The sequence below is a fragment of the Myotis nattereri genome (assembly GCF_964212035.1).
Source record: "Myotis nattereri genome assembly, chromosome: 7".
Classification (NCBI taxonomy): Eukaryota; Metazoa; Chordata; class Mammalia; order Chiroptera; family Vespertilionidae; genus Myotis; species Myotis nattereri.
In genome coordinates, this window is record NC_138082.1 from 84,777,531 (window position 1) to 85,025,901 (window position 248,371).

The following is a 248,371-nucleotide window of genomic DNA, read 5'->3' on the forward strand; positions in this document are numbered from 1 at the left end:
GCCTGTTGGGGGGGTTGGACAAGTGGGGGACAAGAGCCCTGAGAAGTGGCTGGTGCAGGTGCAGCCACCACCCGGAGAGAACAGCTTCAGGATGGGGCTTGGGGAGGGGTCTGCTGGGCTGGTTTAGCGCCCTCTAGATCAGGATCTTGACTCCACCTGCCAGGTAAACGTCATCCTCTCAGGGCCCTTAGCTGGAGGCTTTATGAAGAAGAGTTTTTAAACATCACTGACCTCCCGTCTCTGCTGAGAAGCCTGGATGAGCTCCTGACTGGTCACATTTCTGCTTCAGCCCATCTTCAGGGAAGGGAAGCAGGAAGCCCTGAGTCTTATCAGTTATTCTGTGAACTGCCTCAGATGCTGGCGGTGAGGCAGGACAGCAAGAAGCATAGGGAACTCCCTTGACAAGTGAAATAAGGCAAACTGAGACAAAATAAACAAGGCCAAACAACTTGAGCAATTTACAGCCAGCTAATGAATCACAAGGTCTTATCTTCCCTAATCAAGTACACTTAGGAGGAAAAGGTTTACACATTCCAGACCATCCTGGGGCAGACCAGCCCCCCTTCGATGACTTTCTTTACACACATTTTGATGAATCAACATATCGAAGGACACACCTGGAGAGCTAATGAGTATTCTGTTAAGACTCTCCCCAAGACCTCCCCTAGGATCCCTGCCAGCTAAAGAAAGATGAAAAGCCTCAAGACCAAGGACCCAGCTTGCACTCTTGCTAGAGAATGCCCACACCTTGTATTTCTGCTCTCTTTTTATTATTATTATTATTATTATTATTATTATTATTATTTTAATCCTTATCTGAGGAGTGAGGTTGCTTTCCCCATTGATTTTTAGAGAGAGTGGAAGGGGTGAAGGAGAGAGGTATGAGAGAGACACATCGATTGGTTGCCTCTTACATGCATCCTGACCCTGGGCAGGGTATCGAACCTGCAACCCAGGTACGTGCCCTTGATTGGGAATCAAACCTGAGGCCTGCTGGTGCCCAGGCGGAAGCTCTAATCCCTGAGCCACGCCTGCCAGGGAGAGCTCTGCTCTCTCTCTCCTAACCTCTAAGGGTCCCCACGAGACTTGCAGCCAGCAGAGCAGCGGAGCAGTGGGCGGCAGCAGCTCGTCCCTGGCTCACGCCCTGATCCTGTCGCCAAGGCCCCGGGTTCTCTGACTTTCCTGTGAGCTGAAAGCAGCCCCACCTGGGCTCACTTCTCTCCAAAACGTTTGTAGGGAACAAAGCAGCCCCGTGAGGCTCTCCCCTGTTGCTTCCCCTACCTTAAGCTTTCCCTTGTTTCACTGTCCCCAGTTTCACTGCCTCAAAATCACCTGGACTCATATTGTGCAATTTTTGCTGCATGAAGTCAAGAGCCCACACATTTCAGGCCGGCCTGGGGCAGATCGGCTCTGGGCCCAGTTCCCGCCCGGTACAGCGGGGCCACAATCCCTGTCTGCCTGAGGACTGTGCCCTCAGACGTTCCACTGCTGGCCCTGTGCCTAGGCACTTGCAGCGTAGGGTGCAAACTGGTACAAGACCTTGGGTGTGTGGCCCCTCCACTCCTCCTGTGTGGCCGCCCCCTGGCGGCGGGAGCCATTATTACTGTCTAATCCAGTGGTTCTCAACCTTCCTAATGCCGCGACCCTTTAATACAGTTCCTCATGTTGTGGTGACCCCCAACCATAAAATTATTTTTGTTGCTACTTCATAACTGTAATTCTGCTACTGTAAACAATATGTAATTACATATGTGTTTTCCGATGGTCTTAGGCGACCTCTGTGAAAGGGTTGTTTGACCCCCAAAGGGATCGCGACCCACAGGTTGAGAACCACTAGTCTAATCCCTTCTTACCCAGGTTCTCCTTGGGGGAGGGGGGGCGGGGGGGCTCGGGGGCTGTTTCTGCATGGGGAGGCGGGAAAGGGCTGTTTCTCAGAGAAGAGAGGACACCTGATACACATTTCTTCAACCAGAGGATAGAGAAAGCAAGGGCAGTCTGGACCTCAGAAAGCCACACACAAAGGCACAGGGGCATAAGGAGAGGGGATTTTGAACCCCACCGTCTGGAAAAATATCGGAAAGTCAGCGGGGGCAGGGGGAGGTGTTTCTGGCCCATTACTCGGTCAGCACAGGCCCATTATTTGGGGAAGGAGGCCGCCACCCAATGGCATTTACCGCCCGGAAGGATGGTAGAGTTGAAATCCCACATCTTTCTACCCAATCATAGCAGGTTTGAAGGTGCAGAGGGGAGCAGGAGGGAGGGTGCAAGACGTGTGTCAGCCCTTCGGGGACATCAGCCCTGTTGCCTGCTTTCTATGTAATCCTCATAGCGACGCCTCCAGAAATAGGGACTTAGCTCCACTTCCCAGACGGGAATCCGTAGTTCAGGGAGGCAAAGCCACCTGCAGTTGGTGGCACTGAAACCAAGTTCTACCCGGAGCCTTTACCGTCCTTCCCGCTGGGTTCCACGCACGTCTGGATAATCAGAAGCGAGTCTGCAACGGCCGTCACAGTCCATCCTCACAAGGCCCTGGGGGAGAGAGCATTGCCCTGATGCTGAGAACCCGGACGCCACGAGCGCCACTGGACACGAGGTGAGCCTGGCCCGGAGAAGAGTCACTCGTCCCCCTGTAATGACGCAGGACCACCTCGCCGGCAGCTCCTCCCCAACCCGAGACCCTCCAGGCCCATAGGGCAGTGCCTTCATCAACCTCTTGCTGCTGCATCCCCATCTCACAACCCAGAACTCTGAGCCTGGCCCCAGGCCTCCCCGGGGCGGGAAACAAGAGCACCAGTGGGGGTCTGGCGGTGTCAGCTAACAGGCGATGGTGCAGGTACCTTTATGCTCTCTGCTGCTGAAGGGCCGGACACCCTGGGGGACTGGCCACTCTGATCTATGGCAGATGGGAGGCCTCCAAGGCTCTTTAAACCTCCAAGCCTGGTTGCGTTACATACCAGGGCAGGAGGGCAGGCGAAGTGTGGGAAGAGTGTGCCTTGCTTTAAACACACCCAGGTTATGAGAAAATTAGTTGCTTCTCTGCACCTAACTCTACATGCCTCTGACTACATGGGGCCTCCTCCCTGGGCCTGCAGCCTCCTCTGAACAATGGGAAGGTGGGAGGGATCGTGTGTAAGTTACCTTCAAGCTCAAACATTACATAAACTCTAGGCTGGTGAAATAGCTTGTATTAGACAGCTCAGCTGCTGTAACCAATACCAGACATCTGACTCTGGAAGCTACAAATCTCCTTCGCTATCTTTTCTCCATTGTCTTCACATGGCCTTTCCTTTGTCTGTGTCCTAATCTCTTCCTATAAGGATAGTCCTATTAGATCAGTTCTGGCCCTTTAAATACAGTTCCTCATGTTGTGACCCAACTGTAAAATTATTTTTGTTTGCTACTTCTTAACTGTAATGTTGCTACTGTTATGAATCGTAATGTAAATATCTGATATGCAGGATGGTCTTAGGCGACCCCTGTTAAAGGGTTGTTCGACCACCAAAGGGGTCGCGACCCACAGGTTGAGAACCGCTGCCCTAAGGGGTGGCTGCAGGTGTCACTGGCTTCTGCCTGCCTCTCTTTAGGCCCCCGGAAGTGTTTCGGGCTCTCTGAACAACCCCAGGGAAACCCCAGCCCTGGCCCAGCCCCCTAGGCTGTCATCTGGCCCCTGTGCCTAAGTGGGGGTGGGGGCTCTGGCCCAGAGGGACTCTGTGTGCACGTCAGCAGCCTGACCCTGTTCTCTGACATCCAGGGAGACCCAGTGGTAAGACCTCTATGCCCCGGATACCTCTCTGCACCTTCTAGACGTGGGGACAGGCTGGAGCTGCTGAGCACAGCCTGCCTCCCTTTCTTTCTCCCGCCCAGACCCCACTCCCTTCCCCACCTCCAAGTGACATCCACAGTCTGGGGTCCCTCCCTCTGTTCTTCCAAGAAAAGGTGAGCTTTCACACGTATTGTGAATTTTCAATTTCTTATAGGGGCTGGAGACACAAGCTTAGACAGGGGGTGGGCTGTGAGGGGGAGCCTCCAGCATTGGCCGCAGGACACCCAGGGTGCTGTTCAAATGCAAAGGAACAAAGTTCTGCCCAAGGGCAGGTCCCTGTGGGGGGGGCAGGCCAGACTTTCAGGGGGGTCCACAATGTGCTCTCAAAGGGGCCCAGGCAATGCCTCTGCTCTGGCCTCTCCCCCTGGGATTCAAGCCCTGGCGACATGTCTGATTCCAGATAGTGTGGGCTTCCACAATAGTTGGGCCTCAGAATAGACACAGGGATGGCAGTGGAAGAAACACACCAGGCCCCCTCGCTGCTCCCCTGCCCACTTTTGCCTTGGGGTTGGGAGAAGCCACAGAAGCAGGGCCCCTCTGTCCCTCTCCTGGCTTTCGCTCTGTCCACTGGGCTAGAGCTATCTGCTGGGCTCCCCTATGTCGTCCCCGGCCAACAGGACGCTGGTGGCAATGGTCAGAGCACCGAGCCGGCCCCAGCCAGCCCCCTGCCCACCCTGGGCCCTGCTCGGAGGACAAGGCTGAACTGATTCTGTCAGGAGGAGTTAGACTGATCTCCTGGGCTGGCGCCATTCGACAGGACGAGACAAATGCATTCGGACAGCCTGGATCCGGAGCGCTATCTGTCATGCGTGCTGGCCACCTCTCCGCAGGCAGTGCGCTCCCCGGAAAGATCCTGCAGGCTCCATCTCTCCTGTCCTGAGACGGCAGGTGTCAGAGCCCGTGGATCCAGGGAGGAAGCCGGAGGAAGCTGGAGGAAGCAGGTGTTGGCGAGCTGGGCCCCTGGGGAAAGGTGTCAGGACCGGCTACATCCACCCTTGGGTCAGACGGCCGGGGGTGGGGGGGGGGGGGCAGCAACCAGCACCTCCTCCCTGCCCAGCTGGCGACTCACCAGGCCCTGATCCCAGATGCTCACAGCAGCACAAGCCCCTGGTGTTCACCACCTGAAGGCCGCCAGTGGGTGGGTGAGGAAGAGCTGCTGGCAGGTGAATGCGTCAGGGACTCTCTGCGAGGGACTCCAGCTTGATTCCAGAGGAGACACTTACCCTCACCACCCCTCCTGCACCCCACATATGACTGCAGACCAGGTGGCATGGCGGCCGGGAGAAGGCATGCCCATTGGAATAAGCAGGAAGGAACCCATAGGCCTCCAGGCCCCTCCCCAGGGTCAGTTTGCAGTGGGTAGTTACGAGAAGCTGAGCCCCTCCCCAGCCCTTGGCCTCAGCACCCTATGGGCGGGTGGTCGCTCCCTTGTCCCAGACTTCCCACGGCCTCCCCCTGGTGAGTGCAAGAACCCCAAACCCCACTGAGGTGATGGACTCCCACTAACAGGAATTTCCACGTCACCCGGCAAAGCAGATTTCTTGTTCATAACCCAGCTGGTTGGAGGCTGGAGTCCTGAATGTGATGGATTTGAGTAACACAGGCAGGTGTTATGGACTGAAGGTGCCCTCCCAAATGTCATGCGTTGGAACCCTACCCCCCACTGTGATGATATTAGAAGGCGGGGCCTTTGGGAGGCGGCTGGGATTACATGAGGTCATGAGAGCGGCCCCTGGGAAGAGCCACAGGGGAGCTGGCTGCCTCCCTGCTCTCACCGTGTGAAGATACAGCGAGGAGTCAGCCGTCTGCAACCCGGAAGAGGCTCACTAGGTGCCGGACCTGCCAGCATCTTGATCTGGGATGTCCCAGCTTCTAGGACGGAGGAGAACACATCCCATTGTTCATGAGCCACGGGTCTGTGTTCTTCTCTTACTGCCCCTGAGCTGCCTCGGGCGGCCAGTTGGAGGAGGGAAATCAGGCTCCCATTGGAGTCATTCCTGGCCCAGCCTGGCTTTCACTCGCTGTGCGACTTTGGGCAGGTGCTGGAGCCTCTCTCAGACTCATCTGCCTCCTGTTTCCCTGTTTGGCCCAAAAGATGACTTGGGAGTGGCTGTAGCCACCCTTCTGAACCCCGGCTGCCCGGTGCTTGTTTAACGGTCACCTGCTCTGTGCCTGGGATCCCCTAGGTTCTCGGAATACAGGGAACAAGGCAGACAACTCCTGCCCTCAGAGAACGCACATTCGAGGGGGTGTGCCCCAAACACTCCCCTTTCTCTCACCAGACCCTTCGAATGTCAAGGTCCTCTGCACTTCCCGCCGAGGGCTCCCTCTCCGTGTGACAGCTGCCCAGCCCACACCTGCTGCATAGGGGCCTGCCTGGCCAGCTTGTGAAAGAGCCAGAGCACAGGAGAGGGACAGGTGGGTGCAGACGGCAGGCCCCAGCAGGCGGGTGACAGGACATGCCAGTGTCCGAAGCCTGCCACTGTCCCGCCACGCCAGGGCACCTGTCTGTCAGCCCGTAGGCAGCAGAGAGCCTTGGGGCCTTTCTCGGGGCCTTTTAAGAAGTGCTGCCTCCAGCCCTAGCTGGTTTAACTTAGTCCTAGAGCATCCGCCCACAGACTGAAGGGTCTCGGGTTTGATTCCTGTCAAGGGCACGTACCTGGTTGCAGGCTCCATCCTCAGCCCTGGTGAGGGTAAGCGCAGGAGGCAACCAATCGATGTTTCTCTCACATCGATGTGTCTCTCTCTCTCTGTCTCTCTCCCTAAAAAAAAAAAAAATATCAATGGGGAAAAATCTATCCTTGGGTGAGGATTAACAACAACAACAAAAAGTGCTTCCTACAGATGTAGACCCTCCAAGCTTGGCCCTGAAGGTGGCTCTGAGGTAGGAGGGTGCTGCCCCCACCCCAGGCCTTACCTCCATCCTTTCCTCTGGTGATCGCTGTGATGTCAACAGCCACCGGCCATGAGGCCTTTGGTGCGGTTTCCCTGGGGAAAGTGGCCACAGGGTAGATTCAGGGCCTTTTCCCCATATTCCACCCATCATCCCCCACCCCATCCCCCCTCCCCAACATGGGACAGCAACACCAGGAGCTTCCAGCAAGACCTGAGAAAGAACTGGGGATCGAAAGGGGGGTTAAGAAGCCCGTATGGTGTGACTACAAGAACGTGGCTTTCTTTCTGCCAACTTCTCAGCCACTGGCAGGGCCCCCCGAGCCTAGCCCCACCACTGGACACTGCCAGACGCCGCCAAGTCCAGACTCCGGAGGGAAAGCCAGCCTCTCTCTCTCCCGCCTGCCTGAGCCCACCCTCCGGTCAGGGCTCACTGGGGGGGAGAGTAACTCTCTTCCAGAAGCCCCAGCCTCTATCAACAGGTCAACGGCCTCACGCGGGGCCAGGGGAGGGAGTAGAGGCTCCAAGGCACACACACGGCAACCCTCACCGGATCGGGAGGAAGCACACCACAGCTGGAGAAGCCGCGGCAGGGACTTGAGCAAGTTACTCAGGTGGTTTGAAAGTCTGCCCACACGCCCACAGGTGAAGGAAGCCTGGCCTACAGCTTCTCCACCTGCGCTCCCCCCGCCCCCCCGCCCAGCTCTGCTCCCCGAGGCCTCCAGCTCCCCAGAAGGAAGCTTTCGTAGCTGCTTTCGCTTGAAGCCAAATGTGTGTGCAATGTTTCCTGATAAAATGCAAGGGCTGTCACAGGCACTCCAGCCCCCTCACTTAGCTCTGAGGTGTAATTAATACATAAATTAAGCTCCCGCAGACTCACAAATGCCCAGAAAAAAAGAAAAGAAAAATATAATTAGTTTGCCCATATGACTCCATCTGTCAGCTCTGAGCTCAGCGCCATGCAGCAAATCCTGAGGGCTTTGGCCCCATTGGCAGTGCCAGGTGCTGGTCCTGCCCTGCTCTGCGGAAGGGCTCTTCCTGGTTGCTGCAGGGAGCTGGGGCCTCTGGACTTGGGCATCCTGGTGAGCAGAGGTCTCGAGCACATGCCCTGCAGGCCGGGGCATCAGAGGCCTGCCCATGAGGCCCTGGGGAGGGGGAAGGCAGTGACAGGGACTTGCATGTCTTCCAGCTCTGTCCTCCCCTTGAAGAGGGGGGAGTGGGGCACAGAGAACTGGAAGGGGTCTAAGACTTGCCCTCCTCCTCCAACCTGTCACCTCTGTCACATACTGTCTACAAGAAGGAAAGGCTAGGAAAGGAGACAGGGACTGGAGGGAAAGGTGCCAGAGAAAGGAGACAAAAGCGGGCAGGGGGTGGTGCTAAGGAGGCCAATCGTCATGCAGGAGTAGAATTAATACCACGCATCCATGTGTGTAACGCCAAGAGCCTCCCAGTGTGTGTCACTAGGCTTCGAGCATCTGGGGAAAGGACAGACAGGGTTTCTCTTTTCAAAAATTATTTATATTACACGATTAATACATGTTTGTTTATAAAACATTTAAATAAGAGAAGAGCCTGGAGTAAAAAGCTGCCCCAAATATCCCTTCCCTTCCTCAGCTCCCAGAGGATCCTGTCACTGACAGTTTGTGCATCCTTTCCCAACGCACTGATATTTGGAGCGATAGTTGTTAAAGGGGACTTGCTGGGCATGTGGTTTGGCAGCCTGTGCCCACTCAGCCACGCGCACTACCCGTGGGCGCCCCCGTGGGCGCCTTTCCCCGTGCACACGGCGCAGGCTCGCTGCTTTGGGTGAATACGCAGCCCTCCAGCGTACACGTGCTGCTTATAGTTACCACAGAATGTATATCATCTCCTATTGATGGACTTGCGGCTTATTTCTAAACTTTTACTCACATGATTAAATCTACAGAGGTATTTATGTTTGGTATTATTTTCCTTACATATTTTTTTAAAGACTTTATTTTTTAGAGGAGTTTTAGATTCACAGCAAAATGAGAGTGAGGTGACGCAATTTCTCACTTGCCCCTGCCCTCACACATGCAGAGCCTCCCCGTCACCAATGCCCCCACAGAGCACACTTGTCCCCACTGGTGAAACTGCCCTTCACATGGGTACCACCCAGAGCTCATAGCTGGCATGAGAGTTCACTCTTGGTGTGGTGCATTCTGAGTCTGGACAGATGGATAATGACTGTATCCACCATTGTGGTGCTTCACTGCCCTAAAATCCTCGGTGCTTTCCCTGTATTTTTCTTATTTTTAAAAATAGAAATCAAACAAGATTTAGGACGATCACAACGAGGGTTACACAGCTAGGAAGTGGCACACACTGCCTCGGGCTCAGCTCTTCGGCCTCCCCTTCCAGTGCTCTTTTCACTGAACCAAGAAGGAAGGTGGGGCAGGTGACAGGACAGGTGGGGAGAAGAGGAGAGGGGGGGAAGGGAGGAATGGCCACGAAAAGAGGCAAAGAAAATGAATGGCCGGTGTGGCCCAGTGGTTGAGCATTGACCTGTGAACCAGGAGGTCAGGGTTTGATTCCTGGTCAGGGTACATGCCCTGGTTGTGGGCTCCATGCCCAGTGTGGGACCTGCAGGCAGCAGCTGATCAATGATTCTCTCTCCTCATTGATGTTTCTATCTCTCTCCCTTCCTCTGTGAAATCAATATAAATACATTTTTAAAAAGAAAAGAAAAGAGGCAAAGAAAATCAAAGGGGATGGGGATGGGGTACTGAGGGCAGAAAATAATTCACACAAAAAAAGTGTTTTAAATTCTTAAAAGCCACATTTGTTAACTCTGTGTTTGCCATAAGCATCTATAGACGCAAGCGGCGGGCCTTCCCCACACCTACGCACGTCTATAGCCGCAAACCTCACATATCAACTCTGGTCGCCCAATTTTAAAATCAGACTTGTCCGTGACATCTCTGGGTTTGTAAAGAAGATTATGGTAACTTAAATTCATAAATATTCCAGCGCGTATGGAAGAAATTCCAACATCAATATATAGGGCTGCCACTCAGACGCGCGAGAGATAAACACTGCGACACTTGAGATTTTTTTGTTCATTGTAGCACTTGCGATTTGTTTGTGTTCTCATGAATTTCACCCCTAAAGTGGTAAACATGGTGTGCATTCTTCATTATTTTTTTACAGATTTCATCTTTGGAGCATCAACAAAATGTAGTGTTTTTGAGGCTTTTGTGTCGATGGTTTATTTTTATTTTGCACTCGCTTTCGTTGATTTTTCCGTAGAATTGAAAATTATCATTATTTTATTATTGAATTTATCGTTGTAATATTTATATCGTCCAAATAAAATTCAATCCCCATAAATGGCATCAGATGAAGAAATAATCGAACCAAGCACCTCGCAAGAAGAAGATGACCTCCTCTACTGGTTTCCGTTTGGGACGCGTGGCAGTTCACTGGTTAAAGCGGTCCCTTGCAACATTGTGCACAATCATGAATAACTAGACCCATCTACACGTCCAGCCATCAAGGGGAGGTTAGGGAGCAGGGCCTAGAGCATGAGTGACCGTCATAAAAACAACAGAGCCACGGGGAAGGTCTAGGGCAGCTGTGGGCAAACTACGGCCCGCGGGCTCCGGCCCGTTTGAAATGAATAAAACTATTGAAATAAAAGACCGTACCCTTTTATGTAATGATGTTTACTTTGAATTTATATTAGTTCACACAAACACTCCATCCATGCTTTTGTTCCGGCCCTCCGGTCCAGTTTAAGAACCCATTGTGGCCCTCGAGTCAAAAAGTTTGCCCACCCCTGGCCTATGGTGTGGTCTGTGGGGGTGGGGGAGCAGAATACAAAATGGTACATCGCTTGATTTAACCTCTTTAAATGTGTGTGTGTGTGTGTGTGTGTGTGTGTGTGTGTGTGTGAACCAGACGGGAAAGATGCGCAGTGAAAGTGGCTGTGTGAGAGTGACCACCGTGGGGATAATTTCTGCTCCACCCGTTTCCTTTCTGAGTCAATCGGGATCCTCGCCTGCCTCTGCCTTGTGAGTCTTGTCCAGGACCTGGGACCGCACAGCCTGGCCCAGGAACACCTCCCTGTCCTGTTTCAGAGCCCGGAGCAGGGGCTGGGCGAGGAGCAGGGGAGCCCCCTCCCCACTCCCGGGTCAGGTTTGTTGGGGAGGGAGAAGGGCACGGGGTGCAAGAGGCCAAGGCGGACTCGCAAGGCCTTTGTGACCTGGCCTGGGAAGCCACATCCACCCCCGCTCTGCCAGCCCCACACGTCTGGTTTGGTGGGAGGAGACATACAGGTGGGTGAACACTGGAGGCGAGGGCACTGGGGCCTCTCAGGGGCTGCCCCCCGCAGCCCTCACCTGCTTGGGGGCCTCGGGGAGGTGTCTGTGCCACACGGGCAGTGCCTTGCCTGTAAAACAAGGGCCATGAGCCCGGCTGGCGTGGCTCAGTGACTGAGTGATGATCTGTGAACCAGGAGGTTTCCTGAGAGACATGTGGCTGCAGAGTTTCCCGACATGGCTCATCCCCACCTGGTACTCTCCTCTGCCGCCCCCACTTCTGCATCCCAGGGTGGGCACCGGCAATGCTCCTCCCTGCAGCACCCTGGCCAGGCCAAACTGGCAGGCTGCTCCTCGCCAGTCCTCCCGCCTACCTCCCACCAGGAAGGCACCCAGTCTCAGAGAGGCCTTCTCCGCAGCCTCTCCTTGGTTCAGAGAGGCCGGCCAACCACTCACCCTTCCTCCAGCTTCCTCGCTGCTTACATAGCTCGGGGAGCCTTCCTGACCAGTGTGTCCCCTTGCCAATGGGCCCTGGGCAGGGTTTGGCTTGCCTCTTGTTTTGCCATCTCTGGGGAGACAGGAGAATCCACCAGCCTGCAGCCCCTGGTGTCGCCGCAGACACCAGCGCGTAAGGAATCAGGAGAGGGCGCTCGTGCAGGTGGCCTTGTGTGGCTTCATGCTGCTGTCCCCTGGGCCTTCGTGGCCTTCCCTCTCTCCTTTGTGGTTGTCCCTCCCAGTCCACACTCTGTCTCCACACCCTGACTGTCTGTCTCCAGAGAGACTTTCTGCAATGGAACAATGGAATCTGGCCCTGCCACTCTGCTGAAATGGTTACGGGCCAGCTTCACGGCCCTCCACGTGTGGGCAGAGCACAGGGTTAGCTGCTGCCCATGACCCGGAGGCTCTCCTGCCTGCCCAGCAAGGAGCTGGCTGGGCCTGGAAGTGCCCCTCTCTGGCTTCCTGTGTGCGGGACGCTGGGCTGCGCTCAGATGGCGACCGATTGGGGTACCGGCTGGGACTCAGTTCTTCTCATCGATGTAGATAAGATCTTAATGTCAACGTAAATGAAAGTAAAGCCAAGTGGGGTTTATTGAAGATACACTCTAAACAAGGAGTAGGCCAGGAGAGAGAGAGAGAGAGAGAGAGAGAGAGAGAGAGAGAGAGAGAGAGAGAGAAGAGAGAATATCCCGGAACGCCTGGGTTTAAAGGGGGGACTTTCTGGGTGGAGACTTTCAGGGATGCTTGGCAAAGGATTATATAACTATATTTCTTCTGGGCATGCCCTTACCCATAGGACTTGTATGCATGCATATAAGCATAACCAGTGGACATAAGACATTGGGGAATAGGGGAGGCTAGGGGACTGTCTAGGGCGGGGGGATAAAATGGACACATATATAATACCCTTTGTAATACTTTAAGCAATAAACTAAAAAAAAAAAGAAAGAAAGAAAAACACATTGCATTGGGGGTTGGGGGAGGTTAAAACCGAAATGCAAATTTTATTATAATGAGTCCAGGGCCCTAGTAAGGCCGCATTGAAGTCATGTCGTTTTCCTCTGAGCTTGCGCCAAGAACCAGCTGGCCCCAAACCTGCCAGCTGGTGGTCTGCTGGCTGCTGGACCGCCCGTGGAGAGGCGGTCTGCAGGCAGGGTTGGTCCGACCCCTGTCAGGACCCCAGGGCAGGCCCCACCCCAGCTGCTTATGTCTAACTTCCTACCTAACAAGATCACCCTGCAAAGGGGAGGGGCAGTCAGGGCCCCTCTCCCAGAGCACTGCCTGCTGTGGTGTAGCTGACCTGGTTCCAGCATGCACCGCCCAGAGCTGAGAGAGGCCTGTCCTCAATGCTCCTCTACCTGTGAGTCTGAGCCTACGCCCTGCCCTGGGCTCCCCCCAGTGCCATCTCGCAGAGCCGGTGTCCCATTGCTCCCGGACACGTGCACACTGACTAACCTCCAGCCACAGGAGCTGCTTGGGTCGCGCTGTTCTTTCTGAGTGGGGTGCCCTCCATTCCTTTCCCAGGCCATCCCTAGACGTCCGGTACCTAGATCCGCCTCCTCTGCCTCCCCCACCCCTAAGGATGTAAGCACGGGCCACAGAGAACATCTGGCCCACCACAAGGATCTCCAGGTTCGTTGAAGACACTAATGGGTAAAGGATACAATGGGATGATGCAGCTAGAGAGTGTGCACAAGGCCCACGGGGGTGCAAGAAAGGCCCTGGCCTAGCGGGTGGAGAGGGAGGCTCCCGCAAGGAGCTGGATCTGCTCTCTGGGAGCTATAGCTATTCTCCCCCCCCACCTCCCATCCCCCCACCCCCCGCCTAGGGGCTTCCTGCTGACATGACCACAGAACCCCTGAGTGGGGGACAGTGTTTTCCTCAGTACAATGGCCCAAGCCATGTGCTGGGCCTTCCCCTTACACCCACAGTGGTGAGCAAGGCTGGAGCATGCATGTACGTTTCTGCTATAGACTACCAGAGAGAGGGAGTAACAAAATAAAAGCAATAATAATAATACAACTAACATTTATTAAGTACTTACATGCTTTATCAATGTTAACTTGCTTAATTTTCACAAATAACACTGTGAGATGGACACTGCTCTTATTATAGGTGAGAAAGCTGAGGTTCAGAAAGGTTATGGAACTTGCCCAAGGTGACGTGACTGGTGTGGCAGAACCAGGATATGAACCCAGTCAGTTTGGTCCTGAACCCTCATTTTTAAATTTTTTTATGAAAACTAAAATATTTGCAAAAATAGAATAATATAATAAACCCCCTGTGCCCTTCACCAAGCTATCTACGCACAGCCAAGCCTGCTTCATATACACTGCCACCCACTGTGCTCCTCCTCTATTATTTGAAGTAAATCCCAGACATTATATTATTTCATTCATGAATATTTCAGGAGAATTTACTAAAAGATAAGAACTTTGAAAAAACACCATAGCCACAATACCTTTATTTTGCCTTAAAAAAATTAACAATAATTGTTCGGTATCATCAAATATTTAGTCACTGTTCAAATTTCCAGTCGTCTCGCAAAAGCCATATTACTGCAGTTTGTTTGCAGCAAAATAGAAATAAGATCCATGCACTGCTGCTGGATCTATAATTTTTAAGCTTCTTTTAGTTTATGGGCCCCCCCAGTTCCCCCTCTCTCTCCCTCTCTTTCTCTGCTCTGTGATTTAATTACTGAAAAAACTGGTTTGATTTTCCTCTTAAATTTTCCACCGTCTGAATTTTGTTGATTGCAACCCCATGGTGTAAATGAATCATTTCTCTGCTCTCTGTATTTCTATAAATTAGTGGTTGGATCTTGTTCAGGTCGGGGTTACATGTTTGGCAAGATCATTTCACAGTATTCTTCCCTGGGAAGGCACACTATATCTAATTGCCTCTCTTTTGGTGATGAGAGCAGAGCAGTGGGTGGTGCTCAGTGCTTTGACACCTTCTTAACTAGAGGTTACAATGTGGATATTCCAATTCTATTGTTCCATCTTCACTGACTTTTATAAAGAGACTAGAGGCCCAGTGCATAAAATTCATGCACTCGGGGGGGGGGGTCCCTCAGCTCGGCCTGCACCCTCTCACAGTCCAGGAGCCCTCAGGGAATGTCCGACTGGCAGCTTAGGCCAACTCCCCGCGGGGAGACCGGGCCTAAACCGGCAGCCATACATCCTTAGTGCTGCCGCAGAGGTGAGAGAGGCTCCCACCACCGCTGCTGCGCTCGCCAGCGTGAACCCAGCTTCTGGCTGAGTGGTGCTCCCCCTGTGGGAGTGCACTGACCATCAGGGAGCAGCTCCTGCGTTGAGCGTCTGCCCCCTGGTGGTCAATGTGCATCATAGTGACTGGTCATGCTGTTTGGTCAATTTGCATATTTGCTTTTTATTACATAAGGATTAGAGACCTGGTGCACGAAATTCGTGCATGGGTGGGGTCCCTAGGCCTGGCAGGTGATCAGGGATGATCAGAGCCAGGCCGATTAGGGCCCAAAAGCCCAGGCGGAGTCGGGAGAGGAGGTGAAGGAACAGACGCCAGACGTTGACACTGCCCTCGGCACCCTGCCACCCCACAATTCTCCGCCTCCTCCCCTCCTTCTTCCTTCTGTGCGTGCCACCACCAGGGGCCTGCTGGCCAGGGGAAGGATGGGGGGGAAGGGCTGGGGGAGGTTTCGATCCCCAGTTTGGAACGTGCAGGAGGCAGCCAATCAATGATTCTCTATCATCATTGATGTTTCAATCTCTATTCCCCTCTCCGAAATCAATCAAATATATATTTTTAAACTTCAAGGTTTTTAGAAGAAGAAAGGTAGGGCAAGGGATCTATTGACAGGGTGGCATTTGAGATCTTGCTCACATTTCAGATAGGATAACATAAGGTGGTCCTCAGGGGGTGACAGGTGAGGAGTGGCAGTGGGTGGAGCAGGGCACTGCGGGCTGTGGAACAGACTGTAATGACTGGGAAGGGCTGTGACAGTGACACTGAGCGTGTGATGGGGCCATCGCTGGCATCATTCATTCATCGCTGGCATCAATCAAGAGGTTTTGATTCCAGATGGGAGGAGAAACACGGAGATCAGCGGGTCTTTCTTAGCCTAGACCCATGGTCAGCAAACTGCGGCTCTTTGGCCCCTTGAGTGTGGCTCTTCCTAAGCCTTAGGAGTACCCTAATTAAGTTAATAACAATGTTCCGACCTATATAGTTTAAGTTTAAAAATTTGGCTCTCAAAAGAAATTTCAATCGTTGTACTGTTGATATTTGGCTCTGTTGACTAATGAGTTTGCCAACCACTGGCCTAGAAGGTGAGGCGGGCGGCAGGCGTGGGCTGCCCTGCTTCCCTACAAATGTAAACACACAGTGTAACTGCACATGGATGTCAGTCAGTGGCCAGATCAATGTCCAGCCAGCCCTGGTGGCTGTGTCCTGCCACTCTCTGGCTGTGCTGCAGCACTATTGGTTGGGGAGGCTAAAGCCACGCCCCCAAGCGCCTGTAGTATAGGAAGGGGCAGACAGGAAGCCAGAAGCTGAAAGCCGGAGCTGAGCCTGCCTGGCAGCGCTGCATGCGCCATGGAGCTGGACAGGGAGCAGCTTTCAGTGCGACCAGCTTTGGAGTCGGAGGGCCTGAGATTCCTGCGCATCACCGGTGAGTCCCCACAAGCCCCCGGTGCACCAGCCAGGTGGGGCGGGGCCTGGCGAAGCCTTTCCCTCCTGGAGCCATTCTTCCCAGGATGGCAGCGTCCACTTTTTTTCCCAATTTATTTATTTTTATTGGAAAGCAAGCTCTGGGCTTGCAGTTCCTGGGATCCCTGGCCCATAGTGTGCACTTCCAGGCCTCACTGCACCCCTCCCTCCTCCTCCTCTTGGGTTGAGCATCTGGCCCCTGGTGGTCAGTGTGTGTCACAGCGACTGGTCAACCAATGATTCTGGTCATTCTGCCATAACGGTCACTGGGCTTTTATTATATAGGATACTTCTGTCATCTACTATAGTATTTGGGTTCTCAGTGGTACCATTTATATGGGAGAGGCGGATGTTTTATTCTTTCTTTTTATTTATCAGTTTTCTAAATATTGTATTTGTTTCCTAGCATCCTCCAGTGATCTATTAGGTTTGGGTTTCTTGGGAGTGTGTCTGTTTGTCTTTGCCCTGTCATTTTGAACTGGTGGATTTAGGTCTTCCCGGTGGTTTTCAATTCCTTGTAGTTATTCAGGATTAATCATTCAGATCAGTCCCATCTTTGGGCAGAGAAACTCCAGCGTCCTTGTTTTGCGATATGACAAGATGCTCCAGGCCTCCAGCCTTCTCTTGTAACCAGTACACACAAAGAGTGGTGACGGCCTCCACTCTAGACACCTAAACATTCAGGACATCATGGTTATTCACTTCATGGCAGAGCATAAGGGGGAGTCATCAGACCACTCAGCATTTCTCATGGCAGCCACCACCTTCCTCTCCTCCCAGCCCCCCCCCCCCGCCCCGCCCCAGCAGCCCCTGCAACATCCCACAGTATGTCTGCATGTATTAAACCTAGAATGGGAATTTCCTATGTCCTCTGGGTTATTGGGCCCCACAAGCCAAGTGGCTGCGGAGCTGCCCATCTCACCATCTCTTCGGGCTATCATTAGCCTTCATTCTGCTCCCCACACAAGTGCCATCTACACCCATGCTCCAGGCTGCTGACACACCTCCTGGCAGTCCACCCAGGGGCATCCTCCACCCCCATACTTGATATTACTTTATGGCCTGTGCCCCCACGGAGGTGCCCTTGTCTGCTTGCCTCTAGGTGCTCCTCCTTATCGCCCCTTCATGGTCAGGTCCAGCTCTCGGCACTCAATGGTGTCACCTGACCTTGGTCTTTGTCACCATTGTAAGTCTGGTCTCCAGCGCCCACCACCCACAGGTCTCAGGCCCTGACTACACCTGACTGTCATCTTTCCTTCTCATGTCCTGCTCCTCACAGAGGACCCACGCCTACCCAGCTTCCTGCTGGGACAGGGATGCACCTATCAGAGGCTGAGCTAAGGCCCTGGGAGGAAACTGACAAGGCCATTCCTCTTCTAGAGCTGCCAGAGGAATTAACAAAATTCTAAAGTGACACATAAGTCATGGACAGTCTCACTATTTAAAACTATTTTTAATTGAATGAAAACACAATACACCAAATCTCGTGAGATGCAGCTAAAGTAACACTTCAAAGGAAATGTATGGCATTAAGTAGTTATATTAGAAAACAAGAAAGGTCTCAAATCAATATTCTAAGCTCCCACTTTAAGAAACTAGAAAAATTAGAACAAATTAAACCCAAAGCAAGCTGAAGGAAGGAAATAATAAAGATCAGAAAACAACCAAATTCTTTCAATAAAAACAGATTGAAAACAATAAAGAGAATCAATGAAATTAAAAGCTTGTTCTTTGAGAAGACCAATGAAATTGATAACTTTCTAGCTAAACTGACCAAGAAAATAAGAGAAAAGACACAAATTTCTAATATCAGGAATAAAAACATGAACATATATGAAAATCCTCCATGAACTATTAGCAAAGTGAATCCAGCACAGTATGAAAAGGATAGTATATCATCACAATTTGGGATTTATCCCAAGAAGGGATTGGCTATAGGGTTAAGCCTCAGATTTACCTGTGGCAGAGCCACAAACAAGTCCCAGTTTAGAGGGCAGAGCTCTCCTAGTATAATTAAACTTGAACTTATAGCACTCCTTAAATCCTTGCTAGGTAGCTAATGGGCTGTGGGAGATGCAGCAAGTGCTGCCAAAACAAGTGAAACTCACAAGAACATTGTAACTATGTTGACCACTACCTTGTTTTTCTCTGACTATAAAATCAAGCCTCAGCTTGCTGCTGGATCCCTCTCTTTCTGTGTTCTCATCCAGGCACAGAAGTTCTACAAAGCCCCAGCTATATTCTCTTTGTCTGTCTTTTCTTTAGTCCTTTACCGCCTCTCCTCAGGCTCACCAAACCCTTGGCTGTGCTGGCATGGCACAATCCCAGGAATGCAAGGTTTGTTCAATATTAAAAAAAAAAAAAAACACAAAGTAATTCGCAAAATCAAAAAACTAAAAAAGAAAACAGACACAGGACAAATGTGTAACGAATTTCAGCATCCATCCATAATCAAAAGAAAACTCTCAGCAAACTAGTAAGAAAGGAACACCCTTTACCTGATCGAGGCATCTACAAAAAACATGCACCTAGCATCATGGTCATGGTGAAAGACTGAATGCTTTCTCCTGAGGTCAAGGCAAGGAAAGGACGTCCACTCTCACACTCCTATTAATGTTGTTTTGGAGGTCCTCGCTAGTACATTACAGTGAGCGAACGAAAGAGAAGACATAGAGATGGGGGAAGTTAAAATAAAACTATCTTATTGTCAGATGATCTGATTGCTTAGAAAATCCTACAGACAATTGAACGGAGACCTAATAGTATAAAATTTCTAAAAGAAAACATAAAATATTCCTGACCGTGGGTTAGGCAAAGATACCTACATAGAACTTCTGCTCAGTGAAAGACATCACTCAGAGAATGAAAAGACAAATCACAGAATGTGAAAAAATGTTTGCAAAACACATTCCTGAGAAATTATATCAGAATATAAAAAGAACTCTTAAAACTCAATAGTAAAATACAACAAACAATCTAATTAAAATGGGCAAAAGATTTAAACACTCCATCAAAGAAAACATTCGAATGGCAAATAAGCACATAAAAGATGCTTATTGGTCTTTAGGGAAATGCAAGCTAAGACCACAGTGAAATATAACTACACCCCTAATAGAAAGACTTAAGAAAAAACATACAAGAGCTGAAGAAACCCGTGTTGAGAAACCGGAACTCTCACACATTGCTCATGTATATATACCTACGTACATACATGCAAACAAACAAAACAGTTCTCTCATGTACATACTATATACAAATTAAAACATGTGTACATATACATACATAGATACATACAATCTCATACATTGTGCACACATACATACAATATAGTTCAGTCACTTTGAAAGAGAGCTTGGCCGTGTCTTACAAAGTTAAATTTATCACATGACCCAGCCATCCCACTTAGCCAAGAGAAAGACAATATAATGTGCACACAACAGCCTGTACACAATTGTTTATAGTATCTTTACTCACAATCACCCCAAACTGGAAATATCCCAACGTGTCCATCAGCTGGTGAATGAATAAGCAAACTGCTATATCCGTACAATGAAAGATACTCAGCAAAAAGGAATGAGCTACTGATACATATGCAAGGACGCAATGAACCACAAAATGCACTGTGCTAAGTAACGGAGGCCAGGATCAAAGGCTACATATTGCATGATTCTATGACATCTGGAAAATACCACAGACCTTTTATGACATTCTGGAAAAGGCAAGATTATAGGAACAAATCAGTGGCTGTCAGGGGCTAGAGGCTAGGGAAGAAAATGCCTTGAAAGGGACAGCAAGAGGTCATTGTAGGGGGATTGGGCCCGTTCTATGCCTTGCTTACAGAAATGATTACATGACTATATTTATTTCTCAAAATTCATACACCGAAAGAATGTGAATTTTCCTGTACACTGGTAAATGTTTTAAAATGAATAAAAGAAATATGGGCCCTGGCCGGTTGTGGCTCAGTTGGTTGGAACCTCGTCCCATACACCAGAAAGGTGGTGGATTAGATTCCCAGTCAGGGCACAGACCCAGGTTAAGGGTTCAATCCCTGGTTGGGGCACGTACAGAAAGCAACCAATTTATGTTTCTCTCCTCTCACATCGATGTTTCTCTCTCTCTCTCTCTCTCTCTCTCTCTCTCTCTCTCAGAAAAGACAAGAAATATGGGAGTTGAGTGCAAAGGGGCAGGAGTTGGGTCAGAGCTGTGATGGGATTTAGGACTGAGTTAGAGTGGCAGTTACAGTTAATGGAGCAGCTATGGCAGGAGCTCTGGGGAGAGGCTGGGGGTGGACAGGGAATGGGAGGAAGGGCCCATAAGGGCGCCACCCAGAAAAGCAATAGAAACAGAAAAGCAATAGAAACAGAAAAGATTGCCACAGACTTACAACACCTCATCCCTGGGTTCCCCGACTTGGTGTGACTCAGAATCACTTACAGACACATTAGAAAGACAGATTCCCGCTGCTGCTGCTGCTGCTCAGGTACTCCCCGGGGGCAGAGAGGGTACCTCTTATGAGGACAACTGGGGGCGGTCCCACTGGCCATGGCCCCTGAGAAGCCAAACGACGGATCAGGTGGAGAACAATTTCCATGTAACGTGAAAGGAGGGCAGGACGGTCCTATGGCGAGCTTTTCAATGAAGGGGATGTGTGCTCAGCAAAGCCTTTGGTGAGCACAGATTGGGACTTGGGGTAACACCAGTGAGAGAGACAGCAGGAGCCCGCGGAGGACAGGAGCCCGCAGAGGACAGGAGCCCGTGGAGGACGAGGACGAGGCAGACTGGCCGCGCTCCAGCGCCGCAGGAGGCCTCCACATCCTGACACTCCGCTGGTTTCCTCCAGCCCCTCATTTCCTCATTGCACAGAAGCCACTAATGCATGTGCACAGCACATTGCCTTTTGTAAATTTATTTTTTGCTACATGACCACAGATTTGTTTTCGTGGACATCAAACGGACATGGGGTGAGGAAAGCTGATTGGGTATAAACCCACCCTCTCTCCATCGCTGGCTTGCTCGTCCCACTTCCATCTTTATCTTCTAGTAATTTCTTTGCTCTCAATGCTTATCAAACAAACCCTTGCATATCCTGTTTGGAGAGCTTCAATGGTGTTAGTTTTTGTAAAACCAAGGACCCTCCATAGCTGTTTCATGAGGAAGCTGTCCTTCGGGGGACACTCCCCCTGCAGGTCAGGCAGCTGGTTATTTCAATGCAGTGCTGAGGCCGGGTTCTGGTTCCGTGGCTCTGGTGTGAGGCCAGGAATCTGAACAAGTGCATGGAGGGAGCCTGACGCTACAGATGTCCAAGAGCCTTGGGACACGCTGTTCTGATCCAGAGCCAGAGGAGTGGACAAGCAGTCGCCCCTGATCGACTGCAGCTGGGAGCTCCATCTGGAGCTGCCCTGACTGTGTTTAGAGGGAGGACAAGCAAGCCTGTGAGCCCCAGGGGGTGCACGATGCAGTGCTGTGGATGGGAAGGCCCAACAGAAGGAAAGCGCAGTTTCCGCTTTGGTGCATTTAACAACCCAAAGTGGGCGGAGTGCAGATGGAGTCTGGGCTGTAGGTGCCTGGGGGAAGGTGTGGGTGGAGTCTGAGCTGTGGGTGCCTGGGGGAGGGTGCGGATGGAGGCTGGGCTGTGGGTGTCTGGGGAGGGTGTGGGTGGAGGCTGGGCTGTGGGTGCCTGGGGGAGGGTGTGGATGGAGGCTGGGCTGTGGGTGCCTGGGGAGGGTGTGGATGGAGGCTGGGCTGTAGGTGCCTGGGGGAGGGTGTGGATGGAGTCTGGGCTGTGGGTGCCTGGGGGAGGGTGCGGATGGAGACTGGGCCATGAGTACCTGGGGGAGGGTGTGGATGGAGTCTGGGCTGTGGGTGCCTGGGGGAGGGTGTGGATGGAGGCTGGGCTGTGGGTGCCTGGGTGAGGGTGTGGATGGAGTCTGGGCTGTGGGTGCCTGGGGGAGGGTGTGGATGGAGGCTGGGCTGTGGGTGCCTGGGGGAGGGTGTGGATGGAGGCTGGGCTGTGGGTGCCTGGGGGAGGGTGCAGATGGAGGCTGGGCTGTGGGTGCCTGGGGGAGGGTGTGGATGGAGTCTGGGCTGTGGGTGCCTGGGGGAGGGTGCGGATGGAGACTGGGCCATGAGTACCTGGGGGAGGGTGTGGATGGAGTCTGGGCTGTGGGTGCCTGGGGGAGGGTGTGGATGGAGGCTGGGCTGTGGGTGCCTGGGGGAGGGTGTGGATGGAGTCTGGGCTGTGGGTGCCTGGGGGAGGGTGTGGATGGAGGCTGGGCTGTGGGTGCCTGGGGGAGGGTGTGGATGGAGGCTGGGCTGTGGGTGCCTGGGGGAGGGTGCAGATGGAGGCTGGGCTGTGGGTGCCTGGGGGAGGGTGTGGATGGAGTCTGGGCTGTGGGTGCCTGGGGGAGGGTGCGGATGGAGGCTGGGCTGTGGGTGCCTGGGGGAGGGTGTGGGTGGAGGCTGGGCTGTGGGTGCCTGGGGAGGGTGTGGGTGGAGGCTGGGCTGTGGGTGCCTGGGTGAGGGTGTGGATGGAGTCTGGGCTGTGGGTACCTGGGGAGGGTGTGGATGGAGGCTGGGCTGTGGGTGCCTGGGTGAGGGTGTGGATGGAGGCTGGGCTGTGGGTGCCTGGGGAGGGTGTGGATGGAGTCTGGGCTGTGGGTGCCTGGGGAGGGTGTGGATGGAGTCTGGGCTGTGGGTGCCTGGGGAGGGTGTGGGTGGAGGCTGGGCTGTGGGTGCCTGGGGAGGGTGTGGATGGAGTCTGGGCTGTGGGTGCCTGGGGGAGGGTGTGGATGGAGTCTGGGCTGTGGGTGCCTGGGGGAGGGTGTGGATGGAGGCTGGGCTGTGGGTGCCTGGGGGAGGGTGTGGATGGAGTCTGGGCTGTGGGTGCCTGGGTGAGGGTGTGGGTGGAGGCTGGGCTGTGGGTGCCTGGGGGAGGGTGTGGATGGGGTCTGGGCTGTGGGTACCTGGGGGAGGGTGTGGATGGAGTCTGGGCTGTGGGCACCTGGGTGAGGGTGTGGATGAAGGCTGGGCTGTGGGTGCCTGGGGGAGGGTGTGGATGGAGGCTGGGCTGTGGGCGCCCGGGTAAGGGGTGCGGATGGAGTCCAAGGCCAGGTCTGAAGCAGCCGAGCGGCACATCAGAGCGGAATTTCCATACAACACTGAGCTTTCTGTAAAGGTTTTGGAGGGGATTCTGGGAAGGGGGCATTCCCATCCGTCCTCCGCACACCCCACCACCAGCAAACCTGTTCTTCCCAAGAGCTGTGCCTAGGTAACCATCACCCCGACTTCCTGCCCACCAGGGAGGGCCCAAGGCAGAGGTCTGGTGGGGTGGGGGGTGGGGAGGTGCTGAGGGTCCAACATGAGGATGAGAATTGCAGGGACCAAGAGAGAGAAGAATTGGCTGCAGACAAAACCACTGTGCTCCTCACACAGACCACCCCCTCCACCCGCCCGCCCACAGCCTACAGCCCAGCCCAGCCCTGGCCACTGCAGCTGGGCTGTGAGCACTGCCTCCCCGGGGGAGACCCCGGGCTCAGGTCAGCATTCAGGGACTTGTGAGCCTGTCTCTCCTTCCTTCTCCTCCACCCCAGGGAACACTGGAATGCTTTCCCTCCTCCTGTTCAAGACACAAAGGCTCTTCCACTGTCACAGGTAGCTTCCTGGTCTTTTCAAGGTGGCGTTCTCACCTCGCCTAAGCCGATGTCCTTACCAGCCCGGCCCTGCCCATTCCTCAGGGCGCAGGAGCGGGCGGTAGCACAGGGAGCAACTCCGCTCCTTCTGGGCAGGGACCCATTTGTCAATTACTTCTTTATCCCATTTACTCAGCGACCGAATCCTGTGTTGGCCGTAGTGTATGGCCACGAGCAGACCAGGATGAGGGGAAACGGCTTCCTGCCGCTGCCAGCCAGGCGTCCTGCCTCTGACACTCCCAGGCTCGCCCCTCTCCGCCCCTGCCCCTGCCACTCCTCCACCTTAGCTCCCCCTTCCCACAGTCGGATCTCCAGTCCCGCCCACTCCTGGGCCCCTCCAGTCCCGCGAACCCCAGCCCCAGCCGCCCTGGTCCCCTCCTAAGTGTCCTCGCCTCCCCGCTCCTGCCGCCACAGAAGCTGCTCCACCCGCGGTCGTGCCAGCTGCCTGTGCCTGCCACTCCTCACAGCAAGGCACTGCCAAGCACTGTCCAGCTATTGCGTCCTTTAGTCCCTGTGACAATCACATTTCACAGATCCAGATGCAGAGACCAGAGAGGTTAAGTGACTTGCCCCAGGACACACAGGCAGCAAGTAAAAGCTAGAAACTGAACCCAGCTCTGATTCTAAACCCCATATTCTCAATCCCTGCCCTAGCCAACCCCCAGAGGCCACCAGGAGCATCCCCAGATCAAGCCCATGGATCCCCTTGGCCTCAGTCTCCTTGATAATCCACACATCACTTGACCCTTCTGGCTTCCCATACCTCCCTGACTCTCCTGTGTCTCACTTCCCCTTGACCTCCCATCTGGGCCACCAGTGCCCACTCCTCTACCTCCATCCCCAGGTCGGATCTCCAGCCTTCCCCTCTCACTCTGCTTTACCCAGGTGGCTTTCTGCATTTCAGCTCTTACCTCTCCCCCAATGCCTGTCCAATCAATCCAGGTATGAGTTTGCCCATCCTCTCCATACTCCCACCACCAGAAGCTGGGTCGGAGGTAAGTGTGCCCCTATCTCCCTGCCCACTCAGGCTGGAGATGCCAGGGTCAGCTTTGCCTCCTTCCACCTTGCTGTCCTCTGCACTGATGGAAATGGCTGCCTGCTCCCTCTCCCTGAGACTTCTCCATGCCGCAGCTTATACCACACCTCCCTTAGGGCACTGAGAGCTCATGATCGCCACCCTCTTCAGGAACCTGCCGCCTCCTGATGCGAAGCCATCCTGGAGTCCCTCGCCTGAGCAGAGCCCCCTGGGCTTAGCTGGTCAATCAAGTTGGCACCCCCAGGGCTGGCACTGGGCTCAGCCCAGAAGCCACCTCCACCTGGAAGCCACACCTCTCCTGTGGGAGCACCTCAGGGCTCTGGCAGCACCTGGACTAACCTGAATGCACCGCGTTGCTCTGTGCTGGGGGTGGGGACACGTGAGGAGAGCACACGGCCCCTGCCCTCCTGAAGTTCCCCAATTTTCTCCGGGGAAACAGACATGGGGGAAATGCAGAGGGAGTGTCTGAAGTTGGCCTGCATGCAGGAGGTTGACGCCTATAAGGGAATGATGGAAGCAAGGCTGGGCAGAAGGCAAAGACAAGCAGAGATGCAGTCACAACGGAGTCCTCAGCCAATGCTATGCCACTCTGTGGAGCGCTGAGCTGGATGGGCCTTCCAAGTTGTCTTCCATCCCCTAGAGCAGGGGCAGCGAATGTCCTGCCCGCCGGCCATATAAGGCCCAAGAAGTCACTTGGTCTGGCCCTGCCAAGGCAATGGCAGATGGGACTGGAAATTCAATAAATCTAAGAGCTTTTTTCACAGCAACATAAGTTTATATTAAGTGAATTACATTAAGTGAATGATGTTATAAATATCCAAATAGCCCTTGGCAGAAAAACGGTTCCCACCCTGCCTTAGAATGTGGGCTGCTCCCAGCTCCCAGCAAGGTCATGAACTTGGACAAGGCATCCACCTTCTGCTAACGGCATTCCCAGAGGGGGCTTGCAGCCTTGCAGCCAATAGTCCAGGCAGCGGGGGCCCCTTTCTGAGGGAGCTGGTGCGGACACCGCAGCACCCACCCAGGGTCGTACAGGGCTGCCTGATGAGGAGCCAGCCCGCTCCTAGTTGAAGGGAGGGGAATGGGAGATGTTTCCAATTGGTCTAGGTCAGTGGTCAGCAAACTCATTAGTCAACAGAGCCAAATATCAACAGTACAACAATTGAAATTTCTTTTGAGAGCCAAATTTTTTTAACTTAAACTATATAGGTAGGTACATTGTTATTAACTTAATTAGGGTACTCCTAATCTGGCCTTTGCTAAAAACGTGGTATTTTATGCAAGAGCCACACTCAAGGGGCCAAAGAGCCGCATGTGGCTCGTGAGCTGCGGTTTGCCGACCACTGGTCCAGGTCTTGAAATACACATACAGGTGTTTGTTAAGTAGATAATCCAAACACGTTCAGTTCCATCATCTCCTCCTCATATAAATATTATGTTAACGGCTAATGTTTTCTCTGCATTTCCTATGTGCCAGGCCCTGTGCTAAATGCTTCACTTGCACACCTTACAAAACCTTTACAATACTCTTGGAATTAAGTCCAGCAGGTCCTGGAATAGCATTGTTGAGTTCAATGTCATTTTGTTATAATGTTGATGAAATGCCATAGGAAATTCTCTTGTTTATATGTTAGCTTATGGTAAAATTGGTTCATTAGAGGTCATCATTTTGCTGCAGCTCCAAGAACCTATCAGTGACATCAAGTGAGGGCTTATTGAACTGCTATTGCCCTCATCTATATATATATATATATATATATATATATATATATATATATATATATATATATAATTATTGATTTTTTACAGAGAGGAAGGGAGAGAGATAGAAAGTTAGAAACATTGATGAGAGAGAAACATCGATCAGCTGCCTCCTGCACATCTCCTACTGGGGATGTGCCCGCAACCCAGGTACATGCCCTTGACCGGAATCGAACCTGGGACCCTTCAGTCCTCAGGCCGATGCTCTATCCACCGAGCCAAACCGGTTTCGGCTGCCCTCATCTTACATAAAAGGAATGCAAGGCTCAAAGAGGTATCACCCAAGGTCACAGAGCAAGTCTGAGGCACGCTCCTTCTGCCTCAAATGCCTGTCCCTTTCATCCTTAAAGCTCAAACCTCACTTGCTCTATCCAGATCTCTTCATTCCTCTTAGAAAGAATGGTCCATGCACCTGGTCTTGAGATAGCAAACTGCCCTGCTTTCTAGCCCTTCACTGCCAGAGGGTTAATGTCCCTCCTTATTTATTTACTAGAGTCCTGGTGCATGAAATTTGTGCATGGGGGAAGGTGAGGTCCTTCAGCCTGGCCTGCACCCTCTCCAATCTCAGACATTCCTCTCACAATCCAGGACCATTGGCTCCTAACCACTCACCTGCCTGCCTGATCACCCCTAACCCCTCTGCCTGCCTGCTTTATTGCCTCTAACTGCCTCTGCCTGCCTGTCTGATCACCCCTAATTGTCTCTGCCTGCCTGCCTGATCGCTCCTAACTGCCCTCCCCTGCCGGCCTAATAGCCCCTAATTGCCTCTGCCTCAGCCCCCGCTACCATGGCTTTGTCTGGAAGGAGGACCAGACAACCAGAAGATGTCTGGTCTATCCGGTCTAATTAGCATATTACCCTTTTATTAGTATAGATAAAAGGGTAATAGCATCTGGGCCTCTAGTATACATATAAGATTTTTGGTTAATCTCTTCCTGCCCTCCCCCCCACCCTCTTCCCTTTGAGATTCATCAGTCTGTTCCATGTTTCCATGGCTGTGGTTTCCACTTCTGCGTTGAGTGTCTGCTCCCTGGTGGTCAGTGCGCATCATAGCTAGCAGCCAGTCAGCCAGTCGCTGGTCAGTCAGTTGCTTAGGCTTTTATATACAGTGGGGCCTTGACTTACGAGTGTCCCGACTAACAAGTTTTTCGAGATACGAGCCATCTCTCGGCCAATTTTTTGCTTTGAGTTGCGAGCTAAAATTTGGGTTACGAGCCAGCTTCAGATACCCCACCGCTAGTTGGTGCAGCGAACGTCACAGTGAACGCCACAACATCAGCCCAGCATCACGTGTCTCACTTGTTCACTTTTGATTTGACATACGAGTAATTTGAGTTACGAGCTCCTTCATGGAACGAATTAAACTTGTAAGTCAAGGCCCCACTGTATATAGATATGTATTTTAAGGAAGATAGTGAAATTCATCTAATAGCTATATTACATATAAACAATTATCACAAATTTTATATTTTAAGAGTCTACATAAAAACTCACAGTGTGCATAGACTAGAAGCAATGTATATCAGACAAACACATCCTAAAGATATCTATGTTGTCAAGCTTTTACAATTTTTTTCCCCAAAATCTTTGTAAGGTTTGGGACAAAAGAAATTTTGGTTAAAAACAAACACTCTACCCTTGTGATTTTGACCTATTATTCCTTCTTACAAAAAACAAACAAAAAAGCAAACAAACAAACTACCATAATTTCCTACAAATTTCATAATGTTTTAAATTAATGGCTTTGGGATGGTTTATAGTTACTGAGAAATGTTTCACCTGCTGCCATAAAAATGGAATTAAAAACACATCTGGCTGAATAAATCCAAAGGAGAACAGCAGATTTTGTTGGGTTTATAGTCAATGACATGGACTTACATGACCATACTTTCTTGACCCTTCCCCTCGGGTGCAATTTGTAAGTAATCTGCCTTTTAATAACCCACATTGGACATCCTGGTTGCAATCCAAGTGAGTGAACATCACAACAAAATTACCTAATACACACATGTTGCTTCAGGCTGCAATATATCCATGGTTACTACCAGATCAACCATCTCCAGGAAGCAGAGCTACTACAAAGCTATAATAATCAAAACAGCATGATACTCACAAAAACAGACGCATGGATCAATAAAATAGAGAGCCCAGAAATAAAGTCAGGCCTTTATGGTCAATTAATATTTGACAAAAGAAGCAACAACATACAATGGGGTAAAGACAGCCTATTCAACAAATGGTGTTGAGAAAATTGAACAAATACATACAAAAAAAAATGAAGCTAGACCACCTTCTTACACCATACACAAGAATAAACTCAAAATGGGTTAAAAACTTAAATGTTAAACTCAAAACCCTAAAAATCCTAGGAAAAACATAGGCAGTAAAATCTCAGACATTGCTTGTAGCAGTATTTTTTTTCTAATATATCTCCTCAGGCAAGGGAAACAAAAGAGAAAATAAACAAGTGGGACTACACCAAACTAAAAAGTTTTTGCACAGGAAACCATCAACAAAATGAAAATACAACCCACTGAATGGGAGAACATACTTGCCAATGATACACCTGATAAAGGGTTAATATACAGCATTTATAAAGAACTTATAAAACTCAACACCAAAAAGCAAAGAACCAAATTAAAAATGGGCAAAGGACCTGAATATAGACTTCTCCAAAGAGAACATACAGAGGCCAATAGACATATGAAAAGATGCTCAATGTCACTAAACATCAGAGAAATGCAAATTAAAAGCACAACAAATCAACAAACAACATGTGTTGACAAGGATGTGGAGAAAACGGAATCCCCATGCACTGTGGTGGGAATGCAGATTGGTGCAGCCACTGTGGAAGGCAGTATGGAGTTACCTCAAAAAAATTAACAATGGGCCCAGCCAACATGGCTCAGTGGTTGAGCGTCGATCTATGAACCACGGTTCAATCCCCATCAGGGCAATTGCCCGGATTGTGGGCTCGATCCCCAGTGTGGGGCATGCTTGAGGCAGCCGATCAATGATTCTCTCTCCTCTCCCTTCCTCTTTGAAATCAATATATACATATATATTTAAAATTAATAAGGGAACTGCACTGACCCAGAAATTCCACTTCTGGGAGTTTATCCAAAGAAATCCAAAATACAAGCTAAAAGAACATATGCATCCCTATGTTCATTGCAGCATTATATAGCCAAAATGTGGAAGCGGCCCAAGTGTCCATCAGTAGATGAGTGGATAAATCAGATATGGTATATTTACACAATGAAATACTATTCTGCCATAAAAAAGAAGGAAATCTTATCTTTTGCAGCAGCACGGATGGACCTGGAGAGCATTGTGCCAAGTGAAAGAAGCCAGTCAGAAAAAGACAAGTATGTGATTTCACTCATATATGGAATCTAATAAATAAAATGAACTAACAAGCAAAATAGAGACAGACTCATAGAGAGCATGATGCCAGGGTGGGGAGGTGGAGTGGCTGGTGGGGAGGGTAGAGAGGTTGAGGGGGAAAAAAGAGAAAAGAACCTCATGGACACAGACAACAGTGTGCTGATTGCCAGGGGGGAGGTGGAGGAGGGTAAAGGGAGATAAATGGTGATGGACAGCGACTTGACTTGGGTGGTGAACACACAATACAGTGTACAGATGATGTGTTGTAAAATTGTGCAGCTGAAACCTGTATAATTTTGTTAACCAGTGTCACCTGAATAAATCCAATTAAAAAAAAAAATGAAAATAAAGCCTTTCAACATGCAGAAATTCAGCACTCTTGATAGGTTATGAGCCTTCATTTCCCTTCATTTGGGGCTTTTCAATTGGTCTTGTGTTTCTTCATCTTTCTTTTTTTTCCAAACATATTTTATTGATATCAGAGAGGATGGGAGAGGGAGAGATAGAAACATCAATGATGAGAGAGAAGCATTGATTGGCTGCCTCCTGCATGACCCCTACTGGACATCAAGCCATCAACCCAGGCATGTGCCCTTTGATGGGAATTAAACCTGGGACCTTTCAGTCCACAGGCCAACACTCGACCCATTGAGCCAAACCAGCGAGGGCGCATCTTTCTTTTCTACATCTTTCTTTGTGGAGAGGGCCTCCAGTTTCAGGGCAGCTCCGCGGGCCACAGCTAAGCAGGACATCCAGGACTCCATCCGGACGGCTGCCCTTGCTGAAGACCACCCTGCACATCAGTCGTTTTTTGATGAATCTGTCCTCATAGCAGCATCAGTCTTGATGTGGCTTCCTCTCTAATTCCCTAAATATAGGACTTCCATTCAGCCTGATTTCAGGCAGTTCTGAATGGTGAATGCTCTGTAGCTTAGTTGTGATTTTGATGTGGTGGCAGGAGGAGGTGGGTTCTGCATTTACCTTCGCCACCCTCTTCACCAGAAGTCTGATGTCCCTCCATAGATAGATAGATAGATAGATAGATAGATAGATAGATAGATAGAGATACAGATACAGATATAGATATAGATACAGATATAGATGATATGGGTATAGATATAGATGATATGGATATAGATATAGATGATATGGATATGGATATAGATATAGATATAGATTTCAGAGAGGAAGGGAGAGGGAGAGAGAGAATCACTGATACAGCTGCCTCCTGCATGCCGCACACTGGGGACCAAGCCTGCAACCCGGGCATGTGCCCTCATTGGGAACTGAACGCATATCTCCTGGTTCATAGGTCAACACTCAACCACTGAGCCACACCAGCCGGGCTAATGTCCCTCTCTAGCTGCAGCCTCCAGCTGAGCCCACAACTTCAGGGCCATGTGCCCTTGTTGGTTTAAGTGGGATTTCACTTGTCTTGCTCTGTTATGTTTTTTTTTAATCCTCATCTGAGGATATTTTTTCATTGATTTTTAGAGAAAGTGGAAGAGAGAGGGAAAGACAGAGAAAAATATTGATGTGAGAGAAACACATCAATTGGTTGCCTCCTGCACGAGCCCCGACCAGGGCCTGGCCTGGGGAAGAGCCTGCAATTGATCTGAATCAAACCCAGGACCCTTCAGTCCACAGGCCAACACTATCCACTGAGCCAAACCAGCTAGGGCTCACTTGTCCTACTCTGGACTCCAGCTCACTAGCACTGCACGGTGGCACTCATTACCGTGGGGCAGCTGAGCTGCGCTTGGCACGCCTGAGCCTGTGGTCACAAGGCATTGCTGTTCTCACCTGTGCCCTCGAGAGCCGCCGCTCCTCGCCTGTGCTGGTCGTGTGGGCGGCCCCACGGAGACAAAGTAGACTGGATGGGCTTGGGCCCTCTCTCAGTTTTGAACAACACATTCCTTGCATCTGTCAGGAAGCAGCAGGAAGAGGCCATAATCTATGTTTAGTCCTCGCTGGTTGTCATGGGTCAGGGTCCCCCGAAGCAGGGCCGAGATGAGGACTCAGGTGAGTGATGAAGGAGACACAAGAAGCGATGGGGGTGCAGGACAGAGAAAGGGGAGAAACCAAGATGGTGCTGAGGGCACATGACAGGGTGCTATGACCATTAGTGTGGACACCAAAGGCCACCACCTCAGCCAGCAGGAACTCTGACCCGCCTCCTTCTGGGTGTGCCTCCCTCTTGGACCCAAGGCCTTGGAGGGTGCCTCCCATCATCTGAATGTAGGGTGCCCATGGCCGTCCAGCCGCCTGGCTCAGGGGAGCAGTCAGGGCCTGCCTGTCCCAGCCAGTCAGTCCTTGTCTCAGGGCTTCCCTAGGAGGTGCCTCCATCCCATGCTGGGTCCTCTGTGCACCTGTGCAGCAGGTGGCTCAGGTGCAGGCCATTCCGCACCACGCGCTCAGAAAGCAAATATGGTGATGGGACTGCGGGGATCAGGACAGTGCCCTACACAACTGCAAGCATTTCTGCCTCCCCTTCATGGAGGCGGTGACGAGCCTTTGGTTCCGTGTTTCTCAGCCAGCGAAGGTCAGGAGCTGCCGGGGCCACGGGGAGACAATGACCTCCAAGGCTCTTGTTTTCTTGTTTCTTTTTTAAAAATATATTTTTATTGATTTTAGAGAAAGAATAGGAGAGGATGCGAGATAGAAACATCAATGAGAGAGAAACAGTGATCACCTGCCTCCTGCAAACCCCGTACCAGGCATGTGTCCTGACTGGGAATCGAACTGTGACCTCCTGCTTCATTGGCCAATGATCAACCACTGAACCACACCTGCTGGACAGCTGTTGTTTCCCAAGTCTGGGTTCCTGGCATTGACAGAACGGAATTCTCCAGAAGGAAAGGACATCAATACTTGCAAAGGTTGGACTCCAGGGAGGAAAGGATTCCATCTTCCCAGGGCCTAGAAGTGGCAATTTAGGGTTTCTGGGGTGGGGTCTCTGAGCTGCCAGGAGTTGGGCCTTTGTCTGAACATCTTCCCAAGCAGATAAAAACTTCATACAGGAGGTGCCTGCGAGGCTGCCCTTAAGCCCTGAAGCTCCCAGCCTCAGTAAGAGCCCAGCCGGTGTGGAAACAGGGGTCCACCGGGTGAGAGACCCCTGAGAGCAGAAGACCAGAAGGCTTCCCCGATCACCCCCCTGGGTGAAGAGCACCCAACACATGACAGACACGGACTTCTCACCTGCCCTGACAGACGGATCTTGCAGCCACTATAATTTGCTTCACAGAAAATAAAATAATGAGATATTCTTTCACTCCCAGCAAGACCTAACCCCTTTCCTCAGTGACCCCGAAGTGTGGAGTATGTTTCCCTAACATTGGTTCTTTGCATAACTGTCCTTCCTCCCTGGGAGGCCCTGCTCTCCTTAGGGGAGAGATGACGATTTCCCACCGTTTCTGCATCCCAGAACCTAGCGAGGGCCCGGCACACTGGGAGTCTGCAAGGAGCGCCATCTATTGTAACCAACCTTCCTCCACATCAGCACAGGGACATCAGAGTTGTTAGTTACTTGCATCTCTACATCGTCCCCCCCCCCCCTCCCGCTCCTCCCTCATAGCTCTCCAAGCACAAAGAGGAGTGTCTACCCCAGAGCAGGGGCTCATAAACGTCTTATGAAAGAAGAAATGGATGGATGGATGGATGGGTGGGTGGACGGATGAATGGACGGATGGATGGGTGGATGGATGGGTGGATGGACGGATGGATGGACAGATGGATGGACGGATGGATGGACGGATGGATGGACAGATGGATGGACGGATGGATGGACGGATGAATGGACGGATGGATGGGTGGATGGATGGGTGGATGGACGGATGGATGGACGGATGGATGGACGGATGGATGGGTGGATGGATGGGTGGATGGACGGATGGATGGACGGATGAATGGACGGATGGATGGGTGGATGGATGGGTGGATGGACGGATGGATGGACGGATGAATGGACGGATGGATGGGTGGATGGATGGGTGGATGGACGGATGGATGGACAGATGGATGGACGGATGGATGGACGGATGAATGGACGGATGGATGGGTGGATGGATGGGTGGATGGACGGATGGATGGACGGATGGATGGACGGATGGATGGGTCAGTGAGAAGCGAAGGAATGCTGCTCCAGAATGATCTTTGGGCCGTGGCCACTTCCTGTTGACGGAGCAATGAGCGTGCCACAGGGCCCATCCGCTTCACATGCAAGAGAGTGTGGCCCGAGGAAAGTTCCCGCTCTCTCTCCTTCGCCCTGACAGCCGTCACCCTGCGGGCTATCAGAGGCTCTCCACCAGTCTGCTGTCAGGAGGGGAAAGCCCTGACAAAACACTTCGCATTCAGAAAATCAACATTTATGACAGCCAGAGAACTACGGCCCTGCCTCCCCAGCCAGGCACCGGCAATGCCATCTTGCCGGGTCTGACTAGCACTGGCCAACTTGTTCGACCTTTTCTACCTCCCCCGTATTCCAAACACCCGGTACATGCAGCAGATGCTCTCATGCCCACCCGCTGCTCGTGGGAGTGCACACTGGCACAGCCGCTACTCAAGAGCAGTCTGGCAATTTGGGTAACAGTTTATTTATTTGTTTGTTTGTTTTCGTTAGTCCTCACATAAGAATATTTGTTCCATTGCTTTTCAGAGAGAGAGGAAGGGGGGCAAGAGAGAGAGAGAGAGAGAGAGAGAGAGAGAGAGAGAGAGAGAGAGACAACAATGTGAGAGAAACACATTGACTGGTTGCCTCCCAAACTCGCCCCTACTAGGGGTGGGGAGCAAAGCTCAACCCAGGTGCATGCCCTTGATGGGAATTGAACCTGAGACCCTTCGGTGTTAAGGCCGATGCTCTAACCACTTAGTCACACCAGCTAGGGTATGCAATTTGTGTAACATTTTATTTTTTTAGAAGAAATTTCTTTTTTTAAACATATTTTTATTGATTTTAGAGAGGGAGAGAGAGATAGAAACATCAATGATGAGAGAGAATCATTGATCAGCTGCCTCCTGCCTTCTATTGATGCTCTATCCACAGGCTGATGCTCTATCCACTGAGCCAAACTGTCTAGGGCTTAGGTAACATCTTAAATGGGCACTTCATCCAAGCACTCCACTTCTAAGAATTTAGCCTGCAAAAAGTCACATGTATGTGTACACAAACCCACAAACACTGTAAAAGCAAAGCATAGAAACCATCAAACTCTCATCAACAAGGAAATGACTTCACATGGCATGTTCTGCAGCCGTCACAGGACTGAGTGCTGCATGCTCTGATGGGCAGTGACCTCCAGATACCTTGCTGAGCAGGAGCAAGGCGCAGACCTGTCCGTCCTCGCTACCCATTGCGCTGATCATGCCTGGCAGAGAGGCAAGGGAGGGGACGCCCTTGTGTTGCCACTTACTGAATGCAGCTCACGGAGGAAGAGGGAAGGGAGGACCGCACTGCTGTTCCGGTCCCCCTGTCGCCTCGGGGTCCGCAGTGCTCGATACCTAGCTGATGGGTAGAGTGAGCCCCTGGCCACTTCGCAGCCACGTCCTTCTCTCCTGGTGACGTTCTTTTTGGTCCTGGTCTCTTTGTGATGCCTCCCATCACAAAGGTCAGATGCCCACTGAGATGCTCTCTGGAGATGCTGGGTGGCACTGGGCCCCCGTCACCTCTCCAGCATTCCTGGGATGAAAGAGGCCGGCCCTGGGCCCAGGCTGGGCCTCCGGGGACTCAGTCTCAAACTGCCTTCTCCTGGGCTGTGGGTGCTTTGAGCTCTGGGCCTTGTCCTACACGGGGTGGGGGGGAAGGCCAGGCAAGTACAGAACACACAGCAGATGGAGCTGTTGTGCCTCTGCACGCTTCAGGGACAGGCCACTGGGGAGACCTGGGGAGGGAAGCCCCTGCTTCCTCCTTGACAGCTTAAAGGCCCTGCCTCGCTCTCCTTGGCCTGGGCCACTGGACAGCACCGGTGCCCTAAGTTTAGATGATGGGAGGTTCCTGCCAGTGACTTAAGACTAGAGGGAGGGACTCTCAGAAGCAGGGCAGGTCAGAACCCCAGCCGACTGCGGTGGCAGGAGCAGAGGGCCAGGGTGGCGCTGGTGTTCACACAGATGGCCACGGTGCCCTGTCACGTGCCCTCAGCGGTCTGTTTAGTGGCCTGTGGTTCCTGCCCATTTCCCCTTGGACTCCCTAGATCAGTGATGGCGAACCTTTTGAGCTCGGCGTGTCAGCATTTTGAAAAACCCTAACTTAACTCTGGTGCCATGTCACATGTAGAAATTTTTTGATATTTGCAACCATAGTAAAACAAAGATTTACATTTTCTATGTTTATTTTATATATTTAAATGCCATTTAACAAAGAAAAATCAACCAAAAAAATGAGTTCGCGTGCCAGAGGTTCGCCATCACTGCCCTAGATTCTATGAGGGCCCATCTCCTGCTCCAGGCAGTCCGAGCCCAGGCCTGCTGTGGGCAACCTGGAATGGTCACAGCAGACGAGGGAGGGTAGAAGGAGCAAACACACAGTTGGCAGCCCTCTCTGTGGCATGTGGGGGATTTAAGGCTGTTTCCAGCCGAGTTCCCGCAGTCCACAGCGTGTGGGCAGACTTGCTCATGCCTCTCCGGCTGGCGCTCTGCTCCTGGCCCACTTGCTCCAACACTCATCACCTTGCGTTGGTTACACATCTGCCTTCTTCCTCTGCTTGTGGGTGTTTGGAGGGCAACTTGTACTTCCTCGATCTGGGCCTCAACTCCCCATCTTTAAACAAGAAATTAGGTAGGACTACCCAACGCCACGTCCTCTGATCATTCTATGGCAGTGATTCCCAAAGTGGGCGCTACCGCCCCCTGGTGGGCGCTGCAGCGATCCAGGGGGGCGGTGATGGCCACAGGTGCATTTGTTTTAACTTTTTTTGTATTACCTTTCTATTCTGAGTTCAATAAATAGTTTCATAATTTCAATCATCAATGTTTCTAATTTACACCTTTCCTTAGTATATTTTAAGAAAAAGGTAGAAACATTAATACATATATCTTTCTGTTTAATTGCTATTAAAATTTTAAAAAAAATTAATTTCTAGGGGGCGCTGAGTAATATTTTTTCTGGAAAGGGGGCGGTAGGCCAAATAAGTTTGGGAACCACTGTTCTATGGGTTGGTTCAGGCATTCGACCAATTAGCCAGCCTTCTTGGCAGGCTCCAGCTGTGTAAAAAACATGGAGAAACTGAGGCCCAGGGAGAAAAAAGCTGACCTGCCTGAGGTCAGACAGAGCCAGTGCCGGGAGGGAGGAGCGTTCATATTGCGCAGGACTCCCGTCCTTGCAGAATGTGTGTCTGTTCTTGCCCAGAGCCTCGTCTCTTGCACGTAAGTGTTTGTTTGCAGGTCAATACCCACCAACAACGGGGAGGGATGTGCAGACTCTAGCAGAGGCCCCAGGCGTGCCTAGACATGCCCGAAATAGAGGCAGCCACCTCCTGGGGTGCCGAGAGTCAGGGAGGGGCGAGGAGCCGGCCTGCGCACCTCCACCTCGTCCCATTCAGGCTCTAGAACCCCCACCGAACCCTCTAGGGCAGCGATGGCGAACCTATGACACGTGTGCCAGAGGTGACACGCAAACTCATTTTTTTGGTTGATTTTTCTTTGTTAAATGGCATTTAAATATATAAAATAAATATCAAAAATATAAGTCTTTGTTTTACTATGGTTGCAAATATCAAAAAATTTCTATATGTGACACAGCACCAGAGTTAAGTTAGGGTTTTTCAAAATGCTGACACGCCGAGCTCAAAAGTTTCACCATTACTGCCCTAGGACTTAGTACTGACATCACCTCTCTCCCTTCTTACTATAGTAAAATGGGAATCGTTGTTGAACGAAGGAATAAATAAACCTCACTTTCTCATCTCTGAGCCAAGGTTGGACCAGAATTAACAAGAAGCTCCTACTAGCTGCAGCTCTGCCATCTTCACCATGGCTGCGGGGGGACGATTCTGTGAGGTCCCCAGCCCTCAGGGAGGACCCTCTGACGCGGCCCTCTCTTTGTCCCCATTGGGATAAGGGTGTCTCTGAGGGCAGGGGTTGGTGTCAGTCTGTGGACAGTGTGTGGGGGTCTCGCCGTGGCCCACTGGGGCTTTCCCTGGCTATACAGTACCTCCAGTGCCCCCTCTGATGGAAGCCGTGCCCGCCTGCCCTCTGCAGGCTTCCACTTCCTTTCCTGTCCCGGGGCTTCTCCAATGCTGTGAGGCACCTAAACACCTGTCCCTCACGCAGGCGCTCACAGCTCCGAAGTGCAGGACAGCTAGGGGCTCTCTGAGCAGCCCTCCACCGCAGGGTGGGGTGGGGGCAGAGGCAGGTACATTCCCAGAAGCCTCTAGAACAGAGACCACCTCTACAGTACACTCTTGATTTGACTTGCTTTCCTCCACTTCACACCCCCAGCCCCTCTCCAGCTCTGAGCTCCCCTCTCCTCTGCCCGAAACCACACCCAGGCCAGCTGAGGCCCTGCCCTTACTGGGACTCCAGGCTGAGACATGAGCCCCGGGAGCTGGGTCAGGGCCAGAGGCAGGAGGGCACAGGGCTCAGGTGATGGGCTGCGGCCAAGGAGGGCTTCCTGGGTGCCAAGTGGGATCTCTGGCAAGGCAGCAGGAGCCAGGAGGAGAAGCGTCAAGGCGAGCACAGCCGGACAAGAGCGTTCCTCGGGGACAGTCGGGAGGGCTCTGCTGAACCCAGGGCTCTCCATCTATGGACACCGTGGCCTGGACACTGCTTGGTTGTACAGGGGCTGTCCTGTGCACTGCAGTATCTCTGGTCCCTACCCACGAGATGCCAGGGGAGAGAGAGAGAGAGAGAGAGAGAGAGAGAGAGAGAGAGATCAAGCTGTTACCTCCCATATGCACCCCTACTGGGGATTGAACCCCAAACCTGGAATGTATCCTGGCTGGGAATTGAACCGGCCATCTTTCGGTTGTGCGGGACCACGCTCAGCCAAGTGAGCCACACTGGCAGGGCCATTTCATTTTTTTGTGTGTTTTGTTAATCCTTAGCCGAGAATATTTTTTCCATTGATTTTAGAGAGAGTGGAAGGGGAGAGACAGAGAGAGGGAGAAACATTGATATAGAGACACATCGATTGGTTGCCTCCTGCATACGCCTGACCGGAGCCAGGGATCCAGCCTGCAATCAAGGTACGTGCCCAGGTTTCAGGTTCAATCTCTAGTCGGGGTGCATAGGGGAGGTAACAGATTGATGACTCTCTCTCTCTCTCTCTCTCTCTCTCTCTCTCTCTCTCTCTCTCTCTCTCCCTCCCTCCCTCCCTCCCTCTCATGAAAAAATAAAGAGAATGAAATGGAGGAGAATGAAATTAAGGTATCAGATACCATCACACCATAAGGGTAAGTTTGTCTCACAGCGCTTTTGTCTCAGCTGCGGATCTGTAATAGCTTTGAGCGCGTATGCCCTGGATCAGGGTGAAGCAGCTTCAACGCCATCGGCGTGCGCCCATTTGACAGACCAACCCCCGAACAAAAGCTTTCACATGTGATATTTGCCAGCGGAGACGCGAAACCCTGGACCCGGGAGGAACCACCACTCAGTGCCTCTCCCTCAGCAAGAAAGGCGCCCGGGCCGGAGTGGCACTCACCCGCCCGCACAGAGCCTGGCTGTCCATACAGCCTGCCCTGCGGGGTGGCAGCCCTGGGGGGAGTGGGGAAGGCAGGGGTGGGGCAGGCAGGGGGTTAGGGGGGGAGGGCAGGAGAGGGGGAAGCTTTCTGTCGCTCTGGCCTGGGGCAGCTCAGAGCCATGCTCTGAGGACGGGCCCATGCTGCCTGCGATGCCTTCTTTGCTGGACGGTCTCCAGCCCTCCGATGTCAGCATCCAGAACGCAGGGACGTGAGGCTGGCCTGTCCCAGTCACACAGCCACGAGCGGGCCTGAGCCGCAGACCCCACCCTGCTCTTCTCAGGGCTCTTCCCCACGCAGTGGGCAGCTCCATCTCCTTCATATCGGTACATGTGGACACCATCCCTTTCCCACCGCTGCAGCACCGGCATTCTCAGCTGGGAAACGGGCGGGGGTGGGGGGCGGGGGGCTTGCTAGTAGGCGCTGAAGTTGTCAGGGATGAAGGGGAGCCCAGGGCAGGCAAGAGCTGCTCAAAAGCAGCAGGGTGGCCCTCGCTGGTTTGGCTCAGTGGATAGAGTGTCGGCCTGAGGACTGAAAGGCCTGGGTTCGATTCCTTTCAGGGCACATGCCCAGGTTGTGGGCTCGATCCCCAGTAGGGGGCATGCAGGAGGAGCCGATCCATGATTCTTTCTCATCATTGATGTTTCTTTCTTTCTCTCTCTCTCTCCCTCTCCCATCCTCTCTGAAATCAATACAAATTATTTTTTAAAAAGCAGCAGGATGGCCAGGCAGCTGATGAGGTGGCCGTGTCCAGCAGAGGGAGGTGACAGCCCTTGGCCCTGGCCCGTGTGCTCTCCTGCCCCTGCTCTGGTAGGGCCTCTGCCCAAGAGGGTTTGAGACCGGAGCACAGGGGCCTGTTTTTCAGAGCATGTGCCAGGGTGAAGCGCCCTCGCATGAGAGGGCAGAGCCTCGGGGCGGGGCGGGGGGGGGGGGGCAGGTCAAGAATGGAATTCCAGCCCTGACTCCAGGGGGTCCAGGTAAAGATGCCGGAGCTCAGAGTCACAGCCTCAAATACACTCTTGAGGGGCAGGGTCCATGTCTCTGCTCTCTCCCTTCCCAAGGACCCACAGCCCTGCCCACCCCGTTTACCCCTCAGTGCACCATGCATCTGAGAGCCTGGGGCACGCTCCTCCCCACCGCGCATTAGCCTGGCGGTGGCTAATGCTTCAGCAGCCGCTCGCCTCACTAATGGCAGGGGAACCGACCATCCCCATCCCCCAACCCCCCTCCACACCCGGCAGAGTGCTCTGCCTGCCCACCTCTGCCCTGCTTGGGCAAGAAGCCCAGTGCTGCCCCACAGCCACGCTCACCACACTGCCCTTGGCTCCCGCTCCCCTTTGCCCTCTGCCAAGGGCGTGGGCCTCTGCTGTGGGGCTGGCATCTTATTTGGCCCATCATTGCACCTGGTTCCTGTGTGAGAAGCCGGGGAAGCACAGAGTTGCCTTATTTCACTTGGGGAGCCAGTCGAACTCTGAAGTGAATGCTGCTGGGGAAGAAGCCCGATGCCCCAAGGTTGAGGGGCGGAGACTGGCTGCTGGGCCTGGAGACCCTGCTCTGGCGCTGGTGCCCCCGGACTGCCCGGCCCCTGCCAGCTCAGCCATGCCTTCTGCCACCACCGCCCCGGCCGCAGTGGTGTTGTCCCTCCACACTGTGCCTGGCCGGTACCCAGGCCGGAGAACAGGTGGGCTATGTGGGTCTCAGAGCCCATCAGCCTGCCACCCCCTACAAAAGTGCCTTTGCTTTTGAGGCTGAAATCATTCTAACACGAGCTCCTACACCACCTATCAGGAGGTTATGGCCTCTGGAGAATACCTGCCCCACCCCTACCACCGTTATCTCTGAGTATTTCCCAGAAAATTCTCCAAGTAAGGCCCTTCCTCCAGCCTCTGCCCTGCCCCTTACCAATGATCAGCGAGACGGCCACATGCCCACTTGTGTGGGCATAGCTCTCTCCACTGAGGACCACGAATGCCCCCACTTGCTCTAGAGAGGGAATGCGATCCCTGATTGGCCCCAGCATGAGCAGGCCCGGCTATGACTCAGAGCTGAATCTCCCTCAAAGCTCAGAGCCAACCCAGGTCCAGAACTCTTAGTTCACACGGCCTCAGCCCGACCTTAAGGCATCACTCAGTTCTTGCCTGTGCCCCTCCCCCATTCCCTGGAACTGGAAGGTGGACCGGAGGGGGCTGGGAGGAGGAGGAAGGAAGTCACAGCTCAACCATCACCAACGGAACTCTGGCCCCTCCTCTTGCCCCTCCACAGTTGAGCAGTTAGGCCCAGAGGGGACCTCCTTGCCTAGTTCTAAGGCCCCACCCCAGGATGTGTGCCTTTCCCATGATTGGCTAATAGAACATCCATTTCCTGACATAAAAACGCTACCCACAGCTACCCACGGAGTGTGGTCTGGCCGAGACCAGGCCAGCTTAGGGAAAGAGCAACAAATACCCCCGTGGCTGAAACAGACTTTATGTGCTACCACCTTAAAGCGTGTTTCCATGTGTTCACAAAGCGTGTGCCCAGCGCCTTCCAAGTGCCAGGCCACGGGTCCGGGAATGGAGAGATGGCCCAGAGGTGGCACGTTCAGGGGGCCTGAGTCCCACTGCAGAGGCCCGCGGCTCTAGGCGACTCCATGCCCACGTGTACACACGCCCCGGTATTTAGTTATTAGGTAGCTCAGCATCGTAGACAGCGGCGATGGCAAAGGGGCAAGAAATTCGATCAGGCAGCTCTGGGCTGAATTGCAGCTCTGTCGCCTCTTGCTGTGTGATGGGAAGTTCACCACACCCTCCACGCCTCACTGTCCTTCTATGGGTGAGGGTGTTGTCCTGAATCAGGGCTCAGTGCCTGCAATCTTCCTCTAGGCAGTGATGGCGAACCTTTTGAGCTCGGTGTGTCAGCATTTTGAAAAACCCTAACTTAACTCTGGTGCTGTGTCACATATAGAAATTTTTTGATACTTGCAACCATAGTAAAACAAAGACTTGTATTTTTGATATTTATCTTATATATTTAAATGCCATTTAACAAAGAAAAATCAACGAAAAAAATGAGTTTGCGTGTCACCTCTGACACGCGTGTCATAGGTTCGCCATCACTGCTCTAGGGTGTCCCCTCGGTGCTTCTTGCAGAGAGACCTACGCAGTGGGCCCTCCATGGTTGCTTGTCTCCCGCGTAAGCCCCCTGAGAATGACTGACCGAAGGGGCAGGCGTCTCCCTGTAAAGTCCTCCTGGGAAGCAGAGGCGGTAGGCAAAGTCAGAAGTAAAAGGGGGGGTACCCCATCCCCACCAGCTGCCATCCCAGGGCACCCAGCCTAAGGCCAGCTACATTTGCATGTTATTTACATAAATTTGCATGAGCACAGTATTCACATGTCTTATAGCCAATTATTTTATTCAGGCATCTCTGCATCCAGGAAAGGGCACCAGCAGAGATGTGGCCCCCTGGGCTTCCTGTCAAGAGGGCATCCAGGGCCCCCACCCAGCCCCAACAGGAACCAGTCTCCCTCGGGCCTGCACCTCCCATCCCCCACCTTAAAGAGTGTCTCCATGCATTCACAACGCATGTGCCCAGCGCCTTCCAAGTGCCAGGCCTGCCCTAAACCCCCCTTAGGAGCTACTGCCACTGCCGTTGACCACCACCAGGGAAGGCCGGGTCTTGGCAACTCCAATCGTCCCCCACTTCTGAGCGCCCTAATTTAACCAGGTTTGTCTCTTAGACGTGGAGGCCTGGATGTCACAGGCAAGAGATATGACCTTGGATAATGGGCCTTTCCACCCCAGGTCAGAGGCCTGCGGGCAGGCCTACCCTGAGCTTGTCAGGTGAGTATGTGGCTCCTTTTTCATCCACAAACAGAACCTTGAAGACCTACCTGGCATTCCACAGACCTGCTTCCCGGCTTTAAGAATATCAGGTGGACAAACCTGTGAGAGGCTGGGAACAGTTTTAAGACAAGAGCAGAGCGAGGGTGCCGGAGGCCGATTCCAGCAGGTCATAATTTCAAGAGTTTCATCAAAAGGTTGATGAGACTTGGGGACTCAACAGGGTTGAGTCACACATGTAGTCACCTGTTGGGAATGGCTGAAGGCATTTCCCCCAACCTGAATAGGAAACTCATTGTGGCTGCCAGATAGTTAAAGGGAATCTTAATCTACATGTTATTGCCTCCTACTGGCCAAACACCTGAACAGCCGTAGGCTATTCCCCCATTCTGACAATGGACTCTGTACCCTTTGAAACCTTACCCTTTGAAGTGTATTAGCTCCACCTTGCCTTAGGACAAATTGTGCTAATAAAAGCAAGGGTCCTAGACAAGGAGGGAGTCTTCAGTTCCTTTAGCTGAAGGTCCTCTGACCCCCAATGCCTTTCAAAATTATATCTCATCTCTGGACTCTTTATTAGTCTCTGGATTTCTATGTCATCTACGCACAGCCTTTTCCAGATTCCTGAACCCTTCTTGATGCTGGGACATGAACCCCGGCATAAATGGACGCCCGAAGTGGGACAAGAACACCAACGATACAAGGGGGATGGGCCGGGTGCAGAAACTCACCAGGCGGAAAGCCCTGGGTGCCCAGCAAGGGGCAAAACTGGGAAAGCAAGAGCCTGGCCCCAGGGTAAGCTCTCCTCCCCTACACACCCCTGGGCATCCGGTTTGGAGCCCTGGTCTTGCATATCACTGGTCATGGGATTTAGACGCTTGATTTTTTCCTTCCTGAAGATAGCATCTCGGCCTCAGTTGTATTTCAGCTCCAGGCCCAGAAAAGCAGCAAAACCAGACCAGTGACGCTGTGGCTGCCTCAGGCCCAGCTTCTTTGACTAATGACCCTCTGCCCTGGCACTGACCAATCAGTGGAGACCATGACCCTGATAGAGCACACCTGGAAAGCTCATGAATATTACTACACCCCCCTAAGATCTCCACCTGCAAGAGAGAGATAAATATGCTCAGGGCCAAGCACCCAGTGTGCACTCTCCCTCCAAGGAGCACACCCGGGCCATTTCCCCACAGGCGCGAATCCCCCCACCTCTCAGGGACCCCAGGAGACTTGCAACCGGGGGAGCAATGAGCAGCAGCAGCTGGGCTCGGGCTAACTCCCGCAACCTGTCTCCAAGGCCCCCTCTTCTCCGACTTCCCAGTCTCTCCACTAGCCCACTCCTCGCTTGGAGTGTATCTTCAACAAATCCCACTTGGCTTTACTTTCATTTTCATTGGCCTTAAGATCTTTTCTGTGTCTATGAGAAGAACCGAAGTCCCAGCCGGTAACCCCATCAGGAAGGAACAAGCTGGTGGGACCTCGGTAGGCAGGGCAGGGCTGCACTGTGAGAAGCATTTGGGAAAAAGGTCCCCTGGCTCATCTGGCCACACACAGCACTGCTCAGCCTTTGCCCCAAGCTAGCTCTAGTCCTTTGCACCAAGAGTGCCCTCACTGGAGGGATGTTGGCCACTACTCACAGGAGCCCTCCACCCGGTGAGGCAGGGGAAGCAAAAGAGGAGTCAGCTTCAAACCCTAGCTCTGCCACTTCCTCACAGCGCGATGCTGAGCAAGCACATTCCTTATCTGGAAAATGGGGATGACCCATTCACCTGGCAGGGCCTGGTGGGGCCCAAAGCGGGTAAGGTAAACAGGCCACAGTGCTTGCCTCAAGGTGAGACGTCAACAAATGTCACTTCCCTACCCTCACCTCTGCTGGGGAGGGAAAATTATCCTCTACCTTCAGGGTTCCTCTGGCTGGACTAACATCAAATGAACACAAGACAGATTAGCAGTAGAAAAACAAAGTTTACATATGAAACCTGACATGCTCAGGGAGGCCTGCGTGGTGGCCTTACAAACTCTGAGGCCTAAAGTAATCACAAAGTTTGAAATTTAAACTTTTTTAACTAAAAGCAGTTTAGTGTGGGTAGTCATGTTCTAGGCTGGTATCTTCCCTGAAAAAGGTCAATCTTTACCTTAACTATCGTCTTTTGCATCTATGACAACATTCCTACGGAATGTCAGGGTAACCCCCCTTTTTCCAGACCCCCACTGGGTACAACAACCCAGTGGAGCCCATAAATCCTCTCATTGTTTTATCACGTTAATTGTTAACTGTCTTTTACCCACCTGTGTAAAAGAGGTATGTGTCTATGTCTGGTGCAAGTTCCTCAGCCAGGGCCTTGACCCCTCCAGGTGCAGGGAATTGGAAGAGCACATGAATGACCACAGGTAGGTGGGACATGCTTTATTATGAACAAAGCAGCAACAACTGGCTGGTCAGTGGCACCTTATACACGCGCTCAAACAAAAGAGGCCTCCTGCCAATTCGTTTTGTCCGTGCTACATTAACATAAGCAGGTTATTTCAGGGTGCGCCTGCGCAGTAGGGATAGTGGTACGGCTGAGTCATTGCCTGCACCCCTGCGTATGGAGAGTTGGCCTTTAACCTTCGGCATACTCTGGTCAGGGCCCCCACAGTCTATCATTTTACTTTGTATCCAATCCCAGAGGTTTCCCCGCGTGTTTTCTCCTGCCTCCCTAATCTATCACCAATGGATTTCATGCAACCCATTTACGTTACGTCTCCTCCTTTGATGGAAATGTATAAAACAAGGTGAGTAACTGCCATTCTCTGGAGCATTATCCCAATACGTTGAGATTCTGCTTTCCAGCAATTGCGGACAGTTTGGCTCAAATAAACTCACAAAAATTCTTCCCATTTTCTAATGTTTCTTATGCTAACAAGTTTAATAACATGTATACCTCCTATGCACATGGGAGTGGCTAAAGCCATCGTCTGAAATACCACCTTCAGCTAAAGACAAAAGCTGATGCTGGGGTGGAGAGTCCGTTGTGGGAGGTAACCAGGAAGAACAGTGACCAAGGGTAAGGGTGCCACTGGGTTCCAGTGCAGGCCTGGCTGGGAGGCAGAGCCCCTTACCAGTGAGATTCCCCTTACAAATGTAAGTGTCATTTACAAAGGGTAATTCTTGATTTTCAGAGCCTCTCCCATGTCTGCGGTTTCTTAAATTACCCAGCCTCAAATAACCACTACCCCCAAAGAAGCATATTTTGGGGTGGCGAGCTGCTCCCCTTCACCTCCCCTTGGGAGCCAAGACCAAGGAAACAGAATTGTGCAAGTTCAAACATCCCCAGGCCTGGAGGGAGGTGTGTGAACCAGTTTGTTTGCACATAGTCTGAGGCCACTGACCCCACCTGTGCTGGGCGATGCCGTGACCCTCCTGACCTTAAGCAGCCTTAACTGAGTCCACAGTCCATGCTGTGCTGAGTGAGCGCTGGCCACCCAGCCTGGGGCCCAGCGGCAGAAGGAGCTGCACGTGGAGAGATGGCAGCTGAAGCCCCTGGTGAACAGGACCCTGCCCTAGGCTGTGGAGAGCCCCCCAGCACTAAGGACCCCCAATCAGGTGAGATGGGCACACAGGTGCAGGAGGGAAGCTGGGAGGGGCACAGTATAAGCACCCCAAGTTGTTACTGGTGAAGTTGAAACCTTGGTTCTTTTTGTTTTCTTTAATGTTTTTATTGATTTTAGAGAGAGGAAGGGAGAGGGGGAGAGAGAGAAACATTGATCTGCTGCCTCCTGAACACCCCTTACTGGGGATCGAACCCACAACCCAAGCATATGCCCCAACTAGGAATCAAACCAGAAACCTCTGGGTACATGGGACTATACTCAAGCAACTGAGCCCAGGGCAAAAGTGTCCTTGGTTAGGGAAGAGGATTTGGGGGTTTACTAGATGGCTGTAAACTGCTTGGCCATGTAACTATGCTTGTCCTGGCTGATTAGTGTCTCAAAGTAACCTCTAGCTGGTTGGGTTTTCTTTTCTCCTAAGTCAGGGTAGAAGTTCCAGGACACATCCTTCTCCCAACCCCTCCATCCTCTTCTCAAACAAAATCCAACAGAGGACGTGCCATGACCTGGCTCTTACATTAAAAGGTGATGATCACCCAGGAGCGAGGGCTTCTGCTGTAGCACACAGACGTTTCCAAATCATCTGACCCAAACAATGCGCTGTTTCTAAAAGCAACTTACAGTCGCTTATAATGAAAAGCTTAACAATAAGGCCAATAGCACACTAGACACAAAAAGCATGGACCAGAGGAAAATAAAGTAGAATGTAAATACAGTTGACAAGGTTAATCCAGCCATGAATATGGGTCTGAGTATCATAATAGCCATGGTAAAAAGGGAAATAAGATCAGTTATTGGAAAGGAGTAAGCATGCTAGCCTTTTATTTTCTCCTTGAAGCTTTGTATAGCAGGCACTGGGTGAAGGACAGAGTCATTTACTCCATATCTATAAAAATTCAGAAGCAGCCTGGCCAGGTAGCTCAGTTGGTTGGAGCATCATCCTGATATGCCAAGGTTGTGGGTTTGATCCCCAGTCAGGGCACATACAAGAATCAAACCAATGAATGCATAAGTAAGTGGAATAGCAAAATCAATTTTAAAAAATTTAAATTCAGAAGCAGATTAAACAAGTCTGCTTGGCTCACAAGGACCATTAAGAAAACAAAGAGTATGAGCAATATTAAAGCGCAACCCCGTGAGGAGGAGTGTGGCCCAGTATCGCTTTCTGTCTCGGCCTAGGTGTGCAAGGAGCTGGGTGTTCCCTCGATTGCACTGTAGACCAGCGTTTCTCAAACTTTCATGTGCACAGTCTCTGGCAGTTAAAATGTGGCTCTGATTCAGGAGGTCTAGGGTGGGCCTAAGACTTGGCAATTTAAAACCCTCCCAGGCCATCACGTGCACCACGCTGGGAGCACAGGGCTGAGGCCCAGACTTCTGGAGTCGGTGCCTTTGCACTCCCCCAGCTGAAAAGCAATGCTAGGCCCCCCCCCCCCACACACACACAGGAAGGACCTGCTCCTGGGCTCACTCAGTGCTCCCTGGGGGTGCTGGGCCAGCTTCCTACATTCCCATTGGCCACTGATGGCCTAGTCACAAGCCAAGACACTTGATCTCACACAAAAAGTCATGAAGTACTGTGGATAAGAAAAAGGGGGGGAAAGAGGGGTTCTGTAGAAGTAACTCCAAAGGGTGATCTGATCATACAGGTCCTGGCCATAAGTCATGCCCTAGGCTTGTAACTGCCCTAGTGAAAGGTTATCCTGGCCTTAAGCAAACCCTGCCCATTGTTCGTGCACCTAAGTTAACACACCTTTGAAAAGCTTCTTTTCAGAGCCCTCAAGCAAACCCCCACCCTCAAGAGAACACAGAATCTTGTTAACTCTCCTGTAATCCAATCCCTGCCTTGCTGTCTCCCATCTGCATGGAATCTTCCTTAGTTCCAAATGCAGAAAAGCAGCTGCAAGCTGTCTTTCTCAGAAGCATTTTCTCTGTCTCTTCCTGTCTTGTTTCCAGGAAGATCCTCTGTGTGGCTCAAATGAATTGTTATAACATTTCTGTGTGGGCGTGGACTTTCTTACACTGACATACCTACTATGTGCCAGGGAGCAGAACACCCCACCCTCAGTTCTTTACCCCCCCTCCGCTTTAACAGCTGCCTTCAGAACCTTCTCCACACTTGTGCTGGATCTCCTCGACCAGCATTTCTCAAACTTCCATGTGCACACAGTCTCTGGCAATGCCTGTTCAAATGTTGCTTCTAAGATAACATACCTCTGAAATGTCAGAGGGGGAGGGGCTCCTTTTCCAGACTCCTTAGGGCACAACCTCCCACCAAAACAGGAGACATGGCTCCCAGTCTGCTGAGCTCAGAGAATGTTTCCTCTTGGGAGAGTTCATGTTTCAGCTGAGGACCAGACGGAGGGCAGCCTTATGCCAAGCTAGATTACCAACCTCAGGTGCAGGGAGATTGATGTAGGGGTGGGTACATCTCAGTGCCCTGTCTCAAAATAAGGTGCCATGTGAGAACAGAGTCTGTAGATAAATCCCAGGCCCCAAGCACACCTGTGCCAGCTTGCTTTCCAGTCAGTGCCCCTCCCTCACAGGCCATCCCCGTTGCTCACATGCCTGAGCTCTGGGAGTTTCTGACCTGACTTAACCCACTGAGTCATCACGGTGGCAGACAACCCTCCATTTGCCCAAATCACCCTCAAGACCCACCCTGACAAGCTCAGGGGAGGCCTGCATGGTGGCCTTACAAACTCGGAGACCTAAAATAACCACACAGTATGGTCTGAACATAAAAATTCCTAGCTAAAGGAAAGGGGGTGGGGGAGGTAGAAGAGGATAAAGTGGGGATAAACTGTGACGGAAGGGGACTTGACTTTGGGTGGTAACACAATACAATATACAGATGATGTATTAGAGAATTGTACTCTTGAAGCCTATATAATTTTATTAACCAACTAGAGGCCCAGTGCACAAATTCATGCATGGGTGAGGTCCGGCCAGCCCAGCTCCAATCGGCGGATCAGGGCCAGGCCTGTCAGGAGGAGGAGACGGCGGGAGGTTGGCCAGCTGGCCTGCCTTGATCAGGGCACTATCAGGGCCAGGCCAGCTGGCGGGAGGGGCCGAGGGCCATTGGCCAGCCAGCCCCGCCCCCAATTGGGGTGGGGAGGTCAACTGGGGATGGGGATGGCTGTGGGGAGGGGCTATGGGTGGTGGGCTGGCCATCCCTGCCCCCGAATAGAGTGGGGAGGCCGATGGGGGCCAGCAGCCTGGGTACGGGGCCATCGGTGGTTGGCTGGCAGGCCCTGGCCCTGATCAGAGTAGGGGGGCTGATCTGGGGAGGAACTGACTAAGAGGGGGGCTGCAGGCTGATCAGGGTGGTGGGGGCCCATCTGGGATGGGGCCAGCCAGGGGGAGGGGCTAAAAGAGGTTGGCTGGCCATCCCCATCTCCTATTGGGGTAGGGGGGCAATCAGGGGCAGGGCCGGCCAGGGGGAGGGGCTTCAGGTGGATGGGGAGGAGGACCAGCTAGGATGAAGGGCCCCGGGGGGGGGGGCGGGGGGGAGGGCAGCCGCCCCACCCTCAATCAGGGTGGGAGAGGCTGATTGGGGTGGGGCTGCTGGTGGGAGAGGCCATGGGAGGTTGGCCTGCCTGCCCCACCCCTGTTCGGGCTGGTTCACTGGCCACAGTGAGAGTATCATATTGACCAGTCATTACGGTTGTTCCAGTGTTCTGGTTGCTGGCTTTTTATATATATAGATGTCACTCCAATAAATTCAATAAAATTAATAAGAATTTCTAACTAGAATCAAGCCATGGCAGGGACACATCCTAGGCCTGTAGCTTCCTTGACAAAGGTCAGTCTTGACCTTAACTGAGCCTGCCTACTGTTTTTTTGCATCTAAGGTAACATACCTTTGAAATGTCAGAGTAATCTCCTTTTCCAGACTCCTTAGGGCATAACCTCCCACCAAAACAGGAGACCACAGACTCCTCATTGTTATCTGTTCCCTGCATAGCATCTCTGTGTGCTGTAAATGTTACCCATCCTGTACCCAGCAATGTAGATGTGTCTCTCTGTCTGACTCTTCATCCAATCCCAGCAATTTCCCCCTTTGCTTTCTCCCTTCCCCTAATGCACCACCGATGGATTTCATGTAATCCCCTGCATCTCCTCTGACTCTAATGTATAAAATAAGCTGCAAAACTGCCATTCTCCAGAGTGTTTCCTGTCTGTAAGCACACATGCAATGGGTCCGGGCTGCCTGTCACTACTTGAGCCAATTAAGCAGGGACAGGGTCAAATCATATATGAGCATTTATTCCAATACTCTTGGCAGAAGGTTATCCACAAAAATCTGCTCTTCAGCCCCCCATAAACCAGCTGCTTATACAGGGTAGGACACAGATTCCATGGGGAAGTAGGGATTATGGGCATGGGGGAAGCAGGCTGTGCAGGCTGGGGTGGGACCCCATTATTTGGGCAACAAAGTTGTTAATCTTTCCATGATAATAGGCAGTTCTTTAAACAAAATTTTTTTTTATTGATTTTTCAGAGAGGAAGGGAGAGGGAGAGAGAGATAGAAACATCAATGATGAGAGAAAATCACTTATCGGTTTCTTCCTGCATGCCCCCTACTAGGGATCAAGCCTGCAACCTGGGCATGTGCCCCTGACTAGAATTGAACCTGGAACCCTTCAGTCCACAGGCGAAAATAGGCAGTTTTTGAATGAGAAGGGACCACATTCCCAGGTCCAAGGTTGACTCCCAGGTCCTGGGGGTGTACAACACCCAGCCAGGTTAAAATGTCCCTTTTTTTTTTAGAGCGAGTGGAAGAGAGAGGGAAAGACACAGAGAAATATTAATGTGAAACACATCAATTGGCTGTCTCCTACAAGAGCCCCGACCAGGACCTGGGCCAGGGAGGAGCCTGCAACCAAGATACGTGCCCTTCACCGGAATCGAACCCGGAACCCTTGGGTGCAATGCTCTGTCCACGGAGCCAAACCAGCTTGAATGTCCTTTCTTTAACCAGTACAAGGCAATCATGGTTAACAAAACATGATTAATATTTCCCATCACCATAGCTAACCCCTAATATTCTATTTTTGCCCCCTAACAAGTCCATTGAGATTTTGCCTCCTGACAATTTTCAGTTTGGCTCAGATAAACTCATAAAAAATTCTCTGTGGTTCTTACATGGAGAAATGGCAGCCCCACTCCCTCCTCACATAGGGGAGCAGCTCCCTGTGCCCAAATTTGGAGGCGTCTCCCCATGCTCCCGTGAGAAGAGAGGAGAGCGCAGGTGAGGCTGCTGCCCTGGCTGGCTCTCAGGGCCTGGCTCCCGGCCAGTGCTGTCAGAGTGCATCAGGGCACACCGCTTCTCCTGGCCATCGCGCTTTAATAGTCAGTTAGAATATTTATTTTGTAAAATGGATGTGCGGCCTATAAATGTTGCATCAATCTGAGCAGCTGAGCAGGAACAACAGCCCTCTTCTCTCTGACCCGAGTAGGACGTGACCCTATTCTCATCCGGGATGCGCCTGTCCTCTTACCAAAGGCTACCCTCCTGTTTAGGAGACAGAAATCTCAGGAGGTGGCAGCCACGGGCTCCCTAAAGAAAATACCCAGCAACTCCCGTGCCGACATGCATCAGAGGTACTAGTACACTGGGCACTCCTCAGTCCCCAGCACCCTACCAGCTCTGGGGCAAGCAGGGGAGGAGGCCAGAGGTGGGCAGGAGCCATGGGGGGAGTTTCTCAGAGATGATGAAGGAGGGCAGGGTTGGGAGTGCATTCATTCAACAGCTATTCACTGAGCACCTACTTATGTGCCAGGCACTGGGAGTACAGAAGTAAAGGAGACAGACAAACTGCCTGCCCTGCAAGAGCTCACATTTCCACGAGAGAAAACACTCCCTGTGCCTGGGGTGTGATTGCCCCCCTGGACCTGCCCAGTTAAGAATGTATCACCAGATCACCTGAGGTTACTTTTCTCACGGCTTCTGCCAGGTCATCTTTCCGATCTCCCTCTCCAGCTACCGGGGCGCCCCACAAAGAAGCCTACCAGATCTCTTGGGTAGAATGCTGGTAGATCCAGGGATCCTTCCAAAAATGCTGGCAGACTGTAGCACTTCCATTTTCCAGGTTCTATGTCCTGTGCCACCCGTTGCGGTTGCAGGAAGGGTGCTCGGAGATCCCCATCAGCTAGAGCAAGTATGTGGAGAGCACCTACTCCATGCAGGGCCCATGCTAGGGGCACCAAAGGGGGTGAGAAACTGGTTTCTGTCTTCTTCAACTTTACAACTCATTGCAGAGGCAACTCACCATCCAAAGGCAGGGACCGGGCAATGGGCACCCGTGTCCCCAGCACTTGGGACACAGTGTGGCATTGAGGGCTCCCTCAGTGTTGAATGGATCAAGGACCTATAAGCCAGAGAGGGCGATGCCCTGGGGCTGGGTGGGGCAGGAGGGTCCCGGAAGAAGACAGGAGAGGATCTGGGCTCTGGGCCCAGGCAGAAGAGAGGGCTGGGAAGGGAGGATATTGTAACAGGAGGAAACCCATGGAGGCAGGAAAGCACTAGCTGTTCATGGGTGGGTCTCGGGGGAAGCGGGGGAGGGGAGGCCCCTCCCAGCAGCATTCCCACCACGGGGCTGTGAGAATGCTGCCTCTGCCTCGGGTTCAGATAACCCCTGTTAGGGCTTATCTCTCCAGCACAGGTTGGCTTCCTGGAGTCCTCTGAAGGTCTTTACCAGGGGCTGGTGGACTATGCCCCCGGCAATATTCCAGCGAGAGTCCTTGTCAGCCTCCTAGAGGAGTGGCCTTGGTGCCCAACTTCTCCCTCCCAGCCCTGTTCTCTGGCGGGAGAGGAAGAGCTGCCGGTAGCACCCTGATGTGAGGTCCTGGGTGAGATGGGCGTCCGATGAAGAAGGCACAAACCTCTAGGAAGCGCCCACGAGATGCCCCCTTCGTGGCTGCCGTGCTGCCTTCAGCTTGGGGACGGAGGCCGTGGAGGGAGGTGTTTGGGGTCCCCGAGTCCAGACCGAGGCAAGCTGCAAAGTGCCCCGCAGCTCCCAGAGGCCCAAGCACCTGGACACCCGGGACTATTGGCCCTAAGGGTGGACAAGGGACAGAGATGGGCAGGACCAAGGCCTGCGCGCAGAAGGAAGCAGGGCCCAGCTGGCACGTTGGCTTCTTACCCCTGTGCCAGCCGAAAGCCGCTGTGGACCAGCCATCGGTCTGAGTGTCCCTGAGAGTAAGGGGCGGGTCTCAGAAGTCACGGCCTCCAGGACTCCCTCGTCCTGGTTAACAGGCGATGGTTCCCGAGTCCTGCGCACTTTACGGGGGAGAGAAGGGGCAAATCGGGAGGCTGCGGGACGGCCCCGAATACTGGGCGAGGGGGGAGGGTCCCGGGCAGCGGGTCCAGCGCGGAGAGGGGACAGGCCATTGAGCCACCGCACCTGGGAGGCGGCCGAGCGGATAAGCGGCAGCCAGGGGCGGGCGGGCAGGCGGGCGGGGCGCGCGGGCAGGAGGAGGAGCCTGGGCCGGGCGCCGCCTCCATCCCGGATCCTTCAGCGGCTGCTGGGAGCAGCGGGCGGAGAGGTGAGTGACCCGTGCCCTGGACGGTCTCCGGCCGCGGGTTGCGCCCTGCCCGGAGCCCGCGACCCGGCGTTGCCCCTGTGCCCCCTGTGACTGCGGCCGCCGGGACCCCCCACGACCTGGGTGCCACGCCGCGCGCCCGCCTTCCGCCGAGCCGCGTGCGCCGCGGGGGTGGCAGGTCCGGTGCCCCGCGCCGGGGGCGGGGCTGGGGGCTGGCGGGGCGACTGCCTAGGTGGCCGGTCCGTGTTCCCGCGGTCTGGTCGCCGCCTCAGGGGGGGCCGGGCTGGGGGCCGGGGGCCGGGGGCCGGGGGCCGGGGGCCGGGGGCCGGCTTCCCCGCCGGGGCTTCCCGGCTGCTGCCCTGGCCGGGGAGGCGCGGGTCCCAGGCCCCGACCTTGGTGGGACGAGGCCAGAGCCCTTGGCTAGCACTCACCTGTCCTGTGCGTGTCCCTGAAATCGGGGTGGGCTGCGCAGAGAGGTGGTTGGAACCTGGGGCGCTCATGAAGGGAAGACACGGGGTGCGAAGCTAGCACAGGGGCTGGGAAAGTAGGTCTGCAGTTGTAATACAAACAACACAATAATAAGTAATACAACAGTAAACTTTCGGGTACTCTGCCTCGGGGTTCAGATAACCCCTGGCCTGTCCTCCTGGGCGGGGCCGGCTGAGCCCTGTGGGTTGAGCCCTCCATGAAATCTCTTTCCAGCATCTGCACCAGGAATGGGCCTCGATTTAAAACAGACACTCGCCAGTTTAGGTAGTTTTAAGGACCTAAGGCCAAGCTGGCTCTTTTCCTCCCTCTTGGGGTTTGGAGGGCTGAGTGCCTTTGTGCCCACCCGAATGTTGTTCAGGGGCAAGAGGCGGGATCAGAGCCTGGCAGAGGGCGCTGAGAGGCCTCCCAGGGGCCAGGCCACCTCCGGGACAGGCTCCAGAAGTGGGGCCTCTGACATCCCCCCAGGGAAGTATGTCTGTCCATCAGCATGCAGTGATGATATAATGAATAGTAGGCAGTTATTTTGCATCTATCTGTGCCGGCAGTCTGCTTTGCACACGGCCCCAGTTCATCCTCAGGGCGGGAAGGCACCATTATTCCCCAGTTAAGGATGGGGAACCCGGAGCCTCGCAGAGCATGGGCGTTTTGCAGGGATACACAGGGAGCGAGGTGTAGAGGAAGATGGTTCAAAGCCCGACTCGGGAGCCCAGAGGCGCCTACCTGTGGAAAAGAGGCATGTTCTTAGGATTGTGGCAGCCCAAACGATGCAAGTGCTGGAGGCCAGAGTTTTCACAAGACCAAATTTCTCACCTGGGTGTGTCCCTCAGTCACCTGCAAGGTCTGTTAAAAGTACAGATGCTTAGTCCGGCCAGCATGGCTCAGTGGTTGGGCGTCAACCTGTGAACCAAGAGGTCACGGTTCAATTCCTGGTCAGGGCATATGCGCAGGTTGTGGGCTCGATCCCCAGTGTGGGGTGTGCAGGAGGCAGCGAATCAATGATTCTCTTTCATCATTGATGTTCCTATCCCTCTCTCCCTCTCCCTTCCTCTCTGAAATAAAGTATGTGTGTGTGTGTGTATAAATATATATATATATATCTTAAAAAAAATACAGATGCCTGGTCCCGCGAATCCCAATCAGCAGGGTGCACCCCCAGCCCCACACCCAGTCAAGGTCACCTGGGGAGCTGGGACCTGGGACCTGTTTTACTAATCTCTATGCCCATCTCCATCCCCAGTGGCCTGCAAGGGGCTGGCATGAAGCATGTGCTTCATCAGTATCTGATGGATGAGTGGATGTAATGGGGTTGGGGGGGGGGGGTGGGCGTAGAGAAGGTTTCCTGAAGGAGGATTTAAATGGTGGGCACTGGCCTCAGAGCTGTCATGCTGAGCTCCCCGGGACCTGGCCTGCTCACACTGGGACCACATCTCCAGCCTGGAGATGCCAAACATGTGGCTTCCTCTCCTGTCCATGTTATCCGTCCTTGCCCCATTGCGCTTCCCTCCCTGGATTTATCCATTATTGGGCGGGGCTCCGGGTAGTTAAAAAGTGAAAGTGAATGACCAAAGTCCACAGCTGCGCACCTCGGTGGTAGAAGCAGCTGAACTGACTGTAGGGACGGGCTCCTGGCTTTGGGATCAGATGGACCCCAGTCTGAATCCCCACAGCTCTTTGCCTTGTGATGACCTGGGCAGTCCTCAGCCCTGAACTTGTTTCTTCATCTGTAAAACCTTGCTAAGGGCTTTGCACCTGATATTCCTATAAATAGGGTACAATATTGCCTGCCTGTGAAGGGCAATGAGTTTAGGAGTGCATTATCAGGTACTTTCCCCTTTCTCCCTCCCCTTCCCGGGGACCTTCCAGACTCATCACTCTCCTGGTCTGAACCCCTCAGTTCACTAGAGAAGGTGACTAAGGCCCAGAGAATGGCCTCCATTGCCACCTTCTCTGTTGCAGAGCTGGCCTCAGGCCCAGCCTCAGGCCCTGTTCAGTGTCCTGGCCTAGGCTCCCACACTGGGAGAAGCCTGCCTCCTTCTCATAGAACCTCAGCGGGCTGGGGTGGTGTGCAGGTCGGCTGGGGTAGCGGAACAGGCTGTGCAGTAACATCCAGGCTCCCTGGGCCCCACCTGAGGCTGGATCCACCTTTTCTGCCCTCCCCACCAAGCACAGTGGCTGGTCTTCCTGGGCGGGGCCGCTGAGCCCTGTAGGTTGAGCACTCCATGAAATTGCTTTCCAGCATCTGCACCAGGAATGGGCCTCGATTTAAAACAGAGACACTCGCCAGTTTAAGTAGTTTTAAGAGCCTAAGGCCAAGCTGGCTCTTTTCCTCTCTCTTGGGGTTTGGAGGGGTGAGTGCCTCTATTCCCCTCACACACTCTGCCCTCGCCAACCCCGTCCCATTCCAGGAGGATGCGAGCCAGGATTCAAAACCAGAGGCAGCGGTTTTCAAAGGTTCCGCTAGAGAAGTCGCACTTCCTGCCACAGCAGGGCCCACCTTCATGTCCAACTTGACCTCCTACCAATCGGAGGCCCCTGCATGTCAGCCCTTCATCCTCGTCATGCCCCCTCCTGCAGGAGCCACAGTACCGCTTCCATCTTCATCATCACTGAACATCAGCTTCCCGCGTGCCAGGCCCTGGGCCAAGCATGCTGTATGTGTGAGCACATTCGAATCTTCCGATTCTTAAGGCATAGATAGTGTTCCCCCAGCTATTTAACTTTCCTGAGAACACACGGAACTCCAAGCCATTCTTTAGACCCCAAACGTGTGACTCCTAACCATTACCTGTATATCCTTGTCCAAATTCTGTCTCATCATTTACTCATTTATCAGATGTCTACTGAGCCCCAAGAGCTGGCTGAGTCCCACTTCTGGCAGGATGAGCGTCGGTTGTCATGTATGACCCTGTGAAATCCCACGCCCCCCACTTTTTTCTAAATACAAGTGTGGGAGTTCCACTGAGGCCCAGGTCCCCAGCTGATGTGAGGCAGGATTCACAACCAGAGACAGCTCCCTGCTGAGCTGGAGCTACTGACCCCCCCGCTGCTCTCAGGGCTCCATCGGTGACAGGTGATTTATGCAAGATCGTGCACTCCTGAATTGTCACTTCAACCCAGGGCTCAACTCTTCCCAATCAGTGTGTCCTCATAAATCACCATTGTCACCGCGCAGAACGTGCAACAGGTGACACTAATTGTCCTGCAATCACGCAGCAGCTTATTCTTGTCTCCCTCTTCCGCTTCATGAGAGCCAGGTGGGATCTAAGCAAACAGTGCATTTTTTAAGCCTTCTGGCGCTATCAGATCAGGAGATTAAACTAAAACATCACCCCAAGAGCATCAAGTCAGTCACAGGTGAATGTAATGTGGGGACTGGCGAATGTGCCCACTAAGCTTCCTGGGTGGAGTGGACGCCCAGTTTCTGTGTAGACAGCAGGTCCCAAAGATGGTGTGCTGGCATCTGATGGAGTGACCCTTCAGCTGTTGCCATAGCAACCGATGCTTGTGGTGGCCGAGGGCCTGTGCCAAGGCTTTCTGGATGACCAGGCCTGCACATGGGTCAGTAGTTGTACACTGGACGCAGAAAGTGGGGGTGAGGTTCCATCACCATCTTCAGCAAATCAACTGCAGCCTGGGTGGGGCTGAGCAGCGCAGGTGAGACCCAGCCCTCTGTGCTGGTCCATGCAGACAGCTCCAGACTGGCCAAAATGTGTGGCAGTTGGCACTGGAAGGGAAGGAGCAGGACAGTGCAGGCCTGGGCAGCCGGGATGGTAACGGGCATTAGGGTGCTTCCCCCCGCCCTCTGGCCTTCCAGGATGGGGAGGTTAGAGGCTGGAGGTTGGAGACCTGAGCACGCTCTGCTCTTGTGAGTTCTTGCATAGCTGCTTTCTGTCCTCCCATAGCTTCTACAACTCTTCTTGAACATTCTGATCTGGCCTGGCTGTCTGTGGGAGGGGAATGGGGTTCCCAGGATTGAGGAGAGCTCAGGGCACAGCTAAAGGCTCAGTGAGAACCTCAGGGACAGATTGCAGCTGACCTGGACGACCCCAGGGACCGTGGGGGTGCCCTCGGAGCTCCTGCCCACCACCTGGAGGGTTTGCTTCCAGAGGAAGTGTGGCTCCTGACAGGACGGTTCTCCAAGGGGCTCAGACCCCTGAGCTTTGATAGGAGCAGAGTGTCCGTGTTCACTGCCTGAGCCCGTGGGCCCAGCGGGCATCGATCGACCTCCCAGTGAGCAGAGTGCGCTGTGTGGTTCTGTGCAGACAGGTGTGGCGGGCCCGCAGCTCCCTGCGCTCCTGGAGCTTAGAGTCTAATTGGAAAGCTGAAACGTGAGCATGCTCAGAGCAGAGCACAGCAACTGTGAAAACAAGGGAGTTCTAAGGTGTGGCTTTGGGGGCTTTCGAGTTCACTGTTTTACTTAATCATCCTGACAGAGAAGGAGTAACCTTCCCAGTCTCAGGGCTGGTACATGGCCGAACCCGAATTCAAACCCAGGTCTGTCTCACTAGATCCACCAACGAACACAGCTGCTTCTCCGACTTCAGACGGGGAGAGCTGCTGTGGGGCGGCGGGGGCTGGGAGCGCCTACCTGCCCAAGGCCCTTCGGGGCAGGGGGATTTGGATGGCCAGGAGGATGCCAAGACGCCAGGCGGAGGTAGCAGTGTTGGCAGAAGTGGGGAGCGGCAGGGGCCGGAGGAGGGGGTGGAAGATGAGCTAAGGGGCATCAGTCTGCATGTAGGACAGCGCTGGACTCCAGGGGATCAAGCATCTCGGCCCACAGGAGGCTTCTGTCCAGCAGAAGAGCGACCCTGGCCACAGCGGTCACCCATGAGGGTCCTGTTCTGTTAATGACAGAGGAAACCTGTCTGGAGCCTGTGGTATATATTCTGGTTATCAAATGCCCAGGGTTACTCAGAGCTACAATTTTCCAAGATCACCAGTTTTCAAACAAGTTGAAAACAATCGAATACTTGTCCTGAGACTGAAGTTGGCATAATTTGTGTTAATGATAGAGAAGCCTCCAAACCGCTGGCTTCCCTGTGCTGTGGGCGTGGCCTCCAGTCCAGCGGGAAAGCCCTCAGCAGCGGGCAGGCGCCCGGGCCGCTCTGCCCTGGGACAGTGCTGGCCTGTCGGTCTCTCCCCACCATCGCGGTGACAGCAAAGAAAGATGGTCAGGAAGCCTTTGTTGGCACAAAATATGGAGAGAATTATCACTAAGCCTGTGACAGCCACAGTGATTGCAATAAATTACCTCCTCAGCAATTTATAAATTGCCACTTTCTATAGCCATTATGTTTGGCTTTGTATCCCGAAGTGTAAAAGCACCTTCTCTCTCTCTCTCTCTCTCTCTCTCTCTCTCTCTCTCTCTCTCTCTCTCTCACACACACACACACACACACACACACACACACTGTGGTGAGGCAGTCTGCCCTGCTTGGAGGACATGTATTCATTTTATGTGCCCTGGGTTCTGCTGGCTGTCCTTCTTTCGTTCCTGGAGCAAACAGACTTGAGTCTGAGCCCTTACTTCTCATCAGTGAGGTTCCCTCCCCAAACAGAAAGCGTGGAGCCAGAACGCTGTGCAGTGCCCTCTGTAACCCATCATCAGCGACCGCTCCTGTGCCAGCCTGTGGCCGGGAGCCTGAGTGCAGACGGAGGGGCAGCCTGCTGTCCCAGCCCCTGGGAGGTCCCTCACCTTCCAAACAGAAGTCAGGCTGCCCACAGGCCGGAGGGAGACGCAGGCAAGAAGGGTGGCCTGGGTCACAGTGGAGTTGTCAGGACTGGTGCTTCGGACGCTTGCGTCGCCAGATGTTGTGCCAGCCTGTGGTGGGTAAGTGGATTAGGACAAATCCCAGATGGCCCCCCTGGGAGTGTGCGGCCCCTTCCCACCTGCCCCACCAGCCCGTGGCCTGCTCGCTGTTCCCTGTCATCTCGGGGTCCCAAGGCCCTGAGCTGCCCGGCTCAATTCGGGTGCCGCTGACTTGCGATTGGCAGCATAGAAGGAAATATAATGAAGTTCTTGCCAATATAAAATGGGAAATATCATCTAAACCTTCAGTCAGGAGCCTTGTTAAAGTAAAGGGTTCGGGATTTACCACCCAGCGCCTCCGGTGAGCGAGAGCCATGTGGGCTCTGGCATGTTAGAGCAAAGTCATTAATGCCTCTGCTGCATTTCTGTGGAGACAGACCCGCTGGGAACTGTAAATTTTATTTACTGGTAACCATTTCTGGGTTGGTTTATCACAGAACTGCTGCTGTAAGTAATCGAACCGGATTTTTCTAGAATGATTAGAAAATCTAGATGTTGGTAAAAAGCCCTATAAATTATTCATTCACTTCTATTTTGCAAAGCGGTGTGGTAATAAACTGCTCTTTTCTGTTAGACCAAATTTGCACGTATGTGCATTGTGTGTGGTTTGGCTTATATGTGTGTGTGTGTGGGTGGGTGCTGAGCTTTTTGTATTCTCTTTTGTAGAAACGTCTCTGCCTTCCTCTTAAAAATATAATGATTTTTTTATGATGTCTAAGTAACAATTCCAGGCAGTATTACAAGAAATATAACAGGAAAATGTTTGTGAGCATCCATCAGAAAGGGAACGTGCCCACAGAGAAAGTAGAAATGCACCCATTAAGATGCATGTGGCTGTAATCCGGCTTTTAAGCCCCAATTCGAGACCAGCATCTTCCACCCCGTCTCCCCTCAGGTCAGCTGTGGGGGACCAGGTCGGAGGAGGACTCAGGTGGAGCCTCCATTTTACCTCCTGACCCCTCGGCCGAAGAGGGAGGGGGGAGGCCTGGGGCCCTGCTGCCGGGGTCTGGAGTATGGGATAGAGGGTGGATTTGCAGAGCAGCTTGAGATGAGGGCTAGAAAGTGTGGGTTCAGGCAGCCCAGCAAGGGGAGGGATGCCAAGAGGAAGAGCAGACCCCTGTGGACCAGGTGACCGGCTATTACGCCACGACAACGAGCCGCCCGCCCTCACCACCCTGGAGGAAGCTTGAATGCAGGGCCTGGACGGGACCAGGGCCAGAGCCAACTCTGGGGCCTTAAAGAAGTCCTAACTGGGCCTCGATTTTCTCTTCTGCAGCATGGAAGTCATGAGAGCTTTCTGCACGTCAAAGCCAGCGTCGGGTCTTCCCATGTGGGCCTCGCCTCACAGAACCTTATCCTTTGTGACTCCTGAATTCCGCCCATGAGCCATGTGCCAGCCACTTGCTGGCTGCTGGGCTGTGCCTCACCCACTGCCTTGCCCGCTGCCTCGCTGTAGGGGTGGTGACTTCCCTGAAAGTGGCTTCTATTTGCATAGCAAATGGCCCACTTTTTGCTTAGATTATTTCAGATCCATAAAGTGGGAAGGATTTGCAGAAGCTGTTAGTTGTTTTACCTGCCTGGGAAATGTGAAGTATTGTATGAAAGGGTATTAATTTTAATATTAACATCAGCACGTGGGAAGGAGTAATGGAGATTATGGGGGCAGGGACCTCTCAGGGAAAGGGGGCGGGGAGAGGGATTAATCCTGCCTCACAGAGGGGAGAGCTTCGCTGAGGCAGCCCTTCCGCTCACCCTAGGCCTCCATCAGTTGGAGTGAAGGGACTCGACAGGCAAAAAGCTTAGGGCTCTGACCGTAGCAGGAAAGAGCCTGAAGCTCGGGTGTGGTGGCCACTGAGAGGCCAGGAAGGAGTTGGTGGGAAAGGCCCAGGAGGCCATCTGCCAGTGGCCACAGCTGGGCCTCACCCGCCCCTGGACGCCCTGCTGGATGGAGACTGGGCAGACTCCTCCGAATGGCTGCTACCTGCCCACATCTCAGAAGCCCACAGGCCGGGGAGCCACTGACCCAGCATCCCTGCAGCCTCCTTCCCTGGATACCCAGGTACCCACGTACCCAGCTCCCACTGACCTGCCTCACGTGTGTGTTTGGTTTTCCACTCTGTCAGAGCTGCGGGAGTCCATTGTGCCGTCCGTTTATTTGCAGCGTTTAAATACATAGGGGCATTATTTGTCTTCTGTGTTATTAAGTCTATCAAACAGGCGAGTGCCTGGCCAGGCCCAACTATATTGCCAGGCTGCGGTAGGGATAGAAGCTCGCAGTATTTAATCACCACTGGGTACGACAGGGCCCCCGCGAGGTTCTGGGGAGAAAGGCCCGACGCACAGCACACTGCCCTCAGCCACAGTCTAGCAGCGGAGTCCTTCAAGCTACAAACAGTAATTGAGCACCACTTGGTGCCAGGCCCAGGCTGGTTGCTAGAGACAGAAATGAGGAAGAAGTGACCCCTAGTTCAGTGGGTGACAGACAAGTGAACCAGTGTGTGTCGTCAATGGTAACGTGACAGTGCAGCGTGAGTCATGGGGGAGGCCAGGAGGCACGCCCGGGGACGCCTGCAGAAGTTGTGCATGGTGCTGGCGCATGGCAGAGCTGGTCCCGGGGACTCCTGCAGGAGTAAGAGTTGTGCCTGGAGCTGGCGTGTGGCAGAGCGGTCGAGTGGGAAGTAGTTGCATGACCCTCCCCACCCAGCCGTTGGACTGGAGGCTGACTTCCAGACCCTATGGGTCCAGAGGCTACCGAGCATCAGCAGGGACCTCTCTCCCCCTCAGAGGCTTCCTGGAACAGGTGGCCCATCAGCTGGGCAAAGCAGGGGCAGCACGGATCCCCAAGTCTGGAGTCAGACCACATGAGGCAGCTGAGCTCCTTGGCAGAAGCCCCTGGAGCTGCCCCGTGTGGCTTGGCTGCCTCTGCCCCTTTCCCTGCACCCACCCCTCCCCTGCAGGGAATAGAGCTTCTAGCCCTGATTCTGCAAACCTACACCATGGCTAGGTGAGAGGGTGGGGCAGCCACAACCCACAGAACCTATCTGGTCCCAGGGTTTGTGGCTCCAAAATGTCCCAGGCGCTAAGGCTGCAGATTCAGCTGCCCCTGCCTGCTAGCCTCCAGCCTGGCTGCATTAACTGGCCCAGAAGGAGTGGGCTGCCCACCCCCACATGCCAACTCCCTGACCTCACTGGGTGGAGGTCAGCTGCTCCGCACTGGCTCGCACAGCACTGGGTGTGCCATTAATCAAGCACTTCAATCCTTGCTGCAGTGTGTCTCCAGTCTTTGCCCTGGTGTCTTGCTCCCTGCAGGGTACACAGTAGGTCTACAGGGAATAACGAATGAAGAAATGTTTCAGATGAGGATTGTCAGGACCAACTGTTGTCTAAAACTGCACAGGCTGTGAATGCCGCATCTATTTGCAGCTAGGGTTCAAGGTCTGGAGAAGGGGCTGCACACAAATGGATACACTAAACAATAAATATAAAATTTAGAAGGCATGGGGGAGCCAGACAGAGGCTTCACTCTAGCGAAGAAGCTCTCTGCATCTGAATCTCAGGACCCATGGCTTTTTGTTTACTAGAATACACATTTGCCCTTTAGCAAAGCAAACAGGCATATCAATGGTAAACTTTGGTAAACAGTAAAGGATTATCAGGTTAGGGGATTGCCTTCAGCCACTCAGCAAGCAGCAGGCAATGCTATGCTGATTTTCAGCCCTGCTGAATATCAAAGTCCATCAGCCTTCTGACGGGACTTCTGGCATTTATATGGTAACTGCTTGTTGGTCTTAGCTGCTGGCACCGGCGGTACTGTTCACAGGGACTGCAGTGTAAAGGGTGCCCCTGGGTTGTGCAGCATGGGGACCATGGGCCTTAAGCATCTTCACTGCCTGGAGCTCCTGGCCTTGGTGCTGACCACTGGGCCTTCCTCCTTCCCCTTCCCAGCCAGCACTGCCCTCCCTCCTGCCTCTGCTGGCAGTGGCTGGTGATGACTTGCTCCAGTGAGCAGCTCTTCCAGGCCCAGCCGTCGGTAGTGAGAGAGTCCTGCATGTAGAGTAAGGCCATCTGAATTCTTGGTCATCTGGGAAACTCATCTTCGGTGAAGATCTCCCTAGTTGGGGTGTTGGGGTCCCCAGGATCTATGATGTCTCTTCGTACCACTCCTCGTACCACCTCCCTCAGCCTGCAGTGGGCATAACAACCCATGCACAGGAGGGGAGGGGGGTGGCTATGGGAGCATCCCTGTGGCATTGGCCTCATTGGCTCAGCAACAAGGCTGCCATGATCCTGACTGCCTTCTCCTCACCATAAAGACCCAGCTCTGACCCTCAAGACCTAAAGGAGCACAGGGAGAGAGCACTGCTGCTGGGTCCTGGGGTCAGGAGGGCTTTAGGAGGAGCCTGAGTGTGAGGACCCAGGAAACGGGTGATGTGGAGTGGTTCTTGCAAGTGATTTCATTCATTCAATGCTTTGCACAGACCTTCATTGAGCATCTACTGCAGTGGTTTTCAGAGTGTGGTCCTGGGACCAGCAGCACCAGAGATTCTGGGGATGGAGCCCAGCAACACATTTTCACAAGCCCTCCAGGTGACTCCAGTGCGTGCCAGACACTGGGCCAAGTGTGGGGGTGCCAAGTGAGTTTGACTTCATCCCTCCCTGGCGGAGCTTGGAGTCCAGGGAGGAGGCAGACAGGAAAGGATGAAATACTGTCAGCGGGAAAGGGGCTGCTCTCAAAGGGATGGAGGCCAAGAGGCAGCTGGCATGGGTTTGGCCCAGGAGCTGGGGGTCCTGGCCAGGACGGGTGGCCTGGAGACCCCCATGGCATGAGGGCCGTCTTGGCAAGGAGACAGATGTTGGGATAGCTGCCCCTAGAGGCCTCACGGGGCCCATGGCCTAGCTACCTCTCCCTACAGCAGTGATGGCGAACTTATGACACACGTGTCAGAGGTGACATGTGAACTCATTTTTTTGGTTGATTTTTTTTTGTTAAATGGCATTTAAATATATTAAATAAATATCAAAAATATAAGTCTTTGTTTTACTATGGTTGCAAATATCAAAAAATTTCTATATGTGACACGTCACCAGAGTTAAGTTAGGGTTTTTCAAAATGCTGACACGCGGAGCTCAAAAGGTTCGCCATCACTGCCCTAGAGTAACCCCTACCTGTCCCACCGCCCCTCCCTTCCCACTCCCTGGGTCGCCAATGGCAGCAAGTCAATGTCTTCAATTGTCCTGGTGGGAAATGTGTGCGAACCACCAGGCCATTATCTCAGCGCACATTTTTAGAAAATTTTAGAGCCAGTTTTTCCATTCAGCAGGGAACATCACGTATTGATTTAGGAGCATCTATTTCTGCTTTACACAGACAAGAGGTTTTGAAAAATTCTAGATAGAGAGGAACACAATGAAAATGAGTGAACTTAACAGGCTCAGACCGTGGCACTTGGCTTATCTGACATAATCGTACTAGAGCTCATTACAGCAACATCACTCCCTTGTACTGATGAGGAAACCGAGGCTCAGAGAGGTAACGTGACTTGGCGAGGCCCCCGGCCCCTCAGTGTAGGGCTGCAATTCGACCCCGCTGCCTCCAAGCCTGTGTCTCGCTGGTCTGTGTTGCCGTTTCCAAGGGGCCTGCTGCTAAGTAAATCCAGCTCATCATGCGTTTTCCTGAGCCCACACCCTGTGGCTGCATTGTGGGGAGCCGCTGGCTCTCAGGGCTGATTCTCTGTCTAATTAAAGAGGGGATGAGTTGGGCGGGGAAAGGGGAATGACTCGGACCTAAGGCCCTACCTAGCAGCTTTGCAGCTGTGTGCTCTGTAAACCCTCAGCCACTTGGGTAATTGGCAAATAATACCTTCCCCCACCCTCTTACCAGACCCGGGAGCTGGGTGGGCTGGTCTCAGACGTCAGCACCCTTATCTGCCAGCCGCCCCATGTGACCCTGGAATGGCTATCTGCTTGCGTGAGGTGAAGTACAGAGAAGTATCTGTCTGAGCAAAAGCTGCAGGGCCCATTCAGAAGCTGAGAGGCCTGCTTAGCCTATTGTACCGCCTCCCCTACAACAACCGTTAATAGTGTTGATTATGTAAGCCTCACTCTTCTGAAGGTCATGGGGCTTAGAAGCCTCAAATATGTGGGAAACAGCTAGGGAATAACTTTGGAAGATTGTAGAACCACCAACATGAATGTCCAAAACCCACACATTAAGCTCATGAAGAGTCCTGAAGCTCTCACTCAAAGCATGTTCGGGGGATTATGAATACGCTACTAGGAATGCTGATGTTCACATTTTTGTGTGGAAATATGTTTTCACTTCTCTTGGGTATATACCTGGGAGCGGAATTGCTGGGCCACACAGAAACTCTGCTTAACCCTTGAGGCACCACCAGACTCTTTTCCACAGTTGCTGTACCACTTGACATTCCCACTAGCAGTGGATGCAGGTTTTGACTTCTCTACATCCTTACCAACACTTGTTATTATTTCTCTTTTTGATTATAGCATCCTAGTAGGTGTGAAGTAGTACCGCATGGTTTTAATTTGCATTGTGGAGCATCTTTTCATGTGCTTATTGCCAATTTCTATGTCTTCTTTGGAGAAGTGTCTATTCAAGTCTTCTGCCCCTTTTTATATAGGTTACTTGTCCTTTTAACATTTGCCTCTTTCTGTTTAAAAGTTTTAAAATATCTTTATTGATTTCAGAGAAGAAGGGAGAGGGAGAGAGAGTTAGAAACATCAATGATGAGAGAAAATCATTGAATGGCTGCCTCCTGCACAATCAGGGATGGAGCCCACAACCCTGGGCACATGCCCTGACCAGGAATCAAACCGTGACCTCCTGTCCTGGTTCATAGGTCAACACTCAACCACTGAGCCATGAGGCAAGGCTTTCTTTTTAATTTTTATTCATTGATGAGAGAGAGAGAAACACTGATTTGTTGTTACACCTATCCATGCATCCACTGGTTGATTCCTGTGTGTGCCCTCACCGGGGATTGAACCCAAAACCTAAATTGTATCAGAACAGTGCTCCAACCAGCAGAGCTATCTAGCCAGGGCTGTCTTTTAAATATTTAGTTGTAAGAGTTCTTTATCTATTTAGAAACAAGTCCTTTATCAGATACAAAATTTGCCAATTTTTTCTCCCTGTCTGTGGGTTGTGTTTTTACTTTCTGGATGGCGTGTTGCCTATATTTCTTATTCACAGCAAATTAGCAGGACTTGGGTGGGGAGAGGGGAGATTTTAAGAGGCAAGCCGGCTTGGTGATAGAACGAGATTTGACTGGGGGTGGTGAACACACAATACAGTGTACAGATGATGTATTATAGAATTGTGCACCTGAAACCTGCATAATTGTGTTAACCAGTGTCATCCCAATACATTCAATAGAAAGGGGGGGCAGGAGGCAGACAGACAGCTGTGATAAATGTCCTGGCATCCTCCCTTGTTGAGAGCAGGTTCTATAAAACAGAAGATAAGACCCAAGAACATCTCTTCAGCTTGGGTGATCCCTGCCTTTCCGGTGAGGATCTGACTGCCTTCTCTTGAAAGATACACTGCATTTTGAAAGGATTTTTGTTCTCCAAGGATAGAATGAGTTTTGAAACTGTAAGTTCCAGAGATGTGTGCCTTCATGGAACCCCTACCATGTGCCAGGACAGTGCTGGGTGCCAGGGGTACAGCATGGAGCAAACACAGCGACCTCTGCCCTCCCCAAGGTGACAGGAGGGCGGGAAGGTGGACAAGCATGCGAGCCAGCAGGCAAGGACTTCAGAGAAGTCTCCAGCCACAGAGCAACGCCCCAGGTGTGACAGCCCTCACTGTGCCCACTGAGGGCAGCTGTAGGCATTCCTTTGGTACAGATGAAGAAACTGAGGCTAGACAGAGGAGGACTTATGGTGTCTCCAGGTGAGGAAATCATCGGATAGGACCCAGAGTTTCAGCCTTTCAGATTACTCCTTTCACCTCTGCACTTTTTAGGCTTAAACAACAGTCTGTGTAAGAATTTGTGTTTTCATTTATGGCTTTTGCTGAGGCCCTGGTGCTGGCGTGGGCACACACCAGTCTGCCCCAGGGAGGCGAGCCCTGGTGGGTCCCTGTGCACTGCCCTTTCCAGCCACAGGCCCTCTTCCAGGAGCACTTTTTCCTGGTTCATCCTCACATCCCTCAAGGTTCAACTCAGGCCAGCCCGCCCAGTTCCCCCTTCTGAAGCCAGTGCCCTCCTCTCAGGAGACCTTGTTCAACTTCCTCCTGTGCCTGGCTCTCTCTTTGGGCACAGGTCTGCAGAATGGGCGCAGACTCCCCATGGATTAAGGAAACTGAGAGCTTCTATGTCTATTTACATTCTAGCCTTATCCCTTTACATTTCTTCTTGTTTCTATCTGATTTATTCTGTATATCACATTATAGTGCACAAATTATACATTTTAAATATATTTAACTTATCCATAAATGTAGCAATAATAGGAATGTATCCCCCAAACTTAATTTTACTACCAGATAACATTTAAAAATAAAGGTTGAAGGTAACTGTGGGCCGCATGAGGACAAGAACTGTGCCCTGTCCTCTCCCCGCCCCATGGCCAGCCTGGGCCAGAAATATTAGCTCCATCAGCCACTCGGCCCGAAGGCCTTCTCTCCATCTAGCTGCAGGGCGCCACAGCCAGCTCCCTCGGTCCCCACCCACAGTGACCGCTTTGTGGCTGCTGCCCACCCAGCTGCTTCAGCCTGAGGGTTGTCTGCTGCTCCTGCAGAAGAGGCTGCAGGGTGGCCGTGTGGGGACTGCCCACCATTAGTGGCCTGCCCGGGAGCTGGCAGGAGCTGGCAGGCAGGCCATGGGCCAGGCGTGGCTCCCAGCCACAAACAGCCTTGCCGTGCCTCTGCCGGGAAGTGGGAGGGCATGGGTGAGCCGGGCAGAGATCCAGAGGGGCTAGGACTTGCGGTTGGGGCTCCTGCAGGCCTGGGTCTCTGGTTTTTTGCTGGAAGCTTGGGAGGGGGAGGGACGGGGGCAGGTCTGTGGGTAGGCTGGGCCTCAGCCCATCCAGCAGCAATTTGATCCCCTCCCTTCTCCCTCCCCCAGATCTGTAAATAGAACAACCTGGGAGCCAGAGCAAAGCCAGAAGTAGCCTACACCAGCAGCAGGCCTTGATCTGGGCACTGGGAGGGCAAAAGAATTTTGAGATGTGCCTGCTGCCCATGAAGCACCCCCGAGAACAGCTCGGGCACACACCAGCACATGCTCCAATCAGAAGAGAGGGCTCTGAGCTTGCGCACGAATTTTCTCCTTTCGTCTCACAGCAACCTGTGTGAAAGGTGCAACTACAGTCCCCATTTAAAGGCCCTGGGACGGAGGCTGAAAGGCACCAGCTCGCAGTGGTGGGTGTGGCTATGGTTGACCTCAGCGCGTGGCCCAGTGGCCGCCCTGTCAGCCACATGGTATAATGCCCCACAGGATTTCCTTCTCTTTTAAGGCTGAATAATACCCCACTGTGTACATGTACGACATCTTCTTCATCTGTTCACCCATCAACAGATACTCAAGTTGTTCCCATATCTTGGCTCCTGTGAGTACTGCTGCAATGAACATGGGTGCAGAATTCTCTTCAAAATAGTGATTCTAGCCCGGCTGGCATGGCTCAGTGGTTGAGCATCAACCCATGAATCAGAAAGTCACAGTTCAATTCCAGGTCAGGGCACATGCCCAGGTTTCGGGCTCAATCCCCAGTGTGGGGTTTGCAGGAGACAATTATTCTCTCTCATCATTGATGTTTCTATCTCTCTCTCCCTCTCTCCCTCTCTCTTCCTCACTGAAATCAATAAAAATATTTAAATATATATATATATATATATATATATATATATATATATATATATTCTATTTCTTTTGGATAAATACCTAGAAGAGGGATTACTGGCTCATATGATGGTTCTATTTTTAATTTTTTGAGGAGCCTCCATACTGTTTCTGTATTGTCTGTACTAATTTACATTCCTATGAACAGCATACAAGGTTCCCCTTTTCCCCTCATCTCTGCCAACATTTATTATCTTTTGACTTTTTGATGATAATTCTAACAGTTTTTATTTACATTTCCCTAATGACTAGTGATGTTGGTCATCTTTTCATGTACCTATTGGCCATTTGTATTTCTTCTTTGGAAAAATGTATATTCAGGTCCTTTGCCCGTTTATTTGTCTCTTTTTTTGAGTCATATAAGTTTCTTGGAGATTATCAGATACATATAACTGGGTGTATAAGATATAAGCTTATCAGATAACTTATTTACAAATATTTTCTCCCATTCCATAGGTTGACTTTTCATTTTGTTGATTGTTTGCTGTGCAAAGACTTTTTAGTTTGATGTAGTCCCACTTGTTTGGTTTTACTTTTGTTTGCCTGTGCTTTTGGTGTCAAATCCAAAAAAAAAAAAAAAGAAAAATCATTATCAAGGCCAATGCCAAGGATCTTTTCCCTATGCTTTCTTCTAGGAGTTATACAATTTCAGGTCTTATATTTAAGTCCTTAATCCATTTTCAGCTGATTTTTGTATATGGTGTGAAGCAAAAGTTCTATTTCATTCTTTTACATGAGGATATGCAGTTTTCCCAACACCATTTATTAAAGAGACTGTCATTTCCCCATTGTGTATTCTTGGCACCTTTGTCAAAGATTAGTTGACCTTATATATGTGTTTATTTCTGGGCTCTCTATTCTGTTCCGTTAGTCTATGTGTCTATTTTTATTCCAGTATTTTGATTACCATAGCTTTGTAATATAGTTTGAAATCAGGGAGTAAGATGCCTCCAGCTTTGTTCTTGCTCAAGATTGCTCTAGCTCTTTGCAGGATTATTTTCTCTATATTTGTGAAAAATGTCATTGGAATTTTAATAGTGTTTTGAACTCCTAGATCACTTTGGGTAGTATGGACATTTTAACAATATTCTTCTGATCCATGAACATGGCTATCTTTTCATTTATTAATGTGTTTATATTTTCAATTTCTCTCGTCAATGTTTCCTGGTTTTCAGTGTACAGATCTTTCACCTCCTTGCTTAAATTTATTCCTAAGTATTTTTTTATTTTATTTTTGATGGTATTGTGAATGAGATTTTTTTAAATTTCTTTTTCAGATAGTGCATTATTAGTATCTAGAACTACAGCTGATTTTTGTACATTGAGTTTTGTATCCTGCAACTTAACTGAATTAGTTTTTTACCTTTAACAAATTTTTGGTAGGGTCCTTAGGGTTTTCCATATATAAGATCATGTCATCTGCAACTAGTCATAATTTTCCTTCTTTTTCAATTTGAATGCCTTTTATTTCTTTTTCTTGTTTGATTTTCTGGCTAGAACTTCTGGTACTGTATTGAATAGAAGTGGCAAGAGTGGGCATCTTTGTCTTATCTTAAAGTAAAAGCTTTTTATCATTGAGTATGGTGTGAGGTGTGGACTTGTTGTATATGGCTTCTATTGTGTTGAGGTACATACCTTTTATACCTATTTTCTTAAGAGTTTTTATCAGGAAAGGAGAAATGCTCTTTTCTGCATCTATTGAGATGGTTATATGATTTTTATCCCTAATTCTGTTAATGGGGTTATCACATTTATTGGTTTGCAGATGTTGAAACATCCTTGCATGCCAGGGATAAAATCCCACTTGATCATGGTACAGGATTGTTTAATACGCTGTTGAATTTTGTTGCTAATAAGTTTGTTGAGGATTTTTTTTTTTATCAGCGATATTGTCCTGTAATTTTCTCTTTATGCAGTGTCCTTATTTTTTGGAAGAGTTGGAAAAGAACTGGAATTAATTATTTTTGTGTGTTTTCTTTTTGCTTTTTTGTTTGTTTGTTAATCCTCACTCAAGGATATTTTTCCATTTCAGAAAGGGTAGAAGGGAGGGGGTGAAAGAAACATTGATGTGAGAGAAACACATTGATTGATTGCTTCCCACACATGGCCCTACCAGGGCTGGGGAACCTGCAACTGAGGTACATGCCCTTGTCCTGGAATCAAACCCATGACCCTTGGGTCCAAGGGCCGACGCTCTAACCACTGAACAAACAGGCCATGGCTGGCATTAATTCTTCTTTAAATATTTTGTAGAATTCACCAGTGAAGTCATCAGTCCTGGGCCCTTTCTTTGTTGGGGAGGGTTTTAAATTACTGATTCAATATCCTTACTCATTATTGGCCTGTCAGGTTTTCTGTTTCTTCGTGATCAGTCTTGGTAGATTGTATATTTTTTTAGGAATTTATTCATTTCTTATGGGTTACCCAATTGTTGGCATATAATTGTTCATAATAGTCTCTTATGACTCTTAATATTTCTATAGTATCAGTTGTAATTTCTCTGTTTATTTGTTTATTTATTTATTTTTTATTTTGTTTTGTTAATCCTCACCTGAGGGTATTTTTCCCATTGATTTTTAGAGAGAGTGGAAGGGGGAAGGGCAGAGACCCAGAGAAAGAAACATTGATGTGAGACACATTGATTGATTGTCTCCTGCACAAGCCCTGACTGGGCCAGGGATCAAACTGCAACCGAGGTTCATGCCCTTGACTGGGCTTGAACCTGAGACCCTTCAGTCTGCAGGCCAACACTCTAAGCACTGAGCCAAACTGGCTAGGGTTCTCCTCTTTTACTTTTTATTTAATTTATTTTTTATCTCTCTTTCTTTAGTCTCACTAAATATTTGTCAATTAAAAACAAACACAGGTCTCACTCTGCTTATGTTGCCTGTAACATTTACACTGTCATAGACTAAGGGAAACCGGCTCCCTTGGAGATTTAAAAAAGCAGGTCTCAGTTTTGTTGATTTTTTTCTACTGTTTTTCTAGCCTGTATTTTATTTATTTTCACTCTGATCTTTTTATCTCTTCAGCTAACTCTGGACTTAGTTTGTTGTTCCTTTTCTAGTTCCTTGAGGTGTTAAATTGATTGAGATTTTTTTCTTAATGTAGGCACTAAACTATTAATAACCCTCTTAGAACTGCTTTTGCTGCATTACACAAGTTTTTGGTTTCCATTTTCATTTGTTTCAAAATATTTTTTTTCCTTCCCTTTGTATTCTTCTTTGACTCCTTGGTTGTTCAGGGTGTGTTGTGTAATTTCCACATACTTGTGAAGTTTCCAGTTTACTTTCTGTTATTGATTTCTAGTGTCATGCTGTTGTGGTCAGAAAAGAATCTTGATATGATTTCAACCTTCTTAAATTTGTTAAGATTTGTCTTGTGACCTAACATATGATCTGTCCTGAGGAATGTTCCGTGTCCACATGAGGAGGCTACAGGCTGTCCAATGTGTCCATGCTGATTTTCTGTCTGGATGATCTATCTATTGTCAAAAGTGGGAACTGTATTGCTGTCTATTTCTCCCTTCAGATCTGCTAGTATTTGCTTTATATATTTAGGTGCTCTTCTTTACAACGATTTAAAATTAGTGATGAGTCTAAGCAGTATTTGGAAAACTCTTTTACAATTAAATTTGTGCTGTCACAGTGGTCAGTATGGGTGACAAACTCACTATGAATACTGCTGTGGTTTGTTGCTTACTTTCATGCATAAGGAAATAGCAAATTCCAGTTAGAATTTGGTAACAATTTAAATATAATTTTTCCCAATAAGTTTACTATAAGCTCCTGGTAACTCCTGGTTCAAGTCCAGGGTTTTGCCCATGTCCACTCATCCCTCAGGCTCAGTGAGGGAGATCCCATTCAAAGTCATGACCCAGCCTCCCTGACCCTTCGAGTAGCACTTCAGTATTTAGTCATTCATCCGGCAAATATTGAGCTCTGGCCCTGTGACAAGTGGTGAGATCCAAAGTCACATAAGATGAGCTTGCCTTCAAGCTGTTCACCATCTCAAGGAAGAGCACCATAGGTACCATTCCAAAATGCAGAATGTAGCCAAGCAGAGGACCATGCCTACCCTTCCTGGCAATCACAGCTAACACCCAGCGATGGTGAGGTTGGGGTAAACAGTCACTATGGATAGTAACACTGTCCACCACATACTCCTTCGAAAGTAAGCATGGCATTGGCTCGCATGGTATTGGAAATCCCGTACCCTCCTCACTCAGCACTCTCACTCTGCGCGTTTGTCCCAAAGAAATAATTTAGCAGGAAGGACACGGGGTGGAGGGCAGAGGTCCTTCCCCCTCCTCTTCCTGCACATGTGCCCTCCTCAGGGAGGGGCTGGGTCTCACTCAGCCTGTGGCTCCATGCTGGCACCGCTAGCACGCACGAAGGCCTGTTGGGTGAATGTTTGACCACCATGCGGTGAACAAGAGACAGAGCTGACAGGAGGGCAGTCCAGGAGCCCTCCATTGACCAGGCCCCTATTTTCTCTTCCAGCCACCAACACGCCAGGAGAGATGGACAAGCCGCTCATCAGCCGTCGCCTGGTGGACAGTGATGCCAGCCTTGCCGAGGCTGCCAGTGGGGCCCCCAAAGTGGGCATCCTGGGCACTGGGGACTTTGCCCGGTCCCTGGCCGCACGCCTGGTGCGCTCTGGTTTCAGCGTGGTGGTGGGAAGCCGCAACCCCAAACGCACGGCGGGGCTGTTCCCCGCGGCAGCACAAGTGGTGTTCCAGGTGGAGGCGGTGGACTCCTCTGAGGTCATCTTTGTGGCCGTGTTCCGGGAACACTACTCCTCGCTGTGTGGGCTCAGCAGCCAGCTAGCCGGCAAGATCTTGGTGGACGTGAGCAACCCCACGGAGCAGGAGCACCTTCAGCACCGCGAGTCCAATGCTGAGTACCTGGCCGGCCTCTTCCCCACCTGCACAGTGGTCAAGGCCTTCAACGTCATCTCTGCCTGGACCCTGCAGGCTGGCCCAAGGGATGGGAACAGGCAGGTAGGTGCGGGGGTGGGGGGGGGGAGGGGGGAGGGTGGGGGATATGGGGAGGGGAGGGAGGAGGGGAGGGAGATAACAACCATCATGACAATAAATATAATGGCTAGCTTTCCTGGGGGGCCCTCAGCACACCAGGCTCTTTGTGCTCATTGTCTCAGCTCATCTCACATCTGCAGTTCCATTTCACAGACAGGAAACAGGTTCAGAGATATTGATGAATTTACACCAGGCCCCACTGTTGGCGAGCTGGGATTTGAACCCATTTCCTGTGAATCTGAAATTCATATTCTTTTTCTATGGTAACTTGCTTACCTAGGGAGCAAGGAGGAAAAGGTTGATGGCTTGCCTTTTGTATTTTTTTATTTTTTAAATAATTCTTTATTATTGAAAGTATTACATATGCCCTCCTACCCCCACCACCACCATTGACCCCTCCAGCCGGTGCCTTTTTTTATGTTTAGAGCAGCCGTGGGCAAACCACGGCCCGCGGGCCGGATCCAGCCCATTTGAAATGAATAAAACTATTGAAATAAAAGACTGTACCCTTTTATGTAATGATGTTTACGTTGAATTTATATTAGTTCACACAAACACTCCATCCATGCTTTTGTTCCGGCCCTCCGATCCAGTTTAAGAACCCATTGTGGCCCTTGAGTCAAAAAGTTTGCCCACCCCTGGTTTAGAGTCAAGAAGGGAAGAAACTTTGCTTTTAGAATTGGACTCAGAAGAAGGAAAGGAACACACTCATGTGCCAAGCCCTGAGGAAGTGTGTATGTCCCCTAGTTTCACCCATTTATTCAGAGGGCTTCCCGGAACTGAGCGGATTTCTCAAAATAGTCACTAGCAGGCTTTCCTGAGGGTGGAAAGTGGCTCCGGAGAACAGCCTGAGCTGCGCACAGTTCTTGGCAGGAGGAGCTCTTACCAAGACCAGATAGAGTTTAATACCAAGAGGCCGAGCATTTTCCTGGAGGAAGGGGCCAGGACCCACATATGTGTGAGAACTCCCGCCACTGAGTTCAGGCCAGATGCCGCTGCACAGCTGCATGCCAGGCTGGGGAGAGCAGCTTGCCTCCTAGGCCTCCCACCTGTGGACAGGCCAGGAACGGGGGGTGAGTGGGGCTGGCTGGGGGAGCCTTTGAGGTCGGCCTGGGCCTTCGCCTTGGCCTTGCCCACATCATGTTGTTGTGCATAGTGAGCAGCAGGGCATTTCGGGCTGAGGAGGCACCTGCAGAGTCAGAGACCTCAGTTCCCTCACCTGAAAAATGGGGACAGTGTGCCGGGCAGGGGTAAAGCCCGGTACACAGTATGTGCTGAGTCGGTGTTGGTAGAACACGCTGACCACAGCGGTGTCATAAGGCCCATGGAGGGTTTAGGGACAGAACCAGGGTGCGTGCATGTGAGCTCACGCTGGGGAGCCATGAGCAGGCTGGAGTGTGTTGGCTGAGGGTCATGGGGGCCGAGGAACAGGATCAAAAGGGACACTCTGGACTGAGGGGTAGAGCTGCACTCCCAGCTACATGTAGAGCCCAATTGCCAAGTGCCCTCGAGAGCACAGTCCTCGATGCGGCTATTCCCACGTGAGCACTGTGCTGTGGAGGCTGATGGTAACGACTGGGCGACACGTTCACTGCTGGGGGGGGCCCGGTGCTCCCCTGAGTAGTGGGCATTGCTGGGCCAGAGTCGGGGAGGCCACAAGGGGGCGAGGGAAGACCCCGGGCCTGAGTGTCAGAGCCACCTCTGTGCCCAGCTATACCGTTAACTGACACTGCTGGGCCCGGTTATCCAGCTGCCCAGTGGGGAGTTTGGCCCTGATGCTCTCTGAGCTCTGCCCACCCCAGTGGCCTGTGACCCGGTCTGAGTCCCCTTCGCCTCCCTCCGCAGGTGCCCATCTGTAGTGACCAGCCGGAAGCCAAGCGCGTCGTCTCAGAGCTGGCGCACGCCATGGGCTTCATGCCCGTGGACATGGGGTCCCTGGCCGCGGCCCGGGAGGTGGAGGCCAGGCCTCTGCACCTCCTCCCAAGCTGGAAGGTGCCCGCCATCCTGGCCCTGGGGCTCTTCATCTTCTTCTACGCCTACAACTTCATCCGGGATGTGCTGCAGCCCTACGTGCAGGAGGGCAAGAGCAAGTTCTACAAGCTCCCCCTGTCCGTGGTCAACACGTCGCTGCCGTGCGTGGCCTACGTGCTGCTGTCACTGGTCTACCTGCCCGGCATCCTGGCGGCCGCCCTGCAGCTGTGGCGCGGCACCAAGTACCGCCGCTTCCCCGACTGGCTGGACCACTGGCTGCAGCACCGCAAGCAGATCGGCCTGCTCAGCTTCTTCTGCGCCGCCCTGCACGCCCTCTACAGCGTCTGCCTGCCCGTGCGCATCTCCTACCGCTATGACCTCGTCAACCTCGCCATCAAGCAGGTACAGTCCTGTCACCAAGGCCAGCCGTGCCCGTGGGTGTGACCCGCCAGTCCCGGTGAGCAGCAGGGCACCCCGGGCTGAGGGGACAACCTGCAAAGGCTCAGGCCTCAGTTTCCTCACCTGACAAATGGGGACAGTGGCACCTACCCATAGGCCTGTGCAGGCTGAGGGGTCGCGGGGGGGAAGCCCGGTACACAGTACGTGCCGGGTCAGTGTGCCTCTTCTGTGGATTCGGCCCTGACCCGGCAGAGCCCACATCCTGCCGTCCAAGATGTTGAGTATCCGTGAACCAACTATGAAAACCCCTGTGCTCATGGGCACAGCCCGGCAGGGGACGTAGCCACATACTGCAGTAAGTTACAGAGGACTTTTAGGAGGTCTGAGAGCTAAGGAGAAAAATTAAGCAGGGGACAGCGGTGGGGTACAGTTGTAATGGGTGGTCAGGAGGCCTTGCTGAGGGGGAGGCGGAGGAGAAGCAGGGAGCAGCCAGAGCAGAGGCACTGGGGGGGATGGGGGGTTGCCTGGCACATGTGAGGAGCAGCCAGGGGGCCCCTTGTGGCTGGACCCGGGGGAGGGGGTGGTGGGTGAGGCCTGACGGGTTGGAGCCAGACCAGGGAAGCCCGCGAGGCTGAGGGAGCCAGCGAAGGCTTTTAGTAGAGGAGTGAGGATCCAGCTGATGGTGCCACGGGCTCGCTCTGGCTGTTGGTGCAGAATAGACAACAGGGGGTTGGAGGCAGATGCTGAGAGAGCAGGCAGGGGCTGTGCGGGAGCCCAGCTGAGAGGCAGGGAAGGTTTGAGAGGCGGGCAGTGGAGGGGCAGGACGGCACTAAGGCGGGTACACAGACTTGTGATGGACAGAGGGTGGTCAAGGTAACTCCAAGCTTCGGCCTGAGCACCTGGAGGAATGGTGATGCCATCAGCTGAGGGGAGGAAGGCTGCAGGAGCAAGATATTTTTTTTCATGGGGGCGGGGGGAGTGTTCAGTCACTTAAGGAACCCATACGCTGCTCTCTTGCCAGCAGGATTCCTGTGAAATGGGGCCTTCATGCCAGGGCAGGTAGCAACACGGGCGGCACCAGCTGGCACCTGGACCCAAAGAAGCAGGCCCCCTGAGCTGTCTCCTGGCTGACAAGCTCATGGGGCGCAAGCTCAGGTCTGCAAGAGACGCAGTCTTTCTGTAGGTTCCCCAACCTCCCTGATTCCACCTCCTGCCCTCTGGACTGGTGTTTGGGTTCGCAGGCAGTCACCCAGCAGGCTCTGGCCCAGGTGCCAGTGAGACACTGCTCGTCCGTCCCTCTTTCCAGCCCTGATGGTCCCTGCAGTTTCTGTTCCAGCCTAGGGGGGTGCAGGGATTGTGGAGGGGCCGCACCCTCCCCAGGTGCACCCGCCGTCCCCTCAGTGGCTGGCCCACATCCCAGAGCAGGACCGGGAGTCAAGGCTGGGTCACTGTCTGTGAACCACAGACCTCAGCCCCTGCTCATTCTCAGCCTCCCTGCTGGCAGCTTCTCCAATGCCCTCGCCCTTCCCACCCTCGGACTCCTGGCATCACGCATCTGTGGGCTTGGCCTTTCATAGGAGAAGCGGATGCCACGCTCGAGGCAGGGAAGCAAGATGCCTGCTGGAAATGAGGGGAAGGGGAAACTATAGTCACAAACCTTTAAAACGAGCTTGCTGCGTACCAGGTGCTAGTGTAAAGGCCTCACACCCTCAGTGTGAATTCATTTAACCCTTCTCCCACCCCTATAAGCCAGTGTGCTGTACTACCTTTATGTTGCATATGAGCCACAGAGAAGTTAAGTAACTTGACCAAAGTCACACAGCCAGTAAGTGGCAGAACTGGGATTCAGATCCAGCCGCCCCCTGATCCATGCTCATAACCAGACCGCTTTCTGTAGGGGAAGCAAGTCCAGATGAAGAGTTGAGTGGATGAACTCAGGTCATTATCTCATTCATTCCCTGAGCACCTTCTCTCCAGGTCCTGGGGTCACAGAAGGGAATGAGACTAGATAGCCTGGTCCCTTCCCTCGGCTGGGCGGGGGGGGGGGGGGGGGGGGGGGGCGGGGACCGGCAGGCTCTGAAGGCCAGAGCCCCTCTTTTGTCCTAGGGCCCTGATGTGGATGTAGATCAAGGCCTCTCCTAGTGCTAACGTTTTTGATTCTTTGATGATATTTTCTTCTAAAAAGGGCGGCTCTGCGCGGCTCCTCTGGGACTGGCACCGTGTTTGCTGCCCAGGAGGTGGCAGATCTGAGTGGCAGGCATTTCAGGCAGTGGGTGGGGATGAAGGTAATGCTCCTCCCCCGAGCCCAAGGCAAACCCCGGCCCTGCCCACACACAGCCTCCCTAAGTTCTCCCCCTGCCAAGGTTCTACTGACAGGATGCCCACCCTGTGTTGCCAAGATGCAAATAGTAGGGCACAGCGGGCACATGCCAAGCAGCTTCCCCGAGTTCCAAAGCCCTTAGGGCTGGAGGCCCTGGTGGAGGTTGCCAGGCAACCATCACTCCCAGAGGACTGGATCACTCTCCGAGTAGGAGTAGTGCAGGTCTGTCACACAAAGGGGCTTAACCTTGGCCTGCAGAGCTCTGGAGGGCAGAGCAGGGGTGATGTCAGGGAGCGGGTAGAGGAAGGCGGGGCTAACAGAGCAGAGCTGCCCAGTGGTGAGCCGCCTGGCCCGGAGGTGCTCTAGCAGATGCTGAGTCTGCGGGTCAGCCTTGTTCTCAGGCGCTGAGACGGGACATCGAGGCTGTTCTGCAGTCAGCGGTCACAGCAGGGCCTCCGGGTGCCTGGTGCGTGGCTTTCCCATCCTGCCCTGGGGCCTCCCCTCAGGGCCTCCAGGTGGGTGCACATTCACCATCCCGGCTGCCCTGTGGGCCTTTGCGGGAGGGGATCGCACTAGCCAGGGTACTGGAGGCAAGGTTTCCCCCACGCCCCTGAGGCCACAAACCTGGAGGCAGAGCTGCATCCCAGCTGCAGAGAAAACCTCTGACCATGTTTGTTGACTGTATTTCTACGAACAATAACTGATATTTGCACAGTGACTTCTAGGGTGCTGTGTGGTTCCCTAGAAATGCATTTCAAGATCAGGATCAAAGAAAGTGTTTAACCAACAGTTTTCTTCTCGCCCACACCCCGGATCTAATCTTGGCTGCCAGGGAGAACTGTCTAAAACTCACATTTGACCATGTCACTGCTGAAGAGCGCTCAGCGACACCCCACCACCCTGGGGTAGTGACAGACTGTTCAGCTTGCAGCCTCCTCACCCAGCCGCGTCTCCCCACTGCTCCCGTGACCCGTCCCACTAGGTCCCACACTGTCCTGTGAATGGGCAAAGCTCGTTCCTCTGGGCCTGGGCTCCGCACCTGGAGACAGCTTGACAGCCTGACAAGCTCCTGCTCATCCTTCACAACCCTCCTGCTGTCCCGCTCCCAGCCCATCTCCCCCATCTCCGTGCTCACCTCCATCAAATGCATGCTGTGCACATGTCTCTGATGTTTCTCATGCAACACTGTGCTCACTCATTTGCACGTCTGTCTTCCTCCGTGACCGGGCCTTCGCTGCTGGAGGCCATGTGTGTGACACAGACTCCCACCACATGCTCACTGAGTGGCTGATGGTTAACGGGCCACACAAAGCCAACACCAGGTGTCTCTTAAGGGGAGCCCCTGTGGAACTTGGAGCGAGAGCCAGCCCACCTGCCCGGTTCTCAGTGGGACAACAGCACCAGCCACTGACACCAACCACCTGCTGCGTGCCAGTCACCCGTGGCCTGTGCCACGGACACCCTGCTCTCCGTCCTGGCGATAGCGCAGTAAGGAAGAGGCAGCGCGGCCGTTAGCCAGGGCCCCCAGGCTGCCCCAGGCAAAGTTGGCATGGACTCCAGCCCTGGGACTGTGAGGCCATCCCCCACCACCCAGGCTGCCCTTCCACATCCAGCCTCCCCTCCTCCGGGCCGGCACCACTCTCATCCCATCCATTGGCCACCTGGGGACACAGGGAGGGGCTGGTGCCGCAGCCCCGCTGGTCCTCCTGGCCCTGCAACCTGCAGGGGAGGGAAATCCCACGCGACTGCCGCCACCATGGTATCTTCTGCTGATGAGCAACTCTCATCAGTCTCCAGGTGGCCGCGTTGATGAGCTCTAGGACAGTGGTTCTCAGCCTTGGCTGCACATTAGAATCACCTGGGAATCTTTTTAAATTCCTGATTTCTGGGCCTCATCCTCCGGAAATTCTGTTTCTTTGTGATGGGGCGAGGCCACAACATTAGTAACAAAGAAACAGAATTTCCGGAGGGTGAGGCCCAGAAATCAGGATTTTAAAAAAAGACTCCCAGGTGATTCTAATGTGCAGCCCAGGCTGAGAACCACTGCCCTAGAGGGAGAACTACCAGGGGGAGTGGAGAGCTGTCAGCTGTGTTCCAGCGTGTGTGGCGCTGGTCACTGGGAGCCCCGACTCCAGCTCTGGGGTTCAGTAGGCTGGGCGAGACTCACCGGCTATGGAAGGGAGCTGGATCCAGATCCTCACGCAGGCTCCACACCACCCACTGCTCCCTCGTGACCCCCTCCGCCCTCCCCAGCACCCCTGCAGACTGGAAGTATTACAGGGAAAAACAAGACATTTTGCAAGCAACTGGGGGGTGTGTGTAATCATCCAAACTCCGACTGGAGACATGAGCTGCCTGATCTGACCGCCATGCACAGGCAGTGACTAAGGAAGCAGACGCTGCACAACCTGCACCTACAGGACTTCGCGGTGGTTAGACAGGAGGGTGTGATAAGACTTCCTTGGGCTCAGTTACGCAGGTGCCATCTGCCCTCGGTGCTGAGTCAGCCACCTTTCCAGTCAGTCCGCTAGCAGCAGTCCCAGGGTTTTAGACGTGACCTCACCAACGCGCTCAGGTGGATGAAGGAAGCCCAGGGTCACACATGACTTGTCAGGACGAGAAGCTGGGTCCCCAGACTCCTGGTTCTTTTGAGGCTTAAAGACACCAGAGTGGGCCAGCCTGCCCTTAAATTAGAACAGACGCAACCATTCTCTCAAATTGCAGGATAAGTACCCAATGGATGGCATTTTCTCCATTTTTTATATTTTCATAAGCTACTCAAGCATTCTGCTCAGCCCACTAGATAACTTTTTAATGTTATATCTGGTTACTGGGCTTGGGTTTTTTGGGGGGTTTTTTTCCTGCTGAAATACTTTCTCAAAAGCCTGTGTGAGTCACTGTGTTGTGCGAAGCAGAGGCCTGGCTGCTGGCGCGCTGTCACGGTTCCTAATGGGAAGACTTCCTCCCAGGCTGGATAAAGCCCCAGCGCGTCACGGTGTTTCTCAGAGAACACCTTGGCTTCCAGGACTCCGCCACCTGCTCTCGGTGGCAAATGGCACTTCTAATGGAATGACCTTGATAAAAGCTCCTCGTGTGTGCGCTGTGTGCCTGAGAGTCGGCCGGGCTGGGAGGAGGCTCAGCTAAAGACACGCTGGGTGGGGAGGAGGGTAGAAACCTCCAGGCCCACGGGGATCCCCGATTTGTTTGTCCCTGGAGCTCGGGGGAATCCCAGAGCTCTGTGAGGACAGGTTTCCGGGTGCTCTGCAGCCCAGGCGTGATACACAGGAGGTGCTTTATAAGTGCTTGCTAGGGTGCTTGGTGAGTGTGTCAGTCCCTGTGGCCTGGCAGTGGTAAGCCAAAGCCACATGCCTCCGACAGAAATGGGGGTCTGGGTGGGAAGGTGGGAGTTGGGGCGCTAGTGTCTGGGTGTCTCTGTGTGCCCTGAGTGTGAGGCAGTGGCAGGGCAGGTTGGGGGACCAGGAAGGCAAAGGGTCAGAGAGCAAGCAGGTGGCAGAAACAGGGGCCCACCTGGCTGATGGGATTCCGAGCTAGGAGAGTTCCTCCCTCGTTTGGGGGACTCGGTGACATGGTCGTGTGCGCAGGGTCTGCTTGTCTGCTGACTTCTCTGACTCTCGCCGGCTCATGTGACCGTCGGGCTGGCTGGCCCAGGCAGATCTGTGAGAGCCCCAGGGAGGGAGCCCAGGTCTTCGGGGCCAGTCTGCCTGGTCCCGTCCTAGCTCGCCGCCTCCTAGCTGGTGTGACCGTGGGGAAGGAACTTCGCCTCTTTGCCTCGTCTCCCTGTTCTGTGCGACAGGGAGAAGGAGACCTCGGCCTCGGGGGTGGCTGTGAGACTTTGATGGCCTGACGCCTGGAAACGCTTAGAGCAGAGCCAGGCCCGTGTGCGTGCGGCTGGCCGTCACTCCGTGTCTGGCATCTGAAGGCACTGCTCGCCGCACCCCAGGGCACGGTGTTCACGTTCTCCTTCCGTCCCCATCAGGTCTTGACCAACAAGAGTCACCTCTGGGTTGAAGAGAATGTCTGGCGGATGGAGATCTACCTCTCCCTGGGAGTGCTGGCCCTCGGCACGTTGTCCCTGCTGGCTGTCACCTCCCTGCCGTCCATCGCAAACTCGCTGAACTGGAGGGAGTTCAGCTTCGTTCAGGTAAAGCAGGGCTGCCGTGGCAGTGAGCCTCAGCCCGGCCTCCCCCGCCTGGCGTGTGCCAGCACCTCCCCCTTTGCACACGGCCTCGGTTGTGATCATCTACACAGCAGGACTGCTCAGTCAGGTGCCAGGGCTTCTGGGCCCGGCCCAGTGCCCGATAAAGGGCTGCCTGGGACCAGCTCATTCTCCTGGCATCTGGGGAAGCAGATATAAGCGTGTGAGAAGAGTAGACAACAGACCACTGAGCCCTGGGTTAAGCAGGGTCAGTTTCACAATTCTTGAGCTTCCCAAACCAAACCTCATGATGTGCAGTCACTGGACATCACTGGCGGGGGGTCAGTGGGCCAGAGAGTGAGCCTAGCTGACCACCTAGCACCTCCTCTCAACCCAGCCCTGTGGGTCCTGTAACCCTGGAGGTGAGCATTGGGAGGTGAGCACTGGGAGGATCGCCCGTTTATAGCAGATGTAACACAGCATCTCCCAAAGGACCTCCTTCCCGTGAGAAACCCAGAGAAAAGGAGGTCTGTAGTCAAATGGATCTGAGAAAAGGTTTGCTGCCCCCCAAGAGAGACACAGTGCACTTTGGCACACTGGAGATTCTAATAATGTCTACAACACAAACCTTGATAACCAGACTTCTTTTTTTAATGTATTTTTATTTATTTCAGAGAGGAATGGAGAGGGAGAGAGAGATAGAAACATCAATGATGAGAGAGAATCGTTGATCAGCTGCCTCCTGCACGCCCCCTACTGGGGATTGAGCCCCCAACTCAGGCATGTGCTCTGACCAGGAATGGAACCCAGGATGCTTTCATCTGCAGGCCGACGCTCCATCCACTGAGCCCAACAGGCCAGGGCAATAACCAGACTTTTCTGAGCACTGTCTGCACTCCACAGAATACACTTGAGAAATGCTGCTCGTGATGAAAGGTCCTTTATGCATTTATTCATTCAATAACTGTTTATTGAGCACTTACTGCATGCCAGCCATCGGGCGAGGTCTGGGTGTGACAAGGAACAAGACAGGCATAGCCACGTTTCAATGATAAGGACATCTGAGACGGACTTTTTCCACATGGTTGGCATCTGCCATTGTTCCCAGGCAGAACGCGTGGCAAGCTCCCGGTGTTGGTGGGTTAACTCTCCCCTCTCACACAAGGAGCTGACGAGGACTGGATTCCACCCCCGCTATGGTGGCAGGCCGAGGGCAGCTATCGTATCCACCCCCACTGTCAACGAAAACCTGTTGCAATCTTCTCTCTGCAGTGAGGACAGAGTACGGGATTCGAAGAGGGACACCGACAGTGCAGGGCTCCATGTAACCCATTCATCGCCCCTGACTGGGACCACTTTCACAGCTCAGAATCAGCCAGCGCTGTGGCGGTTTCTTTTCTGAGTGAGTCAGTTTCTGAGTCTCACTGGCTCTGCTCATCTCAGCAGGCCCCTGAGGAATGCTCAGGGCTGACACATGCCGGCATTAGAGGGGAAAAAGAATTTCATTTATTGGCCACTAATCCTCCTGTGTCGCACACCCAAAGCTAGGATTTTCCTGTTCCTGCCCGGGTATCCCGGGGAGCCTGGTTTATCCACAATTAAAACAGACTGCAGTTGCTTCTCTCACCAGAAAGTTGCTCCCTTAAGCAGCCGCAGATTACAAGCCGGCCACCAGCTGCCCAGGAAAGCCGGAGGATTTGGATTTGTTAACCAAACTGACTGGGGCCTCAGCAGCCACACTCCGCTTTACATATTGAAGAGTCGAAAAGACAAATATGAAAGTCCCCCTGCCACTGCAGGAGCAGCGGGATTGGCGGGCGGGAGGTGGGGAGAGAGGCAGGGCTTTACTTGTGGAGATCAGTTGCCAGCATTCTGTCCAGAGAAGCAAATGCCCTGTCTCCCCCAGGAGTGCTGACAGGAGGGGGGCTGTGAGTGCCCTGGAGCCCGAGAGCACATCCTCCCAAGCCTCTTGTAAAATGGAGCTAGTGCGCTACAAGGATGCTCTGAGCCACTGTGAGGGGTTATGTGTGAAAGAGAAAAAGCATTTTGCTATTATTCTTACAGTATGCAGCCGCATTTCCATTATCTCCGACTAAGCTACCAATCAGTAGGAGGCAGGCGGCGAGAGAGGTCAAGGAACTCCGGCCCTGGGCAGGAGAAGTCCAGGTCACCGTTTGCAAACTGTGATTGATACTTATTGGTGGTCATGAAATCAATTTTTGGCTCGCAGCCAGCCTTTTAAAAACATGGAATAGAGTAGAATGGGGAAGAAAGCATCAGAGGGCTTTGCATGTTGCATTTTTTAAGTTGCAATGATTCAGTAGTTCCATATACACGTGTCACACCTGGTTGTGTACTGGGCAGTGATGTGTGATTCTGACTGTGAGCCACCATCAAAAACGCTGGAAGGCACAGAGCTCTCTCTTCGAGAACTACGCAGGGTCCTCCCTGACCTCTGAGAGCAGATGCCTGGGGGTGGCTTGGGTGGCTCTGGCAGTTGGTTTCTGCTGGCTCCTGGGTGCCTCTTAGGTGTGCATGATGCAGTCCCTCTGAGGGAGGGGACACAGGTTGGAGCCAGCAGACCTGAGTTTCAGTCCTTCGACCACCTCCCTCTGGCCCGGTACCATTAGACAGTGTTTGAGCCTCTCAGAGCATCTGTGTCCTCACTTATGTCTGTGTCCACGTCCTCTGGCCATTGGCAGTATTTGAGTTGAGGACAGGGAGAGTGCCTGAGTGGAAGACATGTAAGAGTCCCAAGGCCAGCGGTGGCTGCCTGATTGCTGAGGCAAGCTGCCGTCTTCTGTAAAGTTAGCATGGCCAGTGAGGAGCAAGCCAACCCCAATGCCTTCCCCTGCTACACACGATCCAGCAAGCCACCGGGCTTATCAACTGGCTATGGAGAAGCCATGGCTCTCCGTGGGCCCAGCTGACCCCTGGGTCCTGATTGATTTATTTAGCCAAAAGCTTTCAAAACAGTGCATTGGTTCCATAGAGGTGGCTTGTGCGTACATTTGTCCTTTTGTTCCCGAGGCCATCTTCAAACTATTAAATTTGGATTTTTGTTTGTTTGGATGGTGGTGGTGGAATTGTTTTAATTTGGTTTGGGCTGTGCTAACTGCTCCTAATTAAGCCAGTTAAACATCATTAGATCGCAGGAGAGGGCCCAGGATGGCAGAGTAGGTGGATGCTGCACTCACCTCCTCCCATGAACACTAAATTGCAACTAAATTACAGAGCAATCAACCTGGAGAATCATCTGAAGACTAGCTGAACAGAAGTCATATACCTAAGGATATAAAAAAGCCACGTCAAGGAGGGGCAGAGACACAAAACGGCTGGCCCCACACCCACGTGTGGCAGTTGAGAATCTGAAGGGATGTCTCAGCGGCAGAGGCCCCCTCCCTGAGGAGTGAGGGGTGTCAGCCTCATGCTGGGCCCTCGAAGAGGCTGCAGAACCAACACACCCACTGGCTGGCCTCAGACCACAACAGAGCACCACTCAATTGATCCACAAGTAGCACACCCAAAGGGAGGACTAAGCAGGTACCAGACCCTGCTGGTGCAAATTCCATTTCATGGGGTCTCCACACAGTAGCTCATACACTGTGGTGGGGTCAGCCACACTCATAGACATGCTAGCAGCAACAAGGCTGAACTACAACCGGAGGGCCCACATAACCCACACAAGGGACACTCCTGGAGAGCCCGGCTCAGAGGATCAGGAAACTGTGCCACTGGGCCCCACAGGACAACTACTAGATACTGCCACCATCCAATACTGAAGCAGATCTGCCGAATACATAGAAAAGACACAGAGAGGCAGCCAAAATGAGGAGACAAAGAAACATGGCCCAAATGAAAGATGAAGATAAAACTCCAGAAAAAATAACTAAACAAAATGGAGGCAAGCAATCTACCAGATACAGAATTCAAATCACAGGTTATAAGGATGCTGAAGGAACTTAGTAAGAACTTCAACAAGGAGCTAGAAAGCATGGAAAAGGACATAGAACCCATAAAAAAGGAATCTGTCAAAAATGAAGGATATAATAACTGAAATGAAGAATACACTAGAAGGAATTAACAGCAAATTAGGTGAAGCAGAGGATAGAATCAGCAATTTGGAAGACAAAGTAACAGAAAACACCCAATCAAAACAGAAAAAAGAAAAGGAATTTTAAAAATGAGGATTGCCCTAACCGGTTTGGCTCAGTGGATAGAGCGTCGGCCTGCAGACTGAAGGATCCCAGGTTCGATTCCGGTCAAGGGCATGTACCTTGGTTGCAGGCACATCCCCAGTAGGGGGTGTGCAGGAGGCAGCTGATCGATGTTTCTCTCTCATCGATGTTTCTAACTCTCTATCTCTCTCTCTTCCTCTCTGTAAAAAATCAATTAAATATATTTTTTAAAAAAATGAGGATTCTTTAAGGGACTCCTGGAACAACATAAAGCCTAACAACATCTGCGTCATTGTGGTACCAGAAGAGAAGAAAGAGAGCAAGGGATTGAGAACCTATTAGAAGAAATAAGAAATTAATATTACCCTAACCTGGTGAAAGAATTAGACACGCAAGTCTAGGAAGCACAGAGAGCCCCAAGTAAGATGAACCCAAAGAGGCCCACACTAAGACACATCATAATTAAAATGCTAAAGGTTAAAGACAAAGTGAGAATCTTAAAAGCAGCAAGAGAGCCACACCAGCCGGGTGGTGAAGGGATTTAGAAGTACAAATTAGTAGTTACAGAATGGTCACAGGGATGTAAAGTGTAGCAGAGGGAATGTGGTCAATAATATTCTAATGTATGTATGGTGTCAGATGGGTACTGGCTTTATCTGGGTGATCGCTTAGTGGGTTGTATGATGTCTAATCACTGGCTTGTACATCTGAAGCTAATATTGTGTGGCAACTGTAATTGAAAAATACACAATTATTTAAAGTCAAAAAATAAATTAAAAAGTCCTCTGGTAGCCACCAAAGGTATGAATAACAGTTACTTTATTGAATCCTTATGAATCAGTCAGTCCTTATATACCTTCAGGATAGAGGTATTATTCCTGTTTTTCTGCTGGGGAAACTGAGGCTCAGAGAGTTTAGGTCAGTGATGGCGAACCTATGACATGCGTGTCAGAGGTGACACACGAACTCATATTTTCGGTTGATTTTTCTTTGTTAAATGGCATTTAAATATATAAAATAAATATCAAAAATATAAGTCTTTGTTTTACTATGGTTGCAAATATCAAAAAATTTCTATATGTGACACGGCACCAGAGTTAAGTTAGGGTTTTTCAAAATGTTGACACGCCGAGCTCAAAAGGTTCGCCATCACTGGTTTAGGTAGTGGTAAGATCACATGGAGAGCAAGTGATAAGGCTGTGATTTGAACCCAGAGCCTTGACTGCTAAAGCCACACTCCTTCCTTCCCCTCTGCCGGGCAAGCAGGGGGCCATTGGTGGACTCACAGTGCCCGCCAGCCCCTGGCCCTCACCCCAGCCTTCTCTCTTCCGCAGTCCACTCTGGGCTTTGTGGCCCTGGTGCTGAGCACCCTGCACACGCTCACCTACGGCTGGACCCGCGCCTTCGAGGAAAGCCGCTACAAGTTCTACCTGCCGCCCACCTTCACGCTCACCCTGCTGGTGCCCTGCGTCGTCATCCTGGCCAAAGCCCTGCTCCTCCTGCCCTGCTTGAGCCGCCGACTCTCCAGGATCCGGAGGGGCTGGGAGAAGGACAGCGCCGTCAAGTTCACGCTGCCCGGGGACCACGCCCTGGGCCAGAAGACGAGCCACTTGTGAGGACTTGCAGCTGGCACTGCGCCTGTCAGGGCTGCTTTCTTACTATGGCGTAACTGTGCACAAACCGGTGGTTTGAAGCTCAAATTCCTGGGTTGCAAATGTATTTAGTAATATTCAGAATGACACACACGCGTGTGCGATGCATAGGTTCATATATATGTCATATATATAACAGGATTTGCAATTATACTCACTAGCTAAAACGTTCAGGCCCTGAGAGTTCAACCTGCAGATCTAAAAGCAAGCGCCAGGTAAGGAGAGCAGCGGCTCGCGCTGGCATTGGCGGAGATGCACACACTCTTTCAGCCCAGGAAAGGCCATGCGGGGCTGGTCCCTGGTGGACTTGGCCCATTTGTGCCTCGCACCCCCCCTTGGCTGCTTTCCCAAGGCGTTTGCAGAGCTGGGCTCTCAGGTGGCAGGGCAGACAGGGTCGGGGTGGGGGATCCTGGTGTCTGTGCCCTGGGACCCAGTTGAGGCCCTTCCTTTGCCAGGTGGGGAAGGGGAAGGAGAGTGGTTGGGCTGAACGGCTCCCCCTACTCCACCCTCAGCTGGGAGATGTCCCCTCACAGCCAGGAGTCACCACCGCTGCAGATGGGCCCTCCTGTGGGCGTGGGAAGGCACCTCCTCCCGGAGGCCTAATGGGCCCATCTTGAGAACAAGTGGAATTTCTCTCCTCCTTGAAGCTGGTGATGACCGGTCCTGGGACCGCTGTGCCTTCTCCCTTTAGATCCTTAGCTTGAGTGTCTGCAGGAAGCCTGGGGCAGGCCCCGCCACGTCCATGTCTGCGTGGGGAGGGGACCCAAGGCTTGCTCAGCGCAGCAGCTTCTCTCAGGACCACCCCCCAACACACACACACACACCCCACGCCAGGGTCTGCAGGGCTGTGTGTCTTCGTGGAATTGGTCCTGTGGGAAACACAGGGTCTCTTCCAATGCCCTCTGCTGCCCCCGGGCACAGAGCCTGCCTCTGAGTGAGCACTCAGAAAGTGCCAAGTTCCTCTTAAAAGAGGGGCACATTTCAAAACAGCTGAGGCGTTTTTTCCACCAAAGCTACAAACTTGAAATTTGCTGCCACAAAGCATAAGAGGCTGGACCACAGCCAGGGCCACAGGACATGTGCCCTTGAGTCATATGCCATCCCCGCCTGATTCACTCTGAAACTGTGTTTACTTCCCCTGTGAGTGCACAGTTCTCCCCTGAGGGCCCCCCCCCATCCCTCCCCCGCCCCCAGCTCCTGGCAGAGCCAAGGTGTCTGTCATTTCCACACAAAGCCCTTGGACACAGAGAGCAGGAGCTCCTGACCCTGCCTGAGACCTCGGTGAGGCACTGCGCCGGGTCACGCCCACATTTCTTAGGTCTCCTTGGCCAGGGGACTGCAGGCAGAGGGTGCCCTGCCTGGCGGGAGGGGGCGGGGGGCAGGCTCCGTGAGCTCATGTTTGCAGCTCATCAGGGTCTGTTAGTGAAAAGGGGAAAAAAGCCAAGTGCAAGACATCTCATTAGGTCAGTGACTGGGGAGGCGGGGTGAGAGGGGGCGGGGAACAGCCAGCAAAGCTGTTGCTTCCTGCAGATGCTGCCACCCGCTGCTCCTTGCCTCCTAACTGGGCCCTGGTGGAGCAGCCTCAGTGGCCCCCAGAGGTCTCTGTGAGTAGGAGGGCGGGCGAAGCCGCGGTTTCAGCACTTGCTGGGCAACATGAGGGCCCATGCTTCCTGCTGACAGTAGCAGGGAGAACATGGGCTGCTGCAACCCACCAGGCTTGCCAGCCCCAGTGCATATTGGCTGCCTTCCTTCTCCGAGCCTCCCTGAGCCTGGGCACTGGTCCTTACACCAAAGATGCCGACACAGCCAAGTCCAGTGCGCGCCCTCCCTTCCCGCCACCTCCCACTGCAGGCGCTCAGCAGGGAAAGGATGCCCAGGTGGGTGGCGGGAGGAGCGGGTGGGAGGACCTCCCCACCCACCAACTGGGTAAGCAGCCCATAAAAGGCCGGTGGCTGTGGGCCTGGGCTTGGCCTGGACCTTGTGTCTGCTGCTCTTCCCTACCTCACCCAGCAGCTGGCAACAGCACCCCCAAGAGAGCGAGCCACTCTTAGAGCCTGGGCCAGTCCGTATGCCTCTGGGTGCACAAGTGCCTGAACCAGCGTGCTCTGGGAATCCGAACTGCCACGTCGGAGGTTATGTTTAAAATGTATGCATTGAAAGAGTCGTTTTTACCTGTAGAGCTTGTCTAAGAAGCAGCGAAAATAAATATCTGCCCTTTGAATCTCAGGCTTTTCTTTCTGTCCTGTCGCTCACTCATTCGTTCCTTCATAGAGTGCAGGTGAGCACAGAATGATCCAGGCTACAGCTCACCTCTGAGGAAGACCTGCAGCAACAGGCCAGTGAGGAAACCTGAAGACCCAGGAGACAAAGTGCAGGGGGAGTGGGAAGAGCACCAGCCCGCAGGGGCTGGGAAGGCTCCCCCGAGGGAGCGGTGTGCGCGGTGCTCCGAGGCTGCCGCCTGGGATGTGGGCTCGGGCAGCAGGGCCTCTAGAACTGGACTGTGCGTGAGAGTCGCTTAGGGGTCTTGCTCACACACGTTCTGGCTCGTCGGTAGGAGCGGAGGCCTGAGACTCTGTACTTTTTCATTTTTCATTGAATTTCCTGGGGTGACACCGATTAACAAAACTGTACAGGTTACACGAGCGCAATTCCACAGCACGTCACCTGTACACCTACTGTGTGTTCACCACCCAAGCCACGTCTCCTTCCATCACCATTTGCCCGCCCCCCATACCCTCGTCCAGCTCCCCCTACCCACCACCCCACACTGTTATCTGTGTCCGTGAGTTTTTGTTTGTTTTAAATATATTTTATTGATTTTTTACAGAGAGGAAGGAAGAGGGATAGAGAGTTAGAAACATCCATGAGAGAGAAACATCCATCAGCGCCTCCTGCACATCTCCCACTGGGGATGTGCCCGCAACCCAGGTACATGCCCTTGACTCGAATCGAACCTGGGGCCCCTTAGTCCGCAGGCTGACGCGCTATCCACTGAGCCAAACTGGTTAGGGCTTTTTTTCCCCCTTTTTTCCAATCCTCCCACCCCGCCATCCAGCCCCCACCAGCTGTCAGCCTGCGCTCTGCCGAGGGGTCTGTCTCTCCTCGGCTTGATGGCTCATTTTGTTCATTAGATTCCACACAGGAGTGAAACCATGTGGTGCCGGAGGCTGTGCATTTCTAATAAGCTCCCAGGTGACAGGATGGGCTTGATCTGCAGACACTGTGTAACAGCGTTTAGATGGAGTCCTTTGTCGGCTGTGCTGTACCCAACAGCCCACTAACCAGCGCACACAGTCCTCTCTGCCCATGAGCCTTCCCAGGCCCCGGGCGCCCTGGCCGGCCTGGTGAGCCCTGCATCTGCACACTGCCCTAGGGGTGCAGCCTGTTCTCGCAAAGGAGGGAGGAAGCCAGCAGAGGCAAGGCCATGGACGCTAATGCCCCAGGTGGCCCCACCCATGGGCCTGGGTCCACCAGGAGAACAGTCACTTCGGAGACCACCCATCATGCATCAGGCTGCTCCCGAAGCAGCCAGAACTGACTTCCTGCACAGAGGGGGAAAAGGAAACCCATGTGAGGAGGCAGACTAATGGCTAAAACCGTTTCTTGGGAACAAGCATCAGAAAGAGGGCCTTGCCTCTGAGCCCATGGTAACCGTTCTCCGAAGAAACAACCGTGGCCGGAAAACAGCTCCACTACAATGACTGCACCAGGAAGAAGAACCTCGGCTTGGAGGTTCGTGTTCTTCTCTGTGTCTTCCCACACACGGCGCTGGGAGAGTTAGTGTAAAAAGAAGTGACAAAATATTTTGATGAAAAAATCACTGTTCAGGTCGCTGACATGAGAACTAAGGAGCAACCAAAATAACCTATCAGTTAAAGAGACAAATTATCATTCAACTATTTGACAAGCTGAATCTCTTCCACAAGCATTGAAGTGGCCCTTGGTCATGCAGAAGCGCGCTTGCCCGGCCCCTGCCCTGGACTCCGCAGGAGAGAGCAGAAACGCAGTCCCACCCGCCCAGCACCAACTTCTCCTAACAAATATGTTGAAAATCCCTTTCACTAACCTTCAATGAAATTCAGAAATAATGTAACCTACCTATGCATATGGTTTTTTAAAAATCACTTTAAGGTCTTCATTGAAATAAAAATTAGAAATTAATTTAGTCAAATATATACCAAAAATGAATAGTAATTATAAGTAATGTCCTTGCAATAAATGGGTTTGTTTTAAGAGAAATACAATGATGCTCAATGAAATATTTACCCTCTTCATAACTGACATTTTAAAATAAGGCTTAAAGGGGTGTGTGTGGCCCTAACCGGTTTGACTCAGTGGATAGAGCATCAGCCTGTGGACTGAAGGATCCCAGGTTCGATTCCAGTCAAGGGCATGTACCTTGGTTGTGGGCACATTCCCAGTAGGGGGTGTGCAGGAGGCAGCTGATCGATGTTTCTCTCTCATCAATGTTTCTAACTCTCTATTTCTCTCTGTAAAAAATCAATAAAATATATATTAAAAAATAATAATAAAATAAAGGTGTGTGTGTGCTTGAAACTTGGAGACTGGGGAGAAGTTAAGAAGAATGAAGACAAAGAAATGTCCACTGGATTTGGAAATATGGAAACTTTATGGTGAGAATGTCAGTGGAGTGTTGGGGGTAAAACCAAGGTTGGTAGGCGATGGGTGAGAAGTGGGGAGACGCAGACTAGTTCTACCAGCTGCCGAGCTTTGCTGTGGGGTAGCGGATGGAGGTTGGTCGGGGAAAGCTGGAGGGGGAGGGAGTGGGTGGGTTAGTTTTCCATGGTCCAGGCATGAGCATGATTTCAGTTTCTGAAGAAGAACGAGGTGAGCAGGCTGTTGACAGGGAGAGAGAATGAGCTCAGGCAGCGTCAGCACGGAGCAGACCCTCTTTTCAGATTACGAGAAAAGGCCGGGCCGCGCACGATGAGGGGAGGGTCAAGCTTTGGTGACGTGAGTGCGGAAGTCCTCTTCCCATCCTGTCTGCAGCCTTTCTACCAAAGAGCCAGTGCCACCTCTGAGAGTGACAGGGAAGGGAGGCGGTTTGGCTCTGAGGAGTGAAAAGGGAGGAAAGGTTAAAGCAAATTGTTGGAGAAAGTGAGCAGGGCACTGACCAGAGAAACATGGTGGGTTAGGCAACGACAAACAAACAAACAAACACTTGGTTATCATTTTGTTTTTGTTTGTTTTTTTGGTCTAAGGTGAAACATGGTAATTGTGTTTCCTGGAAAGTATGCAAAGGGGAGTTTTTATTCAGTTAAATTCCGTTGGTCCCACCAATTTCTGTAATAATTCCAGGGAGTTTGTTTGGGTTCAGTTTGATCTCTGATAGCTACTCAAAATGCTTTGGCTTCTTTTTTGTTTTCTGTGTCGGGAAATGAAGGAGCACAAATGGAACCTGTGGCACTCAACCAACTAAACAGCCCCCTGCCAACCCCCCGTAACGTGGACTGTCAGCCCCTTGCGTAAGTGCTGATTGCACTTCTTGGGCCAGAAACCTGGCATATTTGTACCGAACACAGAAGCTACCCTTGAACATTTAATTTTACTCAACAGTTAAAACTTTTCCCCAACTAGAATTCACTAGAGCCTTCACTTCCTGAAGAGGCTTCCTGTACAAAACAACTCGTTCCTGGGCAAAGGACACAGTTCTTAATGCTGAATTCTCCAGAGGCAAGAGAAATCCCCAGGGCAGAAGACAAGTGGGACACACACACACACACACACACACACACACACACACACAAAGAGACAAAGCCTACTCTCCCTGACTCCTGGCAGAAGCAAATTCAAGTCCTTTCTGGAGAAAAACAACATCAGATCAGATCAGCCAAATAGGAGCTCAAATCTAAAATCAACAAACTGTGGCTGAGACATTGGCAGAAACACAACCCCCACGACATCGAAGAATAGAATTATCCAACATAGAATGGTGCACCAAATATAGAAAGAGTGAAATAGAGTCATAAAAACAAGCTACAAGACACTATGAAAGTGTTGCAGGCGGTGGGAACGGCACCAGGTGTTACACCCGTGGGGTCAGACCGGACCTGGGTTCAGCAAATCAGTCCTTGAGTTCTGGCTAGGAGAGCATTCAGAGCCAAGACCCAAACTATAAGAGAACATTTACTTAGAAGATCGCAGAGGTACAAGAAGTAATTCGTAGAAGAAATGGACTGAGGAAACAAGTGGTAGAGGCAAAGGAGCTTGGAAGTGAGGACCTTAATGGTAACCCACAGTGCCTGGGGGAGGGGGCGGGGGAGAGTGCACTGGGTCCTCAGTCCTAAGGATTGTAAGGGCGGAGCTTGTAGCGGAGGTTCCAGGGGAAGATCTCAATAGAAGAGTCAGCAGTTTTCCAGGTGTGTCCTTCCAGGGTTATGGTCGCCACTGACGGGCACCAGGGCAGGGGTCAGTCAGTGCAGCTGGTCCTGAGGTCGCCTGTGGCTGGTTTTTTGCTCTTCTGGGCCTAGAACTGAAATACAACTGAGGCGTAGATGTTACACGAAGGGTGAAAAGGTCAGGGGGTCCAAACCACATGCCCAGGGATTTGCCAGGGGAGAAAAAGTCACCCTGGGGGCGAGGTCCCTCCCTACAATTGATTGTCTGTTGCTAGGCCCCTGGGGCGTTCCATCCAGGTGGCCTGCTTTACCTGGTTCATCGTCCTGCTCTGCTCATGTCTGTCTATCCTGCCCACCACAAATGCATAAATAAGTGGAACAACAAATCAAATCAATGTCTCTCTCTCTCTCCCTCTCTCTCGAATTTTAGGAAAAAAAAATTAGAATCTTCAGAAATAAAAAATTGTTAGAAACTAACATAATTTGATGAATTTAACAGCAGATTGTAAAAAATTAGTAAATTCTAAAATGGAGCTGAAAAAAAATTACCCAGAATGCAAAAAAATAAAAGAGACAAATGGATAGACAATATATGACAGGTTTAAAAATCTAGAGGTTAAAATGAACGTGTCTAATTTACTAATAACGAGTTCCGGAGAGAAAGCGGGGGAGGCAAATTTTAAGTGAAAGGCTGAGGATTTCCCAACCATAATGAAGCACTGGGATCCAAAGCAGCAGGAAGTGCAGGCCGTGTCATCAAGAGGAAAGCAAATTTACAAAATAAAATCACACAAACTACGGAGCTCTTACAAGTGGTGCGGGAGGAATTAGTGGGCCGGATTTCCCATGAGGGGGAATAAGGTTCTTCCGACATCTTTAGAAAATGAATGGGATGTGGAAGAAGGTTTTGTTGGTGTGGAGTTACGTTTCTGGGATTCCAAAGTCCCCAGTCCCTTAAGCCAGTCCTGGACGAGGTGTAGCTGGGAGGTCAGTGTCCAGAGCTTCCGTTTCATGTTGTGGCTGGGTGTGGCTCAGCATTCAGGCCAGATTAAAGTCTCTTAGTCCATGTGTGGGGTCCAACACGGCTGTGCGCCATGTGGGCACAGCCATGTGGCACAGGGAGAGCATCCCTCTGCCACAGGAGTCCCAAGAGGGAGAAGAGAGGAGCCGGAATTTCCTTAGTTTGGAAGTTCATATATTACTTTTCTTGTGCTTTCAGGGGCCATCCTATTCTGGCCACTGACTCACTCACAGGTGTGACTGATGGGCAAGCAGGCAGGCACCTTCCCACGTCACTCAGACCTGACTTGGCATGTGTCTAACTTGCCTTTGTCCAGTCCCTCCCCCATTGATCAGTGCGGAACAGACTGGAAAGTGTTAAATGCAGCTTTTGGCAAAGCTGTATAAATGGCATCCCTATATTATCTGGTCTCCCCTTTCAGTCCTTTTCTACTAAATAATAATTAGGTTATCATAATGGCATCAAAAGCAGCCAGAGAAAAATGACAGGTCATTTATAGTTGTGAAATTATAATGGACTTCTTGACAGTGTCAATGGAAGTCAGAAAATAGTGGCCTAATGCAGAAAATTCATTGTCAACATAATATTGTAAATCCAGCAAAACTGATTCTCAAGAAAGAAGGAAAATTTCAGATTTGATAAGAATATTTCAGATATACAAAAATTTAGAATTTCCCAATAGTTCTTACCCAAGGAGCTTCTAAAAAGTATACTTCAAATAGAAGAAAAGTGATCCTGGGTCCTCCAGGGTCAGAACAAATATCAACACAGACCTCAGGAACTATCCCTTCAAAGGAGCCACACTTTGATTGGATTAGTGTACGGATCAATTTATCTCCCAGGGCCATAAACTGGGTGTGGCCAGGGAAAGGAAGAAAGATAGCCCTGCCAATACCACTGTTACCCCAAGGCAACGGGGTATGCCCAAACTGAGCCTCTCTGAGGAGCAATGATAGGAGCAGGGAGGGAGGAAATGACACTAAAATAATCCAGCCAGTCACTGAGAAGCAAAAATGCGGGGAGAGGGGGGAGGACCAATACCTACAGTTACTACAATATATGATCTAAAATGTCCAGTTTCCAACAAAAAATTATGAGGCATTTAAGAAACAGGAAATATAACCCACACACCATGGAAACAACACAGGGAAATAGAAACTGCCTGTGGAAATTACCAGATACCAAATTCCACACAAAAAAAGACTTCAAAACCCCATTTTAATATGCTTAAAAATGAAGGAAAAATGAAGATATTCACAGGTAAACAAAAACTGTGATAATTAACCATTAGCATTCCTACCATAGAAGACACATAATGGAAGTTCTTCTGGCTCAATTAAAAGGACACTAGACAGTAACTCAAGCCCACATGAAGAAATAACACCAGTAAAGGTAACTATAGAGGTAAATATGGAAACATATAACTGTATTTTTTTATTAGTAGCACCTTCTCCTATCTGATTTAAAAGATAACACATAAAACAATAATTATATATCTGGTTGATGGGCGCAGAGTGTATAAAGATGTCATATCAGCAATAGCAAAACAAAGGAGGAAGAATGGAATGGAGTATAAAAATGCAAAGTTTTTATATATTACTGAAATTAAGTTAGTATTAACACAAACTAAATTGTTATAAATTAATATGTTAATTATAATTCCCAGGGCAACCACTAAGAAAATAATTTAAAGTATATAGCAAAAGAAATTACAAGGGAATTGAAATAGTACACTAGAAAATACAGGATGGGGAAAAATAGGTTTACAGTTGTGAATACATGAAACACAGGAATTTATTCTTGTGTTATTATTTATTAGTTATTGTATTATTTTCCATACAAACAACTGTATGTCTGCTTTTGCCCTACTCTATATTTATTTAACACAAACGAAAGAAGTAATGGAGAAAATGAAGAACAAAAAAGGCAAATTGAAAATAAATGTCAGAATGGTAGACATAAATCCTACCTTATTAGTAATTACATTAAATGTAAAAAGATTTAGCACTCCAATTAAAAGGCAGAGATTGCCAGAATGGATTTTTTTAAAAATGATCCAACTATCTACTAGCTGCAGAGACACACTTGAGATTCAAAGTCACAAATAGTTTTAAAGTGGAAGGATGAAAAACACATGCTCTGCAAATAGTAGCCGAAAGAGACTGGAATGGCTATATAATAAAAGGCACACAGACTTTAAGACAAAATTTGTTGCTGGAGATAAAGAACATTACATAACAATAAAAGAGTCAGCCAATCAAGAATACATAACAGTTACAAACACATATGCACCTAACAAGACTCCCAAAATGCATGAAGTAAAAACTGTCAGAATTGAAGGAGTAAATAGACAATTCAATAAGAATAGATGGAGACTTCAATAACCCATTTCAGTGATGGATAGAAAAACTAGACAAAAGATCAGTAAGGAAATAGAAGATTTGAACACTAAATACCAACTAGACTTAACTCATATCTATAAAACACTCTATCCAACCACAGCAAAATACACATTCTTCTCAGGTGCACACGATACATTCTCCGGGATAGGCCATGTATTAGGCTATAAAACAAGTCCCAATAAATTTTAAAATATTGAAACCATAGAAAGTGTGCTCTCCAACCATAGTAGAATAAAATTAGAAATCAATAACAGAAATAAATTTTTGGAATCCATAAATATGTGGAAAGTAAACAACATACCAATGAGTCAAAGAAATAAGAAATTTTAAATATTTTGAGATGAGAGAAAACAAAAACACACCATACTAAAAATTTATAGGATAAAAGCAGTGCTTTAGGAAAATTAGAGCTGCCGGTGCCTAAATTAATGCAGAAGAAATATCTCAAATCAATAACCTTAACAAAATAGCAAAGCAAGAGCAAAAGGAAGGGAATGGTAAGGAGCAAGGTGGGAATACATGAAATAGAGAACAGAAAAACAATAATGAAAGCCAACAAGACGAAAGTTGGTTCTTTGGAAAACAAATTGAGGCCACCGAGACCAAGAAGGTGGGGAGACTCACTGCCTTCCTCAAGAATTCCTGGGCCAAGGAGCTGGTGCTGGTCGCATCCTTCACCATCGGGGGCCTCGCTATAATTCTGCCCCCCTTCAGCCCCTGCGAGTACACCACCATGATCAACCAGGTGACACCCTACAACTGCCTAGCGCCCATCTGAGATGATGGAAACATGCCTGGATCCCAGGGCCCAAGCTTGGGGTGGCTGAAGAAACTGTGAACACCTCCACTTCCCCTGGGGCCCCCAATGAAAATGTGAAAACCGAAAAGAAAACAGACAAATTGACACACCTAGACGGACCAAGGAAAAACAAGAGAGAAACCGTCAATTACTAAAATCAAAAATGATAGCAGGGACATACTACCAACCTTACAGAAATAAAAAGAATGTAAAGGGAATACTATCAGCAATTGTATGGAAGTCACAAAGTACTGACACTGAGGGGAGAGAGAGAGAGAGAGAGAGAGAGAGAGAGAGAGAGAGAGAGAGAGAGAGAATCTGAACAAATCTATGAAAAGTAAAAAACAGAAAATCTAAACAGACCTATGACAAGTAAAAAGATTGAATTAGTGATAAAAAAATAAACAACTCTACAAAGAAAAGCCCCAGAAAAAGTCTTCACTGGTGAATTCCACCCAATGTTTAAAGAAAATTTGACAATAATCCTTCACAGATTCTTACAAAATATAGAAAATATGGGAACACTTCTTGTTATGGGTTGAATTATGTTCCCCTCACATTCATATGTTGAAGTTCTAAACCCCAGTATCTCAGAATGTAGCCAGATTTGGAGACAGGGTCTTTACAGAGTTACTGTGAGCTCATTAGGGTGGGCCTTAATGCAATATGTCCTCATAAAAAGGAAAAACCTGGTGTGGCTCAGTGGTTGGGCATTGACCTAAGAACCAGGAGGTCACAGTTCGATTCCTGGTCAGGGCACATACCTGGGTTGCGGGCTCAATCCCCAGTGTGGGGTATGCAGGAAGCCGCCGATCAATGATTCTCTCTCATCATTGATGTTGCGATCTCTATTTCCATTTCCCTTCCTCTCTCTGAAATCAATAAAAATATATTTTAAAAAGGGGAGGCATAGAAATATACATAGACATAGAAATATACATAGAAAGAACACAATGTGAAGAGACATGAGAAGATGGCCATCTACAGGTCAATAAGAGAAACCTGGACTAGATCCTTCTCTCACAGCCCTCAGAAGGAGCCAACCCTGCCGTCCCCTTGATTTTGGACATCTGGCCTCCAGAAATATGAGACAATAAATATCTATTATCTAAGCCACCCAGTGTGTTATGGCAGCCCTATCAAACTAATATACTCCCAATTCATCCCATGCAGCCAGTATCACCGATACCAAGACCAAAGACATTATAAGAAAAAAAAACACAAAACTACAGGTTAATGCCATTTATGAATATACACCAAAAATCCTCAATAAAATACTAGAAAATTAAATCCATTTTCAATTTTCATATTAAATATAACACAAAAGTGTTATAAAGCATAACCAAATGGAAAATCAATGTAACATACCCTATTCATAGAATATGGGACAAAAATCACATAATTACCTCACTCGATGTTAAAAAAGTGCACATCACAAAGCCCGACACCCTTTCACGAGAAAAACACACAACAATTAGGAATAGAAGGGACCTTCCCAACCGGATATGCAAGCCCATAGCTAACATAGTTGGTGGCGGAAGACTGGGCACTCCTCTTCTAAGGTCAGGAGGCAGAGCATGTCCACTCTCACGAACAATGTGCTGGAGTTCTATCCAGGACAAGTAGGCCAGGAAAACATTAATAAGGCATCCGGATTGGAAAGGGACAAACAAAACTATCTCTGTACACAGATGACCTGATGTTATATATAGAAAATCCTAAGGATTCTATTAAAAATTACAGTTAATAAATGACTTCATTAAGGTTACAAGATATAAGTTTAATATACAAAACTCAGGTGTACCTCTATGTCCTAGCAATGAAAAATACAAAAATGATAATAATAAAATAATTTCATTAAAAAATACCACCAAAAAGACTAAAATACTTAAGAATAAATGTAACACAATGGTGTAAGTACACTGAAAACTATAAAACATCATTAAAAAAATAAAGGCATAAGTAAGCAGAAAGACATCCATCTTTAGGATTGGAACTTAATATTGTTAAGGTGACATTATTTCCCAAATTGACCTACAGATTCAATCCAGTCTCAATCAAAATTCTATCTGGTTTCTGTTCTTGTTTTTTTGTTTTTTATTTTGCAGAAATTGACAAGCATATCCTCAAATTTATATGGAAAGGCAAATACGGAATAGACAAAATGATTTTCAAAAAGAACAAAGTTGAAGGACTCACACTTCCCAGATTTAAAACTTACTATAAAGCTGCAGGAAATAAGACTGGCATAAGAATAGACACATAGATCAATGGAATAGAATTTAGAGTCTAGAAATAAATCTGTGCACCCATGGTCAATTGATTTTCAACAAGGGTGCCAACTGAATAGTAAAAGAATAGTCATTTCAATAAAGATGCTAGGACAGCTATATAGTCACATGCAAAAGAAAAAAGTTAGACCTCTACCTCACACCATATATAAAAATTAACTCAAATGGATTAAAGACCTACATGTAAGAGCTAAAACTATAAAACTCTTACATAGATGTGAATCTTCATGGCCATGGATTAGGCAATGATTTCTTAGATATGGCACATGAAGCACATGCAACAAAAGACAAAATAGATGAGTTGAACTTCATCAAAATTAAAAGCTTTTGTGCTTCAAAGGGCACCACCAAGAAATGAAAAGACAACCCCAGAATGGAAGGAAATTTTTGTAAATTATTTATTTGATGAGAATTTGTATAAAGACTACATAAAGAACTCTTACAACCCAAAATAAAAAGATAAATAACCCAATTTTTAATGGACAATGGCTCTGAATAGACATATATCCAAAAAAGATATAAAATTATCCAAGAAGCACATGAAAAGAGGCTCAACATTATTAGTTATTAGGGAAATGCAAATCAAAATCAAAATGAGATGCCATTTTACACCCACTAGGAAAGCTATAATCAAACTAAAAATGTGTTGGCAAAGATGTGAAGTTGGAGCCCTCATACACTGCTGGAATCTAAAGTGGTACAGCCACTTTGGAAAACAATTTGGCAGAACCTCAAAAAGTTAAACATAGGGACCAGCAAATCCACTCCTAGGTATATACTCAGCAGCATTGAAAACATATGGTCATACAGAAACATGTGCACGAATGTTCATAGCAACATTATTAATATGAGCAAAAAAGTGGAAATCACCCGAATGTTGGTCAACTGATGGTTGAATAAAGGCTACAGCAGTAGCCAGGGGAAGCGGGAGGAAGGGGCGGTCTACCTGACAGAGCTAAGAACTTCAAACGGCCAAGGCAGCGGGGTCAGCCAGCGGGCCCACAGGAGAAGGGCCGGGTCCGTGGGGAGCTGGTCACTGCTGGTGAGGACAAGAGGTGGTGTCTGAGGGGCCAGCAAAGACTGGGCCTGAGAGACCCTGGGACTGACCAGCCCGGCTCCTGTCCCTGACAAACCCCAACGGAGGAGTTAACAAAAAAGCCAGAAGAGGGTGCTCTAAAGTTGTGAGATTAGAACAATTCTGAAATTATACCTCCTTTCTAAATGTTCAAGAAACCTCGTAGTATTAAACATAAGTAACCGAAAATGGTTGAAATCGAACCCTGTATCATTGTTTAAAGAAAAATAAGGATCAAATAGCATCCCTGCAGACAATAAAGCATGCCAGGGAATCACGGAGGTGGAAACCATCACCGAATATTTCAGATTGGCCGAGGAAGGAGGGGAGATGGAATGGGAGCCTACAGCTTAAAAGAGAGCTAACAGACATTCAAAAAAGAAAAGTAAAAGCAGGCAAAGCTAAGTTGTCATATTGAGGAATGGGCAACACTGCAGCAAAGAAGAGTAAGGAGGTGATTGGCACAGAGTCAGGTGCCGGGAGCTGGTCCATGCTTGCTGTTTCAAGGGACCTGGCATATATGGCATACTGTTCTTAATATGTTTGCTCACCTTCTAGGCACTATGTGTTTTAACCAAGGTCTCTGAGAAAGGTTGTTTCCCCAGGTAGGGATTTTCCCCTGAAGTTAGGGAGGGAATAAAACCTCTTAACTAAGTGCCAGGTGGGTAATTAATCACTTTAACTATGAACAATCATGCTTAAGCTACATAATCCTTACTCCCTGGAATGGAGATAAGAAATGCCCTAACCTTTGAAATAGAGATTGATAGGATTGGAATCAACTGGTATAAATACAGATGTAAGAAGACAGAATGGAGAGAGACAGAAATTGGCACAGAACCTACACAGAACGTTCTCTAGAGACAGAAGAACTTCGCTGGAGAGAACATGGCAAAAGATCCTGGACAGAAACTGGCCTCAGAACCTAGAGACAGAACCTAGCGAGAGAACATGGCAAAAGATCCTGGACTGAACCTGACTAGAACCTGGTGACTGAACCTGGCTGGAGAACCTGAACAGAACCTGGCTGGAGAACCTAGCGAGGGAACATGGCTACAGAACCTGGCTGGAGAACCTGGAGAACCTGGCTGGAGAACCTAGCAAGAGAACCTGGACACAGAACCTGGCTGGAGATCCTAACCAGAACTTTGCTGGAGATCCAGACCAGAACTTGGCTGGAGATCCTGGCTAGAGATCCTGGCTAGGCTGCTGATCAACTGAACGCTGTCTCCGTGTCATTCCTTCTTCGCCGACTCCGTCCACACCTTTGGGGACCCCTGGACCCGCTGGGGTTGGACCCCGGCAGTCAGGCTGGAGGAGGGCGGGCAGTGTGTGGGACAGAGCACACAGGCTGGTGGCCAGGTTCAGCCTCCAGTCTCCTTACCCTGGGGGTGTTCAATGCTGTTCACATTTTAATTCATTCACTTTTTATTTGGTTTTATGCTACATACACATGTGTGTGCATAATTACCACCTAATTTTTTTTAAAGAAGAGAATGTTCTTAGTATTGTTCATAATTGCCCATTATCGCTCAGCAATTAAAAGAAACTTATTGCTCCAGTGAAACTTAGAAACATGATACAGAGTGAAAGGTACAGGTAGCCAAAAAAACAAAACAAAAACCAATTAGCTGTATGATACCATTTTTATAAGCTTCAGAACCAAGCAAAAACTAAACAATACATTGTTTAGGGATACATATATCCATTTGTGATTTTTAAAACCACACTTTTAAAAAGCAAGCGAATGATAAACCCAAAATTCAAGATGGTTTTTATTTCTGGAAAAGCAAGGAGGATGAGTGAGGGTAGGTTTTCACATAAGCTGCATGGAAGTTAACACTTTGCGCCCTGGCTGGGTGGTTTACTTGGTTGGAGCATCATCCCTTGCACCATTCCCAGTAAGGGCACATACCTAGGTTTCAGGTTCGATCCACAGTCAGGGCCCATACAGGGGGCAACCAATTGATGTTTCTCACATCAATGTTTCCCTCTCTCTACCTTCCTCTCTCTCAAATAATATTTTTTGAAAACAATTAAATAAAGCAGTGTACTTTTCATTATTTTGTTTCACAATTTACAAATATGTTTTTATAATGCCCGACCGGCCTGGCTCAGTGGTTGAGCATTGACCTCTGAACCAGGAGGTCACGGTTTGATTCCAGTTCAATTCCTGATCAGAGCACATGCCCAGGTTGCAGGCTCGATCTCCAGGGCATGCAGGAGGCAGCTGATTGATGATTCTCTCTCATCATTGATGTTTCTATCTTTCTCTCCCTCTCTCTTCCTCTCTGAAATCAATACAAATTAAAATGTATACATTTTTATATTAAGAATTTTATAAGATCTGCATGTAAAACATTTTAAAATTAAACATATTACTCCCATTTATCAGCCATTTGTTCATTCATTCAGTCACTCAACAAATAGTTACTATGTGGCCACTATATGCAGGTCCTGTGCTAGGGTCTGCGAGAGAGCAGTGAACAAGAAAAAGAGGAAGAAGGAGAAGAAGAAAACATTGATTTGTTGCTCCATTTATTCATGCATTCATTGGTTGATTCTTGTATGTGCCCTGACTGGGGATCGAACCTACAACCTTGGTGTATTGGGACCCGGCCAGGGCTGGATTTGTTTTTAAGGCACTTACTTATTAAATAAAGAGCTGGCAAATCCACATCAATCTCTAAGATTTCAGTTATTTATTATTTAAATCTCAGAGTCTGAGAACTGTGGTCCAGAATCAGGCTGAGACCCAACACTCTTCTTGAAAGAGAATGTAGGCAGATCGAGCTCACTTTCCGTAACAAGTCACCAACAGGATGAGGCAGTGGGGAAGCACTTGCTTGGGTTCAGAGGGGCCTGGGCTCATCTCCCAGCGCCCTCTGCCCCAGTCAGCAGAGTGGCCCTGGGCAAGTTCCGCAGCTTATCTTAGGCTCAGCTTAAGACACCTAGGCTGTGGTGACAGATAAGAGAGATAATGTGTTAAAGAAGATAATGCATGGCAATGATAATTCTGTGTAGCTCCACCCCTGCTACATACTAGCTCAAAGCAGCTGTGTGTGTGTGTGTGTGTGTGTGTGTGTGTGTGTGTGTGTGAGACTGGACATAAGATTACAAATATAGCCCTAACTGGTTTGGCTCAGTGGATAGAGCGTCAGCCTGCGGACTGAAGGGTCCCAGGTTCGATTCCAGTCAAGGGCATATACCTTGGTTGCGGGCACATCCCCAGTAGGGAGTGTGCAGGAGGCAGCTGAATTGATGTTTCTCTCTCATCAATGTTTCTAACTCTCTATCCCTCTCCCTTTCTCTCTATAAATAATCAATAAAAAAAATATTTTTATAAAAAGATTACAAATACATCTACTCTTGCAAGATGCTTCTACTGTAGAATCAACCTGTAAAAAGTTTTATCTGAAGTTCTAGGGATCCTCTGAGTGGAGTATGCTGTGTTCAAGGTCAAATGCTTAATCAGAGAGTCACTGATTCATTCTGTAGGCCAGGGTAGCAGCCAACCACCCTCATTTTAGTTCACCTTCACAATATCTGCCACTTCCAGATGGCACATGAACCTATTTTCTTTATAGCAATGTTTTCTTCAAATCAACTCACTTTTTTCTTTGAATACATTAATTTTTCAAGTGCTCTTAGTGGAAGCAGCTTAGCACAGAGGTTAAGAACAATGTTTAGAGCCAAATGGCCAGGTTTCAACACTGATTCCACCACTTTCTAACCTGATTTAACACCTCATGCCTCAGTTTCCCCATCTATAAAAGAGGATTACAGCCCTAGCTAGTTTGGCTTAGTGGCCCCAGGTTCGATTCTGAACATACATTGGTTGCAGGTTCCCTGGCCTTGGTCGGAGTATGTGCAGAAGGCAACCAATCACATGGGCCCCAAAGCCTCTGCTCTAACCACTGTGTCACTGTGCCCATCGGATCCCAAAGAGACCTCCATGGGTCACTGGGTTTGTGTGGTTTTTATTTAGGTGTTTATGTCTGTGTCTCTCCCACATCAGTGTTTCTCTCTGTCTCTCCCTCTCCCTTCCACTCTCTCTAAAAATCAATGGGAAAATATCCTTGGGTGAGGATTAACAAAAAACAAAAAAAAAGAGGATTACAATTTTTGTCACAGACAGAGGTTTACAATTAGGTTATGGGACTCATAGAAGTTTCTTTTTGCAAAGTGTTTGAAACAGGCTTTCCACAGAGTAAGTGTTATATGTTTGCTAAACAAATAGCCCTAATATAAATGGAAAGCCAGAATTACTTGCCATCAAAATCTTAAAACAAATAAAACCTTAAAACAAATAAAAACAAAGTGGTGTTATTAAATCCTAGCTATATATTTACCTGCTAACATGCTTAGTGGAGTAGCCCTGGTCTCTCTTTGAAAGTATAAAACAGAGCCCAGCTGGCAAGGCTCAGTGGTTGAGCGTTGGCCCATGAACCAGGAGGTCACTGCTGGATTCCCGGGTTGCAGGCTTGATCTCAGTAGGGGCATGAAGGAGGCAGCCAATTGACGTTTCTCTCTTATCAATGTGTCTATTTCTCTATCCTTCTCCCCTCCTGTCTCTAAAATCAATGAAATATATACTTAACTAGAGGCCCAGTGCACCAGTGGGGCCCCTCAGCCTGGCCTGTGCCCTCTTGCAATCCGGGACCCCTCGGGGGATGTTGGAGGCCCGGTGCACAGATTTGGCCCCATCCCTGCAGGCCAGGCTGAGGGACCCCACCAGTGCATGAATCCGTGCACTGGGCCTCTAGTATGTATATAAGATCTTTGGTTAATCTCTTCCTGCCCTCCCCCACCTCGCTTTCCTCTGAGATTCATCAGTCTGTTCTGTGTTTCCATACCTGTGCGTTGAATGTCTGTCCCCTGGTGATCAGTGCATGTCATAGCTACCAGTCGAATAGTTGAATGGTCACTTAGGCTTTTATATATATAGATGATTTTATATATATATATATATATATATATATATATATATATATATATATATATACCAATCCCAGAGAGGAGGGAATGAGGCTAAGGAAATCTCAAGGGCAGGGCAACACCAAGCTGTGGCCTCCTCACTCAAACAGAAGACCTGGAGGGAAAGTGAAGCAACCTTCCCACTGTGCTACCACCTGGAATCAGCCAGGCCCACCAAGAGGGTATGCTCTGGAAAGTTCCGGAATGGCCATTAAGATGCAGAATGTCAGGAAAGTGAGAGGTGTCCTGAGCAGCACATAAAAATGGAAATGAGACCTGCATTCCCAAGTGGGTTCATTCATCAGACATCCCTGTGTCGGGAGTGAAATATCTGACATGGACGGGCTGGCGCCGACTCAGAGAATCTGTTTTCCTTTTGAATTGAAGTTCCATCGCACAAGGTGCTGCTGGTGGGACTGTCACTCACCGGGCCTCCTCTCCGTCCTCTCGGGTGACTCAGCACTTCCCTGCTTCTGATTCCAGGTGACAACCTACCGCCCACTTGCCCTCCACTCTCTTTCGGGGGCAGAGCTGGCCTAGTTTTCATGTGTTGATTCTTTAAGCACCAGTGTCACCGGAGATGGATGGCTAGCACGGTGGGCAATAGACTTGGGATCGTGGCGCTCTGAGCCTCCCATTTGGTGGCCGGGTCACAGGTGCCGCTGTGTCGTGTCCGCCTCGGCGCCTGATGGACAGGAGCGCACCAGGGCCCCGCGTCCCTCCCTGAGCAGAGGAGGGCGATTTCGGAGGGCAGAGCTCCAGCCCTGGAGGCGGGCCACAGACATCAGCACACAGTTCTGCACCATCAGTCCAGCAGAACAACAAAAGCGGGAAGAGAGGATTTAAAATAATCCAAACTTCATACCTCACAGGTGTGTGACGGAATGGGGATGGGCTCAGTGTTTCACAACGGGACTAGATCTTGGAAACAGACGTCCTGGGAAGTCCAGAGGACAAGCCCTGCTGGGCTGGACGAGGAAGTGGCCACAGCCCCCAGGAGCACAGCTCAGACACTCGGGGGGGCTCCTGGCACAGTCGGCCGTCCTGCTGTTCACACGGCGCAACACTGCTCTCAACCCTCGGGCTCACTCTCCCTCTGAGCCGCGTACTTTTCTCCCTCGAACACTGGAGTCCCAGGAAGCCCTGCCTGGGTAACCAGCCCCAAGTCTAGGTTCCCCCTGCCCCTCAGCCTTCAGAACCAGCAGTGTGCCCTCTGACTGGTGCGAAGGAGTGGGCATCCAGCCATGGCAAGAGCCGTGCCCTTGCCGAGTCGCACTTGGGGTGGCGCAGTGTTGAGCACTGGACAGACTCCTGGTAGTCAATCCTGACCACGCCATGCACCAGGACCCTCAGCCTAATTTCACGGAGAAGCAACGTGGGCTCAAAGTCAATTGCCTAGCGTCACATGGACCCCAGAGCTTCTGCGCTAACCACTGTGTCACTGTGCCCATAGGATCCCGAAGAGACCTCGTGGGTCACTGGGTTTGTGCAGTTTAAGTGCTTATTGTCCGGTCACCTCCACCCTGAAACGCTGCCACTAAGGGGAGAGACAGGTGACATCGGCCTCTCCCATTTTGTACACTGTGCATATTTTTTTTCTGTTTTTGCCATCTAACAAGTAAATTATTTTTGTGTTTAGAACTTAAATACATGTACATGGATAACAAATAAGAAGAAATAAATATACCACAGGTGTTTGCCAACAAAATGTTATGGTTGACAATTTTCTAAAGTATTTAACCCGGCCCTGACCAGTGTGGCTCAGCTGGTTGGAGCGTCATCTTTTCAGAAAAGAGTTGTGGGTTCGATTTCCAGTCAGGGCACATGCCCAGGTTGCAGGTTTGTTCCCTGGTCAGGGTGCATATAGGAGGCAACTGATAGATGTTTCTCTCTCTCTCTTCCCCCCTCCCTTCCTCTCTATCTAAAATTAATTTTAAAAAAAAACATATCCTCATTGCATCAGATATTCTTCTAAAGGTTGCTGGGTTTTCTGGAATTTATATACAGAAATTCAGATGCCAGCAATAATGTCCAGATAACGCAGCTGCGCCCAAGTTGTCTGAGATCATCCGAGCCTCAGAGCTGGGACCACAGTTTCCGTTTCTCTGATATTCTCTCCCCGCCCTGACACAGGGCTGAGTATGCACTCCCCGTTCAAAATGCATTTGCTGACTTGAGTTGGCAGGTGGGGAGGGCTGGGACAGAAAAGACACAGGAAGTGTGGACCTGCTGTTGAGAACCTGACATAAAGGGAGACGGGAAAGATCCTGTGAGGGAAAAGCCCCACTAACAATTTCTGAGACTTCGCTCCAAGGTCCCGGAGACGCCTGCGCACGCCCCAAAGAAGCCCTCCGAGCTGCGCGGCCCGAGAAGGGTCTTCCTTCGCCACATGATTTGTGGCAGTAAAAACAAGGAAGGAATCTCCAGGCAGTGAAGGTCACTTTGCCCTGAGACTGATGGTGCGCTGTCATGTGAAAGTCGGTTCATCGTTACCCTGTCTTTCTCTCCCAACGATTTTATGCGCAGTAGAGAGTTTTATTACATATGTGTATATAGATGGCTTGGATTTGACTAAATATTTTACTTTTAAGAATTTACTAATAAATAAATAAATTAAAAAGCCCTAGCCATTTTGGCTCAGTGAATAGAGCGTCGGCCTGCGGACTGAAGGATCCGGGGTTCGATTCCCGTCAAGGGCATGTACGTTGGTTGCAGGCTCTTCCCCTGGTCAGGGCTCATGCAGGAGGCAACCACAGGATGTGTTTCTCTCATATCGATGTCTCTCTCTGTCTCCCCCTCTCTCTTCTACTCTCCTTAAAAACCAATAGAAGAATATCCTCAGGTGAGGATTAACAAAAACACACACACACACACAAAAAAACAAACAAAATAAAAAATTTAATAAAACATGCAAACAAATGCATGTTTCCTTCCTCTTATCGAAGGAAACCTGAAAGGGAACCCGGGAGTACTGACGACTGTGGTGTGCTCTTTTGTATACCAATCCTCTAACCTGGTCTCCACAACCCTGAGTAGATATTCTGCCCCCTCCTTACAGGGAGCAGCCCAGCGCTCAGACATGTGAGTATGCCTATGGCCTCTGCAGCCAGGGCTGTACAGCGTAGAAGCAGAATCTTAGTTTTCTCCACAACCTACGGATATTCAAGTCTAATGTCATGGTGTTTGAGAACATGGTTAATCAGAAATATGTTTGGTAAGAGGTCAAATACATTTGAAAACAAGGAAAATCTCAAGTTTTGTTCAGAAAAGCGAAGGGGAGTAGGACCTTGAAGATCTGTACAGGGGACATGACATTTATTCAAAGGCATCAGGAATCTTTTGATTAACTGAGTTTTTCAATACACATGTGACATGCAGCTCTGCTGATTATGACAGAAACTGCTTTCCTCAAAATCCTTTCTAGGAAACAATAAGCTTCTCTTCACTCCTGAAAAAGGGGGCTAGATTTAGACAACTGTTTTGCTTGTTTTGTTTTGTTTTAAGAAAATAGCATTGCTCTCACTTAAATGATGGAAAGGCAGAGTGGGGGGAAGGGGACAAGGGGAGGAAGGAGATGTCTGGGGTGAGGGCATGTTCTGTAAGATACAGATTGGGGTACAGTGTATACACTTATCAAAACATAACTTAAGATCTTTGAAGCTTCCTGTGTGTAAATTGCACTTTAATTAATTAATTAATTTTTTTAAATAAAATTATATTGGCTTAAGGAAGTACCAGCCTACCCTCCTCTCCCCAACCCCCAGCCCACACAGGATCTGTAGCAGGAGCATAATTAGTGTTGAGCTAAGAAAGGAAGGATGGTGGGCCCACTTGCCTAGGGCCCAAGGACCAAACCAAAGTGGCAGACACCATATTCACTTTATCATCTCCTCTGGAAATGCCACTAAAAATGAGAGTAAAGGGATAATCCTATCTAATAATAGACAAACATGGTAATTAACTGTAACTTTGCTACCCTTTTCATTGGCTAATCAGGGCAATATGCAAATTAACTGCCAAGAAAGATGGCGGTTAACCACCAACAAAGATGGTGGTTAATTTGCATACTCGCAATGATGGGAGGCGAAAGGGGAAGGATGGAAGACAGTGATCAGAAACCCAGGTGCAGGCATGAGCCAGGGAGCAGGGCAAAGGTCGGCCCTGGAGGCCACCTTTGCCCTGCCACCAGCGGGTGATCGGAGAAGCCTGGGGAGGTGGGGCAGGGAAGCAGACACAGACAGTGTCTGTGACCGCAGAAGCCGGATGCAGGGGCAGGGAAGCAGCTGCCGCCAGCATGCCCGGCTGTGGCTTCCCTGCCCTACACCCGGCTTCTGTGATTGGTGATGCCTATTTTTGCATGACACATAACTGACTGGCCTCCCTGGAAGCACAGAAGAAGAAGAAGCCCCCAGAAGAAGAAGCCGCCCACCTTTGGTCCAGGCGCCAGCGCCTGGGGCTGGCTGCAGCCCAGGAGACGGACAAGCTACCGGCCAGAGGTCCCAGGCTGCAGCCAACTGGAGAAGCTTCCAGCCCTGTGGTCCAGGGCACCAGCGCCTGTGGCCAGGGAAATAGGTTCCCTCTTCTCCTACTGCAGTCATTACTTCAATAGTCCCCTTCTGAATTTCTCTCCTGTGCTGCAACCCAACTCCACTTTTCATCGGAAGGATACAGAACAGAGAGAGCAGTGTTAAAAGCTTACATTTTTAAGCCGGTAAGGTTGTTTATTTAAACATATAAATGGAAAACTAGAGTCCTTAGGTAACAAAGGCTACAGAGGACAGGGATAGCGCTTGACCTATTATATCCAGCAATCCATATGGGGACTGAAAACTTTGCAATGATGACAATTACTGAAGATATGAATCAACTAAAATAGTTGACAGGCAGGGACAATTCTTCCATCTTTGAAAATATCTACATCAAATCTGTTTAAATAGATTTTCATCTACATAATATAACACATTCTGACAAACTACCACCACCACCAATGTGGTCAGTGTTGTGCTGATAAATGTTTAATAACTGAGGGACCCCCCCCCCCCCCAGTGCACAAATTTTGTGCACCGGGCTACTAGTCCTATCTAATAAAAGGCTAATATGCAAATCAACCCAATGGTGGAACAACCGGTCGCTATGACATGCACTGACCACCAGGGGGCAGACGCTCAATGCAGAGCTGCCCTCTGGTGGTCAGTGCATTCCCACAGGGGGAGTGCCACTCAGCCAGAAGCCGGGCTCACAGCTGGCAAGCACAATGGCGGTGGCAGGAGCCTCTCCCACCTCTGCGGCAGCGCTAAGGAGTGTCGACTGATGACTTAGGCCCTCTCCCCACAAGGAGCCATCAGTCGGACATCCCCTGAGGGTTCCCGGACTGTGAGAGGGCGCAGGCTGGGCTGAGGGACATCCCCCCGCAAGTGCACGAATTTCATGTTCCGGGCCTCTAGTTAGGTATAAACCCATGAAGACAAAGAGACAGGAGGGAAGACATCAAGGACAAGAGAGTTCATCCCACTTTTTAGGATGGAAAGTGGACAGAGGAGCAGGAATTGCCCAAGCAGATCTGAGCAAGCTCTCCTGAAGTGCTGACAGAAAGTGGCATCCCTAAGGACCTGGCTCCTTTCTGCTTCTGATCCTGGGAGCTCAGGACTGGAAATTTGCCAGGGACTGGAAATTTATTCTCGGGGCTCTGGGACCTGGAACACCCTGCAAGAGCAGGTCCCACCCAAGCACAGAGCACTTGCAAGGAGCTTCGGAGTACCTCATACTTAAATATAAATGGATGGACATTTGAGGATGCCTATACCATGTAAGAAAGAAACCAACGCAAAGAGAACCCAGAGGAGACAAAAACAAGGGGCAGAATAAAATATTTAAAACTATACCCAACATTTTTAGGGAGAAAAGGGAAGATAGTCTGCTGGGGTCCAACCCCAGCAGGTCCAGGGGTCCCCAAAGGTGTGGATGGAGTTGGCGAAGAAGGAATGACACAGAGACAGCATTCAGTTGATCAGCAGCCTAGCCAGGATCTCTAGCCAAGTTCTGGTCAGGATCTTCAGCGAAGTTCTGGTTAGGATCTCCAGCCAGGTTCTGTGTCCATGTTCTCTTGCTAGGTTCTCCAGCCAGGTTCTCCAGGTTCTCCAGCCAGGTTCTGTAGCCATGTTCCCTCGCTAGGTTCTCCAGCCAGGTTCAGTCACCAGGTTCTAGTCAGGTTCTCTTGCCATGTTCTATCCAGGTCCTGTAGCCAGGTTCTCTCTCTAGGTTCTGTGTCCTGTTGTCTTGTTACATCTGTATTTATACCAGTTGATTCCAATCCTATCAATCTCTATTCCAAAGGTTAGGGTGTTTCTTATCTCCATTCCAGGGAGTAAAGATTATGTACCTTAAGCGTGATTGTTCGTAGCTAAAGTGATTAACTACCCACCTGGCACTTAGTTAAGGGGTTTTATTCCCTCCCTAACTTCAGGGGAAAATCCCTACCTGGGGAAACAACCTTTCTCAGAGAGGTGACCTTGGTTAAAACACATAGCGCCAAGAAGGTGAGCAAACATATTAAGAACAGTATGCCATATATGCCAGGTCCCTTGAAACATATGCTGTGCAGATGTTCCTTCCCTGCAGCGACTGTGTCAAGCAGCAAGGATGGACCAGCTCCCAGCAATAGTCCACCCATAAAATAAGAAAAAGATATTGTGGAAAAGAGATAAAGAACTAGAAATTGAAATTTGAAAGTATAATAGCAGAAATATTTAAAAAGCAATAGAAAAGTAGGGAGATAAAACTTAGTAAATTTCCCAGAAAGGAAAAGCAGAAGACAAAAGATAAGGACTGAAGGGAACAAGCCAGGAAGCCCAATACCTGGTGAGTAGGAATGCCAGCGAGAACAGAGGGAACAGCAGAGAGAAAGCATCCAAGAACCTGTACAAGAAAATTCCCGACCGAAGAGGGCCCACTGAAAACCAGCTCAAAGACTGAACAGCGCCTCACACACACAGACCTCCATTGACTACGTCCTGACATGTGCCAGGCAGTGGCCCAACAGCAAGGCTCCATCCCCAAGCTCCGGGAGAGCCCATGTGGAAGAGCGACATATGACAATGGAGGCTGCGTGTGGGAAGGGCCCTAACCGACTGGCAGGGCGTGCAGGGACCCCACGGAGCTCACAGCTGGGTCTGTGGCCATGAGGGGCGATAGGGGGCATCGGGGAAGATCTCGGCGACCTGGTGACCCCTGACACTGCCTCCCAAGCTGAAGGAGAGTCTGGTGGCGAGAGCCGGAGGCCCGTGGGGGTGCACCCGGGAGCATGCGATGGGGCAGAGCTCGGGAGGCAGTGGAGGGTGCCAGGGAAGAAGGCTGGAGGGGAAGCCGAGAACTCCCGGGTGCCGTGCCGGGTCCCTGCGTCCGTCCTGCAGAAGGTCCATCACGCGTTCTAAACGGAGGGACAGGTCAGTCTGGCCGTGGGCAGGAGGGATAGTCGGTGGGTGAGTCCGCAGGCGCGGGTCCGTGAGGATGCGGGAGAGGGCGCCTCGAAGGCCAAGGTGAGAGATGGGGAGGCCCCAGCCACCCGCGTGCCTCCTGCCTCCACCTGCGCACGCCCGGCCACAGCCCAGCTGTGCACGGAGCCCACAGAGGGCGCGCCACGGCAGGGAGTCTCAGCAGCCCACCGCCAGGGGCTGTGTGGTGATGTCTGCGTAACTGGGAACAGACACGGGGCTTTGGTAAACCAGGCAAAGGGTGCGCGGCATCGCCCGCTCAGGGTGGGACACCCCGCCTTGGAAAGGGAGGACGCGCCACCTCGCGGCAATGGGAGCCCTGAGGCTCGCGGGCGCCCACCAGCAGGGGCTGTGCTCTGACCTCCCTGGCCGGGAAGGAGTCTGGTTAAGCGTCTCAGCTCTGCCAAAGGAAGTTACCCAGAAGGCTTATTCACACTTGCTTCCGCCTTGCAATCCTAGGCTTTCAAAATGTAATTTTCAGCAAGTAAGCAGGAGCATCTTCCAAGCGCGGACACCCCATTGGTGTTCATTTTAAAAGTGAGGAAGGGTATAGAGGCCTAAGTGACTGAAGTTTTAGTTATTGGCTTTGAAATAACCAGGCATTGACTTTTGAAATGAATCAAAATGTTAGGCGGCAGCAAGCACATGCTTGCGTTTGAACAGGAGTGTAACATTGCAAACCATTTGCCGGCTGGAGGCTGTCCCTCCCAGCGAAGGGACAATGGACGGCGAGCCCACCTGACGGGCGATGGACCCACCCACCAGCATTGAGAAAGGGCTGGGCTCCGCCCTCCGCTCTGAGGCCAGGCAGCCTCTGCTGACACCTGGTGGCCACAGCTGGCAGCCCACCGCGTCCGAGCGGTTAACCTCCTCCGCCTGACCTGCTTCCTGGACGCCCAGTCTGCGTCATGAATATCGATGAAAACCGCAGGGAAGGTGTTTCATTGGAATGGGAGGAAGAGCCGCTCCACAAGATCGACAGACCAATGGTCAGGCATTAATCAGCACCAATTAAAAAAGCCTGGGCAGGTCTCTAGAAAATTCAAATGGCAAAACCTGCCTTGGAGGGATTTTTCTTCCCCAAGATTATATCTGTTTGAACAGCCTCTGAATCTACCTCTGTGTCCATTCGTTCTCCCATCCCCGCCCTGCTCCCGTTTAAAGCAAGGTATGCCCAGAGAATAGAAAGAGGGAAGGCTTTATTCTTCCTAAAAGTTTAAATTGTTCTGCTGTTGTTAATGAGCTCAGCCCTAATGGGGGACAATTCCAACCAGAAGAAAGGGGACATGTACAAGAAACCTCTGATAGGTGACGTGCTAAGGGCTGTTTGCATCAAGGGCGAGGCCCCCCAGGAAAGAGAATGGAAAGGACGGATTCTTGGAGAATAAAACATGAGTCCGTCCCCGGGTCCCAAGAACATTGGGCTACGTAGTTGAAGCAGACAGGGCACACCTGCCTTCTAGGAAAAGACAGGCTCCATGCCAACCTTTGAAGTGGGGACCCCTCATTGTGGGTCTAAACTCCCCCTCTGTGTAACAGGATGAATAGTTCTTTGTGAAGTAGCAGCGTGACACTTGTCCCCCAAATAGAGTATGTGTGTGCCAGGCACCGAGCTAGGCCATCCTACCGAAGGCTCGGAGCTATTCTGTGAGGTCAGTGTTGTCCCTGTTTAGCAGAGAAGAGACTGAGGCTCAGGGGGCGGAGTGGCCGGCCCAAGGTCACACCTCCAAGCCAGTAACAGCGCCAGCGTTTCCCAAGCCAGGCAGGCTGACTTCAAAGCCAATGCTCTCTACTCCTCATCATGCTTGCCTAAAGCAAACACTGGAAGATAAATAATTCCAATACATGCAAAAAAGGCACCATTTGCCGCTTTCAATTTGTATAATTTTGAATGTCACCATGAGTTCACTTCTAGGTCACTTTTAAAACAAGCAACTTTGCTTGAAGGCAAGTGGGGCGGGGGGCAGGAGGGGGAGGTCCCCTGCTGTAATTTGTATGGTTGCAGAAACCACGTTCAGTTTCCTACTCAGCTTTCCAGGGACTGTTCAAACAGCACAATGACAGCCTGGGACACAGCCTTGCCTCTTGTGAAGAGCCATGCAGCGTTTTTCCAGCGGGTAGGAAAGCGGTGGAGGAGGCGCAGGATCGCCCCAGGCACAAGGAGGAACTGTGGGCAGAGAACTGTCAGCTGCATGAATATATAGTAACTACATTCAGACCAATAGAAACAAACTGTTAACAAGATTCTTAATCGCATTTCCTCAATTCCATTGGAAACACATATTCACTCAGGACTTGCTCACCAATTATTCTAGGCACAATCTACAGCAGGGTATAAATCCAGATGACTATTTCAAGTAAAGAAGTTTCTAGAATTTATCCAATCTACATGTGTCTACTTTGCTATGAGATGAGCTTCAAGAATCCGTAAAGTATTGCTTTAAAATTGAAATACAATCTTAAAGTCATTCATTTATCTAAGAAATACTTATGCTAGCCCATTAAGTGCCAAGCACAATTCTATATACTGGGGACATTCCAATAGCAGGAGACAGGCCAGAAAATGGTGTTTGGTTTTTATTTTTTAAAGTAGAGTTACAGGAACAGAGGATGCTGCAGAGGCAGGTATCTGCTATTTTATATAGGACTAGAGGCCCATTACACAAATTTGTGCACAGATGGGGTCCCTCGGCCTGGCCAGCGATTGGGGCCATGGGAGGTTGGCCAGGGGGAGGGGCCACAGGAGTTTGGCTGTGGGAGCACACTGACCAGGGAGCAGCTCCTATGTTGAGTGTCTGCCCCTGGTGGTCAACGAGTGTCATAGCGACCGGTCGACCGGTTGTTCGGTGGTTCAGTCACTTGGTTGCTTAGGTCAGTGGTCAGCAAACTCATTAGTCAACAGAGCCAAATATCAATAGTACAATTGAACTTTCTTTTGAGAGCCAAATTTTTTAAACTTAAACTATATAGGTGGGTACATTGTTATTAACCTACTTATATAGTTTAAGTACTGTTGATATTTGGCACCTCCCCTGCACCGCGTCTCCCATTGCCCGACTGACCAAGACCCCCCACTTCTTCTAACACCACTTCTTCAAAATAGGCTCACCCAGGCCGAAAACCGACTTCTGCACATGGGCCATGAAGTTTCAATCGCACTGTACGTGCGCGCCCACACATGGTATTTTGTGGAAGAGCCACACTCAAGGGACCAAAGAGCCGCATGTGGCTCGCAAGCCGCGGTTTGCCAACCACTGGCTTAGGCTTTTATCCTAACTAATAATAGACAAAGATTGAAATTAACCGTACCTCCGCTACGCTTCCCATTGGCTAATCAGCAAGATATGCAAATTAACTGCCAACAAAGATGGCGGCCGGCAGCCACCCAGCTGAAGAGAGCAGGAGACTTGCTTCCTCCAATGATGGAGGAAGCCAAGCTGCTAAGCAACAAAGTTGCAATTATAGAAGCTAAACAAACCCCAGATACCTGCTTTCAGCAGGCCTTGGCCTCGTTGCTGGAGCAGCAACAAAATTTCAATTATAGAAGGTAAATAAATCCCAGAATAAAAAAAAAGAAAAAAGGAGAGGCTGGGAGCTTTAGTCGTCGGCAGGCTTGGCCAGCCAGAAAACCCTCAGCCCCTCATCCAGACTAGCCAGTCACCCCAGCGGGGACCCCCACCCTAAAGGTGGTGCAGGCAGCCTGAAAACAGCCATCAGCCCCTCATCCAGGCTGGCCAGGCACCCCAGTGGGGACCCCCACCCTGAAGGAGGTGTGACCAGCTGCAAACAGCCATCAGCCCCTCACCCAGGCTGGTCAGGCACCCAAGCGAGACCCCCACCCTGATCCAGGACACCCTTCAGGGCAAACCAGCCGGCCCCCACCCGTGCACCAGGCCTCTATCCTATATAGTAAAAGGATAATATGCAAACTGACCCTAACAGCAGAAAGACTGGGAATGACTGGTCACTATGACACACACTGACCACCAGGGGGCAGACGCTCAATGCAGGAGCTGCCCTCTGGTCAGTGAGCTCCCACATGGGGGAGCTCTGCTCAGCCACAAGCCAGGCTGATGGCTGCCAGTACAGCGGTGGTGGTGGGAGCCTCTCCTGCCTCCTCAGCAGCACTAAGGATGTCTGCCTGCAGCTTAGGCCTGCTCCCCCCTGGCAAGTGGGCATCCCCCAAGGACTGCTGGGCTGCCAGAGGGATGTCTGACTGCCAGCTTAGGCCCAATCACCCAGGGAGCGGGCCTACACCAGCAGGTGGTCATCCCCCGAGGGGTCCCAGACTGCGAGAGGGCACAGGCCGGGCTGAGGGACCTCTCCCCCAAGTGCACAAATTTTTGTGCACTGGGCCTCTAGTATGTATATGTATGTATGTATGTATGTATATATATATATATATATATATATATATATATATATATATATATATATATATATATGCAGGGAAGTCTCCATTAATGGCATTTGAGTAGACACCTGATAGAAATGATGGGATAACCCACAGGAGTAAGGGAGAAAGGCATTCAGAAGAAGGAAGGGCACATGCAAAGGCCCTGAGGTGTGTGTTGGCATACACCAAGAGGAAGAGAACCAAGGCCAAGGTGGCTGTTGCGGGGTGATGGGAGATGCTAGATGAGGCAGAGCTGGCAGGGGCTGGTCAAGCCAGAAATAGAGGTCTCTCCAAGAACCAAATCTGCTGGCACTTTGGTCTTCAATTTCCCAGGCTCCAGAACTGTGGGAAATAAATGTCTGTTGTTTAAGCTAAAAATAAATAAATAAATAAATAAATAAATATGAAATGCATGAGGTGATCAAAGGAGTGGATAATTAAGGCCAGAGGACTGATCCCTGAGTGTGCCAATGCTGAAAGGTTAAGGAGATGAGGAAGGACCGCAAAGGAAGATGAGGACAGTGGAGCACAGGAAGCCAAATGAAGCAACTGTTTGCAGAAGGAGGTGTCAGCTGCTTCTCTGCATTAAATGCCTCTGACAGGTTAGGTAACTTGAAGACAGAATCATAGTCCTTTGGCAACAAGGGAACCATTGGTGACCCTGACCAGAGCTATTTTAGTAGAGTGATGGGGACAGAGGCCCGACTGGACAGTTCAAGAGAAAATGAGAGGAAAGTGGGAAAATGAGGGTGTGGATAAATCTGTTAAGAATTTTTTCTATAAAGGAAAAATGGAACAACTATTGGGGGAGGGTCAAGAAGGGAGACCTTACCGCCTGCTGGTGGGAACAATGGGGGGCAGGGGGGAGGGGAGACATGGTGATGCAGCAGAGAGGCACTCCTGAGTACTCAGGGGCAGTGGGTGGATGCTCCAGCCAGATGTGGAAAGGGGCCTTAGTCACACGGTCACAAGGTGGGCACGTGGGTGCAGCATGAGCAAGCTATCTTCTGACGGCCTCTACTTTCTCAGGAAACAGGAAGCAAGGACGGCAGCTCAGAGTGGGAAGGAGAGGAGGTGTTAGGATTGAGGGACAAGGAGAGCCGGGGAGAGCATAGGAGCCAGAGACATGTGGAACCGCAGGGCTGCGTTAGGAACTCACAAGTTGGGTAGTCATGAGCTAAAGCGCCGTTAGTCGGCCTGTTTTTATCCAGCCACGTGCAGCTATACCAGGGCAGGTGTGGAGAAGGCAGGGTGAATTAAACCTGGGGCATGGGGATGGCGAGGAAAGCGAGAGTCCACGCAGAGGAATGATGGAGAGCCAGAGGATCTGTTAGGTGAAAGGAAGGGGCAGTGAAAGGATGGTACGGTCAGGGACCTGTAGGCCTGGTGAGGTTGAAGAACTGCTGGAGGGAGAGAAATGGAGAGACAGGAGCAGTGTTTGCAGAACAGGAGACACAATATTTAGATGATGTTGTGGACTAGAGTATAGTTGCTGCTGATGACTATGGCTGAGGTGTGACTATGGGAGCAGGTGGCTGAGACAGAGTCGATGATAATGTTGCAGTCAAGCCAGGTGGTGTGGCTCAGTGGCTGAGCGTCGACCTATGAAACAGGAGGTCACAATTTGATTCCTGGTAGGGGCGTGTGTCTGGGTTGTAAATTTGACCCCGTGTGGAGCGTGCGGGAAGCAGCCAATTAATGATTCTTTCTCGTCACTAATGTCTCGATCTCTCTCTCCCTCTCCCTTCCTCTCCAAAATCAATAAAAATATATTTGAAAAAAAAAAACATTGCAATTGAGCTGGTCAATGACCCAAGAGGCCCCATGGTATTGGGAGGCTTGTCTACACTGGACCAGGACAAGAGTGGTATTGGAGAGAGCAGAGGTGAGCCGGGAGCAAGGGGGAGTGGCACAGGGGCCCGCAGGTGTCTGCAAGAAGTGGGCGGGGCGGCAAGCGATGATGCATAGTGATGGCAGGAGATGCAAAGCTGGCCTTATAGGAGGAGGAAGGGGCGATGACCAGGAAATTGTGAGTTTTGGGGGGGGGGGGTTACTTAACAGAATTTAACCCTGAAAGGACTGAGGATGGCAGCTCTTGAGCTTCTGGCTCTCATCTCCCACCACGTGAGAAGGGGGAGTAAGAAGCCCTCAGGGTCCTTGTCCTACCACCTGCCTTGGTCCTGTGAAGACCGGAGAACTCTGGTCACTGTTTTGACTGACCACAGGAATATCATTGCCGGTGGAGGCATTTTCCCTGAGTCGTGGACTCAGTAGGAAGGAGCTGAAACCAAAAGCTTGAGTCTCTATGTCAGCATTCCCCAATCACCTGCCTTCGCCTATCTCAACTGTATGACATCACCTGGGACCCGAAGAGGGTTGTGTCCATCTTAGGCCGCGCTGCCGGGATGGCAGGACTTACTGAGCACTCGGGCGAAGGCTCGGAAGCACAGGAGGAGCAGGGTCACCGGTCTCTGAAAACCACACTGCGAGAAGCAGGGCACATACCCGTACGCTTCTTTTAAATCATCACACACTATATGAGCATCCCACTAACAATCGGAAAATGAGTCTCCAAAGGCCATTATCGCCAGTCAACATTAGGCTTTTAACCAAAATGCACATTGGAGATGGGGAAGTGGTCTCAGTCGGATCCACCGAGTAAACGTATCTCCTTTGATGGAAGAAAGGACAGAAGCTGCACTCTCCTCCGCCCCGTCCTCACCTCCCATAAATGCCGGAAGTGCTGAGTGAAAGGTCAACAGTGGCAATGAGTTTTATGCTGTGGGTTCAACATGAGAGATGGGTACTTTCCCAGCCTGCAGACACCCAAGACCTGCTGTCTGGATGGTAGTTTGAAATATTAACCTCAAACCAATTAAGTCGTTATTCCCCTTCCTCCAATTATCTTTGCTGATCTGATAAATCATGAAAGATTTTTTTATTTTATTTTTTTTACAGAGAGGAAGGGAGGCTAGAGAGTTAGAAACATCGATGAGAGAGAAACATCGATCAGCTGCCTCCTGCACACCCCGTACTGAGGACGTGCCCACAACCAAGGTACATGCCCTTGACTGGAATCAAACCCGGGACCGCAGACCGACGTTCTATCCACTGAGCCAAACAGGTTAGGGCCATGAAAGATTTTTAAAGCAGAAAATGAAGAGAAACTGCCAATAACCGATATTCAGAGCCCTTTCCCCAACACACAAGCATGACACACAATGAAAAAAAGGTGACAAGAGTCTGGATCCTCAGACACTGTCATACATGGACTTCTCTGCCCACCAGAGACGTGCGGGGTACAGCGATCTCCGACTCCCTCTCCCCTCCCCCGGCTCCTTAGCCATCAGCAGCAGTTTTTCAAGGGGCCCCGGCCAGGCCACCTCTCTGGGTGTCCCAAGCGGGCAGAGCACTGCCGCCTCTCCTGCATGTGCCTGGAAGAGAAGAAGGGAAACAAAGCATCTTTGCTGAGGCAACAAGCTCCTCAAACTCACATCACACTGTTATCAGAGGATTTTGTTGGTGGAATTTCTCCACTGCTAGTAGAAGTGGGGTGTCCACAGGTGGAAGTGGGGATCCTTTTCCCCACTGGGTGCTGGGGGTCAGGTTATTATAATATCTTGAGAAAAAGAATTTTCTGAGACTCACATGGGAGAGTGAATGCTTTTTATCTGCATGGAATTATGTCCCTGGGTTTGGAATTATATCCCATTTGCTTTAAACCAGCCCTGGAAGATGTGCAGCTGGGCTTCAGCAGGGCCCAAAGCAAAGCCAGCGTCCAGGTCCAGAGTGTCCATCCCGTGGTGGAGTGGAGCCGGCACAGCATCAACCTAATTCTGGTCCATCGGTCCACATGTGTGCGGTCCACATGGCTGTGGGCCCTGTGGGCGAGTGCAGAGCCTGGGAGCATACCCCCTGAGAGCACAGGAGTCCCAACAGAGCAAGAGGGCCCGGACAGCAACTCCCTGTGTTCAGGAGCTGACGTCGCTCAGATTTTGTGCCCATCTTGGCCAATGACCATCTCCCACGTGTGACTGACAGACAAGCTTCCTCTCTACATCATTTAGACTTTACTGCATGAGTCTACTCTTTCTTTGTCCAGTCCCTTCCCCCAGGATCTGCGGGGAATGGACCTGGAGAGTATTAAGCTGCAGCTTTCTGGCACGAATGGCATGCCTGAATTATCTGGCCTTTCCTTTTGCTCCTTTCCGTTAATTAACTAATATTACAATGGTATCAAAACTAGGGATATTACAACGATATTAAAACTAGGCTTGGATACTTAACGAGGCTAGGGCCTGTATGTCCCTTGGTCACAAGAGAGGATAAGTTATCCTCAACTGAGAATGGCACAAATGCATGCAGAAGGGGTGCCAGCCAACAAAACCGGGACACTGTCTCTGGCCCACGCGTGGGACAGCCGCCTACCATGTTTCCCAAGGGCCTCACACCCCTTGTTTTCAGAGTGGCAGAACATGGGACTTGAAGCCAGAAGAAACCTGCTCTTGGATTTATCGTATTTTAGGCTTGGACAAGGGCTTAATATCTGACAGCATCAGAGTTCTTGAGTCACATGAAGTTGATGCTGCTGAACTGCCCACAACAGTCACCATCAGACATTTAATGAGCACTTACTACCTGCTAGGTGCTGTTACTAAGTGCACTCGGCAATGTCTCCCTCGATCCCAGGTTCTGTGAGGTGGGCACGATCCCCTCCATTTCACAGATGGGCCTACTCATAGCTCTGCCCAACTTGAGGACGTGAATGAAAAGACACACCAAACACTCACTCATTTGTGGAATATAATGAACAACATAAACTGATGAACAAAAATAGATCCAGAGACACAGAAGCATCGAACAGATCATCAAACTTCAGAGGGAAGGCAGGGGAGGGGTGGGCGGGGGTGGTAAGAGATCAACCAAAGGACTTGTATGCATGCATATGAGCATAACCAATGGACACAGAAATAGGGAACCAGATATCAGATTAAGCCAGATTAACTAGGAGAAGGCAGTTCCAGTCACTCCAGGCATCCGAGTAGGCAGGAAAGATGCTTTTTGGTCCCCCGGGAAGCACCCAGCACGCCAGGAAGCACCCAGCACCCCAGGAGGAACCCAGCACCCCAGGAGGCACCCAGCACCCAGGGAGCACCCAGCACCCAGGGAGCACCCAGCACCCCAGGAAGCAACCAGCACCCTAGGAAACACCCTGCACGGTTCTGCCAGATTAACAGGAGGGGGGTAGGGACCACGAAGGGAAATTCCTTTCACTCAGGGCATGTGCAGTAGAAGCCAGATGATGAAGCAGAACTCTGAGGCATGCAGAGAAGCCACATGGCAATCATAAAGGGGGACGGAGCTAGCCTGGGAACTTTGGGGGAGATCAGATAGTATGAGGGCAAGAAACCCCAGAAAAGCAGGAAAGGGACTGGATGAAGGGAGAGCACAGGCAAAGCCCCAGGGAAAAGCCAGGAAAGAGACTGGATAGTGTGAAGGAAAGTCTGCTCTTTTCCGAACTCAAGGAAATATATGGAGGCTTGGCAGCCTGCCCACTCCACCTCTCCGAGGGTGTACTCTCTCTTTTCCTCTAATAAATCCTGCCGCTACCACTTAAACTCCTCCTACGTGTGTGTGTCCCAAAATTCTTTTCCTGGGACACCACAGAAGAATCCTATTTCCAGACTGTGAGGGGCAGCCCTGGGCTGGTCCTTCTCCAGTAACAATTCTACCTCAGGCATCCATCGAGAGGCCAGGTCAGGATTTGGACAGACCAGCCTCCGATCCCAATGCACAGCACTGCATTGCCCTGAGTAAATCCCTGTACCTCTCTGGGCCCAGTTTCCTCTTCTATAAACAGGTACGATACTATCAAGACTGAAGGGTTGTGGTAAAAATCAAATGAGATAATGTACGTAGAGTACCTAACACAAGGCATGACCAAATGTTAACACTATCTCACGGAGGTCTCCTCTTCTCTGCGTGCCCTAGGTCAGGCCTTCCAGTCTTCACCTGGTCTGACAAACGCCTTCTAGTCTTTCTGCCATCTGGACAATGCTCACTTCCTAAAATACAAATCTAATCATGGAAGTTAACTGTTTAAATCTTTTGACTGGCTCTCAGCTACCAACTAGATGAAGTTCTAACTTCTTAGTATGACTTACAAGGCTCACTCACCTTCTGGTTTTATCTTCCTCCACTTTATTCCAAGTGCTTTATATTCCAGCTAGAGGCCCGATGCACAAAATTCACGCAAGAGTAGGCCTTCCTTCCCCTGGCTGCCAGCACTGGCTTCCTTCTGGCACCCAGGACCTGGGCCTCCCCCCACCTGCTGGAAGGCACCAGGGACCCAGGCTTCCCTCGCAGCCTCAGCTTTGTCCGGAAGGACATCCAGAAGGACGTCCGGCCTAATTAGCATATTATGCTTTTATTATTATAGATGAAATTTGTACTTTCTAGTGTACACCCCAAGCTCTTGCACAGTGCTTTGCCTTTACATATGCTGTCCTTCTTCCTGAATGCCTTTCCCTTATTTTCCACCAAGCAAAAATTCCTACTCAATCTTTTAAGACAAAGCTCAACTGGTACTTCTTTTAAAATAAAACTTAATGCCACATAGAATTAATTACCCATCATTAATGGTTCCATAGCAGTTTTCACTGCCATTAAAATTACTTGCTAATATATCTTTCCCCACTCATTGAGGCAAAACTGTATCTTATTAACCCCCAGAAGCCTAAATCGTGTGTGCATTCAGCAGTTCACTTAATGAATGAAACAATAAATTTCTTTTAAAAATAGGCTCTATTAAATCTTTCAACAACAAAAACCATATTCTTATTATGTTAACCAAACTTTCAAAGTTGAGTTTTTAAAAAGAATGGTTTTTCTCAAGTTAGCCTCTACCACCATGAAGCAAACCAATTTGCCCTAATGGCAATTGTAAAGGTTCATGGAGTAATTCTAGAGCCAACAACCTGTCTGAGTTCTGATCAGATGCATGCTGGCCAAGGGCCCCTTTTCAACTCCTCCTCCTCAGGCCCTGGTGGTCAGCCACTATTAGGAAGTGAAGTATTATTGTGAAAGACTGCGTCAATGAAGTGCAAACATCCTGTTACGTTCTTTCTCCAAATAAATGAGTTTGGTTCTATTGTAGTTTGCTTCTTAAGTCAGGAAACATAGCTCACATAAAAATATTTTGGCAACGTTATTTGTGTAGGCTGAAATATTAAAAGAACAGAAGAAACCCTCTTACATCAGAAAACTTCCTAAAATATACACAATTCAATTTCATGAGTAGTAATGTGTATCACTGTGAGCTAAAAGATGGCCTTGACAGTCATAAGAGACTCTTAAAATCTCTACTAGCCAAAGACAGCAACAGTGCCTTTAATTAGAAACTATGGAAAAAATACAAAATAAACAGAATCACCTTAGTCTTATAATCTTTTTAAAGAACTCAACATGCAAGTCACCAAAATAACCCATAACTTCAGAAAAACAAATTATGACTAAAGAACAAATATTCCATGATGATTTCTGGAAAACTATTTCTTCACTTTAAAAAAAAACCAACTTGGAAATTCTGGGCTGGAGTTTTCGGTCAAGATAGTGGAGTAAGTAAATACCGTACTCACCTTCTCCCACAACCTCATCAAAATTACAACTAAACTACAGAACAACCATTGAGAACTGCCTGAAGTGTAGATCACAAGTCCTGTAACTAAGGATGTACAGGAGCACGTGGAGATGGGTAGAAGGGGTGGAGAGGAGCTTGTCCCACACCCAGGTCGGGTGATTAAAAGTTAGAAGGGGCCCTGGCTGGTTTGGTTCAGTGGATAGAGTGTCAGCTTGTGGACGGAAAGATCCCAGGTTCAATTCTGGTCAAGGGTACATGCCTGGGTTGCAGACTCGATCCCAGTAGGGAATGTGCAGGAGGCAGCCAATGGATGAGTCTCATCATTGATGTTTCTATCTCTCTCCCTTCTTCTCTCCGAAAGCAATAAAATATTAAAAAAAAAAAAAGAGTTAAAGGGCTATCTTGGGTGCGGAGGTCCACCTTGCGGAGCAAGGAGTCCCAGTCCTGTACCAGGCTCCCCAGCCCAGGGTTCCAGAGCCAGGAAGCAGAAATTGTAAATGAGTGAGACAAAGGGCTGCTGGAGTCCCAGGTGTTCCCTTACAGGGCCCATGCACAGACTTACTCAGACTCACAGGCTCTGAGCCCCAGCACTGGGCAGGAGCTCAAAAGTCTCCAGGGACATACAGGGAGGAACCGAACTGTCCAGCAAGGGCTGGAGGGGCAGCTTATTCCCAGACAGAAGTGCTGGCAGAGGCGGTTCCTTTGCTGGGTCCTCCTCCCACAAAGCTGGCAGACAGGTGCCATATCTGAGTCTCCATCAACCTGGCTCACCCTGTTTGCCCATCTGGTGATTCCCTGAGACCCTGCCCCACCCAACTTTCAGGCCCACCCAAGCCATTTCAAATGACTTTTCCGAAAATAAATAAATAAATAAATAAATAATCCATCAAACTTTTTCTCACAAATAAATATATTATTTTACAACAAGAAAGAAAGAAAAATGAGACTGGCAAAGAGAGAAAACACCACAGATTTTAACTCAAATAGCAGAGCCATGATTAATTTTTAAAGTTTATTTGTCAATTTAAAAACTCACTAGTGGAATAAAGAGCTTAATATAGGCATGAAAAAGGAAGCCCCGTGAGGTTTTCACCAGGATGAAATGGGATTAGCTTTGTAGTTCTTATAATCTTCTTCACAGAAGAATGCAATTTCAGTTTCATTGGCTGAAAAAAAAGACAAACAGAAAATGGAAAATAATTTAAATGTGAAATTGGATTTAAATAAGTATGGAAACCCACATTACTCTGATTTAGTGAAAGTGAGAAAGATGAGTTATTTGTTTGGTTTCACAATTCACTGAATCAACAAGAAGTATTCACTGGAGTTATAAGAATCTAGAAATCAAGTAATTTAAAAGTAAAAAGAACAATAAACAAAAAAATTTAAAACAATAATTAACACAAGAATCTGTTTTTCAGAAAATCATAAATTTGCTCATTTATGGTCCTCTTAACAGTCCTAGAACATAACAAACCTTTATTTTTTTCAAATTTGCTGCTCAATTACTGGAGGAAAACTCTTTTTTCCTCTGAAATTAGCCTGTAGGTATAATAATTTAATACTCAGAGGATCAGTAGAATATTTTACAGATCACTTTACATTCTCCCTCATGACCCATCAAAATATGTGTCTGAAGAAGTTAATTTTTTGCCTGCTTATGATTAATTCATGAGGCTTCAACAATATGCAAAGTGAAAGACACAAATTGGCTTCTACCTCAATACCTTCAAATACCTCTAATTATTCACAGGGGAAACGGCACAGCTAAAGGACCCGCAGGTTCAGAGCAGTCACAATTCTTTCAACCTAGCAGGTCAAGGACTCTGTCTTCTAAAACAATAAGTCAGCAACATTATTAATTCAGACTGGAGACAAATCTGATGGAAAGCCTTCCAATTATTAAACATGCAATTCTTTAAGGTGTTGTGCCAACAAGTTCCACATTTGTTTTTTAAATTAAATCAGAAGTTAATACAGTCTGCTTAGCTTTTACAGAAAGAGCAAAAGGGCCTTCAGAATCTCGACAAGAAAACAGACAAGATTATTTGTAATGAATACTGATCAGTCAATTAACATATCCTCTAAAAGCAGACAAGTAAACTCTTCAAGACAAATAAATAGGATAATAAGGAGGGACGCCCAGGATTACCACTTCATTTACAACTCTCATCTCATCATTAGAATATGCCACGAAACAAGGAAATCAAACACTTAGTATGACATTTCATTAAAAATGTTTTTGCTGGTTTTAAGAATATCAAATTTAATGTTTCTCAAGTGTAAGTTACCCATGCTCATTACAGCAAATACAGAAATGTTGAAGAAGAAAATAAAATCACCCATAGTCTCAGACCCTCATTCTAGTCCTCTACATGAAGATTCATCTTGATGAAAATCAGACTGCAAACTCTCATCACAATGAGCTTGGGGGGCGGAGGGGAGGGTACAGCAGAGAGGAACTGGGAATCAACGCGGAGGGTGCGTTTAGCTCACTGCACCCCCCAAAAGAAGCATTTAAAAGAACGGGTAAGAGGCTCCACACTAGGAACCAGTAAAATGTTGAAAGGGGACTTCAAAAACTCCAATATTCAAAGATAAGATATTTTGAGTGCTATCCTTTATATAAAAAGCTCCTGGGGTTTCCTTTTGAAGGGAAGCAAACCTAAAAGTAACTTAATCATTCGTAAGTGATTTAATCACCTTTCTAATGGAGAAGGAGCAAAAGCACCCTGTTCTTCATAATCACGACGCAAGGCTTCATCTACCACATGCAATTTACATACAGAACTCCCCCCAGCACTGCGCCAATACGCACTACCTATACTGACAACGCTCACTTCCCCAGGCTGACATTTCTCTGTACCCCTTTTGAGAAACTAATACAGCGTACAGCTCTTCGGTACAGTAACAATAGGTCCAGAATAAGCTGATGTGAAGAAAAGACTGACAGAGCATTTTTCTTTTGACAGCAGGTTCTCTTGGATCTAATTAACTTATAGATCAATCCATTATTCATATAAAGTATTTATGCCACCTCTCATAATACAGGCTCAAATGAGATCATCTAAGATGAAGATTTTATTTTCAGATGAATGCAAATGAGTTAAACTCAAATTCATCAGGTTGATAAAATTTTTCACCCCTGCCCGGCCAGTGTGGCTCAGTAGTTGAGGACCAACCTATGAACCAGGAGGTCACCCTTCAATTCCCGGTCAGGACACATCCCCGAGTTGCAGGTTGTAGGGGGCATGAAGGGGGCAGTCAATCAATGATTCTCTCTCATCACTGATGTTTCTCTCTCCCTCTCCCTTCCTCTCTGAAATCAATAAAAACATATTTAAAATTTTTTTCACCCCTAACAAATTGGAAAACAACACAAATTTAAAAATTAGTTTCTCTAAACATTCAAAAGTAAGACATAAAATGAATTTTAAACTTTAGGATTGTGGTCCTCAAACAGAAATAGAATATAATGTTTCTTTAAATCTGTAAAACTCTGTTGAAAATGTTTGAAAGAATGATTTCAAGCACTTATAATGCAAATTTAGTTGCCAATTAAAGTAAATGAATTATGAAAGATTTTCAAGACCTCTACATAATCACCCTTTCCACCATTATCCCTTAAATTCTTGCTTCCCAGATTCTATTCAAATGGCTCTGGAAGAGCCCCTGGAAGTCTGCCTGCGCTGGTCCTCTGGGCAGCTGACTGTAAATTAAAAGTGCTGCAGGCGGCAGTGCCTTTGGTGCCGGTGCCTCGACATGTGAATCTGAAATGAACATGCAATCTAAAATCCAATAAGTACACTGCCAGTTCCTCCCTTTGTCTTACTAGCGAATGAAATCAAGAGCCCTCCAAATACATTTGTGGATCATTTTAACACTGACTTTCAATTTTAATGACATGAACACAAGCCAGCACATTCAAACTTTGGCTATAAAATCAGTAATTTTGTTTCCAAAAAGGACACGCGCACACACACACCCCTACCTTTATCAGGAAAGTAATAATAATGACTTTATATAAAAGAATATAAAAACCAATTTTAAATGTAAAATCTCAAGGAAAGTTTAATGCAATGAACTCAAACCCAAATAACATCTCAATGAACTGGCTGCTGATGAGAGTTCATGGCAGTTTCCAGCCCGAGCCGCGTCCCCGTGGGCCAAGGTGCAGTGAAGCGCTGCAACTGCCGTCTGAGAAGAGAGATGGACACATGAACACTGACTGTGTGGTTCAAACAAAGAATGGTCGGCCAGGCTGTAATGTGATAATAAATGCAGATGACTGGCAAAGGAACCCCAAAAACAAACCAACAGGAAGAGCTAGGTGCGGATTCTGTAGCAATGTGAGACCCAAAGGACAAAGTTCGCCCTCCTTCCTGCTCCGGGCAAATATCCTCTCCTCCCAAGTTTCATAAAATCCTAATCCACAAATCATTCACAACCATGCCGGCAGCTGAGTTATATTTCTAAATGTTCACCAAAGGACGTCAACCATCCAGCAAAGACGGTCCCCCAACCACCGCGCGCTTATTTCCTATGTGCTCCAAGTGTCTGTTTCAGATCAGCGGGCAGAGAAGATTTCAAACTACAGTTAGAAGAAAACAGATAGTGAAATAAATCTGACATTTGAAAGACAGGACACATGCCCGTGATTTTCACAATGGTGAGGGGAGGAGAGAAAAGAATGGCTTATAGGAGGCTCCTTCTGGCCCCCTGTCTGGAGCCCCCACTTGTTGGGCCCACACCTCCTCTACCCAGTCCCAGACAATGGCTCCTAGTATGGCCTACTGTATCTTGTAAAAATTTTCCAATAAACCACAACTGGCTTTGGAAGCGTTTCCCTGATACAATTTCTTTACTTTGCTAAACCAGAGAGGATTCAAAAAATGTACTAGTAACAGTTGTAGAACGTAGCAAAACAAAAGATAAAATACAGTAGCGCCAAAAAAAACCTTACATGCAAATTTATTGCTTAGGGGAATTAGTCCATAAAATTACAATAGTTAGAAACAAGGTAAACTTCTTTAAAGTATAAGTAACAATTCTAGGTGAAGCTTTTCCTTCCTTCCACAAAGCAAATCTTCTTACTCATGTATGCCAGCACCGGTCCACAAACACAAACTTCCCCCATCAGGCACAACATACAGCTGGGATCTGCAGTGCAGATAAAAGGCCAGAGCAGGAACCGGAGAATTCCTCTGTGAGAAAAGAAATCTTCAAACAGTTCTGTCCCCTGTATTCCCCCCTCCCAGTCTCTTTTTCCTTTCATGACTTCTGCAGAAAAGTCATCGTGATAAGTCTGTTACAATGGCATTATTCCCATGGCAACTGGCTGTGAGAGCAGAGTGACAGCTCCGCAGCGAGATCGGTGGTAAAGGGGAGAGTGATGACTTGGATTTTCCTCTTAAACCTCTTAAAAAGCCAACCAGAGTGGCCCCGAGGGAGGGAAAGTCCCCGAGGATAATCACAGGCTTCAAGGATCATTTCACACTGCAGCTCTCGGGGACCTCCTTTCCTGCGCACCGTGGCCTGTTCTCCGAGTACATCTCTGCTGCTCGGGCGACAGCAGGGACTGTGCAAGGAGAGAATGGGCCCAGCAGTGACCCAAGTGGCCCCTGACCAGGGCTGTGGGCTGGCCAGCGCAGGAGCGCAGTGGACGTCCTTGTACCGCCCAGAGACTAGCGAGAACTCGTACGGAGGATCTGACTCTGATCAAAGGCCTATGGCCTGAAAACGAGGAAGACAAACGGATGGAATTGGTTCTCGCCTTTACAACAGGTGACTCAGTATGTGAATCTGAAATTAATGACAATTAAACCAACAATTCAATATTTTAATAAATTTAAACCATTTGCCAATTGCCTTCTCCAGAATGGTTCCTAAATAAAATAAATATTTTTGAGGGCCTTTGCATGCATTTCTCCGGATGCTTTCGTATCCATGCTTTTACTCATCTCTATGACGAGTCTCTGAAATAGGTTTAATTTCTGAAATAGGTTTAATTACTTCTGTTTTGTTTTACAGAAGTCGAAATAGAAGTTCAGAGAGGCTGAATGGCTTACAGAAAGTCACAAAGCAAGTAAAATGTGAGCCTTCATTCAAATCAATTTTCTCCAACTCTAGGACTTTATTCTCTACAAGTAATAGATGTAAACTGTAGACAAATCTTAAATTACAAGAACAATTAGATAGTATGGTGAGGGGAAAAAAATCAATTTTTAGCCATGTCACCTCCCTGAGAAATCATTTCTTTTCTCCATATACACATATAGATATGTAAATATGTACATTTTAAAAAATATATTTTTATTGATTCAGAGAGGAAGGGAGAGGGAGATATAGAAACATCAATGATGAGAGAGAATCATTGACTGGCTGCCTCCTGCACACCCACCACTGAGGATGGAGCCCACAACCCGGGCATGTGCCCTGACCAGGAATTGAACCGTGACCTGCTGGTTCATAGGTCAATGCTCAACCACTGAACCACACCGGCCGGGCAATACGTACATTTTTAAATAACAAAGGTATGGCACAATATATTCTATGTCCAGTCAATGAATAAAGCTTCACACGAGTGAGTCACTAACGGGGAGGCGAGAGAACACGGCCACCTCTCTGAAGACATATCACCACCTCAAAGGAGCCAGAGCTTGAGCAAGCAGGCTCTTGTTGGCATGTCGATAGATAAGACACCACATTAAGTTTGAGGAAGTCCTGTTGGTCAAACTGAAAGTTACAGGTAACGGATACTCCCAACAGTAGTTCGGAAGATCGTCCCTTTCCCAACACCAGCACTTTCCTCATGGCTGCTAGTCTTGTAATTACCACTGGCCCACGGTCACCCAGCCCGTAAGTGGCAGGTCAGCCACGAACCCAAGCACTCTGGCTCCAGGTCTAACTCCTAACCCCTAGACTAGTACACGACATCCAGCAGCATCTACTTCCATGTGCATTTCTCATGACTAATAAGGCTGAATAATTTTTCATGTTAGCTACTTCTTCTATCAGTAGAATTTCTTGTTTATCTTTTGCAGACTAATTATAGGTGCTTCTTATAAAATCAGGCTCATACCCTTTTATGTGTCATATATGATGCTAATACTTTTTCATAGTTTATTGCTTCTCCTTTAACTGTTCACATTGTTTTTAGTACTGATGGTCATGCTTAGAGCTCTTCTCCTCCCCAAGATTATAAAACTACTGAACTACATTTTTTTTTTAAATTCTACATTATAACACTCAATCCACCTAGAATTTATTTTTGAATAAAGACTGAGATAAAAATCTTAATTTCAATTCCCCAAATGCTTTGGCAATGAGCCCAACATCATTTTCTGGTTAATTCATCCTTTCCTCACTTATTTGAGATGTCAAAAATTGATCAAATTGTGGAACCTGACTTTTTTTTTTTAGTTTGATTTTAGATTTTCTGTTCTTTTCCATAGATCTGTCAATTCCTGCATCAATACCAGTTGGTTATATTCATTATAGCTTTATGCTAGGGGTCATTTGCCTCAATAACACAGGTGCCACCTGCTATAATAATACAACAGCATCTGAAGAAATATATGCCAAAATAAAAAGTTTTTTTCAAATAATAACAATCAATCTTATGTATATGGTCAATCATAATATGAAAAGACACTAATCTAGCAAACAGCGTGGACAAACATAGAAATCAAGTATAATGTTTCATAACATGTTCTTTAAAAATCCTATTTAAATTAGAAGATATGTCAGGAACTTACTTTAGCGACATATATCACTCAAAAGTAAATCCCTGCCCTAACCGGTTTGGCTCAGTGGATAGACTGTCGGCCTGCGGACTCAAGGGTCCCAGGTTCGATTCTGGTCAAGGGCATGTACCTTGGTTGCGGGCACATCCCCAGTAGGGAGTGTGCAGGAGGCAGCTGGTCGATGTTTCTCTCTCATCGATGTTTCTCACTCTCTATCCCTCTCCCTTCCTCTCTGTAAAAAATCAATAAAATATATTTTTTTAAAAAAAGTAAATCCCTGACATTTGTGACTAAATAATACAACAAAACACAGAAGGCTTCCTAGCATGGGCCTCACTGACAGTGCTCCTCGGCAGTCCACGTGCAGCTGCCGAGTGTGACTTGTGCTGTTTCATTAGTCACTGACCACAAAGGTGTGTCAGAGGCACAAAGCCTTCACCTGCTCACAGCTCTCCCAACATCTTCACTCCTGCTGCCAGATAATCTTTAGGTGAACATATAAGTAGAATTAGAGTGACATCTAATGGTCACAAAATATGTAACAGCATTTCTTTAAACTAGAACTGCATGCCTTTTCCAGGTTGAAAGGCTAATTCGAGCCGTTTTCCAACTGCACTCACTAGGCTCCTATTTCAGATTTCATGACTTGGTCGGCCCGGAGTGATCTGGACAACTATGGAAACCATGCTGCATGTTCTACAGACATCACCCTTCCTCATTCCACATTAGTTTCCACCAGGTCCACTTCTCTCAAACTATCCATTCATCAAATGAGGCTGATAAAAAGCAGGTTATTGAGCAATAACCTGCCAATCATTTAAAATAACCCTCCGCAGAATTCTGAGCATAACTTCCGAAAAGAACTATTTGCATTCGGAGCATTTGGAGAGCAGATAACTACTGCCCTCAGTGAGATGGTCTGAATGTACATCATCTCGTCCTCTGAATAATTATCAGGCGGTGCTCAGGGCACCAAGAGTGGCATTTACTCTGTGGTGAGTTATCCAAGTATAATCAGCGGGGCCGCCATGCAGGCTGGGACTCCTGCTGGCACCACCCACTCTTTCTCACCGATTCCAGCTGCTTTCAGAGTGTGGTCTTCTTTCAACATGAGTGTGTCATCATCTTCCAAACTCAGCACAAGTTCATTTGTCTAGAAAGAAGGAAAATCTGCATGTTAGCAGTACTTCTGTGCTTCACATGTGGTGAGATTTCGCAAAGACACAGAATTGTCACTTCGGGACACAGCAATGGCCTGAGTCACATTCTACCCCCGTCACTGTACGAAGAGAAGCGAATGGACACCGTGGAAAGCACGAGGGAGACAGTGCTACGGCACACCGCTTTAGAGCTCCACCAACGCCCAGCTGTGTGCTCTCAACCAACTACACAGCCTCCCTTAGACTCGGTTTCCTCATCTGAACAAAAGGAGGAAAGGATACATCTTCTCTATTACTTTGTGGTAAGGATGAAATGAGGTGAAGCATATAAAACACTCAACACAGTGTCAGTCGCATAGGAAGAACTCTCTGTTAGCTGTTAACTGTTCTCTTGCTGTCACTGCCACACCATCACCACCACCACCATCATCACCATCCCGTATCATCATCATCCTCTCATATCATCATCATCATCACCATCTCATCATCATTATGACAACCATCTTAGCCCCCCCACCACCATCATCACCATTCCTAACATCATCATCATCATCATCATCATCATCATCATCATCACCACCACCACCATCACCATCATCATCATCACCATCTCGTCCTCACAATATTCCAGGACAAATCAGAGAGGTTAAGATACAGGCCCAGAGCAGGGTGGTGAAGACCTGGGGTGAGTTGGGGCTGGGAAGAGGGAAGGGAAGGGGGGTAAATGGGAGACACCTGTAATATTATCAACAATTTAAAAAAGAAAATGATACAGACCCAGAGTACACGGCTGACCCAGAGTACTCTAGGCTTGTATCTGATCAGTCTCACTTCCAAGGTAAACAAGTTTACCTCGATGGCCAAAATCCACATAGCTAACACCTCGCCCTAGCTAATAAACACTTGCTCCCATGTCATATTAACTGTCACCTTTCTCGATGTGATTTGGGGTGGGGGTAGATGAATCTGCGCTACAATATTTACAAATCCAGTTAAAAATTATAAATATTGGAGAAAATTTTGAGTTGCTATCTGCCCCTAAACAGCACACAGAGGTGACCACTAGTTGGGCACACAGTACCACTTGTCAACTAGAACACGGCTGTGTAGCAACGTTTTCTATTTCTAGAGTGCGGCTGAGAGGGAGCATCAGCAGGAAGGCCTCTCAGCCGCCGAAAGAGAAGGCCCAGCAGCCATGCTCCACCGGACACACCTTCACTCACTAGAGAGTACAAGGGCGTGACCTCCGGAGCACACAGACTATAGGGGGAAAAAACCTTTATTAAAAGTATCATTTTACAATAGGTCATACTCGTGATACAAAAGTCTCTAAGTACATATGGACAAAGAGTGAAGTCAGTCTCCTCCTAACCCCTATCCAGCAGCTATGCAGTTCTCCACAGAACCAGTACCGATTCCTGTGTGACCTCCCAGAGACTGTCCCTGGCGTGTACATGCAGGCAGAGATGTGCATGGAAACTGTGTTCTCACACGTTACTTTTTTTCTCCTAAAATACAGCTTAAAACTTTTCAAAATCAGTGTAAGAGCTGCCTCATAACTTATCAAGGCTGCAGCATATTCCATTGAAGGGACACAAACACACACACACACACAGAGTCCCTGTTGATGGCATTTAGGTCGTTTCCAATCTCTTGTTACCATAAACAAACCTGCAACAAGTATCCTGTACATGTATCATTTTGCATATGTACAAGTTTTATAGAAAAGATAAATTCCTAAAAGTAGAATTGTTGGGTCAGAGAGTACTTGCAATTTTTGTTTTGAAAAGTTGCATTTTGACGAATTTTAATTTGCAAGTTACTCCCCAGAGAAGTGGTGCCAACTTACATTAACACTGTCAATTGCTGAGAATACCTATTCCCACACCTTTGCTGACATGTATTATCCAAACCATCTGATCTTTGCCAACTCAATAGATATAGATTAAGTACAGTCTTAATTTGTATGATTTTATTATGGGTAACGCTGTGAATATTTTCTGCTTTTTAATGAACTTGCAGGATAATTTTTTAAAACAGAATTATAGAATATCATTATTTACTAACAAAATGAGGCCTTTTCTATCAGTTAGAAAATTTTCCCCAGTTTTCATTTGTTCTTTGATTTTTTCTTAGGGCATTTTCAAGTAGAATGCTGAATTATGAAAAAATAATTAATGAACCCTAGCCAATTTGGCACAGTGGACAGAGTGTCAGCCCATGGACTGAAGAGTCCTGAGTTTGATTCTGGCCAAGGGCACATAACTAGGTTGCAGGCTCAATCCCTGGCCCTGGTTGGGGCGCATGCTGGAGGCAACCAATTGATGTGTCTCTCTCACATCGATGATACTCTCTCTAATGTCTCTCCCCCTCCCTTCCACTCTCTCTAAAAATCAATGGAAAAATATCCCTGGGTGAGGACTAACAAAAAAAATAAAAAATAAATGAAATAAAATGTATCAGTCCTTTATAGTATCATACTTAGAAAGACCTTCACTCTTAGATTATTTTTAAAATACATTTTCTTCAAGTATTTTTATTAATTTCATCCTTTAAACTTTTAATTACGAAGAATTTCAAACATACAATGTAGAGAATAGTACAATGAACCCTCCATGTACCCATCACCCAGCTTGAACAAATTATCCACTAATGTCCAATCTGTTTCACCTCTACCCCATGGATAAGTTTCACTTTCACATTTAAGTCATTAATCCAATAAAGAAAAGGCTATGGATTCAACTTAACTGTTTTCTAGATGTCTACACGGTTGTCCCAATAACACTTATTAAATCCTCCACATATTTGAAATGCCGTATTTACTATAAACTAAAATTCCTATATATGTTTGGGTCTATTTCTGGACTTTTAATTCTATGCTGTTGAACTCACGGTTCATGCGACAGTACCATACTGTTTTAATTACTATCGTTTTATAATATGTCTAATTAATGCTAAGGCCAGTCGCTCTCATTTCTCTCATTTTCCTGACTATTATTCATCATTTATATTTTGCATATTAGTTTTATAATCATAAAACTATGTTGGGCTTGTTCATATGCTCATGTTTCTTAAAAACTGTTGTTAGTATTTTGTTGGGGTGGCATTAAATTTGTAAATTAGTAAAGAAAGACCATACATCTTCATGCTGCACCTTGCCCTCCAAAATATTCTAAGTATTTCTACTTAAATCTTATTTTGGATCCCTCTTCACACATATATATTTTTTTATTAAAATCGAGGTAGAATTTCACATAAATAAAATGCACATATCTTCACAGGAGTTCAGTTTAATGAGCCTGGACAACTAAAGATCTTCACTAGCATTTCAAAGTTTTCTAATTAAAGATCTCTCACACCTATATATATAAATGCCTAAGCGACTGTCAGACCTTCTGACCGGTAGCTATGATGCGCACTGACTACCAGGGGGTAGACGCTCAATGCAGAGGCATGGAAACATGAAACAGACTGATGAATCTCAGAGGGAAGGGGGAAGGGAGGAGGGCGGGAAAAGATTAATCAAAGATCTTATATGCATAGAGGCCCAGTGCATGGATTCGTGCACCTGTGGGGTCCCTCGGCCTGGCCTGTGGGGACTGGGCCAAAACCAGTAGTCTGACATCCCCTGAGGGGTCCCAGATTGCGAGAGGGTGCAGGCCAGGCCGAGGGACCCCACTGGTGCAAGAATCTGTGTTATTTTAAACTATAGGGAAAAAATGTTACTAATTCATAATCAATATACATACCCTCATGCTATTTTCTTTATAATCTGTGCTATACAGTTATTTGAAATCTGACTGAAGTTATGGAGGGCATCTATGACCAGAGAAGGGAATGAAATGAAGTGAACTTATGAATAAATACTTCATTCAAAAATTGCTATGGAAACATGCCTCTGAATGAGACACTGTGCTAGGTGCTGGAGCTAGGAAGAAGCAGATATGCTCCCTGGTCCTTGACTAGTTTGTATAACAAGTAAGGTAGTTATAGTTATGAGTCAATACAAGGGTCATTGAGATTCAAGGAAAAGGATAACGCTAGTCTGTGTTGTAAGAAGCAAACTTTTGATTGTGGCTTCATACAAAATTACTCTAAAAAAGTAATGAAACAGAAATGTAAACACACAATAAACACATAAGCAAGCAGTTCTCTGCAGGGCAGGTTAGACAACGTTAGGATTGCAGATGTGCTCCCAGAGCCAAGTCCTGGGCCCTCTCTTACACAGTGAGAGCCACGTCAGAAAAAGCAGATCATTTTTACCTTCTTTGGGCTCCTTCCTTCCCTTACAGGATTAAGAAAATGTAAGAGATTGACTTGCCAGATAATGTGGCTTCCTTTATATGTAACCCAAATTTACAAAGTTTTATGCTTATTTTCTGTTAAATATTTGCTTGAGATACAACATGTATCCTTTTTTTTAAAAAAAAAATAACGCATTTAATTTTTAAAATTTTTTTGTTAATCCTTACCCGATGATATTTTTCCATTGATTTTTTTTAAAGAGAGTAGAAGGGAGGGGAAGAGACAGAGAGACAGAAACATCGATGAGAGAGAGACACACTGACCGGTTTGCCTCTCACACACACCCTGACCAGGGCTGTGGATAGAGTCTGCAACTGAAGTACGTGCCTTTAACCAGAATAGAACCCAGGACCCTTCAGTCCATAGGCCGACACTATCCACTGAGCAAAACTGGCCAAGACAAAAAAAATTAACACATTTTAAAGGATCTACTATGAACAGGCATATGACTTAGATTTTTGTTTCTTTAATGGAAGAGTAAAGCTGTAGTAGGGGTTTTTATAAAATAAAAACCACTATTATGATGAAAATATTTTAGAAGTTCATGTCTTCATTTATTCACTAAGTCAACCAACACTGATTACTTGCTATGTACCAGATACTGTACCTTCGATTTATGTGCTTGATGAATAATCTTCAATTTATCTGAAAGAAAAGCAAATTATCTTTTTACAAAGATTATTCTAAAACTTCATTTCTAATTATTAAAGAGAGGTGAGGGGAAGGTGGCTATGACATTAAAATATTTAAGTCCTTACTTTATGGACCATGTTCTCTTAAAACTCTACTATGCAGTAAAAGAAAAATTACTTTTGCATATCATTAAAATTAAAGATTACTGTAAAAAGACATTTTAAAGCCTTGGACTTTGACACACACAGCGGTGTGTGTGTCATAACCTGAAGTCAACTCCGCACATGTCCCTCAGAACAGAAGACAAGTGAGCCGTATCACTTTATCCTGGTCTTTGAAGTTGCCAAATGCTAAGATTAGTAAATAGTGTAAAAAAATTGTCTTAAATTAAGACAGACATTATCAAAAACAGTTCCAAAATATTCACTAATCACTCAGAATAGATCCAGTGACAGGAGGTAAAATGATCACAGTGACAAGTCATTACCACGCCAGGAACTCAAATAGCATTGAAGATCACTGGAAATCTGAACAACGCAACTCACGCACAGGGAGTACTGATCCTGTTGCCTGGTTTTCAACCACTGCACAGGCTTCCACGTCTACCCTGCTTTATTCAGTCCCCCCTTCGCTCCTCCCTCTGTTCGTCCTAAAGTGAGGCTACCCTGTACTTTTCCAATAAGTAATTTCTCCACATTGGATAAAATTCTGACTGCCAACAATCAGCTCTTAATCATATAATAGACAGCATTCCACATGTTCAAATTAAGATATTTTACAATTTTCACTCAGTTTTACTTAAGCATTTAATTAATGTATTATGATTACATGCATGTATTATTATACCTGAATAAACTCTTAACCTTAAACTGAAATTCATTTCTATCCATCACACTGTTTGATTCAATGAGGAATCCCAGCAGTGAAATGAAATAACAGGATCTATTTAAAAAAACAGATCCTGAGCCCGGCTGGCGTGGCTCAGTGGTTGAGCATTGACGTATGAACCAGGAGGTCATAGTTCAATTCCCGGTCAGGGCACATGCCCGGGATGCACGTGCTTGATCCCTAGTGTGGGGCATGAAGGAGGCAGTCAAACAATGATTCTTTCATCATTAATGTTTCTCTCTCTCCCTCTCTCTCTCTCTCTCTCTCTCTCTCTCTCTCATCTCTGAAATTAATAAAAATATGTCTGATAAATAAACAGACCCTGATTTAACTATGTTATAACAATATAGAATAGGAGTACCTATTCAGTTAAGAACGACCACTCTGAATTATCCATTATTTAAGTAGTCAAATTTCAATTATCTATTGCAATTCTTAGTGCAAAGTCAGCCTAATCCTATGTATTGTTAAGAAATAAAAAGAAATCTAATCTAAGTAAAATATGAACATTAGAAATGTAAATATGCCACAACTGCTAAAAATTAGCTCACAAGGGTACAAAAGAAAATAAACAAATGTGGCTTTGGATCATCTCTTATTGAGTTATCTTCTACACTCCTTTTCTCAATATAGATAGCTATCAGTTTATTACTAGAGACAAGTTAGAGAACCCAGTACTGGTTTGTAGTTGTCGCTTAGTAAAAGGACCTTGCTTAACGTCTGTTACAATCAGCCTGCAAAACTGGAGTCTGGCCTAACCAAATACTAATCATGTTCTGAATATTTTGTAATGAGCCACTAAATTAGAAATATCTTTGTTCTAATAAGTCTTGCAACACACAATAAAAAGGCCACCTTTTTTTTTTTGCAGAAAATAAATGTTCTGAATGGAAATTTTCACCAGATATTTCTCTCCAACAGAAATTGGTAAGACTTGAAAGAGATAGAAAAGAGAATGACGAGCTAGCAAAAGGTGTATTAATGTCCCTTCCTTTGCTCAATGATCTTTTACTTGTTTTTACTTCTTTAAAAAAAAACTTCAGAAGCAACATCTGTGGGTATTGTTTCCTTAATGCAAATTCCTTGAGGAAAGTAACCTCATAAAAATAAAAATGTTTTATATTTGTGGAGTATTTAACGTGTTTGCATGTGCACTGTTTAATCTCATGCAGCCATATAAAACAAAGAGGATCAGCAGCCCCGCACTGCACAATGGATATGCCTGGGCAACAAGGACTTAAAAATAAGACAACATGCCCTGTGCTGTAGGAACACAGTCTGGTCAAGGTAAATAAATAATACATGTAGATACCAATTAAATGAGAGGAATCTCTATATATAAAAGCCTAAGCGACCTTTATGACCGAACGACTGGAACGACCAGTCAACGGGTCGCTATGATGTGCACTGGCCACCAGGGAGCAGACGCTCAACACGGGAGCTGCCCCCCTGGTGGTCAGTGCGCTCCCACAGCGGGAGCGCTGCTCAGCCAGAAACTGGGCCGACAGCTGGTGATCACAGCTGCAGCAGTGAGAGCCTCTCCCACCTCCGTGGCAGTGCTAGGGGAGGGGGGGGCAGGGGGGTGGGAGGGGGTTGAGTGGGGTGGGAGAGGGGGCGGTGGCAGGTGCAGCGGGGCTGGGATGAGCAGCAGCAGAGCTGCACCCGGCTCCCAGCTGGGGCTCCTCCCTGGCCACCTGCCACTTCGGCTGCTACATCCCGAGGGCACAATTCTCCTGGATTGTGAGAGGGCATAGGAAGGACCCCACCCATGCATAAATCCGTGCACTGGGCCTCCAGTACATTTATAAATGAATGAAGGGCTCTGAGGAGCCTCAGACTGTCCATGGCCTGGCCTGGCCGAGAGAACCAGCCCTTTGTCCCAGGGCAAGGAGACAGCAACCAACAAAACTGAAATTCGCCTCTGTGCCCTTTCCACTCCCTAACACCCAAAGCGTTCTGGTCCCACAGGGCACGCAGCAGCACTGGACAGTGACCGGTGAGAAAGTAACACTGCGGCCTTCCTTGTTGAACACAAAGCAGCAGATTGTTGAGGAGCCAAGGTCAGACAGAATCTCTTGAAGTCTATCTAAGCCCTAGTACTTCTCTCGTTTCTCACAGATAAGCATGTTCACTTTTCCTGCCAATTCCTCTGAACAGTGCAGGAATACTAGGACAAAAAGATGTCAATAAGGTAAAATCATGTAAAAGGTACATACCTACCATGATGACTGGCAGCCAGATATTGTGGCCTTCATTATCTAATACTTATCTCTCAAAATAACTTACACGAAACACAAGTCTGAATATAGATCCAAACCATGCAGAAGAGGGGAGCCAGGTATAGGTTTTCTGCAGAAATGGCGTCTGAAGACTGATTCAAGCTTCAGCTGCTATTTCAAGGCATCGTGTTTTGAAAGCCATGAAGGCCAGAACTGAGAAGTTTCATATTTACCTAATCATACCTTTCATTCCTTTCTCTTACTCAGTATTTAGTATGCAGATTCTTTAAGTCCAATAAATCAAAGTGCTTCCCACTCAGTGCCTTCAGCTCTGCCCGGCTACCCCCAAGGACCTCACAATTAGTCTCTGGATATTAAAATGCATATGCACGGGGAAGACTGTGATTTCAAAGAATTTTAGGTCAGAAGTTGCTCTACCAAATGGGAACAGAATTTAAAGCTACTCCAAAAAAATGATCTAGGTAATAAAATATTTATACTTTAAAATGTCTATACCAATTAGCAAAAATATTTATTAGGTGCACCATAATTCTCAAGAGAAGCCTCAGTTTGGTGAATATCACTATGCTGAAGGTTAATAACCAACTGTACTATCTTTATAACGAGCAGTGAAACCCAGCTTACTACTGCCTATTATTACATTTAAAATCAATAATTGTAACATGAAGACCTGGGGCAGGGGCGGGGGGTGAGGGGGGGGGGATAGTCTGGAGGGGGTCAAAGGGGGAAATAAGGGGACATATGTAATACTTCCAACAATAAACACTTAAATAATAATAATAATTGCAACATAAAAATTACTGCACAACACGCTCAAGTTACCGGCATTTAAAATCTTAAATATCTTTTTTTTACTCCTAGTCTTTAATCATTTCTCCTTTTCTGATTACCCAGCAAAGAAATTCATTTCAGACACAGTTTGCCAACATGTTATTCCTCGCAAACAGGCCACTTCCCTGCACAATCACATGTACTTTAAAGACACACTATGAGAATTCCTATATTTCTAAATAAATGCCCATATTGTTTTTTACTTACAAATAGTAAATTCTTTTTTGAAAACCAAATTTAAATTCATATCAATGTAAAACTAATGTGACATACATTAATATATGCTTTAAAATAAGAAGAAAAATTGGTTACCATATTTATAATTTCTGAATGGTGGTGGCAGGCTGGTCCTTAAAGGAATATCTATAAGAAAAAGATCATTTTTATTATAAAAAGTATATTCAGTCTTTTGGTTCTGTACTCCCATACCTCCAGTCTAAGCTACCTAAAAAAAAAAACACAACAACTGATGTGGCACAAAATAAAGCTGACATCCTGGCAAGGTCCAAGGTCATGTGAAACAAGGGAACCACTGATGAGATCCGAGCTGCTACCAGCTGAGCCAAGAATTCAGCGACACTACTGAATAAACTGGCATTTTAGTAAACACTAGAGGGCCGGTGTACGGATTCATGCACATTGAAAGGAAATTAATTAGAAGAAATATTTTAGAGGCCGGGGAGGGACCACGGGAGGTTGGCTCCAGGGTGTGTCTGGCCTGTCTGGCCCAGTCCCAATTGGGGCCAATCAGAGCTGGGGAGGGACCATGGGAGGGCTCCAGGGCATGTCCGGCCTTCTCACCCAGTCCCAATCTGCCGGACCCCAGCAGCAAGCTAACCTACCGGAACGTCTGCCCCCTGGTGGTCAGTGCGCATCATAGTGACTGGTGAAAAGTTGGACACTAGCTATATTAGGCTTTTATTTTATAGGACAATCTCACCTATGTACATTTGAAATACAGAGTTCACATGTATGACATTATCTTTTTATATAGTTGAGGTTCGTTTAGCATGTAAATCTGGGAACCCCTTGAGAGTCTTTTCCCATAGTGGAAACCAATGATCTAGAACAGCCGTGGGCAAACTACGGTCCGCGGGCCGGATCTGGCCCGTTCGGCGGAGCCGAAAGAGCGGAGGGTTCTCTTGCTCTCCCCTCCGCTCCTTCACCAGCAGTAATGTTAACATGTATTAGTTCACACAAACACTCCATCCATGCTTTTGTTCCGGCCCTCCGGTCCAGTTTAAGAACCCATTATGACCCTCAAGTCAAAAAGTTTGCCCACCCCTGATCTAGAACAACCTTAGTACTCTTACCAAAATTCAGATAACTCAGCAAAGAAAACAAAAACAGAGCAAATATTCTTTTTAAAACAGTATTACAAATATCGATATTAGCTTTAACTAATAACATCTGATGCTACAATCCCTACAGAGGGCAATTTAGTAATATACATCAAAAATAACATGTGCATCCATTCCACTTAGAGAATTTATCATATAGACTTTGCACACACCTGTGTGTATACATACAAATGTAGGAACTTTAGCTTGTTTAAAATAGCAAATGCTTAGAAAAATCCAAAAGTCCTTCACTGGGGGTACTTGTCAAATAAATTAGAATATGCCCAAACAATGAAACATTTTTCAAATGTAAAATAATAAAAAAAAGGAGTAGGAAGCTCTCTCCTAACATAAGATCTTCAAGATATGTTGACAGCAAAGAAGGCATAAAGTTGAACATTATCTTATCTAATAAAAGACAAAAAGGGTAATTAACCGTACCTCCGCTATGCTTCCCATTGGCTAATCAGGGCGATATGCAAATTAACCACCAACAAAGATGGCGGTTAATTTGCATACACAGGCTACAAGCAGTGGAGCAAAGCCAAACAGCGAGGCCGGCCCAGGGATCAGTGGAGCTGCGAGGCCTCCCGGCACCGGAACCCTGCACCCCCCCCTCGCCATCAGCCCTGCTCTGTGTGTTACAGGGGGCAGCGACCCAACCCCCTGATCGGCCGGCTCTGTGTGTGACAGGGGGTGGCGCCACAACACCCCCGCATCAGCCCTGCCCTGAGCGTGACGGGGCGGTGCCGCAACCTCCCAATCCGCCCTGCTCTGTGTGTGACAGCGGAAGGCGCCCCAACCCCGATCTGCCCTGCTCTGTGCGTGACAGGGGGTGGCGCCACAACCTCCCCATCGGCCCTGCCTTGAGTGTAACAGGGGGCGGCGCCCCAACTCCCCAATCGGCCCTGCTCTGACCAGGGGCTGCGGGGCAGGCACCTAGGGATTGGGCCTGCCCTCTGCCACCCGGGAGCAGGCCTAAGCCAGCAGGTCGTTATCCCCCGAGGGGTCCCAGACTGTGAGAGGCACAAGTGGGGCTGAGGGACACTCCCCGCCCACCCCCCTGCCAGTGCACAAATTTTTGTGCACTGTGCCTCTAGTTTTTAATAAGCCACCTTTTGAGTAAAAAGAAAAAATAAGAATATATGTTTGCATTGCTTATACTTTGGTGGGAGGGAGCATGCTGTACTGGTCAGACAGAGAACATAAGTGGGAAGGAGACTTTCACTCTATTCCTTTTATATTTTGATCTTAAAACTACATGAATGTGTTACCTATTAAAGTAAACTCTAAAAACCCACACATCTGAATTAGGAAATGTGTTTTGTTTTGTTGTTTAACGATTTGTCTTTATTTATCTTATTATTATTCTTTAATCCTCACTCAAGGATATTTTTCCATTCATTTTTAGAGAAAGTGAAACAAAGAGGGAAAGATAGAGAGAAATATCGGCGTGAGAGAAACACATTGATTGGCTGCCTTCTGTACACACCCTGACCAGGGCCCGGCCAGGGAGGAGCCTGCAACTGAGGTACATGCCCTTGACCCGAACCAAACCTGGGACCCTTCAGTCCGCAGGCTGACACTCAATCCACTGAGCCAAACCGGCTAAAGCAGGAAGTGTGTTTTTTAAGTACATATGCTTTTTAGAGGTCAAACACATACGGAAATTAAAATACAACACATTCATTCATGTTACAACATTTAAAGTCCCTATTACCAGATATTTCAGGGACAGGGTCAATAAGAAGTTACCACCCAACCAGTGTTAAGCCTCAACCTATGAACCAGGAGATCAGGGTTCGATTCCCAGTCAGGGCAAATCCCCAGGAGGAGGCGTGCAGGAGGCATCCAATCAATGATTTTCATCATTGATACAGTGGGGCCTTGACTTACGAGTTTAGTTCGTTCTGAAACCGAGCTCGTTAAGGAGCTCGTTAACTCAAATTACTCTATCAACTCAATGCAAAAAATCAGCTGAGAGACAGCTGGTATCTCAAAAAACTCGTTAGTCGGGACACTCGTAAGTCAAGGCCCCACTGTATTTCTATCTTTTTCTCTCTCTCCCTTCTTCCTTCTGAAATCACTAAAAATATATTTAAAGAAGAAGTTACCAAAACAAGTCCCCACTCTTGAGAGCCCATGTTCCTGTGTAAATCCTGTAACAAAGGTATGTTCACAGCCAGGGCTACGTCTGAAGGGTATGATTCTCACCTGCTGCACATTACAGTCGCTCAGCCCAGCACTAGAGCAGACTTGCAACAGGCTGGTTCCAAGAATAAATGTTTAAATATCAAATAAAAACTTCCTGAGAAGATTCTGAGACAAACGAAGTTTACAGGGGGCAGCCAGATGACATAAGTGAATGAAGAGGGTGAAACAGAAGGTGTCCGTGAGATCTGATAGCAAAGCACCTGTGGACCCTGAGAAAGAAGATACCTACCCAGAAGGCTACTGATGGCTAACTGGTCTCAAATGTAAAAGCAGAGTCTGGCAGCCATTTCTACACAGGGGCCTCTCATGCAAACCACACTTCAGGGAGAAATCTGGACTGAACTGCCTGCCTGCACTGTGTTTCTGCCATCTGAGCTAGCCCTTATAAAGGAGTTCCTGGAATCCTATTTTAACCAATAGGATTGAGGCTTTCTCCATCCATTGGAACTGCACAGCATCTCCTATCAGCATCTTCACTAATCAATCAGGGCAGCTCCACTCTGACCAGTCAAGGCAGTGACTTTTGAACTAGTCAAACTGTGAGAATTTGGAGTCCTCATTTGCATGAGCATGAACCAATCAGGGATCAGGGTTGCAGATCTCTGTCTAGTAAACTAGCTCCCCTCTGGCCCTGAAGTGCATTTTTCCCTTCCACTGAAGACTAAAGACTGCATTTCCCTGGCTGGAGCTCAAACACCAGAGATGAAACACTAAAGACATCTCACCAGGCCACAATGGAGCAGAGCACAGCAAGCAGTGTGTAGTAGACTGGCACAGAGCAAGTTGGCACTGCACGGCGCAGGGCAGAGTGAAGGAAGCAGGTGGAGCAGATCGGGGCTGCATCTCCCAAGGGACACCTCATAGCTGTGCTGCTCCACAGCTGTGCTGCTTCACAATTGAGCCTGCCCCTTGAGTGTGTCGCTCATGTATGTATAAAGTTATAATATGGTATGTTTTGAAGCTGTCCATCAGGTGCACTGGCTCTGGGGCTTCCTGAGAGGTGCAAAGTCAGCCACTGCCTGGGGCCACCCAGCAGGAGCTACAGAGCAATCTACAGATGGCTGCTACTTGTGGTGGGCTTAGCAGAGCCCAGGGGAGGCCAAGCTGTTTTGGACCTCTTATTGCTAGGTATGGGTCACACTGACACCAGTCACTGCTTGTTTGAAAGATTTTAGCAAAGTCTAAAGCCTGACCCAGGACAGGGCATTCATATGAAAAAGCCACTGCAAACAGTTTGGGTGGGGTTTCAAATTGGATGGGGCTGAGCTCAGGGAATCACCAGGGTGGAGTGAACACAGTGAGCTAAGCTGATGGAAATGCAGATATGGCTGCTAGTCAGCTCTGCGGCTGCGGAGGTCTCCGCACAGGAACAATGACCTCTGCAAGCGTCCCTGTCTGAGAGAAAGCCGCTCCAATGCCAGACAGTCCAGTTCCTCCCCATATGTCCCTGGATCTTCCCAAGCTGTTGCCCCAGTGCTGGAGCTCAGAGGGAGCAAGTCTATGTAAGTTCATGTGCAGGCTCTTAAAGAGGAACTGCCTGCATTTCCAGCAGCCTCACTGTCACTCAGCCACAATTCCCACTGGTTTTTAAAGCCTGAAGTTATGGGGACTTCTCTTCCCAGCTCTGGAACCCTGGGCTGGGGGTCTGGTATGGGGCTGGGACCCCAGTATGGGGCTTGGACCCCTTAATCCTCATAAGAGGCCTCTGCAGCTAAGATATCCCTCCTTATTATAAAAACGCACACGTGGGTGTTGGACCAGCCTGTTCCGTGCCTCCGCCCCTCCTACCAGTCTCAGTGTGCTTTCTTCTTTACTTCTCTAGTCGTGAAACTTCCATTCAGCCAGCTTTCAGGCAATTCTCAATGATGGCTGTTCTGTATTTTAGTTGTAATTTTGATGTGGCTGTGGGAGGTGGCAAGTACTGGCGTTTACCTATGCTGCCATCTTGGTTCTCTCCTCTGGCTGTTTTTCAGATTTTCTCTTTATTACCAATTATAAGCAATTTGATTATGATATGCTTTGATGTAGCTTTTTTTAGGATTTGTTAAACTGCCTGGATATGTGGGTTTATAATTTTCACCACATTTGTAAAATTTTCAGCCATAATTTCCTCAAATAGGTCTTCTGTTTCCTTGTCCCAGATCTTCTCCTCATGGACTCCAATCCTATCTAATAATAGACAAATATGGTAATTAACCATACCTTCGCTATGCCTCCCATTGGCTAATCAGTGAGATATGCAAATTAACCCAACCAAGATGGTGGGCAGCAGCCACGCAGCTGAAGCGAGCAGGAGGCTTGCTTGCTCCAGTGATGGAGGAAGCTAAGGTTCCCTGCCTGCCGCGGCCCGGTTCTGAGCTCCGAAAGCAACAAAATTTCAATTATAGAAGCTAAACAAACCCCAGATACCTGCTTTCAGCAGGCCGGGCCTCAGAGCTGGAGCGAGTAGGAGCTGGCTCTCAGCTCCAGTGATGGCAACAAAGTTTCAATTATAGAAGGTAAATAAATCCCAGAATAAAAAAAAAAAGAAAAGAAAAAAAGGAGAGGCTGGGAGCTTCAGTCGCCGGCCAGCCTGAAAACAGCGATCAGCCCCTCATCCAGGCTGGCCAGGCACCCCAGTGGGGACCCCCACTCTGAAGGCGGTGTGACCAGCTGCAAACAGCCATCAGCCCCTCACCCAGGCTGGTCAGGCACCCAAGCGGAATCCCCACCCTGATCCAGGACACCCTTCAGGGCAAACCAGCCGGCCCCCACCCGCGCAGCTGGCCTCTATCCTATATAGTAAAAGGGTAATATGCAAACTGACCCTAACAGCAGAAAGACTGGGAATGACTGGTCACTATGACATACACTGACCACCAGGGGGCAGACGCTCAATGCAGGAGCTGCTCTCTGGTGGTTAGTGAGCTCCCACATGGGAGAGCTCTGCTCAGCCACAAGGCAGACTGATGGCTGCCAGTACAGCGGTGGTGGTGGGAGCCTCTCCTGGCTCCTCAGCAGCGCTAAAGATGTCCGACTGCAGCTTAGGTCTGCTCTCCGCTGGCAAGTGGACATCCCCCGAGGGCTGCCAGGCTGCCAGAGGGATGTCTGATTGCCAGCTTAGGCCCAATCCCCCGGGGAGCAGGCCTAAGCCAGCAGGTGGTCATCCCCTGAGGGGTCCCAGACTGCGAGACCCCTAGTTGTGCACCGGGCCTCTAGTTACATGTATATTTGGCTACTGGAAGTTGAAGTTGCCCCATATACTCCCTATGGCTCTATTTATTTTTCTTTCAGTCTTTTGTCTGTCTGTGCTTTATTTCAGATATTTTGTGGCTAAGTTTTCACGTTTACTAATCTTTCTTCTGTTCATATTATCTACATGTTAATGCTATCCAGTGTATATCCATCTTAGACATTTTATTTTCTATCTCTGGATTGTTGTTTTTTTAAAGTATTTTCCATCTTCAATATGCTCAATCTTTCTTCTACCTTCTTAACTATTTGTAATGTAGTTATTTAAAAAACTGTCTTAATTGTCCTTGTCTACTAATTCTGTCATTTGCAACATTCCTGGATTGGTTTCAAATTGACTTATTTCTCTACTAATTATGGTTCATGTTTTCTCTTTACATGACTGGTAGGTGCTGATTTGTTGCAGGACATTTATTGAGTGCTGGATATATTTGTATTCTTATAAACACCCTGAGCTTTGTTCTGGAACACAGTTAAGTTACTTGGCAACAGATCCTTTTGAGTCTTGCTTTTGAGCTTTGTTAGGTGGGAGCAGAGCAGAATCTAGTCTAGTGCTAATTTTTGCCTATTATATTGCAGAAATACCCTTCTAGAAACTCCCCCCAGTATGTAGTTTTCCACTCTGGCTGGTGCAAACAGAACTATTCCAAGCCCTTTATGAGCTCTGAGCATGTTGCCTTCTGTTATGGTCATATGGTTCTCTGCATGGCTTCTAGTAGTTTCCTTACACACTTGTGTTAATCTCATTCAACTGATGACTCATGCCCTCCACTTCATCCAAGCTGCTATGCACACTCAGAGCTCACGCTCTGTACAGCTCTCTATTCCAGGACTCTGCCCTATGACTTCTCCGGGCTCCATTCCAGACTGCCAGCTCTGACTCATAAACTCATGGAACTTGCCAGGGTCTGCCTGGACTCCCCGCCCTGCCCCGCGCTGTGGCCTACACACTCTCTCCAGGCAGTAATCATAGGGGTCACCTGTTTATTTCCCCCACTGTGGGGACAACAGCTTTGTGCTACTGATGTCCAATCTCTGAAAATCATTATTTCATATACTTTGCAGTTTTAATTTTTTTTTAAAAAAAAATATTTTTATTGATTTCTTTAGAGAGAGGAAGGGATAGATAGAAACATCAATGAGAGAGAAACATTGATAGGCTGTCTCCTGCATGCCCCCAGCCCTGGGGATCATGCCCATAACCCGGGAATGTGCCTTGACCTGGAATGGAACCATGACTTCCTGATTCATGGGCTGATGCTCAACCACTGAGCAACACTGGCTGGCTTGCATAGTTTTTTTAGTTGTTTCAAGTAGAAGAATAAGTCCAGTCCTGTTTCTCCATCTTGGATGAAAGCAAAAGTCTGTGGCATATCTATTCCTAGTATATTCTGAAACTATTTTCCACTTTGCACTGAGTTTTCTTTCATTCTGTTTCCCCACCTTTGAACTTAACTTTGAAAATTAATGAACTTTTACAGAAGAATTCAAAATTACATAATTCTGCAAAAAAAAAATTTAATATTTCATGATTGGAAAGTTCACAAGAAGGTAACCACTAACTCTACTCATTCATTTAGGTCTCCAAAAGAGGGCATCTACAGAAAAATTATTAGACAAATAAGACAACTTAATAAATATACTGCTGGCATTAGGATGCCACAAAGGAGTTTAAAATCTTGAAACACAGAGCAATATAAAAATCAGTAAAGTCTGAAAAATTATTAGAATATCAATGTTTAATAAAATAACTCTTCACCTCATAGTAAAAGCTCTGAAAATAGAAGCGCTATATGTTGAAACTTATTACTAGATGCTGGACCTACATTTGAAGACTTTTAGGAAAGCACAAACACGTAAGGAAAAATAATAAATTTACTAACTCAATGGATAACCTGTATGTGCAAGAATACCAAACAGCTAATGTTAATCAGAACAATGTCCTAAAACTCTAATCTCATAAGGGGTTCAATCAGATATTATGGCAATAGTCCAAGGCTAAGCTGTATCAAGATGCTTTTTACTTTAATTATGAAATAGCCTAAACATTAAAAGGTATGATGAACAGAACAAAAAAGCCATTGAACCCACCAACCAAGTTTAACAAATGTTTACATATTGTCATAACTGCTTCAGATCCTTTATTTCTTTTGTTAAATATGATGTGAGCACAGTTAAAACCTTCTTTCTGTCCCCCCCTAATCCCATTACCCTTGCCTTCCCAGAGCTAACCACTATTATTTAGTACACTCTCTTTGTTGTTATACTCTTATCCCATAAGGCACAGCCACAGAAAACAGTATATCTTGTGTTTTAAATGTACAGGTTGAGCATTTAAACGAAAGCCTCTGTAGTACATTGTGTGGTATAAACAGAAGCGCATCACCTCCACACTGTGTTGGAAGGCATAGGGCCTTTGTGAGAAGATGATAATGTGCTATGACTGTGCTACTGAAAAACTAACCCATTCCTTTCTAAAAAAGAGGGGCATCAGGGAAGTGCTTCTTTACAGAAGAATGCCAGGAATCAAAGAGTAAGAAAAAAAAAATCCCGATGTTGCAACACCAACAATTCATCAATAGGTGCTGAAACCACTGGAAACAAGATACGCATACAGTCTTCTTATTTACCACTCCATCCAATCCTTATTGATTTGAAAGATACTTTTACAACAGAGAAATCTGGTGGACAGTATCTCAACCAAGTGGTTTCCACCTGTCTCATCAATAATGGAACATACTGATATACAGTGTCCTGCTGTGCTGAACGAGGAGGAACCACACAGATCAGGGGTCAGCAAGCTATTTCTGTAACGGCCGGCTAGTAAATCATTGGGCTTTGAGCCACACAGTCGCAACCACACAACTCTGCCAGTGAAGCACCACAGCACGTAAACACATGGTGTGGCTGTGTTCCAATAGATTTTATTTATAAAAACTGGAGGCAGGTGTGATTGGACCACAGGTTATAGTTTGTTGACCTGCAACCTACACAATAATTCTGCTGAAAATGTTTAACCTGAATTAAATAATGAGAAAACAATCAGACAAAACCAGATTATGGGACACTCTATAAAACTGACATGATTGTTCTTTTAAAAAAATCAATACAATGAAAGTCAAAATAAGGTGGGGAACTGTTCCAGATTAAAGGAGACTAAAAGACATGACTTGCTGTGTAAAGACATAGACAACCCTCATTCTTTCTAAGTAAAAGAAGCCAGTCTGAAAAGGCTACATATTGTATGATTCCTATTATATGATATACTGGAAGAAAGGAAAAAAAGCAAAACTACAGAGACGATAAGAAAGATCAGTGGTTGCTGGGAACTCCGTGGGGAGGATGAGTAAGTGAAGCACATGGGATTTTTAGGGCAGTGAAACAATTGTAACAGTGGCTACATGACATTATTCACTTGTCAAAATAGAACGTTATAGCACAGAGTGAATCTTAATGTATGCAAAGTAAAAAGCAAAAAAAAAAGCAAAAACATTTAGTAAGTCAGGGAATCCCAGGAAAGAATGAAGACGGAAACAAAACAATCTAACTGTATTACAAACACATGAAACAACCTTACTAGAGGGAATCGAAGAAAGGATGCCAACCTAAATAACTTTGGCAATAAACAGATTTTGTGAGACTAAAGCCAAAGTAAATACACAAAAGCACTGTACCCTAGTTAATATCAAGTTGCTTCCGACAGGTTACAGATGAACAGCTCTGACACTGCTGTAATGTACATGGAATTAAACAATCGAGTAAATGGGTGGACGATGATGGGAGCCAGGCTTCCCACTGTTTTAGTAAAGACCATATAATAACCCAGTTAATAATTAATTGAAAAGGAGCAAAGGGAAAGCCAAATATTATGGGCATGTCATTTAGCAGCTTTGCCAGGAAGCTACCGTTTCCAGGGGTGGGCAAACTTTTTGACTCGAGGGCCACAATGGGTTCTTAAACTGGACCGGAGGGCTGGAACAAAAGCATGGATGGAGTGTTTGTGTGAACTAATATAAATTCAAAGTAAACGTCATTACATAAAAGGGTATGGTCTTTTTGTTTTTTAGTTTTATTCATTTCAAACGGGCCGGATCCAGCCCACGGGCCATAGTTTGCCCATGGCTGGTTTAGACACATGCTCATTAAAGTCTGGGTGACATAGGGAAGATACTTGTATGTCAGTCACACCTGGGAACAGGTCACTGGCCAGAGTAGGCATGGCCACTGCAAGCCTGGGAACATTTGAGATACTTAAGTTCCTAAACAGAGGAGTTTGCCCTCTTATTGTCTTGCTTGGCACTCCTGATTTGCGAACTCTCACACTCCTGCATTTGTCCACTTGGCTCACAGGCATGTGGACCCCACATACAATGGACTAATGGACCGCAACTAGCGTAACGCTAAACTGGACCCAGACACTCTTGACACTGGCTTTACTTCTAACTCTGCTAAATCCCCAGCTGCACTTCTTCCAGGACTGGACTAAGGGAAATGGGACTTTAGAAACTGAGGAATATAATTCTATGCAAATAAAGCTTCTACCACATCTCACCCTCCTGTGGGGGGCTCCTGAAATGCTTATTCCAGCAGCACCCCAAGAAACCCACTCCCACTAGCAACAGAGAAAAGCCATCCTTTAATTTCTCCAATAAAAGGATGAGAAAGTTCAGATAAGCAAGGGGAGGAAGCTAGAATGCCCGTGTGGGGGTGGATTCGAGTTGGAAACATCAGTAAGAGCCCATGCTTAACATATAGATACAAGGGGTAACATGAAAATACGTATAGGTATGTCTAGACACACAGGTTGAAAGGTTGATATATTTCTTTTCTCTGTAGGCTGAGAGAACCTAAAAGAAAATATTAGCAAAACAAATTTACCAATATATTAAAAGGATCATACAACCATGATCAAGTGGGGTTTATTTCAGAAATGCAAGGATGGTTAAACATCTGTAAATCAATCAACATGATACATCCCACTAACAAAATGAAGGATAAAAAAATCACATCATACCAATAGAGGCAGAAAAAGCATTTGATAAAATTCAACATCCATTTAAAATAAAAACTCTCAACAAAGTAGGCACGGAGGGAACATATCTCAACATAATAAGGGTCACAAATGACAAAAACCACAGCTAACATCATACACAACAGTAAAAAGCTGAAAGCTTTTTCTCTAAAATCAAAAACAAGACAAGGATGCCAATTCTCACCACTTTTGTTCAACACAGTATAGGAAGTTTTAAACACAGCAATTAGGCAAGTAAAAGAAATAAAAGTTCTGTGGCTGGTTTAGCTTAGTTATTTGGATCAGTCCATGCACCAAAAGGTTGCCATTTTGATTCCTGGCCAGGGCACATGCCCAGGTTGCAGGTTCGATTCCCAGTAGGGGACAAGCAGGAGGCAACCAATCAATGTGACACTCTCACAGAGATGTTTCTCTCCCTCTCCCTTCTTCTCTCTCTAAAAATCAATCAGTAAAAATATTTTTTTAAAAAATAAAAGACATCCAGATCAGTAATAAATAAGCAAAACTATTTTTAGAAAACCCTAAAGACTTCACCAAAAAACTGTTAGAGCTAATAAACAAATTCAGTAAAGTTTCAGAATACATAAATCTGTGGTGTTTCTATACACAAATAACAAACTATTGGAAAGAAAAATTAAGAAAACAAACCCACTCACAATTACATCAAAAAGAATAAAATACCTAGAAATAAATTTAACAAAGGAGGTAAAAAAAATCTATACACTGAAAACTATGAAATTCTGATGAAAGAAATTGAAGACACTAATAAATGAAAAAATATTCCATGCTTATGAATTGAAAGAATTAATATTGTTAAAATGTCCATACTATCCAAAGAAATCTACAGTCAATGCAATCCTATCAAACTTTCAATGGCCTATTTCATAGAACTTGAGCAAATAATTCTAGAATTTGTAGAGAACCACAAAAGATCCAAAATAGCTAAAGCAATCTTGAGAACAAATTTGGTAGTATCACACTTCTAATTTCAAATTATACTACAAAGTTATAATAATTAAAACAGTATGATATTAAAACAAAAACAGACACACAAAAATTGAAACAGAATTGAGAGCCTGGAAATAAACCCACACATATATGGACAATTAACAAATGACAAAGAAGCCAAGAACATACAATGGAGAAAGGAAAGTCTCTTTAATAAATGGTGCTGGGAAAACTGACAGTCATATGCGGAAGGAAGGAAGGAAGGAAGGAAGGAAGGAAGGAAGGAAGGAAGGAAGGAAGGAAAGAAGGAAGGAAGGAAGGAAGGGAGGAAAGAAGGGAGGGAGGGAGGGAGGGAGGAAGGGAGGGAAGGAAGGCCACTATTGAAAGTAGACCACTATCCTAAATCATACACAAAAATTAACTCAAAATGGATTAAAGATTTGAATGTAAGAGTTAAAACCTAAAATTCCTCAAAGAAAACATATGCAGAAAGCTCCCTGACATCAGTCTTAGTGATGTGTTTGTGGATCTGACTCCAAAAGCAAGGAAAACAAAAGCAGAAATAAACAAATGGGACTACATAAAACTAAAAGGCTTCTCCAGAGCAATAAAACCCATCATCAAAATGAAAAGGCAACTTACTTATTTGCAAATCTACCCTAATATATAAAAAGCTAGGGGCTGTCATGACCGAAAAAAAGGAGGGATGACCGAACAGCAGGCTGTGTGGGGTGACAGGCTGGCGGGGGGGGGGGGGGGGGTGGTAGTGAGGAACAACCAAATGACTGAACAGCAGGCTGCGTGGGGCGACCAGGCTGGCAGGGGGGGCAGTTAGGGGCAATCAGGCCAGCAAACAGAGGTGGTTAAGGGTGATCAGGCTGGCAGGGGGACAGTTAGGGGCGATCAGGCAGGCAGGTGAGCAGTTAGGACCAGCGGTCCCAGATTGTGAGAGGGATGTCCTAGGATCAGGCCTAATCCTGCTGTGGGATATCCCACGAGAGGTCCCAGATTGCAGAGGGTGCAGGCTGGGCTGAAGGGACCCCCCCCTCCCCCGTGCATGAATTTTGTGCACTGGGCCTCTAGTCCATATATATAAAAGTCTAAGTGACCAAACGGCCAAATAGCCGGTCAACTGGTCACTATGATGCACACTGGTCACCAGGGGACAGACGCTCAATGCAGGAGCTGCCCCCCTGGTGGTCAGTGGCTCCCACAGCGGCAGTGCCATTCAGCTGACCAATGGGTGCCAGACACCAGGCTCACAGCTGGCGAGTGCAGCTGCGCAGTGCAAACCTGTCCTGCCTCCATGGCAGCACTACTGAGTGACAGAGGCGGCAGGCGCAGGGGGACCGGGATGAGCAGGAGCAGCATAGCGGCAGGCCCAGGCTCCTCTCCGGCTGCCTGCCACTTCACGCACTACTATATCCACTGAGGGGTCCCGGATTGCGAGAGGGCACAGGCCAGGCTGAGGGACCCAACCAGTGCATGAATCCGTGCACCGGGCCTTTAGTATATAATAGCGGACTAAAAATCCAAAATATATAAAGAACTCAGACAACTCAACAACAAAAGGAAGCAAATAACCCAATTTAAAAAGTGGGCAGACCCTTGGCTAGTGTTGATCTATGGTTAGAACATTGGTCTGTGCACCAAAGGGGAATGGGTTCAATTCCGGTCACAGGCACGTACCTGGGTTGCAGGTTCGATCCCTGGCCCCACTCTGAGCAGCAACCAATCGACGTGTCTCCACATCGCTGTTTCTCTCTTTCTCTCCCTTCCCCCTCTTTTCCACTCTCTCTGAAAATCAATGGAAAAAATATCCTCCAGTGAGGATAAACAAACAAACAGGCAAGCAAGCAGAGCCCTGGCTGATGTGGCTCAGTTGGCTGAGCACTGTTTCATGCACCCAGAGGATGGATTCACAGTCAGGGCACATGCCTGGGTTGTACACTCGATCCTCGGTATAGGTGTGCAGGAGGCAGCAATTGATGTTTCTCTCTCTCTCTTCCCCTCTCCCTTCCTCTTACTCTAAAAAAAATCAATAAAAACATTTAAAAAATAAAAAGTGAGCTGAGGAGCTAAGTAAGTATTTTTTCAAAGACATACAGATGACCAAGAGGCACATGAAAAGATGTTCCACATCACTAATTATTAGAGAAATGCAAACCAAACCATAATGAGATATGACCTCACACTTGTTAGAATAGCTATTATCAAAAAGGCAAGAAATAACAGTGTTGGAAAGGATGTGGAGAAAAGAAAACCCTTGTGCACTGCTGGTGGGATTGTAAATTAGTGCAGCCACTATGGAAAACAGTATAAAGATTCTTCAAAAAGTTAAGAATATAAAATTACCATGTGATCCAGCTCTTCCACTTCTGCGTATTTATTCAAAGAATACAAAAACACTAATTCAAAAAGATGTACGTATCCCTTATTCATTGCAGCATTATTTACAATAGCCAAGATACGGAAATAACGTAAGTGTCCATCAATGGATGAATGGATAAAGATGTGTACAGATATACAATGGAATATTACTCAGCCATAAAAAGTATAAAATATTTCCATTTAAAACAACATGGATAGCCCTAACCGGTTTGGCTCAGTGGATAGCGCGTTGGCCTGTGGAATGAAGGGTCCCGGGTTCAATTCCGGTCAAGGGCATGTATCTTGGTTGCGGGCACAATACCAGTAGGAGGTGTGCAGGAGGCAGCTGATCGGTGTTTCTCTCTCATGGATGTTTCTAACTCTCTATCCCTCTCCCTTCCTCTCTGTAAAAAATCAATAAAATGTATTTTTTAAAAAAACAACATGGATAGACATTAAAGGTATACTGCTAGGGGAAATTAAGTCAGAAAGAGAAAGACAAATACTTCAAGTATACCAACATTCACGCCATGGGGGTGCAGGAAGAAGAGAGGGAGCAAGAAATTGAAAACCTACTTGAAGAAATAATGACAGAAAACTCCCCTCCCTGGTGAAAGAAATAGACTGACATGTTCAAGAAGCACAGAGAGTCCTAAACAAGATGAGCCCATAGAGGCCCACACCCAGATACATCATAATTAAAATGTCAAAGGTTAAAGACAAAGAGAGAATCTTAAATGCAGCAAGAGAAAAGGAGTAAGTTAACTACATGAGAGCTCCCTTAAGTCTGTCAGCTGATTTCCCAACAGAAACTTTGCAGGCCAGAAGGGAGTAGCAAGAAATATTCAAAGTTATGAAAAGCAAGGAACTACAATGATAGCAAAGCTCTCATTTTTAATTGACGATCAGATAAAGCACTTCACAGACAAGAAAAAGCTAAAGGAGTTCATCACCACCAAACCAGTATTACATGAAATGTTGAAGGGAGAAAGGAGAAGACAAAGATGAAGATGAAGAAAAACTGATTAAAAATATGAACAATAAAATGGCAATACATATCAATAATTGAATATAAAAATCAAAATAAATGAACAAGGAATGTAATGAACAAAATAAACTGATGAATAAAATAGAACCAGAGGCATGGAAACATGGAACAGACTGACGAATCTCAGACTGAAGGAGGAAGAGGGTGGGTGGGAAGAGATTAACCAAAAAACTTATATGCATATATGCATTACCCATGGACACAAACAATAGGATGGTGAAGGCCTGGGGTGGGGCAGGATCTGGGTGGAGGAGGGCAAGGGGGTGGGAAAAAGGGGTTAGACATCTCTAATACTCTCAATGATAAAGAATTTAAAAATGAAAATAATATTCAGAAAGGCAAGAAGGAATCTAAAATAACCCCCAAAAGATCATTCATCATAGTGAACATTGTATCTGTGGGTAAATTCACTATGCCACAATGTCAAACCATCCTTCCAGCTCTCAGATGAGAAACACTAGAGCACTTGTGAATCCACTTGTTTTAATGATCCTACTGAAGCAAGGGAGGCCGTGGAGAAGAACAAGGGTGCAGTGTTTCAGAGTACAGGCTGTGTGGCTAAACTGCTGGGGTGAACTGCAGCTTTGCCTTTGGATAGTCATGTATCTTAGGCAAGTGATGTGTTTTTTCCCCACATATTTTTATTGATTTCAGAGAGGAAGGGAGTGGGAGAGAGAACAGAAACATCAATGATGAGAGAGAATCATTGACCGGCTGCCTCCTGCATGGTTCCTACTGGGGATTGAGCCCACAACCCCGGCATGTGCCCTTGACTGGAATCGAACCCGGGACCCTTCAGTCTGCAGGCCGAAGCTCTATCCACTGAGCCAAACAAGCTAGGGTTCAGGCAAGTTTCCTAATCTCTCCATTCCTTAGTCTCTTCACCCGTAAATGGGGAATAACTCCCTAATGCAGAGGGATGTGTGAGGATAAAATGAGATAACCTAGTTCTTAGCACAGTACCTAATACATATTAATTTCACAATTACTTCAAAAACTCCTCAGTATGAAACTCCTTGGTCTTTGTATGCACACAATTCATAAAAGATAAATATGTGGTACAGCAACCTTTCAAATGGTACAGCACCCCAATCAAATGACAAGGTAGGCCTGGGCACACATCCCAGAACTCAAAAACGTCTGTACCCCAAAAGTTCCCCTTAGAGCAGCGGTTCTCAACCTGTGGGTCACCAACCTGTGGGTCGCGAACCCTTAAGGGGTTGAACAACCCTTTCACAGGGGTCGCCTAAGACCATCGGAAAACACATATATAATTACATACTGTTTTTGTGATTAATCACTATGCTTTAATTATGTTCAATTTGTAACAATGAAAATACATCCTGCATATCAGATATTTACATGACGATTCATAACAGTAGCAAAATTACAGTTATAAAGTAGCAACGAAAATAATTTTATGGTTGGGGGTCACCACAACATGAGGAACTGTTTTAAGGGTCGTGGCATTAGGAAGGTTGAGAACCACTACCTTAGTCAGTGGAACACACTTCCCACATGCCAGGGTTAAATCATTGCTAACACGGGTGAAAGACGTGAGTGGGCACAGCTGAGCCTCTAGCTGCGATCCACCCGCTGCTCTAATGGGTAAGCGTTAGGTCCTGGGAAGGACAGAACACAGTGACCCTGGGAAGAACACATCTTCCCGCCACTGTAACAGCTTGAAGCTTACACTTCATGCTTGAGGACTTCAAGAACAACCTACTCTGTCCTGTACCAAGGGCCTCATAGCACTCACTGTATCAACACTGAGACACTGTAACCCATAACACACAGATACTAAAATAAAAATGTAGGATTTGTTTCTATGTCATGAACATGCTTTTGGTGATATCCTTTCGAAAGCGGACACTCGATAGTTGTCAGTATCTTAGTATCAACTCTCAATCTCCCTCTAACAAGAACACAGCAATAAACATATCTATAATACTCTAATAAGCCTAGAGTTACTTTAAGGAATAATTATGTTCTTATGAAATATTTTATCATTACCACCAAGTTGACTAGTCCGTCTTCTCTACGGGTCTACATAACTCACCTACTCCTTACTCAGGTAATAATGATCATAAAACTACTCAAAATTAGACAGGAAAAAAAATTAAGGGAGGCCCAGCTAATGTTGCTCAGTGGTTAAGCATCAACCCATGAACCAAGAGGTCACAGTATGATTCCAAGTCAGGGCACATGCTTGGGTTGTGGGCTTGATCCCCAAGTAGGAGGTGAGCAGGAGGCAGCTGATCAATGACTGTCTTTCATCAGTGATAATTCTATCTCTCTCCCTTTCCCTTCCTCTCTCTGAAATAAAAACATTTTTTAAGTGAGGAAAAAGAGTTTAGAAAATTTACAAAGTCAATAAGTAAAATGTCAAGAATTGACAACATTTAAAAAAGACAGATATACACACTTACATTGCACATATATGTATAAATCAAGATCTTGGTTTCCCACCCTAACCAGTTTGGCTCACTGGATAGAGCATCAGCCTGCAGACTCAAGGGTCCCAGGTTCGATTCCGGTCAAGGGCATGTACCTTGGTTGCAGGCACATACCCAGTAGGGAGTGTGCAGGAGGGGCAGCTGATCGATGTTTCTCTCTCATCGATGTTTCTAACTCTCTATCTCTGTTCCTTCCTCTCTGTAAAACATCAATAAAATATATTATAAAAAAAAAAAAAAGATCTTGGTTTCCCAATACCATTCTCTGTAATGGGATCAGAGCTCCTCAGAGAAATGGCTGATCCTAGGGCTGGGGCAGGGAAAGAATAAGACAAGTCTGGAAGGTCTTACTCTACCAAAAAGTAAGAAAGTGCTCAAAGTATGCTGGGGTCATGTTAAAAGGACAGGGAGCCATATTTAAGGAGCTACCATAGACCAAAACGGGAATAATTAGAGCATCAAAATAAACAACGATAGTAAAAGATAATAATCCCTTCAATAAAGTAAGAATCCATTATTCCACAATTATATAAACAAATGATTAAGCAAATGCTGTGGAGGCTGTGGAGAGGGGCAGAAAGCTCTTCCTTACTGTACAAAAACAACTATTACAGGTATCAGGAATGATGGAATAAGAAAAATCACCACTTACCAATCATCATAATAATAATTGACTGGGGCAGGAATCATCAAAGAATGCTAAACTAGTGGATGAAATTTTGAGAAGTAACAAGACGTTCACATACATGGTCTCAGAATATACCTCCATAACTTACTTTTTAATTACAATTAAAATTTGCAGAGCAGAAACTGGCAGGCACCACCTGAGCCAATCAAAGTTACTGTTGCCAGTAATGGGGCTCATGGACAGCAGAGCCTCCTGATGACGTCAGCATCACTTCTATAAGTTCTTTGCTAAATCTAATCATGAGAAAATATCAGAAAAACCTAACTGAGGGACATTCTATACAATAACTGGCCTGTACTATTCAAACTTGCCAATGTGATAAAATACAATAAAAGACTCCAGATTAAAGAAATTAATTTCAGGTTAATGGTATTGAATGTAACATGATTTTGAATTTTCTTTTGTTACAGAAAGACCTTGTTGGAAAACTTAAAATCTCAGTAAGATCTGTCAATTATGTAATAGCATTTTTTCAAATCAGTTCCTGATTTTCGTCACTGTACTGTCATTATGCAAGAGAATTCCTTGATTTTAGGAAATAGTAGTACACACTGATATATTTGGAGATAAAGGGGAATCATTTCAGCCACATACTTCTAAGTGATTCAGAAAGAAAAATCTGGGAGGGGCAGTAAGGAGAGTAAGAGATAAAAGGGGGAAGAAAAAAAGGGGTGGAAGAAAACAAATGTAACAATATGGAAATATTTGGAAATATTTGGAAATCTGTGTAAAGAGCATCCAGAAATTCTTTGTCCTCTTTTTACAACATTGCTGTGCCTGAAATTATGCCAAAGTAAAAAAAAAAAAAAAAAAAAAAGTTGGATATAAAGTGATACCTCTGTCAAAACTCATGGACCAGCATGCTAAAATCTGTAAATTATACCATGTATAAATCACTTCAGTTAAAATAATTAAAGCTTATTCTAAACATTTAATCAAATATTGATGACTGGAAAACTTCAACAATTAAAAACAGAAGTTAGAAACCCATCAAGGGCCTATCAAAATGGAGACTAACTTCATGTCCGCTGTTTTGGAGTGAGCAATGATGAACTAGCACCAGCTAGTCTGGTCACTTCCGTGATCGCAAGACCCACAGCTCTCACCACCTCCTGGCTGTGAAATCAGGCCTGCCACCTTCCACCAGCTCCCCAGGAGGCCTTGTGTGTACTCAGCTCATAGTAACAACAACCTCTCATACTATTGTTTAATGTGTTTTTTCATCCTAAATTAGCTTCACATACTCCCTTACTAATCAACCCTCAAATACAGAAGCCTGTCACAAGCAAACCTGGACCTTAAATGTTTTTAATTTTAAGAGAGAGAGAGAGAGAGAGAGAGAGAGAGAGAGAGAGAGAGAGAGAGAGACCACATATGCCTGGCCAGCATCTGGCTTCTCACCTACATTAATACCTTTCAAAGTATTTTTTAAAAGATTATTATCAGTGTAATAGTCAACTATTTTCTTTCAAAATACTAATAAAACAAAATGACTACGGTGTCTCATACCTTGCTTCAGAAATACTATAAATTCCTTTACAGTCTGGTTGAAATTAACTCCATGATATACCACAGGTTTGAAGTTCCGATGCTCAAAGGATCGAATAAGGCGAACTGTGATGGTCACTTCTTTGGAAGCCATGTGAAAAAACTCCTGTGGGAAGAGACACAAGAACAGTCTAAATAACACCAACTCAAAGTTATGGCCTGCATTTCTGCCATCAGCTCTCTGGCACCCAGACCATCCCTCCCATACTGTCTGGCACAGCCCCCGCACCAACGCTGCCTCTCGGGCACCCACGAGAGTCCCAAGGTTACTCCCACCTACCCGCTGTCACCTGAACAGCCTCGTCACAGTCGCTGAAAGTCTGACTGGCAGAAAACTGATGGCACAGAAGATGAACACAAGTGACATGGGGGGCAGGGGAGACTCGGGTTCATGTATGAGGACAAGCAGGGGTTGCCAAAGACAGATACCTGGCATACACACAGCTGCCTTGGATTTGCTATGCCGGGGGTCTCCTCACTTGGCCCTGAGATGAAGTATGTTTGTAACAGTTCAACTATCAGCAGACCATATCTTAATCTCACAAATGCTGCCAGATTTCAGTGTTGATTTAATTATACGCCACAGTATCAATGACCTCTCATATTATTGTTTAATGTGTTTATTTCATCTTAAAACCATGTACTAGGGCCATGTGCCAGGTGTTAATGTTATTGCATTTATTCTATCACCAAGTCATAAATTATTACACTCATTTTAAGGATGAGAAAACAGACTCAGACAGGTTGTACAAATTGCCGAAAGTCATAAAGTTAAAAAAAAAAAAAAAAAGCCAGGATTCAAGCACCAATTTAATTCCAAAGTCCAGGCTCTCTCAAATATACTACCAGAAAATCACCAGAATTATTTCCTCCAAAAAAATCTGCAAAATTGCCAATGATTTAATGATATAATTACAGTGCATTTCTAATTAGTAGTAACCACTTCATGTTACTCTCAACTTTATATACAACTTAGCCATAATATACAAGTGCTAAGAAAAAATACCTGTAGAACCTAAGAAACGAAGTCCAATCTCACTAGTAATCAGGGGAATTAAAAATAACAATGTGGAACTTGTTTCCTCAGCCCATTTCTTCTACCTGTGATTTTATAAATAAATATTCTCTTACAAAAAAAAAAAAAATAACAATGTGGCCCTAACTGGTTTGGCTTAGTGAATAGAGCGTCAGCCTGCGGACTGAAAGGTCCCAGGTTCGATTCCGGTCAAGAGCATGTACCTTGGTTGCGGGCACATCCCTAGTGGGAGGTGTGCAGGAGGCAGCTGATCGATGTTCCTCTCTCATCGATGTTTCTAACTCTCTATCCCTCTCCCTTCCTCTCTGTGAAAAATCAATAAAGTATATTAAAAAAAATAAATTTAAAAAAATAACTGTGATATATTACTCATCAAATTGACATAAAGTCTGACAACGCCTAGTGTCGGCAAGGGTGCAGAACAATGACAATTTAATCAGTCAAGGAGCACAAGTGGTTACTACTTTAGGAAATGGTTGGCAATACTTAGTACAGCTGAAGATACACATACCTTTCAATCTAGCGAATTCATCTGCAGGCAGTACCCCACCTATGTGCACAAGGAGAACTGTGAAAGAACATTCATAGTAACATTATTTGTTAATTATGAAAACTGGAAACAAATGTCCATCAAGAGAAGAACAGATAAGTAAAGCATGGAGAGTACCGGCAACAAAAATGAATGGACTAGAACTATATAGCTCAACATAGGCAAATCTCAAAAATATTATGGTGAATGAAAAAACGGTAGTCAAAGAGAGTATACTACCATTTATACAAAGTTAAAAAATGTAGCTGTTGTTATGTGGAAAAGGAGGTGATAACTGTATTTTTCCGTGTATAACACGCTATTTTTTTCTAAAATCCTTAGACTGAAAATCGAGGGGTGTCTTATACACGAAGTCAGGAGAGGCGGGAGCCACGCGGGTGCATAGCTGCCCATACCTTGTCAAACAGGCTTCCTCCAATCACGAGCTTTATTGTTACTGACGTCAGGTGATGCCGTAATTGGAGGTGGAGGTGGAGCGTGCGCAGATGCAACAGGGACTGGAACGTTCTGAGCCCATAAAGATGTCAAAAAATAGAAAGATAAATACCGGTAAGCGATTGTCTTACTCTGCAAAATTCAAACTGAATGTAATCAGCTGTGCAAAAGAGCGTGGAAATAGAGCTGCAGAGAGACAATCTGGACCTCCTCCCAGTGAGTGTGTGATCAGACAGTGGAGAAAACAGGAAGAACAACTCCTAAGATGCCAAAAGAGAAGAAAGCCTTAAGAGGAAAACCAGCAAAATGGGCAAATTTGGAGCAAAGGCTTCAGACTTGGATTACGGAGCAGCACCAGAGTGGCTTATGTATGCCAACCAAGCTTATTCAATGTCAGGCAAGAATGTTTACAAGTGAAATGAACATTGTTGATTTTATAGGAAAGGCAAAATGGTGCTTCAGTTTCATGAGGAGAGAAGGGTTGGCCATGAGAACACGAACAAAGTTAGCTCAGAAAATGCCACCAGTTTATGAGGATGATCTCACATATATGGACGGTGACTCAGAAGACAGCAGTGATACAATAGAAGTTGAAGAACTTGATATGTCTGGAACTAATAGTGATGAAGAAGAGAGCAGTGATGCAACAGAGGCTGAATAAAGTGATATGCTGCATAATATAGTACTGGTATGTGAACATTATCTGCAGTAATTACTAAATAAAAATGTGTTCTGTTTTATGTTTAAAATATTGACTTCTTAATTTTGGGTTGGAAAAGTGGGGGGCACCTTATACATGGGGGTGCCTTATACACAGAAAAATACGGTAGTTGTCATCCCTGAGATAGAGGAAGGGTTATACAATTAGAACACATGCACTTTGATTATGTTGCTAGCCATTTATGTCCTGAGCGGGACTTAGGTATATGGATAGTATGTTATACTTTATGCCTTTTAGCATATCTGGAATGTTTCACAATAGACAGCAACAAGCCACACTAATTTGGCCTACAAAGTCTCTCTGAATCATAGAATGCTTATACAAATATTTTATTAGGTTTGAGAGAATGTATAGCATATTATATATAGAAATCAAAATTCAAGCAGTTTTAATACATAAAATAAATTGTCATTATAAATAGCATACTATTTATAATTCAATGAATAGTTCCTAAGGGACTAGAAATAATATTTTCCCTCTAAAATAAGGTTTCACTTTATAATCTTTAATGAGTTTAAATTAACAAATCTTTTGATAATCCCAATACTAGCTACTATACTATCTTTTATTTTATACATATATAATTTTATTGATTTCAGAGAGGAAGGGAGACAGAAACATCAATGATGAGAGAGAATCATTGATCAGCTGCCTCCTGCATGCCCACACTGGGGATCAAACCCACAACCCGGGCATGTGCCCTGACTGGGAATTGAACCGTGACCTTCTGGTTCATAGGTCAATGCTCAACCACTGAGCTATGCCAGCCAGGCTATGCTATTTGTTTTAAATCTAATTTACAATGCTCCCCAAAATTCTGATCCTAGAATCTACCACATAATAGCAGTTCGGCTAACATCTACAAAGTTATAATTTAAAATAGACTGAGATATTTAATAAAGAATACCTCTTGAGAGAGGGATATTATAAAAGACTTCTGTATTTCAGAAGCAGTGTTAACAGGTTTTTAAGAATTATGACTTCTTCCCCCTCTCACCTACCTTCCCCCTCTAACAATAAAGATGCCCTCCAAAACACACCCACACACATGCCCACACAAAGTGGGAAGGCCTAGAACACAGTCCCAGTCCCCAACGAGGTTAGAGCTAGACAGATGTAGCTTAAATATACAGTCTACCTCTTAGCCTCAACACACACTTGGATTGCACATAGTGGGATCTCAATAAAAACTAGCTGCTCTTATTGTTATTCTACTTATGATAAAACTAGAGGCCCGGTGCACAAAAATGTGTGCACTAGCGGGGGGAGGGGGGTCCCCTCAGCCTGACCTGTGCCCTCTCACAGTCTGGGACCCCTTTGAGAGATAACCACCTGCTGACTTAGGCCTGCTCCCCAGGTGGCAGATGGCAGGCCCAGATCCCGCACTGGGTCGCAGACGGCAGGCCCAGGTGGCAGTGGGGTGGGTGGCGGATCGCGCTGTCCTGCCCCACCGCCCTGGGTCACAAGTTTAATGGCCATCTTTGTTGGGTTAATTTGCATACTCTTCTGATTGGCTGATGGGCATAGCAAAGGTACGGTCAATTAGCATCTTTGTCTTTTATTAGTGTAGATAGGTTTGGGTATAAAGACACCTCTTATAGGCAGCAGATAAGATACTAGATTCCCAGGTACAATGAAACAAATCATGTAAATGATCTAACAGAAGAAGCCAGATAGGCTGGCATACGCATGCCTTATGAAACTGTTTTATAATTGTAAGGTGTGTTTTTTTTTCCACTTAATATAAAGCTGCCCAAATGTTGTACTTAAATAGTTGAGGCTTTCAATTAAAACTCCTCATTTGTGTTAATAGCTAATTTTGGTCAACACTGTACTGTCATCTTCATAAAAAATCTGTTGTTATATATACTCAGTAACTAAACAATGATATTATCAGAAGGAAAGAAAGTATTATCTATTTTGCCTTAAGGATTTTGGAAAATGCTGCTGGTGAGCTGAGGGAGGCAGACGTACTAAATAGATAGCTTATAAAGCTAATATTACAGATTATAAAATGACATTTTCCTGTAAGTTTGCCTTACATAAAAAAAAAAAAAAGTGATTCTAAAGAAGTTTAAAAACAATTCTTTAAATGAAGGGACAGAGAAACCAAAAACAATAAACTTAGAGATAAGTTAATAAAAAAGTCAAGCACATAAAAAAGATTTGAATAAATGAAACAATAGACCATGTTCCTAACTATGAAGTCTCAAAATTGTAAGAAATAAATTCTCTATAAATTGAAAAATACCCCACTCAAAATATACAAGAGTGGTTTGGGGAACTTATCACAAACATTTCTAAAATCCATCTGGAAGAATACATTTATTTTATTTTTTACTTAACAATTATTTTCAATTATAGTTCACATTCAATATTTTATTAGTTTCAAGTGTACAGCATAGTGGTTAGACATTTATGTAATTTATGAAGTTATCTCCCAATAAGTCTGGCACCATACATAGTTATTATAATATTATTGACTATATTCCCTATGCTGTATTTTCCATCCCTATGACTGCTTTTGTAACTGGCAATTTATATATCTTAATCTTCTTTTTCAAGGAAGAATACATTTGTGAACTTAGTGAGCAAAGTCATAGAAGAAAAAAGAGACCAGCAGCACCAGTTATCAGTATACCCTGTAAAGTAATAGTTAAACATAATAGTAATACATAAGAAAGCTTGTGTGATTTTCACACATCTACAAAATCAAGGAACAAAAATTGTAAAGGATAATTAAGGTATAGTAATTTAAGCTGTGCTACTGAAACAGAACTAGGCTGACAAATCAGTGAAACATAACGGAAAACTCAAAAATAGGTATAAGATTAAAAAATTTAGCTCAGCTGTGGCTGGTTTGGGAGTGTGCGGGAGGCAACCAACCAATATGTCTCTCTCACATTGACATTTCTGTCTGTCTCCCCCTCTCTCTTCCACTCTCTCTAAAAATCAATGGGAAAATATCCTTGGGTGAGTATTAATACAACAAAACTCAATTTGTTGCTCTGGAACCTAACAGGGCACTTATCTGTTTTACTGAAAATGACTTTCCAAAATGGGAGGGGCGCACTGAAATGAGAAAATAATCAAATGTTCTATGCCTTCCTTATACAGACTATATTTCAAGGTTACCCAGTAGTTGATGAAGAAAAGTCCTTTATAGAAGAATTGCAGTTAAAAAGCACTGAAAGAATAATAAAATTTAAATCATTATTTTCATACCTATCAGAATGGCTAAAATTAAGCTATTTCCCGGTATGCCTATATTTGCACTTTTCTAATGTGTTCTACATCAACAGAAAGTTATTTCCATTTCTTTTAAAAAGAGATAACTGCACAAAAGAAAATAATACAGAACTTAACAAATACTGTAAAAAATAGAGAGGGTTAGAAACTCCTTTATACAACTGATACTCATTGAGGGAAACCAAAATGTACTCAGCCGTCAGCGGCCCCAGAAGCAGGTCACGTGCCCAGAACGAGCCTCGCCTTGTCTAAGATGCCACCAAGGCCACTACGCGCAGCCCCTCCCTGCCTCTCTGAGGGTATTTGCCACCTTTCTCCTATCACTCCAGAGGGAAGACATGACAGCATGCGGCTTCCAGGCCTCTGCCACATGGTTCCACCCCCAGCCTTTCTCCAAACTCCCTCCGCCCCTGGCCTCTCCACTTTACCACAGGCATCCTGCAAAACAGCCTGGCCCATCTGCTCCAAGACACCTTTGCAGGAGCTCCTCCCCACCCCTCACCCCACCCCCAGATCAGCTAGAGCCTACCCCCCCAGCCCCCCCCCAACCCTCCCCAACCCCCCGCCCCCCCCCCCCCCCCCCGCGTCTGATCAGAACACTTGCGAGCTCCTTGAGGGAAAGCGCAGTGTGGTTCCTTTTGTGTACCCCAAAACGAGTGTGGCATGAGGCAAGGTCTGGAGAACTGAAGAGCCGTGAAGGGTTGAGGATAGCTAGCCTGATTTCCTCCTTTCCTAAGGACACACTGACATATCTGTCCTGCATGACAGGGTCTACGAGCTTTTTCCAGGGCCGTGAAATGTCTGAGATGGGGTGGGGGTGCCTTATTGCTCCAGAATATGAAAAATTTTAATTAACATTTAATTAAATATATAACATTTCAACAGCAATTCAACTCTATTCATAATTATATATATTAGATTTAATATATAGTATCAGTACATTTTACATGATTTAGGGTGGGGATTTGAAAAGGAACAGTGCCTAGGGCTTATAAAGGTCTTTAAACCTCCCTGCCTAAAAAACCTGTTCTGGCTGGTACCTTACCAAGCTGGTTTAAGATGAAAGATAAGTCATATCCAAACCAAAGCAAACAAAACCAAGACATATTAAAACCAGAGAAGCAAACCAAACCACGTAGGAACCCCTCATCTGGAGCTCCCAGGTCCCTAACAGGTACCCACTGCACCATTAGAGCCAAGAATGGCGCGGCCCAGCACCCTCTCCTCCTGGGCCAGAGTTCCCTGGGTCCGTAGGAGCTGGATTTTATGGCCTAGGCTCCAATGGGTCAACAGGGAAGGTGCAAACTCCTGGAAAGCCAAGACAAGCTGCATGCCAGGTTCTCCAGCAGCCCAACTGCTGCCATTCCAAGCTGGTTCTTCCCCCTGGGGCAAGTTCCCAGGCGAAGAGCCAGCTGTAAATCAGAGGTGAAAAGCAGGTACCGTGCAGTACAGAAAGCTGAGAGCACAGCGCAGAGCATGCAGACTCACAAAACACTTGATTACTGACTTTCGGTTGATCTCTATCAGCTAAAGAAAAGTACTACCACCGGTTCTGGGTATTCGCAGTGGAGAGCGTGTGTATAAAGTGGTCCCCACCACGGAGTTAATGAGGACTGACCTCTGCTCCTGAGGACATAAGGCCTAGGCTCTCACCACACTGTCAACACCGATCAGTGCATCACCTTATTTTATGTGTGTTTCTGAATAAAGGCGCCTATTTAACACGTATTGTTAAACACAGAACTCAAAGCCAGTAGCATTTTAAGTCAAGTCTCACCAAAGCTTATCTAATACATTTTCCTTGTGAGGCCCACACAGCCTTCGTGCATTTAAAAACACTAGACAGCACGTCAGCGTTGCAGCATTACGCTTGGGGGCTCTTTTAAAACAGCCACATCGCCAGCAGAAAACACAATGTGAAACCATGGCACTGGACAGAGCACAGCCCGGACACTTTTGTTTACAGTGTGAGCGCTGGAAGGAGGCAGCAATCGCCTTGTCTGACCTCAGCTGGAAGCATGAACTTCCTTGATGCAAATTCTCCACCGCTCTGCACATGTCCGCTCTGCACATGTCCGGGAGTGACCAGGAAAGTGCCCTAAGTATTGCCTTTGGGATTACAATTTTAGTGAGTAAGCAAATTTACAAACACAGAAACTGCAAATACAGAGGATTGACTATAATTCTCACCTGTCAAAAAAAGTCTTTTTTTTGGGTTAACCCCAAGGATATTTTTTTTCAATTGATTTTTAGAAAGAGTAGAAGAGAGGGAGGGGGGAGAGAGAGAAACATCAGTGGGTTGCCTCTTGCACACCCCCCACCCAGGCCAGGATCAGGCCTATAACCCAGGGACATGCCTTTTGACCGGGAATCAAACCCAGACCCTTTGGTCTGTGGGCTGATGATCTAACCACTGAGCAACCGGCCAGAGCGCTTCCAGTACTTTTTAAGAAAGGATGCTTTTGACCTTTTTGTAAGAGAATGGAATTCAAACTTGTAGAGAACAACTACAGTGTTTGGACAGGATCAAGTCTCGGACTGACTTTTGGCAAAGCCACATGCAAGTCCCAGTTTGGAAGTCAAAGCCCTCCCAGCACAATTATAGCCAAAAGGCTATGGTTGTAAGCTTGACCTTAGACTGACCCTGCATTCCTAGGTAGTTAAGGGATGTGGGCCGGGGGGTGGAGGGGAGGAGGATGCAGCAAGTGCTGCCTAAACAAAGCTTAATAGAGAGCAGAGAATGGCAACAACAGGAAAGAAGCAGATTTGAAATTCACAAGAACATTGTAAACATCTTGCCCTTGTTTTGCTTTGTGTGATCTGACTATAAAATAAAGCTTCGGAGTATAGGTGGTGGCACTGTCTCTCCATCCGAGAACAGTGTCCCATCTAGCCCTAACTATTCTCTTGTCTGTTTTCTTTAATCCTTCACCGCCCTGCCCTCCTCAGGTTCACCACTGGCCATGCTCAGTTCAAAACTGAGCCAAATACTAGCAGCATTCCGTGCAGAAAAGCGCTCCACAGGGGCAGTTAGCCTGGAGAAGTTGTACACCCCCAGCAGGAGAATGCGCGGCCTGCCTTTGGAGGCGGCAGACATGCAAGAAATGTGCACAGGACTTGAAATTTAAGACTCCTAGAGTGAATCATTTTAATAAAAATATTTTGTAAAGTCATATTTACTTCCTAAATTTAAGGATATCAAGTTTCCTTTAAAGCTTGTCTTGACTATATGAAAAAAGTACAACTTTCCAAAAGGTAATGTTCTAACTGTATACAAAAAAATATATTTATATATTGATCACACGAAATGCTTAATTTTCCTCTAGGGTTATAAACTAGTATGACAGGACAAAGGTTCCATTCACCTTTCTTTTGAAACAAATCAATAAATAGAAGCTAAGAAATACAATTGATCTTTTATGTGAGTAAACTAAACAGGCATAAATGATCGAGCGTAAAAGTAGGGAAAAGAAGAGTTCTATTGAGATGAAAATCACTGAATATGCAAATGATTCTAAAATTGCACCTTAATGATTTTGAGTAAATTTTCCGATGTACTACTTAATATCCAAATATGTCATTTTGCCAAAAATTTAAAAAATTTAAAAGTTGTTTAAGGCCAGAGGAAAAGGGGGGAAAACCTACATTCATTACTCTACTTAAAAATGCTGAGCACCTAGTATACTGCTAAGTGAATGATAAAAGTTCCCCTTTTAAAGATAACTTATCCTAGTCAAATAAATAACTATAAAATTTCAATTTAACTGAACTTCTTAAAAATGACAAATTATAATCGTCACATTTAACACTAAAAATGCAATGTTAATTTCATTTTAATCTATTCTAGCCTACTTCAAAAGCAAAATTTTTTAATGATTAGATGGGAATAAAAAAATGTTATAAAAATAGATCTCAGTAACAATAAAATACCAAAAGCTGGCCATTTCAATAAAAAGAAAAGTTAACAGGAACTTGCTTTAAGTTTTTTCAAAAGTGTAATCTATAATAATAAAAGCGTAATATGCTAATTAGACTGGATGTCCTTCAGGACCAAGCCGAGGCTGGAGGAAAGCCCTGATGCCTGCCGGTGGCGGGAGGAAAGCCCAGGTTCCAGATGCCAGAGGGAAGGCGGTGCCTGCAGCCGGGGGAAGGAAGGCCTACTCTTGCACAAATTTCGTGCATCAGGCCTCTAGTTTTTAAAATATGAAACTAGCCCAGCTAGTGTAGCTCAGTGGTTAAGCATCAACCTATGAACCAGGAGGTCACAGTTCAATTCCCAGTGGTGGGTATACAGGAGACAGCCAATTAGTGATTCTCATCATTGATATTTCTCTCTCTCCCTCCCTCTCCCTTCCTCTCTAAAATAAATAAAAATGTATTTAAAAAAATAAAAATACAATAAAATATGAAACTCAGGATGCATTTATAGACTAGGACATGTGAGGATTAAATATTTGATAACTTCTTAGTCTTCCCCCCAAAAAAAACATTTAGTTATACAATTCAAAACACTATTATGTTAGAAAATTCAGTTTATTCATCTTTCACTGATATAAACCTTTTGAGAAAGACATTTTCAATGTATTAATTTACAAATGATTTAAAAGTCTTTTTAAGCTCATAACTCAGCAGTATGGTAGGTGCTCATTTTGAGAGAGGTTAAAAAATAAAGCCTTCTGAATTCGGTGTTTACATAGCACAGGTGCAAAATAAATATTAGCTAAATTTGACAACTCACAAATGCTTTTCTATGCTATAACTATTGCATAACGACACTGTCAGTGGCATTTCCTGAAGAAGCATCATAATCAATTATAACAAATAAGCCAATGATTGCTGTTCACCATGAGTAAACCACCCATTGACAAATCAATACCTACAATTCTATATACCTGCCTGTGTAACCTTCAATTTGGGACAAATACACAAAATCATAACTTGTTATCCCTGTTCAAAGGAGGTAAGACTGTCAGAGAGAAACCAAGATGGCGGCATAGGTAAACACCAGAGATTGCTGCCTCACACAACCACTTCAAAAATACAACTAGCCAAACCGGTTTGGCTCAGTGGATACAGCGTCGGCCTGTAGACTGAAAGGTCCCAGGTTCGATTTCGGTCAAGGGCATGTACCTTGGTTGTGGGCACATCCCCAGTGGGAGGTGTGCAGGAGGCAGCTGATCGATGTTTCTCTCTCATTGATGTTTCTAACTCTCTATCCCTCTCCCTTCCTCTCTTTAAAAAATCAATAAAATAAAAAAAAATACAACTAAAAGACGGAATGGACATCATCCAGAACCACAGAAAGGCTGGCTGAGTGGAAATTCTACAACTAGAAGGAAAGAGAAAAGCATACCGAGACTCAAAGGAGGCGCAGTGCAGAAGTAAAATACAAAGGTGCGGAGGTGCATGCGGAGAGGGCTGGCGGCTGAGGACACTTCAATCAGAAGGGAGTCTCAAGTTCTGAGCTCCAGTTCCGGGCAAGTCTCTGGGGACCCAGACTCATACGGGAGGAACAGGACTGTCTGGCATCGGTCGGAACTCGAGGGCAGCTTTCTCTCGGAGGTGCTCACAGCGATTGCCGGGGCCACTGAGGGCAGGACTGAGAGCAGCCATACTGCTCGCTCAGCCTGCCCAGTTGATCCCCTGGGGCCCCGCCCTGCCCAAGCCCTGCACAGAGGCTTTTGCATATGAAAGGCCCTGCCCTTTGTAATCTGAAAATTACTTAACAAACTACAGCTGGCCCAAGGCCCCACTGCAACTTGCATTGCTTTACAGCTGGCTTCTGCTGGGTAGCCTCAGGCAGAGGCTAGATTAGCACCTCCTTAGATCCAAGAGCCAGTGTACCCAGTGGTCAGAGTGGGACCATCCAATTACAACACCTCAGATCCATAAGGAACACACTCAGGGGGCAGACTCAATGAGCACAAAAGCCCCACTGAAGCAAGTCTTGCCCCAGAAGGGTGTCTTTAGCACAGAAGTTCTCCCACCGTAGGCACAGCTGATTCTCACAGCCAGTTGGCCTGGAGGTCAATTCCTCCCAGTGATACCTACAACAATCAAGGCTTAGCTACAACAAGAGTGTGCACAAAGCCCACAAGGGGGTGCACCAAGAGTGTCTACCTCAGGTAATTGGGGAGGCTGAGCCACTGGGCCCTATAGGACACTTAGCACAGAAAGCCACTCTATCCACACAGCAAAGCATAAAAAATGCCGAGACAAAGGAACAGGACACAAATGACAGAATGGAGGAAACAAGCTACTGGAAAAAGCACACTTCTAAGGTTTTTCAAGAATTTTCTAGAAACCGCCGATAAACTTAATGAGACCCTCAAGAAATCTAGTGATGCCCTTGATGTTGTGATAAAGGACCAACTAGAAATTAAGCATACACTGACTGAAATAAAGAATATTATACAGACTCCCAACAGCAGACCAGAGGATTGCAAGAATCAAGTCAAAGATTTGAAATATGAAGAAGCAAAAAACACCCAACCGGAAAAGCAAAATGAAAAAAGAATCCAAAAATACGAAGATAGTGTAAGGAGCCTCTGGGACAGCTTCAAGTGTACCAACATCAGAATTATAGGGGTGCCAGAAGAAGAGAGAGAGCAAGATGTTGAAAACCTATTTGAAGAAATAATGACAGAAAACTTCCCCTACCTGGTGAAAGAAATAGACTTCCAAGTCCAGGAAGTGCAGAGAACCCCAAACAAAAAGAATCCAAAGAGGACCACACCAAGACACATCATAATTAAAATGCCAAGAGCAAAAGACAAAGAGAGAATCTTAAAGGTAGCAAGAGAAAGAAACTCAGTTACCTACAAGGGTAGGTAACTGTCAGCTGATTTCTCAACAGAAACTTTGCAGGCCAGAAGGGAGTGGCAAGAAATATTCAAAGTGATGAATACCAAGAACCTACAACCAAGATTACTTTATCCAGCAAAGCTACCATTCAGAATTGAAGGTCAGATAAAGAGCTTCACAGATAAGGAAAAGCTAAAGGGGTTCATCACAACTAAACCAGTATTATATGAAATGCTGAAAGGTATCCTTTAATAAGAGGAAGAAGAAGAAAAAGGTAAAGATACAAATTATGAACAACAAATACACATCTATCAACAAGTGAATCGAAAAATCAAGTGAATAAATAATCTGATGAACAGAATGAACTGGTGATTATAATAGAATCAGGGGCATAGAAAGGCAGTGGACTGACTATTCTTGGGGGGAAAGGGGTGTGGAGGATGTGGGAAGAGACTGGACAATAATCGTGCACCTATGGATGAGGACAGTGGCGGGGTGGTGAGGGCGGAGGGGGGGGCGGGAACCGGGTGGAGGGGAGCTATGGGGGGAAAAAGGAGGAACAACTGTATTAATCTGAACAATAAAAATTTAATTAAAAAAAAAAACAGCCGAAACCGGTTTGGCTCAGTGGATAGAGCGTCGGCCTGCGGACTGAGAGGTCCCGGGTTCGATTCCGGTCAAGGGCATGTACCTGGGTTGCGGGCACATCCCCGGTGGGGGATGTGCAGGAGGCAGCTGATCGATGTTTCTCTCTCATCGATGTTTCTAACTCTTTCTATCTCTCTCCCTTCCTCTCTGTGAAAAATCAATAAAATATATTAAAAAAAAAAACACAAATAAACAAACAAAGGAGGTAAGACTCTCCGAGGACTAACTGTTGTAAACAGTTGAGTTTTCCAAAGGGTTAGAGACTTAACCATTTGGAAAGAATATTTCACATACATTTCTCCTTAAACAAGATAACTCAATGTAAATTCTAATTTTCTTGATCCACTATCATCAGCGGGCAAGTTAACTCTTGTCCAGTGTGTTGAGAGACAATTCATGGGTCTCTCACACTTCTGCATGTCTCATAAGCAGAAGTACTGGCTGCTTTAGTTCTGAACTGTTCAAGGATGTTTGTATAGCAAACAGCATAGGAAGACTGAGATATTATCTCCCTCCTGAGTGGAGGGCAGATTTGCTTACCATCCAGTTTAATAAAAAGAATGTCTCTCTCCCTGGGCTAAGGTTGAGCAGGTGTTCTTGGTTTACCTAAACTCGGGATTCTGCAGCTGTGGACTATGGGGAGGCAGAAATGACACAAACATGAAGCTCATGCTGTTGGCTGTCTCTGACCCAGGAGTCTCATGTCTTCCCTGAGTTTCCAGGACACTGACAGGCTGGCTGACCAGCTGACAAGTAGGACTCTTCACGGTTTTCATTGACAAGGATGGGATGCCGGCAGAGGCATGGCTTTCCAGAACAGGAAAGACAAAGGTCCCATGAGCTTAAGGGAGATAAGGAGATTCCCTGCGACCTGGCAGCAGATGTTCTTGACCAAGTGGGGCTGTGGGGGAGTAAGAGTTAATTAACCTTTAGAGGATTAGAGCAAAAGGTAGGACTGAAACAAGCTGCCCAATGGTTGTGGTTCTCTCTCCTCAGTGAGGCAGCGAGCTCCACGACCCCAGGTGAGAGGTGCTGTGGCTGTAGGTATTGATGAGAGAGTCCCCAGAGCGGAAACAATGACAGCAATGAGGTGGTAGAGCTTCGGGTAACTGAAAAGTAAATTAAGTTGAGCCATGAATGGCCACCAGGCCACCTGAAACTAAGAGGAAGTATGCCTTGCGTGCTGGTGCAGAGCTGCCCTCCCTCTCTACACCTCCTGAGACCTCCCCTCACCCTCTAGGAAGTTTTAAGGAAGGTGATTAGGAGCGGGCGACCAAGGTCTCGCTGTCCCCAAGAGACTGAAGGCCTTATGCACCCAAGTGTGCTGGGGAACTTCAGGGAGGGAAGGGATGCCAGAAGCCGGTCCATCCTTGCTGCTTGACACAGTCGCTGCAGGGAAGAAATATCCACACAGCATGTTTCAAGGGATCTGGTGTATATGGCATACTATTCTTAATGTTTGCTCACCTTTTTGGCACTATGTGTTTTAACCAAGGTCACCTCTCCGAGAAAGGTTGTTTCCCAGGTAGGGATTTTTCCCTGAAGTTAGGGAGGAAATAAAACCCCTTAACTAAATGCCAGGCGGGTAGTTAATCACTAACTACGAACAATCACCCTTAAGCTACATAATCTTTACTCCCTGGAATGGAGATAAGAAATGCCCTAACCTTTGGAATAGAAATTGACAACTGGTATAAATACAGATGTAACAAGACAATAAAATACAGAACCTGGCTGGAGAACCTAGACAGAACTTGGCTGGAGATCCTGGCTAGGCTGCTGGTGAACTGAACACTGTCTCCGTGTCATTCCTTCTTCGACGACTCCGTCCACACCTTTGGGGACCCCTGAACCTACTGGGGTTGGACCCCAGCAAAGGGACTCAAACTTTTATGGTTCTGTGGGTACAGGCACCCAAGCCACCACCCTACCTTGCCAGTGTGGGGAGAGGGTACTCAGATGCAGCTAATGGGTTTTGGACAGGATTCACAGTGGAGAAAGGAAACTAACAAGATGCAGTGGATGGGGTCCTCTGGGCGCATTCAAAGTATTGTTGTTTCTACGTCTGAATGTATAAATGATGTGTTCTATATGTAGACTTCCCTGTCCATCGTGCCAGAGGCAACTGATTCTCCCCCATCTGGAAGAGGTCCAGGTCCAGTGGGTGGGTCAGGATTCATGGAATTGCCCCCACCCTCTGATGTATACAGTTTTCAATATATGAGATCCCTGCTCACAGACAAATTAGAAACCTCCATCTCAATGGTCCCTGACTGTACTGTTACCACACCTCCACCAGGGAAATCCAGGGGTCGACTTGCCAAGTACAGTTTCTTGGGATTGTGTGGGTAAATTCACAAAGCCCAGTCCCTCTAGCCATCAAGGAACAGCTAGCTGGCCCTTCAGCCACCCATCACCAGAGGCAGCCTGGCATGTTGTGCTAGACTCTGGCATTGGAGGCAGTGTGGCTCTGTGACTTGTCAGTGTGGCCAAGCAGACTGTTGCATACTTTGCTGTCGTAATTAAAGCCCATAATCAGCTGATCTTAAATTACTCAAAAGGGAGCTCTTCCTGGGTGGGCCTGACTTCATCAGTTAGAAGTCAGGGAGGACTTAGGCCTTCCCTGAGCCCACAGACTCCTTACTGCAGTGGGGGCCTCAGTTGTTCCCCCTTCCTTCGGGTCCCCCTCCTGATGACTGCCGGGGACCACAGGCTTCAGCTGGTGTCTGTGGGGCCAGCTGCTCCTCATCGGCCCTTCCATCTGCCTGCCTCTGGACTTCAGGGCTGCTTAGCCAACCCCACGATGGGGTAAGCCGACAACTTATGTGGTATGTGTGTGTGTTTGTGTGGTATGTGTGTGTGTGTCCAGTTGACCCTGATTAACACAGTCCCCTCTTGGACACTCTAATTGGTCCTGTATACTGGCTACACCACAAAGCAGCACCTTAGTGGTGCCAAAATCAATTGCCTGCATGGAGAGCTGTCCAGCAAGCTGAGGTGCATTTGGGCCCCACAACCTTAACGACCCCTTTGAGGTACCAGTCTCTGACGATTTTGCCAACTGGAGCCTCTAGCAAAGGGAGGCAGCCTCTGCCTGGAGGCAACCCTTGAATCTTGGAGTCTCATCTCCCTGAATTCTCTTATTGGTTACAAGATCCTAGATCACAAGGATAATGCCACGTGAGTACACTGTAGGCCAAAGTGGGGGACATGGGTCTCTGTGAGTTTTATAAAAATTCTCTTCAGAGACTAGGAATGGGTTCAATAAAAAGTGAAATTATTGCTACTGGAATGGGGCACATGAGTTTTTCTGGAGGTAGAGGAAAGAAATAACCTCTGCATGTATGGAGACAACAACTTATACCCCAGGAGAGAGGGATGGGGAGGGCCACCCACTAATGACCTCCGTCTCTTAGAGCTGCGCCTGGGCCAGTCCTCATGACGCAGATCACTGCGGCAAGGCTCCGCCAAACTGCTGAAAGCAGCGTTAATTTAACTGACTCCTGAATCTGGCAGCTTCTGGCAGATGGCCTGACTACAGTATGGTCACCATTACCAAAGTCTATCAGAAACATGTACCCCAGCTCCTGTACCTCTCATACAATACAACTGTTGATACCCCACGTGTCGTCTTACCCAGCCCCACAGCCGTTGTACAGACATTCTGTGGGGCACACACCACTCGGCTGGTAGCACAAACAAGACAGACCGGACTGACTGCCCTCAGGCAGTTCCTCCAGAAACCAGTTCTAAATGCGATGATGTGCACTCAAGTGAAGGCCCTGATGCCTACCAACTGACCGCAGGGCCAGTTGCAGACTGTAAAGAAATTCCTTCCCAGGAACACCAAGTACACCTCTAGGCCTGTGATCCTTTTGTGGAAGCCAGTATTGACTTAACCTCCTGCCCCCCCCCCCCCCCAAAAAAATACCCTTATTTCTATCTTAGACCTGCAGGTGTTTCAAAGAACACCATAAGCAAGCTCTCAGATGATCAATTACTAGACCTTTGGTGGCAATCTCTCCAAAACTGCCCTTGATTATGAAAGGACAGAACGGGACTGATAGCTGTGTCCCTAACTCCTCTTCCAAGAAAAAGCCACAGAATGTATCACTCAGCCTGCCCTTATCTCAGCCAATGGGAATGCAAGGAAAACAAACCCAAGGCCAAAAGTATGCTGACCACCCCCGTCTTTGTGTAACCAGACCCTAGCTGCACCCTGCCCTTGCGCCACTAGCCCCAGGCCCTCACTCAACCAACTGGAATTGGCCAAATCAGTGGTCAGAGTGTGCCCCCACCCACTGACCCCCAAGCCCTATATATTCTTTGTTCTCTTGGGACTCGGGGCTCTCTTGCATCCTGCCGCTGCGCCGGTAAAGGAGGCAGAGGGACCAAGCCCAGGCTTGAATAAAGGCTCTTTGCTTTTGCATCGGACTCGGCTCCCTAGTGGTCTGTCTTTGGGGATCTTGAAATCTGGGCATAACAGTTACTCAAGGAAGCCTCTAGGAGGGTTAACCGAATCATTGTCTTAGATGTGCCCAGGGGCAGTCTTACCTACAATGAGTCTCCCAATTATAAAAGGTGGTAAGAAATCTTTGATGAAAGGGAGCAGGAATACCACCTGGCCCTGCAGGCAGTCGGGTTAGTGGTTGCTCACTGGCCAGGTTGTTATGGATGACAGAACTGCTCCAGGCCTCCTCCGTGTGCCCCAGGTAGAATCTGTGCGATGGCTAGTACATGCTCCTGCCCTGGATTGATGCCTCAAATCCAGTGGGAAGTCAATAGAGAAACTAAAAGAAAAAGGCAGACAACTAAAATAGAGAGCAACCAACCTGCACAACCAGCTGGAGACTAGCTGAAGGGAAGTCTCATAACCAAGGCTTTACAGAAGCCGCATCCAGACTGGCAGGAAGTGCGGGCAGCGGCTGAGGTTCCTGAGGGATATCTCAGCGGGAGGGTGGGAGTTTGGGGGGGGGGGGGGCACCTGATGAGCATGGGCTCTCAAGCCCAAGCCGGGCTCCAGGCCCAGAGCACCAGAGCCTGGAAGAGGCACCCATGAAACATCTGACTGTGAACAGCAGTGGGGTTTCTGTCCACTAGAGAGATGGAACTCCACTAGAAACTAGGCACCCTCTTCAACACACAAAATCTTCTCACCACTCACCCTGGCTCTGGCAGAGGGAGGGCAGAGCAGGCTAGAGTCATGTGAGGACAGACTGGAGTTTGTGGCTCTGGGGAGAGAGTTGAGGAGAAAACTGCCTGGACACCCCCCCCACACACACCACTCCCCCCCATGCTGAGTCACTGTACTGCACCACAGACACCATCTTTCTTGGGTGGAACATGCCCCTCCGTGTGACGTCGTCCTGGGGGAAAGCAATGGCCCCACCCTATGGACTCCCTGTTGGTCCCCCCTGCATGGGCTAGGGTGCAGAGGTATGGGCAGACCCACCTCCCCCTGATCCTGACTGGCGCCTCCCCTCACAGTAGATCTCTTGATTCTTGGTGGCTCCACCCTGCCAAGGTTTGAGCAGAATCTGAGACAATCTGAGTTGTGTGGCTCTGGGACAGGGGCCACTCCCCGCAACTTCCCAGAAACCTCACCGGCACCTCCCCCTCTCTTGACTCCCAATGGTCCCTCCCTGTTGAGATCAAGCTCCTGGCAGAATCTGGGACAGATTGAGTTGGCTCTAGAACAGGTGGAATTCTTTCCTCACCCCCCAACGAATGCAGAGCCTTCCCTTCACATGGCCAAATCTTGGTCTGTTCAGATCTGCTAAACTCTGCTGGCCTCACCCTGACGACTCCCTGAGACCCCACCCCACCACAGAAGTGCACAAGCACCCAGCAGTAGCAGCTTGCAGAGCTGGAGACCTTCAACTCTGAGTCTGACGCCTCACACAGACCCAAAGTCCCAGGGTCTGGTCGCACAAGCAAAGATAACCAAAGCCCCAAAACAATGCAACTGCCCCAAGAGCTTACAATCTAGGTCTAAAATAAAATTACTTCCTTAAACATCAACCACAGCCATCTTCTGCTTTACAGTAGCTTAAACAAAACCTAGGAGATTTCTACCTTATTTTATATCTTCCTGTCTACTTCTTATTTTCTTCCTTCCTACCGCTTGCTTCTTACTGCTTATTTTCTATTTCTACTGCTTATTTCTCTACCGCTTATTTCTCTATGTCTACTGCTTATTTCCTATCACTTATTTTTTACAGCTTATTTCTCCTACCGCTTATTTTCTACTTATTTCTCTACCTCTAACTATGAACTATAGGTAGGCCTGGCTGCCCTTGCCCAAACCTTTCCTGGGTTGCAATCCCCGCTTATTTCTACATTTCTACAATTTATTTCTACTTATTTTCTACTGCTTACTTGCTACAGTTTATTTCTACCACTTATTTCTACTTATTTCTCTATTTCTACAGCTTATTTCTACTTATTTCTCTATTTCTACAGCTTATTTCCTACCACTTAGTTTTTACTTATTTCTCTACCTCTAACTATGAACTATAGGTAGGTTTGGCTGCCCTTGCCCAAACCTTCCTGGGTTGCAACCCCCGCTTACAGAACCATAGGTAGGCCTGGATGCCCTTGCCCAAACCTTTCCTGGGTTGCAACCCCTGCTTATTTCTCTATTTCTACAGCTTATTTCTACCACTTATTTCTAATTATTTCTCTATTTCTACAGCTTATTTCTACCTTACCTATCTTTAGCTCAACAAAACCTAAGAGATTTCTTATTTTCTACTGCTTATTTCTACCGCTCTTTTTTTCTTTTGTTTTTAGGGATCCACTTTTTATGCTTTTCTACCTTATTTCTTGTCTATTTGTTACTAATTCTCTCCTTAAGAAATTTAAAAATGCTTCAATTAAGCATTGCCCCATGTTTTACACCGAGCTATTACCAAACCTCGGCTCCCTACCTTACTTTTGCTTTTAGCCTTACTTTCTGCTTTTTAGCTTTATTTTTAAAGGCTCTTTGCTTTAAAAATCCTGGGATCCTGAATTTCCCAAGTTTTACACCGAGCTAATGTTACCACACTTCGGCTCCCTACCTTATTTTTGTTTTTTGGCCTTCTTACTTTTGCTTTTTAAGCTTACTCTCTGCGCGCGCCTTGGAGCCTCCTTTCACCTGACCACTTTTTAAATTCCCCCGAACTCAGGCCTGTTCGGACGCCACTTGTTACGGCCAAAGGTGATCCTGAGTGGGGGGGTGAAAGGATTGAGAAAAGACAGACAAGAAAATGAAAGCTGGGTCTCGGTGGGACGCTGCTCCCTGATGAGGAGACAGCGCAGGTGCCCACCAGCCATGTCTTTATTTTATAGCAGATGCCACGAGGCGAAGCAGGGGCGTGATCAAGTTGTTTACAGCATTCTCGTGAGTTCCAATCCTCCTCAACTACATGGACCTGAACTCTAGCACAAGGCACATGGGGCCACGTGTTTGGACCATAGGTTCAAGCTTACAACCATAGCTGTTGGCTATAATTGTGCTGGGAGGGCCCTGCCCTCCAGCTGGGACTTGCACGTGGCAATGAGAGGACCCTATCCTTTCATTAGTCCGAGGCTTGAACCTGGCCAAAACACTGTAGCCGCGCCCCACAGAGGAAGAATGGAGAAATCAATGACAATTTAACATAAGGGATAATAAACATAAAAAATGACAGAGGAACCATAAAAAACAACAGTCAGAAATAAAGAACGTAATATCTAAAATGAAGAATACACCATAATAAATAAACAGTAGGCAGGATGAAGCAGAGGATCCAATCAGTGACTTGGAAGACAAGGTAGAAGAAAACACCCCATCAGAGCAGGAAAAAAAAAAAGAAAAAAATACAGATAGTCCTGGACAGTGTGCTAAGTGGTTAGAACACTGGCCCATGCACCAAATGGTCTCGGGTTTGATTCCTGGTCAAGGGCATATACGTGGGATGCAGGTTCAATCCCTGGCATGGTTGGGGTGCATGCAGGAGGCAACCAATTAATGTGTTTCTCTCACATCAATGTTACTCTCTCCCCTCTCCTACTTCCCTCCTTTCATTTCACTCTCTCTAAAAAGCAATGGAAAAAATACCTTTGTGTGAGGATTAACAACAACAGCAACAAAATACAGATAGTTTAAGGGACCTTTGGGACAACATGAAACATAACAACATCTGCAGCATATGGGGTACCAAAAGGAGAAGAGAGAGAACAAGGGATTGAGAACCTATTTGAAAAAATAATGACTGAAAACTTCCCTAACCTGGTGAAAGAAAAAGACACACTAGTCCAGTAAGCACAGAAAGTCCCAACTAAGATGAACCCAAAGGTGCCTACATCATAATTAAAATAGCAAAGGTTAAAGACAAAGAGAGAATCTTAAAAGAAGCAAGAGAAATACAATTAGCTACCTACAAGGGAGCTCCCATTAGACTATCAGCTGATTTCTCAACAGAAACATTTCAGGCCAGAAGGGATTGGCATGAAATATTCAAAGTGATGAAAAGCCAGGACCTACAACCAAGACTACTTTACCCATCAAGGCTATCATTTAAATTTGAAGGAAAATAAAAAGCTTCCCAGAGAAGAAAAAGCTGTTTGCTACCACCAAACCAGTATTATAAAAAAATAAAAATAAAAAGTTAAAGGGTCCTCTTGAAAAAACAAAAGAAGAACAGTTATAAAGAATAAAATAGCAATAAAAACATACCTATCAATAATTACTCTAAATGTAAATGGCTTAAATACTCCAATCAAAAGACATAGGGTAGCTGAATGGATAAGAAAATAAGACCCATATATATGCTGTTACAAGATATCTACCTCAGAATGAAAGATGCACAGAGACTAAAAGAAAATGGATGAAAAAATATATTCATGCAAATAAACATGAAAAAAAAGCTGGAGTAGCAATACTTGTATCTAACAAAACAGACTTTAAACAAAGGCTATAGTAAGAGACAATGAAGGACACTACAGAATGATAAAGGGAACAACCCATCAAGAGGATGTAACCCTTGTACAGATTTATGCACCTAAATATATAAAGCAAATCTTGATAGACATAAAAGGAGAAATCAACAGTAATACAGTCATAGTAGGGGACTTTATCACCCTATTGACATGACTGGATAAATCTTGCATACAGAAAATCAACCAGGAAAGAGCAGCCTTAAATAACACACTAGATCAGATGGATTTAATTGGTATCTTCAGAGCATTTCACCCCAAAGCAGCAGAATATACAGTCTTTTCAAGTGCAAATGGAATATTTTCTAGGTTATGTTAGGACATAAAACAAGTCTCAATAAATTTAAGAATGAAATCATATCAAGCATCTTCTCGGACCATACTGATATAAAAATAGAAACCAATCACAAGAAAAAAACACACACAAAAAAATACTGAAAAACACACAAAGACATGCAGACTAAATAACATGATGTTAAACAACAAATGGGTAAACAATAAGATCAAGGAAGAAATCAAAAGATACCATGAAACAAATGAAAATGAGCAAACAATAATCCAAAATCTATAAGACACAGCAAAAGGAGCCCTAAGAGGAAAATTCATAGCATTACAAGCCTATCCCAAGAAACAAGAAAAATTCAAATAAGCAATCTAACTTTACACAAAAAAGAACAACTAACAAAGCCCAACGTGAGTATAAGAAATGAAAAAATAAAAGTCAGAAAAGAAATAAACAAAATAGAGCCTAAAAAACTGATACAAAAAGATCAATGAAACCATGAGCTGGGTCTTTGAGAGATAAACAAGACTGACAAACCTTTAACCGGACTCATTAAGAGAAAGAGAGGACCCAAATAAATAAAACCAGAAATGAAAGAGGAGAAGTAACAACTGACTCCACAGAAATACAGGGATTGTAAGAAAATATTACGAAAAACTATATGCCCAAAATTGGATAATCTGGACAAAATGAATAAATTCATAAAAACATACAATCTTCCAAAACTGAATCAGGAAGAATCAGATCATCTGAATAGACAGATTAGAACTGGTGAAATTGAAGCAGTAATTGAAAAAAACACACAAAACTCTCAACAAACAGAAGTCCTGATGGCTTCATAAGAGAATTTGTATCAAATATTCAAAGGAAAACTAACACCTATCCTTCTCAAACTATTCCAAAAAATTTAAGAGGAGGGAAGACTCCAAAGCTCTTTTTATGAGGCAGCATTATCCTAATTCCAAAACCAGATAAATACACTACAAATAAAGAAAACTATAGGCCAATATCCCTGATGAACACAGATGCTAAAGTCCTCAACAAAGAAATTGGAGAACCAAGATAACAGCGTAGATAAATTCCTGTGCTCACCGCCTCCCTCAAACACATCAAAATTACAACTAAAATACAGAACCATCATTCAGAACCACCTGAAAGCTGGCTGAAAGGAAGCCCTACAACTAGAGAAGTAAAGAAAGCACACTGAGACTGGTAGGAGGGGCAAAGGCTCGGAACAGGCTGGTCCGACACCCACGTGTGCCACTTTTTTAATCCAGAGGGAGATCATCTCTGTGGAGGCCGCGCATGAGGAGCAAGGAGTCCCAGCCCCACACAGACCCCCAGCCCAGGGTTCCAGAGCTGGGAAGAGAAGTCCCCATAACTACGGGCTGTAAAAACCAGCAGGGATTGGCGCTGAGTGACATGGAGGCTGCTGGAAACCCAATTGTTCCTCTTAAAGGGCTGGCGCATGAACTGAATTTACAAAGTCCTGCTTCCTCTCAGCTCCAGCGCCAGGACAAGGCTCTGTGGGACCCAGACACATACAAGGAGGAACTAGATTGTCTGGCATCAGGGCACAACTTGGGGGCAGCTTTCTCCCAGAGAGAGGTGCTTGCAGGGATCATTGTTCCTGTGCTGGGACCTCCCTGGTCAAAGGGCTGACTGGCAGCCATATATGTTTTCTCCATCCTGGTGATTCCCTGAGACCCCACCCCATCCAACTTGCAGCCCCACCCAACCTGTTTGCAGTGGCTTTTGCATATGAATGGCTTTCCTTGCTCAGGCTTCAGACTTTGCTAAAATATCCCAAACAAGCTGCAGCTGGGTCAGCATGCCCCAAACCTATCAATAAAAGGCCCAAGACCATGCACTAGCACAGGGGTGGGCAAACTTTTTGACTTGAGGGCCACAATGGGTTCTTAAACTGGACCGGAGGCCGGAACAAAAGCATGGATAGAGTGTTTGTGTGAACTAATATAAATTCAAAGTAAACATCATTACATAAAAGGGTACGGTCTTTTTTTTTTTTATTAGTTTTATTCATTTCAAACGGGCCGGATCCGGCCCGCGGGCCGTAGTTTGCCCACGGCTGCACTAGCATGAGCCTGCCTTGCTTAACCTCTGGGCCTCTCCAAGCCCAATACAAATAGCTGATTTTGCACCTCCTGAAAAGCCTGCGAAACAGTGCACTTAGTGGAGAGCTTCAGACCACAGCAGATTATAACTCTACACATCCATAAACAACACACTCAAGAGGCAGACTCAGTGAGCACCAAAGCCCCACTGAAGCATGTCCTGCTCCACAGGGGTGTTTCCTGCACAGCAGCTCTCCCACAGTAGCCACAGTTGGTCCTCACAGGCAATTGGCCTGGAGGTCCATTCCTCCTGGTGACACCAGCAGCAATCAAAGCTCAACTACAAGACTGTATACACAGCCCATATAGGGATGTACTTGGAGTGCCAGCTCAGGTGACTGGGGAGGCTTAGTCACTGGGAACCTACAGGACACCTACTACAAAGGTCACTTTACCAACTCCAGGAGACATAGCAGCTCTTCCTAACACAGCAGTTGCCAACCTTTTGGACCTCACGGACCACAGACCACCAGTTGCCGACCACCATGCTAATACATCCTAACAAACACAAGGAAGCAGCCAAAATGGGGAGACAAACATGTCACAAATGAAAGAAATGGAAGCAAGCAAACTACTGGATACAGAGTTCAAAACCATGGTTATAAGGTTACTCAAGGATCTTCATGAGACTTTCAAGTTATCTTAGTGAGAAAGTCAAAGACATGAAAAAGGACCAGTCAGAAATTAAGCAACACTAACTGAAATAAAGAATATTTTACAGGGATTCAACAGTACAGTAGAGGAGTCCAAGAATCAAATCAACAATCTGGAATATGAGGAAGCAAAACAACCAATTAGAAGAGCAAAACAAAAAAGAATCCAAAAATATGAAGATAGTGTAAGGAGCCTCTGGGACAACTTCAAGCGTATCAACATTCGCATTATGGGGATGCCAGAAGGAAATGAGAAAGAGAGAGCAAGATATTAAAAACCTATTTGAAGAAATAATGACAGAAAACTTCCCCTTCCTGGTGAAAGAAATAAATTCACAAAGTCCAGGGAATGCAGAGAGTCCCAAACAAGAGAAACCCAAGTTTCTAGATGTTGAAACGTTAGTGCTCCCCCAGGTCAGTACTACCTCTGGCTTCTCCCCTTACACTCTCCCCCGAGAGGCACACTTCCATCTCCTCCAGACCCGTCTTTCATAGCTATCTGTGTGATGAGCACTCTCTAAAATACATTCCCAGCTCTAGCCAGTTTGGCTTAGTGGATAGTGCATTGGCCTGTGGACTGAAGGGTCCCAGGCTCGATTCCAGTCAAGGGCACATACCTCAGTTGCAGGCTCCTCCCCAGCCCGGGCCCTGGAAGGGGCACACGCAGGAGGCGACCAATCGATGTGTTTCTCTCACATTGATATTTCTCTCTGTCTTTCCCTCTCTCTTCCACTCTCTCTGAAAAATCAATGGAAAAATATCCTCGGGTGAGGATTAAATAAGTAAATAAATAAAATACATTCTCAACCTTCAGTTCAAACTCATAAATTAAGCTGACTATTTGTTTCACTAACTACCACAAGGCATTTAACATACCCCAAACTGAACTTGGCAGTTTAAATCTTACCTCAACCACAACCGGGATTTCCCAGTCTTGGCAATTATACAACCATCCACTGAGTTACTCAAGCGATCAGCAAAGGAGTCCCCCTTTCTCTTACTCTCTAGCTAACCCATCAGCAATCTTATCAGCTCTTTCCCCAAAATGTATCTTGAATGTTCCATTTCTATCCATCTTTATGACTGCCACCTTCGTTTCTGTCTCTTTCTTGAATCATGGAAAAGGTTCCCAATTAACTGGTCTCCCCATTACTGTCCAGCCCTTTATCCAGGTGGCATATAGCGTCAAGAGTGATCTTCTGAAAATATAAATCCAAGTACCTCTCCCCTGCTTAAGATGCCCCACAGGCCCCCACAGCCCTTGAAGTAAAGTGCAATCTCCTATCATGACCAGCAAGTGTCTGTGTGATTTGAACCCAGACTCTGTCTCCCCAAGTCCCCACCCAACAGTGGCATTGTCTGCTTTCAGTTCAATGCTGGAAACCTCGATTTTTCTAAAGCTGGATCCTCCTGTTCTCGATGGAAATGTCACCTCCTTGGAAGGACCTTTCCTGGCTGGCTCAGCCCCATTTGTTACTCCCGTGCACTCTGTTGCCCCCACCAGGAGACAGTAATGCATGAGGGGAAGGACTGTGGTTTTTTGTTTATTTGTTTATTTTAAAATATATTTTTATTGATTTCAGAGGAGGGAAGGGAAGAGGGAGATAGAAACATCAATGATGAGGGAGAATCCCTGATCAGCTGCCTCCTGGGGATCAAGCCTGCAACCCAGGCATGTGCCCTTGACTGGAATCAAACCTGGGACCCTTCAGTCTGCAAGCCAACACTCTATCCACTGAGCTAAACCACCTAGGGCAAGGACTGTGTTTTTAACACCAATTTGCTTCTGGTGTTTAGAAGAATGCTGATATGGGTTGAATTGTGTCCCGTTCTCTACACACACACACACACACACAAAGATGGTTGAAGTCCTAACCTCCACCCAGTACCTCAGAATGGGGCCTCATTTAGAAATATGGTATAATCATAATAATCAGTTAAGGTGAAGTCCTACTAGGGCAGTGATGGCGAACCTTCTGAGCTCGGTGTGTCAGCATTTTGAAAAACCCTAACTTAACTCTGGTGCCGTGTCACATATAGAAATTTTTTGATATTTGCAACCACAGTAAAACAAAGACTTATATTTTTGATATTTTATATATTTAAATGCCATTTAACAAAGAAAAATCAACCAAAAAAATGAGTTCGCGTGTCACCTCTGACACATGTGTCATAGGTTCGCCAGCACTGTACTAGGGACCCACTATGGCTGGTGTCCTTAAAAGATGGCCATGTGAAGACGGATGTGATGCATCTACAAGTCAAGGAATGCCTGGGGCCCCCAGAAGCTAGGAGAGAGGCTGGGAACCAACTCTGCTGATGCCTTGGTTTGGGACTTCTAGCCTCTGGAACTTTGAGACGATAAACTTCTCTTGTTTTATGCCACTCAGTATGTGATACTTTATTACAGCAACCCCAGGAAACTAACACAAACGCCAAATTAGAAAGTCATATGTAGAAGTGAGAGGTGCTCTTACAGAGGGAAGGGGGGGCACAGGGACAGTAATATTATGTGTCTTCATTTAAACTAGAACTTTTGAAAAAGTAATCTAATTGTTAAAAGATGGACTACAATTACAGTGAAGCCTCACTACTAGGCAAAAACACAACCCTTCGTGCAAATGTCTCTTACTGCACCAACCCAGGTTGAAAGATACCACAGCTAGGTCCCGGCAAATTATAATGGAGTCCATGAAGACAGGCCGCAGACTCAACTCTATAACCTTATTGTAAGGACAGCCAAAGTTATCTGAACTCTGCTTTTGTTATGAGTTTGCTTCAGGTTTCTGCTTTAATAAATTGCATTAATGATTGTATAATAGATACCCAGCGTGTGTCAAACATTGTGCTAAGTGCTACAGGTAAATCACCAATAATCCTCAGTAACTATCAGCCAAGTCAGTGTAACTGTCTCCATTTTACAGATGAGGAAATGAAGGATGTGTGAGTTAAGAATAATGCTGCTGATTCAGTAGCAGAGCCAAGACTTGTCATTTCCATCAAGAGCTACGTATCATATTACACAGATAATGTATTGACTCTAGTAGAGAACCAGCTTCCCTGCAACAACACTCCCAGTGCTTTTACATATAATCAGAAAATACTGTTAAGAAAGATAAATTCAAAACTTACTTTTGGTATTATCCCAGAAAGGATGACTTTTAAAATAAACTATTTCTAGCCTGGCCAACGTGGCTCAGTGGTTGAGCACTGACCTATGAGCCAGAAGGTCATGGTTCAATTCCCAGTCAGGACATATGCCCAGATTGCAGGCTCAAACCCCAGAGGGGGGCATTCAGGAGGCAGCCAATCAATGATTCTCTCTCATCACTGATGTTTCTCTCTCTCTCCCCCTCTCCCTTCCTCTCAGAAATCAATAAAAATATGTTTTAAAATAAATAAACTATTTCTAGAGGCAATACTAAAAAAAAAAATGTACATTTTACTAAGCACTAGCTGCAGTCTGATTAAGCCCTACTGGAACTCATCTTTAAGAGCCAAACCAATTAAGTATCCGAGCTTTTAGCTTCCTAGGAAGAGAAAATCCTGCTATTAAATTTGGTAGGGAATAAGCTTCAGCCACATGAAACAGCTTTCAAATAGCCAAAACAGAACTAATACTCTCCCGAAGAGAATGGGGAACAATGAGTCTTTATTCAACTTTAGTAGCCACAACTTTCAGTTACAAATCAGGATACAATGTAACTCAGAAAAAATAATAATAAATTTCAAGCGGCACTGCCCTACACTTCTGCTTCTGGGAAGACAGAGATGTACTTTCGCCTATACTTCCTGCTAAGTACAACTAAAAATCCTGGACACTATGTATAAAACAAATATAAGATCTGAAAGGCGGAGAGAAGGTGGCAGACTGGCTAGGGACCTCAAGACCCAAGGAAAGACACAATGGTGAGGTCCCTGAAAGAAGTCGGCAACCGGTAAACATCAGCAGGTGAAAACCCCCCACAACAAAAGCCTGCTCTTCCTAGCCACAGAACCTGGGAAGGGGCGGGCTAGGAGGACAGAAAGCTTTCAGACAAAAGCACTCTACTCCACTAGAAATCACAGGAGAAACTGCCCGCCCACCCACACTAGCAAAGGGGAAGCTGGAGCCAAGATTCCTTCACTGGCTTTAATAAGGAGACCCCCAACTCACCCAGCCTCAGGGTGATGTTAGAGAAGGCAGAGCAGGGAGCTGGGCAATCATAGGCCTGACTCTTGAAACCCAGTGTCAGTGGAGACCACCTGGGGAGCTCAGCCTTCCAACTCCACTGAACATAAGGTAAGGCGCCTCCCCTTCCACACTGGTGTCAGCCGTTTAGCTAAGTTATTCATTATATTGCTACCTGGACATCCCATTTTTCTTGGCCAAGCGGCCTGCAGGGACCTTAAACTGACACTTGCCCCCTCATGCAAGTACATACGCTAGATAGCAGCCCACAGAGACACCATGATTTCCCCAACAGTCCTTGTGAGCAACAGTTTCCCCTCCGTTAGATAAGAACCCCCTGGGGCTTCCCAGAACCTCAAACTTTTGGGTTGAATTGACCAGCAAGCCCTAGCCTGAGAACCCCAAAGCACTGCACCCACAGACCCTAATAAAGGCATGTGCCCCGGGTCCTGCCGCTCTGTCTGCAAGCACCCCGCCTTGGCCTCCCCATGCGGCCCCAGGAGGAGTGCCAGGTATCTCCTCCAGGACCTGTGAATAATGAACTTCTCTATTTCCATTTCTCTCGCAATCTCTGGCTGAGCTCAGCGTCCTGCACCCTGTGCTCCACTTAACAAATGTTAATTTAACAAAATCGTAACAGGTAGTATCAGAGGAGTGGCAGTGAGTCAGAACTTTCACAACCACCCAGCCATAATGAGCCACGCTCACCTCGACCTCAATGTCTGGGGAAGACACGTGGGGAGCACTCTTAGCCTCCCAAACAGAAATTTATCCTGAGGAGGCCTAAGGGAAGTGAAAACTCCCACCCCACCTCAGGTGTCCGCAGGACCAAATCCAGGACCAGAACTTCTACCCCCACCTGCAGTAGCAAGTCTTCTGTCAGGGAGGTGTCAGGAAAAAAGTCACGAAAACAGGAAATTTTGATAAGATCCAGAGTCTCAGAATGTAACACCGAAAATGTCCAGGTTTCAACTGAAAATCGCTTAGCATATCAAGAACCAGAAAGATCTCAACCGGAATGAAAAAAGGCAATCAAGTGGTGCCAACACCGACACAACAGAAATGGCAGAATAATTGACAAAGGTTTTACTCAGACGTCATGTGCTTCAATGAGCAACTGTAAATATGCTTGAAACAAAGGAAAAATTACAAGGCCTCATAAAAGAAATGGGAGTTATAAAGAAGAACCAAGTGGAAATTTTTGGAACTGAAAAACACAGATCTCCATTCAAAAACTCAGTGAATGGAGGGAACACAGGGAAGAATCAGTGGACTGGAAGATAAAACAACAGAAATTACCCAACCTGAACAACAGAAAAAATAGACCCCCCGCCCCCCCCCCCCCCGCAAAAAAAATCCCTGGCCGGTGATCTCAATGGTTAGAGTGTCCACCCCCAAAGGGTCACCAGTTTGAAGGGACGTTTGGGAGGCAAATAATCAATATGTCTCTCTCACATCGATGTTTCTCCCTCCCCTCCCTTCCATTCTCTCTAAAAAAATCAATGGGAAAAATATCCTCAGGTAAGGATTAACATCAAAAAATATATGAGCAGAGCCTTAGAGCCTGTGGGACTATAATGATTGGAAGAGATCAGGGTTAAAAAAGTAATGGCTAACAGCTTTCCAAAGTTGGTAAAAGATATAATTCTACAGAATCAAGAGTGAAGTGAACCCCAAACAGAACAAACCTAAAGAAATCCACTCCAAAACACACCATAATCAAACTTTTGAGCCCTAAAAGAAAACATCTTAAAAGCAGAGAGAAAATAAACATTGTCTATAGGGAAAACAAATGCAAATGGCAGTGGGTTTTTCATCATAAATCATGGAAGTCAAAGGAAGTGGCACATTTTTCAAGTTATGAAAGGAAAGAACCATCAACCGCTGGGCTGGTGTGGCTCAATGGACTGAGTGTCCTTCCAGGTACCAAGAGTTTACTGGTTGGATTCCTCCTGGTCAGGGCACATGCTCAGATTTCGGGCTCCATCCCCAGTAGGAGGCAACCGGTTGATGTTTCTCCTTCATCGATGTTTCTAGCCAGCTCTCTCTCTCTCTCTCTCTCTCTCTCTCTCTCTCTCTCTCTCTCTTTCTCTCTCTCCCCCCCTTCTTCTCTAAAATCAATAAAAAACATTAAAAAAAGAAAGAAAGAAAAGAACCATCAACACATCTACTATACCCAGTGAAAATATTCCTCAGAAATGAAGAGAAAATCAAGGCATTCTCCGATGAAAAAAAAACTAAGAGAATTTGTTAGCAGCACATCTACCCTAAAAGAATACATACAGGATGTCTAAACAGAAGGAAAATAAAAGAAGAAACCATGAACCAACAGGGTCAATCCACCAACAAGATACAGCAATCCTAATGTGTATAAAAACAAAGCTGTTAAATATGTGAAGAAAAAACCTGATAGAACTGAAAGAGGAAACAGACAAATCTACAGTTATGGTTAGAGATTTCAACACCCTTTTCTCAGCAAATGGTAGAATAATTAGAGAGAAAAGCAGCAGGGATATAGAACTCAGCCACCAATCAACAGAATGTAATGGACATTTACAGAACATTCCACTAATGACAGCAGAATGCACATTCTTTTAAAGTGCCCACAAAATACATGCCAATAAGACCATATCCTAGGCCACAGAAAAACACATAACAAAGTTAAAGAAGTGAAATCATACAGAGTGTATTCTCTGACCTCAGTGGAATTAAAATAGAAATCAAAAAACCAGAAAGACATGAGGTAAATCTCTAAACACTTGGAAACTAGGCAAGAGACTGTTATACGATCCCTAGGTTAAAGAGGAAGTCTCAAAGGAAATTTAAAATACACTGAACTGAATGAAAATGAAAACACAACATAAAATTTGGGGGACACAAAGGAGAACTAAGAGGGAATATATATAGCACTAAATGTATACATTAAAATTTAAAGTCTCAAATCAATAATCTAACCTCCTACTTTAAGAACCTAGAAAAAGAAGAGCAAAACAAACCCAAAGCAAGCAAAAGGGAAAAATAATAAAAACAAAAACAAAAATCAATAAAATTAAAAATAAACAAAACAGAAAGACAATAGAAGAATCAGTTTTAAAAAAAAGAGCTGGTTCTTTGGAGAGATTTTTAAAAATTGACAATCTTGCACAAGCTTGGCAAAGAAAAAAACAGAGAGAACACACAAACGACTCACATCAGAAATGAAATAGAGAATATCATCACAGACTCTGCACACATCACAAGGATAACAGGGAATACTTTGAACAAATCCAGGTATGCAAACTTTACAACTTTGATAAAGTGGACCAATTTCTTGAAAAACACAAACTACCACCATTATCCATATGAGAGAGAAAATTTTAATGGCCTATAATTTTAAAACACCCAGAAGAAGAACCTCCAGGCCCAGAAGGTTTCATTGGATAATTCTACAAAACATTTAAAGAATTAACATCGGTTCTAAGAAACTTATTTCAGAAAATAGAAAAGGAGAAAACATATCCTATTAAATTTTTGGAAGCCAGTAGTTCCATAACAAACCAAAGACATTATTTAAAAACTAGAGGCCCAGTGCATGAAATTCATGCGGGGGGGGGGGGGGGGGGGTGGAATCTCTCAGCCTGGTCTGTGCTCTCTCTCAGTCTGGGACCCTTCGCTCCTTACTGCCCACTGGCTCTCTGCTCCTTACCACTCAGCTCGCCACTCCTTAGCGCTGCTCTGGAGGTGGGAGAGGCTCCCGCCACCACCGCTGTACTTGCCAGCCATGAGCCCAGCTTCTGGCTGAGTGGCGCTCCCCCTGTGGGAGCGCACTGACCACCAGGTGGCAGCTCCTATATTGAGCATCTGCCCCCTGGTGGTCAGTGTGCATCATAGTGACCAGTCGTTCTGGTTGTTCCGCTGTAATGGTTGCTTAGGCTTTTATTATATAGATAACTACAGACAAATAATCCTTATGAATACAACCATAAGCACCCTTAAAATATTAGCAAATATAATTCTGCAATATATACAAAGAATTATACACAATGACCAAGTGGGGTTTCTTCCAGGGAAGTACAGCGAGTTCAATATTTGAAAAGAAATCCATGTAATCTACCATTTTAATAGGCTAAAGAAGAAAAATCATGTAATCAATCAATGCAAAAAAAAAAAAAAATCCGATAAATTTCAACATCCATTCATGATAAGAACTCTTAGAAATAGCAATAGAGGGAAACTTCCTCTACTTGATAAAGAACATGTACAAAAACCCTACAGCCAATATTATACTTAATGGTGGAAGACTGAATGCCTTCTCCCTAAGATCAGGACAAGGCAAGTGTATCCACTCTCATCAAAGACCTCCAACTCTGCCCACCTCTCCCTGCTCCTTTCCCAGAAGCATTTCCCAGGTGCCTCCCTCCCTTTAAAACACACGAGTCTCCTCCCAGCTTTCCTGGAGCCAAGCATCAGAGTCACATGCCAAGAAAATGGAAAATAAATACCAAATGAATAGAATTCAACACTTGTTAATACCCTACCCCGTGCCTTCTAGTAAAGCTTTGCTGTAACTGTAGTCCATTTTTTAATGATGGGTTACTTTTAGGAAGTGAGATTTCGTTTAGAAGGAGAAATCTAATATTAAACTACTATTCATACCCCAGGGCAAGAACTGCTTTCACGGCTGCTAATGCATCTTGCCTGACTGACTACCCTGAGAACCAGCAAGTGAAGCCTCTCAGTCAAAACAGGGGTCCCAAGAAAGTGAGGGCGGGCTGTTATAACGACAACAGCCTGTCTGCTCACCGGGAGGGGCTGACTAGGCTGACTGGTTCAGGGTTCCCCGTCTTCTCCTAACACTTCAGGTGTTCTGTTTCCAAGCCTGGGAAGTCACAGAGAGATTACATGGGCCTTGCATCAAAGTTCATCTACTAGCCCATAGTTTCACATTCAGTTCTCATAAACTTAGTTGGTTTCCAATTCATGGCTAATCAGAAGGAATACATTTCATAGTCAGAAAAGCACTTTGTTCATTCAATTACCATTAGTTGAGTGCCAAAGAAGTGCCAGGCACTTGAAGATAGGCACTGACCAATACACAGTGATCCCTATCCTCCCTAGCTTATGTAGAGGGGGTTCAGAGAGAAGAATAAATTAAAATTAAATAAAATTACAAAGTGTGACAGTGAGTGACATAGCTATAAACAGACCTGGGGAGCTTACACTTTCTCCAGATATAAAAAGCAATTTCCTTTCCAACACTGTTGAAATACAGAATTAAAAATTCAGCCCTAGCTGGTGTTGCTCAGTGGGTAGAGCCTCAGCCTGCGGACTTAAGGATCCCGGGTTGGATTCCAATCAAGGGCACATGCCCTGTCTGTGGGCTCTATCCCCAATAGGGGGTGTGCAGAAGGCAGCCAATCAATGATTCTCTTTCATCATTGATATTTCTATTTTTCTCTCCCTCTTCCTTCCTCTCTGAAATCGGTAAAAATATATTTTTAAAAATTTCATAAAATTTATTGGCCCCAAATATACCCTAAAATTTATTTTTAAAAATAAAATCCCTTGCCGAAACCGGTTTGGCTCAGTGGATAGAGGGTCGGCCCGTGGACTGAAGGGTCCCAGGTTCGATTCCGGTCAAGGGCATGTACCTGGGTTATGGAAACATCCCCAGTAGGAGATGTACAGGAGGCAGCTGACTGATGTTTCTCTCTCATCGATGTTTCTAACTCTCTGTCTCTCTCCCTTCCTCTCTGTGAAGAATCAATAAAATATATTTTAAAAAAATAAAATAAAATCCCAGATGCTGGTGTGTTACTATCTCTATGTTAAAAGCTGAATGCCATTCCACAATCCTTACTCAGTTCCACACTTGAGTTGCTTTAAGCAACTATTGTAGACTCACCTAGGCACAAAACTACCTTGTGGGAAATGTTTTGTTTTTAGGAAAGTGAAGTCGAGTCCAAACAAGCAACCAACAAATCGATCAACCACTTAAACTGGAGACAGCCAAGATAAAACAGGAATCTGGCTTTCTACAATGTTCAACTCCAACCAATCTGAGGTACATGTTTAAAATTACACCATGAGAGATACCTAATCTTTTCAAATACGCCAAACACAATGACCTAATGTTAAAACCTACTGACTAGCAGACACCGTTGACTGCAAATCTGACCCACACGGACAATAACCTGAATTCCCATCAGGGATGCTGTAAGCACCACAAATGATGGAGCCAAAATGCTTCCAGGTTTCATCTGGGCCTCAGGGGGGAAAGCAGCGCTGAAGGATCATTTCGGGAGAAACCCACATTTCTTACAATTCAGATGTAGTTTCTTCACGTTTAACTCCAAGGCTTTTGTTAATTTGCTTGACTTTGTTTTCTCAAACAAGATTATGCACAGTCCACAGGCTCTGGATTTGTTCCTTACTATTGTACCTCTACTTGCCATTTCATAAAGCCTCGCCTACATTGTTACTTCTGAAAGCTTCCGCCTGGCTTTTCCTTCTAAACACCTACCACTGTAAATGGGGGAAGATGTGGAGTCCAGTCCTCTTGTCACATATTAGGAATAGGAAAGGAATGATCTCTCTTTTTGATAATCTCCAGAGAATTTTCATCAAATCCCTCCCTTCACCCACTCCTCTGTAACCCCCGGGAAACCCTCCCTTCACCCACTCCCCTGTAACCCCCGGGAAACCCTCCCTTTCGTCTCCTGGGCATCACCCTCAAACTCTGCCATCCACCGGTGCTGCTCTTTTGTGTTCCCATGGAGACCGTCAGCCTCTGTGACAACCTGGCAAGGGCCTGCCCCCTCCGTCTCACCATCCTCTGCTCGACAGCCTCTGGCTTCCATCGCACTCAGAATAAACGTCAATCCCTATAGAGATCAGGCTCTGCACCATCTAAGCAGCCTGCCACCTCCTCAGCTCTCCAGCCCCCTCTCCTTCCACTCCTCCCCTCACTCCCTGCTCCCACCGTCACACTAAGGTCCTGCCTGGAGTGCTCCCTCCTCTCCGCGAGGGTCCTTCTCAGAGGTTACCTCCCTTAACCCTCCACCGGCCCATCCCATGTGAAACCGTCAACTTCCAACCCCCTATCCTCTAACACACTTTCTATTTAACTTGCTTTATTAACTATTACCCCTAATATAAGTTCTAAGGATTGTTAACGTAAAAAAACATTGAAACCTGTAAAGAATTTTTGTGAGTTTATTTGAGCCAAACTGTCAGGGAATTGAGATAATGCTCCGCTCCGGAGAATGGCGGGGTTACATTTGTATTTATACATTTGCAATCACGGGAGGAACATAGGTGGGTTACATGAAATTCATTGGTGATAGATTGAGGAGGAGGGATAAAGCAAAGCAGGGAAACTCCTGGGATTGGATAAAAAGTAAATGATGGACACATACTTAGGTGGGTGCAGGAACAATTAACATGATGATGATGAAGGAATTTGTGGTCTCTGTCCTGGCGCCCAGCACATTTGGTTGTGCCCCAGGGGCTCCAGAAAAAGGGAAGTTACACGTTACCCAGACATTTCAAGGGTGTGTTATCACAGATGCAAAAAGACAGATAGGCTCAGTTAGGTAAAGGTTGACCTTGTCAGTGAAGATACCGGCCTAGGGTGTAACTGCCCACCATCACTGCTTTAGTTAAAGTTTCATTTCAGACCATCCTTTGTGGTGACTTTAGGTGTGAGTTTGCAAGCCTGCCATGCAGGCCTCCCCTGAGCCTGTCAGGTCAGCACGTGGCCCCTTTCATCCACAGGATGCAAGAAATTATGTGGGGGTTTTTTTTCACTGCTGTATCCCGAGGGCCAGGAAGGTGCAAGTTACCTGACAATAGCCGAGTAAATATTTGTCAATGAGTGCAAGTGTCATCCACGTAAGAGGTATGTGCTGGACACCAGGCCGGGCCACGTTTGTTAAAGTCAAGGGAAGTAAGACACTGTCCCTGCCTTTAACGCACTAGAACCAGTGGTTCTCAACCTTCTGGCCCTTTAAATACAGTTCCTCATGTTGTGACCCAACCATAACATTATTTTCGTTGCTACTTCATAACTGTCATGTTGCTACTGTTATGACTCATAATGTAAATATCTGATATGCAGGACGGTCTTAGGCGACCCCTGTGAAAGGGTCGTTCGACCGCGGAAGGGGTCGCGACCCACAGGTTGAGAACCGCTGGACTAGATGGCGAAATGCACCACAAACAGAAATGTGCGACACAGAGCTGCAAACTAAGGCAACGGGAAGGCGTGCCAAATGCTCAGAGGTCGAGGCCTCGGCCTCGCTTTCCTGGGGACCGGCTCGGCCACCCACCGGCTCACCCACCCCCGGGCGCGCCCCTCCAGGCCGCTCCTCTGGGCTCCTGAGATGCGCAGGAGCCCCTCGCCCTCCCCCCGCCTGAGCGGTTCCCCATCCAGAGGAGAACTTCCGGCCTGCTCGCGCCGCCGGACCGGGATCAGTGAAACATGTTTAACAGGCTCTGCTCTTCAGCCTCCACCCGTCTCCTCTGCCCTGCGGGTCACTCCCCCGCAGGCTGGGCTGAACCCCGGTCGGACCACAGCACCCGCTCCCTGATGCGCGCCCTACTTCCGCGGTCCCACCTGCTCCCGGAGTTCCCTTCGGCTCCCGTCCGCGCGTGCGCGAGCAGACCCACGTGAGCTCGGGTGAGGCGGGCGGCGGGCGGCGGGCGGCGCCCAGAGAATGGCCACGCCCTCGCGCAGAGCTGGCTTCTGATTGGCTGCCGGGCGCTCGCCCGAGCCCCGCTGGCCTGAGACTGCGCCTCTAAAGGCGCTGCCAGACAGCTCTTGCGCTACTTCTCCCAGCTCCTCGCCGCGTCCGCCAGCTTCTGAGTCCTTGCACCTACCCGCCGGCATGTCTCAGGTAGGACACGTGCGGGGCTGCGGAAGGGCAGCGGGGCGGGCAGCCGGCGTGGGGACCACCCCGCAGGCAGAACCCTGGGAGGTCTTTCTCTTCCCGGCTCCGTTCTGCCTCCTGGACCCGTGCCCAGCTCTGACCCTTTGGACAGAGCCTTGAGAGCGGAACTTTCGGTTTGGGGCTCCCTACACCGCCATCCACCCTGCAGCTGCTGGCAAGTTGCCCATCGAGTGGACTTCGCGGTGACGCAGGGGTAGGGATCAGAGGCGAGGGTCCGAGGTAGAAAGAGGAGGGGTAGAGGGTTGCATGGCTGGAAGGAGAAGGGACCGAGTCCCCCATCGGAAGGACAGGACATGAGTAAGGGCGGAGAAGGGAAGGGAGGAGACCGTGGCTGAGAGCTTGGAGGTCAGAAGTAGGGGCCGTGTCCGTGCGGCCGGGGGAGGGTGCGCCGGGGAGAGGCGACCCCCGAGGCCTTCCCCTCCCTTGAATGTAGCCGCTTTAACGAGCCCGAGCTGTGCTGGGCGACCTTTGGCTCCTCTCCTCTCTCTCTCTCTCCAGTCCGGCACTGGGACAGAGGTTGGCGCTGGACGCCCCAAACTCGGGGGAAGGGGGCCAACTGACTCAGGCCCTGACCCTGCTGTACTCAGGCCCTGCCCCCTTTTCAGCTGTTTTAGCCACCCCTGTCCGCAGGTCAGGGCTTCACTGGGACCTCAGCCACCCCCAGGGCGACCCGGTATTGCCCAGGCGGTGGCCAGCCGCCTTTCCTGCGAGTACACTCCCACTGCAGGCAGTCTTAGCCTTCTCCTTCCCAGCTGTTTCCAGTACCTGACACCCGGTGCATGAGAGCTTTCTTAATGTAGTTGTCAATAAGGGAGCCTGTGGGCCGCCTCCTGTTTTGCTGGATCTTTCTAGCTGTCCGGTTGTGGGGAGGAGGGGACACATTTTCCCTCACCTGCGTTACAGGAGTGCTGCCTCTGCAACTCCTCCATCCCTTACCGAGCTCCGTTCAGGCCTCTCCTCTCCCTCCCATTTAGGCTGAGTTTGACAAAGCTGCCGAGGATGTTAAGAACCTCAAGACCAAGCCAGCAGACGATGAGATGCTGTTCATCTACAGCCGCTACAAACAGGCGACCGTGGGTGACGTGAATACAGGTATGCTGAGACGAAGCGGGCCGGGTCCCTGTTCATCCGAGCAGACTCGGCAGCCTCGATGGGTGCTGGGACTCAATCTGTGGGAACCTCGCTCAAAACCTTCTGAACTCTTTGGGTGGGATGGTAATTTTTATGATGTTCCTGGGGTGTAAGCCGGGAGAGTTTCCTCGAAATCATGTTCCTGGATTGGGTGTATAGACCCTGCACTGTTCTTGGTTCTTGGTAGGTCAGGTAGCAGAATTCAAATCCTAGACTTTACTGATCATCAAGAGCATTTCCCATCTTCTTGGGAGGTGGTGAAGGCCCCCAGCTGGGAAGAGACTTGCTCAACTCTCAGCTCACTAGTAGCTTTGTTGAAGCATAGTGCTTCCACCCTAAACCGGCAAGATCAAAGTCTCCGCGCACTTGGCAGGGGACCAAGCCTAAATCAGGAGCAGAGAAGCAGCTGGCTTCCTGGGACAGGTCAGAGCATTTTTTGCTGAAACATTTCCTGGTGTTGAAAAGTCTTGGTACAAATTTTGAGGCCATAGTTTAAATTAACGTATTCCATAGTACTGCCTTTCCTGCCTCGGCCAGTTTTTATTCTGCCCCCAAAGTCCCTGATTCTCAGGTGTATACTTTGCTCTCAGGAAAAATCTCCCACAAATCAATAAGAAATAGACTAACAATTCTGGGGGCGTGGCGGGGGGGGGGCGATGGTGCAAGGGTATGAACATACAGCTCACAAAAAAAGACACTCAGAAAACTAAACAGTAATGCATGAGGCAGAGAAATGGGTTAGGCAGTGGCATGATTCAGTCCACGCAAGGACTCGGAGGTGGTGGCCATGGCACCACAAAAGGAGGTTACCTCCTCCCCTCTCTGATCAGGAGGGTGAGTGTGGCCCCCAGTTCCACTGCAGTTGGGTTGGAGGTGGAGCCAGGTGGGCTGGCTGCGAGCCTGCTGGATGCAGAAGTGCCCAGAGGTAGGGATCTGGTGCAATGCCAAATCGAACTTGGGTTCCCAGGGAGGGCTGAGTTGAGAAAGGTCTCGTGGTGGAGGTGAGTTTTATGCTGGGTTTATAAGCTGTGTCCTCCTGGGAAGGGGGCGGCTAGAGCCGCCAAGATACTCTTCGGCCAAGCAGTGTTTTCACAGAGACTGGGCCTGCCCTGCTTTCACGTGAGGGCAGGTCGGCTGGCTTGGGAATCTGTAACTTCCGGGTCAGGGAGGTATCAGCACACTCTCAGGCTTCACAGTCCAGTACAGTAGCCACTAGCCACACATGGCTATCTAAATTTAAACTGAAGATAGTTCAAATTAAATAGAATCAAAAGTTCGGTCTTCAGTCGCACAAGCCACTCTTCCAGGAGCTCAAGTGACACAAGTGACAAGTTGGACAGTGCAGATGCACAGCATTTCCATCATCACAGAAGGGCCCGGGGCGGGGGGGTGGGGGGGGGTGGGGGGTGGGGCACTGCTCTAGAAGTTGGTTGATGACCGCAGGTGCAGTTCCTCCCAGGCACCTCTGGGAGTGCTTCCAGAAAGCGCTTAGGAAGGCGTGATGTTCCTCGGGCACAGGGTCCGGGCTATGGGCGCCGTGGTTGCTCCCCTTGGCTTGGTTCTCTGCGTGGCAGGGAGTAGGTCAGCAGGGAACTCGTGAGTGTGTTTCCCAAGTGCAACTGATAAGTCTGTAAGCATAAAATCATGGTCTGACTTAAAGAAACGTTGCTCTCAGGAAAAATCTCCCACAAACCAACAAGAAATAGACTAACGATTTGGTGGGAAAATGGGGCAAGGGTATGAACATACAGCCCACAGAAAAGGACACTCAGAAAGCTGAACAGTAATGCATGAGACAGAGAAATGGGGTGGGAAGGGAACCTCACAGTATTGTTTAAAGTGCAGTTTTTAAAAGGAGATGTTTGGGGGTTCACTTTTGAAGACAAGGACCCTCTAGTAGGGAACAGTTGCCCTTTTACTTTCTCTGGATTTTAAGTTTGTATTTCTGTACACTGTTCTGGGCCATTTACCTTCATGACAGTGTAGAAGGGATCGATGTGAGAAAGATGCCTTCCCTGGCAAGAAAGAAAGCTGATAAAGTTTTCCTTTGGAGCTGGCAGCAGACCTAATGTCTTCCCTTTTCTTGTTGAAGAACGGCCTGGGATGTTGGACCTCAAAGGCAAGGCCAAGTGGGATGCCTGGAATGCGCTGAAAGGTAATTGTTCTCACCCGTGTCCCTCACTTGTGAAGCCCAGTCATGAAATCCTCCTGATGATGGCGTGCGAGGGGTGAGGAGGAGCACAGAGTGGGTGTGTCCCGGGCCGGACACAGCTTGACCTGTGTCAGATGGAAAAACACTGGCCACCTACTTCTTCTCTGAATACCAGCAATGCCTTCTCCAAAAGCACCGTCTCCAAGCCGTGGTGTCATCTGGAGAGGAGGGACGGGGGCCAGGCCACTGAGAAACAGAGTAGAAGTCGATAGAGTTGGCGAGGGCTTATATATACTCAGAATTAGGGGAGGTTTGCTGCCCACAACTCCTCTCCCCCACGAGGCCAGGCAGTGACCCCGGAGCCCAGGCAGCCCCCCCCCCCCCCAGTCCCCTTCCAGCCAGAAAGGCACAAACAAGAAAGGAATGAGCTAATGCATGGCCAGCCTCTGGCCCTCGTAGGCTCAGTGAATGGAGCTATTCTGCGCTAAGCAACAGCAGCCAAGTGTCCCGGCTCCGACTTAATCACGTGCCACCTGCACTAGCAAGACCTAAAAGTTGGCACTAACGTGCCTGCCAGCTTTTTTGTTCTTGTAGCTAGCTTCTGAATAAGCCCTCTGTCTTCCTGCAAATGAGAAACACTTGAACTCAAAAAGGATCAGAATACAATAGAAACACTCCTAGGATTTGAAGGAACTGGAACAGGAATGCCCGTCCGACTGTCCATTTCCATTGGGCATTTCCATGCCATCCTCAGGCCCCTCGCACTCAGTGCTTCAGACACGCTCCGATTTCCAGCAGGTCTCGCTCCTTTACGTGGATCCGGGAAAGTAGGTGTTACTGTCTCTGAGGAATATACTAGTACAGTCGGCGTCTCTTATAGAGCAGCAAGAAGGCAAAAATTGGCCTCATCCCCCTCCAAGAACCAGAGTTCTCAAAACTTTTCTCGTAGCTTCTCTCTGGGGAAAAAAGGGTACTTGGCTTTGCTGTTTCACCACCAGCTTAACAGCTCTGGGAGTTAGGAGCCCAACAGAGAAATGCTTGATAGGCCAAAGCAAACCGGGAAGTCAGCAGGACCCGTAAGGCCACTGTGGCTCCCCAGGTGCGGCTCTCCTGCCTGGAGGGCCCCGCCTTTCCCCAAGGCTCAGACTAACCCCTTACTCATGACAGTGGGGGACTCACAAGGCCAGCAGGCCATTGGCAGGCCTCAGGACAGCCACACACACATTGGTTCAGTGCTTTATGGAGCATTGAGCGTTCTCTGTGGGCCAGGCTTCTCGAGTTCTTCGTCAGATCCCGGCCAGGTCTCTGAGGTTTAGGGAGTAGGGCCCCCCCTTTGCAGGTGAGGAACTGAGCCTCGGAGTGTTAAACCAGAGCTGTCTGGGGCGCTGAGGCTGCCGCTCAACTTCCGTGCTGCCTCTGACAGACAATCTGTTGATTCCTTACAGGGACGTCCAAGGAAGATGCCATGAAAGCATACGTCAACAAAGTAGAAGAACTAAAGAAAAAATACGGAATGTAGGGACTGGGTTTGGCTGCCAGCCACGCATGTCATCTAAACTGATAATCATGCCTTGTTTTTCTAATACCACGGATGAAGTGAAATAATGAAGTTAACCTTCTCCTGAACACCGTCCAGGATACGGCGCTAACGTTAGGAGCGGGAATGGTTACTCACCTTGCGGAGTAGTTTTTATCTATAGACCAATTAAAACTGCATTTGTTACTTTAAGTCTTTGGTAATCTGGTTCCTTGAAATAATTTACACTTCCAATCTCACTTCCTTTTTCTAAAGATTTTGTCTGGAAGTGTTTGAGCTCCGTCCTCTCCCCGGTCCTCTGCCAGGAGTGAGGCAGGCAGTGCCACCTGCTCCAGGTCCGGAGTGCACTCACCCCCTGCGGGGAGGCGGACGGCTGTAGGAGTGGCCTTTCCCTCCCAGTTCCAGCGCACCCTTCAGGGGCCTGGCAGAGGCTTCAGTCTGCAGGTCCTTCAGCCCCTGTCAGGAACATTGCTAGCCTGCTGCTGGGAGGAAGGCAGGGTTGACAAGTGTTTGAGGTCTGTCTCAAGTCCAACCAGTCCTCAGTTCCGGAGCCAGTGAGCAAGGAGTGACATGTGCACCTGCCACGGGTATTCCCGAAGGCCCAGGGGAAGCTTGGCCACAAGCAGCTGGGCAGGAGAAGGGAGATCGAGAACTGGGGACGGGGTAGGCAAGGGGTTAGGCTGCAGAGAAGAAAGACTAGAGCTTGACCCTGGAGGATGTAGGTTGTTGAAAAGTTAAAAAAAAAAAAAGCGAGAGCTGTCAGACCCTCTTTGCAGGGTGTTCCCCTTCAGTCGCCGCAGTCCTGCCCGGGAGATGAGATTTCCCATTTTGCAGGGCTGACGGGGATTGAGGAGAAGCTCTCTGAGGCCAGGCAGCAGTCAGTGCTCTCCAAAGCCTGTGCCCTGCCTAAGACACAGTTCAGCCTCACCCCGGAAGAACAGGCCTCGGCCTTAGAGTGACTTGCCCAAAGTCACTCTGCTGGTGAATAAACTAAGAACCATCATTCAAGTGCAGATCGTGGTTCAGATGCCAGCACCCCAGGTGGCCTCAGACACAGCCGATGCTGCAGTGGGAGAAGAAGACGGCAGGGAGGGCACCAGTGTGGCTGTGGTGGGCATTGCTGCCATGTAAAATGTAAGCACAATCTGACCGCAGGGGATATGGCACCATGGGGAGCACATGGTCAACAGCTGTTGAGAACAGTGATTCTTCCAGTCCAGCCCAGCCTGCCCCTGGGAAACCAGGCCCGCAGCCCAGGGGTAGACCAGGGAAGGTTGCTCCAACGAAACAACGGGGTCACGGTCCAAAACCCCAACATGTGGCCCAAGAGCGGTGACATTCTGAGTAGCAGTATTGTCTATGTGGGAGACAGTCTTCCCTGGTGCTGATGTAACTCAGGGCGGACGAGGCAGGAGCCTATGGCCCTTTCCACCCACCTCACAGGCACCAGGGAGGCGGAAGGAGCCACAGCTACTCACCTGGACCCATACCTGGACCATCTCCATGGCTCAGGTATTGGCTGTTTCAGGAGAGAACCAAAGGATAAACAACCTTAGATGAAGTCCAAGGCGTGGTTCTTATCCAAACAGATCTGGCTCCAGGAGGCTGGTGCAGCTCCCCGGAGGGTGGAGGTGAGCATTAATGAGATTATGTGAGAAGCTCCTGGCATAGAGTGCGTGCCCTGTGTGCCTCTTTATCGGGAATTTTTCCACCAGCTTTCAAATCAGCTCTTGTCTCTGACACCATCGGAGTCACGGACCGAGTCCAGGAACAAGTGATCTCTCCTTCGGTGACACTGCCCAGCTTTCTGCCCTATTTCCAGCCTGTGAAAGGCAGCCTGGCAGACGTGTGCTCAGGCCCTGTGCCACCGCCTCTGGGACAGAGTGGGCGGGGAATGGGCCTCCGCCTCAGGAAGCCTGAGACAGTCCGTCTGGTGCGCAGAGCCGCAATGGGCTAAGGTGGTTGTGATGACTCAGCAGTTCTCTGTGGGTGCGATGGGAGAGCCACTGGGAGTGAAAGGCTTAGACCCAAGGCCCATCTGCCGCCTCTGGTGTGGCCTCTAACGGCCATCATCTGCTGAGAAGCTGACGGGCCAGGCCCCCACTCGGGCTCTTTGATTTGGTTCTCGAATGCAGTACCCTGCACAGCAGTGAGGATTACTGTGCTCATTATTCACTTGAGGAAATTAAGGTTCTGGCGATGTGTGTGGGTCTAAACTCAGGGCTCTGGTCAGGCCCTGCTCATCCCCTTCCATCATGTTCCTTCTAATGGCACTGGCTGCCCCTCAGCTCTGTACCTCCACTGTCACTCAGATGATAGGGTGACCCCCACCTCACTGGGCTAGCATAAGTTCCAGCGCGATAAATCCCTCACTCGCTGCACGACTCCCTCCAGAAGAGCTGCTTAGGAAAGCAGGTCACATCGCCACGGCTGGTGTGGGACCCAGACAAGCCAGACTTCTGAAAGTACCTGAGGTGATTCTGAGGCAAGGCCAGGTGAGAGGGCCCTCCCTCCCACTCACTGTGAAGCCGTGGTACCAGTTTCTCAGAAAGTGATGCTGGGGTGGTGTTCTGAGAACACGCCCCCAGCAGCCTCAGGGCCAGGCCTGCTCCCCTGGCTTCTGCAGGTGTCCACGCACAGCCCAGGGGTGTGTCCCACACAGGGTGTTATTTGGGAACAAATGAAGCAATGAGAGCAGAGTGGGGCTTCCCCTCTCCTCTATAACACGCCCACAGCGTACCACAAGGTACCAATGCCCATCTGGCTCTGGTAACAGACTTAGCTGTGAATCCCACTTCAGCCTCTCAGGTGCTAAGTCACTACCTTCCTGGAGACACACTGCATGCGGACAATGGGCTGATAAGGTGGGGCAAGTGCTTAGCACAATACCTAGCAAACAGCAACTGGCTAGCAGCCTGGGGGTCTTTCCCAGCTGCATCCTCATCCTCCCCACCACTGCACAAATCCTGCCTTGGGGCCCTGAAGTGCTGCTCCCCACCTTGGCAGTGCTCCAGTAATTTGGGGGTCAGCCATGCAAGTAAGTGGGGGTTTTCCTAGGATGCTCTCCCCACACCAAAGTAGTTCCTAGGTCCAAAAGCCTGGGAACCAGTGACCACACAGGGACCACCCGGTTTGGGGACTTGGGAAGGCCACTGATCGCCCACTGCCCAGGGTAGACACAGGGAGTGAGTTGTGTCACCTGTGTAAGCCTTGCTTTCCTCATCAGTACAAGGGCTGGCCAGGAAGGTCATGTGTCCAGTGTAGATAAGAAGGAGAGCCACGGGAGGGGAGGAGAAGGCCCTGGGGGAGGTTGGCTTGGCGGAAGTCAGGCTGGGAAGTTGTGCGGGGGTGGTTTGAGCAGCCAGATTAATACAGATTAACGTTCAGTTGCAGGTGTTTGAAGTTGAGGATGAGTCCAGAAGTACCCAGGAGGCAGGCTGCAGCGAAGCTGTGCCCTTGGGACCTGGGCCAGGGCAAGACAGCGCCTCTGCCCTCGGCCGCTCCCAGGGAAGAGAAGCTTGGAACTTTCTTCTCTTCTTTATGAGTATGGTTGCAGATGATCTCTCTTCCGAAAGAACATCGGGTAACTAAGAACAGAGCAAAAAATAAGCAAAGCGGCTTCGGGATAGATAACTCGGGCGCCAGCCAGCCTTGCCTGAAAGAGCTGTCTCCACAGGGGCAGAGCAGAGGCCCCCTGCAGAGCGCTCCCAGCACTGCCTCTGCTTTGCAACTCCCCTGCCTTGGATACAGCTCAGTCCTTGGAAGACCATGGTCGGCAAACCACGGCTCACGAGCCACATGCGGCTCTTTGGCTCCTTGAGTGTGGCCCTTCCACAAACTACCACGTGTGGGCGTGCACGTACAGTGCGATTGAAACTTCGTGGCCCATGCGCAGAAGTCGGTATTTTGTGGAAGAGCCACACTCAAGGGGCCAAAGAGCCACATGTGGCTTGCAAGCCGTGGTTTGCCAAGCCACAGTTTGCTGACCCTGCCCTACACCAAAAAGTTTGGGGATTTGATTCCTGGTCAGGGCACAAACCTAGGTTGCCAGTTCAATCCCCAGTTGGGGTGCATACAGGAGGCAATCAATCCATGTTTCTTTCTCACATCATTGTTTCTCTCTCTCTCTCTCTCTCTCTCTCTCTCTCTCTCTCTCTCTCTCTCTCTCTGTCTCTCTCTCTCCAATCCCCCCTCCTTCCCTCTCAAATCAATAAACATATCCTCAGGTGAGGAAAAAAAAGGAAAAAAAGAGGGGACTGAAAAATGGAAGGATTTGAGGGACAGATTACCTGGGCCCTTAACACTATTTTGCCTGAGCATGGCCCTGAGGGATGCTGTCAATTCATCAAGCATAAGTTGGAGTGGAAAGAGATGGGCTTTGCAGAAAGACTTGAATTTGAATCACAGCATGGCCACTTTTGTTCTTCATGACCTTGGGCAAGTTTCTTATTTTCTCTGAGCCTCAAATATTTTGTCTATAAAATAGGAATAATCTCCATGTTACACAATTGAATGATGATTTAATAAATGTCTAATACACAAAAGAAAAATGAATATATAACAGCTATTATTAATCAACAAAAGAGTTTGAATAAAGAATGAATTAATCTTTTTAGGGCCTTAAGATTTAAAAGATTCTGGCTAGGTAGCCCAGACTTCCTCAACCTTAAGTTGTATACTTTTGTTCCTGTTTGCTGGGACTAGCGTCCCTTCTTTGGAAGAATAATTTCCCCTCTCCTATTCTTGGGGAATTGGCCCATCAGAAGCCTAGCGTATAGTAGAGATTATTTTTACTGACGGTCCCAACATAAAAATCCTAGGGAAGGAAGGCTTCCAGTCAAGATGTGGCGGAGGTAAATGCGGTAGTCAACCCACCACCACATCAAAATTACAACTGAACTACAGAACAACCATCATTCTGAATCATCTGAAATCTAATTGAACACAAGTCCTACCACTAAGGACATAAAGAAGAAGCCACATCGGACTGCTAGGAGGGGCAGAGACTCAGAACAGGCTGGCCCCACACCATGTGTGGCAGTTAAAAATCGGGAGGGATATCTCGGCTTTGGAGGTCCCCCCTGAAAGGTGAAGGGTCCCAGCCTCACAACAGCTGAGGTTAAGTTCCCCCCACACCCAAGGTTAAGTTCCCCATAACTTCTGGCTGTAAAAAACAGCAGGGTGAGTGAGACAGAGGAGTCCCAGGCAGTTTCTCTTAAAGGGCCCACATACAGATTTGCTAGGACTCATCCACTCTGAGCTCCAGCGCTAAGGCAGCAACTCGAAAGGCAAAAGGGACATGTGGGGATAGACTAAAGCATCTGGCATCAGAGTAAGAGCTGGAGGGGCAGCTTCCTCCCAGACAGAAGTGCTGGCAGAGGCCATTGTTCCTTTTCTGAGCTCTAACATATCTGAATCTCCATCAACCTGACTAACACTGTTCACCCCTCCCTGGTGATCCTGAAACTCCACCCCACCCAACTTGCTGGCCCACTGAAGCTGTTTCCAGTGGCTTTTCTATATGAATTGCCTGCCGTGGCTCATGCTTCAGACTTTCCTAAGATCTCTCAGACAAGCAGCATCTGGCCTCAGCATACCACATGCCTCTCTCTAAGTGGCCCCAGGCCTGGCACTAGCGGCAGCTGGCCTCAGTTCACAGCTTGGCCTCTCCTGGGCACCTCTCTGCCCAGCACAAGTAGCAGCCACCTCCAGATTGCTTTGCAACTCATGCTGGGTGGCCCCAGACAGACACAGGTGGTGGATGGCCTTGGCCTGCCTCTTCTGGGAGGTCCCAGAGTCGGCACACCTAGTGAACAGCTTCAGACCAAGTCGAAGTACCACCCACCCACCTTAACAACTGACACACCCAAAAGGGGCAGACTCAGTGGGTACAAGAGCCCCGGTGAAGTAAGTCCTGCTCTGTCGGAGCAGGAGAGTGGAGGTACCTGTACAGCTGATCCTCCAAGGTGATCACGGCCAATTCTTGCAGCCAATCTGCCTCCCATTGACATGCCAGCAACAATCAATTCTCAACTACAACAGGAAGGTGCACACAACCTACATGGGAGGCCCACCTGGAACACCCCTCGGGTGATGGGGAAGGCTGTGCTACTGTGCCGTACAGGACACCTACTATATAAGGCCACTCTAGCTACTTAATACATAGAAACAAACATAGGGAGGCAGCAAAAATGAGGAGACAAAGAAATGTGTCCCAAAGGAAAGAACAGAACAAAACTCCAGAAAAAGAGCTAAACAAAGTGGACAAAAGCAATCTACTAGATGTAGAGTTCAAAACACTGATTATAAGGATGCTCAATAACTTAGGGGATGAATAGATGAACTTAGAGCGAACTTCCACAGCATGAAAAACTGACATGGAAACCATAAAAATGAACCAGTCAGAAATGAAGGATACACTAACTGAAATAAAACATCATTTACAGGGAATAAACAGTAGAGTGGATGAAGCTGAGAAGCAACACAGCAGTTTATAACATAAGGAAGCAAAAAACACCCAATCAGAACAGCAAAGAGAAAAAAAATCCAAAAAAATGAGGATAGTGTAAGGAGCCTCTGGGACAACTCCAAGTGTACCAACAGTCACATCATGGGGGTGTCAGAAAGAAAAGAGAGAGTGCAAGAAATTGAAAACCTATTTAAAAAATAATGACAGAAAATTCCCCTAACCTGGTGAAGGAAATAGACATACAAGTTCAGGAAACTCAGAGTTCCAAACAATATGAACCCAAAGAGGCCCACACCAAGACACATTATAATTAAGATGCAAATGGTTAAAGACAAAGAGAGAATCTTAAAAGCAGCAAAAATAGGAGTTATCTACAAGGAAGTTCCCATAAGACTGTCAGCTGATTTCTCAGCAGGATCTTTGTAGGCCATAAGGGATTGGCAAGAAATATCCAAAGTGATGAAAAGCAAGGACCTATAGCCAAGATTACACAGCAAAGCTATCATTTAGAATCAAAGGACAGATCAAGATCTTCCCAGATAAGAAAAAGCTAAAGGAGTTCAACACCACCAAACCAGTATTACATAAAATGTTAAAGGTTCTTCTTTATGAAAAAGAAGGGAAAAAATAATTTAAAATAGTAATAATAAAATGGTAATAAATACATATCAACAATTGAATCTAAAATAAATAAATAAACAAACAAACAAGCAGAACAGAAACAGACCCATAGATAAAGAGAACATTTTGATGGTTGCCAGAGGGGAGGGTTTTTGGAGGGTTGGGTGAAAAAGGTGAAGGGATTAAGAACTATAAATTGGTTCCTACAGAATCGTCATGGGGATGTAAAGTACAGCATAGTGAATATAGTCAATAATCCTATATAATAAAAGCCTAATGTGCTAAGTGTCAGGTCATCCAGTCAACCTTTCAACCAATCAAACCGTAATATGCTAATGATATGCTAAGGCCACTCAACCGTTCGCTATGACATGCACTGACCACCAGGGGGCAGACATTCAATGCAGGAGCTGCACCCTGGTGGTCAGTGCACTCCCACAGGAGGAGTGCTGCTCAGCCAGAAACCAGGCTCATAGCAGCAGGCCTAAGCCGTCAGTTGGACATTTCCGAGGGCTCCTAGACTGTGAAAGGGTGCAGGCCAGGCTGAAGGACTCCCTCCCACCCCCCGACCCCCCCAGTGCACGGATTTCGTGCACTGGGCCTCTAGTATTCTAATAACAATGTATGTTGTCAGATGGATATGAGATTTATTGGGGTGATCACTTAGTATGTTATATAATGTCTAATCACTGGGGTGTACACCTGAAACTTATATACTATTGTATGTCAACTGTAATTGAAAAATAAGAAATAATTTAAAAGAAAAAGAAAGAAAATCCTAGGGAAGAATGATTTCTTGGGTTGCCTGACCATCTCTGAACCAAATCCATCCTCCCAGAGTCTCAAGTTGTAGGGATATTATCAGCTAGAGTTCTTGCTTTCATTTAACCCAGTGGCATGGAGGAAGCTGTGTGCCCTGGAAATAAAATGATGTTAATATGCAAAGAGAAGCAGAGGCGAGGGATCGGCAGAAACACAAAGCTCTGCAATATAATCTGGGTTCTGAACGCAGCCGTATAAGATGCCAGATGTACCCTGAGCTTTTAATATTGAGGTAGCTTGTCATTTTCCACAGAAAAAGTAACAAACAGTGTTCTTAACTCTCCTGAATTGACCAGCCTGGTGAGTGTATTAGTGTTTTTTGCTATTATAATGCTCTTAACAAATAATCCCCACAATCTACCTTATAAAAACAAGCATGTATTTCTTACTCATGAGTCTGCAGTAGTTTAGCTCTGACCCTGATGTATTTTCTTGAGATTAGCTGAGCTTGACTCCAAGTTGAAATTTGTGTCCATGTCTATTCCACATATCTTCTCATTCTTTTAAAAAAAAACACAAAACTCTTTTTTAAATATTTTTTTTATTGATTTCAGAGAAGAAGGGAGAAGGAGAGATAGAAACATCCGTGATGAGAATCATTGATCGCTGCCTCCAGCACGCCCTCCCCCCTACCCCACACCCCCCCACCCACGCCCCACTGAGTATCGAGCCCACAACCCAAGTTTGCAACCTGGGCATGTGCCCTTGACTGGAATCAAACCTGGGACCCTTCAGTCCACAGGCTGACACTCTCTCCACTGAGCAAAACCAGCTAGGGCTTTTTTCTTTCTTTCTTTCTTCTCATTCTTGAATGAGCATCTATCTGGGCATGTTCTTCTCCATGAAGATTGCAGAAATTTCGAGGGGTCGAGTCCAGGTGTGTACACACATTCAAAGACTCTGCTTGGGTCACATTTTAAAATAAAAACAAGTTTCAAGGCCAAGCCCAGTGGTTGGGGATATTCACTCTGCTTACTCCAATGAGAGGCACTGCAGAGTCTCATGACAAAGGACATAGACGTATAACTCTGTTAAAGGGAGGAAGAGAGAAATTGAGAATAATAGTCTAGAAAAGAGGATAGGCTTGGGAGCTGGAAAATCCTAGGTCACAAATGTAGCTCCATCCATCATGCTTTGACCAAAAGACATTCTCCTTGGTCTCTGGAGATCATCCTTTCCAACCAACTCACTAATTTCAGAAGAATATACATGGAATGATGGGGGAGAAAAGGGCCACCCAAGTAGACATAATAGAGGGGCTCCCGCAGTTGTATTGAATCATGAGGAGAACGTGAGGATGGAAACATAAAGATAGGAGGATCCTGATTCCTGATGATTCTGGAGAAGCACTGAATCATCCCGGGGCTGCTCACCTGAAGACTTCTTCCTGTAAGAGAATTGTCCCCGTGTGTTGGAACTACCTTTTCCCGGGCACTGTCACTTGCAGCCAAATACAATTGCCAGTGGTGCTGTTGTAGGCAGGTGGGAACGGCACCAGGTGTCTGACCGGTGGGGCCAGACCAAACCTGGGTTCAACAACCTCGGTACTTGGGTCCTGGCTAGGAAAGAATTCAAAGTCCAGACCCAAACTGTAAGAGAACATTTATTTGGTAAATTACAGAGATAGAAGAAGTAATTGTTAGAAGAAATGAGCTTGGGGAACAATGGGGGTAAAGGAAGGGCCCTTGGAGCTTGGGGGTGGGGAAGCTAATGGTAAGGTGCCTGGGGGGGGGGGGGAGGAGGAAGGGGAAGGCATGGGTGTGCTCCCTGGAGGTAGAGCACACTGGGTCCTCAGTCCTAAGGGTTTTAAGGGTGGAGATTTTAGGAGAGGTACCAGGGGAAGATCTCAATAGACTATTCAGGAGTTTTCCAGGTGTGTCCACTCAGGGTTGTGGTCTCCACTGATTGATTGGCTGGCACCTGGGCAGGAGGTCATTATTCCATGCAGCTGGCCCTGAGGCTGGTTTTGTTGCTTATCTGGGCCTGGAGCTGAAACACAACTTGAAGCCTAGATGTTATCTCTAGGGAGGAGAGGTCAGGGGTCCAAACCTCATGACCATGACATGCTAGGGGAGGAAAAGTCACACTCCGGGCAAGGTCCTGCCCTACAATTGATTGTCCATTGCTGGGCATCTGGGACTTTCCACCCTGGTGACCTTCTGTACCTGACCCATCGTCTTTGCTCAGCTCATGTCTGTCTAACTGCCTACAATAGTACGGATGCTATGATTAGTCAGGACTGTCCATATAAGATAAATGTGGTAAAATTCTAATGTATGAGATCAAAATTCTGGAACAGAAACTACTGCATTTGCAGTTATCTGAAGGCCTTAAAATTTTATGTTCCAAAAATAGAAAAAGAAGATAAAAATCTAGGTGATTTTTTTGAGTAAGAAAAATTTCTTAAATTGGGGCTGTGAGTACATATTTCAGTATGTGTTATATTAGTCTCTGCATCTCTCTATATGTTTAAATATCTTTTAAAAGAGTGGGAGGAAAAGAAAATCCCTTTAGTACCCATCCAGATCACAAAGTCTAATCCGACAAACTTCCCCACAGGTGAGCGGAGTTGTTTGGTATATGCCGCAGTCGTCAACCCTTTAACCCTCCTTGTGATGGAATTTTATGTCCATGCCCTTTGCTGTGTCCCTTTGAAGACCCTCCCAGTAGAATGGGTGAGTACTCACCTCCATGCCATTGACTCTGGGCTTGGTCATGTGACTTGCTTTAGTCAATGAAGTGTGATCAGACATGATGCAAGCAAGAACTGTACATGTGCTGACTTGGCTTGGTTTTCCCTCTTGTATTTCTGCCATCGCCATGAGAATATTCCCGAGAAACAGTGTGCCAGGTGCATGAGAGCCAAGTAGAGCACACCTGAACCTAACCCACAGCCTCAAGTCAAGACCAGTCGATCCCAGACGAGCCTGACAGAACCACCATCAACTGAAGACCTATGAGCCAGACATGGGTAAGCTCCTGGGTCTGGGGGCTGTTGGTCATGCAGCATGATCATAGAAGGCATCTGTGTGGAGGCATTTGGTGCTTTTGCCTTTGCGATATTCTGTCTCCCGTTCTACTGTTAACAATTCGTCTTTCATTTGAGCAACTGCCAAAAGGTGGTTCTGATAGGCTGCCAACAACAGAACCTCATCCCAGAGATGGACATATCATGAGTCCATTCAAGGCAGCAGGAAGGAGGAGGAAAATACAAAAGGGTACTTTTTCCCTTCTAAGTATCTGTGGTAGGCAGACTGACAGCATCCCAAAGATGTCCATGTCCGGATCCCCGGAACCTATGAATATGTTAGGCTACAAGGCAAAGGGAAATTAAAGTTGTTAATATTCTGACCTTAAAATTGGGAGATGAGTCTGGATTATCTTGGTGGGCCCAGTGTAATCACAAGTGTCCTTAAATGTGGAAGAAGCAAGGAGAATGGTTAATGTCAGAGTGATGCAACGTAAGGACTCACCTGGTCATTGCTGGCTTTGAAGATGGAAGTGGCCATGAACTGAGGCACGCAGCAGCCTCAAAAAACTGGAAAAGGCAAGGAAATGACGCTCCCTTGGAGCTACAGGGAGGAATGCAGTCTTCCTGACGCCTGGACTTGAGCCCAGCGAGATCGCTGTCAGACTTCTGACCTCCAGCACTGCAAGACAATAGGGTGTGTAGTTTTAAGCTACTAAATTTGTAGTGACTTGTTACAGCAACAAGAGATGATGCAGGGTTATAGAAATAAATGCAGGATCTGTCCTTAAAGAACCACACACACTTCTGCTTATATCTCATTGGCCAGAATTTAACCACCTATCCATGCCTAGCTACGAGAGACACTGGGTACATTGTCAACCCAAATAAAATTGGGCCTGGCCGGTGTGGCTCAGCGGTTGAGCATAGGAACCAGGAGGTCACGATTCAATTCCCTGTCAGGGCACATGCCTGGGTTGTGGGCTCAATCTCCAGTGGGGTTGTGCAGGAGGCAGCTGATCAATGATTCTCTCTCATCATTGAGGTTTTATCTCTGTCTCCCTCTCCCTTCCTCCCCAAAATCAATAAAAATATATTAAAAATAAAATTGGGATGTCGTTAACCAGGGAATGGAAAAGTGTATATTGGGGTGGGCAGGTGGCAACTAGGTCACCAAACTCCATTCCTTGAGCCCTAGTGATTATCCAAGGGTGGGCATGTGACTTCACAGACTAGCTCTGACCTGTGATTGTATTTAGACACCGGAAGAAAAAAGTTATCTGTTGCTGTGTGACAAGTCACCTCAAAAATCAATGTCCTCAAACAACAATAATTTCATTATTCTCATGGCCTGAGCTTGACTAGACTCAGCCGAGTGGCTCTTGTGCAGCCCGGCTCATGTGGTTGCAGCTAGAGGCTGGTGGATAGAGTCATCTCACACCTTCCTTAGTCACGTATCTGGTGGCTGATGCTGGCTGTCAGCCAGAACACCTACCCTCGGCACTTCATGTGGCTTGGGTGTCCTCACAGCATGGTGGCTGAGTTCCCAAAGTGTCTTGAGAGATCCAGGCAGAATCTGTATCACTTTCTATAACTAGCCTCACAACTCAGATAGCATCACTTCCGCCATAGTCATAAGCCCACCTAAATCCAAGGAGAGAGAACACAGACCTCACTTCTTTTTTAAAAAAATGTATCTTCATTGTTGAAAGTTATTACAGATGTCCCCTCCCACTCCCATTGGCCTCCTCCTCCCCACTTCCGCCCCAAGACCCCATTTCTTGATGGGTTGAATATCAACGTCACTTGTAGGAAAGACCTGTGGGGTGGGAGACACTGTTGCAGCCATTTGGGGAAAATATAACTTGCCAGAGATTCATGTCTTATCCCATGAGGCCTCCATCGAGCTGTCCTTTCTGGATAACTGAGCCATTACATCCCTCTTTAATGGTTCAACAACATGATAATGCGCATCTCACTGGCTTGCTGTAAGAATTGGATGACTGATAGTGCATACAACATCCACATTGCAATTAGTGGAAGTTCCTTCCCTAGCTCCCTCCCTCCCAGTGACCCTTCCCTTCCCCTGTGGATAGAGGGAAATTGCAGCTAATGCCACTGATGTTGCAAGATGGCAGCAGAGCAACCTTTACCACTATAGACATTTCACAGCCCTGGCTTGCAATTCCACTCTCGGGAATTTTGTAATACATTTGTTCCAGCCCAATGCAGACAGAACCCTGCGCTTTAGCAGTCGTCTTTGTTCCTTCCACCCATTGACTTAACATTCCCATCAATTGATCCTAAACTGCGATCTCACTATCTTCATATTATAAGGAAAAGAGTTTTCAAACTGATTTTTAAGAGCTTGCTAAACAGCCGTGGGTGAGAAAGAGACTGTACCCTCACGTTCTCTCGGCTAACCTAATAATCTAAAGACGTGAGACAGATAAGGAAGAGAAAATAACCAAACTTAATATGGACATATGCATGGGAACCCCACATACATGCGAGGTTCAAAGACCAAAAGGAGAAGTGTGTACTTTTAACAACCTGAGCGGGGAGGGGGTGCTGTAAGGTGCCCTGGGGGCTTCAGAGTGTCATTGCAGGATGATAAGAGTAGCCACTCAGTAATTAGAAGTTTGCCCTGACATATAGATAGGTAAGGAAATGGTTATCTCTAATAATCTCTTATCAGCACATAGATTCTGTAGGTAGTTAAGTGGGACAGAGTTTCTTTTGAGATCACAAGGTCTTAGTTGCCTCTAGCTCAAAATAATTGCATACCACAGAGGCATATCTTGGGGTGACTTATTCTGAACCCCCACACAAACCTTTTATGATAGTTTCTTTAAATATATCACATCCCAAATTCCCAAGTGGACACATCTATATCCCAGTTCCAGAGTGCTGCCTTTAAAACTATGAAAAGAGAACAAAAGGTCTCTCATAATCTGCTAGTGCACACACAGTGTATCAAGTTCTATAACTTGATTTTCTCCCCTAAAATATGTCTGCATAGCCCTGGACGGTGTCCCTCAGTGGTTAGAGCGACCGCCTGTGAACCACAGGGCTGTGGGTTTGATTCCCAGTCAAGGGTACCTGGGTTGCAATTTCCAAACCGCGCCCCCCCCCTCGGGGCTCGTGCAGGAGGCAACCAATTGATGTCTCTCTCACTCTCTCCCCGTCGTTTCCTTCCTCCCTTCCACTCTCTCTGAAAAGCAATGGAAAAAAACATCCTCAGGTGAGGATTAAGGAAAAAGAAAAGCTCTTTCTGGTAATTTATAAAAGTGTTTTCATCATCACATGATTGCCAACATTGAATATTATTTAAAATTCTGTTTTGTTTTTATAATTTGACAGGGAAAAAATGTAGTGTCCTGCAGTTTCAGCCTCCCTTACAGTGAAGAAAATTTGAGAGTTGCCTTCTCCAAGATCTTCTTTCATGGCCTCTACTCCTTCACAGCCTCTCTCTCTCTCTCTCTCTCTCATCATCATCATCATCATCTTGCATAATCTTGCATACTTTATAATTTCTGATCATTTGTTTTCCTTCCTGTTAGATTGGAGCTCTTCTCGCAGACTTTTTTCTTTCTCAGTTCCAGCTCTGCTCTCCAAAGTCTAATTCTGCCAGGAAGCAGTGGCCAGATGTTTTCTGTTAACCAAGGTCCTGCATGTTAAATAGTTACCCAGAAGCCCCTGGAGGCAGCAATGGTGCTGAGTGGGGCTGCTACACACACACACACACACACACACACACACACACACACACACACATACCAAACACACACCACACATACACACTCCACACAAACATACACACACACACATATACCACACACACCACACACACACACACATACCAAACACACACCACACATACACACTCCACACAAACACACACACACATACACCACACACACCACACACACACACACACACACACACCACACATACACACACCACACAAACACACACACACCACGCACACCACGCACACACACACACACACACACCACACAAACACACACACACATACACCACACACACACACACACACCACGCACACCACGCACACACACACACACACACACTCACATGAAAACCAAAGGCCAGCCTTTTCTGGCCTCCGTGCAGATAGCAAGTGAGGAAGCAACCCTCCTGACCCACACACACTCACAAGATTCAAAGGCCTGTGCAGGCACCCGATCTGCTGCGTGGGCAAAGGGAGTGGTGTTCCGGGCCCTGAGGGAGGAAGCTGCGTCTGGCCGCCCGTCTGAGGAAGCAGGTGACTGCGGAGGAGAAAAGCTGGCCTGCACCAGAGCAGCCTATGCTTTGGCCACACCAACCTTCCAAGGACATTCGGGCTTTTCTACTCATTTATTTTTGCTCATTTTGTTATGAAACTTATCAAACCTACAGAAAAGTGGTAAGACTTTTACAGTGAGCACCCATGCACCCACTACACAGGTTTTTACTGCATTTTACTCTAATTATTTTATTAAATAGCAATTTACCCATTACCTCTGTCCACCCAGCAACCCAAATTACTTTTGATGCATTTCAAAGTAAGTGGCAGACATCAGTAAGCGTCCCCCTAAATACTTAGGCATATATATTATTAAGTAAAGTCCAACATTTTTTAGTTTTATATTTCTTTGGGTAAAAGTTATATACAATAAAATGCAAAATCTTCAATGTACCAATTGATAAGTTTTAACAAATGCATATACCTGTGCAACCTAGATCCCCATCAAAATACAGAACATTACCATCAATCCAGAAAGTTCCTTCATGCCCCTTTCCAGTCATTACCTGTCATCACACTCCCAGAGGCAAATACAGCTTTTGTCTTTCACCAGAGATTGTATTTGCCTGTTCTACCACTTACTAGAGATGGAATCAGATATTTATATTCTTTGTGTAAGACTTCTTTCCCTCCATCTAAGGACACTTTTTTAAAAAATTGAAAAATATATTTTATTGATTTCAGAGAGAGGTAGGGAGAGGAAGAGAGAGAGAAACATCAATGATGAGAGAGAATTATTGATCGGCTGCCTCCTGCATGCCCCTTACTGGGACCAAACCCACAACCCGGGCAAGTGCACTGACCTGGAATTGAACTGTGACTTCCTGGTTCCTAGGTCATCACTCAAACTCTCAGCAGGGACCTTTAAGGACACTTTATTGAGTAAGAGGAAACTGGCAAACTATAGGGCCTGCTGGAAACCCGTTTCATTCAGGGACAAGGGAACAACTTTTCCCGTTAAACAACATTGAAAGTGACAGTGGGAAACACCATTAAGAGAGTATAAAGGCATCCTAGCCAGTTTGGTTCAGTGAAAAGAGCGTCGGCCTATAGACAAAGGAGTCTGGCTTCAATTTCAGTTAAGGGCATATGCCCAGGTTGCAGGCTCAATCCCCAGTGTGGGGTGTACAGGAGGCAGCCAATCAGTGATTCTCTCTCATCATTTATCTATCTCTCTCTCCCTCCCCCTTCCTCTCTGAAATCAATAAAAATATATTTTTAAAAAAAGAGAGTACAAAGGCAAGCCACAGAGTGGGAAAATATGTTTGTAATATGTCTATCCTATAAGATCATCCAGAACATATAGAGAACTCATACAAATTAATAATAAAAAGACAGATATCTGCCCTGGCTGGGTAGCTCAGTTGGTCAGAGCGTTGCCTCAATACACCAAGGTTGCAGGTTCAATCCCAGGTTAGGCACATGCAAGAATCAACTAATGAAGGCATAAATAGGTGGAACAACAAATCAATGTTTCTCTCTTGCTCTCTAAAAATCAGTAAACAAAGTAATAATTAAAAATAATTTTAAAAAGGCAGATAACGGGGAAATGAGCAAACGACTTGAACCTCTCAAAATAGGCTACCCAGCCCTGGCCAGGTGGCCCAGTGGTTAGAGGATTGTATCAAACACCATGGTTGCAGGTTTGATCCCCAGTCAGGACACATATAAGAATCAACCAATAAGTGGAGCAACCAATAAGTGGAACAATAAATCAATGTCTTTTCCTCTCTCTCTAAAAATAAAAATTAAAAAATACAAAAAACAGATACGCCAACAGGAAACGGAACAAAAGACTTGAACCTCTCAAAAGAGGCTATTCAAATGGCCAATAAACACATACAAAGGTATTCAACCTCATTAGTCATCAGGAGAACTTAAAACCACAGTTCAATATTTTGTACAATTGTTTGGCAGTGTCTACTAAAGCTAAATATATACCCGATGGCCCAGAAATTCAATTCCTGGTTATATACCCACCTGAAATGCATACCTACATTTATGAAAAGACTTGCACAAAAATGCTCATAATGGTCAAAAACTGGAAACAACCCAAATGCCCATCAACAGGAGAATAGATAAATAATGTGGAATAGATAAACATAGAGAATACAGTCCAAAGCCTGTAAGGAATCATCTTCAACTTGATGAAGGGCATGAACAACAGAACTGTAGATAATACACCCAATGATGAAAGACTGACTGCTCTCCCCCTAAGATTAGGAACAAGGTCCAGACATCCACTCTCACCACCCCATTCAGCAGCGTGCTGGAGGTTCTTGCAAAGCAATGTGGCGATAAAAAGAAATGATGGCATCGAGATTGAGAAGAAGAAGAAGAAGAAGAAGAAGAAGAAGAAGAAGAAGAAGAAGAAGAAGAAGAAGAAGAACTATCTTTATTAGCTATACATTTATCTGACAAAAAACTTGTATGTAGAATATAAAGAGTTCTTACAACTCAATAAAAAGAAGATAAACTGATTTCTAAAAATGGGCAAACAATTGAAATAGTCACTTCACAAAATAAGATATACAAAAGGCCAATAAAAACCAAAAATATGATTAACATCACTAGTCATTAGGGAGATGAAAGTAAAAACTACAATGAGATATCATATATATCTACTAAAATCGCTCAGATTGCCCTGGCTGAGTAGCTTAGTTGGTTAGAGCAGCATCTTGAGTTCGACCCCTGATCAGGGTACATACAAGAAGCAATCAACGATTGCATAAATAAGTGGAACAACAAATCAATGTTTCTGTCTTTCCTTACCCCTCTCTCTCTCTAAAATCAATCAATAAATTTTTTTAAATGGCTCAGGTTAAAAAGGCTAAAGCTACTAAGTGTTGGAGAAGATGTTCAGCAACTGGACATCAGAACCCTCATACATTGCTGATGGTGCGACCGCGCCTGGGGTGGAGTGGGCGCAGGTCTGGAGAAAGGAAGGCCTGGGGACCGGTCATCGTGTGCACACCCCGCTGGAAGGAGCCCTAGGATAGAGGGCTTACAGCATGGGGTTTACTTCAGTGCCAGCTGGCCTGGATTCAAATCCTGCCTCTGTCACTATCTACTTACCTTCTCCGGGACTTCCTTTACTCTTCGGGGAAAAAACACACGTTATTATGAGCATTGAATGAAGTGTATGAAGTGCCTGGCCCCCAGCATCTGCTCAATAAATGGGACAACTGTTATTGTGTGGAGCGAACGAGCACTTGGTGTGCAAATTCCAGAAGGAGGGGCAAGAATTCCCTACCGATGGTGGACACATAGCCATCCCATTTGAGTTCCTCTGGAATCCCACATGTGTGCCTCTGGGTGGGCTAATCACACGCATGGAATTTTAATGACCTGTTTCTGTGTCTCTCGTCCGCTGCCTACTGGGCAGTGGGATTGGAGCTGACCTGGCACCCCTGCTGTCAGTGTGAAGTGAAAGAATGAACCTTTGTAGGAAGCACCAGGGCTCCCTCTGGAGGCCAAGGGAAGCACTTGATGATGCCAACCATCACTGCAGGGGTCCCCACAAACTCACTCCAGTCCTGTTGCCCGGCTCACTGCGCAGCCTCTTCCTGCCGTGGCTGGAAAAGGCACTCTGAGGGTAGATTTCTGCTCAATCTTGAACTTTTTAAAAAATATATTTTTACTGATTTTTTAGAGAGAGAGGAAGGGAGAGGGAGAGATAGAAACATCAATGAGAAACATAGATCAGCCGCCTCCTGCACACCCCCGACTGGGGAGCGAGCCCACAACCCAGCTCTGTGCCCTGATGGGAATGGAACTGTGACCTCTTGGTGCGTGGGACAGCGGCCCAACCACAGAGCCACACCAGCTGGACCCAATCTTGAACGTTTTATGTAGAGCTGTACCCCACCCACCTGCTTCACCTGCCTGGTGGGACTGATGGGGTATCTGCTTCTTCGGCCCACCTCCCAGTAAGTCCTTCCCACCCCAACCTCTCCCTGCCCAACTCTAGATCGAGCTGGCCCCAGGCCGTGCCATCCTCGTATGCCCTTGAAAAGTTGTTCCTTTTTTTCTCCAGCTGGTAACTCTGTCCTGTATCCCACCCACCACAAGCCCATAGTTCTATCACAGGACTCTACGTGCTGTACTAGAATGATTTCTTAGCACAACTGCCTGCTTTCTTCTGGGTGACGTCCTTGTATCCTCAGACCTTAGCCACATAAATCCTCGATAAACATTTGTTAAATGGACCCCTCAAAATTCATTCTTCTTCTCGCCTTCCTTCATCCTACCCCCTTCAAAGATATTTCAAAATAAAATATGTTAATAAAGCTTCATTGCTATAGTAGTTAATGCCACAATTAAGATAGTGTCATTTGTGATAACAGTTACAATCTCAGTGGCTTAATTGAATAGAGTTTTATTGCTCACCCGTGGGACGCCCCAAACAGATTTCTGCTCCGTGGCTGGCTCTGCCCTTCCCTGCAGCCTTGGAGGCCTCCATGTACAGTCTGTGCCCTGGGCAAGACGTGGCGGTTTTGATGGGCCAGATTGGGGCTGACGTGCCTGGCCCGTGTGACATTCCACTGGCTAGACCTGCCATGTGTGCCTACCTGTAGGGAGGGCGGGAGGTAGCCTGGCCGTGTGTGCCCAGAGAGAAGAGGAAACGGTCTGCTTAGTAGCTAGCCAGTTTCTGCCGTTCACCTGAACGGGAATGCTTTTACCTGGTGAAAGGCGTGGGGAGTTAGAATCAGCTTTGCCCTTTACCTTGGTAGACAGACTATTTTAATATCAGAAGGGCTTTGGCAAGAAGAGAGGGACACGTCTCACCACTTGTATGGGAGTTAATGCTGCCTTTATGAAACACAATTCTAATAAACCACATCTAGAGAAGATTTTTTCATAAACATTTGAACACTTATTACAGACTTAATTCAATAAGTTTCCTGAACAGTTTAAACTACAATTATAGTCTTATCATGGCTGTGCGAACGTCAGACACATTCAAACCTATAAAGAATTTTTGTGAGTTTATTTGAGCCAAACTGTTGACGATTGCTGGGAAGCAGAATCTCAACAGATTGGGATAGTGCTCCAGAAAATGGTAGTTTGCACCTTGTTTTATACATTACAATCAAAGGGGGAGATGTAAGTGGGTTACATGAACTCCACTGGTGATAGATTAGAGAGGCGGGAGAAAGCAAAGCCGGGAACCTCTGGGATTGGATAAAAGTAGAATGATAGACACTTACTTCTTCCTGCACTTAGGTGAGTGCAGGATAGTAATGGTCAACAATTAATTCAATAACAACGAGGGGATTTGTGGTCTCTGCTGAGGGGTGCCTGTGCTTTGAGGGATATGGAGAAAAGGAAAATTACTTTGACATCTCAATGATATGTTATCATAGATGCAAAAAGACAATAGGCTCAATTAAGGTAAAGATTGACCTTTGTCAGGGAAGATACCGACCTAGGACATGACTACCCATCATAAACTGCTTTTTAATTTTAAAAGTTTTAATTTCAGACCATCCTTTGGGTTACTTTAGGTCTCCGAGTTTGCAAGGCTGCCACACAGGTCTTCCCTGACCTTGTCAGGTTAGCATGTGGCCCCTTTTCATCCACAACTGACATTTGAAACTTCAGATATCCTAGTCCACGAGTCAGCAAACTATAGCTCACTGTCTGCTTTTCTAAATAAAGCTTTATTGGCACACAGCCCTGCCTGTCAATCAGAGGTTATCTGTGGCTGCCTTTCCTCTGCAACGATCTAGACTAGTGGTTCCCAACCTTCCTAACACCGCGACCCTTTAATACAGTTCCTCATGTTGTGGTGACCCCCAACCATAAAATTATTTTCGTTGCTACTTCATAACTGTAATTTTGCTACTGTAAACAATATGTAATTATATATGTGTTTCCCAATGGTTTTAGGCGACCACTGTGAAAGGATCGTTTGACCCCCAAAGGGGTCACGACCCACAGGTATAGAACTACTGATCTAGACTGAAATAAAATATCCATGAATACAATGACTACAAAGCTAATTTCTATATTTACATGAAAAACTGATTTAAAATATCGGCACATGGGATTTATCTTGTAATCATCACCCTTACACTGTTCTCTTACCTTTGTAGGGTTATGGCGGGGCCTACTTTGATACGAGGAGTAAGAAGCAGCTAGGCAGTAAGGGGCGGGACTGGGGTAAAAGGGAGATGCATTTGAACCCTGCAGGCGTGGGCAGGACCAGTTGTCAGCCACACGCTGTCCCATGTAAAAGCGCAAGGACCAAGGGCCCTGGTCACAGGCTGGACACACAGGGAGGGGAAATGAGTGGGAACCCTGAAGTTTAAAATGTATGGATGTTGCAGAGCCACATTTTCCCAACCAACCGATGGGAAGTTAGCAGGGCACCTATTAACCCCTAGACAAAGAAGCTTCTTCGGCAACTGACCCGGGTCCCCTCCCTGCAGCAGGGGCTTTTCTGTAATAAAACTTTGCTTTCGCTCATTTCTTTGTCCATGAAGTCCTTTGATTTCAGGAGACAGCAAACTCAGATCTGAACAGAAACTTGGTTTCAATACCTTCTAGGAATACAATAAAAAGACCCTGGAAAGGGCAGAGGAGGGAGGAGAAGATGGACGAGAAGGAGAGAAATGAAGAGGGGAAAGAGGGAGAGGAGGAGATGTATCCAGATAACCAAGGGTCCATGCTGCCTGTCACTACTTGCGCCAATTAAGCAGAGACGGGGTTGAATCGTATATGAGCATCTATTCCGATACGGCCAGCAGTATGGGAGAGCAGCAGGCCATCCAGAAAAATCTGTTCTGCACCCCCCCCATAAGCCAGCTGCTTATATTGAGTAGAAGGACAAAGATTTCATGAGGAAGTAGGCAAAGGGTGTGCCAAATAGTAAACAGGTAAGCAGAGGGCTGGGGATCTTCAAAGGTTAGTGATATGCAAGGACTGGGGGTCTTTAAAGGCCTGGCAGCTCTGGTTTCTGCAACAGGTTGTTAACCTTTCCATGATAACAGGCAGCTCCCTGAGGGGGAGGATGGGCCGCACCTCCAGGTGAGCTCCCAGGTTCCACGTGCATCTCCCAGCCAGGTCAGAATGTGCCTTCTTTAATCAGAACAAAACAATCAGTTAACAGAGCAGGATTCATATTGCTTACAATTCTAGCTGGTCCCCAACATTCTGTTTCTGCCCCTATCAGAAACACCTCGCGTTATGAGGAGGACTCATTCTAACTCACGAGGACACAGAGGTTTCAGCTCCCAGAGCTCAAGGAATGAAGTCTGGGCAGTCCGTCCTCTTCCTTCAGAAAGGAAGAGAAGCAGAGTTTCCCCAGAATATGCCTTTGGGGACGTTGGTCTTAAACTGGGTATTTTTAGGAAACAAAAGACTCGGGATAAACCTTTGCCTTTCCCCCTAACTGCCCCAAAGAGGACCTGCTCCAGGAAAACTAGTGTGAGATAGACAGGGAGGAGCCTTGCGGGCCCATCTGTTCACAGCCCCTCTGTGCCCATTGTTAAAGAGGGCCCACAGACCTCATTACCAAACACTTGCCTTTGCGTCCCACTGCAAATCCCTCCCTGCCCTTTGAAGTTGCAAACACCTCCCGCTTCTCCTCACTCCAGACTGACTTATAAGCCTCAACTGCCAGGTCTGTCCCTGGGTCTCATACTCTTGCAGACCCACATAGACATCCGCGATAAAGGTGGGCATTTTCTGGCTGTGGACTCCAGGAGGGCCCGCAGAGGAGGGCGGGGAGCAAGGGGGCAGGGCTGTGACACTGGCTCCCGGTGTACTTTGGGCTCCTGGACGATAGAGGGCACACCCGGCCTCCACTCACCAAGCCAGCTGGTGTTTCTCAAGACTCATTGAATCCAGGACCCGCCTCAGGCCTCAGAAGCATTCCTGGGCCTGGGGAAGCTCATCACCGTTTCCCCAGGGTTTTGTGGCCGGCTTTACTTCTGTAGGTGGCTGGTTGCACTGCAGTAGGATTCTTTTCCTCTGTCAAACAAAGTTCTTACAATCTGAATGTGTTTTTTAAATACACATGCCCCATCCCACCCTGAGATCTACACACACACACACACACACACACACACACACACACACACACACACAGCTCTGAGAATGACTGTGCAAGGCCCCTGGCCATGTGGCCGTTCTCTGGGACATCCTGGGACAACAACCCCTGCTTATCTCAGGAGCTAAATCTGCTCAGAGCTTCTCCCCATGTGGGCTGCTCCTCCCAGATGGGAGCGGAACTGGCCTTTACAGACACCCCTTCCAAGCCTCCATTTGCTGGACTTTTTCCCCCTCTTACTTTCATCCCCAAAATTACTTAGGATTTAATGCTTCTACACATATTTGCTTTTCAAAAGGAGAAATGAGGGACAGGCAATGCTCACCGCTAAGAGGTGACTCACTCCCAGGGCGTCTGTGGGTGTCAGAGCAAGAGAAGATACTGGGGTGATGCCGCCCCACCTGCTGCCTGAGGGGCCTGGCACTGCCTGGGTGTTCAGGCGATGGAATAGCTGACGATGGGGAACAGGTAGGAGCCGTGCACCAGGAAGTAGATACTATTATTGTCCCCACTTGATAGATTATGAAACTGAGACACCGAAAATTTCAGTAAGTGGCACAAGGTGCACAAGGTGCACTGATTGACGGGCAGTGCTGGCTGTGACCCAGGTGCCAGCCCCAGAGCCCTCACCCCAGCTCTCCACATTGCCTCCTCATGGGCTTTTTGCCAAGAGAAAGAAATGGTGGCTCTGGAAGACCTGCTGCCCCCACCTCTGCCCACCCTGGCAAACAGGGAGTCTGACTCACCCCCACGCGTGGGCTTGGGGTGCGCTCCGGGTTAGGAGGGTCTGCCCACAGACAGAGCACCACACTGGGGGAGAAGGCATTTGGGGATGCCTTCCTCACCAGGGGGTGCACACAGGAGCCTGATGCAAACGGAGGCCAGGTTCTCACCTTCGGAAAGGCCACAGCTGATGATATTGTTGTATTTAACCCAGTTATTAATTAACTGGAAAAACAAAAAGGAGGCCGGATATTATAGGCACGCCCAGTGAAGTCCGAGAGACGTAGGAAGGGTGCTTGTCCATCACACCTGGGAGCAGGTCATTGGCCAGGATGGGCATGGCCACTGCAAGGGCACGACATCTGAGATACATAAACTCCTGAACAAGGCGCTCCCTCTCTTGCTCTCTCTTGCACGTTGGGCTCCCGGATCTCTTGTTGCAAGGGGCACACTCCTCTGCATTCACCCACATGGTTCACCGCTGGACGGACCACTCACGACGGACTGATGGACTGCAGCCAGCCTGATGCTCTGCCAGGCCCAGCTCCCCCGGGGGACGGAAACTCTGGGCGCTGGCTTCGCGTCTGGCTCTGCTGAAGCCCCAGCTGCACCTTTTCCAGGGCCAGTTTAAGGGAAATGGGACTTTTGAAACCAAGGGATATAATTCCATGCAGATAAAGCTTCTGCCACATCTCACCCTCCTGTGGGGGCCTCCGGAAATGCTTATTCCAGTGGTAGCCAAGAGCCCCACTCCCACTGGCAATGGGGAAAGGCCATCCATGCAATTCTCTGCTCTGATAACCGGGACTCCTCATCTCAGGCACAGGATATGGAGGCCCTGCCACACAGGGGAGTACGCCTGTTCCTGCTCTCAAGCCGTCTCAGGCCCCTGAGAGAGAGGCAAATGGAGCCACTATCCCACCTCTGGGTCCTTAGCCCAGTCTGATCACGCTCCAGGCCCATCAGTTTATAGGAAAGGTAGGAGACAGAGGAAGAACATGTGAAACCATCCCATGGGGATGCAACCAGCAAGTCCAGCGGGCACAGATGCCACAGGGCAAAACTCCAGTTTTGTCAGGAAGATGCAAAACTTTGGAGGAAATAAAGACAGAGGAAGAACTCCTGAGAGACACAGCAGCCAAGTGCAATGGATGGGCTGTGTTTGGATCCTGAGTTGAGAAAAACAACTCTCTTTAAAAAGAGATAAAGCCCTGGCCGGTGTGGCTCAGTTGGTTGGAACATCGTCCTATCGGGGCACATATGGGAGGCAACCAATCGATGTTTCTCTCACCTCTCTCTCCCCCCCTTCTCTCTCTCCTCCCACCCCGTATCTTTCTCTCTCCCTTCTTCTCTCTAAATCAATTTTTTAAAAAAAGCTAAAATAAAAATATATCCTCAAGTGAGGATTCAAAAATAAAGTGATGAGATAACTAGAAAATGTTAATACGGATAGAACATTCGATGATATTAAGGAATTACTGTTGGGGGAGTGTGATATTGATACTGAGTTTTGATTTTTTTTTTTAAGAATTCTTATGCTTACATTTTAGAGACACATACAGAAGTATTTCTGAATGAAATATGATGTGTTTGCTTCAAAATCATTCAAGGGTCGATGGGGGTTAGGGGAGTAGGTAGCAGCATATAGATAAGAGAAGACTGGCCGTGAGTCAATGATGGGTAGGTGATGGGTACATGCTTTTGTATAGACATTTTAATAATTGACATGTAAAATGGAATTCAGGGCCCGGGCATGTAAATAACCAGTGACCCTAACTGCAACCAATCCTACAGCTTGACTCTCCGTAGGTGGATCCAGGCCTCCCCCACCATCAGGAGCTGAGCTTTCCCGAAATTTCTACAGCTCCCCAGGAAAGCCAGAGCTCTGGCCTCCTGACACGTGGGGTGCCAATGCCGGAGCCTGGTGGAGGGCGAGCTCACACACTGCCCGCTGGTTGCTCCCCGGGGGCACTTTCTGAGCATGTGGTCTCAGGCCCTGTGCTCCTTTAGTGCTCACAGTGGTTCAGCCGATGAGCCCGCAGAGGTGGCCTGCTTGTCCGGTTTGCTCAGGAATGTCCTGGCATCCTGGACGCCTGCCCAGCCTCAGGCAAACCTGGATGACTGGCCACCCTGAGCCTATGCCTGGGGGGCCCAGGTTCTTCCCAGCACGAATCATGACTTTTTAGACATGAATAGAATGTTCTCAATTTTAAGTGCTTTTCCTGTAAGTTTTTCTTAGTAGCAACAATTTTAAGAATTTTTAATGAATTAAATTATTTTTCATGGAAAACTGAGAAAATTCTGATGGTTAGTGTGATGGCCCGTTTTTCCATGAGAGACTCATGGCTGTGGGTGTCCCAGACATCCCTCCCTATCTTCACCGCATGAGCCAGCTTTCCTGCTAGTTCTTCCTCTGTGTCACATGAGGCAATTCGGTGCATCAGTCACGGTTCTGGGGGAGTCCTTCCTGGACCAGTTTTTTGATCCCCGAGGCCAAGCAGGCACTCCTTCCTCCTCCCGGTGGGCTTTCTGTCCACCTGTTGCCTGTCATGGTGACTGGTGTCCCCTCAGAGAGGCTCAGCTCACATCTGACTGTGAGCACTAGAAGGGCCTGTGGTCTCCACATTCAAGGAGAAGATGGGCTTCAGCTTGAGAGCTGAGCCCAAGGGAGAGGCTGGTGGTGGCCCCTGGAGACTGTGTTGAGGAGGGTTCTGAAGCCAGACTCAAGGCTGGGTAAGAACGCACTAATGAATGAAGCCCGACCTGAGAGAGGTCAGAGGCTTGCCCACATGACATATACCCACCACCCCAAGCTTATTAGCCCACCCTCACTCTACAGGTAATAATTGCTAATATTTATTGAGCGCTTAGGATGTGCCAGCCATTGTGCCAAATGTTTTACCCATCTTACCACACTTAATTCTACAATGACTCTGAGTTTGGGGTTGTTTTATCACTTCCCAGATGAGAAAGCTGGAGAAGAGAGAGGATGGGTAAGTTACTGAGTCACCAGGGAACTTTCAGCAGTGTCTCCTCGTTCCTGATCCAGTCTCTACCAGTCCTTCCCAAAGTGCGGCCGCTGGACCAGCAGCCTCGGCATTACCTTGTAGAAGGCAAATTCTCAGGCCCCACCCCGAACCTGCTGAATCGAAGACTCGGGATGGGGCCCACTGACCTGAGTTTCAGCAGCACCCCTGGTGCTCCCAGCACACACTCCAGTTTGCAACTTGGGCTCTACACTCTGCTGCCCCTTTCTGGCCCGTCCTGCAGCAACCACCCTGCAGGAAGAAACCCTGCAAGCTTGGAACCGAAACTCCCTGGTGCAAAGGGCAAGGGCAGGGAGGATAAGGCAGTGCTTCCCTAAGCACCAAAGACTGTCACAGACCTGGAGTCTAGAGAGCACCCCTGGTGCAGGGCGACGGGTTCAGGGTCTGACCCCGCCAGCTCACTCCACTCCAATCAGGAGCCTCAGGGGAATTTGTGCTCAGCATGAAAGACAGGAGCACAGCCTGAAGTCATCTGGGGCAAGTGTATTCCCTCCCCAGCTTTGTTCCGTTCTCCATTCACTCACTCACTCCTCAAGCATTTGCGGATTACTGCTGTGTGTCGCCCACTGAACCGGAAAGCTCAGCTGCTTTTTTGTTTGTTTGTTTGTTTATGATTCCATTCATATGAAGTTTAATAATACATAAAAAGAATCTCTGAGAACAGGAGTCAGAATATTGGTTACCTTGGTAGCAAGGGGTGGTGAATATTTGCTAGAAAGGGGCATGAGGGAAGTTTTGAAAGGGATGAAAATGTTCTAATCTTGATCTGGGAGGTGGCCACCTGGGTGAATACAGATTAAGTGTATATAAGTGATAGCTCCATCAGGTACCCACTTCTACCATGATGACACCACTGGGCAGGTTACTTAACGTTTCTGTTCCCCTTGTCTCATCTATAGAACAGGAATAATGGTACCCCTGTCATGGGTGTTTGGGTTTTGGTTTTGGTTTAATATGCAATGTGTTACAGTTTATTTGGCTTGTTACAAGTGATAAAAATAAAATTCAAACTTGTATAAAAGAATATCCATTAACACATGTACCTAAGAAGATTAAGAGATGGCCTGGCTTCTTGCATGACTACATGCAGAGCTTAGAACAGTGTCATCTGGAGAACACCCGCCTTCTCTGTCTCTTGAGTCTGCTTTCTTTGTGTTGATTTTATTCTTCTTTTTTAAATTCTTTATTGTTTAAAATATTACTATGTCTCTCCCCCCCCCCCTCCCCCCATTGACCTCTCTGGCCGTTCCCATCCCCAAGTTCAGCTGCTTTAGCACAAGTTGGTCAGTGGAAACTTCCTGCAGGTCCCTTCCCCACAGCCTCCCTCCTGAGGGGTCTCCAACATCCAGCCACAAAGGGTTAAGGCCCTGATCAGCGATGCCAGCTCAGCGCAGTTGAGACATAGGTGCTGATGGGAACGATGGCCAAGCAAGTAGACCTCACAGTGTAGGGACAGGGCTAGCCCAAGCAGACTCCCCCGGCCCAGACCCTGGAGTCCACCGCATGCTCTGGGTCCAGCAGCCACCCCTCTCGATGCTGCAGCTTGTCCCTGGGGAGGAACGAACAAAGTGGACTAACACTTACAAAATGGCCTATAGGACGTGACTGGCCCCTCCCAGGCTCCACGGAGCCCTCACATTAGCTGCGTCATCTCCATTTTTCCCATGAGGACACAGGATGACTGAGTGTCCTCCAAGATCCCACGGGCAGGAATCGGATGCCAGTCCATCTGAGGCCACCGCTGGGCTGCCCCTCGCTCTGGCAGCCTCTGCAGGGAGTAGCCGCTGGGCCTGTGCCACCGGGACACTCCTGGGAGCTGCTGCAGCACCAGGCGGGGGGAAACGAAGAGTCCCGCAACACACAAGGAAACAAAACAGAAACAGACTCACAGAAACAGATGACAGAGGAGAGAGGGGTGGCGGATGGATAAAAAGGTGATGGGGATAAGAGATACAAAGATCCACTTATAAAATAGATAATTCATGGGGATATAATGACCAGCACAGGAGAAATAGTCAATATTATCGTAATGACCATGTACAGTGACAGATGGTTACTAGACTTACTGTGTGATTACATCATAAGGAATATAAATGTTAAACCACTATGTTGTACACCTGAAAATAATAAATATTGTATGTCAACTATATTTTAATTGAAAGAAAGAAAGAAAGGTAGAAAGAAAGAAAGAAAGAAAGGTAGAAAGAAAGAAGGAAAGAAAGAAAGAAAGAAAGAAAGAAAGAAAGAAAGAAAGAAAGGAAGGAAGGAAGGAAGAAAGAAAGAAAGAAAGAAAGAAAGAAAGAAAGAAAGAAAGGAAGGAAGGAAGGAAGGAAGGAAGAAAGGAAGGAAGGAAAAAAGGAAGGAAGGAAGGAAGGAAGAAAGAGGAAGAACGAGGAAGGGAGGGAGGGGGACCTTGCTTTTTGCCCCTAACCAGATTCCCTCCAGCCTTCCCCTCCCTCCACCCCCCGCCCCCCAGGCCTCCATTCTCATCCGTGAAATGGTGGTGGTGGTGGTGGGGCGGGGGGAGGGGGGGGGAGGAAAGCCCAGGTCTCGTCCTCCCCAGCTCCACACAGCTGGCTCTGGCCTTGCCCTGCCCTTAGATTTGTGCCTCCTACACAAGCAAGACTGGCTGCATAAGTTGCGGGACCAAAGCCAAAGGGAAATACAGGGCCTCTTGTTCAAAAACTAGTAAGCATTTCAAGATGGTGACAGTAGAGCATTGAACCAGCCGGGCCCTCCTGAGCGCGGGGCCCTGGAACTTCATGGGCTCAATTCCCCTGGAGCCAGCCCAGGTTCTACAGGCTCTGCCGGAATCTGGCCACTCTGGTGAAGAGCCTGGAGTCCCCCCACTGAGTGTCCCCAGTGTGGGGGCTCCTGTACATCGTGCTCTGGGAGGTGCTGGAAGACAGGAGGTCCTGCCCAATGGGGGCCCGTGGCTGTCACAGAGAGCAGCCAAGTCAAGAGCCATTCCTTGCCCCAGGCTTCCTAGTGTACCCAGCCCCAGGTGGAGAACCAGAATTGGCCTGAGCCTATCCCGGGACTCCCAGGCCAGCCTCCCTGAAGCTAGAGGAGGCCCTGTGTCCTGCTGGGGTTTGTGCGAGAGATTTCACCTTCTCTGAGCCTTATACCCCCTCTTTATGCTGCTGTGGGTTTGCCCCCTGTGCACACGGGGCGTAGTGCCCCCTTCTCCAAACTGACACTGCGCTTGAGTGGGCAACATGCATTATGATCTAAAGACATTTTTAGTGCAGGAAAGAGCAAGTTTAAATTTGATGTTAGAAAAATATGCCGTGCACTTCTGCATCACTCACTGGAATCCTCTCCTGACACCTCCAGCTGCCATGCGTGCAGTCTGACTTTGTAGAGGTTGCCATGCTGTTATGAAGCCCAAGCTCACCCACACGGTCAAACCCCATGAGAGGCCATGAGAGAACAGGAAGTCAGAGGGCTGCCTGTCCGTTTTTCATTCATTCAACCATCTGACTGCAACCACCACACAAGAAACACCCACATTTCTGACCAAAGACTAAAACAAAACTGAATGTTAGACTCGAAGCCCCTATGTCAGGTTAGGTGCTCCCTGCTGGCTGGATGTGGCAGGTTCTGTGGGCTTAAACATTTTAGTGGCAGGGGCCCAGTGGGTTCTTTAAAGCAGAAGATGTGAAATGATTCACCCAGTATTGGGTTTGAAAGTTACTATCTGTCTAGAAAAGAGAGGCCTTAAAGCAAAGCTTCAGGGGCTTCCTTGTAACCACACCATCACCACCAGCCACACCATCACCACCAGCCACACCATCACCACCAGCCCCACCATCACCACCAGCCCCACCATCACCACCAGCCACACCAGCTCTGCTCCACACGACCGTCTTCCAGCTGCAGCGTTCCTGCCCCTCGGAGGCAGAATGTGAGCTGGAGGTGTCAGGAGTGAGGATTCCAGTGAGTGAGGCAGAAGTGCATGGCATATTTTTCTAACATCAGTTTTAAACTTGCCCCTTCCTACGTTAAAAATGTCTTTAAATCATAATGTGTGTTGCCCACTCAAGCCCAGTGTCAGTTTGGAGAAGGGGGCGCCACGTCCAGTGAGTCTGCTTATTGAAGAGATTTCATCAAAGTCTGAAGCCTGAGCCAAGACAAGACATTCCTATGGTATCAGGGAATCACCAGGGCGGGGCAAACAGTGTGGGCCACACCGACAGAAACTCAGTAATGGCTGCCAGTCAGCTCTGTGGTGCTGGAGGTCCCAGCATAGGAACAATGACCCCTGTAAGCACCCCTGTCTGGGAGAAAGCCACCCCCAAGTTCCTGCCCTGATGCCAGACAGTCCAGTTCCTCCCCTTATATCTCTGGATTCCCCCAAGCCACTTGGTGATGAAGCTCAGATGAATCAGGGCTGTGTAAGTTTGTGTGCGCGGGCCCTTTAAGAGCAACACCTGGATCTCCAGCAACCTCTGTGTCACTCAGCCACAATCTCCATTGTTTTTGTTTTTGTTTTTTAAATGTATCTTATTGATTTTTTACAGAGAGGAAGGAAGAGGGATAGAGAGAGAAACATCGATGAGAGAGAAACATTGATCAGCTGCCTCCTGCACACCTCCTACTGGGGATGTGCCCGCAACCAAGGTACATGCCCTTGACCAGAATCGAACCTGGTACCTTTCAGTCCGCAGGCTGACGCTCTGTCCACTGAGCCAAACCGGTTAGGGTTCCATTGGTTTTTACAGCCCGGAATTATGGGGACTTCTCTTCCCAGCTCTGGAACCCTAGGCTGGGGTCTGGTATGGCTCTGGAGCCCCCAGCTTCTCAGGGGAGGTCTTGGAGATATCCCTTCGGATTAAAGAAATGCCACGCGTGGGTGTTAGAGCAGCCCGTTCCGTGTCTCCACCCCTCCCACCAGTCTCAATGTGTGTTCTTCTTTCCTTCTGTGGTTGTAGGACTTCATTCAGCCAGATTTCAGGGGGTTCTCAATGATGGTTGTTCTGTGTTTTAGTTGTACTTTCAATATCTTAGGAGAGATTGCTTTTTAAAAAAGGTTAACAACAGATGACCTGCAGAAGTTCAGTGGTTTATCATTGGCTCAACCTCTGCAGTCTAAATGACAGTTTTGTTTGGAAGGATTTTAAGAAAGAAAGAGTATTCTTTCTTTGCCACCATGCCTAGAATGCAGAAATGGCACAGGTCTTAAAATGTGCACTCTCTCTTGGTCTAGCTGCATCTGGGGCTCCCGGCACTAAGGGAAAGGAGAGCCAGACCATTGCCCCCTGTCCGCCCCTGAGGGGCCCCTGGGCAATCCTGCCTCTGGAGGTTCCAGCACCTCTGCAGCCAGCAGCTGTGTAGAGACGAGGAGGGGAGGCTGTGCTCCTGCCATAGGCCCCCAACACATCACTGGGTAAACTGAGGCTTAGCTTAAGATCCTCCCAATTTAAAAAACATAGGATCAGGACGGCTGGGTAAAATGAAAGCATCTGTCCCTGCTCAGGAAAAAGCTAGAGAGCTTAACCCATAGAGCGGTGGTTCTCAACCTTCCTAATGCCGCGGCCCTTTAACACAGTTCCTCATGTTGTGGTGACCCCCAACCATAAAATTATTTTTGTTGCTACTTCATAACTGTAATGTTGCTACTGTTATGAATCAAAATGTAAACATCTGATATGCAGGATGTGTTTTCATTGTTACAAATTGAACATAATTAAAGCATAGTGATTAATCACAAAAACAATATGTAATTATATATGTTTTCCGATGGTCTTAGGAGAACCCTGTGAAAGGGTCGTTCGACCCCCAAAGGGTCGTGACCCACAAGTTGAGAACCGCTGCTATAGAGGCTAGACCAAAGGACATATATGAGACATGGATACTGTGGCGGACAAACAAACTGTCCTCTACCCTCACGTTTTCTCAGCTGGTCTAATGAGGCAGATTACCAAGAGAAAGTAACCCAATGTACTACGTACATATGTATGGAAACCCCACATACATGAGAGTCAGAGACCCCACGTGCAGGAGAGGTTCAGAGACAGAAAGGGGGCTTGAGGTGCATAAGACATTCTGGGCTAGGCGTGAGGTCAGGTACCTTGGGGGCTTGAAAGGTCATTGCAGGGTGATAAGAAGGACAGAGGTGCAGTAAGCAGAAGTTTGCCCTGCCCTACAGATAGGTCGAAAGAAGTTACCTCTGCTGGTGTCTTATGATGAGCAAGGCCCCTGATTCAAGTTCTTCTAGGTAGTTGGTGGGGAGGGGGCAGATATTTCTCTTGAGCCTGAAGCTAAAACTGCCTTTAGCTCAAAGTAATCTGCTTACCACGGAGGCACATGTTGGGGTGCTCATTCTGAACTCCCACAATAGTGTACAAACGGAAACCGATCAAGGGTACTCCCAGTTATGGGTGGTCAGTGTGTCCTGCCACATCCACGGGGAAGACTGAAGGTGGGAAATTCTCTAGGGAGCCACCAGCTTCCTCCTGTGGGGCCTTTCCTTCACTTAAATGTCCACTCCCACAGCAAACCCTGCTCTCAAGAAAGGAACTGGTCAGCCAGCTCAGACTGGATCTAAAAATTCACATGAGGCTCCTGCTCCCTCCCTCTGGTTTCTCTGCCATTGGCCTGTTCCCTCCTGCCGTGGTGGGCTTCCTTATTCCGGAAGGAGGGCCAAGGCCACAGATGGCCCAGGCTGATAGCCCCACCGGGGGACACCGAAGAGGAAGGGGACCTCCACAGCGTACACATATAATGCCCAGGACCGTCCCCTCTCACCCCTTGGGCCCCTCACTGTTGCCACCCTGGGCCATGTGCCCATTGCTATGCCCAAGGGGCATGGGATTTTGAGATCATATTTCCATTGGGATGGAGTGACATGAGGACCGATCTCTCCCTAGAGAGCTGGGCAGTGTTACCAGGGAGGCAGTAGGGTGCCAGGCTTTGGTGGGGGAATAAAACATCAGTTCTTGACTGTAATCCCAGGCAGATGCCAGCAGAGGGAGATGCTGTGATTTGCTGAGATTTGTGGAGTCCTCTGCCCATAGACAAGACTTGAGAACCAAAGGTATTCCCAGCTGGCACAGCTCTGTTGGTAAGTGGCGAGGAAGGGAAGAGAGACAGATGCTTCCTCCCTTGCTCCGCCTGCCCAGGGGTGTGGGCGAGGGAGGCTGGGCCACCGATACACAGTCTGCCTACCCAGGCAAGTTTCTGCTTACATTTTCTCCAGAAACAGGCATTTCCTCATTCTCTGCTCACCATCTTAGCAGCTGGGCATTCTGAATCGTCTCCAGAAAACATCTGTGGTATATTTGTGAGACTCTTTAAAAACATGGGCTTGCCCCACTGGTGTAGCTCAGTGGTTGAGTGTCGACCTATGAGCCAGGAGGTCAGGGTTCGATTCCCGGTCAGGGCACACACCCGGGTAGTGGGCTCGATCCCCAGTGGGGGACATGCAGGAGGCAGCAGACCAATGATTCTCTCTCATCATTGATGTTTCTGTCTTTCTCTCCCGCTCCCTTCCACTCCCTCTAAAATCAATAAAAGCAGATTTTAAAACAAGCAAACAAACAAACAAACAAAAACAATAACACAGGCCTTTGCAGAGCACTCAGGATATGAACAATGAGTCCAGGGTGTGGGTGTCGTGCTGAGGTTTGGAGTGCTGGCCCTGCAGAGAGGCCTGGATAGGAACACCCATGCTGCCATTGCTGACTGTGTGTGCCTGGGTTGGTTGTCTAACCTCTCTGTGCTTCTGTTTATTTTCTCTAAAATGGAGACAATAGTACCTGCTTTAAAAGATTGATGAGAGGAATAAATAAAATAATACATTCTAGCATGCTTGGCATGGTGTCTAGTACATAACATGTGCACAACCAATATTACATATCCTTCGGCCTGGCCTGTGCCCTCTCGAAATCCGGGACCCCATCGGTGCATGATTGGGGCCAGGGAGGGCCGAGGGAGGGCTCCAGGGCATGTCCAGCCTGTCTCGCCCAGTCCCTATCACAGGGGTGGGCAAACTTTTTGACACGAAGGCCACAATGGGTTCTTAAACTGGACCGGAAGGCCGAAACAAAAGCATGGATGGAGTGTTTGTGTGAACTAATATAAATTCAAAGTAAACATCATTACATAAAAGGGTACGGTCTTTTATTTCAATAGTTTTATTCATTTCAAACGGGCCGGATCCGGCCCGCGGGCCGTAGTTTGCCCACGGCTGCCCTATCAGCTGGACCCCAGCAGCAAGCTAACCTACCGGTTGGAACGTCTGCCCCCTGGTGGTTACTGTGCATCATAGCAGCTGTAGAATGGTTGGAAGGTCAAACGGTCGTGCAGGCATAATATATATATTATGCCCTCTGTTTAAAAAAAAAAAAAAGGAAGAAAAAAAGAACAACCAAAATGAAGTCACTTTTGCTAAGCCATGTCACCAAACAAAACATAACACCTGATGTAACTGCAGTGTCAGCCCCTCCCAGGAACGGAATTTTAGGCCAATCAGTCTGGATTCCCTGGTCAGCGCTAGTGAGGTCATCTGCCTGGTCAGAGTCCTACCTTCACCTGAGCAAAGGTGACCTTTCCTGAGGTAATCGACTCTTTTAACTTTTCTGTCTCACTCTTTTTCTGCCTACAAAAACTTTCCATTTTGCACAGCCCCTATGGTGCCCTTCCATTTGTTAAATGAGATGCTTCTCAATTCATGAACTGCTAAATAAAGCCAATTAGGTCTTCAAATTTACTCGTTGAATTCTGTTCTTTAACACCCCTAGCAAAAAAAGCACACATTAATACCCTATTTATCTGAATGGACAAAAAATCAGTCTTTCAAATAGTTGCGTTCGGTCCTTCGGGCAACAACATTCCATCAGTAAAAATTAGAAACCTCAGTGCCTTGTGGGCTCCCTATCTTCTTAAACAAGTGTGAGCACACTTTCTCTATTGACCTGAGACCATGGGAACATCAGTCAGTGTAATAAGTTAATTCAATGACTTCAGGGACTGACGGTTGAGGAACTTTTGGAGGCTTATTTCTTGGTTCTCACTTGCATTTGAGACGTGTGAAATTGCCAAGTAAGTGACATGTGGGGTAAGCAAGTGTTGGTGTAAGAAATGTCCAAATCTGCAAAGCAAGCATGTCAAACTCACGGCCCGCGGGCCACATGTGGCCCACAAAGAATATTTCTGCGGCCCAGCCAATATAACGGTATGTAAGAAACATTTTAATAAAAATTTTGAAACTTAATTTTTACAATGTCCTGTTATACATAATTATTAATAAGGAACTACAGCATTCGCTAATGACTGATTACTATAATCGTATTGCATTCATTTCGATTGTGCGCCTTACGCACAGGTGCGCCATTTCTCTCCACTACAACTAGCAGTGAATATTTTAGCAGCTGATCACCACGTCATTAGTCTTGGACTGACTTGTTTGGTGTACGCAACAGGAAATATTTCACTTTCGGAGACTAAGAAAAATAGGTTTATTTGCGTTACCCTTATTCATTTGTGCAGTTATTCAGTGTCTGGTACGTTAATGTTCAAGAAAAAATATTAACTTTTATTAAAATGTTCTATTATTTTATGTTAACGATGACTCATTTATTTCAGCCCTTTGTATTCAGCATGTCTCTATCAAAATAAACCTATGAAAATTGAAGCTTTTGTTTTTTTGCGGCCCACATACACTTAAACCTTGCTTATTTGGCCCGTGTTTGCCTTTGACTTTGACATGCTTGCTGTAGAGAATGTTAGAAGTGTTTACCTGAGTCAGAGGATGCACTGGAAGCAAGATCCACAGGCTGAGAAAAAGGCTTTCTAGAAGGAGCTTTTATGCACATGAAGTAAGGAGGGAAAATAAGGGAGATTACACAAAGATGGGATAAAGCAGCAGGAGTGGATTACAGGATGGTTAGCATGATTAACCAGAGCGGTCACCTCAAGATGGAGGGGTGTGAAAGAGCCATGTCAAAGGTGTGTTAACCTAGATGCGCGATGGACAGGGCTGGCTTCAGGCAACGATAAGCCTTTCACTGAAGAAGTTACAGGCCTGGGACTGACTACCCTCCGTGACCTGCCCAGTGAGGAGCTTATGGTCAGATCATCCTGTGAAGTTATTTTCCATAAAAATCCCTTTTTTGTCCACAGGATCCACTCCTCCCTCCCGCCTTCCTCCTCCCCCCGCCCCCCTTCCCTTCTAAACCCACATGGCTCTCTCTGAGCAGTTGTAAACAAACTAACAAAACTCCAAGGTCAAAACATCTGTAAGCCCAGAAGAGAAAAGGGTAGGGCAAGAAACTAAGCAGAAAGC

At 47.8% G+C, this 248,371-nt stretch overlaps 3 protein-coding genes across 9 annotated transcripts; 2 read left to right on the forward strand and 1 right to left on the reverse strand.

Annotated features, from left to right (window-relative positions):
• Positions 1 to 47,045: 47,045 nt before the first annotated feature.
• STEAP3 (STEAP3 metalloreductase) lies at positions 47,046 to 92,764 on the forward strand (the record flags this gene model as incomplete). 2 transcript variants are annotated; one of them, XM_081095446.1, is made up of 5 exons in its annotated part: positions 47,046 to 47,124; positions 75,335 to 75,834; positions 77,716 to 78,243; positions 84,558 to 84,722; positions 90,229 to 92,764. In XM_081095446.1, the coding sequence occupies 5 exons, from the start codon at positions 47,046 to 47,048 to the stop codon at positions 90,508 to 90,510; spliced, it is 1,554 nt and encodes a 517-aa protein (XP_080951572.1). In that variant the 3' UTR covers positions 90,511 to 92,764. The 2 variants fall into 2 exon arrangements, with proteins under 2 accessions (XP_080951572.1, XP_080951573.1); XM_081095447.1 differs by lacking the exon at positions 47,046 to 47,124 and adding an exon at positions 60,946 to 60,993.
• Positions 85,637 to 205,979, reverse strand: LOC308522199 (UPF0538 protein C2orf76 homolog). 6 transcript variants are annotated; one of them, XM_081095453.1, is made up of 8 exons: positions 205,915 to 205,979; positions 169,654 to 169,765; positions 169,220 to 169,258; positions 167,634 to 167,778; positions 147,110 to 147,160; positions 142,813 to 142,850; positions 137,812 to 137,893; positions 85,637 to 85,723 (listed from the first exon to the last, which is right to left on the reverse strand). In XM_081095453.1, the coding sequence occupies exons 4-8, from the start codon at positions 167,764 to 167,766 to the stop codon at positions 85,674 to 85,676; spliced, it is 354 nt and encodes a 117-aa protein (XP_080951579.1). In that variant the 5' UTR covers positions 167,767 to 167,778; positions 169,220 to 169,258; positions 169,654 to 169,765; positions 205,915 to 205,979; the 3' UTR covers positions 85,637 to 85,673. The 6 variants fall into 6 exon arrangements, with proteins under 6 accessions (XP_080951579.1, XP_080951574.1, XP_080951575.1 ...); XM_081095448.1 differs by lacking the exon at positions 85,637 to 85,723 and adding an exon at positions 129,972 to 130,161; XM_081095452.1 differs by lacking the exon at positions 85,637 to 85,723 and adding an exon at positions 134,022 to 134,199.
• Positions 205,980 to 206,067: 88 nt separating this feature from the next.
• DBI (diazepam binding inhibitor, acyl-CoA binding protein) lies at positions 206,068 to 211,260 on the forward strand. Its single transcript, XM_081096353.1, has 4 exons — positions 206,068 to 206,194; positions 207,223 to 207,340; positions 209,472 to 209,534; positions 210,977 to 211,260. The coding sequence occupies exons 1-4, from the start codon at positions 206,186 to 206,188 to the stop codon at positions 211,048 to 211,050; spliced, it is 264 nt and encodes an 87-aa protein (XP_080952479.1). The 5' UTR covers positions 206,068 to 206,185; the 3' UTR covers positions 211,051 to 211,260.
• Positions 211,261 to 248,371: the final 37,111 nt, after the last annotated feature.

Coding starts and splice junctions, on each gene's coding strand:
- DBI (XM_081096353.1), top strand. Junction 207,341..209,471: donor CGTGGGTGACGTGAATACAG/GTATGCTGAGAC, acceptor TTCTTGTTGAAG/AACGGCCTGGGATGTTGGAC. Junction 209,535..210,976: donor TGCCTGGAATGCGCTGAAAG/GTAATTGTTCTC, acceptor GATTCCTTACAG/GGACGTCCAAGGAAGATGCC.
- LOC308522199 (XM_081095448.1), bottom strand. CDS start 167,766: ATGGCTTCCAAAGAAGTGACCATCACAGTTCGCCTTATTCGATCCTTT. Junction 142,851..147,109: donor ATTCAGAAATTATAAATATG/GTAACCAATTTT, acceptor CTTTTCTTTCAG/ATAAATTGAAGATTATTCAT. Junction 137,894..142,812: donor ATCAAGCACATAAATCGAAG/GTACAGTATCTG, acceptor CCTTCTTTCTAG/ACAAATGAACTTGTGCTGAG.